General features: G+C 44.9%; 17 protein-coding genes and 1 non-coding gene across 35 annotated transcripts; 8 read left to right on the top strand and 10 right to left on the bottom strand.

Annotated features, from left to right (window-relative positions):
* Nucleotides 1–7,629: 7,629 nt before the first annotated feature.
* On the top strand, nt 7,630–7,736 carry LOC137763258 (U6 spliceosomal RNA). The gene has a single exon (XR_011073801.1). It is a non-coding gene; the product is annotated as a U6 spliceosomal RNA (small nuclear RNA).
* A 13,786-nt stretch (nt 7,737–21,522) lies between these two features.
* PSMD4 (proteasome 26S subunit ubiquitin receptor, non-ATPase 4) lies at nt 21,523–29,564 on the bottom strand. 2 transcript variants are annotated; one of them, XM_068540764.1, is made up of 10 exons: nt 29,479–29,564; nt 25,766–25,906; nt 24,640–24,754; nt 24,163–24,249; nt 23,851–23,919; nt 23,466–23,681; nt 22,962–23,079; nt 22,676–22,807; nt 22,524–22,591; nt 21,523–21,788 (listed from the first exon to the last, which is right to left on the bottom strand). In XM_068540764.1, the coding sequence occupies exons 1-10, from the start codon at nt 29,502–29,504 to the stop codon at nt 21,618–21,620; spliced, it is 1,143 nt and encodes a 380-aa protein (XP_068396865.1). In that variant the 5' UTR covers nt 29,505–29,564; the 3' UTR covers nt 21,523–21,617. The 2 variants fall into 2 exon arrangements, with proteins under 2 accessions (XP_068396865.1, XP_068396866.1); XM_068540765.1 differs by having other exon boundaries at nt 21,524–21,788; nt 22,971–23,079.
* A 6,607-nt stretch (nt 29,565–36,171) lies between these two features.
* On the bottom strand, nt 36,172–72,870 carry PIP5K1A (phosphatidylinositol-4-phosphate 5-kinase type 1 alpha). 2 transcript variants are annotated; one of them, XM_068540762.1, is made up of 15 exons: nt 72,402–72,870; nt 56,847–56,878; nt 54,865–54,945; nt 50,892–51,022; nt 50,339–50,456; nt 50,005–50,157; nt 47,841–48,140; nt 45,411–45,616; nt 43,618–43,701; nt 42,762–42,810; nt 42,472–42,556; nt 41,263–41,409; nt 40,938–41,067; nt 38,037–38,085; nt 36,172–37,784 (listed from the first exon to the last, which is right to left on the bottom strand). In XM_068540762.1, the coding sequence occupies exons 1-15, from the start codon at nt 72,481–72,483 to the stop codon at nt 37,782–37,784; spliced, it is 1,650 nt and encodes a 549-aa protein (XP_068396863.1). In that variant the 5' UTR covers nt 72,484–72,870; the 3' UTR covers nt 36,172–37,781. The 2 variants fall into 2 exon arrangements, with proteins under 2 accessions (XP_068396863.1, XP_068396864.1); XM_068540763.1 differs by lacking the exons at nt 40,938–41,067; nt 41,263–41,409.
* Nucleotides 72,871–77,336: 4,466 nt separating this feature from the next.
* VPS72 (vacuolar protein sorting 72 homolog) lies at nt 77,337–88,076 on the top strand. Of its 2 annotated transcripts, none has more exons than XM_068540757.1 (6): nt 77,337–77,566; nt 80,883–81,035; nt 81,214–81,328; nt 81,740–81,916; nt 86,849–86,993; nt 87,489–88,076. In XM_068540757.1, exons 1-6 carry the CDS (start codon nt 77,450–77,452, stop codon nt 87,874–87,876), a joined length of 1,095 nt encoding a protein of 364 aa, XP_068396858.1. In that variant the 5' UTR covers nt 77,337–77,449; the 3' UTR covers nt 87,877–88,076. The 2 variants fall into 2 exon arrangements, with proteins under 2 accessions (XP_068396858.1, XP_068396859.1); XM_068540758.1 differs by having other exon boundaries at nt 77,338–77,566; nt 87,509–87,792.
* Nucleotides 88,077–88,166: 90 nt separating this feature from the next.
* TMOD4 (tropomodulin 4) lies at nt 88,167–93,279 on the top strand. Its single transcript, XM_068540759.1, has 9 exons — nt 88,167–89,941; nt 90,149–90,305; nt 90,619–90,735; nt 91,218–91,307; nt 91,490–91,620; nt 91,716–91,823; nt 92,220–92,363; nt 92,623–92,767; nt 93,174–93,279. Exons 1-9 carry the CDS (start codon nt 89,819–89,821, stop codon nt 93,194–93,196), a joined length of 1,038 nt encoding a protein of 345 aa, XP_068396860.1. The 5' UTR covers nt 88,167–89,818; the 3' UTR covers nt 93,197–93,279.
* Nucleotides 93,280–93,775: 496 nt separating this feature from the next.
* On the bottom strand, nt 93,776–96,276 carry SCNM1 (sodium channel modifier 1). Of its 2 annotated transcripts, XM_068540760.1 has the most exons (7): nt 96,121–96,276; nt 95,801–95,871; nt 95,144–95,232; nt 94,946–95,043; nt 94,738–94,826; nt 94,111–94,305; nt 93,776–93,962 (listed from the first exon to the last, which is right to left on the bottom strand). In XM_068540760.1, the coding sequence occupies exons 1-7, from the start codon at nt 96,169–96,171 to the stop codon at nt 93,863–93,865; spliced, it is 693 nt and encodes a 230-aa protein (XP_068396861.1). In that variant the 5' UTR covers nt 96,172–96,276; the 3' UTR covers nt 93,776–93,862. The 2 variants fall into 2 exon arrangements, with proteins under 2 accessions (XP_068396861.1, XP_068396862.1); XM_068540761.1 differs by lacking the exon at nt 95,801–95,871 and having other exon boundaries at nt 96,121–96,254.
* Nucleotides 96,277–96,377: 101 nt separating this feature from the next.
* Nucleotides 96,378–103,990, top strand: LYSMD1 (LysM domain containing 1). The gene is made up of 3 exons (XM_068540756.1): nt 96,378–97,251; nt 101,663–102,021; nt 102,430–103,990. The coding sequence occupies exons 1-3, from the start codon at nt 97,072–97,074 to the stop codon at nt 102,566–102,568; spliced, it is 678 nt and encodes a 225-aa protein (XP_068396857.1). The 5' UTR covers nt 96,378–97,071; the 3' UTR covers nt 102,569–103,990.
* Nucleotides 103,991–104,115: 125 nt separating this feature from the next.
* On the bottom strand, nt 104,116–106,432 carry TNFAIP8L2 (TNF alpha induced protein 8 like 2). The gene is made up of 2 exons (XM_068538193.1): nt 106,388–106,432; nt 104,116–104,735 (listed from the first exon to the last, which is right to left on the bottom strand). Exon 2 carries the CDS (start codon nt 104,728–104,730, stop codon nt 104,176–104,178), a length of 555 nt encoding a protein of 184 aa, XP_068394294.1. The 5' UTR covers nt 104,731–104,735; nt 106,388–106,432; the 3' UTR covers nt 104,116–104,175.
* Nucleotides 106,433–115,511: 9,079 nt separating this feature from the next.
* Nucleotides 115,512–128,541, top strand: SEMA6C (semaphorin 6C). Of its 2 annotated transcripts, XM_068538191.1 has the most exons (19): nt 115,512–115,657; nt 117,643–117,692; nt 119,423–119,594; nt 121,172–121,286; nt 121,571–121,634; nt 121,791–121,847; nt 122,215–122,316; nt 122,542–122,632; nt 122,840–122,959; nt 123,139–123,227; nt 123,552–123,769; nt 124,054–124,185; nt 124,459–124,611; nt 124,854–125,027; nt 125,301–125,447; nt 125,742–125,819; nt 125,944–125,999; nt 126,179–126,223; nt 127,082–128,541. In XM_068538191.1, the coding sequence occupies exons 3-19, from the start codon at nt 119,477–119,479 to the stop codon at nt 128,125–128,127; spliced, it is 2,805 nt and encodes a 934-aa protein (XP_068394292.1). In that variant the 5' UTR covers nt 115,512–115,657; nt 117,643–117,692; nt 119,423–119,476; the 3' UTR covers nt 128,128–128,541. The 2 variants fall into 2 exon arrangements, with proteins under 2 accessions (XP_068394292.1, XP_068394293.1); XM_068538192.1 differs by lacking the exon at nt 124,854–125,027.
* A 6,254-nt stretch (nt 128,542–134,795) lies between these two features.
* Nucleotides 134,796–162,787, bottom strand: GABPB2 (GA binding protein transcription factor subunit beta 2). 6 transcript variants are annotated; one of them, XM_068540740.1, is made up of 10 exons: nt 161,429–162,783; nt 159,862–160,347; nt 157,251–157,358; nt 155,660–155,827; nt 154,909–155,103; nt 152,838–152,976; nt 147,045–147,161; nt 144,377–144,562; nt 140,389–140,519; nt 134,796–140,261 (listed from the first exon to the last, which is right to left on the bottom strand). In XM_068540740.1, the coding sequence occupies exons 2-10, from the start codon at nt 159,895–159,897 to the stop codon at nt 139,962–139,964; spliced, it is 1,380 nt and encodes a 459-aa protein (XP_068396841.1). In that variant the 5' UTR covers nt 159,898–160,347; nt 161,429–162,783; the 3' UTR covers nt 134,796–139,961. The 6 variants fall into 6 exon arrangements, with proteins under 6 accessions (XP_068396841.1, XP_068396845.1, XP_068396844.1 ...); XM_068540744.1 differs by lacking the exon at nt 155,660–155,827 and having other exon boundaries at nt 161,429–162,785; XM_068540743.1 differs by lacking the exon at nt 147,045–147,161 and having other exon boundaries at nt 161,429–162,784.
* A 438-nt stretch (nt 162,788–163,225) lies between these two features.
* Nucleotides 163,226–168,391, bottom strand: MLLT11 (MLLT11 transcription factor 7 cofactor). The gene is made up of 2 exons (XM_068540752.1): nt 168,204–168,391; nt 163,226–164,530 (listed from the first exon to the last, which is right to left on the bottom strand). The coding sequence occupies exon 2, from the start codon at nt 164,522–164,524 to the stop codon at nt 164,252–164,254; it is 273 nt and encodes a 90-aa protein (XP_068396853.1). The 5' UTR covers nt 164,525–164,530; nt 168,204–168,391; the 3' UTR covers nt 163,226–164,251.
* Nucleotides 168,392–169,061: 670 nt separating this feature from the next.
* CDC42SE1 (CDC42 small effector 1) lies at nt 169,062–175,121 on the top strand. Of its 2 annotated transcripts, none has more exons than XM_068540754.1 (5): nt 169,062–169,237; nt 172,420–172,737; nt 173,267–173,377; nt 174,094–174,182; nt 174,458–175,121. In XM_068540754.1, exons 2-4 carry the CDS (start codon nt 172,684–172,686, stop codon nt 174,166–174,168), a joined length of 240 nt encoding a protein of 79 aa, XP_068396855.1. In that variant the 5' UTR covers nt 169,062–169,237; nt 172,420–172,683; the 3' UTR covers nt 174,169–174,182; nt 174,458–175,121. The 2 variants fall into 2 exon arrangements, with proteins under 2 accessions (XP_068396855.1, XP_068396856.1); XM_068540755.1 differs by lacking the exon at nt 169,062–169,237 and adding an exon at nt 169,265–169,415.
* A 2,241-nt stretch (nt 175,122–177,362) lies between these two features.
* Nucleotides 177,363–179,613, bottom strand: C3H1orf56 (chromosome 3 C1orf56 homolog). The gene is made up of 2 exons (XM_068540749.1): nt 178,357–179,613; nt 177,363–177,447 (listed from the first exon to the last, which is right to left on the bottom strand). The coding sequence occupies exons 1-2, from the start codon at nt 179,362–179,364 to the stop codon at nt 177,427–177,429; spliced, it is 1,029 nt and encodes a 342-aa protein (XP_068396850.1). The 5' UTR covers nt 179,365–179,613; the 3' UTR covers nt 177,363–177,426.
* Nucleotides 179,614–179,676: 63 nt separating this feature from the next.
* Nucleotides 179,677–187,360, bottom strand: BNIPL (BCL2 interacting protein like). Of its 2 annotated transcripts, none has more exons than XM_068540750.1 (9): nt 186,984–187,360; nt 185,809–185,873; nt 185,373–185,597; nt 182,648–182,830; nt 182,365–182,467; nt 182,070–182,201; nt 181,030–181,116; nt 180,742–180,840; nt 179,677–180,280 (listed from the first exon to the last, which is right to left on the bottom strand). In XM_068540750.1, exons 1-9 carry the CDS (start codon nt 187,025–187,027, stop codon nt 180,244–180,246), a joined length of 975 nt encoding a protein of 324 aa, XP_068396851.1. In that variant the 5' UTR covers nt 187,028–187,360; the 3' UTR covers nt 179,677–180,243. The 2 variants fall into 2 exon arrangements, with proteins under 2 accessions (XP_068396851.1, XP_068396852.1); XM_068540751.1 differs by lacking the exon at nt 186,984–187,360 and adding an exon at nt 186,079–186,274.
* A 302-nt stretch (nt 187,361–187,662) lies between these two features.
* Nucleotides 187,663–210,347, bottom strand: PRUNE1 (prune exopolyphosphatase 1). Of its 2 annotated transcripts, XM_068540747.1 has the most exons (8): nt 210,148–210,347; nt 203,316–203,408; nt 202,563–202,765; nt 200,728–200,912; nt 199,828–199,986; nt 198,630–198,724; nt 196,519–196,677; nt 187,663–189,519 (listed from the first exon to the last, which is right to left on the bottom strand). In XM_068540747.1, exons 1-8 carry the CDS (start codon nt 210,184–210,186, stop codon nt 189,091–189,093), a joined length of 1,362 nt encoding a protein of 453 aa, XP_068396848.1. In that variant the 5' UTR covers nt 210,187–210,347; the 3' UTR covers nt 187,663–189,090. The 2 variants fall into 2 exon arrangements, with proteins under 2 accessions (XP_068396848.1, XP_068396849.1); XM_068540748.1 differs by lacking the exons at nt 199,828–199,986; nt 200,728–200,912; nt 203,316–203,408; nt 210,148–210,347 and having other exon boundaries at nt 202,563–202,754.
* A 1,234-nt stretch (nt 210,348–211,581) lies between these two features.
* Nucleotides 211,582–220,468, top strand: MINDY1 (MINDY lysine 48 deubiquitinase 1). The gene is made up of 11 exons (XM_068540739.1): nt 211,582–211,677; nt 211,781–212,161; nt 214,363–215,173; nt 215,532–215,589; nt 215,986–216,050; nt 216,667–216,825; nt 217,161–217,263; nt 217,630–217,772; nt 218,847–219,038; nt 219,522–219,671; nt 219,948–220,468. The coding sequence occupies exons 3-11, from the start codon at nt 214,721–214,723 to the stop codon at nt 220,026–220,028; spliced, it is 1,404 nt and encodes a 467-aa protein (XP_068396840.1). The 5' UTR covers nt 211,582–211,677; nt 211,781–212,161; nt 214,363–214,720; the 3' UTR covers nt 220,029–220,468.
* Nucleotides 220,469–232,572: 12,104 nt separating this feature from the next.
* Nucleotides 232,573–241,369, top strand: CERS2 (ceramide synthase 2). The gene is made up of 11 exons (XM_068540738.1): nt 232,573–232,711; nt 237,441–237,614; nt 238,043–238,160; nt 238,353–238,471; nt 238,701–238,758; nt 238,864–238,914; nt 239,151–239,243; nt 239,430–239,558; nt 239,785–239,891; nt 240,029–240,182; nt 240,362–241,369. Exons 2-11 carry the CDS (start codon nt 237,442–237,444, stop codon nt 240,500–240,502), a joined length of 1,143 nt encoding a protein of 380 aa, XP_068396839.1. The 5' UTR covers nt 232,573–232,711; nt 237,441; the 3' UTR covers nt 240,503–241,369.
* Nucleotides 241,370–241,386: 17 nt separating this feature from the next.
* On the bottom strand, nt 241,387–271,556 carry SETDB1 (SET domain bifurcated histone lysine methyltransferase 1). Of its 5 annotated transcripts, none has more exons than XM_068540734.1 (22): nt 271,495–271,556; nt 270,080–270,350; nt 269,233–269,384; nt 258,458–258,492; nt 257,415–257,514; nt 256,529–256,654; nt 256,160–256,361; nt 255,406–255,479; nt 254,276–254,466; nt 253,358–253,487; nt 252,522–252,678; nt 252,280–252,438; nt 251,024–251,647; nt 250,451–250,567; nt 245,932–246,101; nt 244,740–245,368; nt 243,901–243,929; nt 243,655–243,787; nt 243,215–243,380; nt 242,657–242,868; nt 242,321–242,409; nt 241,387–242,131 (listed from the first exon to the last, which is right to left on the bottom strand). In XM_068540734.1, the coding sequence occupies exons 2-22, from the start codon at nt 270,337–270,339 to the stop codon at nt 242,014–242,016; spliced, it is 3,873 nt and encodes a 1,290-aa protein (XP_068396835.1). In that variant the 5' UTR covers nt 270,340–270,350; nt 271,495–271,556; the 3' UTR covers nt 241,387–242,013. The 5 variants fall into 5 exon arrangements, with proteins under 5 accessions (XP_068396835.1, XP_068396834.1, XP_068396838.1 ...); XM_068540733.1 differs by lacking the exon at nt 271,495–271,556 and adding an exon at nt 270,997–271,083; XM_068540732.1 differs by lacking the exon at nt 271,495–271,556 and adding an exon at nt 271,271–271,421 and having other exon boundaries at nt 241,388–242,131.
* Between the last annotated feature and the right edge of the window lie 8,047 nt (nt 271,557–279,603).

The raw sequence follows: 279,603 nt of genomic DNA, 5'->3' as shown, positions 1-279,603 counted from the left end.
CTTCAAATTTATAAAGAAAAACTGTCAGAACTCCCAGGAGAAATTGACAAATCCACTACAATTGTGGGAAATTTTAACATGTTTCCCTCAGTTAATTGATGGATCAAGAAAAAAAAGTGTTTTTCAGTAAGGTTATAGGAGATTTGAACAACACAGGTAAAGGTTTGGCATACTGAACTTATCTAAAACCCTGCAGCCAATAATTGGGAGCACATTCTTTTCTTGTACACATACAACATTTTTAACAGATTTATTGAGGTACAACTGACATACAATACGCTGCACGTATTTAAAATGCACAATATGATAAGTTTTGATACATCCATGAAACCATCACCACCATCAAGATAATGAACATACTCATCAACCCCAAAAGTTTACTCAGGCCCCTGTTATCTCAGGTGGCAGCATAACCCGCTTAAATATTACATATACCACCTCTTGCAGCTAATTGTGACCATGTGACTACATTCTAACTATGTATGTAAACAGAAAAAAGATGTGAGTAGCGTTTGCTGGATGGATCTTTCAGAAAACTCCTTGAAGGAAGGTCAGACATCTGGCATGTACTCTCTTTAATTCTTTAGTCCTTTTTTCCCATCTCCCCTCTTTCTGTTTCCTGTCTAGAGCGATGATCGAAGGATCTTGTGATTTGGAGGCACACTGAGGATGGAAGCCACAGGCTAAGGACTGTAGAGAGACAGTTACAGGGAGTCTGAGAACCTGATGAATCCCTGGGGACACTACGTCAGCCCTGAGCTGTCTACACCCAGACTTTATCACCTGTCAGGAAAAACTAACTTCCATCTAGTTTAAGTCTCTGCTATTTCCAGTCTCTGTAACAGACATAAATGCAATCCAAGTTGATACATAGTTGGTACTAGAAGTGGGGTAGTGCCTTAACAGTATCTAGAATGTGGCATTAGCTTAGGGGAAGTTTGTTGGGCAAGTGTGTAGGGAGGATCCACTCCTTTGCAGCCTGGAAAGCTGGCAACCCTCAGTATTTGCAAACCACTTGGTCAAATGGTTGCTCATTGTATCTTAGAAAGCCATTAAGAAGGGCTTCCCTGGTGGCACAGTGGTTAAGAATCCGCCTGCCATTGCAGGGGACACAGGTTCAAATGGAAGCAGTTCAGAATGGTAGCTGCTAAATAGTCACCCCGCCAGGATCTAACACTGTGGACCCAACCCTTTCTCAAGCACCTTCTGTTAAGAGGTCTGTGCCTACACAGTGCAAGACTCCCAGCAAAGGCCAGATTAACAATGTTATCTTCCCCTTCAAATCCTGGGGAGTAGTTAGGGAAGATGGTCAGAGCACAGAAACCAACATGCAGAATATGAGTTTTTAGGGCTAATATGATGTGTAAGATCTTTGGCCATAGTAACTCATGCTTAAGAATTGACTGGAAGCTTACTAATTATTTTAGGAAGCTATGTTAACAAAAACACACACACAAAACCCATATCTGGCCTGCAACAGCTATGGCTGTAAGCTAAAACATCCTGAACCTCCTACACAGAAGTGGCTCCCTCTAGAGGTGCTGCCAAAGCTGTGTAGCCCTTAAAGTGGGTGTCACCCACAGGGGCCTGTTCAGATGGGCCATGAGGGATCATGGACAAGAAACAACCTCCCTGAGGACAGAGCAAGGGACCATGGGAAACTGAGGATTTTCCCAGGGGGCAGAACCAGGGCAAGCCAGATAGACCAACCAAGGAACTTACTCCTGTGTTGGGGCAGGTGGTCCTTGACCCCCAGATCTGATATACACTGTTGTTCTGGTTATCTATTGCCACCTCAAAATTTAGTGGATTAAAATAACAATTATTTGTTGGGACCTAATCAAACTTACAAGCTTTTGCACAGCAAAGGAAGCCATTAAAAAAAAAAAAAAAAGGACAACCTACAGAATGGGAGAGAGTATTTGCAAATGATGCAACAAACAAGGGCTTAATCTCCAAAATATACAAACAGCTTATATAACTCAACAACAAAAAACAAATAACTGAGGCTTCCCTGGTGGCACAGTGGTTGGGAGTCCGCCTGCCAAAGCAGGGGACACGGGTTCGATCCCTGGTCCAGGAGGATCCCACATGCCCCAGAGCAACTAGGCCCGTGCGCCACAGCTACTGGGGCCTGAGTGCCTGGAGCCCATGCTCTGCAACAAGAGAAGCCACCACAATGAGAAGCCCACGCACCACAACGAAGAGCAGCCCCTGCTCGAGGCAGCTAGAGAAAGCCAGCGCGCAGCAACGAAGACCAAATGCAGCCAAAAATAAAATAAATAAAACAAACAAACAACCCAATCGAAAAATGGGCAGAAGATCTTAATAGACATTTCTCCAAAGAAGACATACAGATGGCCAGTAGGCACATGAAACGATGCTCAATGTCACTAATTATTAGAGAAATGCAAATCAGAGCTACAATGAGGTACCACCTCACACCAGTAAGAATGGCCATCACTAAAAAGCCTACAAGGGACTTCCCTGGTGGCTCAGTGGTTAAGAATCTGCCTGCCAATGCAAGGGACACGGGTTCGAGCCCTGGTCCGGGAAGATCCCACATGCCGTGGAGCAACTAAGCCCGTGCACCACAACTACTGAGCCTGCGCTCTAGAGCCCGGGAGCCACAACTACTGAGCCCATGTGCCACAACTACTGAAGCCCGTGCACCTAGAGCCCATGCTCTGCAACAAGAGAAGTCACCACAATGAGAAGCCCTCGCACCGCAACGAAGAGTAGCCCCAGCTTGCCGCAACTAGAGAAAGCCTGCACGCAGCAACGAAGACCCAACGCAGCCAAAAATAAATAAATTAAATAAATAAAAATTCTATGGATAACAAATACTGGAGAGGGTGTGGAGAGAAGGGAACCCTCCTACACTGTTGGTGGAAATGTAACTTGGTGCAGCCATTATGGAAAACAGTATGGAGGTTCCTCAGAAAACTAAAAATAGAATTACCATATGATTCAGCAATCCCACTCCTGGGCATATACCTGAATGAGACTTTAATTCAAAAAGATACATGCACCCCTATGATGATAGCAGCATTATTCACAATAGCCAAGACATGGAAACAACCTAAATGTCCACCGACAGAGGCATGGATAAAGAAGATGTGGTACCCACATACAATGAAATACTCCTCAGCCATAAGAAAGAACAAAATAATGCCAATTGCAGCAACATGGATACAACAAAAGATTATCATACTAAGTGAAGTAAGTCAGAAAGTGAAAGACAAATACCATATCATATCACTTACATGTGGAATCTAAAATGCGGCACAAATGAACCTATCTATAAAACAGGAACAGACTCACAGACATAGGGATCAGACTTGTTGTTGCCAAGGCAGGGAGGGAGGGAGGGAGATGGATGGGCTGGGAGTTTGGGATTAGTAGATGCAAACTATTATATTTTTTTAAAATTTTATTTAATTAATTAATTTTTTAATTTTTGGCTGCGTTGGGTCTTCCTTGCTGCGCGCGGGCTTTCTCTAGTTGTGGCGAGCGGGGGCTACTCTTCATTGCGGAGCACAGGCTCTAGGTGCACGGGCTTCAGTAGTTGTGGTACACGGGCTCAGCAGTTGTGGCACATGGGCTCAGTAGTTGTGGCTCGCAGGCTTTAGAGAACAGGCTCAGTAGCTGTTGCACACGGGCTTAGTTGCTCCGCAGCATGTGGAATCTCCCCGGACCAGGGCTCGAACCCGTGTCCCCTGCATTGGCAGGGGGATTCTTAACCACTGCACCACCAGGGAAGCTCACAAACTATTACATTTAGAATGGATAAACAACAAGGTCCTACTGTACAGTACAGGGAACTATATCCAATCTCCTGGGATAAACCATAATGGAAAAGAATATTTAAAAAAAGAATGTCTATATGTATAAAACTGAGTCACTTTGCTGTTCAGCAGAGACTGGCACAACATTGTAAACCAACTACACTTCAATTTTTAAAAATAACAATTATTTGTTATCCCCACAGTTCCTTTGGCTCCAGAGGGCTTCGTTGGGCACTCTGGCTCAGGGTATCTCATGTGATTATAGTTACACAGCTGAAGCCGGAGCAGCTAGGGGCTGACTGGGCATCCCACTTTCTTCATATATTCTCGGAGCTTCTCAGTGGCTCTCTGTGTAGGCAAATTTGGGTTTCCTCACAAGATGGTGGCCTCAGGCCAGTTGGAATGCTAACTTAGGGGGTCCCAGCATAAGTGTTCCAGCAAACGAGGCAGAAGCTGCATTGCCTTTCAGGACCTAGCCTCAGAGGCTACAGAGCATTACTTCCTCTATGTTCTACTGGTCAAGCAGCCACTGGCACATCCAGGTTCAAGGGATGAGAACATACACAAACCACTCAATGGTCAATAGATTAGTGACTAGTGACTGCTGGGTGTTTCCTAGGCTTTCATTTTCTGAATGAGAGTTTTGCTTGTGGTTGACATTTCCTGTTCCACCATTGTATATCAGGTGTGTTGGGGGCTGAGAATTTGTCTTTGGTTTATAGTTTACCGGACCACAAAGAGCCACGTGAGGAACTGATAGATTTTGAGTAGCTGAAGGGATGTACTGCTGCACAGTTTGGTAGCTATCTATCTAAACTCCATTCTCCTCTTCTTCCTCAATAAAACAATTCTTATATTTCCCACATTCCCTTGCATCTAAGAGTGGTCATGTGAGAAAATTCTGGCCAATGAGATGTCAGCCAAAGTTGTTGGATGAGACATCCAAGAAGGCTTTTTAAAAGGGGGCAAAAAAGCTGATATTGATCCTCTTCTGCCCTTTCCCCTTTCCTCCTGATTTCTGTCTGGAATGCAGATATGAAAGCTGGAGCCCCATTCAGTCACCTTGGACCATGAGTTAACCTTAAGAATGAAAACCACAGTCTGAGAATGGTGATACAAATAGATAGAATGGTGATAGAGATAAAGAGGTAGAGAATGGTGATAGAGATAGATGGGCTCTGTTGATGATGGAGCTACTGTGAACTACTTACCCATGGCCATTCTTGACACAAAAGAAAAATAAAACTCCAGTCTTATTTCTGGTCTCCATTATTAGCAGCTAAATGCAGTTTCTACCTTAGACAGTATGTCTTCCTCACTTGATTATCCAAAGCAGGGGCTCCTTTGGTTTCACTCATTATTTTTATTCCCTGAAACTTACATAGAATCTGGCACAGAGTAGGCACTCAATAAATGCTGATTGAATGAATGCCTAGCACTTTAAGTTGTAGCTGATTTATTTAACTGTCTGGGTTTGATAAGGTGCAAAGAATCTCCCCCCACCCTATCTTGCCATCAACTGCTGCCTTCAACCGTGCTCTGTCAGCAGGCTTCCCCACCCTGGAACACATTTCTCAAGTACACCTCATGGTTTTCTTGTCATTTTCATGGAATACAAGTCTTGAACAGTCCAGTTTTAAAATTACAGTCTTATATTCAATTCCCAGGTCACACCCCCCCAGCTCAGGTTGGACCCACAGCCCAGAGACCTGAAATGGCAAAGGATGGGGGGTACCTTTATCTTCGCTCTTCTTCCACCCTCCCTCCACTTCCTGCCTCTGGCTTGTAGAGGGCTGGAATGGTGGGAGAAAGGAAAAAGGGTAATTTTATATGACCAAGGCTGTTAGAACCTTCTGTATGACAGGTACCTACGTTTTATATGACCAGGGCTGTTAGAACCTTCTGTGTGACAGGTGCCTAAGTTCTGGCTTTCTTTTGGGGGTGGTATTTTTTTTTTTAAGGCTTATTAGTAATTAATTAATTTATTTATTTTTGGCTGTGTTGGGTCTTCGTTTCTGTGCGAGGGCTTTCTCTAGTTGTGGCAAGCGGGGGCCACTCTTCATCGCGGTGTGCGGGCCTCTCACTATCGCGGCCTCTCTTGTTGCGGAGCACAAGCTCCAGACGTGCAGGCTCAGTAGTTGTGGCTCACGGACCCAGTTGCTCCGCAGCATGTGGGATCTTCCCAGACCAGGGCTCGAACCCGTGTGCCCTGCATTAGCAGGCAGATTCTCAACCACTGCGCCACCAGGGAAGCCCCATGGGGGGTGGTATTTGAGGAGACTCACGAGGCCTCCACACTGCATAGTCCTTGATGTCTGCAGTGCATCTCCAACTGACATCTTGCACAGTACCCTGAGCTTCTAGCCCACAGTACCTTGCCATTAGAGTCTTCTTGCCCTGCAGGGGTCTCTCTTGGACAGGGTCCCATCTAGATGGTTAAAGCCCAGGTACTTTCTATGATGTCCTCTTGGCCCATGAGAAACTCCCACATCCTTCCCATGCCAGGTGCTGGAAGTACAGGCTGCTCTTGAGCACTGCTGTTCCAGGGCCAGGCTCCTGTCAATCTCTAATATGCCCCATTCACCAAACTATCAGCATATACTCATCTCTATGTTCATATGCATCTCCCAAATGCCAGTAAACTCATGTCAGTTTTTCCAAAACTCTCTCACAGTGCTTTGCTTGAGCTCTGTAGCAGCACTAGGACAATAATTCCATTACACAAGAATCATCCAGCCAAGGACTGAGTTACCTGCAAGCACCTGCAATCTCTTGGTACTCTCCTTACTTGGTCTGTAGCCTCTGCTCACCTACCTAAGAATGAGGAAGGGGAAATAACAATGCATTACAGAACAGACCAAAAACCTTATCTCCGTAACTCTCCATTCCCTTGTCAATATTCTCATTTATAGAGGCTGAAGATGATGATAAGGGACCATCATTGTTAGAGGAGTTGTTCTCTTTTGTCTGTCCAGTAAAGTCTTTCTCTACAATGTGGAGTACCTACATGCTCTTCTCTCCTTGAGGACTTAGCTCAAACTCTAAGACAACAAGAAAAATCTCTTTGAACATCATGTTACACATGCACTACCAACTTTAATTTTTACAACCATGTCATGAGTTAGAGAAAAAAGGTAATTAAGACTTAAGGAGGTGGGAACTTCTGGTTAAACATGGTGGATTGAGCACACACATTTATCTCTGCTTCATCCAGAAACCACATCAAAATGAGAGTAAGGAAATTTAAAAACATAAAGGAGAAGATGAGAGATGTAATTTTGAAAAATGGAAAGTCATATGCGTAAAGTTTTAAATCCTTAAGTTTGAATATTTTCCATTCTACTCATGAGGTAGGGAGTGGAAAACCAAACAGGAATAAAATAATTGGAGTCTTAGAACTTGTAAAGACTTTAAAGATTAAAAGTTCTTTGTCCTCTGGAAGCAGGGGCAAGGGGACTGAAAATTCCTTTTTGGGGATAATGATTGGCCCAGGAGACAAAGTTTACAGGAGCTAGAAGACTGATCTCTCCCTCACCCACCACACAGTGAGTCACCCCCAGCTGACCATCTCTGGCACCTCCACGGGGCTTCCAGTCAGCTCTTTTGGACCTCATGCTTAAGTTGGAACAGACAGCCAAGGCTCGCCGGAGAGTTGAAGGCAGCCTCAAACATAAAAGTCAGAAGCCAAAAGAAAAGGAACCTGGAGGGTAATGAAGGGACCAGAAGAAAATGTCCAAAAAACTGCAATTAATATCTTCAGAAATCAAGAGAAAATATTGCACCCATGATAAAAGAAAGGATGCTATTTTTAAAAGGAACATTCAGAAACTAATAAAGACTTGTGCTCACTTTGGCAGCACATATACTAAAGTTGGAACGGTACAGAGAAGATTAGCATGGCCCCTGCACAAGGATGACACGTAAATTCGTGAAGTGTTCCAAACTTTTTTTTTTTAAAGGAAGAGAAAGTGAGGCAAGCGGACCCAAGGCCTGGGGTTGGCTGATGGTATGGAGTAGTTGCCATTTCTCACTAGCTGATGGCATTTTATTTTATTTTATTTATTTATTTATTTATTTATTTATTTAATTTTATTTATTTATTTTTTTGGCTGCGTTTGGTCTTCGTTGCTGTGCGTGGGCTTTCTCTAGTTGCGGTGAGTGGGGGTTACTCTTCGTTGTGCTGCATGGGCTTCTCACTGCAGTGGCTTCTCTTGTTGCGGAGCACAGGCTCTAGGCACACGGGCTTCAGTAGTTGTGGCACGTGGGCTCTGTAGTTGTGGCGCACGGGCTTTGTTGCTCCGCGGCATATGGGATCTTCCGGAGCCAGGGATCAAACCTGTGTCCCCTTCATTGGCGGGCGGATTCTTAACCACTGCACCACCAGGGAAGTCCCTGTTCCATATTTTTTGTATAACTGATTCACTTTGCTGTACACCTGAAACTAATACAACACTTAAATCAACTATACTCCAATAAAAATTTTTTAAAAAAGAAAATAATAAAGACTTCTTGGAAATTAAAAATAAGAAGTGAGAAATTTCCCTGGCAGTCCAGTGGTTAACACTCCACCCTTCCACTGCAGGGGGCATGGGTTCGATACCTGGTCAGGGAACTAAGATCCCATATGTCTGTCCAGCCAAAAATAAATAAATTAATTAATTAAATAAATAAAAATAAAAATATGGAAGTGGAGGGAATTCCCTGGCGGTCCAGTGGTTAAGACGCGGCACTTTCACTGTGTGGGCTGAGTTCGATCCCTGATCAAGTAACTAAGATTCCCACAAGCTGCACGGCATGGGCGAAAAAAACGAAGGAAAAAAATGGAAGTAGAAGTTAGTAATTTAATAAAAAAGATTCTAAGATAAAGTTGAAGAAATATCCTGGAGAGTAGAATAAAAATACAAAGAAATAGAAAATATGAAATAAATGTAAGAAAATAAGAGGTTCAGTCTAGGAGACAGAATATCTGGGTAAAAGGAGTTTTAGAAAGAGAGAAGAAATAAAATAGCCAGTGGGAAAATTATTAAAGAAATAATTCAATAACAATTTCCTGCACTGAAGGACTTGAGTTTCCAGATTGAAAGGGCCTATTAAATGCCCAGCACATTAAATTTAAAAAAACAAAGAAACAAAAATTTTAAAAAATCAAACACCCAAGGGATTTTCATCATGGAATTTTAGAGTAAATATTAAGAGCAACTTCTAAAGTTTTCCAGAGAGAAAATCAGGTTGCATACAAAAGATACTCAGTTGCATATTCAGAATGGCATTGGATTTAATAACACTCCTAAAAACTAGATAACAAGGGACAATGCCCTCAAAATTCTAAACAAACATTATTTTTAATCTAAAATTGTATACTCCACCAAGATGTTTTCAGGCATGCAAAGACAGGAAATTTGCTTTCTGGGCTCCCTTCCTCAGGAAGCTAGTGGATGATGAATTCCACTAACACAGAGCATGAAACCAGGGAAAATCAGAACATGGTATCTAGGAGACAGAGGGTCCACACAGAAGAGAAACAAAGGGATTCCCTGGATGACGGTGTAAGGAAGAGCCAGGACAACTTTGCAGCAGGCCTCATGCAACCAGCCAGATTGGAACAGAAGGCCATCACATGAGGTCATCAGGCTACCTACTTTGTTTGACAAATTTGAGAGGTTTACACTTCTAACAGAGGAAATGAAAATGAAACAAAGAAACAAAAGAGCCCAAGGCAATTATAAATTCTGGGAAAAACAAAACTGTGCATAAGAGTCAAATTTAATAGTGGCTTAATAGTGAACAGAGTTTACGTAGTCATAATTATACAAACAGTAAATACCAATTTACCCAAAAATCATTGTCTACTATTGGAAGAGGGGATGAGTATTGCATGTGGAGTAAAGAGCTAAATCCCAATCTTCTATCTAAAAAGTGTACTAAGTGAACTAGGGGTTTTATTGATTTTATTACCAAAATTTACAAAGCAACATTTCCTAAAAGCAGTAGGTTGGAGAAGTTTATTTTGTTTCTGATGAGCTATAGGTTTAGGTTTTTTTCTCAAAAAGCTGCAGATGGGCTTCCCTAGCGGTCCAGTGGTTAAGACTCTGCCCTTCCAATGCAGGCGGCACGTGTTCAAATCCTGTTTGGGGAACTAAGGTCCCACATGCTGTAGCAGCATGGCCAAAAAAAAAATTAAATAAATAAATAAATAAAATGCGCAAAAAATGCTGAAATTTCCTACATCTATTATAGAATTTCATTGAGGTCTCTCTCTATATACATTAAAAGCAGCTATTAGAATTGTATAGGGAATTCCCTGGCGGTCCAGTGGTTAGGACTCCACACTTTCACTGCCAAGGGCACGGGTTCAATTCCTGGTCAGGAAAATAAGATCCAGGAAGCCTCGCAGCCAAAAAAAAAGGAAGTGCATAAATTGTCATTCATCTCTCACACAATATGAAAACAGTGTTATCTCTGAAACAGCCTAAGTCGGTTTTACTTGTGATGGAGATTAAAAATGCAGATTAATTACCCCACCCAAGATGTACTGAACCAGTATATCTCTGAGAACCAGAAGTGACATATGACTGCATCTCCCAATGATTGTTAGGTGTCCTAATGGAATCTATTAGAAAAACACATTTTGGATTACTCTAATGTGTTTTCACATTATAATAATTTATTTTGCATCAAATTTGTCCTCTCAGGATAGGAAGTTACTTTCCTCATAACTCTGAGGTGCATAAAGTGTTGATTCTATCAATATTTCAAACAATACCTCATTCTGTTGTTTCATCATTATAGTCTTAACTCATTTGTCATATAGCTCTGATTTCTCTATCCTGACTTATCAGATAATGGCCTTGTGTTTTATTCATATTTTAACTCCATTCCATTCTCAGGAATGTCAGTAAAAGAATATCTCACGGGACTTCCCTGGTGGTGCAGTGGTTAAGAATCTGCCTGCCAATGCAGGGGACATGGGTTCGAGCCCTGGTCCAGGAAGATCTCACATGCCGCGGAGCAACTAAGCCTGTGTGCCACAACTACTGAGCCTGCGCTCTAGAGCCCTCACACCACAACTACTGAGTCCACGCGCTGCAACTACTGAAGCCCGTGCGCCTAGAGCCTGTGCTCCGCAACAAAGAGAAGCCACCGCAATGAGAAGCCCATGCACCGCTACAAACAGTAGCCCCTGCTCGCCGCAACTAGAGAAAGCCTGCACGCAGCAACGAAGACCCAACGCAGCCATAAATAAATAAATTTATTTTAAAAAAAGAATATCTCACAAGTATTGTCAAAATATGACATTGTAGTATAAAATAAAATCTGAGGAAAAATGTATTTTATAAAACTATATGAAAATTGACCAAACAAGGAAACAATAAAGACTAAAAAATAATGAGCTAATTGCCAATTTAAGAAGGTTAAAAAAAAAAACAGCAGAGTAAACCCAAAGAAAATGGGAGCGTATAATAGAATTCCAGGCTGATGTTTATTTTCCATCAAGACTTTACATACAATTCCAATGTGGTTTTGTATCTATTGTTGCCAATTAGAAGCCTGTTGTCCAACCTTCTTTTTTTCTTTTCTCTTTTTTCTTTTCTTTTCTTTTCCTTCCTTCCTTCCTTCCTTCCTTCCTTTCTTTCATAGATTATCTTTTCATGACTCTAATGTGTGTAGGGGAATGATAAGAGAGGATGAATTTGGGGTATTTTGAGGTAAAAAGGACAGGACTTCAACATTGCTTAGCAGTAAGGATGGAAGAAAAGAGAAAAACAAAAGATGATTCACCCCCTTAGAAAAAAACGAAAACAAGAACAGGCAAGGGCATGGGGAAGAAGATGGGTTGGGTGTTGTGGGACATTTAATTAAAAATTCCTGTATCTGGATGGCTCTATGGATTTGAAACTCTGGAATGCATTTCGACCTATAGGCTGAAGCTACAAATGCAGACGTCAGCAGCATAAAAAAATGACGGATGTTGGAGATCCAGAGAATGAGATGTTGGGGATGTTGAGAGAGAGAGGGCATAGAGAGAGAAGTAAGAAAGCCCAGGATGGAACTCCCAAGGAATACTAATGTTTAAGGAAAAAGCAGAGAAAGAGGAGCCTGAAAAGAAAGTTGAAATAGAGGGGCCAAAAATTGGGGGTGGAGAGTGGAGAGAGTGCCATCACGGAAACCAGGAGAAGAAACAAGTTTCAAGAAGAAAATGCTTAACAGGGCCAAATGCTATGGAGAGAGCAAGCAAGATAAGGGTTAGAGTCGATAAGGAGGATGTCACTGGTGACCTTGGCAAGAGAGGTTTCTTCAGGGATGCAGGAGGTGGAGGAAGAGCGATTGTAACGGGCTGAGGGGTGAACGGAAGGTTTGGAGGTGGAGAAGACTGCTCTTTGGAATAGCAGAGATGTGAAAAAGAAAGAGACCGGGGGAATTCGCTGGCAGTCCAGTGGTTAGGACTCCATGCTTTCACTGCCGAGGGCCCGGGTTCAATCCCTGGTCAGGGAACTAAGATCCCACAAGCCTCACAGCATGGCAAAAAAAAAAAAGAGAGAGAAAGAGACAGGGTGGTGGCTGAAAAAAGGAGTGGGGGATTTGATTGTCTCTTTTTAAAAATTTTTTATTGAAGTATAGTTGATTTACAACGTTGTGTTAGTTTCAGGTGTACAGCAAAGTGAATCAGTTATACATATACATATATCTACTCTTTTTTTTTTTTTTAAAGATTCTTTTCCCATATAGGCCATTACAGAGTATTGAGCAGAGCTCTCTGTGCTATACAGCAGGTTCTTGTTTGTTATCTATTCTATATATAGTAGTGTGTATACGTCAATCTCGGTCTCCCAATTTATCCCTCCCCCCCATCCCCTGGTAACCATAAGTCTGTTTTCTACATCCGTGACTCTACTTCGGTTTTGTAAATAAGTTCAGTTGTACCCTTTTTTTTAGATTCCACATATAAACGATATCTTATGATATTTGTCTTTCTGTGTCTGACTTACTTCACTCAGTATGACAATCTCTAGGTCCATCCATGTTGCTGCAAATGGCATTATTTTGTTCTTTTTTATGGTTTAGTAATATTTCACTGTATATGTACCACATCTTCTTTATCCATTCCTCTACTGATGGACATTTAGGTTGCTTCCATGTCCTGGTTATTATAAATAGTGCTGCAATGAGCATTGGGGTGCATGTATCTTTTTGAATTATGGTTTTCTCTAGTATATGCCCAGGAGTGGAATTGCTGGATCATATGGTAGTTCTATTCTTAGTTTTTTAAGGAAACTCCATACTGTTCTCCATAGTGGCTGTACCAATTACATTCCCACCAACAGTGTAAGAGGGTTCCCTTTTCTCCACACCCTCTCTGGCATTTATTGTTTGTAGATTTTTTGATGATGGCCATTCTGACCAGTGTGAGGTGATACCTCATTGTTGTTTTGATTTGCATTTCTCTAATAATTAGTGATGAAGAGCATCTTTTCATGTGCTTTTGACCATCTGTATGTCTTCTTTGGAGAAATGTCTATTTAGATCTTTTTTAATTGGGTAATTTGTTTTTTTGATACTGAGCTGCATGAGCTGTTTGTATATTTTGGAGATGAATCATTTGTCGGTTGCTTCATTTGCAAATATTTTCTCCCATTCTGAGGGTTGTCTTTTTGTTTTGTTTATGGTTTCCTTTGCTATGCAAAATCTTTTAAGTTTAGTTAGATCCCATTTGTTTATTTTTGTTTTTATTTTCATTACTCTAGGAGGTGGGTCAAAAAAGATCTTGTCAAAGAGTATTCTGCCTATGTTTTCCTCTAAGAGTTTGATAATGTCTGGCCTTACATTTAGGTCTTTAATCCGTTTTGAGGTTATTTTTGTGTACTGTGTTAGGGAGTGTTCTAATTTCATTCTTTTACATGTAGCTGTCCAGTTTTCCCAGAACCACTTATTGAAGAGACTGTCTTTTCTCCATTGTATATTCTTGCCTCCTTTATCATAGATTAGGTTACCATAGGTGTGTGGCTTTACCTTTGGGCTTTCTATCCTGTTCCATTGATCTATATTTCTGTTTTTGTGCCAGTACCATACTGTTTTGATTACTGTAGCTTTGTAGTATAGTCTGAGGTCAGGGAGCCGGATTCCTCCAGCTCCATCTTTTTTAAAGAATTTTTTAAATTAATTAATTTATTTATTTATTTTGGCTGCATTGGGTCTTCATTGCTGCGCGTGGGCTTTCTCTAGTTGCGGTGAGCGGAGGCTACTCTTCGTTGCTGTGTGTGGGCTTCTCATTGCGGTGGCTTCTCTTGTTGCGGAACACAGGCTCTAGGCGCGCAGGCTTCAGTAGTTGTGGCATGAGGGCTCAGTAATTGTGTCTCGCGAGCTCTAGAGCACAGGCTCAGCAGTTGTGGTGCACCAGCTTAGTTGCTCCATGGCATGTGGGATCCTCCCAGACCAGGGATTGAACCCGTGTCCCCTGCATGGGCAGGCAGATTCCTAACCATTGTGTCACCAGGGAAGTCCCGGTGATTTTATTTTTGAAAGACAACATGTGAGCTTTTCTGATTACAAAAGTAGTTACATATTCTTTTCATGCAACTCAGAAAGCACAGAAAGGACTTCCTTGGTGGTCCAGTGGTAAAGAATACACCTTACAATGCAGGGGACGTGGGTTCAATCCTTTGTCAGGGAACTAAGATCCCACATGCCGCGGGCAACTAAGCCCCTGCGTCACAACTACTGAGCTTGTGCACCTCAACTAGAGAGCCCACGTGCCGCAAACTGCAGAGCCCACGTGCTCTGGAGGCTGCGCACCACAACTAGAGAAGAGAAAACCCACACGCCACAACTAGAGAGAAGCCCGTGTGCCGCAACGAAAGATCCTGTGTGCCGCAACTAAGACCGGATGTAGCCAAAAATAAATAATAAATAAACCTTAAAAAAAAAAGCTCAGAAAAGTGAAAAGAATAGACAATTCTTCTATAAGCCCAGTTGACAGAGGTGACATCATCCTTATGTGATGGTCCTTTAATTCACCTACATGTATTTGAATAAAAATTGGCAACTTTGACGGATGCTTGTTTCATTTCATACATCATGAGCATTTTCCCTTTCCATAAATAACCTATAATATTTTTGTTATTATGAAGGAAATATTCATTGTAAAATAAAACATCAACCAGCAAAGTATAAAGTCTCAGTTAAGGTTATTGATAGCATGGACTTGATGTGTACATGCCAAGTGGAAAGCACTGGCAGAGCAGATGCTGAAGACAGAAGAGACAGGAGAGAGGACATAACTGCTGCCAGGAGCGGCTGGAGGAGGTGGGAGGGAAGGGGTTCAGACTTCCTGAGGGCCTTGCCTCCCTCTGTAATGGTGACATCTTCTGCTGAGAGTGACAGGGGAGTAAAGGAAGGTGTGAGGAAGTCGTTGCTGCAGGGAAGTGGTGAGAGGGCTGCTGATGATGGGAAATAGCTGTTTTGTGGTGGCTCACATTCCAGTGAGATAGACTGGGTTTTGATCTTGGTTCTGACCCCTAATTAGCTAAGCGTCCTTGCTCAAATGACTTAACCTCTCTGAACCTGACAAGTTTAGATGCAAAAGCTGAAAAGGTAGATGGTTGAGAACCAATCCATGCTTGGGGTTTAGCCGGACAAGTGCAGGGTAAAACGGAGCTGGGGAGATGAAGTTATTGGCAAGATAGTGCTTTAAATGATAGGTTATGAGGTCTTTGCTCCTTACAGATGGAAACTAAGCAAGGAAGAAGCTACCAGTAAAAGAAATTTAATTCAAAGAAGTAAAGTTATTTGTACATGTTTCCCTGTACTACAAAAGTAACATTCTAAAACATTTTCAAACATTCATAAAAGCAACACCTCCCCCCAAATCTGGGTTTCTATCCTCCAGAAATAAATACTAAGACATTTTCACCTCTGTCTTGGCAGGCCTCATGTTAATCTTGGAAACAATAGGTATAATTAAACATTTAAGTGTCACCCATGCTATGCAGCCCAGGCCTCAGGAGCAGAAACTGACAGGCTACTTTTCTTTTATCAACAGGTTACGAAGGCCAGAGAAAAAACCATACTGAACAGATTAGGTCCAAGATGGTGGACACAGTAGGCTAAAGGTCGCTGCTTTCCTTGCCTTGATTCATCTCTGTGTTTCCATACCAACCCCTGAGAACTGAAGGACACTTGCCCTGATTTATCTGTGTTTGCTTCAAATGTACCTGGCATTTGGCAGAGATGCTTTGCAGCTGTACTTTGAGAGATACAGTGGTCAACCGCCCCCCAAACCAAATCTGAATTGACCTCAGCAACCCGCCTGCGTAGATGAAAACTGAAGGAGTCCGAGTGTTACCTTTGCTTCACTACCTTGCTAAGATCTCCACCCAAAGGGGGCATTTGCACTTTACCAGAACAGTTTATGCCATGTGCAAAGGAATGTGGAAGACTGCACATGCCACGGCTGCCCCTGAAAATCCCTGCCCCTTTCCTAGAGCCCTGATGACTGTCTGCCTCCTAACCCTTAAACTTCCCTTACACCCCTCCCTTTAGGTAGAAGGTGCTTTTAGAACCCCCCTTCTCTGTTCTCTGGCCATTGCATAAAAGCCTGTCTTGCTTGCACCAAACTCAGTTTCATTATTGGCCACTGGAACTTGAGCAGGAAAGAAGACCTTGAATAGCCAGGGGGACTTGGGTTCAGCTAGGGCCCCAAGAGGAGAGGTTTGTGTCTAATTCAGTCGCAAGAGCATGGATTCTACAGCCAAACTTCCTGGGTACTGTCCTCTGCTCCATCACTCCCAGGCTGTAGAACGGTTCTCAGACTTTTTGGTCTTAGGATGTCTTTACCCTCTTAAAGACTGAAGATTCCCAAGAGCTTTTGTTTACATAAATCATATATATTGATATTTACTATATTAGAAACTAAAACAGAAAATTTTAAATATTAATCCATTAAGAAATAGCAACCATAAACCTATTACATGTTAACATAATTCAGTTTTCATGAAAAATAACTATATTTTCCAAAACAAAAATGTAATGAGAAGGATACACTGTTTTACAGTTTTGCAAGTCTCTTTAACAGAATATAGCTGGATTCTCATATCTGTGTCTGCATTCAGTCTGTTGCAAAATGTTGCTGTAAATCCAGCCTCACAAATATGTTGTTAAAAAAGGGAGGAATATTTCAAAACCCTTTTCCAACAGCTGTGGATATTTTTGATACTGCACCAAACCTTGATACACAGTAGTTTCTAAAAGATTAGTCACAATGTGGAATCCAAAACCGTATCAGTGAACTTTTTGCAATCTGTTACATTTGAATCCATTGCTTTTTTTTTTTTTTTTTGCATTTGAAATGGATTATTTGGAGAATATTGGTTCACCGCATAATGCAGATCTTCCTAATGTTGGCACATGACAATATACAATTTTGATACATAATAGAAATTAATGTCATCCATCGAAAAGATTTTGAGAATGTCAAGTTCACTGTGGCACACGCAAGTTTTCCAAAATTCAAAATTTCACTCAAGAACTCAAATTTCATCACAGACAACAAAAACTGTAGTTGTTTTTCCTGAAATGAGGCTCACTTCATTTATTTTTGAGACAGTGTTTGCCAAACATCTAAGTCTGAGTAACCATAGCTTGTCTGGCAGTTGTTCAAGTAAAGATGTTATTCTGTGAAAAAGTGGCTAGTTCATCTCACGACTCAAAAAGCCGCACAAGCGCCCTTCCCCAGGTCAATCACTGTACTCCAGGATGCGGCCAAGTGCTCTATGGGTATTTCCCACTTTACCTCAGACATATTAAGTATGTAAACTCAAGGGCTGAGATTTAATACAATTAATTTGTTTTAACGCTTCATCATGGACAGTTTTTGTGTTTTTTCAAGCCAGGAGTGTATGGGGGTGATGGACACAATGACTGCCAGCACAGCGTGGTGCCATCGCCTTGGATTCGTGCTAAGGCACCAACACTTTTTACCCCCACTGCTTTGGCATCAGTGCCAGTGTCAACGTAGTGGAAGAGGCGAATAACATCATGGCATAGTATTATTATGAAAATAGTTTTGACCTCACAAACCCCCTGAAAGGGTCTTGGGGACCCTTAGGGGTTCACAGACCACACTGTCAGAACCATCACTGTAGAGTAAGTTACCTACCTTCTCTGGCTTTCAGTTTCCTTATTTATAAAACAGAACTAATAATGCTACAGCTAGCTCTTAGGGTTGTTGTGAAAGATAAATGATTTAAAACATGTAAAGCATTTAGAATAGTCCCTGGCACATTGTGTTATACAAGTATTTGCTAATATTATAATCTTATATGCAATGCCATTAGATGTTCTTCCAAAATAAATTTATTGATAGTGTATTATTCCATAATAATGTAACGTAATTGTTGGATATTACGTTGTTTTCATTTTTTCATCACCCTTGTACATGTCTTTGGCACATCACTGATTATTTAGAGTAAGTTCCTGAAGTGGAATTGCCCAGAGTACACACATTTTTCACAGTACTGTTGAAAAGCATACATGGAGTATTAATGTGGGAGATCTGAAAAGAGAGAGGTCCATGGGCCAAGTGAGTATTTGACTCCAGCAGGGAGCATTTCTTAAGATGGACATGATCCAGGGTATTGCCGTTGAGTACAAAAGATTATGAACTGTGATGATGATCTCTGAATTGGGAGAGGCCAAGGTGTTGGCTGAGTCATCCTCATGAACACTGAAGTCACCCAGTTGGTATGCAGAGGACCAGAGACTGGGACACAGGTCCCATCATGACTTGATGGGCAGACTTTGCCAGAACATGATTTTGCTGGGGAACTACTCACAAGCCCAGGAAAGCCAAAGTGACCAATATCTTTATAACCAACACCTATAAAAGATTCCCAAGCCCTAGATGATGAGACATTTCTTTCAAGTAATATTTGATTCAAAACAAAACTAGTCTCCCCCTAAAATTTAGACACAAGCATTTACAAATTCATTATTCAGAAATGGCACTCATCCAATATGAATATAATGTAAGCACAAAGTAGGTTTTCTAGCTTCATTTGGTGGAAGCTTGTTTACATTCAGGCTTTAAGGTCTGACTTCAGGATACTGGAAAAGAAATTCATGGAATCTTGGCCCAGGCAGAAGCAGTAGTACAGTGAGGGCTTCCCTGGTGGTGCAGTGTTTGAGAATCCACCTGCCAATGCAGGGGACACAGGTTCGAGCCCTGGTCTGGGAAGATCCCACATGCTGCGGAGCAGCTAAACCCATGCACCACAACTACTGAGCCTGCGCTCTAGAGCCCGCGTGCCTAGAGCCCGGGCTCCGCAACGAGAAGCCACCGCAATGAGAAGCCCGTGCACCAAAACAAAGAGTAGTCCCCACTCACTGCAACTAGAGAAAGCCCGTGTGCAGCAACAAAGACCCAAAAAAAAAAAAAAAAAAAAGTAGTACAGTGAAAGGAGGGTTTTTTTTTCAATAAACAATGCCATAACAAATGGTTTTCCATATTAAAAAATTGAAATTGGATCCCTTTCTCAGTGTACACAGAAATCAATTCTAGATGGAATAAGAAATTTCTATGTGAAAGGCAAAACCATAGAACTTTCAAAAGAAAACAATTATTTTTCTGACCTAGGGAAGAGTGTGCTGGATGCAGAAACACTAACCTTGAAAGAAAAGATTGAGAAATTTGACATTAAATTTAAGAATTTTGGTCACTAAAGGATACCTTTAAAAAAGGTGAAAAGAGGGCTTCCCTGGTGGCACAGTGGTTAAGAATCCGCCTGCCAATGCAGGGGACACGGGTTCGAGCCCTGGTCCAGGAAGATCCCACATGCCGTGGAGCAACTAAGCCCATACGCCACAACTACTGAACCCGCACACCTAGAGCCCGCGAGCCACAACTACTGAGCCCGTGCACCTACAGCCCGTGCTCTGCAACAAGAGAAGCCACTGCAATGAGAAGCCTGCGCACCGCAATGAAGAGTAGCCCCCACTTGCCGCAACTAGAGAAAGCCCTCGCATAGAAACGAAGACCCAACACAGCCATAAATAAATAAATAAATAAATAAATTAAAAAAAAAAAAAAGAGACCATGAGTTATCATTTTATCCTCACCAGTTTGGAAGAAATTAAGAACTTTTAATGATCCTAAGGGCTGGAAAGGATGTGGTTGATAGGAATTCTTATACTGCAGGAAGGAGTGCAAATTCATACAACCACTTTGAAAAACAATTCAGCATTATCCTGTAAAGTATCCTAAAGAAACTCTTGTACAGGTGCATCCAGAGAGGTGTACGAAAAATTCCACTGTGATCCTGTTGGCAATTGAAAAGTAACTGGAAGCAATGCCAGATCCATGCACAGGAAAATGGAGAGATTGTAGAATATTCACATAATATACATACAACCATGAAATATGAACAAGCAGCAGCTTTGTGCAGCAACTCTGATGAACCTCAGAAACAAAACATTTGTTAAAAAAGCAAGTCCTGGAAGTCTCACAGTATAAAACTATTTTTAAATTTTTTTTGGCCATGCCACTCAGCTTGTGGGAGCTCAGTTCCCCGACGAGGGATTGAACCCGGGCCCCAGCTGTGAAAGCGCCGAGTCCTAACCACTGGACCACCAGAGAATTCCCTAAAACTATTTTTTATAAAGCTCAAACACATACAAAACTAAACATTCTCGTCAGAAATCTTTATGTATATGAGAAAACTGTGAAGGGGAAAAAATAATAAATGTGAAATTCAAGATAACAGTTACGTCTGAGGAGGCTGTAAAGAGGTGGGTTCAAGAAGGTGTAGGTGAGGGAGGAGATATGGGGACATATGTATATGTATAACTGATTCACTCTGTTATACAGCAGAAACTAACACACCATTGTAAAGCAATCATACTCCAATAAAGATGTTAAAAAAAAAAAAAGGCATAGGTATGTGACAAGGTGTTAGGAATATTCCAGCTCTTACATTGAGTGGTTTCAGATATGTCAGTTTTCTTACACTTCACAATTTATATATAGGTTAAGTATTTTATGTGTAAAATATTATTTACCTCTTCAAATATAATAAACAAAGGGGGAGATTATGTGAATTGTGCATTCTAGTCCATGCCCCACAAAAAACCTTCCTCTAAATTTGGTGCTCCAAGGAGACACACGTTTCTCCTTCACAGACCCCACCTTGTAAAAGTCAGGCCTCAAAGATCCCTGACCTCTGGTGTTGACTGTTGCCGACTCTTCCACCTCCATCTCCTGCCACTCGCCCAACCGGTCCCTGAGTGACACAGTGCCTCCGTGCCAGCAGCACACACTGGTCCTGCGGGCTGGGGGCATCCCCATCTCCTGCTCGCTGGCTGATGAGGGCTCAAACGCTGCCTCCAGGAGCCTTCCCGGAGCCTGCAAGGGTTTGGCGCTCTCTCCTCATCATTTCCACAGTGCCTGTTCAGGCCTCTCTTTGGGCACTTATTAGACGCAGGTAACTGCTCATTTACAGGCTGGCCCTTCCGGTTTATACACATGGGGAAGCAGCTGGAGAGATAACAGGTGATACAGCAAAAAAGGCCAGAGGCCAGTACTGTTTTCTATTCACCTCTGTGGCCCCAGTGCCTAGCACAAGTGGCTCTCAGCGAAGTTTCTCCTAAGGAAGGATTGTCAGGGGTGGCGATGGGTGGAAGGGGAATGGTCACACTCAAAGCTACCGCTGTTCGAAGCAAAAAAGAGAAAAAGTTGCCAAGCTTTATTTAGGTTGCAGTGGTCACAGACAGCACATCTAACTCTACCCCACCCCGCCCCACTCGGCCCCTCACAGGCTCGGCTCCCTTTTCCCTCCAGTCTCACTTCTTGTCCTCCTCCTTCTTGTCCTTCTTGCCATCCTTGGTGGCCTGGGAGGCCAGGGAGCCCATGGCATTTCGAATGGCCTCATTGTTGGGATCCACGCCTGGAAGGTTCTCCAGGACACTCTGAAGGAACTCGGGGTCCTGCATCACGTCATAATCATCCTCCTCCTGAAAAAGGGCGGTGTCAGCTCGGGGCAGTGGGAGTAGGCTGGCCGGGGAGCAAGCAAGTGTAAGAGACGGGAGCGCACCTGACCGGGGGTGGAGGGCACCTCTGGCCAAGGATAGGAAGGAGGATTTGGGAAGATACCCAGCGCCTATACACAGTATGAACTCAAACATTTATTTTAGCTTAATTTTTCGGCCCCACTGGCGCGGCTTGTGAGATCTTAGTTCCCCGACCAGGGATCAAACCCAGGCCCCCGGCAGTGAAAGTGTCAAGTCCTAACCACTGGACCACCAGAGAAGTCTCCCAAACATTTATTACTGATCAATTAGAGGAGAAGCCTGAGAACTTTGCTTTCTGAGCTCAAAGGATAAAAATAGATGCCATCACCTTTAGGTTTCCTGCTGTCAGACACCCGCTCCCCCCTTTTTTTTTTCTGGACCCTTTCTTCACCCTCCTGGGAAGATGATAACACTGAGTATTGTCCAGACTGCTCCCACCAGCAAGGAAGGAAAATTACAAAATACTAGGACACCTCTCCAACTCTGGCCACTAGCATTCTTGCCTTAGCAAGGTTGACACACAAGAAATGTACATCCATGTGTTTCTTTCCTTCTGCTCCTGCAAGAGCTCATCTATGAAACCCCAAGAGAGGAATGGTCCCAGGCCTAGTGGGCTGAGGATCTGAACACAAGGGGATTTTAAGCCTGATGGGGCAGGGAGTTATTGCTGGCCCTCACCTTGGTGGGCTCAGATGTGTCCATGGCTGAACTGGCGTCAATGTCAGCTGATTCTGCCTGGCCAAATTCTGAGGAAAAGAGGTCAGTCCATTCAGTTTCATGTCCTCATCCAATCTCTCTGCCTCAGCACGACCACCCAGGTTCTGGCTCACCTGCACCCTGTAGAGACATCTGCATCGCATATGCAATCTGTTCTTCCTCGGTCATACTGCTTAGGTCAGGGAGCCCAGTGCGGCCAAACTCCTGCTGGCTGATGGTCATCTTCAGCAGGGCATCGTCCGAGTCTGGGAAAAGGGAGAGAGCGGCGGGGTGGAACCATGCCATATTCCACAAAGACCCACCCCCAAGCCCACGTGTTCCCACACTGCCAGAGCCCCCACCCCCATCTACACCAGGCCTCCACTGAGCACCCCGCAGTCCCGGGACTTCAGATTCCACCTCTTTCACCTTCAGTCCCCGTCGTAGCGATTCCGGCCTCAGCGGCAGAGGCGGCAGCTGCCCGCCGCGCCTCCTCCTCCTGCCGCTGCCGCTGTTCTTCCATAGAAACACGAAGGGCCTGGCCAAGGGCAGGGAAAGTCAGACATTCTCCGGCCCTGGGTGCTGGGGAAGGCAGCTGGGGAAGGCAGCTGAGGGGTGGGAACAGACCGTAAAAGGGGAGCTTCTGGTTTATACACATGGGGAAGGGGCTGGAGAGATAACAGGTGATACAGCAAAAAAGGACAGACTTGGGAGAAGCCTGGGGTTGAACGGGGAGAAGCGAACAAGAGAGAGTCTGACATTGGTGCCCCTAGAGATCAGACAGAACCGTGGGGAAGACGGACCAAGAGGGGGTCTGGGAAAACGAGCAAGGGTATTAGGACTGTCTAGCCCTAGAGAAGCTATGTGCCGTGTGGGCCAGTAGAGGAGGACAAAGAAGGTCCCCTGATGTCAACGTCTGCTCACCAAGGCCAGCTCAGGATCAGCACTGGGATCCACTCCAAATTCAAAGTCACTGGCACCCAGACCCAGCATGGCACCGCCTTCCCCAGCCAGAATCGGAGAACTGATGAGGGCATCAGCCAAGCTGGGCCCAGGAGGCACTGTCACCAGATGAGAACCTGTTCCATCTTTGCCATTCAATGTGTTTACAAAGGCGGTCAGCTTTTCTGTGTTCACCTCCTGGGGACGGAAGAATATAGGAGGCTCTCCTTCTCGCCCTGCTCCCCATTCTCTGCCATGTCAGCTCCTGTCTGTAGCTACTCTCCCACATGCAGACACTCCTCTGGGTAAGGACTGTTCTCTGTTTACAACCACAGCAGTCAGTGCCCCCCGATCGGTCCTTACTCACCTCTTCCCCAAAATTGATAATGTCAACATTTACTTTCTCCTTCTTGAGGCGTTTAGCCAGTTTCACCAGCTGGGAGGAAGGGGAGAGAAATAAGGAAATCTATTCCGTACCATGATGGGCGATGACACACCTCACAAAAGCATACAGGAACTGGTAGACCTCTCCTAGATCCCCCGACAGAAACACTGAGTTCTGCACATCCTCCTTTCCCCAAAGTGATGAACCCAACGCCTCTCTGGCTCTCCTAAGGGCCAACAGACCCCATTCCCAAACATGTGGTGCCCAAATTCCCCAGCTACCACCTGGACTCACATCCTTCTCATTGTCCTCCACGGGGCTTCCCACAAAGGCAATGATTCGCATCTTGTGATTCTTGCCCTGTCGGTGCTTCAGGGCCAGCTTGAAAAGGAAGAGGAAGTTGCTGGAGTCAGCCAGAGGAATCACCCAGCTCTTTCCTGTTACTCTGTTCTTTTTCTTATGGCTTCTGTGTACCTCGAGCCTACCATCATGCTCACACCAGGTCTAAACCCCCTCCTACACCCCTCCCTTCTTGCTGTGCCTCTCTGTGGCTAAGGAAGAGGGGTTAATTCTCAATTCTAGGGATGTTTCCCTTCATGATCTTCACCGATCCTGGGATTCATCCCATCATATCCTTTCTACTCCTTTCTCTAGGTCACCTCTCCTCCCTTGCGCTGGTTCTAGCTCAAGAGTCCAGGGGAAAAATGAACAAGGGTGGAGGCAGAAGCCCAGAGCAAGGAGGAACCACCAAAGGGATCCAGCAGGACTCACATGGGCCACGCGGATGCCAGTGCAGAAGGTGATCTTGCCCTTGGGTTGGACAGTGTGGAGCTTAGACAGGATGCGGCCGGTGTCAGGGGTGAGTGTGGTCAGCACTTCACAGTCACTGGGATGTGGGGAAAGCACCTTCTGTGATTTCAGGTCAGGACAAGTGCCTCCAAACTGTGCTTGACTAATCTTTTCTTTAGGGACCTTGATAATAACTGTAATCTTTATTTTTCTTAATCAAATATCTAGTGTTTAGAGAGTGGATCTTATAAGTTCTCATCACAAGGAAAAAAATTTGTAACTATGTGAGACATGGGTATTAATTAAACTTACTGTGGTGATCATTTTGCAAAATACACATTTCTCAAATCATTATCTTGTACACCTTGAACTTCATGTCAATTATATCTCAATAAAACTAGAGAAAAACATCTAGTGTTTAGACATGAAACACAGAAAATAAGAAGTGGTTGATTTTGTGAGAAATTTGCCCTCTTCCTCCCAATATTACCCCCAACCTCTCTCATGTTACTTTGCTCTCAGAGCCCTGGGAATCCTCTACAATAGCTGGATGCTCCTTCTTATCTCTCCTACCCTCTCTATTTCTAGACCCATTTTCTAGCTAATAACACGTATACTGGGACGGGTGGTCACTCATTTGAGGATTATCAGTTCCTAAAACAAATCACTTTTGGGGTAATAGGCTGTGTGATATACGCCCTGGGGCTCTGACCCAAAACCGCTTTTTACTGCCTTTAAAATACACTGTGGGAACTTCCCTGGCGGTCCAGTGGTTAAGACTCCACGCTTCCACTAGAAGGGGCACGGGCTTGATCCCCGGTCAGGGAACTAAGATCCCACATGCCGCGCAGTGCATCCAGAAAAAAGAAAAAATACACTGTGAAATTTTACCCCAGGAGATTTAGCTTCATAACTATATTAAATTCAGGTTAATATTAAAAACTAGTTGCTGTTTATATTTATACTGAACAGTGAAGAAGGTAGTCTAGGAAGTTCTCACAGAAGCCTCATGGAATCTACAAAAGGGTAGCAACCTGGGCACCACAGTGGGTCACATACAGGAAACACCCCCGCCTCCCCCAAACCCCTCCTGCTCTGCCCCACGTACTTGGCCAGTGTGATGAGGCCCACGTTGTTCTCAGGGTTGCTACGGGTCTTGGAGTGACAGACTATGTTGACGGCATCCTGCTGGGCCTGTAGCCGGGTGGGTAGGAAGTCCCCGTTCCGCATATACTCGCTGTTGTCCACGCTGTCAGATTAGGGTGAAGGAGGAGAGAGAAGACACACTGCAGGATCTCTCTGAGACATGCTCTCCAGTTCCAGGGACCCCCACCTCCTTCAACAACTCTCCCGTGAGGGGCACTGTGGTGTACGGCAGCGGCTCTCAGTCTTTGCGGAACAGAGAATCACCTGCAACCTTTTTTCTTTTTCTTTTCTTTTTATGCAGATGACCAAGCCTTCTTCTAGACTTACTGCCTCAAAATAACCAAAGGAGGAAAAACTTTTTAAGTCTCCACAAGTGATAATGTAAGTACCCAAGGCTGCGAGCTACTAATGTACCACAACCACCTTCTTATAAGGTGCCTTAAGTGTTATTAATCATGGTCATGGAGGAACATGCTGTCTGCTATTAAAATAGGAGTATTCCAAAGGTAGGCAATGAAGAGGGCAACTTAAAAATATTTGTAAAATATTTGTAAAATAACACACACTTGGCAGCACTGAGTGCAGGAAGGCACAATGTAATTATCTGGTTAAATGTTTAACAGCTTTGGCAGCTGGACTGAACTGCAAAAATGAGGTTTCATAGATTTGGGGGTCTCGCCTATACTCTCCCTGCAATTTTTCACAATCGCGAAGAATCCAAATAACATGAAATACAAGGGCCAGCTTCCTGGAGACCAAAAGAAGGCAGGTAAGTGAAGCAGTTATATACACCTCAGCAGAGAATCAATTCTTGATGAACTGAGGTCCCTTAGAACTCTAAAAGGAAGCACTGTCCTTGATGTGACACCTCATTTCTATTGGCAAGCAAAATATGGGCTTGGGGGCAATTTTTTTCTTTAGTATCCTTTGCCTGGGAATAAATACAAATCAAAAATGACGAAGAGAGGTAATTAAGAAGCTACTGGAAGACAAGTAGAAAGGGAGGGAAGGGCACTGTTCAGGCACAGGCTCAAATCTCCACTCTGCTACTTACTTGTTCTGAGATCCTGAGGAAGCTACTTAATTTCTCTAAGGTCCAGTTACCTCATCTGTAAAATGGGTTTTATTATACCTACACTCATAGGGTTGCTATGAGGATTAAATGCATGGAAAGCACTTAGCACAGTGCCTAACAGTAAGCATGAAACACAGACTAGTTCTTATAGTGGAAATTCAATCTATATGAAGGAGGTCAAGGGCAGACTCTACTGACCATGCATTACATTCTTTTTTCCCTGATACACCGTTTCCAATTACTTTCCCAGCAGGGAAGTAACTGCCTTTCCAGCTTCAAATACAGCAGGTGAGTCCAAATATAAAAACAATGGAAGCTTTGAGGATCATCCAGATGGAACAGCTACTAAGTATAAAGACTGTGGGCAAGACCAGCGGATGGATGAGGGCTGGAAGGAAGGTGTCAGAGGAAGAAGGGGGGCCTGAGAGGGAGGGAGAGCCCACAGTGCAGAACATGGCGGTAGTTCTCACACTGTCATGTGTGCATCAGAACCACTTGGAGGGTGAAGGTGGCGCTGGTAGTGTTAAAAACACAGATGCCTTCACAACTAGGTATGCATCCCTAAAAAGTGCGCTGTTTAGTTTTCCCAATGTTGAACTTTATATGAATGGAATAACATATGTATTTCCTGTGACTACTTTTTGCGCAATGGTATGTTATTTTTCCCAACAAAAATTCATATCAAAAAGGGCTTACGATATTATCCAGCTATTCCATAAAGCCTTCATTTAAAAAAAGAATACAGATGCCTAAACTTCCCTGGCTGGGTGTCTGATTCAGCAGATCAAGAGTAGAGTCAAATATGCACAATTTTTTAATAAACTCCTCCAGAGAATTCTGATGCACAGCAAAGCATGAGAAAAGGAGTGGCTCTCATCGTTATTCTAAGGCTGGGCTAGTACAATAGGCCACCAATACGTCTCTCTGGACCTAATCTTTCCTCCTATACATCAAGCCAGATCAATATTCTTAAATTCCATTCTGTATACAGCTCTGCCTCGACCAACCTCAGAACTTTTTCAGTAGTCCTGTACTGAAGGGTACAGGACGGAACTCAACCTCCTCAGCCTGACATTTGTGGTCTTCTACCTGGTTGTATCTACCTTTCTCTAAAAAAAAGGAACTACCTTAAACCAACAACCTAATAATAAAGCCATTAGTCTATTTCCTACTTCCTAAACATGCCCTGATAATTTACACTTCAGCAGCATTCTTTATGCCCTTCTCCCTACCCGTAATGGCCTCTCCTTAACATTTGTCTAAGTCCCTTCAAGGTCCCTCTTAATTCTTTCTTGAGGACTCCTCAAGTCCATGGCAACTAACAGATGTACAGTGCTGTACAGTTTACAGTCCACCATGACCTACATTTTGCCTACCTGTGCTACAAGTAGATGTTACTATTATAGTCTCATTTTATAGATAAAGTGAGAGATTTACTACATTCTCAAGAACATGCAGCTGGTAAGTACTAAAAACACAGGCTTTTGGATTCCAAATCCTGTCCTCTTTCTACTCTTAACATGCTCTCTCCCACAGGCTGCCATATTTAGCAAATGAAAATATAGGACTCCCAGTTAAATTTGAATTTCAGATAAACAATAACTTTTTAGTATAAGTGTATCCCACGCAATATTTGTGACATACTTATAGCCACTTTTTGATATTAAAAACTACTGTTTATGTGAAATTCAAATTTAACTGGGCATCCAACATGTTATCTGGCAACGCTATCCTTCTGGCAAAAAGAAAACTCCTAGGTGTCTGTTCCATGCAATTGGAGATTTGTGTGTGTTTGTGTACTATTCTGTTTTCATTCTATGCTCACACTTAGAAGAAACTCTTGAAACCTTGCAAAAGTTTGGTCCTCAGCTTCTAATCTGACTCCCAATAGCTACTCAGCCAAGTCTGAGACTGATGAAGAGAGCTAGCTCACTGGATAAAAGCCTCTGTTGTCAGATAATCCTGGGTTTAAACCTTGGCTTCACCACTTAATTAGATGTATGACTTTGTATAAGTCATTTAAAATTGCCAAGACTTGGTATCCTCATCTGCAAAAGGGAGGGATGTTTACCTTGAAGTACTGCGAGATTTAAGTCAGATAAAGTAAATTAAATGTCTGACACTTCGAAAGCAATCTATAAAGAGTACCTCTGAAGATGATACAGGGAAAGGCAATGGAGTTAGAGACGAGTGAATGGGGCGGGGAAGGGATTTATCATCTCTCTTTCTAACATCCATCATTCTGAAAAGAAGAGAGGAGGGCAGAAGACTATCACGATGAGTCCGAGAAGCGGGACTCTGGCTAAGACAGGCCTGGGCTGGGCTAGAGAAGACGAAGCTGGAATAGAGAAAGGCAGCAGGGCCGATCAATGACTGTCCGCGAACTGAGGGTTAAGGGGAGTACCCCGGGCCTGTCCTCCGGGAACTACCTCCGGGGCCCCAGGATGACTCAGGGAGTCGATGGGGCTCCTTCCCTCCCGGCCCAAGGCCTCATCTCGCCCATCAGGCGCGCTCACCCACCCGAGGCCCGCCCGGCCTCCGAGCTACACGCGCCCCCGACCTAGTCCCGCTGCCCACGGGGGCCCGAGGTAGCTACTCACCAAACCATAGTGCTTTCCAACACCATCTTGCCGCCTTCCTCCCTCCCAGACCGGTTCTCCTGGACCACCTAACAACAACTCCTCCAATTGGCCCAGCGCTCATCACCAATCACTGATCTCAGTTCCGCCAGCTGGTTCCGCCTCCATCCTCCGCGTTGCGTTCTGGGAGTTGTAGGCGCCGCCAAAATAAAAGGGACGTTTGGGGCGGGGTGGGGGGTGGTGTTGGGGAAGAGGCGAGATAACCTGAGAAAGAGGGTCCCACCTCCACCTGCCCTGCCGTTCAGGTTTTCTGGTGGGGTTCCCTGCCGACAGGATCTAAGAGAAGCTGTGGAGGAACCTTTGAAAGTTCTGTGGATATGTCTGTTCCAGCATCAGCATTTTAAAAAAGTGGTGGGATGACTGGTGACTTTCCAGCTCACTCTGTTCCCCATGGCACTTTGTTCATCAAACTACTAAGCCCTTATGCCCCTGAATTGCATTTGCTTGTGTATCTATCTTTCCCACTGCATTAAGGCAGGAAAGGTGGCAATCTCTGCTATCCCTGAGTCCACTACATAGCCTGACACATGGTAGGAATGCAGAAAAAGTTTGACGAATCAATAATTTTAACTAATCTCCCAAAGAATGGGAGACAACCTAGTCAACGGTTTTGGTTTCTTAATTAAGAATTACATTAAAAAATGCCTTGGCTGGGAATTTCCTGTCGGCCCAGTGGTTAGGACTCTGCGCTTCCACTGCAGAGGGCACGGGTTCCATCCCTGGTCAGGGAAGTAAGATCCCACATGCCACCGCGCGGCCAAAAATAAAATAAATAAATAAATGCCTTGGCTTACCTTCCCCTACACACACACACACACACACACACACACATCAAAAGTAAAACCGGAAATTCCAGGTCTCTATCTTGAAGGAAGCGGGGGGGAAAGGAGCGGGGGACCAAGGCATGACTACAGAGATGGTAGATAGTAGATGGAGATGGCAAGTGTGTTGTAGATATTACCTAAATGCTTGTAAAGTTTTAACGGATATGTTCAAAAGTTATTGGTAACCATCACAGCTGGTATGAGTTAAATCTCTGTATCACTAGAGAAAAACAAAAAACAAAAAAACCTGTCACTGTAACCATAGACAGGATAGTAGACAGGAAAGGGAAGAAAAATAAGAAAGCACAGAAAAATAATTAGTGACAAGTTCAAACATAAACAAAATATTTTAAAAACAAGACAAGAATTACATTTTTTTGAAAAGGAGCTACACGATGTAGAGAACTTGGAAGGGAACAAAATAAAGTCTGCTCTTGTGGAGCTTGTATTCTATGGGGAAGGCAGATAATAAACCAATAAGTAAATATATTGTCCAATGATAAAACTAGGATGGATGTGTTTTCTTTTTTATATAAACAGAATATTAGGGAAGACTTACAGTTGAAAAGAGACCTGAAGGATACCTGGGGGAAAGAGAAAGTGCAAATGCCCTGAGGCAAGAGTGTACTTAAGACCATGACGGCTGGAGTAGAGGGAGAGAGAGAGAAGAAATGAGGCCAGAGAGGCAAAGGGAGTGGAAAGGTTGAATCATGTACAGTCGCAAAGATTATTTTAAGGACTCTGAGATAGGAGCTGTTGGAAATTTTCAGAAGAGGCTCACTCTGGCTGCTGCATTGAGAACAGACTGTGGGGGAAAAGAACAGGATATAGACCAGTTAGGAGACTACTTCAGTGATCAGGTATGCTGGTGGCTTATTGTAGGGCGGTAACAAGACGTGAAAATAGTGACATATGGATGGATTTTGAGTATGTCATACGATACAAAACTTAGAAAATTTGCCAGTGGATTTGTTGGAGGATGTAAGAAACGGGAGTGTTAAGGAAAACACTAGAGTTGATTCTAAGCAACTAGAAGAATGGAGGCACTATTTCTGAAGATGGGCTAGGAGGGGCAGGAACCAGAAATTTAGCTTTGGACACATTAGATTTAAGATGCCTATTAGACACCTAAATGGAGATGTCAAGTAAGTGGGTAGATATATGAGTTTGCAGTTCAGAAAAAAGATCTGGGCTGGAGATAGAAATTTGGGAGTTTTTAGCTGATCATGAGGTGACCAGGGGTGTTTGACAAATTATACAGGGCCTTTAAAACTTTAAAGCATTACCTAGGGAGTGAATGTAGACTAAAAGAAGGGGGCCTATGGTTGAGCCCTGGACATTTCAACATTTAGAGGTTAGAGAGGAAAGGAGGAACCAGAAAAGCGGATGGAGATGGAGCAGTGCAGCACTTTGGTAAGGACAACCGGGAGAAAACACGTAGTATCCCAGAAGCTAAATGAAGAAAATATTTCAAAGAGTAATAAACTGTCAGATGCTGCTGACATGTCAAGTAAGATGAGGACTGATATATTTAGCAACACTGAGGTCATCAGTGACCTTAATAAAAGACGTTTCGGTTGGGTGGTCGGGGTAAAAACTTGGAGTGAGTACAAGAGAGATTGGGGTCAAAAAAAACTATCTGTAAGAATTCACTTCGGGACTTCCCTGGTGGTCCAGTGGTTAGGACTCCACACTTTCACTGCCGAGGGCACGGGTTCGATCCCTGGTCAGGGAACTAAGATCCCACAAGCCGCACAGCGCAGCCAAAAAAAATTCATTTGTAAGACAATTGGCTAACACTGACCACTGACTGGGTATTATTATGGAATTATCAATTTTTAAAGGCATGATAATGTTGTTATGTTTAAAAAGAGCCCTTATCTCTTGAGTTATATATTGAGGTATTTATGCATGAACGGATATGATGTCTGGGATTTATTTTAACTTAATCCTTTGGAGGTGCAGAGAGAAAGGAGGGGTGGGGTAGAAAGTATACATAAAACAGATTGGCCTTATTTATGTTGACAATTATTGAAGCCGGGTGATGCATACATGTCAGTTTCCTATACTGTACTTTTGGTTTGGAAATTTCCATAATAAAAAACAACTTTTTTTTAAAGTAAAAAAAAGAGGAGAAATTAGAAATAGCTCATGCTTTTTAATGAACTTTAAAGAAATAATTTTACAGGAGGTGATATTGAACTGTTTTTGTGTCTTTGAAAAACTAAAGAATGAACAGCTTGTTTTTTGTTTTTTTTTTAAAAACAAGACGTCCCTTTATTTATTTATTTTTTTGGCTGTGCCATGCAGCTTGTGATATCTTAGCTCCCCAACCAGGGATCAAACCCGGGCCCCCTGCAGTGGAAGCGCAGAGTCCTAAACCTGGACCACCAGGGAATTCCCAAGAATGAACAGGATAATCTGAAATCTATTTTAACTGGCTAATCTTTGTTTAAAGAGTGAATGAGACTCCAACTGCGGTGAATAACTTTCAGAATAGCTGAGATTGACATGCTTAAGAGTAAAACATTAGACCAGGATTTCCAGCTTTATAATCCTATGGTTTTGATTTCCCTCATTTTTGGAACAGGCCCTACTTGCATCTGAATACAGATGGCAGGGTACAGCTGTAGAATAAGTAGTAGCTGCTACGCACCACTAGAGGGACCCTCTGACCACCTAGCGCACCCACTCAGCAGCTGCCTGAGTATGTTGAAGAGTGACGAGGTATGCAAAAGTTTTTAAGTTTCATTAGGTCCCATTTGTTTATTTTTGTTTTTATTTCCATTTCTCTAGGAGGTGGGTCAAAAAGGATCTTGCTGTGATTTATGTCATAGAGTGTTCTGCCTAGGTTTTCCTCTAAGAGTTTGATAGTGTCTGGCCTTACATTTAGGTCTTTAATCCATTTTGAGCTTATTTTTGTGTATGGTGTTAGGGAGTGTTCTAATTTCATTCTTTTACATGTAGCTGTCCAGTTTTCCCAGCACCACCTATTAAAGAGGCTGTCTTTTCTCCATTGTATATTCTTGCCTCCTTTATCAAAAATAAGGTGACCATATGTGTGTGGGTTTATCTCTGGGCTTTCTATCCTGTTCCATTGATCTATATTTCTGTTTTTGTGCCAGTACCATACTGTCTTGATTACTGTAGCTTTGTAGTATAGTCTGAAGTCAGGGAGCCTGATTCCTCCAGCTCCATTTTTCTTTCTCAAGATTGCTTTGGCTATCCAGGGTCAGTTTTTGCACAGCAAAGGAAAACATAAACAAGACGAAAAGACAACCCTCAGAATGGGAGAAAATATTTGCGAAATATTTGCAAATTTTGGATTAATCTCCAAAATTTACAAACAGCTCATGCAGCTCAATATAAAAAAAAACAAACAACCCAATCCAAATATGGGCAGAAGACCTAAATAGACATTTCTCCAAAGAAGATATCTATATTGCCAACAAACACATGAAAGGATGCTCAACATCACTAATCATTAGAGAAATGCAAATCAAAACTACAATGAGGTATCAACTCACGCCAGTCAGAATGGCCATCATCACAAAATCTACAAACAATAAATGCTGGAGAGGGTGTAGAGAAAAGGGAACCCTCTTGCACAGTGGGTGGGAATGTAAATTGATACAGTCACTATGGAGAACAGTATGGAGGTTCCTTAAAAAACTAAAAATAGGACTACCATACGACCCAGCAATCCCACTACTGAGAAAGCCATAATTCAAAAAGAGTCATGTACCACAATGTTCATTGTGGCTCTATTTACAATAGCCAGGACATGGAAGCAACCTAGGTGTCCATCGACAGATGAATGGATAAAGATGTGGCACATATATACAATGGAATATTACTCAGCCATAAAAAGAAATGAAACTGAGTTATTTGTAGTGAGGTGGATGGACCTAGAGTCTGTCACACAGTGAAGTCAGAAAGAGAAAAACAAATACCGTATGCTAACACATATATATGGAATCTTTAAAAAAAAAAATGGTTATAAAGAACCTAGGGGCAGGACAGGAATAAAGACGCAGACCTACTAGAGAATGGACCTGAGGACAGTGGGAGGGGGCAGGGTAAGTTGGGACAAAGTGAGAGAGTGGCATTGACATATACACACTACCAAATGTAAAATCGATAGCTAGTGGGAAGCAGCCGCATTGCACAGGGAGATCAGCTCGGTGCTTTGTGACCACCTAGAGGGGTGGGATAGGGAGGGTGGGAGGGAGGGAGATGCAAGAGGGAAGAGATATGGGGATATATGTATATGTATAGCTGATTCACTTTGTTATAAAGCAGAAACTAACACACCATTGTAAAGCAATTATACTCCAATAGAGATGTTTTTTTTTTAAAAAAAAAGAGTGACGAGGTAAGGGTAGCAGAAAGATCATTTTTTTCCCTACCACATGTTCAGATTCAATTCCTTTTTGGGAAAAAGTCTTCTCCTTACCCAGCCTAAAGGAGGGCTGAGCCTGTGGCTTAGACTCACAAATTCAAAACTTTTGAGAATACCCAATTCCTCCTTTATTCCAATTACTTGTTCTATCATAAAGTTGTTTTCCTTTTTATTACCAACACAATTCTCTCCCTTCCTCTCCAGTTGATACCACCACCATCCTAGACGCACATCACCTCACACCTAAATTATTACAATCTAAACTGTCTGCTTTTTCTATCCACTGTGATAGAACTTTGTCAACAGATTAGTTTCGGAATTTTGTTTTGATCATGTCCCACTTAGGGACAAAAACGTTCTATGCTTCCCCATTGCCTACAGTTTAAAATAAAAATCCCTCAGCTTGTATCAGTCAGGGTTTCCAGTGTTGCCTCCACCTATACTTATTCCAATATTCTGACTCAGGTCTCCCTCCACCATTGCTTTCACCATGATCTCTTCCTTGTTCTCTAAAACAGATCATTCTCATACCTCTAGGCCCTTGTGCTCAAGTGAAACTTTCCCCAACACTTCAGGCCCACAATAACCTCTAATCTTCTTCGACCTTTATACTCTGTATCACTCTTTCAGAGAACTGAAATCCTTAACTGTATCACGTCTAACATGTTGTTTTTGTGTGCACGTATGTGTGTGCTCCTCCTGGACACTATAAACCCTTGAAGGTCAATTACTTCTTTTGACCTTCCACTGCCCCATGCAGTCATGGCTCTTGCTCATTAGCTGCTGCACAAATATTTGTAGAATGACCTTAACAAGGTAGGGAATAGTGGTGTGGAAAGGAACATTATTTAGTTTGTTTCTCTCCAAATCTCCCCCACCGCCTTAGAACATCCCTTTTTGTCTAGTTTCCCATTCCAGTAAAATAGCCTAAGCTCAACCTCACAGAAGAGAAAAACACATAGCTGAGGAAAACAGTCTCTATGCTTTTCTAGGAGTGACAGACACCTGGGGCCAGGTCAAGGGAAGGAAAGGCAGAGAATCCTAGGGCCAACCAATCTCAAGCTTGCTTTTCCCACTGTCCGTCTCCTTTCCTCCTAAACCTGAGTAGAATTTTGAGCTTTGGATCCCCAAATCCCTAGGCAACAGACCCACATTAATTCCCTTCCTATTCATTCACAGCTTTTCCTTGTCAAGTTTAAGTTGTTAAGATGGAGGAGGTGACCAGAAGGTAATGAATGAAGCCATTTCTCTCAGCCTGAGTTAGACTGAAGCTGGAGTGAGGAAAACTGGAAAGGATGCATTTGTTTCAGGGTAACATGAACAAAACTGAGCCTGAGGTAGGTGGGTGGAGCAGATGGTATATGAGAAAGAACCAGGAAGTAGCAAGAAGTCTAAATAACTGATGAAAGTTTAATACATTAAAACCAGGTATTTATCACTTTTGTATTGTATTTGCCATTTCTGAACAATACAAAGTAGAGGCAAATAGTGACACTTCATAAAAATGTTGATTCCCCATTCCCTTCCCTAAGACCCAGCCTCCCTCAAATATTCCCTCCCACCCCCTACAGAACTCTGTCCTGAATAAAACACTTAAATACATCATAAATAGTAAATTATGAAAAAAAAAAAATAGCAAGAATTGTTTCTTTTCTTCTTGTAAAAAAGAACATGGCAGCAAAGACAGGCAGCCAGAAACTGGCTGGGGGTGTCTAATATAGACAGTTACTCGGGGTATGAGCTAACCTACTATCAAGGCAGGGTGGGACGGAGAGGGGACAGGATGGGGATTCAACAATCTGCCTGAGATGCCAGGCCCCCATCTTCCCCTGACAGGGGTAGGAGGATCAGATGGAGAACATGGGGAAGAAAGGGATTACACAGCCCCCGTTTCCACGTTCTCTGCATGAAGAGAGGCGGCAGGGCATGTGGCACAGCAATGACCTCACTAAGGCAAGAATCTGCTGGCTCTCCATGAGTTTAAGAGAATATTCTCTAGCCTCACAGTTATGGACTACCTGTTAAACAGACACAGGTGTCCCCTTCTCCATCTCAGCTCCACAAACAGCAGAACGCTGTTGGAAAAGGTGGTAAGAGCAAGGAAGAAATCTCCTTTGGAGAAGAATCTAAAATTCATTTGATAAGTCTTCATATTTAGAAAAACAAGCAGAATACATTTCAAATTGCAAAACAGTAATAATCATTATGGCCTGGCCGTGAGTAGGGTCCTGCCTAGGAAGGGTTCTGACCTTTTAGCCCTATGACTGCCCCACTGTTTAACAAAAGGGGTAAAGATTACCCCACGTCCCACTCTCTCCATTCCCTCAGCTTTCAGAAATTCATTAAGAGAGGAGGAGTTAAAGAGGAGCCGCTCCTGGCAGAGCAGCTTCTGTTTCTCAAACACCAGGGCTCTTCTGAGGGAACCCTATGAATATGCATCTCTCCAATACTTATGGAGTTTTGATCTGAAACTGTCTGGCTTGAAATTGTGTGCTATTTTTCTTTTCCTTTTTTAAGGAACCAAAAGAAGGCGGCTGGGAGGTGGTTAAACACCCTTACCCTCCAAAAAAACTTTACAAAGATTACAGGGGTCTTCTTCCACAGAAAAAGAGCTAAGGTCGGGATAATGTACCAGCCAGTCTGTCCTGAGGAAATTAAGAGTCCAGCTCCTGGTGAAAGGTAGATGAGGGGGAAGAAAACCACCAAGTCCAGCAACCCCACTTCCAATAGGAAGAATGGGGGTTTGAAAACAATTCAGTTGTGGAAGCAAGGCTGGCTAGTCGAAAACTTGTGCCACCAGCTCAGGAGTACAGAGGATGCTGCTGTCCTCAACTGTCCGAGGCACTAACGCCCATTCATGAGGAAGGCGAAGTACAAGAGGTTCTTCTTCAGGGAGGAGACGGAGAGCTCCCTTAGCCTCCATTACATTTTTTTTGATGACCAAGAAAAAGAAAACTCAGCATTGCTGGGTCAAGGGCTGACATCTTGGGATCACAGAGATGGTAGAATCTTGCTCCAGGTCTTCCGAGGATTTTTGTTCACTGAAAAGGGAAAGGGTTTAAAGTTAAGGATGTGCAGTATGAGACAAGGAGGCAGGAAAGGAATTCAAGTTTCCTTCTAGTTCAGTCTCAGCTTCCAAGTACAAGGTATCAGAAACAAAAATTTTGAAAAGTAAGATTTAGGGGGGCACCCAGTCCCCCTAACCCTGCCAATTACTTTGTTGCTCCACTCCATCAGTGATGCTCTTTATACCCTTCCAAAGCATCCACCTCCCCCACATCCCAGACACTTACATGGATGAACTCTGACTCTGGAACTTCATGCTTTTCCAAGAGGGTTGAGCTAACAGGAGGGGGAAAAAAATGGAGGCAGAAAGAAGAATTAGTAAATAAATGAGAAAAGGGACTCTCAGGTCAAATCTCATACTGCTTCTCCATTTCACTGGGAATCAATTTAGGATTCAAAAAGAAGGGGCTAAGAAGCTACTAGATTTGGAAGCACATTGTTTTAATTAACTATTTACTTTCTTGTCTTGACTTCTATAAAATATTTCCTAACACCCTCCTCTACCTTCTTCAATCCCCAGGTATGGTAGGCACCCAATGAACACTGCAGCCTGATAGTCATGCCATTGTGTAATTTTCTCCTCTTTAGTGTGGGCTGAATTTAGTGACTTTCTTCTAGTGAACAGAATGCACCACAGGAGATGTAAAGTCAATTCTGAGATTACGCTACAAAAAGATTATAGCTTCCTCTTGGGCACCTGCTCTCTCACTTGTTTGCTCTGAGGAAGCTAGCTGCCATGCAGTGAGCTGCCTTATGGAAAGGACCATGTGACAAGGAACTGAGGGAACTGGCCAACAGCCAACAAAGAACTGAGCCCTTAGCCCAACAGCCTACAAGAAACTGAATCCTGCCAACAACCATATAGATAAGCTTGGAAGCTGATCCTCCCCTGGGCGAGCCTTCAGATGAGACCACACTGCTGGCTAATAGCTTCACTGTAACCTCCTGAGAGACTTTAAGCCAAAGGCACCCAGCTAAGCCACACCCAGATTCTTAAGCTACATTAAATCTGAGATAATAATGTTTGTTTTTAGCTGCTAAAATTTGGGGTAATTTGTCACACAATAGATAATATATATTTTTGTACCTGGAAGTGAAGTGCTGCTGTAATAAAAATCTAAAATGTGGAAGTGGCTTTGGAAGAGGGAACTGGGTTTGCGGACAGTTTTAGTGAAAGTTTAAAAGTGCCCTGAATATACTGTAGAATTCTGGACTTTAAGGGGATTGCCAGTAAGGGCTTAAAGTGAAAAAAATCTTATTAAAAATTGAAGGAAAGGGGATCTTTGCAATGTAGTGGAACAAAGTTTAGCAACAATGTCATCTACAGTTACGCGAAAAGTAGAATACGTGCCTAATGAACTGGGTGATCTGGCTAGGGAGATTTCTAAACCAAGTGTTGAAGGTGCCACCTGGTTTCTTCTTAATGCTTATAGTTAAAATATGAGAGAAGAAAAATAAATTCAGGGAAGGACTATTAAACAAAAAGAAGCCAAGACTTGATGGTTTTGAAAATTCTAAGCCTCTCCAGATAGCAAATAATGCTAAAATTAAGAAATGGATAAAATCTAAGGCACTGCCAGGAAAATGTGGTCTACAGATGAAGCCAAGGGTATGACTGTAAAACATCTGTTAAGAACTCAAAGTACTATTCAGTCATACAAAAGGCGATTCAAAAGATTAAGGGTATGTCTCTCAGATCCTCTCAACTTAACAGGATCTCTAAGAAGCATAGAGCTTATCAAGAAGGTATTTGTGGAGTGGCTTCTGTCTAATAGCGTGAATCCCAATGAGATTCATAGGAGGCCCACAAAATCTTTGAGGGTATTAGAGCAGCAGAAACACTGTCCTGCTTGGACTAAAAGGGACAGAAATAGTACACAATGAAAAGAGACCACTGGATCCCCAAAATTCTGGCAAGAAGCAGGCCGAGAAAATTACTCAGCTGCAAACACATTCTAGTTTTCATGAAAAAGGAAGACTCAGAAGGCAAAACCAAGAGTCCAAAAGGTAGAGCCAAGAGCCACGAATTATTCTCATGCTTTGAGACCTGATAAAAGAAACTCCAACATTTGCTGGATTTTACACTAGCCATGGATCAGACTCCTCTGTGCCTCCCGTTCTCCTTTTTATACAGGAATGTGTAAAGAGGTTGTCTATTGTTTGTCTCATCATTGTATGCTGGGTGTGTGGGGAGAAGATAGCCTGTCTCTTTAGTGTCACAGGTCCACAGTGATCGCTGCTTCCTGATACACTCTTAGGTAATTCATTCCTCAAGTGTGGGCTAGATTAAGTGACTAGAACGCAGAATAGGAGATTTGGTTATGAAAGACTGTGGCTTCTGCTTAGGTGCATGCCCTGTCACTTGCTCATGCTAAGGGGAGCGAGCTGCCATGTTCTTAATTGTCCTATGGAGGGACTCATGTGGCAAAGAACTGAGGGAGGCCCCCAGAAAACAGCCAGCAAGAAACTAAGACCCTCAGTCCAGCAACTCACCAGAAACTGAATCCTGTCAAAAACCACGTAAATGAGCTTAGAAGTGAAGCCTCTCAGTTGAGCCTTCAGATGAGCCTAGCCCTGGACAAAGAGCTTCACTACCATGAAAGACCTTGCGCCAGAGGACCCAGTTAAGCTGCACCCAGATTTCTAACTCACAGAAACTATGACATATGTCTGTTATTTTAAGTCACTAAGTTCTGGGGTAATATATTATGATGTAATAGATGATTAACACACCAAAAACAAAATTAAATCACAATCTTTACACTGGATCCTTTTGAAAGGTTAACTGTTCACTGTCTTCAGTGCCTGGGAATCTTTCCAGCCTTAAATCCTAAGCTAAGAATTCTCACTTAACTCACCAGGAGATGAAGCATTAGTTGGGGTATTTTGATTGAATACCAGAAAAGTCTGTACATAAAGACTTCCCACCACCCCCTAAAAATGCAGAGATGTTGATACACTTTTCCAAATCACTAAAGATGAGCTCTTAGGAAGATGAACATGCAAAAATCTAGCGAAGAGCAAAAGACAAACAATAGTCTCTGGAAAAAAACAGAATTATGGAGGTTCTCAAGGACCTGAAGAGGGAGATGAGAAGATTACATGGAGAAAGGGGCCAAGGAACCAACCTTGTAGTTAGCATTTGCAAAGTCTCTCCAACTACAGGTGAGAAATAGGGGTCAGGAATAGTCGAGACCTCACTGATTTTCTCTAAAGGTGGAGTCTGAGGTAAAACATCAGGACGACCGAAGTGGACGCCTGGAAAAAAGAAAGGGGAAGAAAATCAATAAATAAAAAAGAAGAGAAAAGGGGGTGGGGAAAATATAGGAAAAAATATATAGCAACTTGGATTTTCGTGGACAGGAACGGGGAGTAGAGGTCCTAAGCAGACAAGGACTCAGAAGGAAGGGAGGGAGTGCCCCATCACACGGGGACCCCAACCCTGGCGCTGACCTGGCTCCACTTCCGCCTTTGTTGTCACTTGTGCCTTGTGTTCCCCAGAGACCGATGGCTGGTAAGTTACGCAGGAGTTGCCGCTGGGGCCTGCTCGCCGAGAGAAAGATGAGCCAGACCGAAACTTTTTGGAAGGAGAGGACTTCACTTCAAAAGGGAAAGAGAGAGCCTACTTAGCACCCACCTCAGAAACCGTCACCAAGACATAGATACAACTTGCTAGCGTCCCCAACACAAACCCAAAGTTGTTCCTCTGCAAAGCAGGAAAAGGGGTTAATGTCAACAAAGATGGGCTCTATGAACTACTCTTCAGAGGAGGGGGCATCTCAGTCCACTTCACTTTGGAAAAGAAGCAGAGAACCTAGAGGAAAGGAGACACACATCTCTCCCCTCCTACATGCAACCTCAATGGTTTTGCTTCCGCCTGATGACATGTCTCCTATTCTGTAATTCCTTTGTTCTTTAATAGTATCCTTCAGTTAAACCAGACAAAGATGACCCTTTCACTCTATATCCCTGTAGCACTTACACACACAGCACGATGGTGATACTTTACACTTGTTTATATATCACTTTGAAAAGACTTCGAAAGGATTTTTCCATGTTTCTTAAGACTGTTTGGCATGCCTAAGTCCGCTCTGCCTCACCGAGGGACAACTGATGCCTATGATGAGGAGACAGAGATGGGAAGGAGGAGCGGAATTTGCCAGTGGCAGCAGCGTGAAAGGTTTGGAAAGAAGAACATTGGCACTTCCCAACCAAGAAAGTTGAGGGACGAGACTAAGAACACCTGCTATGCAGAAATGAGTAAGTGCTTCTCCAACCTTTTGATCCTAATCTAAGAACTTCCTGGCCTTGGGGATATGGTAATATTCTTGCCTATCTCGGTCCATAAAAGTCCAGCTTTGCCTATCTCAGCCTGTGGCATGGGTCCTACACCCACAACTAAACATTTTTACAACCCCACCATTTTCTCAGAAATGCCCCTCCCCTCAATGACACATGTAGGGATTGCCAGGGGGAAAGCAGCAACTTGGAAACAACTGAGACAGACAAAGTGACCGACATAAGAATGGGCAGCAGCTCTCACGGGATGTGGGTAGAGTAGGAGAAGCCTCTGGCTTTGGCAATTCCCTGACAGAGGTGTCCTGCCCCCTATCTCTTGAAGTAAGGGAGCCATTGGAGGGTCATCTGGCAGAAGCCACTTACAAGGGATCTTCTTGAACACTGTAGTGCACATGAAGCGCTGGAACCGTTCGGCGTAGAAGCTTGGGCGATGCACTGATACGGTGTCCTGCAGAGCAAAAGAGATAGCTGCAGGGTTAGAGAGGAGGAGGCCCAGCAAGAGGATCTCTAGTCCAAGGGCCGTTTTTCCCTAGGCTGAGACCCTAGCAGAAGGGTAGAACCCACAAATGAAATAAGGTAAGAGGAAACTGAGGGGGCAAATCAGAAGTGACAGGAGGCAGAAAGAGGAGAGCCTCTAGCTGACTGCTACTCACCCCATCATGTACCAGAGCTTTCCAAGAGTGCTCCAACTTCTTAACAAACCTGCCAAGAAAAATGTATATCATGCATTCACATTAAATGAATGACCTTATAGTTTTCTACTTTACAGAGTTAAAAGAACAATCGCGGGAGCAAAGAGAGAGACCGGGAAAGCACCCCCACTATTATGCTGGCTCTCCAAAGAACAGACAGGGTAGTGCTTATTCCACATGGAGATCGAAGCTGTTTCTAGATAAGTCGATTATTGCCCCCCTCAGAAAGGGGTAGTCAATATGTCCCGGCAAGTCAGAGACAAGAATATTTATTGTAAAAGGGGAGCTGGAGAGACAGATGGGCAAACCTGGAAGGGGGCCAAGTACTGTCCAGTCCTCATTAGTACCTGAAACCTTACAGGAGCAAAACTGGGGTCTAACATTTCCAGTTCTTCCTTCACTACCACTCCACTGCCTGAATTCCACAGGCTAATACTTTTCACAGAACACAGTGATCCTCTTGTTTTTCCTCCATGGAAAGGAGGGATGTGTTTCCAGCTGTATCCTAATGTAGAGTATGACTCATCTCACAGGTTTTCCACAAAAAGCCAGAGAGATGGCGTTTCTACCCTGGTGCTTCTAAGGACTGACTCAGCTTTCCACAGAGGTGTATGCTATGTTTGGGGAGATGGTGGGATAAGGAAGCCAACAGACAGGCATAATCAGGAAATAAAAAACCATCTGAAACCCAATGAGGCAAGCAGCCAGACTGCAACTTACTCTTCTTGCTTCAGGAAGAATTTGGTGACACCCATCTAAAAGAGCAATGTGAGTAAATCTACATCCACTCTGCCCCTAGGATCTATATGCTCCTCACCTGTAAGACTGCAGAATGTCAATGATCCCAATATAAAGCAGCAGCCTTTCCCCTTTACTATTCCGGGCCGGGATGCCACCCATACTGGGGAAGACAAGAAGGAAAGAGTAAGAAAATCTTTTGTCTAGCAGGCAGAGGCTTCTGCTGCTAACCTCAAATCAGATCAGGACATGTAACTGAGACCTAAGCATAGTTAGAAGTCTCATCTTCCATAAACTGGGGAAGAGTGAGAGACTTCGCCCAGCCCCACCCACTTTGGCTTATGTATTATAACCTCTTTCTCTCCAAATCTCACCTGCCTGCTTCTCCCACCCCAAATTCACAGGAGAATCTAAAAATCACCCCTACTCAGCAATTTTAGGAATACTCTCCCAATTAACTCTAAACTTCCTTAGTACTCTACTCTTTTTTTTTTTTTTGGCTGCGCTGCAAGGCTTGTGGGATCTTAGTTCCCTGATCAGGGATCGAACTGGGGCTCTCGGCAGTGAAAGCATGGAGTCCTAACCACTGGACCGCCCGGGAATTCCTCCCCAGTACTTTCATATTTTAATTTATGCCCACTGAGACACTCTTCTGGAGAGTCATGGTAAAGAATACTTTAAAATGAAACCACTTAAAAGACATTTGATACTTTAGTAACTACACTTCCTTGATCCATGATGGTAACAAAGACACCTTCCATAAAGAAGTCTATAATAAATTGTTTTTGATGAAGTTCTAATATAATTTGCAGGCGTGCATCTAAGACTCTGAGTGAACATTTTTTAAAAAGTCTTGGACTTCCCTGGTGGCGCAGTAGTTAAGAAACTGCCTGCCAATGCAGGGAACACGGGTTCGATCCCTAGTCTGGGAAGATCCCACATGCTGCGAAGCAACTAAGCCCATGTGCCACAACTACTGAGTCTACACTCTAGAGGCCATGAGCCACAACTACGGAGCCCACGTGCCACAACTACTGAAGCCCATGCGCTCTAGGGGCCCGCATGCTGCAACTACTGAGCCTATGTGCTGCAACTGCCGAAGCTCACACACCTAGAGCCGGTGCTCCGCAACAAGAGAAGCCACCGCAATGAGAAGCCCGTGCACCACAACGAAGAGTAGCTCCCATTCGCCGCAACTAGAGAAAGCCCGCGCACAGCAACAAAGACCAAATGCAGCCAAAAGTAAATTAAAAAAAAAAAAAAAAAAAGGTCTCAGGACTTCCCTGGTGGTGCAGTGGTTAAGAATCTGCCTTCCAATGCAGAGGACATGGGTTCGACCCCTGGTCAGGGAACTAGATCCCACATGCATGCCTCAACTAAGAGTTTGCATGCCACAACTAAGGAGCCCACCAGCCGCAACTAAGGAGCACACATGCCGCAACTAAAGGAGCCAGTGAACCGCAACTAAGGAGCCAGCAAGCAGCAACTAAGGAGCCTGCCTGCCACAACTGAGACTCAGTGCAACCAAAAATAAAAAATAAATAAAATAAAAATAAAATAAAATAACAACAACAAAAAAAAGAAATTATATGTTTGTTTAAAACTAAATAAGTAAATAAATAAATAAAATTCAAAAAAAAAGCAGTCTCTTAATTTTGAATAGTTCTCCTTCCCAGATGTACAAATCCCAAATTTAAGACATCTTCCTTTCCTTTTACATTCTTAGGAAAGCTCATCCTATAGTTCTGTAAGCATTAATGCTATTGACTTAACTGCTGAATAAAGGCTACTCCTTCTCAGAAGCTGCGTCCCTCCCTCAAGAAAAAGTGCTCTGAGCCTATACACTCCTTCCCAGCGCCCGAGTCCACTCACTGGTCATCAGTCTCCACGGTGCCACCTCGTCGCGCCTCGCCCTGGATAGATTCCATGGCTGTGGAATAGAGAGCCTTTTGGGGGGCTGGTCTACGAGTGTCAGTTGAATATTGTGCTTCATTGCCTAAAGGCTCTCGTTGTGCATGATCTATGTTATGGATTGACACCAGGAGGCTATAGTCCATTATCTTGAAGCTCTGCAGCACCTAATGGAAGGAAAAAACATGATCTGAGCCTTGGGAGGTACGAGAATCTTTTTTCAGGATCTCACAGCTTTCCTGATCTAATTGTTCTTGATAGTGAACCTCCAGAGCTAACCACAGGATTATCCTTTGCTCCTCCTACTCCTTGGAGAACAGTACATTGACCTCCTCTGGTCACCCTTCACTGATATCCCTTCAGCTTTCCTTCACCAGAGTACATACAAATTAGGCCACGGCCTAGCCCACAAGATCCTCTTTGTTTGTTCTTTCCTTGTATCGCTTCATGAAAAGAGCATTATATTCTCAATGAAAGAAGAAACACATATTTGAGCTCTAAAAAATCCACAAGGAGGGTCTGGTAAAAGTAAACTTTGTGACAGAGCAGATCTGTGGCAGGTCCTTATATGGCTAGCTTCACTTCAGTTCATTATTTGCTGAATCCTTACCATCTGTAGGCACTGTGCCTGCTTATGTGGATACAAAGATACGTAAGAGAGCTTCTGTCCTCATGGATATTATAATTTAGAAAGGGAAACTAATGTAAAAATAAATACAATACAGTCTACTATGTGTAACAATGGAAGTGCATACATGATTGAGGAATACTACAGAAACGTACATAAATAGGTTTATGAGGGATCGATTAGAGAGAAAATACGTGCAAGTAAATAAAGGAAGGAAAGAAGAATGCCAAGGCCTGGAAGCATGAAACAGCAGGCTACGTGCAGGAAGGTATAATCTGGTGTTGCTAGAACATAAAATGCAAAGGCTAGGTGTTTGGCACATGAGAGAGGATGGTAGGGGCAAGACAATGACAGGCCTGATGTGTCATATTAAGGAGCCTGGATTGTCTCCTACAGTTCTCAACCTTGTATATTTCCACCAGTTCCAGTAGCTCACTTTGGGGGTTTTGGTAGGTGGACAGAGTAAGGGATAAAGAGAATTCAGGACTGATTCTTATGTGTGGTTTGAAAAACCTCTCTGCTCCACCAAGTCTCCAGTCCTCACAACCAAAAGAGCCAAACTAAAATAGGCATTATCCTGGAAGTAGATGCAGAGTAAGCAAAGAAAGGCAAGGATGGATAACATCATGGACTGAATAGAAGATGACAATCCTACAAAAGCAGTTTGCAAAAAAAAAAAAAAACAAAAAAAAAGGTGAAAAAAATCAGTAGGGAAAGATGTCACAAAAACCAACAGATGTTGAGAAAGTGGAATCAATCAACTGTCAAACACTGCAGAAAATTCAAGGAAGGACTGAGAAGTACTCTCTATTCGGCATCTAGGTGGTCATTGGAGAGAGCAGTTCAGTTGAAGTGGTGAGGGCAAAAGCCAGGACACAGTGGGTTGAGGCAGGAACAGGAGAAGAGAAAGGGAAAAGAGAAATGGAGGCATCATTAAATGAAGACATTGAAAAACATTCTCCTAATCTTAAAATAAAAAAGAGATAAACTTGTTTGTATATAGATAGAAAACAGTCAGTTGAGGCTGAAGCCAGAGGTGGGAAAGGAAGTAAGTGATGAAGCAGGATCCTAGAGAAACAGGAGGAAATGGATCTAGGTCACAAAGGGACTGACCTGGAATAATCGACCAAGTTGGGAAGAAAATACAGATTAAGGATGGTTAAGTGTAGATCCATTTATAAAGTGATGATGGGGGCAGGACAAAGGGATGGTACAGAATAGAAAGTTGAGGTAGTTTGTTGAGAAACAAGGCTGGGGGGATGAGAGTCAGAAAACTGTTTGAAGAGAGTGCCAGTCATGTGCAATCTCTGGGAGGAACAGGAAATGGATTGATGAGGAATACTGAGGGCCCAGGTAGGGCTGGATATCATAAATCTGTAGAGATGCCAGTAAACACAGTTGTGTGATTTTTTTCAGCAGCACTCAGCTTCTAAGTTATAAATTTGGATTTGGCAGACAGGACCAAAAACTGAGCAATGGTGGTGCTGGTATGAAAATAAGGAGAATGTATGCTTATGAGGCCCAGGACAGGTAGCAGGTAGAGAAAAAAAAGACAGGGGAGGGGAGTTAGACAAACGGGGAGAAAGTAAAAATGTAAAGGCATAAATGATCTAATATAAAAGTTATTTTAAATGACGTCTGGCACAGATGGAGCTAAGGAACAGAGTCCCGTCTCCCACAGATTAGATGCCTAAGAATGACCAAGCTGTTTTAGAGTCTGAGATTTCTGGTGCCTGAGAGAGAAGGAAATATGACAAACTCACCAAACAGTCGCGCTGCAGGGTCTTGCACAGAGCATTGTACATATCGGCATCCAAAAAGAGACCATCAGGGATGTCTTGTAAGAAGTCCAGGTCTTTAAGGGTGGGGAGAGGCTTGTCTCGCTCTTTTTGGGAAGCCCGCCTTTTGTAGGTTGAGCCCTTGAGGTCATATTTGATATGCATCTTGACTGACCGTGGTAAGAGATTGTTCATCACCACAATTCGAATGTTCTTGCCACCTGCCTGCACACAGTACAGTCCATAGAACTTAGGCAGCAAAGTCCGAGGGTTCTGGTTGAGGTTCTGAGGGCAAGAAAGTAAAAAGAAGTAGAAGAGCAAGTTAGCTGATTTTCAATAAAACTCAAGGGCAAAAGCTGTCACCCCGCTTCCTTTGTCTGTTACATGGGATTCAGATACAATCTGCCCATAAGCCCACATTACATTTGTTTAAAATTTCCCAATGTATCTATCTCAATAATGAGATCACCACCAAGCCAAGTGGCAGGCCTACAATATAGTAAGCAGTCAGGATACTAAACATATGATGAACATGTTCCTTCAGAGAGGTTTAAGAGAAGACAGCACTGAAAAAGACTTAATGCTTAGCCTTCTGTATAGTATATTCTTGTGAGTATGAAAGGAGGCAAAGGAGAGTTCCCTAACTTCTCCAGAACCTCCAAGAGGTATCAGTCAGAGTAAGAAAAAATACAGTATTATCAAGGGAAGTAACCAACCTCATACTCTACTCTAGGAGCTGGACTAAGAATGGAAAGCAGAATCATCATTGAATAAAAACAAAATAAGCAAATGGGACCTAATTAAACTTAGAAGCTTTCGCACAGCAAAGGAAACCATCAACAAAATGAAGAGAAAGCCCAAAAAATGGGAGAAAATATTTGCAAATGAAGTGACAGACAAGTGATTTTTCTCCAAAATATACAAACAGCTCATGCAGCTCAATATAAAAAAAAAAAAAAAAAAACCCAATCAAAAAATGGGTAGAAGATATAGACATTTCTCCAAAGAAGACATACAGATGGCCAAAAAGCACATGAAAAGATGCTCAACATCACTAATTATTAGAGAAATGCAAATCAAAACTACAATGGGGTATCACCGCACACTGGTCAGAATGGCCATCACCAAAAAATCTACAAACAATAAATGCTGGAGAGGGTGTGGAGAAAAGGGAACCCTCCTACACTGTTGGTGGGAATGTAAATTGGTACAGCCACTATGGAGAACAGTATGGAGATTCATTAAAAAACTAAAAATAGAGCTACCATATGATCCAGCAATTCCACTCCTGGGCATATATCCAGAAAAAAAACCATAATTTGAAAGGATACATGCACTCCAATGTTCTTTGCAGCCCTATTTACAACAGCCAGGACATGGAAGCAACCTAAATGTCCATCAACAGAGGAATGGATAAAGAAGATGTGGTACATATATACAATGGAATATTACTCAGCCATAAAAAAGAATGAAATAATGCCATTTGCAGCGACATGGATGGACCTAGAGATTGTCATACTGAGTGAAAGTTAAGTCAGAAAGAGAAAAATAAATATCATATGTTATCACTTATATGTGGAATTTAAAAAAATGGTACAAATGAACCTATTTACAAAACAGAAGTTGAGTCACTGATGTAGAAAACAAACTTGTGGTTACCGGGGGGAAAAGGCAGGGGGATAAACTGGGAGACTGGGATTGACATACACACACTATTATACACAGAACGGATAATTAATAAGAACCAACTGAATAGCACAGGGAACTCTATTCAATACTCTGTAATATGGGAATAGAACTAAAAAAAGTGGATATATGTGTATGTACAACTGACTCACTTTGCTTGCTGTACAGCAGAAACAAAACACTGTAAATCAACTATACTCCAATAAAAAAAAATTTTTTTTTAAATCATCATTGAATCTTGTCGTTGGGTAGCAGGATCTAAGCTAAAAACACTTAAAATGGGACAGATAAACAAAACCCCCTTTAGCCATAGAGAGACAAAAGAGATGGGAAAAGCACAAAGATGAACTACGTTTCTATGACAGAAGTGCTGACATTGTTTTGTCCCCCTGATGGCAGCCTCCCCAGCTTGTCCTGGAGTGGAGTGGGCAGCTCAGGCAGCCAGTGCTCCTGGTCCTCTCACCATGTAGTATCCTGGAAGCAGCTTCTGCAGAAACTCCGCCTCTTTGTGCTGGACTGTTTTAATGATGAATTCATCATCACTGGACACATAGAAGAGGGAACCACTAGCCCCAGAGTTGCAGAGTTCAATCAGCGGCTCATTGCAGAGGGAGTACTGGGCCCAGAGAAAAGAGAGCAAGAGGTTCAGAGATACAAGGGCATGCCCAACCAGAAATCAACTACAGATGCAATTCTATTCTAAAGGAAAACTAAAGCAAGAGTGTGGAGAGAGGGTCTTCCTTTGGAAGTATCCCTCTGATACTGGAGTCCCACAGTTCTGAAATCTGGAAGCTTACCAAGTAATCATCAGGGCGGATACCAAATAACTCCCGAAAGTAGCGGAAGGCAACAGGTGCATAGGTCTTGAACCGAAAGTCATTGTAGTGATGAGCAGGAGTCAGGTTGCTCCCTTCACTGTGGGGTTAAACAGAAGAAGCCATAACTTACCAGTCCCTGTAATTTAGGGAGTCCACACCCTGGAAAGACACTCAGTCACCCAGAGGCAGGTCAATACACCCCTCCTGAGAGAACCAAAGGGACTGGATGAGTCAGTTACATAATGGGACAAGGCACAACATGGGGATTAAGACATGGGCACAGGGAATCGTATTACCTCCTCCCGATGCACTAAATTGTTTTTGAGGGCTCAGTCCACAGGCCAGAGGCTCATGGAAACATCCAAAGGAGAGCATGTGCTCTTCAAATTCTCCAGTCCCCATATCACCCTGATTAAAATCAGGTTAAGGATTGGATGCATGCCTAAATTAGACATGAACCCTAAAATGCCCTGATGATGATATAAAAAAGCCACATTTTCTAGGACATTCCCCTGAACATTAACCTCTGTACCTCGGGAAGAAGATACTCTCCACCACATAGAAGTCTTGCATGAGGACATCCCGCTCTGGTTTGGTACTTAGGCTCCCCACAGTGTGAGTAATGCCTAACTGGATGGCACCTTTTAAAGCTGATGAGGTTGTCTGAGAAACAAGAGGAAAGTTTCTAGTATTAAATCTGATCATAGCAATAAAAACTCAGGAGAGAAGAACCAGAAGGAACACCGGAGAGCAAATGCCTTTCTAGTAGTTCAGACTGAACTGGGGCAATCCAGTTTCCCCATCCCCACGCTCTACATGGCAGTTAAGCCTGCAAAGATTGGAAGAGCATGAAGATACAGAGTAGCAAAGTGGGGACTCTCTAAACAAGGTGTTCCCTCCTATCCACATCTATATCTGGAAGATACATTGTACTGAGAGAACAATCCTAGGTCTCACTCCAAAGGTTCCTGCCCCCAGAGTATATGGAGTCCTCCAAACATTTTATTCATCTGATACAGAATGTAACTAAAATTAACTGATACTCTGATTCACTGCCTAGCTACTGAAGCTCAGTTCTCTCAGGCAAGGCCTGACTGGCGTTCCAAGGACAACTGAGTGGCAAAAAAAGCTCCGAACTGAAGAAGAAAGCCTGAAAGATTCAAATTATTTCTGAGAGAAGTATTTAGATTTAAAATTACCATACTATGGTCAAAACACAAATATAAGAGCCCCACTCTTACAACCCAGGATTTCAATGTCATGGTAAAATGTCGTATTATCTAGTTCTGTGCTGTCCAATATAGTAGCTACTAGCCACACTCGGCTATTTAATTTTAAGTTAAAGTTAATTTAATTTAAAAATCATTTCTTCAGTCTTACTAGCCACATTCAGGTATGATTAGTGGCTATCACACTGGATAACACAGATATAGCACATTTCAATCACTGTAGAAAGTTCTATTGGACAATTTTGTTCTAAGTGATTTCCCTTATCCCCAAACCTCACCAAATATTACTTGTATCAATATTCTACCTAGTCCTCATTGGGCATTAAAGTTATAACCAGGGACTTCCCTGGTGGTCCAGTGGTTAAGAATCCGCCTTCCAATGCAGGGGATGCAGGTTCGATCCCTGGTCGGGGAACTGAGATCCCACATGCCATGGGGCAACTAAGCCCGTGCGCTCTGAAGCCCATGTGCCACAACTAGAGAGAAGCCCGTGAGCCGCAATGAAGTGCCCGCACACCACAACGAAAGATACCGTGTGCCACAGCGAAACCCGATGCAGCCAAATAAATAAATATTTTTAAAAATAAGAATAGGGATTTCCCTGGTGGCACACTGGCTGAGAATCCACCTGCCAATGCAGGGGACACGGGTTTGAGCCCTGGTCCGGGAAGATTCCACGTGCCGTGAAGCAACTAAGCCCATGCACCACAACTACTGAGCCCGCGCACCACAACTACTGAAGCCCACACGCCTCGAGCCTGTGCTCTGCAACAAGAGAAGCCACTGCAGTGAGAAGCCCGCACACTGCAACGAAGAGTAGCCCCTGCTTACCACAGCTAGAGAAAGCCCATGCACAGCAACGAAGACCCAACGCGGCCAAAAAAAAAAAAAAGTTTAACACTTTAAAATAAACTTTAAAAAAAATTAAAAAATAAGAATATTTTTAAAAAATAAATAAAATTATAACAAATTTTTTAAATGCTCGCCTCTCCAATTAGACTAGAAACTCATCTTTCTGTCTCAGTGTTCAGCACATAAAAAGAGCTCAATAAATGTCTGTTTAATTGACATGGGCCTCAGAGCCCATTCCCAGGGAGAGTCAGGTCCCTGACTGAGAATGAGTCAGTCCACCTCTATCACTTCGGACAATGCAATAAAGACAGAGAACAAACACAAGAAAAATTTACATGGGCCAGACAAGGTATAGATGCCAAATAGGAGGTTGAACACTGTACCCCAGGAAACCTAAGCATCTCCAATTAGTCCAGAACTGGGGAATTGGGTCACTCCAGGATGCTTCTCTCCTGTTTTCTCTTCACCAGTTCAATTTTCTCTTCTTGGCTATTACTACTATCTTTCCAATCCATTTGATATCTCTAGCTCAAAATCCAGTGTTCTAGGCCCTATTCACCAACTGAAACTACAATCTTAAAAAAAACAACCCCACGGACTTCCCTGGTGGTCCAGTGGGTAAGACTCCATGCTCCCAATGCAGGGGGCCTGGGTTCGATCCCTGGGCGGGGAACTAGATCCCTCATGCATGCCACAACTGAGAGTCCACATGCCGCAACTAAGAGCCTGCATGCCACAACTAAGAGCCAGCATGTCACAATTAAGAGTCCACATGCCACAACTAAGAGTCCACATGCCGCAACTAAGAAACCCACAAGCTGCAACTAAAGATCCCGCATGCTGCAATGAAGACTCTGCATGCCACAACTAAGACCCAGCACAGACAAAAAAAATAAAACCAAAACAAAATATACACACACACAAAGAAAAATTCTTGACCTGCTGTCTATCTCTGTATCACCAAGCTGAATGGGATCCAGCCTTCACTTTATGTACATCCAGCACAAGAGACATGGTTCCCTAAAGCTAGGTAAGAACGGCCTTGGGGGCTTATTACATGTTTATATCTAACAGGAAAACACAATTTCTTCAGCTCAGGGAAAAAGCATCCAACACCAGATTTGTTCATTAAGAACATTCTCATTTAAACACATATACAGGGACTTCCTTGGTGGCACAGTGGATAAGAATCCGCCTGCCAATGCAGGGTACACGGGTTCCATCCCTGGTCCGGGAAGATCCCACATGCCACAGAGCAACTAAGCCTGTATGCCACAACGACTGAGCCCACGTGCCACAACTACTGAAGCCTGCGTGCCTAGAGCCCATGCTCCGCAACAAGAGAAGCCACCACAATGAGAAGTCCGTGCACCGCAATGAAGAGTAGCCCCCTGCTTGCTGCAACTAGAGAAAGCTGGCGAGCAGCAACAAAGACCCAACTCAGCCAAAAACAAAAACAAAAACAAACAAAACGAAAAACACATATACAGGGCTTCCCTGGTGGCACAGTGGTTAAGAATCTGCCTGCCAATGCAGGGGACACGGGTTAGAGCCCTGGTCCGGGAATATCCCACATACTGCAGAGCAACTAAGCCCGTGCGCCACAACTACTGAGCCTGTGCTCTAGAGCCCATGAGCCACAACTACTGAGCCCGTGCGCCACAACTACTGAAGCCTGCGCGTCTAAAGCCCGTGTTCCGCAACAAGAGAAACCACCGCAATAAGAAGCCCGCGCACCGCAACGAAGAGTAGCTCCCACTCGTCACAACTAGAGAAAGCCCGCGCGCAGCAACGAAGAGCCAACGCAGCCAAAGATTAAATAAATAAATAAATAAATTTATAAAACAAAACAAAACCCATATATACAGATGGGAAATTACTGACCCTTTGTGAAGTAAATTCTAAAGTTCAAGTTGCAGGGCTTCCCTAGTGGCACAGTGGTTGGGAATCCGCCTGCCAATGCAGGGGACACGGGTTCGAGCCCTGGTCTGGAAGGATCCCACATGCCGCGGAGCAACTGTGCCCATGTGCCATGGCTACCGAGCCTGCGCTCTGGAGTCGCGAGCTACAGCTACTGAGCCGTGTACCACAACTGCTGGGGCCATGTGCCTGGAGCCCATGCTCCACAGCAGGAGAGGCCACCGCAGTGAGAGGCCCACGCGCCGCAGCGAAGAGTGGTCCCCGCTCGCCGCAACTAGGGAAAGCCCGCGCGCAGCAACAAAGACCCAACACAGCCAAAAATAAATAAAAATAAAATAAATAAATTAAATTTATAAAAAATAAATAAATAAAGTTCAAGTTGTATGATGGCTATTGTGCAAAGGTTTAGCGTATGAAGAAATGGGATGGACTGTGGAGAATAATATCAAGGAGACAGAACTATCCCTTCCTGGAGTAAGATGAATGGGTTTCACCCAGACACACCTTTTTATATGTTGTCTCTCCTGAGGAATCAACACCTCGGTGTCCTATTTTCTTCATGGACATGCTAGAGGCATAAGGCACCTAGAATAAGAAGAGTCAAGATTAGTACATGATTCCCATGTAACACACCAAACAGCTATCACGATGGTAAATCAAAAAAAACAAAACATGCAACACACCCTTTTTAGGTTAAGAACATTTTATAAAATCTTCAGAAGATCCCTCCCATGCAAACACACAGCTATAGTGTTGCTCCCCAAAGAACTAAACTGACTAAAAGAACATGAAGAAAACTCCAAAGGACACATATTTCACCTTTGGTCCTCAGAAAGATGACACAGAAAATTAAAATGATTATCATTAAAGAAAAGCAGAAACAGGAGAAGTAAGCAATAGCAGCCCCAGAAAAAATGAAAGACCCTCAGTTTACAAAAGCAAGACAGAAGCAGAGCTCCACAGATCCAGCTTCCTTTCAGAAACTACTACCCCTCTAATATTCAACCCGACCTGAACACTATTTGTTCAAACTGAATTCACCAGCAGAAATGATCTAGCCACTGGCAAATGCAAGTACTGCAAGCCCAAGTATTAAAAGGCTGTGGCAATAAGATGAATCCTCTAAGATAAGGGCCTCAGTGCCTCAAAGAGATTCCTGAGAATGTGGTATGGCTTTGTTTTCTACTCGCATACATCACAGCATCTGAAAAAAGGAAGAAGTAAAACCAGTGGAGCAGAGGCTAGAAGGCTATTCTCCACAACCAAGATGCCAGCACAACAGACATGAAAGTATTCTTCATGATGTCGATACTCAAGTTAACAAGCCAGAAGGCAAAAAGACTACTGAAAATAGCATGCTACCATCTTAAAGCCTGATGATATTTAAGTTCTACTCTTCTTGCTAAGACCCTCAGTGCCAGAAAACCCTCAGTATATAACCTGACAGATCTTGGAAGATGTTCTGAGAAAAAAGCCTAAAATCCTACGCCAAAATGGTCCACACTCTGAGGCCCCGTCACAAAACCCAGGAGAGATGCAAGAAGTAAAAAGAGGAATGGGAAATACTCTGTGGGAAGAAAATTAAGGAAATACAAGATACTCTGCACAAAAGAGAAAAACTTAGAATATCAACAGCTTCAGTACGGTTAAAAGAAGTTCGCCACATTCACTGAAGCTACGCAATCAGGAGGTATTAACAGCAAAACAAGAGAATGAGCTTTAGTGCCAGACTGGCTTTGAATCCTAACCTTATTAATTACAGGACCTTGGGCAAGCTATAGAACCTCTGATCTTCACTTTTTCATCTATAAAACATGGATAACAACAGTACCTACACTCATAGAGGCTCTCTGCGGATTAAATAAGAATACCTATAAAGAGCATTTAGGTACTTCACTCTTTGGTACATTAAAAAAAAGCTCAGGGGCTTCCCTGGTGGCGCAGTGGTTGGGAGTCCGCCTGCCAATGCAGGGGTCAAGCCCTGGTCCAGGAAGATCCTGCGTGCCGTGGAGCAACTGGGCCCGTGCGCCACAACTTCTGAGTCTGCCCTCTGGAGCCCGTGAGCCACAACTGCTGAGCCTGCGTGCTGCAACTGCTGAGGCCCGCGCGCCTGGAGCCCGTGCTCCACGACGGGAGAGGCCACCACATTGAGAAGCCCGCGCACTGCAGCGAGAAGTAGCCCCCACTCACCGCAACCAGAGAGAGCCTGCGTGCAGCAACGAAGACCCAACAGATCCAAAAATAAATAAATAAAATAAATAAATTTAAAACATTAAAAAAAGAGCTCAGTAAATCTGAGCTATTATTAATATTCATAATAAGCTGTGACAAAAGTAGAGTTGTATAATTACTAGCCTACCAAAGAGATGTGAGAACCCTACCTAGATTCCAAGACCCAAGTAGGGGGAAAATAAGGATGTTATAAACAGGTATCCTTCTATTCCAGAATTAAGATTTTAGAACCATTGTATCAATAGAAAACTCACCTCAGATGCCATGGGTCTCTTGATTCCAGATGCTGTGAAAAAAAAATAAACAAACACAACCATAAGTGTATACACACACTCACATGATCTCTATCAAGCACACTGAAACAATCAGGATTTGAGTCACACTAAACCTGACAATGAGCTCCTGCCTGTTGCTCATTGATACCATATCCTTTTGGATAGGGATTTTAAACGTCCCTTCTTTTTCCTCCTCCATACTCACAGAGCCCTTATGCATATTCCGTTCTCATTCTAGTCCTTTTTCTTACACAAGTGTTCATATTTTCTCTAGGAAATATATCTGTTCTTGATACATTTAACCATCAGAGCCAGAGGGTCTCATGTGATACCATGGCTGAAAGAGAAAGGGTGTAAGAGATACCTAAGACGTATTGGACAGCCTGGGCTTGATTAATAATTTTTCCTGTAGAGCTAAAAGGGTAGGTACTCTTAGAGCATATCTATGGTGCTTTATACTTCTACTAATTATTTCAGAAAAAAGGTAAAGAGTTGGTCTATGGAAGCTTTATTTACAGTAGCCAAGATATGGAAGCAACCTTAAGTGTCCATCAACAGATGAATGGATAAAGCAGCTGTGGTGTGTTTGTGTGTGTGTGTGTGTGTATACACATACATATTTATGCAAATGGAATATTACTCAGTCATAGAAAAGAATGAAATTCTGCCATTTGCAACAACGTGGATGTCCCTAGAGGGTATTATGCTTAGTGAAATAAGTCAGAGAAAAACAAATACTCTATGTTATCACTTATATGTGGAATCTAAAAAATAAAAGAGATGAATGTATATAACAAAACAGAAACAGACTCACAGATATAGAAAACTAGTGGTTACCAGTGGGAGGGAAAAGGGGGGAGGGACAAGCTAGGGGTAGGGGATTAAGAGACACAAACTACTGTGTATAAAATAAATAAGCAACAAGGATATATTGTACAGCACAGTGAAATATAGCCATTATTGTGTAATAACTTTAAATGGAGTATCATCTATAAAAATATTGAATAACTACATTGTACATCTAAAACTAATATATTATTATAAATCAACTATTCTTCAATTTTTAAAAAAAGTTGATCTATGGAGATGAGGAGGCTAAGGATGGGAAAATGCAATGTCAAAAAATGGAAAAGCATAGAGTACAGGCAGAACCTGATTCTACATCCTTCCATCCTCATCTTGATTGCTGCTGTAAAAGCAACAGGAATTTGTTGGTGTGTACTTACTAAATATATAATCAGTGGAGATGTGTAAGATAAGTGTGTAGTTAAATCTCATAAATATTATGACTTTTATCCATTTAAATGCAGAAGAAGATTTCAAGAATAAGTATGTTTAGAAAGTGACTAAAAGACCATTATCTATAGAAAAATACTCTAAAAGGTTAAATCAATTCTTAAGGGTCTGCGATCCCTATAACTTTCATCCATGATCACATTGGAAACACGGAGACAGAACTTTCTCTCCTTCATATTGAAGAATGTTGGCCTTTTTTCTTCAAAGACTACTGATATATTACTTTGATCTAGTTCTAAAGAATTCAAAATGAATAAAGATTAGCCATATTAAAGAAAATTAAAAAGAAGAATCCAATTCGGACGAATCCTCAATAATACCGGAGCAGGAAGACCCCAGTTCTGGTCCATATGTAAGGTTTAATGGTAAAACAGCAGCAGAGACAAGATGGGCTTAAAGGGCAATCAGGTAAAGCTCTAATTACTATTGTTTAAGACCAACGATCAAGGGCCCTAAGAATTTCAGAATATAGCTGGGCTCAGAGGAGAGATTGTGGTAGACCCTAGTAGTACAAAGGCCACAGACTAAGCATTTCTGGTACCAAAAAGCAGAGCAGCAAATTTCCTTCCCCATAGTGAGTGAGAGTAGCAAAATTATGGGGAACAGATGGTTTTCATTCCTCTTCTCAAAAAAGGAGGTAAGGGAAATGTCATCTAGCTGTTAGGAAGATGTGTTGCATAAAATGGCCCAGAAAATTAGAAAGACAGCAGAGCCCAATAATCTATGCTTTTTGCAGGATGCTTCATCTTCAGTCAGGTCAAGTTCAGGTAGGTGAAAGACCATTTTAGAACTGGAACCCTAAGCTAAAGCTTCCAAGGAACAATAAGCCAGGACGAGTCAGATTTATGATTAAAACTGTTACTGACTTAAAACCTTTTGGACAAGAGCCAACATGCTGAGCTATTTAAAAATCAGAAGACCTGGGTTCAAATCCCTGTTACATCAGGTAAACTGTTCTCTATATTTAACTAAAAAAAGAGGAACCATATTAGAAGGCTTATGTAAAGATTAGATAAGACAAACTAAATCAGGGACTTCCCTGGTGGTCCAGTGGTTTAAAATCCGTCTTGCAATGCAGGGATGCTGGTTCAATCCCTGGTCAAAGAACTAAGATCCCACATGCCATGGGGCAACTAAGCCCGTGTGCTGCGACTACTGAGCCCCCACGCTCTGGAGCCAGGGTGCCACAACTAGAGAGAAGCCCACGTGCTGCAATGAAAGATCCTGCGTGCTGCAACTAAGACCCACCCAACACAGCCCAAAAAAAGATAAACTAAATCAAAGCACTTCACGGACTACAACGTGCTATACAAATATGTTGTCATATGTGAATTTTTTTTTTTTAAAGAAACCACAGACAGTGCAAGACGGTTTCTTTTTTTTTTAATTTTTTTAAAATTTATTTTATTTATTTAGGCTGTGTTGGGTCTTCGTTACTGCATGCAGGCTTTCTCTCGTTGCAGCGAGCAGGGGCTACTCTTTGTCATGATGTACATGCTTCTCTTTGTGGTGGCTTCCCGTGTTATGGAGCACAGGCTCTAAGCACGCAGGCTTCAGTAGTTGTGGCACACGGGCTCAGTAGTTGTAGCTTGCGGGCTCTAGAGCGCAGGCTCAGTAGTTGTGGCGCACGGGCTTAGTTGCTCCGCAGCATGTGGGATCTTCCTGGACCAGGGATCGAACACGTGTCCCCTGCACTGGCGGGCAGATTCTTAACCACTGCGCCACCAGGGAAGCCCCATATGTGATTTCTAATGCAAGAGTAAAGCTGGGCCCCCAGGAAGGTTTAATGTTCAATTACCTAGACCTTCATGAAATTCTAATTAGCACCTCAAAGTTCTTGGCTCCTCCCCAAACCCTCAGCCTCCGCCTCCCCCCAACATAACCTGTGCAAGTGTACAGGCAACTGTAGAATTAGTAAGTCTCAATAAGGAAATCAGTATGCTTTCATTTGAGAAGACAACACTGATTCTGGACTCCTTGGTCAGTACCTGGCTTATCCCTTCCTCTTTTACCCCAGAGGAAGGGGTTTGGAGAGAGCTGGCAGAACCAAGAGCCAACATCCAGTCCTAGGCTGACAGTCTCTCCTAGAACATAACCTCTTCTGCATGCAAGGAGTCACTGGACCAAGTTAAACAATGGAGAAAAAAAAGCAGGTAAGTGATTTCAAGGCAGAGAGTAGGTCTGGGGCTTTCTTACTCCCTAAAAAGTTCTACTTTGCTACCTTTCCTAGTTTTATCACACAAACACATAGCTCTAGGGCTGCTACCCTCTTACAAAGTACCCAGAATGAGGGTGGGAGGACTTCACTCAATGGAATATGGTGCCAATTACTTAGCTATCTGCAACTGCAAAGCTTGGATTAATCCCAAGAACACTATAGCTGAAGCAGTTGGATGGATATTGGGGTCTAAATAATAATAATCAGAACAAGTAACACGGGGAGGAGAATCAGGACCCAAGACTTACTCTCTTCCTTGTCTGAAGTTTTGCCCCTAGGGCACAGGTCAGAGCTCCAACCTCCCAAAGAAGAATGGACAGGAATAGAAAAGTATCTAGAGAATTTTATCAGTGTTGCTGTAACACCCAGCTTGTTCCAGAAGAAACCCAATGAAGAGCAGAGTGATATTTCAGGGAAGCAGGTACCATCTGCTAAGGCTTGACCATTTGGCCCAAGGCTCTGCCAATGAGAAACTGCCTACTGAGACTGAAGGGTCACCAGCACTGTACCTGTTCATCTCAGAAACAAGCTTTCTCTTCAGAAGGAAGAGGAGGAGCAGAAACAGAGGAAGAGGTGGGAGGAGGACAGAGGGGGGAGGAGAAGTGAGGAAAAAAAAGAGAGAAAAGAAAAGCATACCAACTCAGCATGGCAACACCCGGCTTAGCAATGCCATCCAGCCAATGTTTAAGGTGAACGAGAGTCACCCTTATGGATAAGACTAGAATGTTATTCAACAGAAAGCTTGTTTTTCAGCATCTGTGTGAAAAATGATCTCTGATAAGTATATACTATCATCTTATAATCCCCAGATCCACGATCCATATGTATCATCCCCTTTTTGGGTGGGGAAACTGAGGATAGGGCAGAGTTCCAATGTTAAATTTCCTCTTCCTCAGGGAAAAACGTTTCCATAGTTTGTTTCCTTCATGACTATGTAACTCCTACTTATTAACAGGCCCTAGACCAAGAAGCATTCTAAACAACCAGCTAATGTTGCTCTACTGGAAGCAAAAAATAAAGCCATGACAAACAGGCTGCATCAGAAAAATAATGGCTCAAATAACTTAATTCTGAGTGGCTCAATAGATGATATAGAGCTAACCATGGTGATGTCAAGCCCTAGTTCCTCTGCAGAAAGATGGAAATGTAAAAGACCTAGAGGACATTATCAAGGATCAAGGTACAAAACTGTACTCAATTACATATTTACTAAAAAAAGACTGACTTGTTGTTCACCAAAAATATTAATAAATAAACGACCTAGAGGAGCAAGGGTGTACTAACTTTGGGAATTTTTTAAAAATTCTGACCGGAGCAGGTTCAATCTGGCTGAAATTATAGATATTAAATGAAAGTTGATTTTTAAATAGAACAAGTTGAGAACTTAGTTCCTTCAGCCACATATGAACCTACTTGCCCATTTTCAAGCAAATAAATCAATAACAATTTATATTAAGAAAAAAATCATTCAGCAAGGGCCTTTGAAATTTTAATCTCATCTTATTTATAAGTAAAAGTACAGAGCATAAGGGATGTGCTCAAAATCACAGAGCAAAGGCAGTGACAGAGCCAGAACTGGAATCCATATTCCTAAGCCCCAGTTCAACTCTCTTTCTTCTAAACTATCTTTTGTTTTCAATTTCCTGGCCACTTGGAGTCTAGGTAGGACAAGAAACCAAGGGAACTAGAATACTTTTACAAACTAAATAAATCTCAGAATTGCTAATGGACAATATGAACATATATTTTCTTCCCTTGAGGTATTTCCTTCCCTTCCATTTTCACTGATAAGAGGATTAAGAGCAGAGACCTCCTCCTTCAGTTCCTCTCAATGAAATGAATAACAACACTCTGTTCCTCCAGCAACAGTCATCAATGTCACTGGCAAAAACAGTAGGAAAGTATCTTTCATTTCTTTTACTGAGATTATCCTTGTTCTGAATCAGACAATGCCAGTATTCTAGAGGAGCAGAAGCTATCTTTCAAGTCTGATACTTGAAAGAGCAGTTTCACAGATGTTAAGGTCCTCACTAGCAGTAGAAAGTACCTTTTTGTCTTTGTAATAAGACATGAACAACTTTAACAGAGAGAGAGAGAGAAAAAAAAAGTTTTTAATTCATCTCAGATTGGAGTTTTCTTTTTGGTGTAAGTGGAACCATGTCTTGCTCTGATTAAAAGCATAAGGGTTACAATCATTGAATTTGCAACGACAAAAAGAGGGCATCTGATGGGCACTCTTGTGTCAGTGATCTTGGAATTGACTGCAGAATCAGTTACCAATCCTTGGCAAAAATCCACATTAACTTCTAAAATATTTTCTTAAAGAATGATCAATAACTCCACATATTATGCACGGAGGAGCTCAGAATTTGGTTGCTTTTTTAAGACAGCTGAAGTCAGAAGGGGAAGTTCCCTTCTGCACTATTCTTTTGTTGAACAACAAATATTTAATCTGGTTTAAAGTCAAGTTAGCTCACAAACAGACTTTCAGATTAGTGAGAGAGCAATAAGGTATAGTGGGTAGGAATGTGGGCTCTGAAACCAGAACACCTAGGTTGGCTAGATTTGGATACTAGATCTACCATTTACAACTAGGTAACTTTGGACAAGTTGGTTAAAATGCTCTAGGCCTTGGTTACCTCATCCATAAAATGGACATATAATAACATGTATTTCATAGGGTTGTTATGAGAATTAAATAAGTCCTGTATAGCACCTAACATGTAATAAATGCTCTATAAATACTAGCAATTATTACTACTATCATTGTGAATTATGAAACCCCATCTACAGGATGGGAAGGGTCAGGGGAAATGAGAGGTACAACAGAAAGGGAAAAGAAAAAGAGACTCATTTACTGAAACAAAAGGAAATGGAGTTATGGGAAGACTTCGAGGGAGACAAAAGATAGTGAACTGATTCATTTCATACTGTGGAACTGTGAGAAAAGAAGTTTCTGTGTTAAGACAGCATCTTTGTTGGAGAGGACAGAGGGGAATGGGAGCTAAAGTGAAATAATGCTTGCAAGACATCCACAGCCTTCTCAGAAGGCCATGCACTACTACTAAAAAAAAGTCTGCAATTGTTATGGGGAAGAGGAGTTGGCTGCTAGTAACTGCAAGGAGCTCATGCTTCTTCAGCACAAATACACATCAGTTCTACCTCTCTTACGGTTGACCCCACAGCACAGAAAGTTGAAACCTAAATGAGGAAAAACAGAAAATTATCACTTACTTCTGGGGTTCTACCTGCTTAACAGCAGAATAAGCACGTTAAAAAAAAAACAAAAACAAAAACAAAACACACAACAACTCTAAAGTTTAAAATTATGAACAGGACCTGACCTGATGACCCCCAGTACCATACTGTGAAATGTTAGATGATTTTCTGCAGTTCTAGGTAAATGTCAAAAAAAAAGAGACAGAAGGAGAAGCTCAGGCAGAAAAATTCCAGGAAGAAAAAGAAAAATTCCAGGAGTGATCACAAAACTTGTAACCCAAACAATTTCACACTGGAGTGATTTCAGATTGGCAAAAAAATTCCAGGTATAAAGCTCCTTGCATGCAGGCTTCTATCCTTTTAAAAAAGACTGTGTATACATTTTACTTGACTGTCTTCCACTTGTGACAGCAATTTGGTAATATCTAGCAAAACGCCTTAAAAACAAATATGTACCATTTGTCCCACAAGTGGGAATTTATCCTAAGGAAATAATTAGTCAAGTGGACAAAGACATATATACAAAGATATTTATTGTAGCACTGTACATAATAACTATAATTGGGTAGATATAATGGGAAAGGATCTAAATGAACAATATAGGTGACATAAGTTGTAGTGCAGTCATAAAATGGACTAGTATACAACCATTATTTTTATGTGTAGGATAAAATCCATTATTTTTATGGATAGGATGTCACAATAAATTGTTGAATGGAAAAAGGTAAAAAATTACATAATGCAATATTTTTCTAAAACACTTACCTATAAAGTCACATGTATTTATACACATAGAAAAGGTCCAAAAGATTATATACCAGAATGTTAAAATATGACTATACTGGATAGTGGGATTAAGTTGATATTGTAAGTTTAAGTTTCTATTTTTCCTTATCTATATAAATTTTCTGTAACAAATAATTAGATAATTAACAATTAAAGTAAAGAGATACACACGGATGGCTTTATTATCTTCCTCTGTTTTATAACCATTTTTCCCAGTAAACTAGTGCTCAACAGTCCCACACATACAGACCACCATCAATCCCCTCCCCACACATTAACTCAAGCTCATTACAACATATTATGCTGCTGCAGAGATAGAGGAAAAATGTGAAAAGATGTCTAGAAACCTGCTGACAACTCCAAGCTACAAATAAGCATGACTCCTATACACTCCCTCCCATTCTTTATTATTACTTTGAGATGCCTATACAACCTGAAACAAACCTGTATCAGCACATATAAGAGGTTCCCTCTGAAGAATTTACCTTTCATATCCTTCAGAATATCAATTTTCTCCTATAAAACAGGTATACCTAATTTCAGCAGATCTCCTGGATACTTGAAAAATAAAGATCTAGCCTCAAAATTATCAAAATTAGCTGAGAAATCTTTAATGTTACTAAAATAATTTCACAACAGCTGAACTAGCCAAGTCAAGTGCCTAAGTGGAAACAACCCAATCAATTCCTGCTAAAATACAAATTTGAATCATCATACCATGTCACAGAAAATTTTTCTGAGTAACTCTGTACTGGTCTCAAGGAAGCACTCCATTTTGGTCCTTGGCCCCACCCTAAATTGTGTTTGTGATGAAAAAGGTAACCGAAGGCCTTAAAAGAGGAGATAATTGAAACAAAGATATTTTCAGACAGTAAATAGCTCCAAAATATGAGTTGTTGTTCCCCTCCCCCGCCCTGCTCTCAGTGTGTGGAACAAAACAGAGTTGGCCTTAATACCAGAGCCTCTCCCAGTGCTTTCAGAGCAGAAGCATTTCCGTCGGAGATGAGATGACATCATCTACCAGATGAGAAACTAAGAGGCAGTCTGTGACTGACTTCAATGTTTGAAGTACTCATATAATTTTGGGAGGCTAGAAGTTGGCCGGATGTGCATTCCTCAGACGAGTTTTGCCTGAACAGGTCATAGAGAAGCAATTCCAGAGACCTACCAATACTACTACAAAAATGTGTCAATAATTCTTATATAAAGCAGAAAGAGACGAGCAGACTTTTTGGAAGCAAAATGCTAATTCTTAGAGGGTCTCCTGGTTGATAATATTGAGAGCCAGAGATTTCAAAAGGAAAAAAAAAAAAGCAAAAGCAAAAACCTGCACAAAATACAAGTCATCAGCCCAGCTGTTTGCTGGACTATCTCAAACAAGTTCTCTGGTCCTCTTTAACTTGAAATACTGAATTTTAATTATACCACTGCATGTAGGAGGCATAATATGATATCCAAATGAAAATACTCACAAATATGTCTGAAGTGTCAGCCTACCTAATGAGAAGTACCGCTGAGCACACAGCTCTAAGAGATAGTGTTAAAAGGAAAAAAAGAAAAGGCACTATTACTATGCCCTCAGTAAGAACTAAACCAAGCCAATTAAGAAAACCAAGCCACATCTTAGAGAAGAGCTAAATTTTATTTCCTAGCAGGTGTCAATTTTTCCTAAGGATCTTCTAGAAAAAATGAGAAAGGCAAGGATGCCTTAGAAACAAAAGCTCAAAAGCAGTTTGATCTACCAGTCCTGGGGTCAGCTGAGAGCCAACCTGGCTCAGCTAAGAGCCAACTAAGTAAGTAGCAAGGAATGAGCCGCAAATTTACTAAGACCCATCTTGACAACATATAGATTTTATGCAAAGTCTTTGCCACTATTAACAATGTCTTTGAATCTCACTTTCCTAATTTGGAAAATGAGAGGGTTAAATTAAAATATCTCTACATTTCCCTCTAGTGATAATTTTTTTTTTTTTAATTTATTTATCTTTGGCTGCATTGGGTCTTCGTTGCTGCGTGCGGGCTTTCTCTAGTTGTGGTGAGCGGGGGCTGCTCTTCATTGTGGTGCGTGGGCTTCGCATTGCAGTGCTTGTTGCAGAGCACGGGCTCTAGGTGCACAGGCTTCAGTAGTTGTGGCACACAGGCTCCGTAGTTGGGGCTCGCGGGCTCTAGAGCGCAGGCTCAGTAGTTGTGGCACACGGGCTTAGTTGCTCCATGGCACGTGGGATCTTCCCGGACCAGGGCTAGAACCCGTGTCCCCTGCATTGGCAGGCGGATTCTTAACCGCTGCGCCACCAGGGAAGCCCTAGTGATAAATTTTTGCTTCTAGTTCTATAAGCCAAATTTCACGGTTCTCAGGCCTCAAATATGTATCTCTTAGCAGCAAAATTTTGGTTGAAATTTGTGAAAAAAATCTGAGTCCTTCTTTAAAAGACCTGAGTCTCCTGGATAAGCCAACCCACAGCCAAGAAGCAGTTGAGATTTCTGGCAGATCACCACCTCCCAATTCTATTTCCAAACCTGGTTCTAACTATCTTGAAAAAAAGCAGTGGATATTGCTGGCTTAGAATGTACATATTTGAGCCGAGAAAGTAACTTAAATGATATCATAATGAGCATAAATTACCTCAACAATGCACTTCAATCACCTCCCAGACACTAATGCAAGAAACTAAGAGATATGGCCAAGTTACTTCTCTGCCATCCCTTTTATACAGGTTCTTGTCAATGACAACTTGGAGTTTACCAGGGATGTTTACCTACACTGTGCACAGAAAAGCTAATATACTCTAAGCTATTTATATATATCCCTAAAATAAAAAAAAAAACCTCTTCCCATTCTCTTCCTGTAACTTCCCTTTGCCCACTCCCCATCAACATTACTGATCCTTTGGGATAGTGCTTACTCTTGGTTAACTCCATATTGCTCAGTTTAGTACACAAGGCAAATAATAAGATATATGGAACTCCCTACAAGGAATCTGCCCTTCTCTCTTTTTACCAGTCTTCTTCAGACTCCAACAATAAGGTGACTTTTTGGGAATCAGATATTTAAAAATTAATACATATTGTATACAGCCATTATAAACAAACAGACTAATTTCACAGGAGGCGAAAGAAAAATGATCAATAACAAAGTTTAAAAAGATGGAGGAGTTGAGGGAAAAAAGTTCACTTCAAACAAAAAAACAGTAAAAGAAACAACAGAAGCTCATAGAAGATATGAATGAAACAGAACCAACACATATGTAGAAACTAAACAATGTTCTCTTTTGATAGGAAAGGGTGGAGAAGTGAAGCGCAACAGGGGAAATGAACTAGGAAGGGGTTTCCTCTAGGAAACACCATCAGTCCAAACACTCTCTCTCTGAGACTGAATGATGGGCTGGGGTTTGGAACACAGAGAAACAGAGATTCTCTCTGCCGAGCTATCAGAAACAGCATACTTCCTGAAGCATACTTGTATCCTTGATCAAGAGGATACACCCAGTAAAAAGAAGAGAGAAGAAACTGACAACTGTGGTCTTTTTGCTTTCTTCATGTCAAGTAAGAATATCCCAAAATTCTAGGAAAGAAAATATCCAGCTTAAAGGACAAAATACTCCCCCACACTTTCCTTCTCCCCAGTTCTGAATGTGGCCTGGTGTTATCGCTGTTGTTCACTTCACAGGCTATAGTTTCCATTATTTATTATCAAAGAAAAATAGACTGATAAAATATTTAACAGCTAGTAGCTAGCACATATTTAAGCAAAGTTATTAATCAGAACAGTTTTATATCAAACCAGAACAGCACACAGAAATTATCAAACAAAACATAATATGTATTTTGATATTCAAAGCTAACTTATAAGTACACATAACCAATTAATATCAGATATTGGATACCTAATAAGTCTATATAATTATACTTGACAGTGGGCTTGAGCAGCCATGGCAGAAATAAATGGATAATTAAAAACAATGACATTCTAATGTCAGTTTTCCAGCAGAATCTACCAAGGGGACAAAAGAAAAAAGGAGGGGGTAGGTGGGTGTAAACCCTCTGTGGAGAAAGCAAAAAGAAAAATCTCTCCCTACTTAGAAAATACCAATCAAAACGAAACCTGGTGATATTCCGCCTACATGGCATTCTGTTCTATCTTTACATTTCCAAATTTCAGTTTCTCACTCCAATAAAGTGGCTTAAGTTGCTTTATTTTTCACTAGTATGGAAGAATTGAAGGGAAAGAGATCAGTCTACAAATGGCCTACACTGTACCAAAGAACACAGACAAAAAACCCCTACCATTTGGAGTTATCGGATTACAGCATACATTTACTGGTGGAGCTCTGCTGGGAAGAACAAAGCCACCAGAATCAAGGACTGATAAGACTGGCTCTACTACAAAAGTTCCAAGCAAAAATCTTCTCTCCTGTGTCTTCCAGGATCTCCCTCAGTAGTTAAGGGAAAGTCAGAAAAGGAGCTGTAAAAGTTACCTCCAAATCATTTGTGCTCATGATAAAACCATTTGGTGATGTGTGACAATTTCAGAAATGTTCTGGTCTGAAGCAAAAGGAGCTATAGGTTCATGATCTTCTAAGGTTTCAAGTGCTTTTTCTTAGGGGAGTCACACATGATTTTATCACACAGCTCTTATTTCAGGGGAGCAAAGGACACCTCAACGCTCTAACTTTACTTTTCAACTCCTCCACTAACTTCAAATCAAGTCTCCAAAACAAAAACTCTTGACTCCCTTCCTGGTGGTAAAAAGGGGACTCAGTGGCTGAATTTCAAACTCTTGATGGACTAGTCAAACTGCAGACAGGGGGCTCTCTTACACTGGTGTGACAGATGGTCACACTGTCAACAGCACCTTATCAGGGCTGATTTTATTTTTTAAGTGGTGCCACTGTCCAAATAATGAGGATAGGAGGTAAAGGAAGAGAAGGAATACATTTCCTTTAACACATGAAACAGCTGACAGCAAACTGCATCACCTTTTCTTAACCAAAGTTTAAGAACAAGCACATGATAATGGCTGCTGTAAACTGATATTCATTTATAATTGCCTCCCTCCCACAAATCCAAACATGGTAATTACTCCACTGGGAAAAGATCTCTCAGACATCTCTCAAATATCTCTCAGAGTGAATGCTTTGCTCTACCTTCTGTATTTCACTCGTCAGCAGCTTAAAAGACCAGCTCTCGCTTAATGGTGAAATAATAGAGACAGAGGTTTAATACTGGCAGGGAACAACTGTCCTAAATTACCTGCCCTTCCTAATTTGAATGCCAAAAGATTTTGAGCCTCCAAAGGTTATGAGTGACTTATCTAAAACATCAATTTGTCCCTGAATCCTGACATTCTTATTTTGTATCCACTTTCAACACTGCCAGAGAATCTTGCCTTTAGGATTTCAGTTTCACCAATATTTGAGTTCAGCTAAACACCTAAGTACAGTAACTTGGTTTTAGGATGATTAAAACACAAACACACACAGTCCTACCTTGAATTTCTACAACGCTAGCCTTTAACAATTTAGGAAATCATAAACCATTGTTTATTCCTGCCAATGTCTTAATTCCCCTGGTACCATCCCGACAGACCACCACTCCCCTCCAATCACAAATAAAACACATTCTCAGTAGCCTTTTTTGCATCAGAATCAAACATCTTATCCTCTTCAAAAACATATCCTTGAAATGAAATATTCTATTAAATTAAATTCAGTAAGCCAAAACCTAAGTGAGCATGCAGATACACCAAAAAGTCAACACTGCATATCCGCACACGATAATCCCATGTTTTCAGAAATATTTATGAGAATTTTTCTTAATTTCTTAATCCATTTCAGCATTTGCCAAAGAAGCAGAAAAGGAGGGTGTTAAGAAACAAAAGTAAAAAAAGGAATCTAAGCTATTTATTTTTAGTCATTTTTATATCTTGACTTCACATATGAACACAGTAGAGCCAAGGAGCTGTAAAGTCCACTAAAATCTAGTATTTGATTTTCTGGTGAAAACACAATAGCAAAAAACACTTATTCAATCTGAATTACATCCTGCTAGTCCTCGGATCTGGCAGGAAATATAAAAACATACAAAAATATCAAATAGTGACATCTAAAATAGATAGTAGGACTTCCCTGGTGGCGCAGTGATTAAGAATCCGCCTGACAATGCAGGGCACACGGGTTCGAGCCCTGGTCCGGGAAGATCCCACATGCCGCGGAGCAGCTAAGCCCGTGCGCCGCAACTACTGAGCCTGCGCTCTAGAGCCCGCGAGCCACAACTACAGAAGCCCGCGCACCTAGAGCCCGTGCTCCGCAACAAGAGAAGCCACCGCGATGAGAAGCCCGCGCATTGCCAACGAAGAGTGGCCCCCGCTCGCCGCAACTAGAGAAAGCCCGCGCGCAGCAACAAAGACCCAAGGCAGCCGAAAATAAAAAATAAATAAATTTAAAAAAAAAAAAGATCAACCTGGTTTCTAATCCCTGACTTGATAGTTAAGTCTGTTTAATGACTGTACACAACAATTCTTCTTTCAGCAGTGGGGGAGGGGCAGAAGAGGCTTTAAATTGAGGAGCTACTGTATTAAAAACACTGTCATTTTAACTTTACTCTTCTTCACATTTAGAATGCAACATGAGTTGTTCTGGCCTGCTAATCCTTTATAGGAAAGGTAAAAATCACCTCTCAAGAAATTAAAAATAGATGTACATAAATAAAACTGCAGTTTGGAAAAAGATATTTGTGACCAAATATTTGCTCATCTGAACTGGAATATGAAAGGTGGAACCCTCTATTTAGTCAACTCAAAATGGGAAGGATGCAATCCCAGGCCTAAGGAAATGTCAATGTCTCAGGTAAAGCATCCATCATCTGGCAGCCTCTCCTGTTCACAGTGTAGAGGCAACAGTCACTGTGGAACCCCAGACATTTCTGATGGAAGCTCTAGAACAGTTTCTGACTCAAACTAACCCCCCCACACACACACAAACCCCAACACCACACATTTTCCCTCCTACACAAAATCTGTTGCTTTTCTTGTGGGCTCCTCAGCCCTCCCTCAATCTTCAATAGTTTCTAACCACTTTGAGCTATATTCCCTGGCTCCCTTCTCCAAGTGCCAATGTCGTGCCTAATCATTCCTCCAGTCCATCTCCTATTATGCAATATTCGCCACAGCACTGAGAGCCACCCCCACCCCATCCTTCTCAGGCCTAATTCCCAGCATCACCTCCCTCAACCTTTACTGCAATTCGAGACGCCATCGTTCCGCCTTCTCCATCTGTTTTCAGGGTCTTTTAGCCCTGATTTTCCACATTCCTCAGGTTTTCTTCAAAACCTCCCATTCCTTCCCAAAGTTGGGCAGTCTAGAGATGGCAGTCTCCAAAGGAGAATGTTTGATAAAATGTGTACGTGTATCTGTGCGAGCGCACGCGTGTTTGCGGGCGGGGGGCACGAAATGAGAAGGAATGACGCATTAGGGGAAGGCTCTGACGAAAAAGACGGCTCCAATAACTCCCACCCCCAACAAAATCCACAATTCCCTAACTCCCCAGCAATGGAAAGCGTCCCATAACGCTTCCATACCTTTTAAGTCCCATGGCTTCTCTTCCACAGTTTCATCCAATTAATCCCGCAATCAACTTGGTTTCTACCTGCCTCTCACACTGCGTAATTCCTCCCTACTTATGAAGCCTCCATTTACTCTACTCCCTTCGGTTCCCTTTCTGTTGCCTTCCTACCCCCACCGTCAATCTCCATCCCTTCCTAACCCTACTCCTTCAAAGCCCTCAACCCGGTCTCCTCGAAGCCAGCCAATCTTCCTGACAGCTTCCCTTTTCTCAGTCAAATCCATCCGTTCCTCACACTCCCCCTGCCAGCTCAGAAAGCTAGGAAAGCCTAGTCCTCTGTCCTCCTTACCGGCAACGACTCGGACATCCCCAACTACAGGTGCCCTTCCTGGGTCTCGCTCTCCCTCCCATCGCACAGCTGTCAACAGCCCCCAGCCCACGCTCCGCCCTGATTACCTGAAGACGAGGTGCAGGGAGGGACCCCGGAATCCGCGGATGAAAACCCGACCGCCGACGACCCAGAAGAGGCCGACGCCATCTTGGCAGCCCCCTCCCCCTCAGCGGCTTCGCTCCCTCCCTTTCAATCCTCTTCCTCTTCTCCGAGTCGAATCTTCCCCACGTCTCTTCACAGAACCCGCGTTCTGCGGGCCACCTCCCCGCCCCCTCTCTCAGATACGTCGCACCGGCTCCGGGACCAACTCAGGGCCGCACCATTCGGCGGGCATGGGGGAGAACTCTCGTCTCGCACCCTCTCCGCAACTTTAACCGCTTTCCGCGGGAGCTACTTTCCCCTTTCACAACAGAGGAAGCTCAAGCCAGCTGGCGGGACCCCGCGTCCGGACCAAACCACACCTAAAAGAACAGGGTAGGGAGTGAGAAGTCCCAGCGGAGCGAATACCCCCTCCCCCTCCTCCCTAGCCACAGCCTGTTTATCGCCCAACCCCACCGCTCCACTCCCGGTGGCCAAGGCAATCCAGGCATCGCGCATGCGCCCAACCTTCTCCACGGCCTATCCCATCCAATGGGGGAGGAGGGAGGTCCCCAGAGAAATCAAGCCAATCAGGAGGCTGCTCCTGGTCACATGACGCGGGTCCCTCGCGCCCTAACAAATCCAGGGGTCGAAGACGGCGCGCCCATGTCTACGGTGCCTCGGTGAGTAAATCTACGTTCGACTCTTTGAAGGGACTAGGTTGCGAAGTCTGAGCAGGGGATCAGAGTACGCGGGGCTGACCCTTTCAGTTCACAGCCCAGGAAGAACTCCCGATAGAAGCGCCGGTGTCAAGTCAAAGACGTTAAACAGTCGAATATCACAAAACATCACATTCCACCAAGTATTCTTCCGGCTTTACTGCCTTGTTTACCATTTAGTTTAACATGCGTGCATGTCTTGCCTTCCTCTGAATGACATTCGAAACAGATCTACACTTTGCCTCAAACGCAATACTGGGCACAGTGATTGAGTTGAGTAAATATTTGATAAATGAACGAATAACGCCCATTTATTTGATAAATGGACAGGAATAAAGACCTGTCCAAAAGGGCCACGGAAGGCGATCAGAAACCTAACACAATCTTCCTGTGATCCAAGCCCTTAGCCTCTCTCAGTTACCTATGCTCCAAAGGGCATGGAGACTCAGAGAAATTCCCCATTCTAGTCTAGTCTTCGTACTAACCCCGCTCAATTTTAACAAAATACCCTGGAGATTATGAACCCTGATGGGGATATGAAGACCTGACTATCTCTCTCTGAACAGACTGTAAGCTGCTAGAGAGCAAGGACTGTGTTTCACCCTTGTATCTCCAGCTCCTCCCATGACGTAAGTCTGTACATAGTAGGGGCTCAATAATTATTCGTGGAATGAATAAATGAAGAGGAATGGAGGGAAAATCCTAGGTATTGCAGCCCCCAACATGGGCCTGGTTATCCTCTATCCGGATGTCTTCTGGGTCTTCGAAAGGGAACATAGGACCTGAACGTCCAGAAAATATCTCCAAGCATTTACCTCTGCCTTCTACCCCCTGCCTCATCAAGATCTAAAATAATTGTTTCCCTGCTGCCACCTGCTGGGTTATTCATCTTCCTTTAGGTACTGAAGGTAGACAAACTTCAAATGCTTGGATTACCACTTATAGCATAGCAGTGGGATTGTGTAACATTGAAGTATTTTATGATTCTGATTTTAAAATTGGAAATAGACCAATAAAACCCTGACTTACCAAGGCGGTAAGTCAACAGGGGGATCTTCTCCCTCGGATTTGATCTATGAATTAGATTTCAGCCCTCCTGAAAGAAGAGACCCCTGTTTTGTAGCTTCTTAGGCGTTTTTGTTTCTCCTTTACGTACCAGAAAATAGCTACTGTTACTCCTACCACCTTGTATTATGTCAGTCTGTTTGCTTGTTCGTCTCCCTCATAAGACTGTGAACATTTCAGGGCAAAGATTACATCTTATCCATTTTTATATCTCAGACATCTAGAATAGTGCCTGGCACAGAGCAGGTGCCTAGTACATGCTCCTGAATATATGAATAGATGAAGGCAAAATTCAAAAAGTGGGGCTAGGGGTGTTTTCCATATTTTCCCCAAAACCTTGCCTTTGCCTCCACTCCCAGTCAATCCCTGGGGTGGCCTCTGAGTCATAGAGCCACTCTTCCCCAGTAACATTCCTGGCATAGCAGTACTGGGGTGACGTGGCAGGGTGTGGAAGCAGGGGCAGAACAGCACACATTGGCTTGGTGTCCCCAAGGAAATGCAAAAGGGAGTTCACCAATATATCCTTTAGAAAGGGGGGTGGCAATCTGGTGATCTCAAAATAGAGCCACACATACAGACTTGAAGAAAATAGTGTATACACAGACACACACAAACACACACAGCCTTACTAAAGTGACCTTCGTGTCTTAGGACAGTTCCTAACGTCAAAATGGAGTGGCTAGGTCACCATAGAGGCAAAATAAGAGGATGGGTATCTTATTCACTCAATTAGTCATTATTTCATTCATTCACTGAATTAGCATTATTTAGCCTCAACTACATCCTAGGCACTATGGGAATTCCTGGTATACACAGATGAAGATAAAGTCCCTGGCCTCAAAAAGATCACAGACTAATGAGAAAGACAGACACAGAAATGATTAGAATAAAACATAATAGGTGCCATCACAGAGTATGCACAAATGCTGTGTTTTGAAAACCATATTTTCAGAATAAAAAATGGGAAGAGGGCTTCCCTGGTGGCGCAGTGGTTAAGAATCCGCCTGCCAATGCAGGGGACACGGGTTCGATCCCTGGTCCGGAAGATCCCACATGCCGCGGAGCAACTAAGCTCGTGCGCCACAACTACTGAGCCTGTGCTCTAGAGCCCGTGAGCCACAACTACTGAGCCCGCGTGCCTAGAGCCCGTGCTCCACAACGAGAGAAGCCACCGCAATGAGAAGCCTGCGCACTGCAACAATGAGTAGCCCCTGCTCGCTGCAACTAGAGAAAGCCCGCGTGCAGCAACAAAAACCCAACAGAGCCAAAAATAAATAAATAAAATAAATTTATAAAAAAAAAAAATGGGAAGAGAAGTTGATACACTTTTTTTAAATTAATTTTTATTGGAGTATATTTGCTTTACAATGTTGTGTTAGTTTCTGCTGTACAGCAAAGTGAATCGGTTATACACATACACACATCCACTCTTTTTTAGATTTCCTTCCCATTTAGGTCACCACAGAGCATTGAGTAGAGTTCCCTGTGCTATACATAGGTTCTCATTAGTTATCTATTTTATGTATAGTAGTGTATATATGTCAATCCCAGTCTCCCAATTCATCCCACCTCTCTCCTTCCCTCCTTGGTAACCATAAGTTTGTTTGCTACATCTGTGACTCTATTTCTGCTTTGCAAATAAGTTCAGCTGTACCATTTTTCTAGATTCCACATATAAGTGATATACCATATTTGTCTTTCTTTTTCTGACTTACTTCACTTTTTCTGTTTACTTCTGTATGACAATCTCTAGGTCCATGCATGTCGCTGTGAATGGCATTATTTTGATACATTCTTTTTTTTAATATTTATTTATTTATATTTTATTTGGCTGCCCCAGGTCTTAGTTGCGGTACACAGGATCTTCGTTGCCGCGTGTGGGCTCTTAGTTGCGGCATGTGGGATCTAGGTCCCTGACCAGGGATCGAACCCCGGGCCCACTGCATTGGGAGTGTGGAGACTTAGCCACTGGACCACCAGGGAAGTCCTGATACATTCTTGATAATACCACAAACTATTTGAGATTGGAACTATTCCCGAGGATTTAGGAGGCATGATCACAAGGGTTATAGGAGCTGTGACTGGGAAGAGAGAAATGGGTGTTGAGAAGACTCCACTGTCCTATAGAATTGGAATTTTGCCAGATAGACAAGAAAGGAAAGAGATTTTAAGGAGAAGGAAAAGCATGGAGGCACGACAGTGAATTGGTGTCAGGGAAATGATGCTAGAATAGGATGATGTGGCAGGAGTCGAGGCTATGAAAGGCAGGGAGAGGCTAAATTATGAAGGACCTTGAGTGCCATGTGAATAATTATCACCTAGGGACTTCGCTAGTGGCGCAGTGGTTAAGACTCCACGCTCCAATGCAGGGGGCCCGGGTTTGATCCCTGGTCAGGGAACTAGATCCCACATGCATGCCGCAACTAAGAGTTCACATGCCGCAACTAGGAGCCGGCAAGCTGCAACTAAGGAGGCTGCCTGACACAACTAAGACCCAGAGCAACCAGATAAATACAAAAAAATTAATAATTATCACCTACTAAACATCTATGTGCTTACTAAATACTGTGCTAAGCAGTTTACAAGGATTACATTTCTTAATCTTCTCAACCACCTTAAAGGGTAGGTATTATTATTAGTCCCACTTTACAGATGAGAAAACTGAAATTCAGCGGGGTAAAGCAACTTGTCCAAAGTCACACAGCTAGAAGACCTTAAGCTCAAACGCAAACTCAGGTCTGGCTGGCTCTAAAGCTGTGCTCTTAACCACACTACTATTCTGCCACAAGGATTTTGGACTTTATCCTGTAGTTGACAGGGAGCCATTAAAGATTTTTGAGCAGAAGAGTGACAAAATCTGCGTTTTTAGAAAGGTTTCTACTGACAGCAGAGTGGAAAACGTACTGGAGCAGAGGGAGACTGACCTCTTCTAAATGAAAATTTCTACACTCCCAAATTCTGTACTTGGGGTAGTGGGGCTCCTGGTGTCACCGAGTGGAGTCATTCCACAGCCCAGATGGGCGCGCGAACTGGGGCGAGGAGCTTGGGGTGGTCTCTACGCAGGAGTGGGCGGGGCTGAAGCTTTGAGAAGGCCTAGGGGATGGGACTAGGAGCCTGTCGACGCTCTGCTACTTCTGCCTGTAGGCGACCGGCTTCCGCCGCCCGCCCGCAGGTAGTGGTGTCGAGCACCGAGCCCAGAGAACGGTGCTGGGTGAGGGGCTGCTGGTGGCGACGCAGTTCGTGTAGGCCATATGAGCTTGGCTGGGGGTCGGGCCCCCCGGAAGACCGCGGGGAACCGGCTTTCTGGGCTCCTGGAGGCAGAGGAGGAAGATGAGTTCTACCAGACGACTTATGGGGGTTTCACAGAGGTAAGAGCCGGGCCCAGGAAGAGAGAGGGAAGAAAGGTAAAAGGAGTCCTGACGAAGGGAGAAACCTCGGACAAAGAAGGGAGCGGGGAAGAGAGAGGAGCCCTGGTAGCTGATCCTCGAGATGGGGCGGGCGAGATGGGGGGATAAACTGGAGTCCTAGAAGGGGAGCCCTGGATGGGTTTGGAGGGGTCAGGAATGGTGAAGCTGTGCGGAGGACCCGAGAGTGTGGCTGAAACCTACTGTGTATTTCCCCAGTTGTGTCACTCAGTGCACTTTTGACGTCTAGCATACGCCAGGCACACCGTAGTCACGCGGTATATACTCGTTGGCCCACTGCCTGGTTATTAACGTGAAGTAAAGAAAGGAACCTCTCAAAAAAAAATTAGAGGGAGTTAGCCTACTCCTTTTTCAGCTTTCAAATCTCGTTGTATAGATGTCTTAGATAACCGTTCCTTGGTTGTCCAAAAAAGTGTCCCCGTATATTTCCTTCATAAAACATATTTCAATTTGTAATTAGATTTGGTTTGCTTATTTGCTTATACTTTACCATTAGATTGTAAGCTCTGTAAGGTCAGAGGTGGTCTGTTTTGTTCAACAGTATATGTCCAGTGTCCGGATTGAGTTGGCACTTGTTAAATTTTTATTGATTGAATCTATCCATTCTTCAATGTTTTAAGCGCCTAGAGCAAGCCAATCACCGTGACAGGCTCTATGGAAACAGAGAGAATTAAAAACACCTCTTTATCTTTACATATTCCAGACTCCAGTGGGGAAATTAGCTGAGTTAACAGTCAGTTAAAATATTGTGTGATAAGGAGTAAAATAAGTGTTAAGCATAGGGTGCTGTGGTAACACATGGGAGCCAGAGTTGTTGTTTGGGATGGACATCCCTGGGGGACATGATGTTTAAGCTGAGGACAGTATGAAAAGTAGGTCTTGGGTGGATGAAGAGCCGTAGGACTGGAAGCAGGGAGAGGAGGAAGGTTAGTCCCGCGAGGGGGTGGGGCACAATATGTAAAGGCACTGAGATCCTTGTCTGGAACTCTCACATCTACTCTCATTCTCCAGGCCATGAAGGAGAATACAAGTTAGAGGGAGTAGGCATGGGCCAGATCCTGTACAGCCTTGTGAGCCATGTTAAGGAGTTTTGCTCTTCGTTCAAAGGACTGAGAAGATTATTTCATGATCAGATTTGTACTTTAGAAAGATCACTCTGTAATGAGGAAAATGATTTGAAGGAGGCAGTGGGAGTGGAGAAACATGGATAGGAGGGGTCAAGAGAAATTAAGGAAATAGAATCCACAGGACTTGGTGACTGATTAGGAATCATTACTTACACAGCCCTGACCAATTAGTTTAAAATAGAACCTTCTCATCCCTCCTTCAAAAGCCATTTTCCTATTCCTGTCATTTTACGAGTCGTTATTTAATATGTACCCTTTGTGCTTCCAAAAAGGATTTAAGGAGGCTTACCATAGAAACAAAAAGTAGGAACAGTAAAAATAGAGACAGATCAGAAGTAATTGTACCAGGAGCCTCTGCTAAAATGGTAATAGCAGTTGATATTAAATTTAGCTGTGACTCTCCTGGCAGCCAAATCCTGAATTTCTTTTTTTAGTAAGAAAGAAGCATATAAGTTCTTTAAGAGAGATAAACTTATTCAGCATTAAACCTAGGAAGAATTGTATCCTTATATATAAAGTAACAGGGGTTTGGTAGATGATGTAAAAATATACTCTTATCTAGTCATGTCTCTTAATGACCCTCGATAAAAGCCAAAGGAATGGTAGTAAATACGTAACTTAGTGAAAGCATTTCAATTGGGCACTAAGCTAATGTGTAGTTGAACTACTACCCTCTGGTGATTTGACTTAATACCAGGTCAGGGCTGAGGGGATTAATGTGTTCCCAGGTTGTCTTTCACAAACATCAGTTGGGAGGAAATGATGGTCATCAGTGCAAGACTGAACGCTGGCTGGCTTGGAGTGTCAACTGTCTGTGTTATTTGCTTACTTTGGCACCATGTGTACCAAGATTAGCCCATTAATCTCATCATTGATTGAAGAGAAAGCCACATGTTTGAGGTGCAGCCCCACCCAATTAACTCTCCTGTCCCCAACTGGTTTTTTTTCCTCTTTCCTTTCCAGTGTGGCTTCCGTTTTAGCCCTAGCTTGTATCACCTCAGGCCTTGGCTCTACTCCATGTTCTCTACTCCAGCGCATCCTACCACCTCCAGAGCTTTCTGAAACACCCCTTGTATACAGTTTTCCCCTCCCCCCAGATCTTCGGTGGCTTCCCATTATAGATAGTAGTAGTACCCAACTATTTTTCTGTCCCAACTCACCTGAGAAATGAGACATATTTCTCAGTAACTTTAGTTTACTTCAACAGTGATTATCAATGCTGGGACAAGTAAGGAGAGGGAGAGGATTGAGAATCACTGGCCTGCAAGTTAAAGTCAGAAGTTTATTAGCCTGACACTTAAGTTTTTCTACAGATTGAATACAACCTTCTTTTCAAATCTTATAGCTCTATAGGGCAATCAGTTAATGTTGGAAGGAGGCTGTACTGGAGCCAAAAGCAGTCAGCTAGGAAGACTTCTTGCCAGAGACAAACCTTCTGCTTTACTTAGGTCTAAATGCTTATTCTATCAACATGTTATACACATTCTTGCTTCTGAATCTTTGTTCCTGCCACTTGATCTGCCCATGATGCCTTCTTCCCTCTTGGTTATCTAAATACTACCAGTATTTTAAACCATGGCTCAAGTCCTCTTCATTCTTTAGAGTCTAAAGCAGGGTTTAGTAAACTACAACCTGCTGGCTGAATCTGGCCCACTACCTGTTTTAATCTGGCCCTTTACAGAAAAAGCTTGTCAGCCCTTGTTCTAAAGGAATAAACTCTAAAGTTTAGGCCTTCCCAGGCCACCTATTCATGGCAGGTGTACCTTCCTCTGAACACCTGTAACATTTTATTGCCTTTGGTAGTTTATATGTTGCCTTGTATTAAAACTTCCTTTTATAATTATGCTGTGACATCTACTAGACTGTGAGACCCCTGAAGGTAGAGATCAAACCATATGCTTTTGTACCCCAGCACTTAACACAATGTGCTACAGGAGAAGGGCAATCAATTAATGTTAGAAGGGGTGGTGCTGGAGCCATCAGCTAGGAAAGCTTCTTGCCTGAGGCAAATGAAATGTTGGGATGGGAAGGAGAGTGGGGCAGCCATTATCAATAAGCAGAGGGATTCTGTTCCTCCTGGAGGGGCATTAATAACTGATGCCAGTGAGAACCTCATCTCCCTATGTCCTCAGGAATCAGGAGATGATGAGTATCAAGGGGACCAGTCAGACACAGAGGATGAGGTGGACTCTGACTTTGACATCGACGAAGGGGATGAACCATCCAGTGATGGAGAAGCAGAAGAGCCGAGAAGGAAGCGCCGAGTAGTCACCAAAGCATATAAGGTGCAGGGGAGGCCTGGTTTTCTTGGACTTCCTTAATTTGTAGTCTCCCTTTCATCAGGTCCCAGTTGTCCCCACACCAATCTCATTTTCTACTGTGCTGGTTTTCTCTTCCTAAGATCTTCATCTTCTTTCTTCTATTTCTTCTCTTCCCTGGTGTCTGATTCCAATCTGTCCCCAGGAGCCTCTGAAGAGCTTGAGGCCTCGAAAGGTCAGCACCCCAGCTGGTAGCTCTCAGAAGACCCGGGAAGAGAAGGCATTGCTTCCACTAGAACTACAGGATGATGGCTCTGACAGTGAGTGGGGATGTTTGGGTCAACTGACAAAATTGAAATATGGTGATAAAGTATTGTATTAGTGTTAAGTTTACTGAAGTTGGTAACTGTACTATGGGTACGTAAGGACAATTCTTATTCTTAGGAAATATACACCGAGTATTTAGGGGAAGAGAGCCATGATGTGTGCAACTTAACTCACAGATTATTCAGAAAACACACACACACACACACACACACAGGATGCAAATAGGGCAAAATATTAACAGGTGATCTGGTAAAGGATACATGGGTGTTCTTTGTACTATTCTTACAAATTTTTTGTAAGTTTGACATGATTTCCAAATAAAAAGTTTTAAAATTAAAAAAAAAAAAATACAGAGGAGGTAGACATGAATTCAAAGATTTCTCCCTCTCTTATTTTCTTCCCAGGTCGGAAGTCCATGCGGCAATCTACAGCTGAGCACACACGACAAACATTCCTTCGGGTACAAGAGAGGCAAGGCCAGTCACGGCGGCGAAAGGGGCCCCACTGTGAGCGGCCACTGACCCAGGAGGAGCTGCTCAGGGAGGCCAAGATCACAGAGGAGCTCAACTTACGTTCACTGGGTCAGTCTGGTTTTCAGAACAGTGGGTAGAGGGGCTAAGGAGCATGAGAAAAACTGAGACCTGGAGGACTCAAAGAACTGGAAAGAAGGAGATTTGGGACAAGGGAATCAGAAGAAAGAAATGGGGAGAGTAAGTGATTAGGAGCAAGGAAGTAAGCAGTTATGAGGGCTCTGAAGAACAAGTTATATTGAAGTACTTTGGTCTAAAATAAGAATCATACAGAACTCAGTTCAGATCCTAGTTCTGCTGTTCATTTGCTGTAAGACTGCAGGCAAATTACTTGCAACCTACTTGCATCTTTCTCTCCTTGTTCACAAAATGGGGTGATGCTCCCTACTTTAATGAGCATGAGAATTAGAAATTGAGTAGAATCAGTCAGTTCATGGGATACATTGCTATAAAGTGAGAATTCTTTAAAATCTCTTCAGTTTATGTGCTATTGGGCACACAGTCATGTTTGGTAACATATTGTACAAAAACATACATTTCTTTGAAGGATGGTGAGGATTCTCAGATCACGAGAGGTACGTGAGAAATTGAGGGAACAGCAGATTTCGTACCTCCCATCACATGCTCACTCTGGGGCATACTTTCATTGAGTGAAACAACAGGTGAAATCTCCTACAATATTTAATTTGTTATTTCTCTCTCTCTGAATCTGTCTCTTTTTTTGACTAAGCACATATAATTGAACGTGTATAACCCAAATACAATTTCACTGTGGAGTAGAAGATTGTTTACCCAGAATATCTGGACCCAACTCATTTCAGTTTAATGATAGTTTTGAAATTTAGATAACTTAACTCCAGAAGACCACAATGACTGAGAAAAGATTTAATTCATTTCCAACATTTTCAGGATGTATTCTCGTGACATTTTTTTTTTTAATATATTAGCTTTAAAATGGGAAATATAATCTCTGTCTGTATAATGGCAATGCCGTGCTTTAAAACAGTAGCTATCTCTTAAAACCTATAAATGAGAACCATCACAAATAACGTGGTCACTTGATGTCACTGTAATTACAATCTGTATCCTTTGACTACATTGATTGTTTCAGGCCACTGTAAAGAGAGTGATTCCCAGGCTTCTGATATCGGTAACTGACATAGGAGATCCTGGAGGGGCTTGTTTGGCAGGAGAAGAAATAATAAGTTCATTTTTGAATATGTTGGATTTGAAGTGTCTATGAGCAATTCATGCAGTGCTGAGGAGTCAGTTAAACACACAAATCTGATGCTTGGACAAGATATCTGGGCTAGAAATATAAATTCGGAAGTTTTAGAATATGGATGGTAATTGACATGGGAGTGGATGAGATTACCCAGGGAGAAAGCATAGAGGGAGAAGAGTAGACAGAGGCTCAAGAAGGTCCTGCAGGCACTAAAAGGTAATGGTCTCCTATAAGAGGAGGAGCTTAGAAAAGAATATGAGGAGTGGCCAGAGAGTGGGAAACTCCAGGAGAGTTTGTCATAAGAGCACTAAGGAAAGAGACTGTTACAAGAGAGTAGTTGCTGAGAGCTGCTGAGACACCAGTGAAGAGAACTGAGACGTGTCCATTGGTTTTGGTGACATGGAGGTCAGAGATGACCTTAACACTTTTTGGGGACCAAGCCATTTGGAAGTTGGTTGGGAAGCCAGACTTCTAAAATTTGGCCATGAAGGGTAGGAGAGGGAACATCAAAGATTGGAGAGTGTGTATTTTTGGTGAGATGCAACTGAAAGAATTTAAAGACAGAAAAGAAAGAAAGGATTGTTAGTAGTGTAGGGTTTTGGAGAAATGGGAGGCGGGGTGGGAGCTAGGGCATGGGTGGAAGAATTGGCCTCCATTAAGAGGAAGGAAGGAAGGTGGCTCATAGCTGTAGGGTTGTAAATCCAGAGCAGGACAGTGCAGTAGTTTTCATCTGATGTCTTTTAGGCACTGTCATCTCTCAGGTGTTGGGAATAGAGTTGGAAGCTTGAGAGTGAAGACTGTTTGAAATAGTTGTGGAGATAGGATCATCTGCTGGTGTTGGCGGGTCTGTTGAAGTTTGGGACCATGAATTTCTGGGGTTCCACTCTACCTATTGTGTAACTTTTCTCCAGTAGCACTCAGCAATCCAGGTCTGGGCGAGGGAGTTTAGACTGACAAGAGAATGACTGATAGATTGAGGAACCTAAGCTCGATTTTAAAAGGAAAACAAGGGACTTCCCTGGCGGTCCAGCGGTTAAGACTCCGCGCTTCCATTGCAGGGGGCATGGGTTCGATCCCTGGTTGGGGAACTAAGATCCCCCATGCTGTGCTGTGCGGCCAAAAAATAAATAAAACAGAGGGTTTAAATTAATAAATAACAAGGAAAATGAAGGCTGGAAGGGGTGATAGATAGAATGAAGAGATATTCAGGTATTAGAAGTACTGAAGAACTAGAAGAACAGAGGTATCTAGAGTGTGGAGCAAAGAGACCTGAAGTGTGGGGCCCAGTAGGACACAGGCACATCCTGCCCAGGATGTGGGAGAATAATCAGCCTCTACCAGAGGAGAGTGGTGGCCTCCGTGGATGACAGGTTTCCCGTAAGGCAAGTTTTGGAAGGCATGCTGAGTGAGGAAATTGAGGAAATAGATGAGTTGGCTGATTATAGAGCAGGAGTTACAGAGGGTACAGGGAAGTGTTCGAGAGAAGGGTTGGAAGGTTGGCTCAAGAGAAAGAAAGCAATATTACCAACCAGAATTCAAGTACAAAAGAGGTTAAATCACTGGGGGTGTGGGGGGGTGGGGGTGGGGTGTAGTCCAGAGGACTCTTCTGCTCTTACTCTATCTAGAGGGTTGTGTTCGCAGTACCACGTTTAAGGAGGACAAAGGGACCAGGAGTATTTAGATCTGTTTATACATTAACAAATCTTTATTGAATTCCTGTAACGTGTGGAATGCCGCGTGACCGTGATAATGTATAGGTAATATGAGTCACAGTCACTGCCCTTAAGGAAGAGACATATCTACCAACAATGAACTGCCATAGAGCAGTGTCACCGGGTCCAGCCAGGGCAACTATGGTGAACTAGAGAGGAGTGCCTGAAAGGAGGAGCAGTTACTCAGCTCAGCTAATCGTTGCCCTGTGAGAATACAGACACAGGGTTGCCAGGTTTTCTTGTTATTTTTAAAAGGGACCAGAAATCTCTGTATTTAAATGTAATTTCCTGACTTTTAAATGTCAGCAACTAATTCAAAATTTTCTTTAAAACGCTATACAAATCAAGCAGAACACGAAAGGGGGCTGCCATCTTGCAGCCTCTGCCATAGACTGTGATAAGTACAGGAATAGAAGAGTATTTTAGGCACAGGGGTGGCAAAGGAGGGAGTGACTCAGAACCATGTTGTATGAGGAATGGTTCAGTGGAAGGGGTGTTGTGATCAGCCTGGAGAGAGACGGACACTAATTTCTTTTTTTTTTTTTTTAATTGGGGTATAGTTGCTTTACAATGTTAGTTTCTGCTGTACAGAGAAGTGAATCAGCTATATGTATACATATATCCCCTCTTTTTTGGATTTCTTTCCCATTTAGGTCACCACAGAGCATTATGTAGAGTTCCCTATGCTATACAGCAGGGTCTCATTAGTTATCTATTTTATACATATTAGTGTATATATGTCAATCCCAATCTCCCAATTCATCCCACCTCCCCCTTTCCCCCCTTGATGTCCGTACATTTGTTCTCTACGTCTGTGTCTCTATTTCTGCTTTGCAAACAGGTTCATCTGTACCATTTTTCTAGATTCCACATATATGTGTTAACATACGGTATTTGTTTTTCTCTTTCTGACTTACTTCACTCTGTATGACAGTCTCTAGGTCCATCCACGTCTCTACAAAAGACCCAATTTCGTTCCTTTTTATGGCTGAGTAATATTCCAGTGCATTTATATACCACCTCTTTATCCATTCATCTGTTGATGGACGCTTAGGTTGCTTCCATGACCTGGTTATTGTAAATAGTGCTGCAGTGAACGTTGGAATGCGTGTGTCTTTTTGAATTATGGTTTTCTCAGGGTATATGCCCAGTAGTGGGATTGCTGGGTCATATGATAATTCTATTTTTAATTTTTTAAGGAACTTCCATACTGTTCTCCATAGTGGCTGTATCAATTTACATTCCCACCAACAGTGCAAGAGGGTTCCCTTTTCTCCACACCCTCTCCAGCATTTATTGTTTGTAGATTTTTTGATAATGGCCATTCTGACCGGTGGGAGGTGATACCTCATTGTAGTTTTGATTTGCATTTCTCTAATAATTAGTGATGTTGAGCATCTTTTCATGTGCCTCTCGGCCATCTGTATGTTTTCTTTGGAGAAATGTCTATATAGGTCTTCCACCCATTTTTTGATTGGGGTGTTTGTTTTTTTGATATTGAGCTGCATGAGCTGTTTGTATATTTTGGAGATTAATCCCTTGTCTGTTGCTTCGTGGACACTAATTTCAACTATTTAAAGGACTGTCAAGTGGAAGACAGGTTAGACTTGTGTCCCTTATGGCCTTAAAAGGTAAAACGGTGTCAACAGGAAGTATGTTTCAGCTCAAAATGGGAAAGAACTCTAATGATTAGAGATGCCTGAAGATGCAGTGTGCTGCCTTGGATGGGAGCAAGTTGACAGGGCAGTAACGGAGGGGTATCTGGGGAAATGAGTAGGCTCTTCATCAAAGGGTCCCTTTCAACTCTGAAGTCCTACAGTTCTGAGTGGGTGAGGAACCAAGTGGACCTAAGAAATGATGAGCAGAGAGGATGTCAAGAGGGGCAAGCAGAAAGCTTATGAAATGGCAGATGCTTGAGGGCCTTAGAGGACTTTCCTGATTGGCTTGGGTAGGCAGTGACTAGACAGCCAGGAAGATAAGAGACTGTAGGACAGAACTGGGGTTTGGGAAGACAGGAATTGACCATCCCCTCATTCCTTCCTGAAGAGACATATGAGCGGCTCGAGGCTGACAAAAAGAAGCAGGTCCACAAGAAGCGGAAGTGCCCTGGGCCCATAATCACCTACCATTCAGTGACAGTGCCACTAGTTGGGGAGCCAGGCCCTAAAGAAGAGAATGTCGACGTAGAAGGGTGAGTGAGTGAACCTCAAGGGGAGAAGAGGAGTGCGGTTTCTCCCTTCTGTATTCAGCTTGTATTCCCTCAGCCCCATCTCACTTGCTTTCCTCACACAGCTCTCTAACACCTGAGTATCTTTCAGATTCCTCTTCCTGTCATCTCCTATTTTCTCTTTTAGCCTCTCTCTTCTCCTTTTCTGTTTTTCCATCCGGCTCTGCTTTGTTTTGTTCTGTCACTTAATAGATTCTCTCAGAATGTTGCCACCCACTGCCTCCTCTTTCCTCACCTGTCTGATCTCTTTATCAGTTTTCTCTCCTCAGCTTTTTTTAATTTTAAAATTATTTATTTATTTGGCTGCGCTCAGTCTTAGTTGCGGTGTGCATGCGGGATCTAGTTCCCTGACCAGGGATCGAACCCAGGCCCCCCTGCGTTGGGAGAGAGGAGTCTTAACCACTGGACCACCAGGGAGGTCCCTCGGCTCTTTGTGTTTTTCTCTGTTTTTTCCCTCAGACTTGATCCTGCTCCCACAGCTTCTGCATTGACACCCCGTGCTGGGACTGGACCCGTCATCCCTCCTGCTCGCTGCTCACGTACCTTCATCACTTTTAGTGATGATGCGACGTTTGAGGAATGGTTTCCCCAAGGGCGGCCTCCAAAGGTCCCTGTTCGGGAGGTCTGCCCAGTGACCCATCGCCCAGCCCTGTACCGGGACCCTGTTACAGACATACCCTACGCCACTGCTCGAGCCTTCAAGATCATCCGTGAGGCCTACAAGAAGTACATCACTGCCCACGGACTGCCGCCCACTGCTTCAGCCCTGGGCCCTGGCCCACCACCTCCTGAGCCCCTTCCTGGCTCTGGGCCCCGAGCCTTGCGCCAGAAAATTGTCATCAAATGAAGGGATGTCTAGTCCTTAGAAACCTCTTTCCTGTCCTAACTTGGGGCTCTTAAGTTAGGGCTCTTAAGAAGCCTGCTTCTCCCCTTTGTCATGCTGGTCTTTGTCCAGCCCTTCTCTGTATTTCTTTCCCTATCTTTTCCCCTAGTTCCTGCTGCTTTTGTTTGTGTTTTTTAATCTAATAAAATAGAAAGATCCCTTTTGTCTGGTGTCTAATCTAGGTTGGGAGCAAAAAGTATTTGTGAATGAGTATATATGGGCCTTTATATTTGTTTAATAGCATTTATTATGAGTTGCCCTTTTTACTTATTTACTTTTTAAAGGGTTATTTTTATTTTTTGGCCGTGCTGCGTGGCTTGTGGGATCTTAGTTCCCTGACCAGGGATTGACCCTAAGCCTTCAGCAGTGAAAGCGCCGAGTCCTAACCGTTGGACTGCCAGGGAATTCCTAGAGTTGCCCTTTTTGAATTGTAAAATATTCATTCCTCTAACAGTTTATAAACACCTTAAAATTAGACACCAAAGCAAAATCCTTATCCTCACCTCTATATCTCTGTATAGTCACAGCTTTGTATATAGCAGGCACCAAATAAGTAGGAACTGTGTGATTCTCATAGAACTCCAGTTTCTAGGACTCGGGCTTGTATGAAGGGGAGGAGGTGCCATGGCTCTTAGTGGCCACTAGAGGCTCTCAGGGCTGGGCAGGGTATGGGGGCTGTGTATATGTGATCTCCCACTACCCCCACCTGGCCAGAGCTAAAATAATAAAATGCTGAGCTCACTGTTTCCCCACCCTCTCCCCCGTCACTGGGCTCCTCCTGCTGCCAGGACAGTGCTCCGGTAGAACAGACAGACCAACCGACAGAAGGGGAGGTGAGAACGGAGGTGGCCACCAGGACTGGTAGGTGGGGAAGGCAGGGGCCTCACGGGTCAGAGCCTGGTGGGAGATGGGAGGAGAAGAGTGGCTCCTACTGGGAATGAAATGGAGTGTGTGCCTCTGTCACTCAGCATGTTTCTGCCGCTGTCTTGTGTTCTCCCGTAACTGTAGGTTACATTGTCAATGTAAGTATCTCACACATTCTCTGAATCTTTCATATTCAGCATGGTGTGTATGTGTGGCTTGTGTTTATTTTTCACATTGTAAAAGATCATGCAAGTTTAATCCTCTCACTGTTTTTAGAGAAACTTTATCCCATTTAGAAGGCATTTCCCCACCCATTAGACTGGTGTCACCTTCCTGTCCAAAGCCAGGGACAAATTATGGGAACTCAGTACCTGCTTCTAAGGCTGTACCACCCTTCCCCCAACCTGGAAGTCCCCCAGCTCCTCTGAGCCCTTGCTTTGCCTTAGGATTTAGAATTTTAGCAAACAGTGAAATCTTGATCCAACGCAATAAAAGAGGAAATGAGGGTAGAGTCAGAGCACTGTCTTTTCCCCCCTGCAAGCCTCCTTGCTTTCTTAAACCAGTTTAGGAAAAACTGGATTATGGGGAAGAGAGGAGGAATTTCCCTGAAGCTCTCTGCCTGCCCCACTTCCTTTCAATAGGAGCTGGGCTTGGGGCCAGCTGTGCTTGCAGGGCTCCCGGCAGCTGTGCTAGGGCAACAGGCACGGACAGTCGAGGTAATAGGGGAGAGGTACTGCCAGGATTTCTTACACACTGGGGAAGGCAAATTCAGCCTGGATGCCTGGTATCCCCATCCGGAGTGGGTGGAAGCTGTGGGAGCCAGAAGGAGGCTCTGGTCCTAGCTGAGCAACCTAACCTTCCCCCGTCTTCCCATGCCCAACTAGGTCTGTCCTCCAAGGCAACCAGTTTATTGTTCTGCCCCACTGACCTGTCTCTCTGTGTCCCTACTGCGTCCGTGTACATCTTTCCATTGTCCAACCACTTTCCCCATGTACCCCAGGCTCCGTGAGTGCCACACTGTGGGGAGGGGGTGGGGGCCGTCATGTCATCGTATCAGAAGGAACTGGAGAAATACAGAGACATAGATGAAGATGAGATCCTAAGGACCTTGAGCCCCGAGGAGCTAGAGCAGCTGGACTGCGAGCTACAGGAGATGGACCCCGAGGTAGGGGCTCTAGCACAGGGTACCAGGGGCAGTCCCCACGCATTTGGGAAGGGTGTGGGGCCCTGCGTGACTGAGACCAGGGCTATCTACAGGGCCTGGAGTCCCAAGAGGGTCAGGGGAATGGTGTCTGGAGATGTTTTAGGGAGCCTTGGAGGTGCCCCAGGTCAGAGGGGAGGTCTGACTTGCTCCCCAAAACTCATCCCTAAGAACATGCTCCTGCCAGCTGGACTAAGACAACGTGACCAGACAAAGAAGAGCCCAACGGGGCCGCTGGACCGAGAGGCCCTTTTGCAGTACCTGGAACAGCAGGCACTAGAGGTCAAAGAGCGTGATGACTTGGTTCCCTACACAGGCGAGAAGAAGGGTATGGAGACACTAACATCCATGCCTCCCAGAACCCAAATGGTTGTCTCTCAAATGTCCCCTCCAGCTTCCCTCTCACCTTCCAGCTCCTAGCTGCCCAGGGACTCAGCTGCCTACACCTGCATGCCAGCTTGCACTCTTCAGCTCTTAGACGAGATCAAGGGGACCCAGGAGTCCTGAGCTTGTAGAGGACTCAGGCTTTACAGTGGCTCCTAGTGACCCAGCATTCCACCTCCTGGAGAAGGAAAGGAATCTGGAGGCCAGGATCTTAGGAGAAATGACCTGTATCTGAACCATCCTCATCTCCCCATCAGGGAAACCCTACATTCAGCCCAAGAGAGAAATTCCAGCCCAGGAGCAGATCACTCTGGAGCCTGAGCTGGAGGAGGCACTGGCCCATGCCACAGATGCTGAGATGTGTGATCTAGCAGGTGGGCAGCTGCGGGAAGTTGAGGAGTTGGGAAGATCTGGGGCAGGGGCTCCTAACCATGGCATGGGGCTAGCAGGGAAGGCCCTGAACCAGGATGTGGACGTTTTGAGAAAGCCTCAGGCAGTGGTTTTAAATTTTTCTTACTTGTTTATGTATGTATTCACTCATCTTTAAATTTAATAAGTTAACAACTCTAGGGCAATTTTACAGGGATTATAAAGCAAAACTATTCTGGCTGAAAGCAGGAGGGTCTGACAGACTCCCTCACCCTGTAGTGTCTCCTTAGGGGTCTTCCCTTAGCCCTGTCTCAATGTTTTAAAAACCACTGCCTTACGCAGTTTAATGGAAGGGACCCCTAGGACCAAGGGAGAGTGGAAGAGTTCAGGCTTCAAAAATGCAACAGATTCAGAATGAGGTCGGTGGGGGCCCTGGAACAAGTCCATTTTTCTCATTCCCTGTCTCCCCTCTGCCTACTCTCTCCAGCCATTCTGGGCATGTACACACTGATGAGCAACAAGCAATACTATGATGCTATCTGCAGCGGAGAAATCTGCAACACCGAAGGCATTAGCAGTGAGTGTGTTTGGGAGCATGGCACCCAGGGCTCTTGGCAGGCAGTCCCAGAGTCTGAGCAAAGGTAGCAAAGGGTGAAACAGGTGAATCAGGGAGAGGACATGATGCATAAGTCATGAGAACCAATGGGGAGGAGATTGTGGGGGACATGTTGGGGTTTCCTTCCTGCCCTCACCCACCAGGTGTGGTGCAGCCTGACAAGTATAAGCCAGTGCCAGATGAGCCCCCAAATCCCACAAACATCGAGGAGATACTGAAGAGTGTTCGAAGCAATGACAAGGAGCTGGAGGAGGTGAACCTCAATAATATCCAGGTATCTGACCCCCATCCTCTAAGCAATAACACTGGGATAACTCTGCTGACATGTGTGAGTCCCCTAGCCCACCATCCCCTATTCCCCTTTGATAGGACATCCCGATACCCATGCTAACTGAGCTGTGTGAAGCAATGAAGACAAATACCCATGTCCGGAGCTTCAGTCTGGTGGCCACAAGGAGCGGCGACCCCGTTGCCAATGTAAGGCTAGTTGACATCCCTAGCCCTCTCCCTGCACCCTGACATGCCCCGCTGGCAGGGCTGACATAAAGGGTTGTGCTGGGGGTGCTATTCCCATCATGCTCTCTTAGGGGAGCCCTGCTGGAGACTCCTACCCTCAGTCCTATGACTCACCGCTCTGAAATCCTCAGCTCATCTTCCTGAAGAGCCACAACCCTCCTACCCATGCCAACTGCACCGCACACTTAATCTCCCTGCTTTCCTTGCTACCTACTCCCACACCTGCCTCCCTCAAGCCCCACCCACAGCTCAAGGACTCTTCTCCAAGAGCTGTGTTTCCCTCTTGCTCCTGTTCTTTCTCTCCTCAGTCATCTGTGAAACTGTCCCCTAATGCTAACCCAAGTTCCTACTACCCAGGCGGTGGCTGACATGTTGCGTGAGAATCGTAGCCTCCAGAGCCTGAACATTGAATCCAACTTCATTAGCAGCACAGGGCTCATGGCTGTGCTGAAGGCAGTTCGGGAGAATGCCACACTCACCGAGCTCCGCGTAGACAACCAGGTCAGCATTCCCTTCTCCTGGTCTTTGCAGTCAGCTAACACTCACTGAGCCTCCTCCCTGAGGCAGCCACTGGGGCAGGATCTCATCTGATCTTGTTTGAACTCTCCTCTTCTTTGTCCCTACGAGGGGAGCCAAGGCAGCACCTCTCATCACCCACTCTGGAGAAACAAGCCTCTTTGACCTCCCAAAGGGTCGGTGGTCTAGGACTGTGAACAACCCAGACAGGGTGGGTGACAGTTTCCATCTCTCCTTCCCCCAGCGCCAGTGGCCTGGCGACGCAGTGGAGATGGAGATGGCCACCGTGCTTGAACAGTGCCCCTCCATTGTCCGCTTTGGCTACCACTTTACACAGCAGGGGCCACGAACTCGGGCAGCCCAGGCCATGACCCGGAACAATGAACTGCGTGAGTAGCTGCAGACGTGGTGTGTGGGGGAGAGGGCACGTAGCTGCAGAAGCTGGTGGATGCTCCTGAAAGCTGACTTAGTGACTAACAGCCTGGGGTGCTGCCAAAGTGACTCACATGAGCAGCTCAAACCCCGTAGGTGATCCGAAAGTAGACAGAAAAGCTCCTCTGCCCAAATATACCAGGAGAGAGGCGGAGGGAAGCTACACATACCTGTTTGGGGGAATGATATTTTTATTTGCTGCGTTGTTTCTTATTTTGTTAATGTGAGGGGGGAAGGGCATGTTTGGTGGCCTAAGACATTACCTCTTTGTGAGTCTGGCCAAGGAACTAGAAAGAAGAAGAGCACCTTTGCAGGAAGCAAGAGATGGGATAATGACTTGTGTTTACTCTTCTGCCTTTACAGGTCGCCAGCAAAAGAAGAGATAACACTACCCTTCCCTTTACCAACTAGAGCTCGGAGCCCTGAAAGCTTAAATCCTCATCTTGTAAATAAAGGCCCTTCTGTCCGCTCTGCCTGCCTCCTTCCTTGGGCTTTGGGGTGGAAATCTTGGCGCTAACCCCCAAGGGTTACTGCCAGTTCATCAGGGGATTATTTATACTCTGGGCATCAGCAGGCAGGGAGGTTCAGGTTACCAGCAGGAGGTGGGGGAGCTCCCTCCCTTGGTGTTCCCCATAACCCTGCCAATGCCTTTAGTCTCTTCTACTTTCACAGGGTGGCCAGCCCTGGCCCTGTTTCTTGACATGTCCGGCCCCTCCCCCCGAACGCCTACCCACAACCCCCATGTTATTTGAAGGAGGAAAGGACTTTGCGTGGAGGTGGAGGAGAAGGCAGAAAACATGAAGGGCAAAAACCTCCTTCTGACAGACTTATTAATAGGGCACCGGGCTGCATGCAGCTGACGCTTGGCATGACTTTGGTAGAAGGTGGGGGAGGGGTTAGAAGTATGGGGAGCTGTGTACATTGCAGAGAAGAACTGGCTGGGCTGAGAAGGTACAGATCTGAAATCCTGAAACAAGGAGCCAGACTCAAGGAAAGTTAGGCTCCCAGCACCCGCTCTGGTTTATTTGTGAACTGAACGGGGAAAGAGGGTGTCAGTCCAAGGGGAGATCAGGGGGTTCCTCTTCATCAGAGTCAAACTCAACATTTTCATCTTTTACCCATCGACCTCGTCCATCTGGGATCCATCCAGAGCTGGAAACATCAGAAAAAATAGAATTGGTCAGGAAAGGAAGTTTATTAAGAAATTAGTGGGGATAAGTAAAAACACTCGAGAAGCTTTGAAAAAAGGAGGGTCAGAGAGAAAAGGGGAAATCTGAGGAAAGTGGTTCTGCATACTCACCTTCGAAGGGTGAGGTAATGATCCAGGGCCCGTCTTCTTGTGGGGCTCATAGGTGCAGGAGATGAGACAGTTGCTGATTCCTTGGTCTGTGAGCCAGCCTCAGGCTCAGGTTCTCTACTGATCTTCCCACTTTGGGGTTCAACCTCTGGGGGTGGCAAAGGGGAACGAGAGACAGAGGGACGAAGGGCTTCTGGTCTGGGTAGAGAAGAATCAAAGTCTGTAAAAGCAGTAAAGGAAAGGGCCAAATCTCCTGTGGCTCCCAACCCCTTAAAGCAGTGCTTCCTAAACTGTGTTCCTCAAAATATTAATAAGCGTTCTGCATAAAAAGGATTTTGGGATCCAGTGAATTTAGGAAAGGCTAAGTTAACTTTTTTACGGTTTTTTTTTTTTTAATCTTAAGACTTTGTAGAGCCCTTAAAATACACTAATATTACTATTCTTCAAATAGGATTACAAAGCACCACTTCCCAAACTTTTCTTTTAATTACAAGATTCTTTTTCCTGCCTGAAATACAAGTTAACACCTCCAGAACACTAGTATTCCTCAGATTACAATTAGGAAAACGATCACTTTAGAGCCATCTATCTCCTGTCCCTCCCTGTCTCTGGCTTTCCCACCCCACAGACCTGTACTTCCGGCGGCAGCAACTGTTATAGTGAGGAGCTCTGTGCAGAGCACTCTGGGTGATAAGTCGAGTCTGGGTTAACAGAGGAGCCTGGCATGGAGATGGGAGACAGAGTCAGAGCCTTCAGAGCTAGAAAGAAGCCAAAGCCCTTCAAGCCTAAGGTGTGCAGCACAGACCTGCCTGGAACACAACCTCCCCACTCTGATTACCTCCGCTTTGGTCTCTTCCCTCCTCAGTTCATTCTGCTCTCTTGGATTCTGGTCCATGCCCTTTCCCGGCTGCTTCTTGCCATAGAAAAGCTGCAGGCCTGAGGAGAAAGGGGAAGAGAATTAAAAGCAGAGCACCAAGGGTGGTCTGAAGAGATTTTAAGGGTTCATTCTCCATCCTCCGTCTTCTCCCAAACTTACTGGACAGATGTTTCTTGCCTGCACGGTGGGCAGTCAGCATGGCCAGAGTGTCCAGTACAGGTCGATGGGGACATATGGCACAAGCAAAGCTGGGGAGGAGGAAAGAAGAAGATAACTGGCCCCAGAGTAGTGGAGTCTTGGCCATAGGTCCCACCCCGTCCTAGCACTCCTTTCCAAAGCCCAACTCCCAAGTCTCCCAATGTCCACCAACCACATCCCTGTCGCTCACTCCTAGCTAAAGAATCCTAGATACTCCCGCTCTCCTCCTTAATAACAAAAGTTTGTTGGGCATCCCTGGTGGCACAGTGGTTGAGAGTCCACCTGCCAATGCAGGGGACACGGGTTCGAGCCCTGGTCCAGGAAGATCCCACATGCCACAGAGCAACTAAGCCTGTGCGCCACAACTACTGAGCCTGCGCTCTAGAGCCCGCGAGCCACAACTACTGAAGCCCGCGCACTTAGAGCCTGTGCTCCGCAACAAGAGAAGCCACCACAGTGAGAAGCCCGCGCACCACAACAAAGAGTAGCCCCCGCTCGCCGCAACTAGAGAAAGCCCGTGGGCAGCAACAAAGACCCAACGCAGCCAAAAAAAAAAAAAAAAGTTTATTGAGCCTCTAACCGCACAACCCTTAGGCTTGATCCACTCCTCGCCCTCACCGTCCATCCCGTAGCATCAGCGCCTCATCCTCTGGGATATAACTGGCCAGCAGATCCCCAACCCTTCGTTTCTGCAGGATATAGGGGAAGAAGTCCAGACGGGATACAAAAAAGTGAAACGATAGGGACGAGGACTCAAAGGGAATAAAGACCATGGGGAGAGCAGAGATCTGGGGCGAAGAAGGGGTCAACAGCAGCTCTAGTGGTCTGGCTCCCTCCGCACCACCCCCCACCAGTTGTTGTCACAGCAACAAAACAGCTCCTTCACAGCCTTCAGTGGGCAGGTGAAGCTGCTCCAGACGCTCTTCTCTCGCGCTTACTTTGAGCACATTGAGTTGACTCCAATCATCCCCTTCCCTCTTGAAGGACATCACGACTGTGAGCCCCAGAAATGTTCAATTCTACGGCTCCGCCTTCGCCACTCCTTTCAGGCCACCGTAGCGAGAGTGGGACTGCTTCCTTCCTTCCTGTCTCTTTCCGGTTGGCCCCCTTACTTCCGGGGACGCTCTTCCATGCATGCACTGCGCGATCCCGGAAGCCCGCCCCTTGCCTGCGGATGGGGACTGCATTTCCTATGGTGCCCTGCGACCCCGCCGGCGCGGAGCCTTTAGGGAAATGAAGTCTTTTTTTTTCAAAGAACTTGCCGCCGGGCTGGATACAGGCCCCTGCATCTCGACAGATTCGAGGGTTTGGAGGGACAAGAACCTGGATGTGGAGCCCGAATTTGAGGGTGTGACTAATTTGATGCGGAGGATACCTTTGAGGATCGCTGAGGGGAAAGTGTGCTGTAGACTCTCGCTTTCATCACGCGCTTCTCCTGCGGCCACAGCCCACCTGGGGTGGGCCTGATTTGTTCCTGACCCTAGCAAGCCCACCCCGGGACGGGGCGGAGACGGGGTGTTGTGGGACCGGGAGGTCGGGCTGTCGGACCTAGGGGCAAACTGAGCTGAGTGTTGAGGAGGCTGTCTAGAATTCAAAGGTCAGAGTTCAATGTCGCGAGTTGTTGTGGGGAATCGAAAGTCGGAGGGGTGCTAAGGAGAGACTCAGGTAGGGACTGAATAGTCGGAGTACAGATTGGTGGGAAAGGGGCTTGGAGGGAGGAGAAGCGAGGGCTGAGAGGTCGCGTAGTGCCTGGGGAGGCGGGGAGACTTAGGACAGAAGACTGAAGGGGAAAGGAATCCTCTAAGTCTTAGAGACCCCGGGCCCGTCACTATTGGTCACTTAGACGGGCCTCCCGCAGTTGCAACCCCAGTTGTCCGCAGGGTGAGGAGATGGCTTCTCCCTCTAGACAGGCCCCCCTTGGTGGGTCAGGACTGCTTCAAGGGAGCCGGGCTCGTTCTTATGGAAGCCTGGTGCAGTCTGCCTGCTCCCCGGTGAGGGAAAGACGCCTGGAGCATCAGTTGGCGCCCGGAGACACCCTGGCTGGACTAGCGCTCAAATACGGGGTGACGGTGAGTCTAACAGGATTGGGACGCAGACACCCACTTAGAAGAGACTTACTCCTCATGAGAAGGTAGTGGCCCTCTAGGCAACTTCCCCTGAAATTTTCTTAATTGTGTTTAAATTAACTAATTGTGATAAATTAATTGTGATGTAAGTCTGGTCCACCTTTGTCTTTTGGTTTGTGTTCCCATCTCAGTGTTACACTGTCTGGTTGGGACAAATCCTGTCCCACTATCCCAGTGGAGGGGAGCAACTCCTATTTCTTACGCCAGTCACTATACTAAAGACTTTACATCTATTAGCCCATTTGATCCTCATATCGCTATCAGGCACACAATTATTGTCCCCTTTTTACAGATGAAGAAACCGAGACTTAGATTGGTTAACCAGTTTGACCAAGGTCAAATAACTAAAGTGTTGAAGTGAAAATTCAAACAGGTCTGTCTGACTCCAAAGCTTGTACTGTTAACCACATAGAAACATTCATTGAGAGTGATTAAACATTTACAGCAAACAATGGAGAGCTAATTTTTAGTCCTAAGTTCCCTACGTGCCTGTCTCTTCTTGTTCTTTTTTCCTCAATGCTCTGCCCTCTTCTCTTCTGGAAGGTGGCCTCCTTGGTACGAAACAGGTACTCTCTATGCCAAGCATTTCAGCTCCTGCATAGGGTGTATTTGGTAGGTGTAAAAATACATTGTTTTAAAGTTGATAAAGGTTGGGTTTGTTTTTTTTTTTCCATATCCTGTTGAATTTAGCCAACATTTTAATGCTTGGTATGTTTAAAGCACTATGGTAACCACCGTGGGAGACAGAAACATAAATAAAGTGTATAGTTGCTGCCCTCATGTAATTTACAGTCTAGTGAGATATGGACAGGGACACAAATAATGATTGTAGGTGACAGAATGTGGTGAGTTCGTAGAGGTGTTAACAAAGAGGGGGAAGTCAGGAAAGAAGACTGATTTTTATTTGGAAGGGGACATCAGTGCAGATTTTAAGGGAGCCATCGCAATGGGCCTTGAAAGACTTGGACATTCTTTCCTCTATGCTTCTCTCTATAAACCTATGTAATCCAGTGGTTTACACCTTTTACATCTTTGTCTTTCCGGTAGCCTGTACTCTCTTTAAGGGACAGAACTATTTCCTTTCAATTTTATATCTCTAGAGCCTGGCATAGTCCCCAGCACATAAAAGCTTAATAGATGTTTTTTGAATGAATGAAATTATGGCTAATATTTCCACACATGGAGATTTGGGGGTATAGTAAAGTGAACGTTTCAAGTAGAGGGATGGCCTAAACAAAGGAAGTAGATGTGAAAGTACTGAGCAATGCTTTCATCCCAGCAGAGGCTCAGAGGCCATGCAATGAAGGAAACTGTGCTGCTAGTGAATCAACAATTTTTTTGGAGGTTTTCTTACAGCCCTGTACCTTTCTGAGTACAGAAAACCTCTGTAGTCTAGTGAAGAAGAGTTTTAGGTTCTGGCCTCATTCTGCTGCTTACTAGCTGAGTGACTGAATAGTCAATCACTTCCCCTGTTTGGGGCCTCAGTTTCTTATCAGTTGTAAAATGAGGAAGACGTATTAAATTAAAGACTTAGATAAATCAATTACCTAAGTTATTACCTACCTGTCATTTAAGGAACACTTAGTATGCGCCAAGCCCTATATATTATCTCATATTTCTCTGTAAATCTTTATGAGGTAGATGTAACTATTTCCATTTAAAGGTAAGGAATATCACTGTGTTGTACATCTGAAACTAATAAAATATTGTAAGTCAATTATACTTCAATAAAAATAAAATTTTAAAGATAAGGAGACTGAAGCTTAGAGAGATAATTTGCCATAGACTATATACAACTAGCCTAATTAGTAGAGCTAGGATTCAGACCAGGTTGTCTCATTCTAAAATCCTCACTTTGAATTGCTCTATTAAACTAACTAGATTCTAATGACCTTTCTAGCTCTTGGCTCGATGGAAGTGGAACAATGTCCCCTTATATGGTACTTCTAGGAAATAATAAAAGCAACAGAAAAGGACCTAGGATATTATCAAGACAAAAGAGACCTAGGATATTATCTAGGCAAAATAAAATGAATAGCATCAAAGCACTTGGCGAAGAAAAAGTACAAAACTGCAAGCCATTTTTAACTTTTTTTTATTGTTCAGATCAATCCAATTTTATTTTTAAACTCATTATAGCATAAGATTTTATAAGTCAACTTTATTATAGTAGCCTTGCCCTGGAGTGGAAACAGCTTTGATATTTGACAGATATAAGAATTATGATTTCCCAAACTGGTGCCATTATGGGATGAATTTTTAGTAAAACTGGCTGCCTGGCCTCGGATAATAAAATACTGACATACTGTGTCTGTGGTTCCTATATTTTATTATCTAGTTTATTTACTTGTAAAGCATTAATGAGCCTCTGGTGTGTGCCAAGTTTGTGCGATGCTGAGGGGTGCGTTAGGCATACAGAGACAGCAAGTCACCAACCCTGCCCTTAAAGGACTCACAGTTTGGGCAAGACAAATATGCAAAGAGATGAATAACAATATAATAGGGTAGGTATTATTACAGCAATATTTACAGTGTGCATTGGGAGCCCTGAAGAAGATAACACAAAGGGAATGAGAGTTGATGAGAAGTTTTCCAGGCAGAGAAGGGAGTAGTGGAGAAACATTCCAGGCAGATAAAGACACAAAAGGGTGAAAGATCATGAAATGTTGGAAGAAAAAAAGTTCAGGATGGCAAAATGTATAAGTGGCAGAAGAAGGGAAGTGTGGGTGGACTTCCTATGAGAGCTAGATTGAGAATGCCCTCGAATGCTAATTTGGAATTTTTTTTTTTGGCCGCACCACGTGGCTTGTGAGATCTTAGTTCCCCGACCAGGGATCGAACCCGGGCCCTGTGAGTGAAAGTGCTGAGTCCTAACCACTGGACTGCCAGAGAAGTCCTGCTAATTTGGATTTTATCTCTGAGCCAGTGAGGAGCCATAGAAGGTTTATAAGCAAGGTAGTGGGTTGGGGCTTTACTGGTGGCACAGTGGTTAAGAATCCGCCTGCCAATGCAGGGGACACAGGTTCGAGCCCTGGTCCGGGAAGATCCCACGTGCCACGGAGCAACTAAGCCCGTGCGCCACAACTACTGAGCCTGCGCTGCTCTAGAGCCCACGAGTTACAACTACTGAGCCTGCGTGCCGCAACTACTGAAGCCCGCGCGCCTAGAGCCCATGCTCCACAACAAGAGAAGCCACCGCAGTGAGAAGAGTTCACGCACTGCAGTGAAGAGTAGCCCCCGCTCACCACAACTAGAGAAAGCCTGCGGACAGCAACGAAGACCGAACACAGCCAAAAATAAATAGATAAATAAATTTATAAGAAACAAAACAAAAAACTGTTACAATACCCAGATGAGAAATATTGAGAGTCTGTTCTAAGTCAATGGCAGTGAATGTGAAGATGAGACCAGATGTGAGAGATTTTTGCAGCATTTTTGTTGACCTGTTAGGTATGGATCATGAAAGAAAAGTATGAGTTAAGGATGACATTGATATTTCTACCTTGGGAGGCAGGTAGATATAGATGGTGATGTCAGTCACTATGTTCAGTGATGAATAAATAGATACTAAATAAATATTTGATCAGTGAAATTATTAACATAATAAGAAAAGCATTCCTGGAAGGAGTAAAAAGGCCCAGAATTCTAGTTCTAGCTCTGTCAATAACTTGCTAGGCAAGTAACTTAACCTCTCTGAACCTCAGTTCCTTCATCTTTAACAGTAGTTAAAGTGAGGTCCAGGGACCCCTAAGGGGGTCCCTAAGGCTCTGTAGGGATCCACAAGGTCAAAACAATTTTCATGGTAATAATAACAAGACTTTATTTGTCTTTTTTATTCTCATGAGTGTACTGTGTTTTCCAGAGGCTATGTGACATGTGATATTGCAGCAGATGCATGTAGAGGTAGATATGAAAATCCTGTTGTCTTCCATTAAGTCGGACATTAAAGTGATTTACAAAAATGTAAAACAGTGCCTCTGTTCTTGCTACATGTTTGTTGTTTTTGTTTTGGAAAATATAGTTATTTTTCATCAAAATATTTATGTTAATATGTCATGGAAGTGTTTTTAAATTTTTTCAGTTTTAATTTTATAATACCTTAAATATTGATAGATGTGATCAACATAAGTAAAAGCTTTTTTCCTCAATAATTTTTTAAAATGTAAAAGGGCCCTAAGACCAAAAAGTATGAAAGCTACTGATTAATAAAATAGGGATAATATCAGCCCACTGTAGTTTTGGTTGTTATAGGGTCAGATAAGACTTTGTACAATCACTTTAAAAAGCATGAGGTGCTATACAAATATAAGATGGATTGTATTACTGTCATTAACTGTGGTGATTTTTTTTAAAGATGGAACAGATTAAGCGTGCAAACCGCCTTTATACTAATGACTCGATCTTCCTGAAGAAAACCCTCTACATCCCCATCCTGACAGAGCCCAGAGACCTGTTCAATGGTTTGGATTCTGAGGAAGAGAAGGATGGAGAGGAAGAGGTACAGCCAAGTAAGGATGAAGTTGGGCCACATTCAGCTGAGAGGAAGAAACAAGAGACAGGTTCGGGACGTGCCAATGGTGAAGTCCTTCCCACACCTGGCCAGGAGCCCCCCATTCATGACCTCTCTGCCTCTGATTTCCTTAAGAAGCTTGATTCACAGATCAGCTTGTCAAAGAAGGCTGCTGCCCAGAAGCTGAAAAAGGGGGAAAGTGGGTGAGTCTTGAATGAGCCCTTTTAAGTCCCTCCATAGACTCTGTTCCCCCAACCGTACCTGACCAGACACAAAGTAAGTAATTCCAGTGTCAGCAGAAGCAAGGTGAAGCCTTTCCCTCAGGTGGCCACAAGACAATGAGCAGAGCCTGTGGCTGCTGAAATGGGTAGAGGCACTGGGTAATGGTTCTGTGTTCTCAGTGGAGTGAAATAGTTGACTGTTGTTACTGCTCTGATGTTCCATGAAGGAGCATTAGGATTAGGATTTATCCAGAGGGTACTGAGACCCCATCTTAAGGCAACCAGCTCATGTATATTAGAGAAGGACAGCTTCCCACGTACTTCTTCACTCAGCCTAGCCTCGGCCTCTTCCCTTGATCTGTTGCTCTTTCGCCCTTTCCTCACCTGCAGGATACCTGGGGAGGATTCAGGTCTTCACCTGAGCTCTCCTCGGATGCAGCAACGAGCAGTCCTAGGTCCCGTGCCGCTGACCCGGACCTCTCGGACCCGGACACTTCGGGACCAGGAGGATGAAATCTTCAAACTCTGATGTCTCCACAACTGATTGAGAGAAGCCAGATGTTGAAGGAGCAGCTTGAGGGAGAGAGGAGCCTGAGGTGAGGCTCGGGAACATGGCCTCCCAGCCCACCTCCCTTACTCCTGCCATCTTCCGAGCCTTCTTGTCTGTCAGGAGTTCCTTGGTCTGGAGCAGTTCTATTGGCAAGGATAGGGGATGGGAAATAGACCCCTTCTCAGTTCTGGGGCTGAATCTAGAGTTGTCCTTTAGATTCAAAAGGCTCTTTTAACATCCCTGCTGCCTTTCCCATCCCTTTCACCATTCCTTGGCCTTAGAGCAGGGAGGCAAGGACTCTCACAGCCCCGAACTTCCTCCCCATCTCCAACTATGTTACCTAATTTATTTGGTGCTATATTGAAATATTATTTATTTGCTATATCTTATTCTTTCCCACTATTAGCTGAAAAATGAGATTTCTATAGCCCTGGGATGAGGGGAACCCAGGAACAGTAAGTGAGCCAGTGACTTCTGGCCCACCTTCCCCACCTTCGTAGCCAGCCATGTTACTGAGAATGGGCAATCAGTGATCTAGCCCCGCTGCAGGGAACGGCAGACTGTGCCTCGCCCCCAATCTCGAATGAAAGAATTTGGGCTCAGTCTTGACTAACCAGGTCACTATAACTTTTTCACAACTCTTGCTCTGAGGAAAAAACAGTGATGTAGGGTCCTGAACTCTCCATGCCACCAGTTCACCCTTCTAATCTGCTCCTCTGTTCAGCCTGTGTGAGGCTAAGGGATGGAAGAAGAATTGCTGTGGAGTTTGAAGAGGAGGACAGTTGTGGAAGTCTTTTTCTTATATCCTTTCCCGACCAGAGCCTATTGATCTATGTCTTGCTCCTCAATGCATATTTATTTGCAATTTGTAGCACTGATCTGCGGTACAGTTTTTTTGAGTTTCTTAAACAGAAGAAGTAGGCAAGGGAACCCCGGTGATGCTGGAAATATGCCTCAGTCTCCTGCATGGAAATGGTGAGAGGTGAGATGAGTGGTGTTTATATACCTCTTTCCTCTGTGATGATCATGAGATACAAGAAGCTGGAGAGATTAAACATTGAGCCCTGTGCATGTTTTAATAGTTTTATTTCCTCTGTGAGGCTCTCCCCTGCCCTAGCCCCTTCTTCCTGCCCTCTGGAGCAGAGTCTCTGGTATCTGTCCAGACTCTGCCTAGAGCTGAAGGTCTAGGATGTCTCTAAAGGCTCCCTGCGCCCCCTGTCCTTAGTGTCCCCAGAGGAGTTAGATGGGCTATGCCCTCTTCCCCTGGTTCTGAGGGGAGGGGGCTTCCCTGTTTGAAAGGTCCCTTGTGGGGAAAATAGAGATCCAAGTTTCGCTTCATCTTTTTCAGGCAGCTTTGTTTCCTGCCTTGGGGCTGGAGTAGGAGAGAGGCCTCAACCCTCAGCATTGCTTCTTCTCCACCAGCAGTTGGGGGTGGGGTGGTCTCAGAGTCACAGGCACTCTTGGGAAAGACTGAAACCTGAGGGTTGAAAAGCATTAGTGCAGATGAGCAGGGTTAGAGAGCCCATTATCTGTTGTTTTCTCAGTCAGCCATTTTGCCAAGAAGGAACATGCTGGGGTCAGGGCTCTCAGAGCTTCCCCTCATCCAGCAGCTTCCTGAGCCCATCACAGATCTTGCCAAGGTGCTGAGTGTAGTCAGGCCCGTAGAGGGCTGTGAGCAGGCCTGGGTCAGAGAAGTGATCGAACACGTGGCGGATGCGGCCATGTGACTTGGGTGTGAGGTGGTGCTCCACCAGCTCCAGCAGCATATCCCGGCACTCGCTCAGCAGGCCGGCCAGCACAGCAGCCTCAAAGGTGAAGTCCACCTCGCCGAAGCTGAGCGCGGTCATGGCGCCCTGCCGCAGCTTCTGGCGAAAGCGGGTAGCCAAGGCCAGCTCGCTGGGGCTGAAGCAGCCACTGCGGTGCAGCACGGCCACCTTGACAGCCACCTTGATCAGGTCCTTGATGACCCGCTGGGCCTGGGGCCTGCTGTGTGTGTATTCTTTGGACACACGGTAGAGCTCATCTAGCACCTCGCTACTCGTCTCATCGATGAAGAGATGAGCCACAGACCGACCTGCCATCTTACTCAGTAACTTCTTCTCTGCTTGCAGCGCCAGACTCTTTGAACTGAAGGACTCCATGATTCCTAGGGAAGGGTTAGATGGGGGGGGTATGTGGTCATAGTCACTAGAAGAAAGGCCACAGGCTTCCTTAGAGAGAAATGGCTTTTCCCCTTTCTGTCTCTTTGGTTTCTATCTCATCTTCATCTTTGTTTGTCATCTTTCTCCCCCTGGGCCCCCTCAGTCCTCTGTGCTTTGTTCCCATTTTTTCTCCTTTTGTACTGTAGGAAATCATGATCTCTAAAACCAGAGGAGCAGTAATAGCTTTGGCTAGAGGAATGAGGGCACACCGGGTGCTAGCGCACCACAAGTTAAGACCTTAGGGGAAGTAGGCTGTTGCTACTACGGTGGAGAAGATAAAGCTTACCTGGCAGATAGTTCTCACAGCTGCCATTTTTGGACACTGACTGGGTACCGTACATCTATGAGGTGTAGGTATTACTATCCTTGTTTTACAGCTGAGCAAACTGAGGCTTACGTTAAATAATTTACCCAAGGTCAAACACAACTGTTTTTCTGACTCCAAAAGCCCATGTCAGCTAGTGTGCTGTACTGCCTTTAAAGATGTGAGAAATATAGGGGTCCTGGGAGTCCTGATAAAAATAATAATGAACATTTATTGAGAACCTACTATGTGCCAAGTGCTTTATCTCAGTCTTCCCAACCCTTTGTAAGGTAGGTATCCCCAATTTGCAACGAGAAAAATGAAACTAAGAAAAATTAAGCAACTTGGCTAAAGTCACTAGCAAATGATAAAAGTGGGCTTTGAACCATATAATCCAGAGAAGCCTCCCTCCCTTGGAATGCTCTCAAGGAGGTTGAAGCACACTGAGGAATCGTGAGAAACAAGCACCTCAAGACAGTCCTAGAGGTCTCAGGTCCTCTGCTGGGACTGTGCTGAGGACCTCCTGGTGGCACGTCAGCTGCAAGTATCCAGGGCGCTCTCCCCGTGGTCTTCGCCTGTGGTGGTTCTGCTTGTTTTGCTTCTTACTTCCCCCTCCCCTGCTCTGCAGGATGTGGCCCTGACCGCAGTGAGGAGCAGCCTTGCCCTCTCCCCCAAACAAAATAGGAGTATGAAGAAGCAGGGGAGGTGGGTAACTGGGAGGAGGGGTGCTTCTCCCCCAGCTGAATTGGCCCAGTGGGAATCTGGAACCTTGCTCTGCTCCCGGCTTTGCCTGGGGCTTTCGGGACCACGCTCTACATCCGGAAGAGGAGATTGCTCCACGTGAGCCTTCCTTCCTCCTTGGCCTTCCTGCTACCCAGCTCTCCACTGCCCCCGTTACCATCTCACGTTTTGTCCACTGTCCTCTCCCCCTCTCCGTGTTTCAGTCTCCTGTTTTCTCTTGTCTGAGTCCTGCCCTGTGGTCCTCTGGCCATGCTCTCCTGCTGGCCCTTACGTCTACCTCCATGTCTCCTAAGATCTCCTTGCATCTCTCAGTGGTCTGTCACATACCCTTATCCACCGCCGTCCCTCAGCCCTGCCCCCACCCAAACCAAACCATGTCTTTCTGAGGCTGCCTGGACCCAGGAAGAACTGAGCTGGACCTCCCCACTGGGGGCTCAAGAATTCTATCAAATGAGAGTCTCACGATATGGAAAGCTCAGGCTGACAGAGCTAGGACTCTTCTGCCACCATCACCCCTAGAGCCTACCCTTCTGTCATTGCCCGGTCCCTCACCTGCTGCGCCCTGGGTGCCAGTCTTGCCTTGGATGTTCCGGGAGAGCTGACAGAATGGAGAAGCTCCTAAGCGAGAGGCCCTTTGGCCTGGCCCCACCCCCAAGCCCCGCCTACCTACTCTGTGCTCAACCTCCCGTTCATCACACTGTCACCAAGAAGGTCTATGACCCCGACAGCCTCCTAGAAATGAAAGGTCAAAAGGAATAGCACTCTGTAGGAAATAGTCTTGATTCTTTGAGGTGAGGAAGAGGAATTGCACATCTCCTGCTCCCAAGTTGTCTGCCTCTTTCTATCCTTGCTGCCCAGTTCCTTGAGATCTTGTTCTCCTTATATGTCTGTGGTAATGGGGGAAAATGTTAAATACAGATTGCTGGGGTGGGGGGTCCGTGGGGAAAGTTCTGAAGATTGAACTGAACTTAGACTGGAGACACCAGAAGCAAGTTAGAGATCAGGAGGTCGGAGTGTGTCCCTGGAGTCTCCAGGGATGGGTGGTGCTGTGGGGCGACATTACCACGAGCATACGCTTTCAGTGTCTGGCTGGGTAAGGGGGTCCCCACCCTTAATACTTAAGAGAGACGAAGGTGCTGGGATCAGGGCTGCCGAACTAGATATGACCAGCAGGTGTCAGCACATCATTGAACCACTAGAGGCAGCGCTCTCACTGTGCTTTATAGCTGCTAACAGGTTACAAGAATGAAGGTAGTGCTCGCTTCTGCAGCACATATACTAATCTCACCCCAGTCAGAATGGCCATCCTCAAAAAATCTACAAACAATAAATGCTGGAGAGGGTGTGGAGAAAAGGGAACCCTCTTGCACTGTTGGTGGGAATGTAAATTGATACAGCCACTATGGAGAACGGTATGGAGGTTCCTTAAAAAACTAAAAATAGAACTACCATACGACCCAGCAATCCCACTACTGGGCATATACCCAGAGAAAACCATAATTCAAAAAGAGTCATCTACCACAATGTTCATTGCAGCTCTATTTACAATAGCCAGGACATGGAATCTACCTAAATGTCCATCGACAGATGAATGGATAAAGAAGATGTGGCACATATATACAATGGAATATTACTCAGCCATAAAAAGAAACAAAATGGAGTTATTTGTAGTGAGGTGGATGGACCTAGAGTCTGTCATACAGAGTGAAGTAAGTCAGAAAGAGAAAAATACCTTATGCTAACACATATATATGGAATCTAAAAAAAAAGAAAAAAGAAAAAAATGGTCATGAAGAACCTAGGGACAAGACAGGAATAAAGACACAGACCTACTAGAGAATGGACTTGAGGACACGGGGAGGGGGAAGGGTAAGCTGGGACAAAGTGAGAGAGTGGCATGGACATACATACACTACCAAATGTAAAATAGATAGCTAGAGGGAAGCAGCGCATAGCACAGGGAGATTAGCTCAGTGCTTTGTGACCACCTAGAGGGATGGGATAGGGAGGGTGGGAGGGAGAGGCAAGAGGGAGGAGATATGGGAATATATGTATATGTATAGCTGATTCACTTTGTTATAAAGCAGAAACTAACACCATTGTAAAGCAATTATAGTCCAATAAAGATGTTAAAAAAAAAAAAAAAAAAGAATGAAGGTAAGGGACTTCCCTGGTGGCGCAGTGGTTAAGAATCCACCTGCCAATGCAGGGAACATGGGTTTGAGCCCTGGTCCGGGAAGATCCCACATGTCGCGGAGCAACTAAGCCCACGAGCCACAACTACTGAGCCCGCGTTCCACAGCTACTGAAGCCCGAGCGCCTAGAGCCCATGCTCGCTCGGCAACAAGAGAAGCCACCGCAATGAACAGTAGCCCCGGCTCGCCGCAACTAGAGAAAGCCCATGTGCAGCAATGAAGACCCAATGCAGCCAAAAATAAATAAATGTGTAAAAAGAAGTTTGTTTGTTTTTTTTACAAAGAATCTTACGGGGACTTCCCTGGCAGTCCAGTGGTTAAGACTCCGCACTTCCAAAAAAAAAGACCCCGTGCTTCCAACGCAGAGGGTGCAGGTTCAGTTCTGGTCAGGGAACTAAGATCTCACATGCCTCGCTAGCTAAGACCCCACATGCCCACACGGCCAAAAAAAAAAAAAAGAAATGTGCTTACATTTATCTCCCAGCCTGGTCAGGGAGATAAATGTAAGCACACATAACTGTAATACAAGTCAAATGATGTCATTAGCTGTAACAGAAGTTTAAGGAATTATGAGAGTAAAGAGAAATTTAGATTATTTCTGATAGGAGGGCTGAAGAGGTGGACTTAGAAGGATGGATTTAACTACTTACTAGGCAGAGTGTGGAAGAAATGCTTCTGCTTCCCAGATAATGGAGATAAGCATAAGCCATAGAGCAAACAAAGATAATACAGGGCATGTTCAGGAAGTGGTGATTTATTCTGTATGACTGGAGCATAGGTTGTTTGAAAGAGAAGTGAAGAAGGAAAAAGACCAGATCATGAAAGCCTTTAAGGGAGTTGCTCAACACTTCAGACTTTTGCTGTAGACAGTAGGGAGACATTAAAGGTTTTTGATCGGGGGAGTGAAATCATTAGCCCAGTGGGACTAGGTTAGAGGCTTCAGCGAAATTTTAGCTGAGGAAAGGGCATGCTTAAAAGGAAGTGATCACTGGTATAGCTTGCTTAAGCACAGTATGAGAACCAGTGAGAGACCTTGAGCGCTGGTGGTTTTATAAGAAGTTCTAACAGAAAGGGAAGAATTGGAACAGTGTCCGGCTGTGAAAAGTTGAAGAGTAAAGACTGAAGTTCAGAAGTGGAGGCAGTCAGCATACCAGTGACTCCAAAACCATTGGTTCTCCTCCTTGGAGACAGTGATTGGGTCTTGGCTCCTTTCTTATTCCCACCTCTCTCAGCCCAGGTTCCAGAGCTGAGGGTCCTTGATACAACTTGGATTGGGACATGTTAACAACTCCTTTAAGGAGTATGGTGGTAAAGGGATGAAGAGAAATGGAAATGTAGCTTAAGGGGATGGGGAACTGGATTGACAGAGGGACTATTTTTAGTTTGGAGTTCGAGGACATTTGTAGGCTGAAAGGAAGGAGCCAGTGGAAAGGGAGGCTTAGAAAATGCAAAGGAGAGGTAATGTTTACGGAGCAAGGTGTGGGGGCAGATGGAGAAGAATGGACTGCGAGTTCAGGGGAGGGAAGCGAGAGGAAAGAACTGGAGCTGGCATTTGTTGGGTGCACTCTGCTAGATGTTATATAAATCTCTCACTTCATCCTCTGATACCTTTATGAACTAAATGTCACTATCTCCTTTTCGCTGATGAAAAAGACTGAGGCTTAAAGAGGTTAGATAACCTGTTCCCAAATTAGAGAGCTAATAAATGGCAGACTGAGGACTTGTGTGATTTCCAAGCCTATGCTTTTTCTGACAACTACCTCACAAGGTTAGGAGGTAATAACTTCAACCTTATAATGAATGTGGCAGCATTCTATTCCTATACGCTCTATTAATTCACTGATCACACACTCAAGGAACAATAGTAGGTGGCACTACCAAAATCACAGGAAAAGTAAAAGTCCTTTTTAAAAGAAATATATAATCTAATTGGATAATAAGAAGAGGAATTAACATACAAGAAGATGCAAATACAGTAATACCTTCTGAATCCAGAATTCTGCTACCAGCTCCTTACCTGTTTACCTCTCCAGCTTTGCCTTATACTCTGTTCTAGCTGTGTTGTAATCCTCTCAGTTCCTCCAATATACATCGTGGTTGGCTTCTCTCTCTCCCTCTCCTTCTCCCTCTTCCTGTACTCTAGACTTTCCCACTTCTTGTGTCTCTGCCTGGAACTTTCTTCCCATGCATACCTCTGCCCTGCCTGGTTAATTCCTACCCATCCTTCAGGTCTCACCTGGAAAGTCATCTGAAGCCATCATGACTGTGAAGCCATCGTGACTCCCTAAACTACAGAGCCACCCCTATATTCCATAGTCCTGTAGAACCGCATACCTCCCTTATCATGATAATTACTCTTTATTGTAATTTGTGATTTTATTAACTGCCTCCCTACTAGGCTGTAAACTCCATGAGGGCAGGGGTTATGCTTTAGTGCCTGGCACTACTGTGCTCAATAAATATTTGCTGAAAGAAGAAATTCAAAACACATCCAATAACCAGGAGATAAGGGGGAAATGGTAGGAACATAACAGTCACATGCAATAATGTTCGTTTGTTTCACTCATGTGGAAGTCTTTCTTTTATTTTCTCTTAATCTATACCCATTTCTAGTAATCTTCTCTGAACCCACAGCATATAATTAGCAGCAAGTTAAAAGAGGAAAGAGGAGCTTTTAGAAGCAAGAACACTGATAACAATGAGAATTAACACAAATAACAAGGGAAGAGAAGGAAAACAAAAAAGCTGACAATTGAAAATTGCAGCATTTTTGGCCATGTGGAGAAGCAGCAAACAGTATTAACTACATATATTCTAGACTTTGGGGTCCTCACTATTTACCTGGACAATTAAGTTTACAGTGCTTCCTCTGAGTAAGCAAAAATCTGGTTAAATGATGTCTTGAATTTGTGAAACACTTTGAGATTTACAAAACATTTCACCTACGTTATCTTACTTCATCTTGTGAGTAAGCAGGCAGGTAAAGTGTCCACTCACAGGTGACAGACTCTGCCTTAGAGATAAAGTGGTTTATCTTACAAGGTCAGTCAGGGTCTTAATGACTCCTGGTTGTGGTCTTTCCACTATATAATCCACAGGAAATTAACAATATCTTTTTGAATAATCCCTATTTGAAACAGTTAACATGAAAATGTTTTGCACTTAATTTGGTAAAATCAAACTATCTGGAAAAATACTCAGAATGGAACATTCCTATGTTTCTGCTCAGCTGAGGTTTTACCATTGTTAGGATCAGTACTCTCATATCAGTTCAGAAAGAGAAAGTTCAGTGTGATCTGAAGCAGTTAAGCAAGACTTCAGCCTGACATAGCTGGAGGTAGCTTTCATCTTTGGTGCATTTATTTCTTCCTCTATTTACTATATGCCAGGCATTATGACTTAAGTGCTGGGAATACAAAGATAAAAGACAAGCTTCCTGTCCTTAGACTAAGTGGTAAGTACCTATGAACAATCCAAATGGAAGTATCCAATAAGCAATTATAAAAGTGAGTTTAGAGCTCAGGAGAAAGACTGAGATTGAATATCTATAAAGTTTATGGGGAGCCACATATAAATAGTTACTGTAACTGTTGGTGCAGATTATCTTGACTGGTGAGGGTATGTAGAGCAAGAAGAGGTAGCTAAGGACATGACCTAGGAAACACCAACATTTAAGGAGAGGTCAGAAAGGCTGAGAAAGAGAGGCCACATCAATAGAAGTGAAGCCATTCATTCATTTATAAAATGTATCTATTAAGTCCCTAGTCTTTGTTGAAAGAAAGAAGGACTCAGGAGCCAAAAGAGGAGAGTATTTCAAGGAAGGAAGGGTCAACAGGGCCAAATGCCATAAAGAGGGCCAAAGGATAAAGACTGAAGAGAGCTGTTCATTGAATGTGACAAGGAGGTCATTAGTGGCCTGGATGAGAACAATCTCAGTGGAGTGATGGGGGGGGGCCAAAATGAAAATGATTGAGAAGTGATTGAGAAGGGGGAAAAATGGGTACAGCAAGAATAGATGACTCTACAAATTTAGCTGTGAAGGAAAGAAAAAAATTGAGTGTTGATTCAATACAGGCAAGGATTAAGAGAAAGTTTAGAATTTTTTTTTCTTTTCATCATGGGAGATATTTGAGCATGTGTATATGCAGAAGGGAAGATGTCAGTAGAAAAGGAGAGATTAGAAATAAAGGAAGGAGAAAGTATTTGAAGACATGTGGCATAAAGCACCTAAGTAGGAGATACAGAGTCAGATTTGTTCAACCATGTGTTACTAGTTAACAGCTGCAATGTGCCAGGCACTGTGCTAACTGCAAAGGATAACTGCGGTGAGAGAGACAAGACAGCTGGGCCCTGTGTGAATGGAGCTTACAGTAAAGCAGAAAGGTGAACCTTAGACAAGCAGTACAGACGCCCCACCTGCTGGGATGAGAGAGATGTGAGAATGCAGCTAAGTGCATCTCTAGAGGGCAAAATGTTGGTGGGATGCTCACTTTATTATCTCTATTTTTCTCTGAAGATGGATGTGGGTTCTGCTAAGATGAGCAAGGAAGCTGTGAGGAAAGGAACTTGAGAAAGGATTTGACACAGCTACTTGTAGGGGTTGGGAGAGGGTAATTTTCCAAGCTTGGAGATCCTGAATTTATTAAAGGCTCCAATCTGTGGGACTGTGATTTTCTCCAGAAGACCCTGGGGAGTAGGATTTGTCCTTTGAAACAGCTCTAGAACTCTTCCATTTCTTTCCATACCCAATGCCACCATCCTTGTCTCACTGCCTCTCTCCCCTCATCCTTGAACCTTCCTGTTTTCTTACCAGAAGGTCTCCTTATCTTGCTAAGATAAAGCATTTTGACAGTAACACCTTTATTCAAGAACTCGAAATGACGTCCTTTTCCTATCAAATTTTTTAACCTACTCACCTTGGTATTCCAGGCCTTCCATAGTTTGTCTCCCTCTTCCCCTGTCCTCTGCTTCTAACTAGTATCTCTCTTACGTATCAGTCACACAGGCCCTTTTGCTATCCATGCTTCAGGCTCCATGTTCACCAAGTAAAAACTTTTGCTGAAACTACATTCTTTGGAAGATTTTCTCCTTTCTTTTGCACCAAGCCAACTCCCACCAAAGTTCTCCCGGCCTCCATGATAAAATGTATCCAACATCTTTCCCTGCAGTTATTATGAAGAGCACTTATTGTCTTTTCTTTCATTTATGAATTATATTCAATGTAGTTTTGGGGGGGGCTTTTTTTTTTTTTTTGAGACTTGGTATTGTTTTTTTTAAATTAATTAATTTTATTTATTTACTTTTGGCTGCATTTGGTCTTCATTGGTGCACAAGGGCTTTCTCTAGATGTGGCGAGTGGGGGCTACTCCTCGTTGCGGTGCATTGGCTTCTCATTGCATTGGCTTCTCGTTGTGGAGCACAGGCGTGGGCTTCAGTAGTTGTGGCACGAGGTCTCAGTAGTTGTGGCGCACAGGCTTAGTTGCTCCGCGGCATGTGTGGTCTTCCCAGACCAGGGCTCGAACCGGTGTCCCCTGCATTGGCAGGCGGATTCTTAACCACTGCGCCACCAGGGAAGTCCCTTGGTATTGCTTTTTAATCATTTAGTACATGTAAGTCTTGTTTTAGTTCAAATAGATGGTCATTTTCTTAAAGACTGGGACTACATCTCACAGTGGTTTGTATTTGAAGTAAGTGCTTAATATGTATTGGATTGAATTGAGATTTTAGTTGGGCCCTAAAACTTTAAATGAGTTATACCTTAATCCCCATTCACTGATCTATTCAATAAGCACATATTTTAATACCTAAGCCCTGTGCTAGGAGCTGGGGACATTTCTTTCAATCTCTGAGTGCCTCTATATTTTGAGGTGTCTTTCTCCCAAAAACCTCTTTCCAGCCTTTAAAACAGCCCCGACTGACCACTGAATCACCTTGGACCCAAGACCCCTCTGCAGTTATCTTTGTGTAAGTATTGGTCCATTGTTTCTGATTCTGTTTATCTCATTGCTTCACCTTCCATTTCTGTCTCTGTGATTGTGTGTGTATATATGTCTATATCTCTTGCTTACTTTGGGGCTTAGCCCAGTCAGTGATGCTACCCACCCTGATCTCAGTCCATTAAAGACTGTCCAGAAGTAGCAAACCCCTGCCCCTCTTTTCCTTCAGTCCAGAGACCGGGCCATGTTTGTGTGTGTGTGGGGGGGGGGGGGTGGTGCCTGCTTAGATAAAACTATCCAATAATGTCCATGTCTCCCATGCCACCCACTATCCTAGGAATTTTGAGAACGTCTTTTGTCCCAGTCCCCACACAGGGAAGAATCTTAGCAGGTGGGAGCCAAGCAGTGATGTTTGAAGTAGCCTCATTCTTCCTCCCCACTGACATTCCTGGAATCAAAGGGTCTTTATGGAGGGTGGGGATGGAGAAGGAGCAGTTAGTTCTGCTGTTTGGAGGGATGTCCAGGGCCCTCTGAGGAAAGATGGGACATCACTAATCCTTGTCTGCGGGGCAGTAAGTCTGTGTGGTGTTGGGGCAGCTGGTTACTTTCCCTCTTTCAGGTCTCCGTGTTGCTCTTCTTTCTGTGTGACTCTGAGTCAGTTGGTCCCGATCTCCACATCTCTCTTTTGGTTTCAGCCCCACTCACCTGTCCTCTTCCATCAACCAACATCCTCACTGCTGGCCACCCTGGCTTCCTGGCTCCTTAGTTCCTAGCCAACTGGCCCAACCCCATCTTGCTTTGACAGTAGGGGTGGGAGGGGAGATGATGGGGATAAGGAAAACTTCCTAGCGACATCTTCCTTTCCCTTCCCAGGCCTCAAGTCTTCAAGTGCATGCTAGGCCTCCCTTATCTGGGGCAGGATGAACCAGAGGAGGCACATGGGAAGAAATAAAGGGGTTGATTTAAAAAGAGTAGAGAGGAGGAACAGAGGTTTGGGGGCAGAGTAGGGGAGAGGTGTACCCAGAAGCAGGGTAGCCAAAGCCATTGGAGAGGAGAAAGGAGGGAGGGAGGGTCACGCCGGCTCTGACAACCCAGTCCAGCCGAGGTCCTCGGGTTTCCTGTCTCTCCTCCCAGCTGCTGTTCCTTCCTCTCTTGTTGTGAGATTTCTCCCCAGGGCCTCTCCATGTTAAAGCGTGTGACCCCCTCCTCTGTCCGGGTCTCAGCGACTGTCCGTGGATCTCGCGCCTGGCTTTGGTCTCCAGCTCAACCTCCCGGCCAGGCCTTCTCGGTGGGCGGTGCTCCCGGCGCCCCTCCTCCTCCGAGGGCTATTGGTGGAGAGGTGTCGAGAAGGCGGTGTCTAGCCGGCCTCCGAGAGCCGGATTAGTTGTGCAGACCCCGAGGCGGGCCGGAGGCGGGTCCGGCCAGGAGGCGGGCGGGGCGGCTGGGGCCCGGCCCAGAGCTCCGGGCGGTCGCATTGTTTTCCTCCGCGGAGCCGCGGCGGGAGTGGGGTTTGCGACTGGGATCCAGGGCTCACCCGACCTGACAGCGCCCGGGAGCCCAGATCCAAGCTCCATCCAATTCAGACGTTCATCACGTCTCGCTAGAGCCCCAACCACCGATTGCGAACTCGGCGCGGTGCGCGGCCGCTGCCCGCCCGCTGAGATCTCTATTCCACTGACCCGGATCTCGGAGCAAGTACCCCGGAGCAGGGCTGGGGCTGCAGGGCGTCGGGGAGGATCGGGGCGCCTAAGGCTGGGGGCAAGCTTCCGAAGTGCCAGAGGGACCCGCCTGGGAGGGTGCCAGAGCGATGTGTGCTTGGTTGACGGAGAGGGTCAGCGGAGTTGGGGTGGGGACCGTGGCCAAGCCCCGTCACGGGACTGGGGCGCAGGGTCTGGGCACCTCTTGCGACCCGGCTTCTCTGAGTCGCATCCCTTGGATTGGGGAGCGCGAAAGGAATTATTTGAGGCGCGCACCGTACAGAGGGTGGAAAACCTGGTCTCTTTCCTCTCCAGCAGAGAAATTAAGGCTTCGAGACCCGTGGAGAACTGGACCCTCTCGTTGCCCCTGCAGGGATGGGAAGGGGAACACGTCGTTCCAGACTTTGGTGTTACAGCTGCACCTCTGTCCTTGTGCAAGCGGGAGTCTGAGCACCTCCCAGGGGGTTGGCTTGGGCATAGAGTCGGGAATGGGGCCCTTGAGAAACACCAGTCCTAGTGCCCATATCCTTCCTTCACCCCACTCGCCCTGGGGCTTTGTTAGACCGAGGTCTCCCAAGGAGGAGAGCCCAGCTGGTGACTGCATCTCGAGCCCGCGGTCCCCGCTCAGCCCTGGCCCCAGGCCCGCCCTCATCGGTTCCAAGCCTCTGGCCCTGTTTCCCTGGCCTCGGAGACCCGCCTCCACTCCCCACCCCCCGCTCCCATCCCCATTCGGTCTGCGCCTGCAGGCCCCTCCAGCCCCTCCTCCCGCTAACGTGGCTCTGGGACCCGGTCCCGGCCCAGACTCTCCTACCCGCCCCTCTCGGAGCCCCAGATCCAGTGAGGGGGAGACACGTAGAGCCCCTGGCCTCAGGCCCACCTCATGCGAGGCTCTAGACACCTGGATTATCCTCGTTGGGGACTGGGTGGGAGGGAGGGTAGGTCGCAAGCCTGGGGCTGAGAGCTAAGGGTGGGGGGGAACTGTCTTGGAGAAGGGAACGTGCCCGTTCCGTGAGGCTCCTTGGCGCGCCCCCCGCTCCTTAGAGGAAGGTGGACTGGGGCGGGCGACCAGCCCGAGGGCTTCCTGCTATCGTCCCCCGCCCAGTCTCCCCTTCTCCATCCCTTCCCCAGCCCCCGCTAGAATCTGGCTTTGACCCGGGCCACTCCCCAGAGGTGGCTGCGGGGCCAGGAGGAGACAGAAGGGCTGTTTCCTCTTCCCAGCAAGGGGAGAACCTAGGAAGGGGAGAAAGAGCCGGCCAGGCCTCCCCCATTCGCTCCGGATGGGGGGTATGAAGCAGCTGGGATTGGTCCCGGCAGGGTAAGCCTTTCCCCAAGCCAGGGGTCGGATGGGGGCCGCTCAGATGCTGCTCCCTAAAATCAGCTCTGGGAAGCCCCCTTAAAGATATGTCATAGTTAAGTCTCGGGGGCCAATGCAATGGCCAGCCAAGTGTTTTTAGAGGCTGGACTAATCCAGTCTAAGGTGGGGGGTAGGGTGGAGAGAGACTGGGTGGGAGGGAGGCAGGGACTGCTCTCTGGGAAGAAGGAAGGGGCTGGGGGTGCTTGCTATCAGAGCATTTTGCCTAGAAATGAAGAGCATGCAAATGAGATGCAAATTAGCCTCTATTGTCCCCAGCTAGGGAGCTTTTGCTAAGAAGGCTGCTGGATTCTGAAGGTTTTAATGTGGGAGTGGTCGTCATGCCCTCCAAACTCTCCCAGTCACCCCTTTTCCCAAGACTGGTCCTGCAGTTCCAGGAGTTTCTGGGTAGGGGCCAGCACCAGCCCCTGCCCTCACGTCTCTGGGCATGAAGCAGCCAGCACCTTTGTGATTAAGCTCAATGTCAATGTGCCCCCGACTTCCAGGGCAGCATCTCCCCTACCCTAGCCTCATCAGACTTCTCCTGAATGTTCACGTTCACTTTTATTGGATGTGGTAAGGAGGTATAGCTCAGCCTCTTCCCTCCTTCTGTCCCTTCTTCCATCAGGTCAGAGGTCTCCTATCCCCCTCAAACCCACACAGGAGTCACCACCCCAGGTAAGGAAAGGGCAACAGCTCCTGAGGGCAGCGGATGGAAACAGGCATGGCCTGGGAGCAGAAAGAGGGTCTGACTGTCCTCCCCACTTGCCTGAAACTGAAGTTGTTTCCTGGGTGAAGATACCAGTTGCCCAGGGCAACCTGTGGGGGAGGGGGCAGGAGGGGGTGGATAGGAGACAAGCTGTGTCCCTTTCTCTTCCCCTGGGAGCACCAACATCCAGAAACATGGGGCGGGGGTGGCAGAGGGAGGCTTGGCCTTTCAGCACCAGAGGGTCTTTAGCTAGCTGACTGCTCTGCCCCTGGGGAGGGGGTCATCGTTAGGTGCTCCTACCCCTTCCCTTCCTCCAGCTCTCTTGGGACCCCATCTGGCGTCAGCCTCCCCACCAGTGACGCTGGATTGTGGGTGGGGTACACGTGGGTCCTGGCTCCGAGAGTGGAGTTGTTGGATGGAATGGGCTAAGCCTGGAAGCCCAGGGTCTCTTCTTTAGGGGACATGGCGGGACAGGCAACTAAGGATTAGTGAAGGATGACTGTCTGTTCACAGAAAGGAAGGAGTCTCACCCGTCCTGACCTGATTTCCCGAGCCTACTCAGCCCTTCACTTCAACTTCAGGGGAAGGCAGGAAGCTGGTGTACACCTCCCACTGTGGGTTCCAGCCAGGGTCAGCTTGGCTGGGGGAGGCTGATGGAGGCTGATGGGTGGGAAGGAGGGCTGTCTCACCGTCCCTTCCACCATATCTATCTTTTCCTGGACTTTGGGCTACAATCGCCTGGCTGTCATTGAATTATTTATATTTTCATTCCAAGGCAGTCCGAAGAGGGAAGGGAAGGGAAGGAGAGACATGTTCAGCCATATCTCCTCACCAGTATAGCCCCTTCTATGCCTGGCTCCTAATAGCGGGTGGGTCTGCTCTTCCCCACATTAAGCACATGCAGTGGTTCTTAGGAGTCAGGGAGGGAACAGGGGGCTAGGGAGGCTGGGAGGGGGCACAGTGGTCGGGCAGACAGCTGCGGCCAGAGCTAAATTTAGCCTCTGATCTGGCTTTGATGCAGATTCATTTTGGGCTAAGACAGCCCCCCTCCCCCACTCCCCTCCCTACTCACTCAGCTTCTCCCTAGCAATGGGAAGGGCCCCAGAAGCGTGAGCTTAGACCAGGACAAAGACCCCTAGGCTGCCTCCCCCACTCTGTTCTTCCTCAACCCTATGCAATGATGGCTGCTTCGCAGCTGCCTCTACCAGGGCACAGCGCCTAAATTGCTCCCGGGTGCCATGGGGGCCCGGGAGGGAGGGGGGGAGGCAGACATGGTGCCCTCTTCCTCCTCCCCAGTGCCAAGGAGTCACTATTTATAATTTTAAGGCTTCAGTGTCTAATTATAGCTGAGAAGAGGTTAGCAAGAGGGGGGCCAGGAGGTGTCACCTACTGAATGTCCCAGGCCCAGTCAGGAGAGAGGAGAAAAGGTTGAGTGCGAAGGCTGGGAGGGGGAGCAGGCGGGTCCTGTCCTTACCTGGGGTCATGCTGGCAGGCTTCGTACCAGCCAGTTTGGGCCAGTTGGACAGGGAAGGGCCTTGAGTGACAGTGACAGCTGGCTGGGACTGAGGCAGTGCCAGAGAGAGGGTTCTTCTCCCTACTGCACTGGGTCTTCTGGGGATAGACCTGGGAAGGAGTCCTCCTGCTTCAAAAGGTGGAGGAAATTTGACCCCTTCCCCCACTTTTCTGTCTTCTCTTTCAGGGCCAGCATATGGGTGAGGGGGCACCCCCTGGGGCCTGAGCTGCCCCACACAGGATGCCCCGTGCCCCCCGCTTCATGCCCTTGCTGCTACTGCTGTTGCTGCTGTCACTTCCCCACACCCAGGCTGCCTTTCCCCAGGACCCCCTCCCTCTGCTGACCTCTGACCTGCAAGGTGAGTGCTTGGTACCTCGCCCCCTCTATATGAGCTCAGCACTCAGTCTTGGCAGGTAGACAGACACTGAGACCCCGTGTGTGGGTGGCAAGGTGCAGGAAGGCTCTCAGTCTCAAGGAAGCTAAGAGCCTGACCAGAAAAGGGGAGAAGACAGGTAGAGTGAGCTGGCACCTCAGGTCAGTCACTTCTCTGTGGGCCTACTTCCTTCACTTCCAGGCAGCATTGTTCAGTGATAAAGAATGTGGACTCTCGACCAGACCAAACCTTAGCAGGTTTGAATCCCTGCTAAGCTGCTCACTAGCTGTGTGAGCTCTTCAAGTTATTTAACCTTTCTTTGCCTCAGTCTCCTCATCTGCAAAATGAAGATAGTCATAGTATTTTACCGGGAATTCCCTGGTGGTCCAATGGTTAGGACTCGGTGCTTTCACTGTGGTGGCCCGGGTTCAATCCCTGGTTGGGGAACTAAGATCCTGCAACCCATGCAGTGCAGCCGGAAAAAAAAAAAAAAAAAATACTACTAATAATAGTATTCTACCTCATAGAGTTATTTAGGGATTAAATGAGGTAATACAGGTAAAGTTCTGAGAACACTGTCTGGCACAAAGTAAATGATTTATATATGTTTGCTATTATTATCAGCTACAAAATGAAGGCTTGGGACTAATTCAGTGGTTTCCAACACCTCTTACCTCCCTCTCCACCACGTTATCACTACCAAGTCTAGGTCCCACCATGAGGGAAACCACCAGCCAACTTTTTCTGAGAAGGACCTTTATCTGTTTGCAGGTTCCTGTTATACATGCAGGATTTAGAGTATATTTAAGGACGAAGGAATGGCAGTTAGGTTATTGGGAGTAACTGCTGGGGGATAGATAAGAGCAGCAAACACATGTGCCAGACGTGGTGCGAAGCACCATACGAATGTTAAATCATCTCTCTCTGAACTCTGGGGTCCCTTTGAACGCTGATGACTGTGGTTTCCATGATCAGGCCAGGTGGATGCTGGAGTTGGTCAGAGGAGGCAGAAACCTTGGAGGGCTGAGGTGGCCTGTGAAGAGCCTTGAGGGGAGGGTGCAAAGAGAGGGCTGGGAGAAATGGGGTGAGTAAATGGTCCACATGGGACAGTGTACGATGTGGGAGTGAAAGGGAATTGCTAGCCCTAAGGCAGTTCCAAGAAGGGGTTGGGCTCAATTCTGGAGTCAGACAGACCTGGACCTCAATTGGGGTGCCTGCCACTTCCAAGCTAAATGAGCTGTGCAAATTTCTTAATGGCTTTAAGCCTCAGGTTCCTCATCTGTAAGATGGGGCCAATGTTAGTACCTGCCTCATAGGGTTGTTGTGTAAAGTGAGACAATGCATCTAACCTGCTAACATAGTGCTTGGCAGAGGTTAAGTGCTCAGAGTTAGCTGGTATTACATTTATTAATAGCCTTATTAATAGCTTTATTAATACCTCACAACTCATCTCACATATCCATTTTACGTCCGTGGCTGGGTTTCATCTGGTTGGAGAGGGTGTTGAGGGAGTACGTGGTATTCTGGCTGGTCCTCAGCACCCACCTCTCTGTGCCTTCTAGGTATTTCCCCATTATCCTGGTTCCGGGGCCTGGAGGATGATGCTGTGGTGGCAGAACTTGGGCTGGACTTTCAGAGATTCCTGACCTTGAACCGGACCTTGCTAGTGGCTGCCCGGTAAACTGGCTGTGGCACCACTGTGGGGCTGACAGGCCTGCTCCTGGGCAGGCATGGGACCTGTGTGGCCACTGCAACACCTTGCAGGGGACACGTGCAGGTGTATAAGCCATGGGACATGGGCATGCTAGGACCCAGAGCACAACTGCCAAGTTGTGGAGTAAGGGGGAGGAGAGAGGGCACTGTTTGTCCCTGAGCAGCTGAACACGGGCAAGGTGGGAGGCTCAGAAGTTCGGGTGGGGATCCATGGCTTGGCTCTGATCCCTCCTTGCATGTCTCTTCAGGGATCACGTTTTCTCCTTCGATCTTCAAGCCCAAGAAGAAGGGGAGGGGCTAGTGCCCAACAAGGTGAGGGGCTGTGTGGGAGGAGGCTGAGGCATGGAGATGAGGCTGGGAAAGGTCTAACCGGGATCAAGTGGGTAGGTAGAAGACTCCAAGAGGAGCCATAATGTGAGGTGGTTCCAGGTTGCCCCATGATTTTTCCCCTTCTACTTCTCCCTCCAGTATCTAACATGGAGGAGTCAAGACATGGAGAACTGTGCCGTGCGGGGAAAGCTGACGGTGAGGAGTGGGATGAGAATCTTGAGGGTAGGAGATGACCCTGCCTCCAGGCTCTGTCTAAGTGGCCCTCCACTGTGCCCACTTCCCCCCCACTTCTCTCATCTTGGTCCACAGAGGAAAATGTACAGGAAAGGGAGTTCATGATTTTTAGCTTCTTTCACACACCTCACACAAAAGGAAAGTGAGGCTCTGAGAGGCCAAAGAACTTGCCCAAGGCCACAGGACTAGGAGTAGATAGCTTAGTTGGGACTTTACCCCACACTGCTCTACCTGGCTCAAGTGGAGTAGCCCTACTTCCTGTGACCCCCCCCACCCCATCCCAGTCCCAGGCAGCCCTGTCACTGACCGAGAATTTTGGATTTTCTAGGACGAGTGCTACAACTACATTCGTGTTCTCGTTCCCTGGGACTCCCAGACACTCCTTGCCTGTGGAACGAACTCATTCAGCCCCGTGTGCCGCAGCTATGGGGTACAAAGGCGAGGGCGGGGCATCAGGACTGGAGTGGGAGAAGAACCCCAGCTGGGCAATCAGTTCAGTGGGGATGGACCAGCAGGGGTAGGGGAACAGGAGTGCCCAGAGTGGAGGGGTCCGGAAGGGGTGGAGCAAGGAGGCAAGGGGACACGAGGAAGTGGGCTATGGAGCCAGACTCGCAACACCCCAAGGGTTCCAAGAACCTGTTTCCTCTGCCTCCAGATAACTTCGCTGCAGCAGGAGGGTGAGGAGCTGAGTGGGCAGGCTCGATGCCCCTTTGATGCCACCCAGTCCAACGTGGCCGTCTTTGCAGGTGTGCACCTGGGCATGTGAGCAGCAGGCATGTGGCTGGAGGGAACTCCCACGTTAGCCCCTTTCCTAATGTGGTCTTTCCCCCATGCTCCTGAGTGGAGGGTGAAGGTAGGGGCCAGGGTCAGGCCAAGGGAGGGGTGTGGGAGGCCCAAGAAGAGCCAAGATACGGATCCCTGAGCCCTCCCCTGACCCCACCCCACCCCTCCAGAGGGCAGCCTGTATTCAGCCACAGCTGCGGATTTCCAGGCCAGTGACGCTGTGGTTTACAGAAGCCTTGGGCCTCAGCCCCCACTCCGCTCCGCCAAGTACGACTCCAAGTGGCTCCGAGGTCAGGGCGGGCCTAGGGCAGGGAGGCTGCTCTTGGGGAGGAGGTGCAGGGGGCGATCGATGGCAGGCAGATGGTGGTAGTGGTGAGCATGTATGCAGAGGGGAGAGGCTGTGGGGGGCCAGGAGCTTCTGAACAGGTGTAGTTTCTCTTCCGTACCTTTCCTCTCACTCCCCCTTCAGAGCCACACTTTGTCCACGCTTTGGAGCATGGAGACCATGTCTACTTCTTCTTCCGAGAAGTCTCTGTGGAGGACGCCCGGCTGGGGAGGGTAAGGAAGTGGGCACCAGGGGTGGGTAGCTAGAGGGCTCTGCTGGATGGTGAGGAGCCAGTCATTCAGGGGAGAGCTCCTGGCCCTAATCTCCACAACACAATCCCCTGGACTCTGAGGCCCCAACTTGGAGTAGCCCCCAGGCCTCTGCCCCCGCATCCTGCTAGGTCCCTCACCTTGACCCACATTGACCGACCACACCCTTCCTTTGCTGTGCCCCTAACATTTGTCTCTTGGTGCTCTAACTCACCACATTGCTCTCACCCTGCTGGCCCTGGGGTTCTCTCTCACCGTTCTCCTCATCTCCAACTCTCCCCCACACAGGTGCAGTTCTCCCGTGTGGCCCGTGTGTGTAAGCGTGACATGGGCGGCTCACCTCGGGCCTTGGACCGCCACTGGACATCCTTCCTGAAGCTGCGGCTCAACTGCTCTGTCCCTGGGGACTCTACCTTCTATTTTGACGTCTTACAGGCCTTGACAGGGCCTGTGAACTTGTATGGCCGCTCTGCTCTCTTTGGGGTCTTCACCACCCAGACCAATAGGTTGGTACCAGACTAACCAATGTGGCCCAATCTGTCCCCTGCCCCACCAGCATCCAAGTTCCTCTCTCAACGCCTATTGATGAGGGCAGTGAGCGGAAGCTCCATTCAAAGCCAGTTTGCTGTTCTGCCCACCGTTTTTCTCCTAGCGTGGCCCCCAGGGGCTGCCCCACCCTCTCAGTCTCCGCCCTAATACGGTATATGAAGGGGAGCCGCCATGTCTTACCTAGGAGGAACTGTGCTGTCCCTTCCCACACCTAGCCCACATCCTTTTCTGGCTCCCTCAGCATCCCCGGCTCTGCGGTCTGTGCCTTCTACCTGGATGATATTGAGCGTGGGTTTGAGGGAAAGTTCAAGGAGCAGAGGAGTCTGGATGGGGCCTGGACCCCTGTGTCTGAGGACAGGGTCCCCTCCCCCAGGTACGCAGGGTGGGGGTGGCCTTTGTGGAGGTAGAAACAAGCAGTGTGTGCTCCCCAAATGGGATTATGAGAAGTGGGCAAGGTGTCCAAGGCCTGGGGAGGGGGCTGTAGCGGGTTGGCAGCAGGGAAGGGAAGCAGTAGTGTGAATGTCTGTGCGTAGGCGGAACAAGGGTTACCAATCATGTTTGGGAGCAGTGGGTAGCTGGTGGTCACAGAGCCTAACTAAGCCCCAGCTCCCTGTTCTAAGGCTCCCTCTCCCTTTGTGTCCACCAGGCCAGGATCCTGTGCAGGAGTAGGTGTAGCTGCATTGTTCCCCTCTTCTCGAGACCTCCCTGATGATGTCCTGACCTTCATCAAGGCTCACCCACTCCTGGACCCTGCCGTGCCGCCTGCCACCCATCAGCCTCTGCTCACCCTCACCAGCAGGTATGGGGCTAGAAAATGCTCACCACTGCCTTCCCCCCACCAGCCACTCTCTTTCCCTGACCCCACCATGTAAATCATATTGGTAGGGGGAAGAACCCGTGAAAGTGGAAGGGAGAGAGCTAAGAAGGAAACACTGGGCTGGGGGAAGGGCAGAGAAGGGGGTACCCAGACACATGTGCTGTCCTTGAAACACTCAAGCTTCCACTGGTCAGGTTGTCCTGACCTGAGGCCTATCCCTCCAGGGCCCTACTGACCCAGGTAGCTGTGGATGGCATGGCTGGTCCCTACAGTAATACCACAGTCCTGTTCCTTGGCTCCAACGATGGGACAGTGCTGAAGGTGCTGCCCCCATGGGGGCAATCTGGGGGCCCTGAGCCCATTCTGTTGGAAGAGATCGATGCCTACAGCCCCTCCCGGTGAGCCCTTTGTCCAGCAGGCCCCCTGCAGAGCAGGGATGGGATGTGAAGTGGTAGATGGGGATATGGGGATGGGGTGGGGACTCCCAGTATTGTAAGTTGTGGGGAAGAGAGAGGGCCTTGGCGAGAAGCTGGACACTGTGTTGGGGCAGAGTAGCCCTGTGAGTTGTACTCAGTTGCTTGTATGCCTCCCCCCCCTTCTGTTCTTTAACTCACCCAGGGAAAAAGGAGCCTCACCTGCTCCATCTCTGACTCCTTCTGGCCTCACCCTAGGTGCAGTGGGAAGCGGGCAGCCCAAACAGCACGGCGGGTCATAGGGCTGGAGCTGGACACTGAAGGTCACAGGCTCTTTGTGGCTTTTTCTGGCTGTGTCATCTACCTCCCTCTCAGTCGATGTGCCCGGCATGGGGCCTGTCGGAGGTGAGAGGGACCTGAGGTCAGGCCCTGCCTGGGTGGGCTCTCTGGGCCTGCAGGCACACAGGAACACAGGCACTGTGGGTGGCAGGGAAACGCAGGGGATGGTTTGGGGCTGGGTATCTCAAGCATTCTGCAGGTGGGCAGTAACCAGGGACTGGACTAGGGATTGGGGTGGATAGGATGGGAGTATCAGGCTAAGAGCCTCCTGCGAGCCAGGGTGAGAGTGGAAGAGGCAGGGGAATGGAATGTGATTAGGGTGGAGAGGGTCCCAGCCTCACATGACTCAGTTTTCCCTAGGAGCTGTCTGGCTTCTCAGGACCCATACTGTGGATGGGATAGCTCCAGAGGCTGTGTGGATATCAGGGGACCTGGTGGGTAAGTGAGAGGCTCCTGGATCTCCTGAGGAGAAAGTTCCCCACTAAGAGAGGAAGCTGAGGGCTAGGGTGGGGGATGGGGGCAAGATGTATACCTGCACTGAGCCGCCTCCATTTCCTCCTAGGATTGATGTGCATCCAGCTGGGAACCAGGAATCCATGGAGCATGATGACTGCCAAGGTAAACAGAAGGGGCAGGGGTAGCTGTAGCCATTGTCGCACATGGCTCTGATGGCCATAGACACCAGCCCAGCTGTGGGCTTTTGTCTTTCTCTCCTTCTGTGGTACAGTCATGCCCATCAGTTCTTCATGAAGCTTCCCTCTGCCCCCATCTTCACCCTCTCTCTCCCTTTTTCATAGATGGAGCTACTGGGAGTCAGTCTGGCACAGGGGATTCTGCTTATGGTGAGTTCTATTGTCCCAACTTCACCTGGCTCAGCCCACACTCACCCAAGTCTGTGCCCCATGGCAGCAGCAGATCAGCACCCTGGACACCCTGAGAGAGTCTCAGAAAAGGGTTAGCATCCTCCAAATACCTAGCATATAGCTCAGTGCTTGGCACATAATAGGGTGCTTAATAGATAGCTTTTGAACAAATAAATGAAAGAATGCCTTGCATGGTGAGCCCTTCCCCATTTCCAGAGGAAAATGAAGGCTGCAGTTCTGTACCTTTGGGCTCCAAAGGGGGTGCGGGGACCCACTGAATGGGTATCAGAGGTGGAGAGCAGGAGCCTCACTGGCTCTGACCTGGTCTCTGTCACCAGTGCTTCTGAGTCCTGGCCCTTCCCCTGAGACCCCAAGCCCCCCCAGTGATGCCCACCCCCGGCCCCAGTCTTCCACTCTTGGAGCTCACACTCAGGGTAAGGGGGCTGGCTGGGAGGGACAGGAGTGAAGTGTGGGGCTGCTGATTCTTGAAGAATTCTAAGCCCCTCCCTGATCGCTGTTTGGTGCTCACTAATAATGCCTGTTTGGATCCTCCCCTCCCAGCCCCGCCTCCCTCAGCTCGGGCAGAGTTTTGCAGTTGCTCTTGGCATGGCTACAGGGGCCAGAGCTGGGATGGGGACTCCCCAGGCCCAAGCTCTAGCTTGAGTGTGAAAGGTAGTTCGGTGGGTTGTGTGTGTTGAGGGGTCAGGGGAGGTGACTCCTGAAGAGGGTCAAAGCTGCGTTGGAGCTAAGCAGCAGCAGGAGAGAGGCGACACTTCGGAACCTGCCATCCCGCTGGCCTACCTTCGCTGAGCCTCCCTCCTTCCTCTCGGTCGGCAGGCGTGCGACGGGACCTCCCGCCAGCCTCAGTCTCCCGCTCCGTCCCCATCCCACTCCTCCTGGCCTGTGTGGCCGCAGCCTTCGCCCTGGGCGCCTCGGTCTCTGGCCTCCTGGTCGCCTGCGCTTGTCGCCGCGCCCACAGACGTCGGAGCAAGGATATCGAGACTGCGGGGCTCCCGCGCCCTCTCTCCCTTCGCAGCTTGGCCCGTCTGCACGGGGCGGGCCCAGAGCCGCAGCCAACGTCCAAGGACGGAGAGGGGGCACAGACACCCCAGCTTTACACCACCTTCCTGCCTCCTCCCGAGGGCGTACCCCCGCCGGAGCTGGCCTGCCTGCCCACCCCGGAGTCCACGCCGGAGCTGCCGGTCAAGCACCTCCGCCACGCCGGGGGTCCCTGGGAGTGGAACCAGAACGGGAACAACGCCAAGGAGGGCCGGGGCCGCGCCCGGGGCGGCAACACGGCGGGCGGCCCCGCGCCGCGCGTGCTGGTGAAGCCGCCGCCGCCCGGCTGTCCCGGGCAAGCCGTGGAAGTCACCACCCTGGAGGAACTGCTGCGCTACCTGCACGGCCCGCAGCCGCCCAGGAAGGAGGCCGAGCCCCCGGCCGCCGCCCCTTTCACCTCGCGGGCGCTGCCGCCCGAGCCCGCCCCCGCCCCCACCCTCTTTGCCGGCCCCAGCCTGCTCCCCCGGGACTGTGCCACGCCTCGGAGGCTGGACGTGCCCCCGGAGGGCAAGCGCCCGGCCCCCGCCACCCGGCCTGCTCTCTCCGCCCCAGCTCCCCGGCTCGGGGTGGGCGGCAGCCGGAGGTTGCCCTTCTCCACGCACCGTGCACCCCCCGCGCTGCTCACCCGCGTCCCCTCGGGAGGCCCCTCCAGGTACTCCGGGGGTGCCGGGAGACACCTCCTGTACCTGGGCCGGCCTGAGGGGCACCGGGGCCGCGCCCTGAAGAGGGTGGACGTCGAGAAGCCCCAGGTGCCCCTGAAGCCTCCCCTCGTCGGGCCTTCCTCGCAGCCGGCCGTCCCTAGTGGCAACCATTTTAACTTTTAAAGGGAGCTGCTCCAAGGCCTCAAATGGGACCCTCGAGGCCCATGCCCTCAAAGGCCGTGAGCGTGGACGCATCTCCAAGGACAGGTCACCTCCCTCTCTCCTTGTTCCACACCTCCAGCCTTCCTGGACTCTGAGAGTCTCCCGGGGTCCCTGCCCGCCCCGGGTTTATTTATTGACTGCCGACTGTCTTTCCCCCTGTCCTCGAGAGAGGAGTGGGAGGTGAGAAGCTCGCCCCCTCAGTGAGCCAGCTTTTCGGGGGGAACTGGCACACTCCCACTCCCCCACCTCCCTCAGCCAAGCTGCCTTAACTCGCCCCTCCGGGCCTCCAGAGACTGGGCCCCGGGCGGGCCGCACGGCGGACGGACGGGGCTGCGCCACGCCCGTCGTGTACAGAGTCCTCGGGCCTCCTGGGACGTGCCTCCTCCTACTGTGTAGGAGCCTCCCCTTCCCAATACAGCTGTGTCCCCGAGCCGCTGCCTGACTTTACTCGCGGAGGGGGCGGGGCGGGAGTCGGTCGGCTGCTCTGAGCCCTTTTTCTCCAGAATCTCTGCCTTCAACTTGGCCTTGAGCTCTCTCCCGAGTAATTGGGATGGCTGCGCTCCCACCGGGGTTAATCAGGAAAGATTTCCTGAAGCAGGCAAGCTAAGAAATGGTGCATGGAGATGAACCAGGGCCCAGGAGACCCCGGCTAGAATTTAGGTGGGGTTAGGGAGGGTACTCCGAGCACGTTTCTGGACCAAGAGGGACTTTTTCGTAGAATGCTCTGGGGTGGGGGGAGGGTATTTTTGGAGAAATAAAATGAAGCTGCAGCGTAAGTGACTGAAGTTTCGCATCAGGAAATCTTGTCATAAAGGGAATTTGGCTGGAAAAACCTGGGTCGCAAGAGGGGTAGGCTGCAAAAAAAAAAACCCAGCAAAGTTCTGGTGAAGTTAGGGGTTTGCCCCAGCAGTTCCCTCAGGAGCAGTTCCCCTTCGCGGAGCCAGAGGGGTACCGAGAAGCGTATTTTATTGCACGCATGCGTAACCTCCTCTCCCGGACTCCCGGGCCGCACTCCAGCCTCACGCGCGGAAGATCAGCTAGCGTGTGTCGTGAGGTTCCTCTGGCCCGGGCTGGGTGCAGATACCTGTCCGTTACTCCCGAGGGCCAATGAGAGGGACGAACAGGACGGCCTGCCCCGCCCACTACCTGGCGCTAAAGACGCTTAAGGCCTCGCGCGGGCGGTGGCTGCTTTTGCGGCTTTACAGTCTGGTTTTTACCGGCGCGTGGCGGGGATATCCACCGGGTTGGAGCCCTAGGCCGCCCTGCCGCTGGCGCCGCCTGGAGGCCAGACCACGCCTTGCAGCTAAGGAAGCCTCGCCAGTTCCTCTCCCGGTTTTTTGCCTAAAAGCCCTCGGCAGGAATCCGCTGGGAACAGTTTGAAGAACCCTGAGATGGTTTCTAGCTCCGCCCTTTACTGCTTGTGATCCTGCCTAGTCAAAGCTCTACCCTAAGCCTCTGTGTCCTCACCTGAAAAATGGGGTTGAGAGGCTCAAGTACGATAATGTACGTGAAAACCCTTTCTAAAGGAGAAAACATGGTATCTTGTGAGATGGTGGTTCCTTCAAACTCACCTTGGGCTGTTATTCCTAACTTTGCGATCTGCTTCTACTCAGCAATCCGTTTCCCTTTGTATCCTTACAAACTTCGTTTATAGATTTTACCCTCAAGGTTTTAAAATGCCCTCTGAACACTTCTCATACATCGGATAGCTTGTTCCACCAAATTTGGCTGTCCTCCAGAGTCTACCCTCTTTCTGCTTGGAGCTTGTGTCAGCGGGCTGGAGAGGTCCTTTAGATCTCAATTTTTTCTCTCACTGGATGCCTTACTTAAACCGAGATACTTTGAAATCATTGCTAGTTGCTAGATAGTGGAGGAGAGAAAGGAAGAAGTAAAGAATCTTTCCAGTCGCCTGACTTCATTATCCTTTTCAAACCAAGCCAGGACAAAGAAAAATTCTAAGACTGCAACCTTTCATAGCCCGCTAAGGGCCAAGTCTCACAGATACTTCAGTTCTTGCCCTGATGGTGGTCACAAAGGGGTAAAAGATCCTCAGGTTTAACTGTAGACCCAAAAGAGAAGTACAATAGAAATTTAACCTTGTGACTCTGCAGGAAGCAACAATTTACAGGTTAAAGTCCTGGTTTCAGTTTAATTGTAAAGGATGTTCATTTATTAGTATTTCTAAACTATGGGGACTTTCCTGGTGGTCCAGTGGTTAAGAATCCGCTTTCCAGTGCAGGGGACGCTGGTACAATCCCTGGTAGGGGAACTAAGATCCCACATGCTGTGGGGCAGCTAAGCCCGTGTGGCAACGAAAGATCCCGCCTGCGGCAACTAAGACCTGACGCAGCCAAAAATAAATAAATATTAACAAACAAACAAAAACACTATGGCAACTTCTCTAGCCAAGAATGCCTAAGCTGGACTCTCAGAACCTTCTCAGGGCTAGTGAAAGCAACTATGTTGCAGTGAGAGCAACAGTCCTTGGACTCTGCCACTTAATAATTTTATGGGTGACCTTGGCAATTCCACTAACCTCTCCGCGCCTCAATTTCTTTTGTAAAGTATGGAAAGAACATATGCCAACATGGGGTTTATAAAGCACCATATAAATATATACGCTTAAATTAAGTGCTTTGTGGGAAATGGTTATTTGCCCAAAATAGACTATTAAGAATGCAATTCATTAGCACTCATCCTGAAACACCTCATCCTGACAGAGTAGTGAATAATAAATTAGGGATAAACTGAAAGAAATTATTATCACTGTCAACACAGGGATAAACATGATCCTAACCCAGGAATCTGCTGATAGTCTTTTTTTTTTAATAATTTATTTTATTTATTTTTGGCTGTGTTGGGTCTTCGTTGCTGCATTCAGGCTTTCTCTAGTTGCGGTGAGCGGGGGCTACTCTTCTTTGTGGTGCACGGGCTTCTCATTGCGGTGGCTTCTCTTACTGCTGAGCATGGGCTCTAGGCACGCAGGCTTCAGTAGTTGTGGCTTGCGGGCTCTAGAGCGCAGGCTCGGTAGTTGTGGCACACGGGCTTAGCTGCTCCGCAGCATGTGGGATCTTCGTGGACCAGGGCTTGAACCCGTGTCCCCTGCATAGGCAGGTGGATTCTTAACTACTGTGCCACCAGGGAAGCCCTGATAGTCTTTTTCTAAAATTAGGATATTAGCTCAGGCTTTGTCTTTAGAAAAAACAGAATGTACCAACAGGATAAAGTTATCATCCTGAGGGATTTCTAAGCTGATTTCTCAGAGGTATCCTGGGAGGTTATGGAGAAACCAGGGCCCCAGTAGGCAGAGTCCATCAGCTTGTATAAAGCTTTGGGGACCTGAAACAGAGAAGGTTCCACAGTCACAAAGCTTGAAAAGCTGTTCAGCATCTTGGGTTCTTTGGTAGCTAAGTCACAGGGGCCTGAGCTATTATTATCTCTCAGATTTATGTCTCCTTGACGCTACTACCCCACACTTGGGAACCACACAGGTATGAGTCACTCCCTGTTACTTAATCCAGCAGTTGACCCTTCAGAACTGTTGACTCATAAGAATTTAAGGTCACATGTATGAGAGTAAGATTGAAGTACATGGATAAAATATGAAGTCTATGAATCCAAAAGATCACCTATCTTCACCAGGTGTATTAGGGTCCCAACAGAAAATAGCTGACATGCTCAAAATAATGAAGGGCTACTTTTTAAAAGTGTTGGCAAGGGATAGGTCAGTAACTGGAGGCTAGTAACAGCCTTACACCTGAAAGGACAAAGGGAGGTAATGGCTACTGAGACTTGGAAGGAGAGATTGCATTGAGTGGAGCAGTGGCCTTTAATCAAAGGATACAGCTAGGTCCAGGTGACCCCAAGGGAGGGAACCTGGGAAATCAATACACTGATTTCAGTCTTTTCTCTCCATCCCGTCTCCTGCCCAGAGCTCCCTACTGACTGAATCCAACTGGAAGCCAAAGCACAGGGAACCCGCTGATGAAATTCATACAGGTTAGCCTCCCAGGATAGAGAACGAGATACAGGAAGGAGGAAAGTGATCTCAAAGAAAGACAGAAGAATCCAGCACACCATCCATTTCCTGCAAGAGAGGTTATCTTTGACTCTCCTTGCTCAAGTGTTGCTGACCAGCAGCTTTATGGAGATGCCTCCTGAATTAGTTCTGAAGCAACACTTAATTTGGGGATTTTGCTAGAAAGGCTGCTTGGAGAATTTACTTCTCTCCAGTTTCTTAACTGCAATTTGAGATGAATTAAGCTGCCCAAAGTCAAGTGAGACGGTATTGTGACTAAAGGACAAACTACAGAGGAAAAAACGCTACTAACTCTATGTAGAAACTGTAGTTTTAGAAAGAAAAAAAAATTTTTAAGCTGAGGGACTTGGGGCAAAGTCACAGCCGGTTTTTTAATATCTATATACTGAAGATAATACACACCTTGCAAGATAGGTATGTTTGTGTGCATGCAAAGTTCCTAGCTCATTGACTGACACGTAGCACAAACTAAAAGCATGTTATTATTTATGATATTGGCCTCTAAAATATCATTTTACTTTACAGTAAGAACTTTCTTAAACTTTAGGACTGTTTATGGTAGCAGAGTGCAGCCCCACACAGGGCTCAGGGGTCCCCTATAGTCTAAACTTACTGTTAGCTATCAGACATCTTGCATAAACTCCTACATAGGTGTAATTATCACTAGGCTGCTCCCACTTCAACCTTCTCTTGTATTTTCTACCTACTGATCTTGGAGTAGAGGGCTCACTTTCACAGAGAGAGAAAATCTTAGGCAAGTTGCCCTAGTTCATGGTTTTTTCCATCACTTAAGAATATTTACCCTTCAGAGAACTCTAGGTTCCTATCTCTCCAATTCCCTTCCAACTTTCCCATATGCCTGATGATTTTTCTCACTAGGATTTTTTTAAATTTTTGGCTGCACTGGGTCTTTGTTGCTACACGTGGGCTTTCTCTAGTTGAGGCGAGCGGGGGCTACTCTTCGTTGCGGTGCGTGGGCTTCTCATTGCGGTGGCTTCTCTTGTTGCAGAGCACGGGCTCTAGGCGTGCAGGTTTCAGTAGTTGCGGCACGTGGGCTCAGTAGTTGTGGCTCCTGGGCTCTAGAGCGCAGGCTCAGTAGTTGTGGCGCACGGGCTTAGTTGCTCCACGGCATGTGGGATCTTCCCGGACCAGGGCTTGAACCCGTGTCCCCTGCATTGGCAGGCAGATTCCCAACCACTGCACCACCAGGGAAGCCCTCTCGCTAGGATTTTAATTCAACACTTTCAGTTCTTTGCTTCTCAAGGCTTTCTGAGTTCCTGCTCTTTTTCTCTCAGCAGAGCAAAGACCATATATACATTTATGAGGTACCTGCCAGATGTACCTTATAGTTAATATGTACACAGTATCGTTTACCAAAAAGCAATTATCCACATGCAGCCTAGTACATGGTAAGTGTTCAATTTCCTAAATATTGACTTTGAGAGCTTACCTGGAGATTCTAATGTTGAACACTGATACTTATTATATGTCCTTGACTTTGGTATTACCCTCCTTTATTTATTTATTTTAAATTTGTTAATTTTATTTATTTATTTTTGGCTGTGTTGGGTCTTCGTTGCTGTGCGCGGGCTTTCTGTAGTTGCGGCGAGCGGGGGGCTACTCTTCGTTGCAGTGCGCAGGCTTCTCATTGTGGTGGCTTCTCTTGTCGTGGAGCAGGGACTCTAGGCACGCGGGCTTCAGTAGTCGTGGTGCGCAGGCTCTAGAGTGCAGGCTCAGTAGTTGTGGCGCACGGGCTTAGTTGCTCCGCGGCATGTGGGATCTTCCCGGACCAGGGCTCGAACCCGTGTCCCCTGCATTGGCAGGTGGATTCTTAACCACTGCGCCACCAGGGAAGCCCTACCCTCCTTTATCTGAGAAAGGCATCTTTATTGCCAATGGAGCAGCTTTTGAGAACACTATACACTAGACTAGAACACCCAAGTAGCCAGCCAGGTGGGTCTGTTCAACCCTGGCTATCAACAGGGATTGCGCCACAACCAGACTGCTACTCATATTTACTTAATAAATATGTGCTGAATTAGACTGAGATAACAACAAGCACCTTATTAACTAAGAGTAGCTTAGAAGCCAGCAGAGCAAATGCACTATGTCCAAGCCTCCCTGGGCCTGATGTTCTTCCCGCACCCCGCCCCTTATCTTGGCATTGACTTTACTCCCACACAAGGCACAGAATCATTTACTTCAGCTACTATTCTCCTCTCTTGGTGGTTTGCTTTTAGGGAAGGGAGTGGGGGATAAAAGAAGGAAAGAAGATGCAAATTAATAAGCCAGTCAAAAGTTCTCTCCATTCTCACTTCTTACCTCAACTTGCTCTGCCTGTTAAGAATACCAGCTGACGAGTAGCTAGATAAGGAAAAGGTAGAGAGTGTGAATGGGTCAGAAGAAGGCACCAAGAGGGGAAAGAAGATGCCCCCCCACAAAACCACCCTCCCACTGCTCCACCCTCATTAGCTCAGTAGGATGGGGAAAACTTGCTCTTAAGGATTATCTGTGACCAGGGAGTAGATACAATTTTTGCCCAGGAGACGGAAAAAATTTCAATGACACCTGAAATGGTAAGACTTTGACATTTTAGTAAGAAACATTTTTTTATTTTAAATGATAGTACAAAAATTGTATATATAATATAGATCTGTATAGGTGTACATACACACAAATGCTCACACACACACACACACAAACTTGCTCATCAGAATCAAACCCTATTTAATTAAAATCCTAAATAAAAAAGAGAAGTATACTTAAGTTTTCTTAAAACATACTGTACATAAAGCTGTCAGACAACCTGAAAAACTGAAGATGTTTTGAGAAGAAGCTAGGCACCCCACCTACCCTTTCTCTGCTCCCCCCAACACAAATGGCCTTGGCAGAAGGACAGTACACAGGGCAAAGCCAGAGAAGGGAGCTGCTGCTATCATTACTGTTGATAGAGCAAGATGCCTGAAACCAACTAGGAAGCACAGGATATAGAGTATGACCTAGATTAATTCTCAGAAACAAACCACTTAAGAATAAACATAAAATATGTGGTAGGGAAGGAGGGGAACAGAAAGAGGAAAGACAAGGCCCATAGATTAGAAATGACCTATTAATTAAATTCTAGTGCCTGGGAAAGATTCAATGAGATAAGAACAATGGGGTCACAGATGCAGAAGTAGTTAGAGGGGAAAGGGGAGGAGAGAGACAGGGAATCACAATTTCCTGCCATTAACAAGCCAAATTGCTATGTAGTAGTCTGGAGTCTAGGGATATCACCCCACCTCCTAATCTTAAGAGAGGCTTAAAAAAAAAAAAAAAGGCAGCACCAGAGGTTTAAAGCTACTTAATTCGAATTCACATCCTTCTTGCTCCTGGTCTCTTGTTAAATATATTGGCATAGGAAACAGAGTACTAACTCAGGAGGGGAAAAGATCACATAAAGTGGAAATAGATAAGAGCCTAGAGCAGCACATAGGCGGTCTTAATATGTATTCCATTCTAAAGCTCCTTTTCTGGCCATACAGAGATGTCTATATAACAAGTAGAGAACAGGAGGCCATTCTCCAACAAATCTGGACAAAAACCGATTCCCACTCAATATTAAACTTCTGGGAATAGTTCACTATATGCCTCATGTCTTCTAGCTCTGGGGGTCCATAATGTTGTTTGTTAGGAAAGAGCCACAGAAGCTTTCTCAAAATGATCATTCCTTCAAAGGCTGAGATGTCTAAACTGGGAAGCAGATGTATAGAATGTCTGCTCCTTCTGCCATGGAACTTTATCTAGGGTTTCTTTCCTTTTCAGAGGTGTAAGAAATTATACAAATGCCAGCCAAAACAGCTACCATAGGAGCTGAAAGGAGGTTTGCTCTGTGGAAAGGCAGCTCCATCTCTACCCCTGACCCTGCTCTGAATCTTTCAGTTTATGTGATGTCATCACACTGTATGCTAAAGAAATCTCTGCAAAGCTAGGTACTAGCTCTCCCTAGGGCCTCACTCCTCAGGTTTCTCATTACTGCCTGTTGAGCATGCCTCTCAGAAAAAGGGCCAAAGTAATGCTTTTTCTTCCTCAGTGCCTTTACTCAATTGAAAGAAACCCTCTCTAATGTTTTTAATGAAATAAAAATATTTCCAGCTTTTACCAGGTACTTTAGAGTTGAACCTCAAATAAACAAAGAGAAAAGTGGGAAAATTCATATGTATTTATAAACGTACACAATATATACATGCAGCAAAGGGGTGTTAAAAATGCCCTGGTCACAAAACACTTAACTTCAACGGGAGAGCCCTCTGTTAAATTCATTTCTTTTACAGCAATATAAAGAAAGAAAGTCATTTTGCATGCCACAGATTTCTAATATTACTAAGCAGACACAAACATTTTAATAATGCAGTGCTAAGGCTGAAAAAGGGGGAGAAGCAAAGGCAAAAATTACGAAACACAGATCTGACAGAGAAAAAGAACATCTTTTAAGGTGCTGAGTTCAATATACAGAAAACCTAAAGCCAAGTTCTCCCATATTTCAATTAAGAGACCTCAACTCTGGCATTACAATTAAGGGATCCCACAGAGGTAATGATAGGAAGGGAATGTACATTTATACATTTGTAAGTAATTTCCCTGAAGCCAGGAACAAGAACAGAAATATTAAGATTTATTTCTTTCTCCTTTTTAGGGGAAAGCTTAAAACTAAAATGTAAATGTAGGGTCTAATATTCCTATATTAATACTGATATTATTAAAGCAGCTTTATTTTAAAGTAGGCAATCATCCTAGGCTTCAGGTTTCTCCTGCTCAAGTACCATCTCTGAACCATTTGTCTGTTTGATTCTCTGTAATCCAACCTTACCAATAAGCCAGTTGGAATCCCCAAACCCAGAAGATATAGCAACATTTTTCCAACTTCCATGGCTGATCCAGAAAAATACGCAAAATCATACAACGGTACTGCCATTCATGTCTTTAATATTTAATCTAACTACTTCAAGGGATCCTGACCTACCATTCTCTCTATGGCAATACAATTAGAGATCAAGTCCTATTTCCCTTCTCTGGGATGCTAAAAGGTCTATTCCAAGTAAATAAAAACAAATGCCCTTTTGCTACCCACCCCTTTCTAGACATTTCCCTTCTCTCTCTCCCTATCCCAACCCCCCCTTTAACTCCCTATCTCAGAGACCCCATCATCAAAAATGACTTGGGCTGTATTAGATATTTTACTGGGTGGGAATGATAGGCTCTTACAAAAAAAGAATAATAAGAAACTCTAAACAGTTCCCCCAAACAGTAGGGACTCTGTATGCTCAGAAGGGAGTGTTGGATGGAAACTCCCTGCCCTCAATCAGAAGCTACCTCAGAGAGTGAGGTGGTTGGGCCTGCATATTTTCTACACAGTTAACCTCCACTCCCTTAACAGGAAAGAATAAAAGAAGGAATTAAAGTCAATGTATGCACCAAGAACACACACAAAACACATCTAAAATAACACTTGGTCCCTCTATAGTTAAGCTAAAGCTTTGAAATGGCACACAATAGCAGCTTATTGTTAGCACCTGATTCACAAAGGGACTCAGAAAAAGGAAAAATATTGCAAACAGAAATAGGACGATTTGACAGCAGATACCACAATTTTACCCTCTCCCTTACCTAGGCTGCTCCACTGCATTTCTCCATCATCCCCAACAGTGCAGACTAATCTCTGATCATCTGGGAAGTGCTTAGTACTTGGTCCATGGAGAAAACCTAGCTACGGTGGCCCACAGCCAAGATTAATTTCAAAACTGGTATTTTTGGGCCTTCCTGGTGGCACAGTGGTTAAGAATCAGCCTGCCAACACAGGGGACATGGGTTCAAGCTCTGGTGCAGGAAGATCCCACATGCCGCGGAGCAACTAAGCCCGTGTGCCACAACTACTGAACCTGCGCTCTAGAGCCCGCGAGCCACAACTACTGAGCCCACGTGCTGCAACCACTGAAGCCTGCGCACCTAGAGCCCGTGCTCCACAACAAGGGAAGCCACCGCAATGAGAAGCCCGTGAGCCGCAACGAAGAGTAGCCCCCGCTCGCCTCAACTAGAGAAAGCCCGCGCACAGCAACAAAGACCCAACGCAGCCAAAATAAATAAATAAATAAATTCAAAAAAACAAACAAAAAAAAATGATATTTTTGTCTATAAACCTCTAATAGCCAATTCTGTTTGTTAAATTTGGTTTGGGGAGTTATGTTTTCAGTCTATTTTGAGCCCCAAATGATTCTGCACCTCTGGAAAACTGCAGCAAATTACTTCACTAATCAAGGTAAACAGAACCATGTTAACTGTCACATTTTATTCCAAATTAAAAATGTATGTTTTCCCCATGATTGATAATTAAGAAAACCATATTCTAAACAGTCATTCAAATGTTTACTTGGCACAGCTCCCTCTGGTTGCTTCTAATTTACAACAAAGCAAGCAAGCAAGCAAGTCCAGGATGATGACCTCTCCATAACCCCTCTCTCTCCATCCGTATTCCCTTTTTTTAAAAAAAAACTCCAAGAAATCCCAGCAATGAAACCCTTTCAAAAGTATATAGGCAAAGGGAGCAGGCACAGTGGGAGAGAAGACAGTAAGGTGACGAAGCATCTGGTCAGAATCTTTGGTTCCTTACATTACGGCACTGGTAGTTCTCACTCCCTCTGCCAGCACACACTGAGCACCTATAAGGCACAAAAGCTCTGCACAAGGCCCGACCTTAAGGAAATAGAGCGATTTACTCAACCCAAATAAGATGGAGAAAGCTATACAACGTCCTCAGCATTCATCTCTCCCCCTGTCTTTTCTTGCATATGAGAGGATACCACGTAAGTTCCACAGAAAGGCACACTTAGAAAACTCAACAAAGTTTTATAAAATTAAAAAGTTGATATTAAAGCTTGACATTACATAAATAAATGGTTGGAAGCAAGTTGTTCTGACAACAGGCTACCCTCCTGATTGCAATTTCATAAAATCCAGCCAGAGCAAAGTTGGTATCTCAGGATCAGATTGTTTCCTAACCCCACGAGCCTCTTTCTGGCCACTTTCCAGCATTGCAGAGGCACAGCCTGGAGGATTTTGGATTTATATACACTTCTCTCCTTTCCAGTTTTTAAAAATTCTATTTCAGTTTCTTAAACTGGCATCTGAGCTATGGACACACAATGGATGCAAATTTAGTCAGGCAATCACACATTTCTTTTCAGTGAAATTAACTCAGGATAGTGGGGAGTGCCTGCCCGCTCCTTCGGAAGTGGAATATATTTCTTTCTCTTCCCCAAAACTTGCGTCTAATCCCTCCTCCCAATTAGGTTTCTCCTCTAACAGGTACACATCATAAACCTAAGGCAAAGTTTCAGGTCACTTGATGGTACAACTATAATATTAAAGGCTCTGGGCGTGTCCATATTAGGGATATTATTTTAAAATCTTTTGATAGAAAGTCAGTTATTTAAAAAACAATCAATCTGCAACATCCAGCATTCTTTTACCTCTATGCTTCAAGCAATGATGTGAGCTGAGAAATTTGGTCCTTATTCTTTTGGTCCCTCAGAAGACTTGTTCCCTAAATTTGGCTTTGAATTTTCCAGTTGCATAGAGAGCCTTCCTGAGCCCAAACTCTGTACCCTGCTATAGTTTTCTTCTTTAGGACATTCTTAATTTTTATACAATGTTTGTCCTTTGTATTTTCTTTTAAAAAGAGGAAAAATATGGACACAGCACAAGCTGTGGCCCTTGCACATTAAGTTGAAACAGTTTCCATGGAAACTCCAGTATGAGGCTCTGTGGTCCCTACTGCTCCAGTCATTTCTGTCTCTCTCTCCTCCATCTCCCCCTCTGTAACTACTACAGCATCTACCTCAGCCACCTCTTCAACCATGGTGAAATCAACTCCATTGGGCTGTTGTCGGGCCATGGCCTCTAGCTTGAGGCGGTACTGTTCTGCCTCCTGCTCTTTCTTTAGGAGCTGGTGTCGGTATTCCTGGGCTCTTCGATTAGCCTCCTGGAGTTGCTGCTGAAGTAGCTCTCTTTCAGTGCCTTCCTGTAAAAGTAAACCACCACAGGTAAGAATTCCTGAGAGTAGACAAAAAAAGAAGGGTTTGGGCCTTGAAAGTTCTGGCTTTTGAATCTTTGCCTTCTCTCCTCTCCACCACTGCTAAAAACATTACCTTGCTTTCCTCCACACTGTTTGTCATCTCTTCTATCCTTGGTTTCTTAGTCAGTGGCAATTTCTCTGCTTCTTCTGCCTCTTCTTCAATGACAGTCTCCTCTGCAACCTGACCAGCAGGTACAGTTAGAACTATAAGCCAAAGGACACCAATTGGAGGTGATGAATACATAGTAAAACAAAGAGACTTTGCTTACTTTGAATCAGACAATAAACTAAAATATAGGGCTTCCCTGGTGGCGCAGTGGTTAAGAATCCACCTGCCGATGCAGGGGACACGGGCTCAAGCCCTGGTCTGGGAAGATCCCACATGCCACGGAGCAACTAAGCCTGTGCTCCACAACTACTGAGCCTGCGCTCTAGAGCCTGTGAGCCACAACTACTGAAGCCCATCCACCTAGAGCCCGTGCTCTGCAACAAGAGAAGCTACCGCAATGAGAAACCCATGCACCGCAATGAAGAGTAACCCCTGCTCACCGCAACTAGAGAAAGCCTGCACACAGCAACAAAGACCCAACGCAGCCAAAAAAAAAAAAAAAAAAAATCATCTAAACTAAAATATATTCTCTGATATCTCACTGTTCATATCTCTTTGGATTTTAGAATCAACAGGCAAGGCATGGTTTTACAGAGAGAAACCAAAAAGATTAGAGGCACTAAGAAGACCTCAGAAAGGAAGGGTGAAGATTTGCAGGTTTGGAAGCCATGCAGTTAAGACCCAACTCTGAGGCTTTTATATAGAAATGTCTGACTGTAGATCAGAAGCTGTGACCACTTAGCTTACAATTCTGCAGGAATAACTTATCTAAAGTAGGTCTGATATCTTAAATAAGAATTTTGAGAAACCTTTCATGAAAGCAGTTTGCCATTAGCTGTGTCTAATTTAACGATTTCTCTTATAGATAAGTGAGAAAAGGGTCAACACACATATGCACACAACACACATGATGCACTACACACCTATCCGAATGGCTAAAATTAAAAAAAAAAAGTGATACCACCAAACGCTGGCAAGAATGTGGGAAACTGGATTATTAATAAATTGCTGGTGGAAATGTAAAATGGTACAGTCACTATAGAAAATAGTTTGGCAGTGTTTTATAAAAGTAAACATGCATTTACCATATGACCCGGAAATTTTACTTTTGGAAATTTACCCCAAAATTGAAAACTTATGTTCCCATACAACCTGTACATGACTGATCATAACAGCTTTACTCAGATATAGCCAAAACCTGGAGACAGATTAAGTAGGTAAATGGTTAAACAAACTATGGTACATCCATACCATGGAATACTACTCAGCAATAAAAAGAAATGAACTATTGATACAAACATCAACTTGGATAGACCTTAAGGGAATTATGCTGAGAGAAAAAAGCCAATCTCAAAAGGCTATATATACTGTATGATTCCATTTATATAACATTCTTGAAATGACAAAAGTATAAAGATAGAGAACAGATGAGTTAGTTAGTGGTTGCCAGTGGTTAGGAATGAGGTGGGAAGGGAAGTGGCTATAACACAAGGGATACAGAGTAGCACAAGGAATCTCGGTGATGGAACTGTTTTGTACCTCAGCTTTGGTGGTGCTCATGCATTAAATTGCATAGAACACAAACTCACAAATGAATGCATATAAAACTGGAAAAAATCTCAATAAGGTTGGTGGATTGTACCAATGTCAATTTCCTGTCTGTAATATTGTACTAGAGTTATACAAAATGTTACCATTGGGAGAAACTGGGTGATAGGTATACGGGATCTTTCTGTATTACTTCTTACAACTATACATGAATGAATATATGATTATCTCAAAATAAAAAGTTAAAATTATACTTAGGTTTTAGGATGCATTACAATTTTTGTTTAAAGCAGATTTACCTAGTTATTTGGTTTGGTTGATTTTAAGATTAGCTTGTATTCCTTGAACACTCATCAACTGATAGCAGTAGAAAGCAGCTTGGATATCTGCTAAGTGGAAATGGAAATTCTGTCTGGGATTAAAAATTTCTTACAATTAATTCACAAAATTTCAGCTCTCCTTCTTTGGGCCTGGTTAAATGCATCTGTAAAAAGTAGTGTAGTGGACTTCCCTGGTGGCGCAGTGGTTAAGAATCCGCCTGCTAATGCAGTGGAGACGGGTTCAAGCCCTGGTCCAGGAAGATCCCACATGCCTCAGAGCAACTAAGCCTGTGCACCACAACTACTGAGCCTGCACTCTAGAGCCCATGAGCCACAACTACTGAGCCCGTGTGCCACAACTACTGAAGCCCATGCGCCTAGAGCCCTTGCTCTGGGCTCAATGAGAAACCCTGCACACTGCAACGAAAAGTAGCCCCCGCTCGCTGCAACTAGAGAAAGCCCGCATGCAGCAACAAAGACCCAACACAGCCAAAAATAAATAAGTAATTTTTAAAAAAAAAATTAAAAAAAAAGTAGTGTAGTTTATCTAGGCAAAACCTCTAATTTTATTTTTTCCTTAAAACAACTTCGTTCTCATTTATTTAACTCCATTACAAGCAGAGTCTCTCACTTACTCAATGAGCCCCCCCAAAACTTTAAATGATAATCATGTCCACAAAAATATCAGTGGTATATTTCCAAATAAAGCTCCAAGAACTTACGATACCAAAGCCTGAATTATAAAGGTTTAATTTCTACTCTTTCTTCCCATACTGCAAAGATCCATCAATTCAAATATTTTGAAAATTATAAAATCCCCATAATTATTTAGGCCAAGTCAAGATTTTGATGACACAAAAGGTAATTATACCAACCCCCCTTCTCCAGCATTTCTGAGGAATGAAGTTGTAATGATTAGTTTCTTTCTTTTTTCAAAAAAAATTTACTTATGTATTTTTTGAATAAGTAATACATTCACATGGTTCAAAGATTAAAAGCTATAAAAGCATATACATTGAAAAGCTTCCTATCCATCCCTAGCTACCCAGGTGCCCTGCCACAAGGGAGCCAATGTTATCAATGTTGTTTCTGAATGTTCTTCCAGAGATAGTCTAAGTCTATGAACATATTAGCAAATATACATATATTTCCCTTTTTAAAAAATACAAATGTAGCATACTCTACACACCCCTGCATCTTGCTCGTCACTTAATATATTTTGGAGATCAGACCATACTTGTATACAAGAATCTTCCTCATTGTTTTTTATAGCTGCATAGTATTCCATTGCATGGGTGGGGTGTTATCATAATTTATTTATCCAGTTCCTTAATGACTTCTACTTAGGTTCTTTTTAATCTCTGATGATTAAAAATAATGCTGTAATGAATAATTTAGTATATATGTCATTTCTGTGTGTGTGAATATAAATTCATAGAAAAATAACTTTTTAGCCAAAAGGTATATGCATCTTCAATACTGATATATATTGACAGTTTGCTCTTCAGAGGATGCAGTAATTTACACTCTCACCAGTGGTTTATAAGACTGCCTGTTTCCCCATACCCTTGACAATACAGTGTTTTAATGGTATCTTGCTGCAGTATTTATTTATATTTCTCTTGCATGAAAGAAGTAGGTTGAATGTATTTTCCTATTTTTAAGAACCATCAGTATTTTCTTTTCTGTGAACTACTAGTTGACATTATTTGCTCTTTTTTCCACCAGATTATTGGTTTTACTCACAGATTTTATATATATTAGGAGAATTAGCCTTTGCCAGCCTGGCTTCTGTTTCTTTTCCTTTTTCAGAGCTTCTTTGTCCCATCTGGCATCTGGCTTTCTCCCATTCCCACTACTTGCCTTAATGCCTCATTTTTTTTTTTTTTTTTGGCCATACCACGTGGCATGTGGGATCTTACTTAGTTCCCCAACCAGCGATTGAACCCGCGCCCCCTGCACTGTAAGTGCGGAGTCTTAACCACTGGACCGCCAGGGAAGTCCCCCCAATGCCTCATTTTTAGAGGTGTGTTGAGTGTCTAAAGTATCTTTTAATAAACAATTGTCTAAATGGTATAACTCACCTTGCTGTCCATCTTGCATAGTTACAATAAATGGCTGGCCAATGCCTCCAGTAGGGATTGCAGTTTGGATATTACCCAGAGGGACTCCATCGGTCACTATGGTGATGACCCTCTGGCCTCCACTCCCCACCACTTGCTGAATTGATGAGTCAACAGAATTTCCTTCTATGATTTCCTCTGAATTAGCTACAGATGACAAAAGGAAACATAACATTTCAGCTTTAAAAAAAAATAGGAGTATAGTAATTTCAGCCCCCTTAAAACTGATAATATCAGGGATAGAAAAACTTGAAAAAAAAAGTTAGATTCAACAGTTCACAAAAGCAAGCTCCTGTAAACAATGCTAAGTCAGAGGCGAAAAGAAAACAGGGAGGGCTTCCCCAGTGGCGCAGTGGTTAAGAATCCGCCTGCTAATGCAGGGGAGATGGGTTCAAGCCCGGGAAGATCCCACATGCTGCGGAGCAACTAAGCCTGTGCACCACAACTACTGAGCCTGCGTGCCACAACTACTGAAGCCTGCGAGCCTAGAGCCCGTACTCTGCAACAAGAAGCCACCGCGATGAGAAGCCTGTGCACTGCAATGAAAAGTAGCCCCCGCTCGCCACAACTAGAGAAAGCCCACACACAGCAATGATAGACCCAACACAGCCAAAAATAAAATAAATAAAAATAAATTAAAAAATTTTTTTAAAAAAGAAAGAAAACAGGGAATGCATTAGAACAGTATTTTCTAAAATGTCTTCAGGGACTTCCCTGGTGGTGCAGTGGTTAAGAATCCGCCTGCCAATGCAGGGAACACGGGTTCGAGCCCTGGTCCAGGAGGATCCCACATGCCACGGAGCAACTAAACCCATGTGTCACAACTACTGAAGCCCGCACGCCTAGAGCCCGTGCTCCGCAGCAAGAGAGGCCACCGCAGTGAGAAGCCCGTGCACCCCAACGAAGAGCAGCCCCCGCTCGCCACAACTAGAGAAAGCCCAGGCACAGCAACGAAGACTCAATGAAGCCAAAAATAAAAATAAATAAATAAATAAAATGTCTTCATTGACATGTTAGCTTTCACTAAAGATAGGTTCTACGTACAAATACATTTTCAAAATGCTCGTTTAAATATGCTTAAATTTTTGTGTTTGTTTATTTTGTAGGAAGTATCAGAGACCCTAATAGACTAATGAGCATTGTGACTCTCTAATATAAAATAAGATATGCTGAGTTTCCCAAACCTATTTTATCTTGGAACTCCTTTTTCAGAAAGCATCTTGAAAGTCTAAGTAACTTTAGAGAGCTTAGAAAAGTAACTATAAATTAGAGTAGATCTATTTCTATAAGAAATAAAGGCATTTAATAGTGAATTAACAAAATAATATGTCAAGAAGTCAAAACACTGAAGAAGTCTGATAGACAAAAATAGTAGATGGCTTCTCTCATCTGACACATCAACAATAACATTAACAGCAATGACACTACGTGCCAGGTACCTTTCTAAGAGCTTTACACGTATCATGTTGAATAAAGAATTCCAGTTTGGTTAGTCAGTATCCCCAATAACTATTAGGGGAAACAGCTCCTACCACTATGAAATTTCTATATCTAAAGAGTCACAAGTACAACTTTGTAATAAGTGGGGTAGGGACTATCCATATGAGACACATTCAGGCAGTTCAGTGGAAACAGAGCATTCACACCTCTTAGAAACAAAGAACAGTTAAATGTTATAGCTGAAAGGACCCTGACAGGTAATCTAATCCAACCATCATGTCAGAGATGAGGAGACTGAGACCTGGAGAACTTAAATGATTTAACCAACATCAAAGAACAAATCAAAAGAATAACAAGCACAAGTTTAATACATTGCTTTTTCCTCTGCCATGCTGTTCACTCATACATATCTGAGTAGAGATCTTTATGATTGTTGCCAGTTGGAAAAATAGGATTGGAGGAATGTTCTCAGCATCCGAATGTCAACAGCAGAAAGAAATCAACAATCTGCTTTCATTTATGATGGAGCAGACTGCCAGAGGTTTCCAGAAAGATTCCTAAATGACTATTTAGCCTTACCTATGACTATTTGTCCCCTACCTATATGAAGCCTTAAGTCTTTTCCCTGTGGGTCACTAGCTCTGGCTAAGTGACCTGAAACCTTTCTGTTTTAAAATAAGAAGGGCACTATACAGAATGTATCTTCACAAATCCACTGGAAATGCCAAAATAACATCTCCAGTGAAAATAAAAGCAAGCCAACCTGAGGTACAAAGAATATAAAAATGAGCGAGGTAGCAGTCCCATGTATTTTGATGCTTTAATACAAGATATTTAGGCTGCTATTTTGAATCATTCTATGATAGCATCAGACAAAACATAACATAGAGTATTTCCAAAACTCTGCTAATATAAGACTAAACATTTCAATCTGATGCAACTGGAGTCAGGGTAAACAAACTTGAAGCTGCAAAACTACAAAGGAATAACTTAGTCATTCTCTGATATTATTCAGCTGACTGATTATATCACTTAGCGATTTTTCTTTCTGATGCTCAATGACTCTACATCCCTTTATCCTAGCTGTCTCTAACCATAATTCTTTAACATTTCATGCAAATTAAATCTGCTGGAGATTCAAAAGCAAAAGAAGAAATGGTGATTCACCCAGCAGATATCCCTTACCTACCTGTGGCTCTGTGTGAGTTGCAGAGGGGGGCTGATGCCTCAGCAAGAGCTGCAAGGGTGGCCAGCACTGAGGTGGTAGAATTTGAGAAGTGTACAGTTGAGGAGGCATGGGGGTCACCTATTTCGGTAAAAAAGGCAAATGAGGTCCAGCAGAGAGAATAAATGGAGATGAACTAAAAATGGCTTATTAAATCAAAACCTCAGCTTTTCACTCTAATGTGCTTAATCTTGCTCTCTAATACAAACTTACAAAAACCAATTATCATGGTGTTAAAACTCTTTTAAGGTTTAAAGTCTTCCCTTTAAAGTGGATTAAGGTAATATGCTTGGTATAGGGCCACACTACATTCCCTTCATTTGATCATTCTCTTGGCATTGCCAATGCTGAGCATCAGTAGCTAACAGACCAGGAGTGCCACCCACTCCCTAGGCTGGCTATGCAGAGCTCTCCTTGGCAGCAGGCAGTAAGCGTACAAAGCATGCCTCACCCCAAACTAAGCAGTGGTGAGGGAATAGGCCCCTCCTGGGCTTTACTCAACCATGCTACTTCTATTCATCAGCTAGAGAGGTGAGAAGACTAGGACTGACCTCAAGTGCAAAAACATTAAAAACCTGAAGTTTCACATATTGAATGTCAAAGGCTAAACAATTACCTACTTTACTTACTTTAGTTATGTCATGATGTGCTTTTAAAAAGCAATTTGTTCATAACCTTTTTCTCTTGTATCTGTGTGATATCCTTACAGCTAAGTTCCAAGAGAGAAGTGTATTAGATCTGGCAGTAGGCACTCCTAACTTTATGAACTGAAAGTATTACTCAACAGTTTTGCATAAATCAAATTTTTATAACATAAATTTCATTTCCCTAAGTCTTTCACTATAATTTCAGAGATACTTATTGTACCAGTTGTGAATTAATTGCTTCTTGGCTGCAAATCCACTCTTCTTTGCCATATCTTGTGATACTGAAGCTGGACCCCATAAATATTTCTTGTCATCTGGCATGAGATTAAGTTTTGTCATACAGAAGTAGCGGCTGCTCCCCATACTGGCTATTCCTGTTTTCTTTAGAGTTCTCCTCTGCTCATGGTAGTTACTCCATTGTTACTAACAAGTGTTTATAAATTAAGTTTATAAGCTTATAAATTATATACTTATATATATATATATTTTATTATATATGTATAATAAAATAGATATATTTATTTTATATGTATAATAAAATTACGTATAATAAAACTACACCATATGTAGCTTTGTCTCCTGACTGAAATGTGACTGATACACTTATTTTCTTCTTAAATGTGCTCTTTTTTTTTTCTTAATTTCATTTATTTTATTTTTGGCTGCATTGGGTCTTCACTGCTGCATGCAGGCTTTCTCTAGTTGTGGCAAGTGGGGGTTACGCTTTGTTGCGGTGCGCAGGCTTCTCAATGTGGTGGCTTATCTTGATGCGGAGCGTGGGCTCTAGGTGTGCAGGCTCAGTAGTTGTGGCTCATGGGCTTAGGTGCTCGGCGGCATGTGGGATCTTCCTGGATCAGGGCTTGAACCCATGTCCCCTGCATTGGCAGGCGGATACCTAACCACTGCGCCACCAGGGAAGCCCTAAATGTACTCTTAAGTTCTTCTACTACTATGCTTAAAAAAAGTCAATTATCTGTAAAGTACTTAAAAAAAACTTAAAGTCCTTTTCTGATATGATTAATCTAGTTAGTTTAACTGGTTTATAAATTTAAATTTCAGAAGATTTTTCCATAAAAAGGTGGATTACTTGTATAATACACATAGCTGCAAACTATCTTAATCAAAGCTTTTGGATGATGACTGTGGGAGTGAAGATAAGGGTAGAGATAGTAATGATATCCTTATTTTAATTTCTCATAAAATACTCAGGGAACCAAATGGTCTGAATAGAACACAGTGCTTGACCTCTAGAAAGGAGCCTGTGTCTATCTAATGACTTCAGTAAGAGCAAGATTCAGCTATAGCCTATACTCTAATTTTCCTGCTTAGTTCATGTTTTTCTTATCACTCAGACTATCGTACCAAGTGCTGACATAAAACTCAGAGATGAAACAAACAAGGAACAAGCAATTTTCAGATATATGCCTCATGGAGGTTGGAATATATGTGACAATAAGTCACTAACAATAAAAAAAAAAGGCTGTTATTATTTTACCACAGTTAAAACACACACATACACACACAGACACACACACAAGCAAGGCTGTTATAATTAAAGTTCTAGGACAGGGCTTCCTTGGTGGCACAGTGGTTAAGAATCCGCCTGCCAATGCAGGGGACACGGGTTCAAGCCGTAGTCTGGGAAGATCCCACATGCCGCGGAGCAACTAAGCCCGTGCGCCACAACTACTGAGCCTGCGCTCTAGAGGCCTCGAGCCACAACTACTGAAGCCCGCGCCTAGAGCCCGTGCTCCGCAACAAGAGAAGCCACTGCAATGAGAAGCCCGCGCACCGCAACCAAGAGTAGCCCCCGCTCGCCACAACTAGAGAAAGCCTGCGCACAGCAACAAAGACACAATGCAGCCAAAAATAAAAATAAATAAATTTATTAAAAAAAAAAAAAAGTTCTAGGACAAACATCAGGTAGGCCACCAAGCTAAAGGAGAATACCTGGGTAGAACTGCTTCATGAGAAAGGCATTATATACTTCTTAGCATATAATGATTCCAACCTAAGGGTGCTCTCCCTTTGATTCAAACATAATGACTCACCCAACTTCCCCTCAATAGCAAAATGAAGAACTTATGTGAAAAATTACGTTTAGTATTCTGACATATACAGTTGAAACTGAAGAGATGATGCAAATTACCTCTTTAGACTTACCCCAGGGAGTTCTAGGAAAATAAAGTACTTTATTGTTAAATAATGTTAATTCCTTCATTCTCTTTCATATAAGACCCCCACATCAAATAAAGTGAAATGTGCACGATTGCTGTTGTTTTTGGAAGGGAAATGGCATTGTTAGTGACAACTTTTTACCTATTCAGAATGAGGCTTATATAAATAAATAAGCTCTTCAGACCAGGATTTAGGGTAGTGTGCTATGGTCGGCTAGGCAACCTCAGCAAACTAGATCCAGAAAAATTAAGTAACTTGCCCAGGGTTATGCAGCTAGTAAATGTCAGAGCCCAGATTAGAACCTAATTATTAGATTCCAAAGCCTGTACTCTTTATGAACCAACATAAGGCAATTTATATTTGACTTTGGAGTGCATCTTATGATTCTACAGAAACAGGAAATTCATCTTCATAACTTTGTTTTGCTCTGATTAATGTTTAAATTAGTCTGCCTTCCCAAATCACTGCAGTTTGATGGTGGCACTGATGACTGATATCTTTAATCACAAATGGAAAATTGAAAGCAAACTTTATAATCTGGATTTTGGTATCAAAAATATCCACCAAGGACTTCCCTGGCGGTCCAGTGGTTAAGACTCCAGGCTTCCAGTGCAGGGGGCATGGGTTCAATCCCTGGTCGGGGAACTAAGATCCCACATGGTGTGGGGCGCAGTAAAAAAAAAATCCACCAAAATGATAATCCTAGGATACTTTCAGTTAATTCTTTTTTTCTTTTTTTTAAGGTCTTTTCAGTTAATTCTTTTTTTTTTTTTTTTTTTTTTTAAGTATACAATTCCCTATCCTCTCTCAGGTGGTTTGTTTCAAGGAAATTTCTATATCCTACTCCAGACCTGATACGTTGGACCTTCAGGGAATAGACTCTAGGAATCTGTATTTTTATTTATTTATTTATTTACTTATGGCTGTGTTGGGTCTTCGTTTCTGTGCGAGGGCTTTCTCTAGTTGCGGCAAGTGGGGGGCCACTCTTCATCGCGGTGCGCGGGCCTCTCATTATCGCGGCCTCTCTTGTTGCGGAGCACAGGCTCCAGACGCGCAGGCTCAGTAGTTATGGCTCACGGGCCTAGTTGCTCCGTGGCATGTGGGATCTTCCCAGACCAGGGCTCAAACCCGTGTCCCCTGCATTGGCAGGCAGACTCTCAACCACTGCACCACCAGGGAAGCCCCAGTTAATTCTTAAAAATATTACTGGATGATGGGAAACAAGAGGCCTTCCCCGCCATTCAGGAAAAGAAAATCCTTTAACCCAGGTCAATAACACAACCTGAATTTGGCTTATAACTTTTCTCCTTTCTTTTATCTGCACTGATTAAACATCAGATAGGCCAATCCCCTAAAGGGGAATAGCTAGGTAGAAATGCTTCATGAGTAAGATGACACTGGAGAGATCAGCTCTAATTATGTGACGGTTTAGCAATTTCAATTTGCCGTTGTCAACATACAGAAGAGAGACGGAAGAGTAGGTTTGCCAAAAGCAACACGACAAGCATGATATAGGTCCATGGGAATCAAGGCTAAGAATCTCTATCCTGAATGTCTTCAACTTTGCTTATCATTCCAGATAAGAATCTGGAGAATTTCAGTAGTTAGACTAAAGACTTAACTCTAGTTCTTTTTATTCAATACGTGTTTGTGAACATATAACTTTATTGGCTTCTAAAAACTTTTGGATTAAAAAAGCACTTGTTCTAATCAGTGTGGCCTGAACCACAACAAATCCAAATGGCTGTGAATATTCTGATTACAGGGATTTTAAACAACAGTTGATAGTTTATAAAATGAAGGTCACTACTGCCCCCTTGTGGGCATGATGGACTCAACCTTCACTGAGAAGTTATACTTCCACTTAACATTAGCTATTATCGAAGCCCTACTATAAAATGGGTACTGAAATACAAAATCTCAGTCTCACAACAACCTCATAAAGTAGATTATTATATACCAATTTTATATATGAGTACAGAAGGCTTAGAGAAGTAATTTTTCCAAGGTCAAGCATCTTAGTCAAGTAATAAATCAGTATTTGAAAGCAGTTCTGAATGCAAAATTCTAGGTATAATGTGTATATGTTCTTTCTATTTTACAATGCCTCTCAATAATAATACCTCATTCAAGATCTTCCTTTGATATTTTACAAACTTAACTATGAATACAGTTGCATATTTTCAAATGAAAGTCAGAAACAGAAACCAAGAGTCAGCAGGAAAATTTATTTAAATGAGGACACAAGTTCCTTCATTGTAAAACAAGTATTTGTAAGGAGATGTTGAAAATAAACTCAATTTGCTCCTTTTTATTTTTATTTTTTAAAAATTTTTATTAGAGTATAGTTGATTTATAATGTTGTATTAGTTTCTGCTGTACAGCAAAGTGGATTTGCTCCTTTTTAGATAGATATTTTTGTTAAAAACATACAAGTCTCAAAAGATCAACACCAAGTGCTTTTCTTTGCTATTTTGTTGTTATATATGTTCTCAAGAACAAATCAAGACTCTTACACTTTAGTCAAATAATCACATGTACCTCTTTTATATCAGCATTCCAACAACCATTTATGTTTATTCTGCTTTGTTACTGCCTTAGACTATAAATATTTAACTATTTTCCTTAGCAGTACCATATTAAAGCACCCATATATTTTCATTTTGGGGTCAGACATAACGCTTCAACAGATTAATCTGTAGAATATTTTACTTTTAACACAGCAAACACTTATGTACAATCCCAATGTATGATTTTCCCTTCCCCTAGAAAGAATAAGTGCATTAGCTTTTAAATCTATTATAAATCTTCCATTTGGGGAATACTTTAATAAAGGAGTGGGTATCAGACAGGGTACCTATTCATCTCATAAGAAAACCTGTAGTTCTGTTCATTTAAGTCTAAAATAAATGTCACATTATCAGAACATTACCTGAGGTTGTTTTGGTGCTGGCTGAAGAAACAAGGCTTGCGAGGTTGACAACTTCTCCTGACGTGAAGATGAATGGGGTACCCATAGTCACAGGGTTGGCTCTCTCAGGATTAGCATTCACCTGATTCTGCATTGCTTCCTATAAAACAATGCAAGATATTTCAAAGTCAGAACACTTACTAACCAGCCTTAGTTATACAGTTACTGAACAGCCCCCCCACAATGCTCTGTCAAGCAGAACTAGTTCCGGCGCACAATGTCCCAGGGACCTCACAGTTCTCATTAAGACGACTGTTTTTTCTCAGACCAGGGCAACAGAGATGTTAGATTGCTTTCCCAAGCTTATCTCTACTTTAGAAAAAAAAAAAGGCGTTATTATTTGCAAAAACTTCTAGACAATTCACTTAATCTCTCTGGATATTGGTTTTTAATTTGAAAAATAAAGGGGGTGACCTAAAAAGTAATTTCCAGCACTAATATTCTATGATCAATTATGTACAACACAATGTGCTAGCTGGAGATCCCTGCAGAGAATCTACAGAGAACAATATTCTCCAGAGTTTTGTCCAACTACTTATTCCATTCTGCCATTGAAGAAATCCCTAAGAGAACATATAACAAGCAAATAAATGAGTGCCGGATTTTAAAGTCTAGTTCCATATGCTGCACTTCTGCTTCTAGAGATATCTGCACAATTTCGGTATAAAGATGCTTATCTTTATTTTATTTTTTTACTTTCATAAGCAGTTTTCTACAAACATGATCACTACTAAAAAAAAGTCGAATTATAAAAGGGCTCTAAACAAGGAATTGAAAGTTGAAGAGAATAACCAGTCTATAGGGAACCATATGTCAGAAAAAACCAACCAACCAACCACTGATAATACAGTAGAAATGGCTATTTTTTTACATATAATTATCCCCTTGCTAAGAGCTTCAATTGAAACAGATTATCCATTCTCTGATTACTGTAAAATTCCTTCTTGAATCTGCCCCTCTACCCTCCATTATCACTTCCTTAATTCAAGCCTTCATTGGCTCTTGCCTGGCCTAATGAAGGTCTTCAGCATTAAGTGTCTTCTCTCTCAAGTCTGTACCACACTCCAAACAATCATCATTTTAAAAAATCTTATCATATCAATTCTCTACTTAAAAGCTTCTATTGGCTCCCCCTTGCCCACAAAATAGTCCATACTCTTTTGCATACCATCTAACAACCCTATGTTCAGAACTCAGCCTCTCAAGCCTTAGCTCCTGCCACTCCCAAACTCTGCTTCTCTTGCCCAATCTCTGGTCACAGAACTACTTACTCTTTCCTGAATATTCCATGTCCTTTCCCACCTCTGTGTCTTTGATTTGCTTCTTCTAGCCTAGAATATCATTTTCTCACATCTCTGCCTACTACTCCTTCAAAACTCAGTTCAGAGTCTACATATACTTTAATCCTTGCCTTAAGCATTATCAATACTCCCTCCTGTAACACTTACTAGGTATCTGTTTACCACCATAGTATTGTAATGCTTTATATCTTGTCTTTACCTTCATCATACTGTAAACACTCCAAGGACAGGGCTATGTCCTATTAATCTTTGTATCTCTCATCCTGTTATTTCCTGATATACCAGTGCTGGCTTAGGAAATCAATGGATGATATCATCACAGCTGATTTTTAATTCTGAGATGGCTTCCTTATGACTCAATATGCTTTAGAGCTATGTACTACCTCACAAGAGCTGATGTATATTCACAAAATATAAAGAGGATTTTAATATTATCCCAAGTCAAGTTTAATTAGAAAGGGAAATTTTCATGGAGAAAAAACATTCTAAAGCCAAATAAAACTCATTTTTGTACTGGCCACAACATTGTTCTTCAATCACCATGAATAATTCAGGGCTTTATAGAATATTATTATTATTTTTAAAGATACTAATGACACTGAGTCACAAGATTGAGACATAGTGGAAGTACTACTTTGATAAGATAGAGAAAATTCAGTTTTGATTCAGTTCCTACAAAAAAATCCTTAACTTCAACTGAAGTATACTGTGGTGTATAAAAAGAACAGGACCTGAAGGATGACCAGAATCTCAGCATTGTTTTTCTCCAGGGCTATGTCAAAGGCAGATTTATCAAACTTGCTGAAAGCATGGACATCAGCTCCATATTTGATAAGTAGCTCTACAACATCTCGATGGTGGTGCTCTGTGGCCCAGTGCAAAGCTGTCATCTTCAGCATGTCCTTGGCATTCACATCTGCACCATTCTGTCACAGAAAAGTAATTTTTTTCAAAGAGACACTGGCTACAGTAGCACAGGTGCAATATCCCATCACCATATACAGAGGATTTCCATAGAGATTACACATATTCAAATTTAGAAATGCTTAATAAATATCAAAGGGAAAAACATGTCTCCTGAATTCAAATTCTCCTGAATGCTGATAGACACAATGCCTTAAATGAAAGGACCTTTTAAGGACATAATTGGAAATTATAACAGATTGGAGAGGAAGGGGAAAAGAACAGATTTTTGTTGCATTTATTAACAGAGAGCTGAGTGCCTGAAAAAATAGGCATAAGACCAGAGAACACCTGCAGAAGAAAAATGAAGAAAGATCAATAAAGTCTGTTTAGCCTTTAAAAAATTAGAAAATAAAATCCTCATAGCCATGATGACTCTTGAAAGAGATGCAATTCAATGCTATAAACTGTCCTAAACTTAATCTTTCCCAACCTAGTTTCCTACCACCTGTTTAAGTAAAAAAACAGGGAGGTATTTGTCTTTTTTACAATATAGACCCCTCACTCTTCTTGCTTTACCCTAACAAGTAGTTCCACGATGTGTGCATGTCCATCAGCTGCAGCCATGTGCAAGGGAGTCCTGTCCACTTTGGTCCGGGCATCCCTGCTAACGCCTGCTCGAAGGAGCACTTCTGCTGTGGAATAATGACCATACTGGGCTGCAAGGTGGAGGGGTGATGTTCCAAGCTGTGGGAAAATAATACTCATTTAATATCAACTGTGAGCAGAGTCCTAAATCATTACTGGAGGGATACAAATGAACAACAGGTGACGCTTAGGTTCCTGTCCTTGGAGAGAGGATCTGGCTGGACAGATAAGCTGAAGAAATTATTTCATTAAAATTAATACACTAATGGACAACTAAATATACAACCAATTAAAGAAGCGCTAAGTATAATGGATTTAAGTCAGGTGGACTTACCAGGTAAAATTCCATAAAGGGTATGATTTTTAAATAGGGCTTAGAAGAAGGTTAAAAAAAATGGATAGAAAAGAGCATTCTGAGTCAGGGATAAAGGAAAGGGATAGGCAAGTTCAAAACAATTCTAGGAAAAGGGCAGAGACTAGAAAGTTACATGTGAAATTTAGGGTACAAATTTAATTGGTTGAAATAGAAGTTTGTTACCACAGTAAAGCAAAGCAAAAAGACTGATAAGATGAAGTGCCTCCTACCCACACCCGCAGAAAAAAATAGCAATTGTGTGTCAATAGTAATAAGCAAGTCTGTATCATCTCAAAGTAAGTCTTGTTACTAATCACAGTTATCTATCAGCATCCATTTTGGCCAGAGATGTATTCCTTTCTCGTGTTATGCTCTCTATTTTAAAACCTATTTCGTTTATTCTTTGCTTTTCATATATTCACTCTCTTTACCTGATTGGATTTAATTCACATTGCTCTTTTCAGGTCTATTTATAGAAATGCTAATCTCATGGGTTTCCTTTCTTCCTTTTTGTGAAGTTCTAAGAAACTGCTGGCCTCTAAAGTTATGAATTAATCACCCCAGAATAGAGGACAGTGCTTATCCAATTGTTAAAATTAGGCAATGCTTACAAAATCTATGAATGCTAAGCAAGCCCATGTTATAACCTGGACCTGGATCTTCTGACACTCTGCTCTCCAAGTTGACTGTCTGAACTCATGAAATTACACCTTCCTCTTTAATGTTTTTTAACAGTGGTAAAGGAAACAAAATGGCTAGACTATTCCTTATTAATGAGGACATTCTAGAGAAAAGGAAACAAGGAGTTTCATTAGTTTAGAAATGCACTCAGTATACTGATTTTGTTCAATTTCTAGCTAATTACAGCCTATAACCCAAGTACACTCCAGGCAGAAGTAAACCTTTAGAAAATACTCTAAAAAAACATTATAGAAAATCACAAGTATATAGTATCTTACAATTACCACCCATATATCCACAGGAGATTCTTTCAATTTGGAAAACTAAAAGAAAAGGAAAACCACATATTCAGATGAGGCAAAGAAAATGAAATGCTTGTAAGGAGACTGAGGCAGAAAGAGAATGAAGAAAAATCAATACAGACTTTTTAGCCTTTAAGAAAAAGGTTGGTTACAGCGCACGCTGGGAATAATTAAGAGAGCTTACCCAGTCTGTGGTGAATGGGGCACCATTTGCCATCAATGTTCTCACTTCATCATCTTGGCCTTTTCTTGCTGCTTCTAGCAACCTCTTCCCCAAGTCCACCAAAGACATCTTTATGCATAGGAACACAAATTTTTGGGAAGCTGTCACTCAAACACAAGGAAAGCTGCCTGTAAAATGTTTTTAGAAGACCTCTTGTATGTATGTTTTTAGCAGACCTCTTGTATATATGTAAGATATTCTCAAGCAGACTATCTGATAAGGCACTTCTTTTCTACTTCATCTAACACAAACAGTCAGATATTTGGGAAGTTTCAGGCCCTAAACCATAGTTCCCTCACTTTCAATCTCCAGAAAAATACTTTGGAAATATGTGAAACACATTACTGCCTTTCTAGCTTAAGGAATCAATAAAACAGCATTTCACCCCTTTGAAACAACCCTGGGTAGAAATAGTATGTTACAACAAAAAATGAATAGATAAACCAAGGATATTGAAACTCAGGTACATGGCAGACACTTTTTCAAAAATGAACAGAGACGTCACTGCACCTGTTGGAGGTGTCTCAGCAACACCTAGAGTTTTTTTTAAACAAAGTCATCAGCTTGGCCAGATTACATACTTTGTTTAAAAGTATAGTTATATATAAAAAAAAAAGTATAGTTATGTCTAAAATCATTACAGTTTTTCACTTAATAATGTGGGCATTATTAAATCTTTGTGAAAGCTCCTGGTAAAAAAAGCATCTCAGTAGGAGAGATTTTTTACTCCCTGTAAAAGGCATATAGCCAACTCTCAGTTATTTAGGGTAAAAGAAAAAACAAAACTGTTGCTAAACACATGAAATCAAAGGTAATGGTGGAGATTAAGTCTGAAGAGCATGCAAAATGGTCATTTAAATGGATGGTTACTGGGACTTCCCTGATGGCGCAGTGGTTAAGAATCCCCCTGCCAATGCAGGGGACATGGGTTTGATCCCTGGTCCAGGAAGGTCCCACATGCCGCGGAGCAACTAAGCCCGTGTGCCACAACTACTGAGCCTGCGCTCTAGAGCCCATGAGCCACAACTACCGAAGCCCGTGCGCCTAGAGCCCGTGCTCCGTAACAAGAGAAGCCACGGCAATGAGAAGCCCGCCCACTGCAACAAAGACTAGCCCCTGCTCGCCGCAAATAGAGAAAGCCCTCGGGCAGCAACGAAGACCCGCTGCAGCGCCCCCCCCCCCCCGCCCCAAAATGATAGTTACTGTAAATTAGAAACTGGCCTGGGTATAAAGGATACCCAGGATAGTGAGAAGTTCCTATATGCAATGTAGAATTGTCTGAATGGTATATAATCACCACTCACTACAAATCTTCCAACCAACGAGGAAACGGCTATTCTTGATAAATTTAATTTTTATTATCTGTTTCCTTTCATCTTGTACTGCTTTGTCCATATTGTAAAAAGTAATTTCTCATTAAAAAAATGAACAAAGAGAGTCTGCCATTTCAAGGAAGACAATCGGCAGTATTTACTGCCAATTATCAATTATAATTTCAGCTTCCATGCAAAAAACAGAATTTTGGAAATATCCACCACCATGAGTTGATAGCTTACTACAAACTTTTCTCATAAAAGTAGTGGTGATACTAATGAATGTGATTTTTTATATTGTATAAAATGCATCCACATTTGGAGGATGGGAATTATTTGGTGAACCAATATTTTTCAAATGACCAATGCATGTTACAAAATCATGCTCAGGTAAAAAGATTCATTCAAAGTGAAAGCAGATCAATGGGTTTTAAGGTAATCAAGTATAAAACATTCATTGACATGGTTTCAGATTCCTCACTGCAACTAACTTTTAAGAAATTGCCACTTGTTGAGTTTTTGTGTAACATCAAAGAATATCCACAATTACCTGAACAAGCTATTAAAATACTCCTCCTTTCTCCAAGTACATATTGCAAAAGACTGAATGTAGAATAGATATGAAAATAAGAAATACATATGAAAATTATTAAGCCAGAAGTTAAAGAGATTTGCAAAAATATAAAACAATGCCATTCTTTTTTTTTTGGCCGTGCTTGTGGGATCTTAGTTCCCCCCGGCCAGGGATTGGACCCAGACAGTGAAAGCGCCAAGTCCTAACCACTGGACTGCCAGGTAATTCCCAAACAATGTCATTCTTCTCACTATTTCTTTAGCTTGGAAGTTATTTACTTTCATAAAATTTTGTTATTTATGTTAACATGTAATGGATTTATTATTGTATCTTAATTAACATTTAACAATTAATTTCTAAACAGTAAACAGTAATAGATACAGCAGATTGGAGTCCTTAATAATTTTTAAGAATATTAAAACATGAAAACCAAAAATTTTGAGAATCATCTAGCCACTATGTGATTTAGATTTATTTTATTTAATATGCCAATCTATATCATAGAACATTGTGCTCAAACATGGGTATCCAGGAGACCACCAGGGGAGTTTATTCAAAATGAATATATAGTCCAGGCCCTGTGACTGGACTGGAGCAGAGGATGAATTTTAACAGTGTGAAAGTCTATAACCTGGTCTAAGTTTTTACGACTTAAGAAAATGTTACAGAAAAAATGATAGCATACCCTTCTTACAGAAAACTTATATTTGCATTCCTCCATGGTTATCTTTCTTTTAAAATATCAAACCTGCCTTTCAATTTAGTTATTACTATTTATTTATTTATGGCTGTGTTGGGTCTTCGTTGCTGTACGCAGGCTTTCTCTAGTTGCGGCGAGCGGGGGCTACTCTTCCTTGCGGTGCTCCGGCTTCTCACTGCAGTGGCTTCTCTTGTTGTGGAGCACGGGCTCTAGGCACGCGGGCTCAGTAGTTGTGGCTCCTGGGCTCTAGAGTACAGGTTCAGTGGTTGTGGCGCACGGGCTTAGTTGCTCCGCGGCATGTGGGATCTTCCCGGACCAGGGCTCGAACTCGTATCCCGTGCACCGGCAGGTGGATTCTTAACCACTGCTCCACCAGGGAAGTCCCTACTAACAGTTTTCGTGTTTGGCTGCACCCATGCCCGCCGTTGTGGAAGCGCAGTCTTAACCACTGGACTGCCAGGGAAGTCCCAACTAATAGTTTAAAACAAGAACAAACATTGTTAATCAACTATACTCCAATATAAAATAAAAAGTTAAAAAAAAACAAAAAACAAAAAATAAACTGACAGAAACAGTGAAAAAAAAAAAGAACAAAATTTTAGGTGGTTCATTAGCAGAAATGACTCTCACATTTTCTCAAATTATACTATATATAAAAAGTATATCACCAAGACCTAAACACCTCTACTGGGAATTCCCTGTCGGTCCAGTGGTTAGGACTTGGCGCTTTCACTGCCGGGGCCAGGGTTCAATCCCTGGTTGGGGAACTAAGATCCCACCAGCGCACAAGGCGTGGCCAAAAAAAAAAAAGGAAAGTCATAGAATGTCCTTTTCCCGAGATGTTTTCAAAAGAGAGATGAGAGAGGAAAGTCCTCCTGGGAAGGGGGAGTAGAATAAGATGATGTCAGCTGGCTCAAGGAAATCTGTGAGAATAGGAGAAAGCTAACGGGAAGGAGAAATGGAAGCGAAGAATCCATGATCTGACGACTTTTTTTTTTCCTTTTTCTATTGCACACGTCCCCACTGGGCCGCCAGCTGTATAAACAACTGTGCAAGAACTGGAGGCGGGGCCCTTACTGCTCTTGCTCAGTTTACTGAGCTCACTAATAATCTTTAGGCTATCACTGGGGTCAGAGAATTAGGGTCTCCGTTTTCTCCTCTATCACAACTCATCCCGTGCCTCACAGCGATGTTCTGTCTTTCTGGAAGAAGGGGCAGGGAGCCACGGTCTCAGCCTAGGGGGCAGCCCCCGGTACGGGCTCCGCGCTGCCCCCTAGTGGTCACCTCTGTGGCCTTGGTTTCCCTCGGTCCAGCTCCCCAGCCCCAGGTCTTACACCACCCCGTTCTTCACCTCCTCCCAGTCCCCTCCCCTTCCTCCCGGCAGCATCCCCTTCCTCTCCTTCCCCCAGACGCCCCCGCTCTGGTGAAGGGGCACCGCTCAGTCTGCACCCAGAAGTCAGGGGCTGGGCTGGGAAGCGGTGCAAATTTTCAAGGCAGTCTCCCTCCCAGCCGTGACACCCCCCGATTCCACGCATCTCTTCTTCCCCCTCACCTCCTCGTCCGGGACGCTGCCGGCTGTGTTTTCACCGAGCCCGCCAGTTTGGTCCTGTTTCCTTCTCTAGTTAAGACTCCCTGTCACTGACGGTTACTTTTTGACCTTTTCACATATGCATATTTTGGGGGCCTTTAACCCCCCCCCTCGCGGAGAAATGGAGGCAGCAAAATGGCGGACCCGGAAGTGCAGACTCGGAGAATATAATTTCTGGCGGAGGAATCTATGAAGAGAAAACGATTAGAAAACCCACATTTGCATTCAGAAAGAAGGGTGGTGTACCCCAGAGGCTCATTTTCTATGCTCGGAAGGGCTTTGAGATAAAATAGTGTGTATCCGAGACATTTTAGACAGGACTATTTAGCGAGGCGGAGGATTATCGATTACGTGTCTTATAGTTCCGGCAGGGGACGGACCCGATGGTTTGTTTTGGCGCCAAGAACCCCGCAAACCGCTGAGAAATCGGATTCTGCGTCGGTCCTGCTCTCTTGGCTGTTTTTAGGGGGCCACCCTTAGGGTTGATGAGAAAACCCTATTTCTCTGTCTCAACCTCGGGTGAAGATGTTTGGGACATTGCTGGCTTTGCGCCATGAATTGAGCTCTGGTGCCGGACGGCCACATTTCCAGATACAGCCTTAATATAAGGAGCCCAGAGCCAAGCTGTCAGCGCGAATATTGAAACAACGGCGTCATTTCTTTGTGGGGGGCCTGGAAGAGGATGGAGCATGAGTTTGCAAATCCATTTGGGTACTTTATTTACCAAACAGTTGATTCCCATCTCCACCCACCGTTCTCCTTGAACTAAAGGACAGCGAGAAGTCGGGAAGGAAGACCTTCAAAAATAAGTAAAAATAGAGGACATATCACTGCTCCACTCTTTATTCGATTTTGGCTTTTGTCGTTGATGGTGGGCCTTTCAAAGTCTACGGGGAAGATTTACATGATTCCTCCTCTGGATTTCTTTTTTTGTAATTTATTTTATTGAAGTATAGTTGATTTACGATGTTGTGTTAATTTCTGCTGTACAGCAAAGTGATTCAATTGTACATATATATTTTTTATATTCTTTTCTATTCTGGTTTATCACAGGATATTGAATATAGTTCCCTGTGCTATACAGTGGGACCTTGTTGTTTATCCATTCTATATATAGTAGTTTGCATCTGCTAATCCCAAACTACTAATCCACCCCTTTTCTGAATTTCTCTAGATCCTGTTCATGTACTTTAAAGGACTTACGGCATACTGCCCAAATTGGTATTTGCAGCTTCCCTTTTTGAGGGTCAAAATCATTGTCTCATTCTTGTTTACAACCTCTCTGTTGTCCGACTCTGTCTCATATAGTAGGCACCCATAAACTACTTGTAAATTAGTACAAATAGTTTTTTTTTTTTTTTTTTTTAATGAGGTGAGTTATAAGTAAGCAGATAATGTATTTGGGTTAATTCGTTTATTTATTTAGGCACCCAGGCTGAGATAATTCAGTGCAGATTTAATGCCATAGGTGCCTTCTGAGGCATCTGGAATTGTTACCTCAAATACGTTGGTAGTCAGTGGGCAAGCACAAGAGTGGTTGGTTACAGCTTTCTCCCAAAATACTTTAAATAATTTTAAGCTGATTTCACCTTTGTTATCTATCTGTTCAACCTGAAATTCATCATTTTAATGTATAAAGGCTACTCAAACCCTCCTCAAAGTTGAATATTAGATAAAATACATAAGCTGAACTTGGAAGCAAGGCTAATTTTTGAGATCTATACTGCTTCCTTGTGAAGAGAGAAAACTAGAATCCAGTCCTGGGATTGAATGTCTTTATTAAAGAAGTGATTAAGTGGCAGCACAAATCAGCAGCAATAATTTCGGAAGGAGTGGAGACAAGGTGTAGGGTCAGAGTTGATTGTTCATTTCATGGTATCAAGGTAGCTAGCTGAAGAACTGTGCCTGAGGCCCATTTGATCATTATTCTACATTGCAAATGCAGGAGGGCAAAACTCAAATACTAAGGACCAAACCCTACTACGCCTTTTAGAAACTGAATAAAACCCTACAAGTTATCATAATGGTCAGCAGGATTGCCTCTTAAGATTTGAAATCCCAGTGCTTTTCCCTCAGCTAGAGTTTTCAGCCCACAGGAGCAAAATTGTAAAGTAAGCTTGAAGAAGGAAAAGCCTTTTGAGAGAGCATAGCTATTTCTGAAATGATTCAGTGCTTTCCCCTATTGTCATCTCCCATGATGTATTATTTCCCCTTGTTTTAAACCTTTATCCCCAACTTCTCTGAGAAAAAGAGTGTATTACAAGAAGGAGCAGGATTGCCTTAGCCTTTTAGAGATCCTACAGTCTTACAGCAGATAATCTCAAACTAAAACTTACAGGGTTTTCATCAACCCTTGAAGAAATATTTGTGTTTACTGGCCTGGAGCAAGAAATTAGGAAGGTTTGAGCAATCTCTGAAGCTGATTAAAATGAAGTAAAAAAAAATCAGTCCTCCATTTTGCACTCCATACTACTCTCTGGTGCCCTCATCAGGCCTGTTTTCTGGAATTAATATCTGGGGGGAGGAAAGGAACCCCTGTGACCCAATACTCCATTGCTTGAACCCTTTACTTTGTGGCTTGATGGTTTTTGAGAGAAACTGATAAGAAAGAAAAATAGATAGATAAATTAAATCAATCAATCAATCAAGCACAACTCTGGCAGATTCATCAGCACCACCTCAACACAATAGAGGGGAGAGAGCAAGACTGATAGGGTAAAAGGGTGGAAAGGAGGGGCTTGAAAGGGCAGGAAAGGAGGGCAAGGTGGTGGGAGAGAGGTCTTGGGCTTAGAGCAAGTCCAATTCAAAGGAGTGGATGCTGGCAATGGGAGCTCTCCAAAAGTTGAAGGTGCTGTACTCAAGGAGGGCATCGCCTTCAGGGTTCTTCTCCTGCTCTGCTCCGGTTGCTTGCCCCGTCGTTTTGCCAACGCTGCTGTCCTTGATCTTGTAGGTGGACGTATCTGACAGACCCAGGCCTTCCAGCTCCGACAGATCCAGTTCTGGAATGGGCATCCTCCAGAAAAGAAAGGAGCTGTACTGGCTACTCACAGGGTCCCTCATAACTTCCTAGAAAGAAACCACTTATCAGTCTTCATGGTATTGCCACCTCTTTGCGGCCCATGGCCTTTCCTTACTGAGAAACTTTACATCCCCATTTGCCTCTGTACATAATCCAAGTTCCCTAGGACAAGCTTCAGGAATCTTCCTCTATTACCATTTTCTACCATTTCCTAACTCCTCCCCATCTTGGAATGACTTATTTACTGCCTACTGCTTGGGTCTGGTTTTCAAGGCCTTCCAGAATCTGGCCCCATTCTTCCTAGCAGTAGTACGTTCTCTGCTACAGCTATGCTTATTTCTGTCTTTCTTAACTCTCTCCACTCTCCACCTTAAAATACTATCCAAGTTTCAGGACTCCATTCAAGTCCCTAGAGGAATCTTTCCCCTGAACTCTTATTATATTTCATATTCTTGATTTCTTCCTGCCTTTGGTTTAATAGGTCATGGTACCTCTGAAAAGAGTTTCCATGATTTTTCTACTTTCTGTTTTCCTCCCTGCTTTCTAAACCCTACTCTAAACTCACCTCTTCCTGGACATCCTTAAACTTACTCAGCTCCATCTACCCTATTTCTTCCAGTATCTCCCACAATGCCTGTAGAGTTTTACCTGACTATATCAGTTTGGGGTTACAGATCACTGTTACATGTCTTGTATAGGGATAAGCTTATCTCCTTCAAGGAACTGAGAGTTTCCCCAAGGGTAAAAACCAGTCTACTTTGTATCTTCTTCACAAGTGCTGGGCTTTAAACACAAAAAACACTCAAGGCTGCTGACTAATTTTCCCTTAGTATTTAACACAATGAATACCTTGCCACTCCCATTTATAACCCCACAGATAAACCTTAACAGCCTATCTATTTCTCTCTAGCCTACCTCCCCTTCAGAACAAAATGCAGGTGCTAAAAGAATTTTCCTATGCCATAACAGGATCGCTTCTCTGACCCAGTGCTAGAATACACCTGATGATAGAGCAAATGGATTGGAAATTTCAGGTAAGGAAAGTAAAGTTTAGATTCGAAGGAGAAAATCTTTTAACAGAATTAGATACTTTTCCATGTTTTAATGAGTACTTCTCTCACCTTTCCTGCCCGTTCCACCCACACCCTGAACTTAGACTATTATACCTCCCTGCAGCCTCCACCCTGCTGCTTACTAACCAAGGGAAGGGGCAAGAAGCATTAGTTGAAATGTTCCCAAAGGAGCAGAAAGAACATTCCACTGCCTCCAAAAATAGAACCCCCATTTCACAAGGCCTTCCTCCAACAGAGTCCATTGGCTCTCGCCAGGCCTTGAGACTCCTAAATAGTGGCCTTAAATAGGTTCCACAATGCCCCCATATAATGTGGCAGAAAAAGTAGGCCTTAATCTAGAATTCAGTTATGTGTGAATGTGTGAGTGTAGGGGCTTTAGGAATGGTGAGTGGGTAGACTAGGATGTTTTTAATGTTAGAGTTACTCTTTTTCTTCTTAGGTTCAAGCTCCAAAATAAACCCTGGGAACTGAGCATTACTCAGCAGACAAGCTGCTTAAAAGGAGGGTAATTCGGGGGCTGGAAAAGGGTGGGGGAGCATGTTGAAAAGGTGAGGTCATCATCCTATGATATTCAGCCCTGATCATCTCCACAGTAATTTGCAGAGGCAAGTGCACAGAAAGCTACAAAAAATGTTGTTCCTATCAACCAGCCAACCCTGGCTTAGTCTGGGACTGTAGAGATTGTAAGAAGCAAACCTTAGGCGTCAGCAGCATTACTGACTTCTTCCCATGGGGATTTTTTTAAACTAACAGTACTAGTTGTTTCCCAATCTAGCTGGCTTCTTTTATATCCCCTCCCTTACCAGTCCCCTCCAGAGTGAGCTTAGTATAATGCTGGGCACATAATAGGCTCTTTAAAAAATAGAATCATAGGGGGGGAAAAAAAGCATAGAATTTTAAAACTAGAAAACACCTTAGAAATTATCCAGTCAGTTTGGATAGGGTCTCATAATTTCCAGTCTGATTCTTTTTTGATGTGTTGTACATAGATAGTTGCCTGCAGCTTTTTATAATCCTATACCAATATTCTCAAAACTTGCAAGAATTTTTAGTTCCTGAAGAACAGATATTCAGTGGGTTAAGTGTGATTCTGATATGAATGGTGAAAATGCAAAAGGCAGAAGAGAGGAAGATAGGATCTGAGAAAGGGAAAAAGCTCTTTGACAAACTGACTCCTTTTCTTCAAGCAGTATATGTATAAAAACAGTCCAAACAATTCTGAGTGTCTGGCAGAGCTTCTCTTGCAATTAAAAAAGGTAAAGGAAATTGTACAAAATATTAACTTAAAAGGCCCAAAATCTCTAGCCATGCCATTGATTCAGAGACATGTACAGAGTACCAAATGCATTTCGGAAAGGCACTCAGTCAAGTATATACAGCATTTAAGATCAAGTCAAGAACATTGACTGCACCGAAAATTGACGCTAAAATACCCGAACATTTTAAATTTAACATAGTATGGATTTAATTCCCAAATACCCAAATTTTGCACAGGGTCCCTTTTCAGCTAGCTTTCTCTTCCCCAAATATTTTCTACCCATAGCTCATCTATCTTTATATCTCTCATTTACTTATCTTAAAGGGCTTGGACAGTGCCTTGTACCACAATATATGTTCAATAAATGCTTCCCACTATCCTTCATTTTAAATTATTCAGGTATTTTAGGCAAAGGTAATTTCTAAATATCACTGTCTAGTCTTAGAGATACACAATTAGCAAATACATAGCATAAAGTGGCTCTCTCTGAGCCACACAGACACGCCCAGATACCCTTTGTCCAGATCCTCAGTGGGACTCTAGGGCCTACCCAACAGGGCCTTGCTGTGTCATGCTGCCACTGTAGAGGGGAGGACAAGGGATGGTGGTGGAGGGGAATGGAACCTCTCTGGCATCTCATTATATGTGTCTCATTCTGCTGCAAATAAGCATTCCTTTTCCAGAATCTGCCCCCATACCTAGCTCTTGTGGACTGTACTGATTTCAATATGGGATCAGGCAGTTCTCCAGCACAGAAGCCCTTACCTTCCTACCTCAAATTGCCTCTTTCTTTGGAGTAAAGGTTTGGGAATGGGAGAAGGAGACTGTTAAAAGAAAGATCAGGATTAATCTCAATATTATCTCAATATTATCGCGTATCTCTCCCTCCAAACTCCTTCCTATGGAGACAAATAAGTTTGGGGTGAGGGTAGACACATCAGTGGAACACAACAGAAAACATTTGAAAATACAGGGAAGTAGAGGCTAGAGTGGTACAGTAGGACTAGAGATTCATCAAAAACCTGGAAGAACAAATTGACAGCTTGAAAAGGAAGATGTAGATTACTAAACTGAAGATAATAAAATTAATAATTTTATTATCTTCAGGACAATAAGTTATAGGCAAACTGACAATTGAAATGAGATAAATGCTGAGAAATAACTACATGTAAATTGTTAGAAATTAATATCTGTGTAAAGGATTATAAGGCATGGATGGAGATCTTAGCAAAGATGTAAAACGGTGAACAAATAACTACCTATTGTTCACAGCGCCGCCTTCGCTTCTCTTGAACTGTCCCCCAACCCCATCCTCATTTGGGGTCTTCAACCTAACTAGAAGCACCTGCTATCTTTTCAGCCCCTTGCCGCCGCCCCGGTTTCGTTTACCTGTTATCAGTGAATTATTAGCGTGTTCCAAAGATGGAGGGAGTACTGCGGGGGCTCCGACGTCTGCTCTGGGCTGGAGAACAAGAAAGCTGTTGGGGCTTTGACGGCTTTGTCTTCTCACTCCCTCTCTGTTCGGTGACTGAGTCAGTCTGCTCAGTCTCCCCCTGCAATGCAGCCCCTCCTAGAATGGCGGAAGGACTCCCCGCCCCCTCCCGGCCTGACTCGGCTAATTCAAATGATAGGTTCCAGAACACTTGAGGGAGGGAGACAGGACTAAAGCATCTCCGTAGGCTTATTGGTCTGATTCCCGAGCTCTTCCAGCTCCCCCGTGCAGACTGAGGGTGTAATGAATGAGTAGTTAATTGTCCTCTAATTTTAGGTGTATGGATTAAAAGTCTTGACTCTAGACAACGTGGAGAAGAGGAGTGTCCCTTTATTCCCCAATTTAAGGATTTCAGGTTACCCGAAGTGTTTTTGAGATCACAAAAATTTTCCCTCCGTCCCTCCCGATTTGCCTTCCCACCCTCACAATGGGTAAATAAACCTAGCCCTATTGCATTTGCGGTAGGGCACAGGAACATCGGGGATGCGTGTGCTTCTGCCAATCCCTGAACTCGGTGGGGGCCGGAGGATTTGGGGGCTCCGCTTCCTTTCGCCCCGCAATGCCTGACGCGCAAACGGAACGCACGATTCTGGAGGGTCCAGCTTGGGTGCCAGGCCTTCCTCGAGGGTCCGCTTTCCCGGGTTTTCCCGGCAGGGGCGGCGGCCCTCGGGGGCTTCCGAGGCCCCTCCCACGTCCCTCCGTCGTGCAGCGCCACCTCAGGCCAGAGCGGGGCTGTGCGCCCGGCTCCCAGTCGGACGGGTTTCGTAATCGCGTCGCGGCCGTTTCCGCCCTCAGCCAGCCGCACCTCTGCCGCTCCGCCCTCGGCTCCCCCACCGCGCCGAGGAGCGAGGCCAGGAACCCCACGCTGGCGGGCACCGAGCGGGAGCCCCCACCAGCTGGCGCCGGACGCCTGGATGCCGGAGCAGAGCAGGTGAGGCCTCGGGCTCGGTCCCTCGGCCCGTGCGCCCCGCCTGCCCAGTCAGGCGGAGACGCACCGGATGCTGGGGGTGGGGGAGGAGGGCGTCCACGGCTGTCGAGATGCTGGGTCGGTGGCGAAAGGGGTGCGCCGGCTGAGGAGCCGTCCCTGTCCGTGCTCCGGCGGTGCGCAGGTGAGGCCGGTGAAGAGCAGAAGGGAAGACGGGTCTGGAGTGTTGGGGGGGAGACGGGAGGTGGGAAGAAGGTCTCTTTTGAGACTCACCAACCTCGGTGCTGGCGTGTGCCAGCAAACTGAAGCAGAGCTGGTCCGGGAAGGTCTAAATCTGAGACAAGCAGCCACGCCAGACAGTGACAAAGTCGGAAAGATTCACAGAGAGGCCCAATGTTAGTTCAGCCTTGGGAGGAGCAGAGAATTTCTGGGTAGAGTCCGGGGGTGGGCAGAAATGGAGCCTATGTGACTGAACCTATTGGGCAGGGGGAGCTGAGGGCCTAGCCCTGTTTCCTCTTACGCCTCCACAGGACCTTGCCTGGGGAAGGGCACGGTCGGTGCTGGGGCAAATGCCTGTCACTTGACTGAAAGTTGGGGGCCACCCCCCACTTCTCCAGAGCCCCGCAGCAGCCCTCATGTCTGGAGGTCTCCATAGGGGACCAGCTGCAGCCCTGGGCTCATAGCCAGAATTGCCCGCTCCATTTTCTCAATTCTCTTTCTCTTTCTCTCCAGCTGCTTCTTGTGAAGGCTTGTCAGGCAGCGGGTAGGAGGCCTTGGGGCTGGAGTCAGCGGGACCGGGAAAACCGGTTTGGGGCTAGAACAGGACCAGGGAACTACCTCTGTACATCCTTCCTCCCTGGAACCTTTCTCCCATCCATTCTCCTGCTCACTCCCCAATAGTTTTAAAGCTCTTAAGCTCTACTGTGATCTTGGTGTCTTTTCCAGCTCTGTATTTCACCCTTCCTACTTGGGACTCAGGCCCAGGTCACAGCACTACTTGGCTGTCAGGGTATGGCCTTATACGATCTAATCCTGACCCCTCCTACTGTTTACCCAGCCCTTCTCCTTCATTGTGGAGTTGAAATAGTGTGTAGTGGGTTCAGGTGCCTCGTCTTCCTGGGCTGACCACTTGAGGACTTCATTTTTCCTCAACCCACTCTTCTCTAGATATTTTAAAGGAGAGTGGCAGCCAATCACTCTTACTTCCTTTTCTGGCCTGTTCCCCTCCCCCCTCACCACCACCACCACCACCACCACATTCACCCTGCCCAGTCTTCTCCTCACGCTGACCCCACCCCCAGGTTTCAGAGACCCTTATGTCCTGTGTCCTAGGGAATGGAATTTCCTGGTCACTTCTCATCATCATTGGTCATTTCATGCCAAGTCCCACACACACACTTTCCCTCCACCCAGCCCTGGCCAGGTCCCTGGAAAAGGAACAGAAACGTCCTTGTTCCCTCCACTGCCCCTTTCCCTCTCTCCTCCTCCCCCTCTTCTCTCCTTTTCCCTCCTCCCCCTCTTCTCTCCTTTTCCCTCCCACCATCCACTTCTGTTCACTCAGCTTTGAGCAAGGAGGGTGTTGGGGGAGAGTCCAGTCTCAGTACAGCGTGTCTGGTAGTGTTGGGGGTTTCCTCTGATTCTTCATTGTTTTCTTCATCCCCTCCCCACCCCCCCAACCCTTACCACCCAACACCACCACCATCACGACAAACCCTGTGACTGACTGACTTCCCCACTGACCACAGCTCCCCTCTCTGGACAGCCGTGTTCTGACTTCCGCCCTGTCTCATTACTCCTCCCCTCCAGTGGTGGGAAGGGAAGTAAGAGAAAGCCTGGACTCTCGGGTCCTTCCATCCCTCAGAAGCTGTGTCACAGTGTTGGTGTGATCTCATCTCAAGGCTGAGAAAAAACCCTCTCAGTTCTTAGATCAGTGTAGGGTGCCAGAGCATCAGGGTTCCAATCTTGGAGGGAGGGGAGATTCCTATTCAGGCTAAAGTGTAATGTGCATGAAACTGCCCTGTTTGGAATCTTTGAGGTTGGTTGTATTATAAGACTAGGGGAATGCAGTGAAAATAGAGGAAACCTATGTGTGCCCTACCCTGGCTGGCAGTAATGAAGAGGGGAGGAAGTTCTTCCTTGGACACTAATGCTGTTGGGAAGTTCCTCATGTCTGGTTGGCTGATGAAGATTGGGGGTGGAAGTGGTAAGGAGGGAAGAGAGAACAGGTCACAGCATGAGGGGAGGAGGGAGGGAGGGAGGCCCAGGCCCTATGGGGTGTGAGACAGAGCAGAGTGGCACGACAGGACATGTGAAGAGGGTGGGGAGGCTGGAAAAAGATTCCTCATGGGACAGAAGATACCTGGCACGTGTACCCACAACCTGTGCACAGATGATCTCCACAAGACACACACATGGTGATAGGGTCATGCCACATATGTGCAAACAGAGGTGCACACAGAGGAGTGCGTTGATACAGAACACAGATAAAACAGTGTAGGCAGCCCTCAGGAAGGATCTCAAGGTCAAGTAATAAAGAAACTGTTAAATGGCTTCTGGGAGGGGTTGGATCTCAGTTGAGGGAAATGAGGAGGAACAAGGGCAGGGAATGGAGAGGGAAGAAATTCCTCACTGTAGAAAGTCTTAGGTTCCAACCTGCTGCAGTTGGTCACCTAGGACCTAGGTAGTCAAGGCCTCTCTTGGTCTTAAAGAAAATCTAGGTGTTCAGAGTAAGGTAAGGAAAAAGGGAGGGTCAGGGGTGGAGGCCTTGTTTGTGAGAACAAAAAACCACCATTTCCTCTTCAAAGTCACTTAAATGCCCCTCCCCTTCTGCCTTAAACCAAGGGAGAAGGGAGGTGGAGCTTGTAGCACCCCCAAACTTTGCTCATTTCTGCCAGTATCATTTAGTCCCCTCCCATCCTCTCTTCCTAGCTTCCAGCCCCCTTCCTCTCCCCTCCGTGGGTACCAGCAGCTACTGTTCCTTAACCCTTTGGTGCCCTTTTGGTTCTTTGCCTTTCTCTGAGAGTCAGACTTCGAGGTTCTTATGTTTGGAGAAGGTTAGTGTTGGTTGTAGGACTAGGGCCTTTACAGGGGAGCAAGAAGATATGGGCTCCTCAGGAGCCTTCTCAAAGAGTGGGGGAGTGGAGATTTCTCATTAACTTTTCTTCTCTCTTTACTTTCTGCTCATCCAGGGTTCCAGGTCTGTGGAAGACATAACCTTGTACCTGCTTGCCCACGCCACTCTCCGACCTTGCTAGTCTCTCAGGGTCTGAGACACTGACCTTCACCGCTCAGCTTAAGGGCTCCGAGGACTCCACTTTCTCTAGACCTGTCCAGCTGAGTAAACCCAGGGTGTTGTTACACCTGAGGGGAGTGAGGAGTGGGCGGTCAAGGCACCAGAGCAAGAGCCCTCTGGGGCCTCAGGCAGAGGCGTGAAACTGGAACCATCGGGGAACATGAGTGAATTTTGGCACAAACTGGGCTGCTGTGTGGTAGAGAAACCCCAGCCGGTAAGTCTCCCCCACCCCACCCCAACACACAGAAACCAGTTACCGTATACTGGGACGTAGATACGTCAGTCTAGGATCCGCCGTCTAAAAAGCACACTTCTTGCCTCCTTCTCTGTCAGGATAGCTTCTGTGGCCGGGCAGGTGTGTACATGGAATGAAGGGGACTGGGTGAGGGAGGAAGTGAACAGTCCTAGCTATCACTTCTTTTTCCCGTCCATTTTGAGTTGGACAAGGGTTGTAGGTGGAGCTTAATACCTGTCAGTTTTCCCCACTGTTTCCTTATCAGCCAGAGGTGACTTTGACATGTCCTTTCTTTGTCCAGTGTTCACTCTGCAGGCCACTGCCCTTACCACCCTGCCTGTGTCCTCTCTCTGTTTATGTTGTTCTAACCTTGCCTTTCATACCCTAGTGATTTCCCTGTTATAATGCCGTATCCCCTTTCCCACCAGGCCCTTAGCTCGTCCCTTAGTGGTTTCCAACTCTTTTCCCTTTCTCCACTGTGACGTAACTCCCTGTCTTCTCCAATCAGAAGAAGAAGAGGAGACGGATTGACCGGACCATGATTGGGGAACCAATGAATTTTGTCCACCTGACTCACATTGGCTCTGGGGAGATGGGTGCCGGAGATGGACTTGGCATGGTAACAAGGGAATGGGCAGAGGTTGATATGAGGTTGTGGGCTAGAACTGTGCCCTTTTTTGAAAGTTTAAGCTGAGGGCATAACAGAATACTCGATGGGAAGCAAGAAGCTAGGATTCTAGTCCTGGTCACAGGCTGCATAAATCTGAGATCTGACATTTCAAGTCTCTGGCCTAGGCTCCCTCATCTTTACAATTAGCAGATTGTTCTTCATTGGATGGAGGATATATATGTCTTAATAGTTACTTGGAGGGCTTTTTTCCAAAAACCATAACCCTTCCTTCTATTAATTAAGAACTGCTGTCTCAGCGCCACAGTAAGTCATATTCTGGTTGGGAGTGTTGGGACAGGGAAAAGGCTGAGCACCTCTATCCTAAGTAATGTTTAATATGCATTTCTGCTCTCAAAATAAGGGAAATGGGCTTGGAGGTAGTGAAGGAATCTTTTCATCAGTTATGAAGCACAGATAAATATGGGAGAGTCCTTTGTGAGAGGATCTTACTAGTAAAAGACCCACTTTGTCTCATCCTCATGAAGGTCATTGTGAAGGGAGGCATTGAGACTTCCCTTGGAGGAATAGAGATTAGTTTTAACCTTTTCAGATTGATTTTATTGTCAAGGAGATGGGGTCAACCTCTTCCACGGAGGGCACAGGGGAGCTCTTTTACCATGCCATATGAAGGTTTAGGAGAGGGTCTCACATGTGCTTTTTCACAGACAGGTGCAGTTCAGGAGCAGATGAGATCCAAGGGAAACCGAGACAGACCGTGGAGCAATTCTAGGGGCTTGTAGCTCCAATACGACTGGTGAGTGATTAGAGAAACCCATCCAACACCTCCAGCCCCCTGGCTCAGAACCGTGATCCTCTGCAAGAATGGGAAGTGAAGGGAGGAAGAAAGAATTAGAATGGAAGAGTCAAAAATGTAGGATCCAGAAAAGCAGAGAGAAAGGGATGTGCAGACAGATAGAAATAGAAAAAAAGAGCGCACTGTGGAAATAGTTAAGTGTGAACCAGGTGGTACCCTCTCCCTAAGGTTTTCTTCGAGGCTAATCTTCCTTCTTCTTTTTTTCCTTTAATCAGGTTCTGCTGTGTGTCCAGCCTTCACCCTGTCCAGCCCAGAAGAGATGCTGGCCCTACCAGTTTCCTTCCTAGAATCAATAACCCCAGGGCCCCTCTTTTCCCTATCTGTCTAATAGTGCCTCAAATGGCTTGGGGGCTGGACTCCCTCTACTCCCTCTGGCTGTAGCCCCTCCTGGAGATGGGGTCAAGGCAGCAGGACTGACCAAGTGACTACTGGTTGGCCAGAAGGAGCTCAGCTGAAGCCCTGGACACTATCAGATCTGAGATAGGAGTTTTCTGGGAACTTGGAATGAGTTCCCTTCTCCTGAATGACGGTCTAGGTGCCATATGTTTTTAAACTCTTAACCTGGAACTCCTTAAATGTGGTGGGTAGGTGAGATTACCAAAGCTGAAGCCGGCTTTGCTAAGAAGCTCCCTACCTCCCTGCCCTTATCTTTCGTCCTGGAATGAACTGAAGCAGACGTCAAGCAGGGTCTGGGAGGGTGACCACTGGCTAGTCTACTTTTTCTCTTTAGATCTCAGACTTGAAACTCAGTCCCTCAGTATCTGTCTGCCGATACCAGGGTCTTTCTCTAGGTAGGCCTCTAACCCTATGTTTCTGTAGCATTGCTGGCTCCCTAAGATCTTTCCCTTTTTTTTTAAATTAATTAAAAATTCAATTTAAGATGAGTTCTCTTAATTACCCCCATCCTGCTACTACCTCTATCCTTAACCCCATCCCGGTCAGGAGCCTTACTGTTTCCCACTGGATAAGAGTTAAGAGGTGGGTCTTAACCTGAAGTCTTGGGGATCTGCCCTCTGCCCACCTCCCCGCTGGCCTAGAGAGCAGGAAGAGGGATCTTGGAGAGAAACCCAGAATTCAGCAAAACTAGGAGTTATGTCTCAGGGTAGACTTACTGATCACTGAGAATGGGAGTGGTGGTGAAATAAATAGGTTGAAAACAATCATCCTTGAGTGATCTTAAGATTCTCCGGCATGAGAGCCGGAAGACCTCTAGAGCAAGTTTTCTCAAACTAGGCACTTTTGACATTTTGGGCTGGATAATTCTTGGTAGTGAGGGACTGTCCCGTGCATTATAGGATGTTTAGCAGCATACCTGGCCCACCCTAGTTATAACAACAAAAAATATCCCCACATATGGCCAAATGTCTCCGAGGGGGCAAAATCACCCCCAGTTGAGAGCCACTGCGCTATAGAGTCGAGATATTTTTCTCTCAGATGATTTCCACTTGTTCATCCTAAGCCTGAGTCATGGAGGAACTAGGGCCCTGTGTAAAGTAGGTTCAATAAGGCTGCACATAATCTCCAAACACTTCTTTATTGTGTGTTGCTTGTGCTTGCATGGGTTCATGTCTCTGTGATGGACGTGTACTGTGCTTCTCCTTATGCTCTCTGGAGGGGGGGTTCCTGCAGTGTGGAGACATGAACAGGGTATGGGGGGATTGGGGAAGGGAGGGAGTGAAAAACAGTAGAGCCACAGATACCCCAGCTTATCCTCCCCAAATTTTAAGCTCTGTTTCTGTGCCCTAATCCTAGAACCAGACACAAATAAGACTCAGGGAGTTTTGTCTGAGGACCAGGTCCCACTGCCCATCTGGCTGAAGAGTCTGCTTTAGGTGGGAAAATAATGTAGGAGTAGGGTCTTTAGGCATTTTCAGTTTTCTCAGGTGTTTTGTTCTGGCCCCTTCCTTGCAGGGTGATGAGGAGGGCAGAACAGATGAGCTCCTGCCTGCTCTGAGATGAGAAGGCGGGGGTCTCATTAGCTCAGTAACAGGAAGAATCCTGTTTAATGGTAGTGGGGGTCAGGAATGTGAGAACTAAGATCCACTCTGATTCCACCATCCATCCAGTTTACCCCCACCTATAGTGACTGAGGTTCTAATTTCAGTGTATTTCCTGCAGATTTTTTTTTTAGTGTTTTAGCTTGGTTATAGAGATACATTCCCAATGTACTCAATTCCAGTCTAGCTAGTTGCTCTGAAAGTAGCTCATCTTGTTGGCCTAAAGTAGCTGAATAGCCTGAGGGTTATACTAGATCTAAAGGGTTAACAGGATAGGGCAGAAAGATGGGGGAACTCCTGGAATCTCCGGTCACCCTGATCTTGAGCCTTATTGTACTGCCTATTCTTTTCTTTTTGGCCACGCCACGCGGCACACGGGATCTTAGTTCCCAGGCCAGGGATGGAACCCACACCCCCTGCAGTGGAAGCAGGAGTCTCAACCACTGGACGGCCAGGGAAGTCCCTCTACTGCCTATTCTTTAGACACCATCTTTTCTTTGGTGCTCTCTCACCTTTAGCTACCTTCTCTAATGTGTATGCTACCATCACTTTAACAATATTTAGAGTGATGGGAATGGGTTTGAGAGTCATAATTTATATTAAAAATTGTTGGACTTTTAAATACATTTTCAAATAAAAAAAGTTTAAGCAAAATAGTCCCAGAGTAATCACTACAGGTGTGTGTTGGGTTAAAGGGTAGACGTGGTTAATGAAGGCAACTCCTAGAAAGTGGCTGTCATGGAATTTTGTGCCAACCTTGCCCTTTCTGAGGAGAGAAGGCCAAGTGTCGTGAAGGCAAGGAGAAGATAACCATCACCTCCCAAGGGCTCAACTCATTGTTCTTCCTGTTCCTTTTTCTTGGTATTCATCTGAGATTTTTCAAGTCTTTAAAGAAGTACTTGTTTAAAAACAACTTTGGAAATGAAGAAGATGAGCAATATCAACATTTTTATCCTGGGGGACAGTGGAAGGGACCAAGCCAGATGCTGCTAGTACACAGTTCAGTCTTAAGGGTCAAGAGATTTATGGTCTCCCCTCCCTCAGGTACCTCTGTAGAAAGACACAACACCAAAAAGTTTTTTTTTCTAGTTTTGTTTTTCTGTACTAAAAATATCCAGTGGGTGCTGGGATTGAAAGGGGAAGAGAGGTTGAGATGCTGACACCTCCTCTTGTGGTTGAAGTGGCCATTACCTCCGATTTCTGTTTATCTGGGTAAGGAAACAAAATAGAGAAAAGGGAAAATATAACCACATCCATATTCTTTTCCCCTCCTTGCCTCATCTCCCTCTCCCCACAAACCCTCATTCCGTTAACACTGCTGCCCACTATTTATGCTTTTTTATATTGAATAATGGTATTAGACACAGCAAGGAGAGAGACAAAAACAGAAACTTGACAGAATGACCAAGTATATATTTTATTGTCCTTCTCCTTTCCCCAAAGGTCCTGTCATCCTGAGACCTTGAGAATATTTTATCAGGTCGATCAGGAACTTTGGTAGCTCTTTTGGTGAAGTAGAGGACTATCCTTCCCTGAGAATTCTTAAGTTTCTGGGAATAATCCCAGGAGGACAGTTCTTTGGGTTAGTAGTGGTTAAGAGCATTGGCACTAGTGTCAAACAAACCTGGTTTAAATCCTGCCGTGACTCCACTACTTACTAACTGTAAACCCCCTGTTTCTTCATCTGTAAAGTGGTAATAATAATACCATAGAGTTGTTGTGAGGACTGATCCAGGTAGAGTGCACATAAGAAGACCTCAGATATTGGCAGCTGTTACTGTTAAGCTGCGTTAATAAGCTGAAAACTACGAAATCTTCCACATCCATCAACTATCTCCACATCAAGAGTTCTTTATATATCTACAATCTTAACAGTTTGGTCAATAATCATCTAATGACCTACATGTTGCCTAATAGCCAAACAGCAGTTGCTCAAGAAATGATAGGTGGAATCAATGGCTAACAATAATGTGAATAACCAATGCATTTTATGAATCAATAACCAAACATAAGCAACAGTTCACGCAGACACACTGGCTGGCTTAGCAACAGGGTTCTGGATATCAGGACTTTTCAGATGCCTTAACAAAGATGCTGGCTCATCACTAGACACTTACTGGTTGCATCTCTGTGAACACTGTAGACAGACTGTTCCAAATATCCTCCAGCCCAGTCCTGACCCTTTTCCAAAAAGCAAGGGCTGGGTTGGGCCTGAGACTGGGGATGAAGGGGGTGGGTCTGAGTCGGCTGACTAGTGGGGGAAGGGGAGTAGTGGTGGTGGCCCTGGTGGTGGTCTGAGTGGTGCAGCTGGTGTCAGGACAGAGACCTGCATCGAGGGGGCACTCCTCCCGCTCGCGGTTGCAGGGGCATTGGTGGTAGGTGCAAGGCCGGTGCTCAGTGCGGAGTTGGCTCAGCGCCCCAACTCGCAGGCGCCCCGAAAGGCCACGCAGTTTCCCGGCTCGGGTCCGGCTCATGGTGCCGGACTTGCAGTGGCAGTGCCACGGGCCCCAGGGCATCAGCACCAGCCGCAGATCCTCGGGAGCTGGCATGGCTGTGGGCGAGGGCGGTGGCCACTGGTTCCGGGTGGACCGTGCTGTCGACCACTGGTTCAGGGTAGTGTCGGAGAGCAGCTGGTCCACGTTAGCCTTCCAGGTGGAGGGCCGCTGGCTTGAACTCATCCTGATTTCGGAATCCCGGTCATTCGCTGTAAACCCTGGGCTAGGCCCCCCAGGTGTACTGGAAGTCGTATTGTGAGTCTCCAACTCGGTGTTATTCTTTCTGGCGTAAATCACAACCCCCTCTTCCAAAGACCCATCCTCCTCCGCCGACAAACGCGACCGGCTACCTGTGGACACCGTGGAGGCCAAGAGCTCGGCAGCGGCCGGGCCTGCCAGGCCGTCGGCCACGGCCACGACGTCGTCCTCATCCTCCATTGTTACCCTCATCTTCTGGGAAACAACGCTCCGGGTGCTCCGGGCGGTGGTCCGGTAGCTGCGGGTCATAGGGCCCCCGAAGCGGAGACTGTTCCGCGGCATCGCGGTCGAAGTCAGGCCTTCGGCCCCCGCCGCCCGGGGCCCCAGACTCAGCAGCAGGGCCCAAAGCAGCGCGCCGGCGGCGGGGACCATGGGGCTGGACGGTGTGGGGCTGGGAGGGAGGCCAGTGAGGAAGGCCGGGGCTCCCACCTTCTCTCCCTCCCTTCGGCTCTCGACCCACCGGGTCGTTAGAACCGAGGCCCGCGGGGGAGGGGAGGGGGGCTCTGACGCGCGCGCCACGCCCCTCCCCCAGGCCCTCTCCCCGCGGGTCAGCTCCGGCAGGCCCAGGGGCTCAGCTGAAAATCCCAGAGAACCTCTGCAGCAAGAACTCCTGTGCCAGAACCGACAGACGGATTGTGATGCAAGGGGCTGGGGAAAGAGTAGTACACTTCCTCGGCGCGGCGCTTGAATCTCTCATCTCAGTTTATTAATCGCTACAGATCTGAATTTACTAAAGAGGACAAAATACAGGTTTTGAAAATGCCCCTCCCCAGGCTCACAGGCAGCAGATGAGACTACTGAAGGAAAGAGGGAAACAGAATGGCTCTTCAACATTTAGGGCACTGACTCCTGGCTCCCAGCGGGAGACCTGCCCTCCCCATCCACCCCTCACCTTCACAGACTGCTAGAATACCCCAGGTGGAAAGGATCTCAGACTCAAAGAGAGGAGGTTATTTGCCCAAGGTTCTACAGCTAAAGCAGCACAGCTTTGCACTGTCCTAGATAAAATGCCACAACATGCACCCCTCCAGCTGAAATGAAAGTCACCCAGCACATCAGGTTCCCAACCTCAGAGCCCTGCTTTGAAGTCAGGGTCATGGAAGGAACGACATCCCATTGAGATGTGAAGATCCAGTGGTACTGGGATTGAGGATGAGTTGATTTACAAAACAGCTCAGATGTTTCAGGGTTTAGGGTGTAAGCAGATCAATATCTTTGCTTGGTTCTTAAGCTCATTATTCCAGTCCTATGCTAGGTCCCTCCTGAGCCATGGAGATCCTGGTCCAGCCTAGGAGAAAGAGAGGGGGAAAAAGTGGTATAGGAGCAGACTGGGTTTTACTCAGGGGTTTAGGGAGAGAAGCCAGGTGAACTGGAAGAGGTAGATTAGATGCTTGGGTCGGTCATCATGTAGGATCCTTTGCTCTCTAGCAACCCTCCCCCACTGGATATTCTCTCCTATTCACTGCCAACATATCCCTTCTTAATTTCTAGGGCTGGTCTGAATTTCCTCTAAATTCTGTGCTGTGATTACTCCTTTATTCCTTGATGCACTTATAGGATTAATTTTTTTCATTTGTTCTTGTTGGATACAGTAGTGTCCTGCATGTATGGAGTCTTCCCAGATACACTGACGCCTCTGAAAGCAGAGCCTCTGTCTTTTAGTTCCTTTGTTCCAACAAGGCATTAAGAAAGTGGGAGTTGGCTCTTACACATCCCATCCCAAACTTTTATCCTTAAGCCAGGACTCACCGTCTGACAGCTTCTGGGATGTGGACCTGATCCAAGGAGATGAGTTGGGCCAGCTCTCCAAGGCTATTCAGAAAACGGATCTTCCGTGTGAACTTGGAACTAAAAAGAGAGGATCAACCAAGTGTGTTTTATATGGGGAAGAGGGCTCCTGGAGATCCTTACAAAGGGAAACATAATAAGTAGAGAGTGGTTAAGGCTAGAAAGAGTCAGGGTGGGGCAAGAAGTTCTTAATCTTGATTGTGAAAATGGGGAGAGCGGAAACGGGGTCTTTGTCCCCCAAGCTAGTACCTGATGAAGGGCCGAAGCAGTGTCAGGAATGCCTTCACATACCATGTAGCATGGACAACCACCAGGGCATGCAGGTTTTTCCGGAGCCTGAAGAAGAACATGAGACCATTCCACTCTCCTTCCACCTTCATGCCTGAAGATCAGGTGGAGCTACCTTCTGTACTTTAACTTCCTTCCCTTCTTCTCTAATTTCTAGATTTCTCTGATAGTTGGGTCGAATCCCCATTCCTTTAACTGCAATCTCAGCTCCATCCATCTTGCTTAGCCTCCTCATTTTTAGGAAACTCTCCTCTTGGAATACCTTAGCCTGGCCTTCTCTACCCCACTTCTTTCCTGTGCCCTACGCTCCCATAGTTCCTTTTGTATACTCCTCCATCCCTCCATGATCCGGTGAAGACCAATGAGGAGAAAAAAAAAGGAACAAGAAGAGAAAAGTGAGCAAATGGAAGACGGAGGGAAGAAAGGAAACAAGAAAAGGGATATCAAGGAAAAAAGGCATAAGGGTCAGGGATGAAGGCAGACAAGAAAAGAAGACAATGGAGATGTGAAAAGTGAAATAAATGGCAAGACTATGAGAAAAGGAAGGGCTGCCTTCCATGTGCCAGGCAATGCGCCATGTTGATTTGATTCAAATACTCAGTGGCAAAGGTATTATCATTGACATTTTACAGAGAAGGAAACTGAGTCCCAGAAAGTTAAGTGACTTGTCCACAGTCATAAAGGTAGTAAGTGATAAAGGCAAGATTTGAAACTAGATTTCCATGACTCCAAGAGAGGACAGAGGATAGGAGAGGCTTGGAAAGGGGTATAGAGGGACAAAGAAAAGTGGAAGAGGGAGTTCCCTGGTGGCCAAGTGGTTAGGATTCCGGACTTTCACTGACAGGGCCCCGGTTCAATCCCTGGTCAGGGAACTGAGATCCTGCAAACCACATGGCGCGGTCAAAAAAAAAGTGGAAGAGATTGAATGGAAGAAACTATGGAAAGATGGAAAAGAAAAAGATAAGATAGAGCATGGTAGCCCTCTTGTCCTAGAGGCTCACCGGCGATCCAGGGTGTGGTAACACTGGCGTATCCAGCTCAGAGGTGGAACTTGGGCCCTACTTGTGCCTCCACTCAGGTGAACAAGCAGATAATTTTCAGCTATCAGCAGCTCCAGAGTACCCACCATATACCTGGGGAGATGAAATTGTCAGGGAAGGTATGCGTTTGGGGTTGTGGGGAGTGAGAGGCACATTACTGTAGACTCTACAGTCAGTTACTGATCAGAGAAGGGGTTCTTTTGAATGTTTCCCTCTCTAACATCCACTCTGGAGCACTTTAAGCCTTCCACCTCACCTAAACAAGTGTTCCATGACATAGGTGTAGTCGGGGATGCTGCTTCTGGGTAGATAACAGGAAGCAAAGAGGATGACAACATTGAGGCCATCACCATGGTAGCCTGGGGAGGAGAAGGGGAAAACTCATTCAGTCAACAAATAAGTATTGATGGACAGTACATCTGTTTAGGTTGAGAGACTCTGAGGGTATCTAGAAGTTGCAGGAAGGATTCTGAACCCATAACTGAATTTCCAGCTTCGGCATTTTACTTAAGAAGTCACAGTTCTTACCCCTCCATTACCTCCATGAGATAGGACTTTCTTATAGGGCTCAATGACGGTCATGTCCACTCGCTGCTCCCGCTGTCCTGTTCGGAACACCCTCCAGCAATGACCGTCTTCTCCAGCCACATCCCACATACAACCCTGGCCCAGCCTTTCAGCTGCCTCACTGGCCCCCAGGCCCTCTGCCTGGGGCAGCTCATCTAAAAAAGAGGGATGGGGAAGGATCAACAAGGCAGAATACATACCTTCAGTATCTTGTAAGTTCCTCAGATTCTTAGAGTTTATTACCTCAACATCTAATTCCTCATTTTTTACCCATGACTCTAGCCCTAGTTTGTCCGATCAACCCAACCCCTTGCTGGTTTCTCTTTCCTGACTCATTATCTTCACTTTTTCACTAGACAATGGCCTGGAGGTAACCTTACACTATGGTAGGTTGATGGCCCTTGCCATTTTTCCAGATTCTTTCTGCCCATGCTTTTCCTTCCTTGGGTGAGCTCGTTTATTCCCATGTCTTCAATTACTGCCAGTAAGGCGATGATTCCTTTCTAACCCAGACTTCTCTCCTACCACCAGACCCATATCCCTAAATGCCTAGAGTGGACATCACTATTTTGTGTTTCTCTGTCATCTCCAAGTCACCAGACTCCAAGTGCAACTCAAACTCATTCTCTTCCTCCTCTCTCTCATATTCTTTCTTGATGAATGACACCATCCATCTAGTTTCCTGAGAGAGAAAACTCTTTGTCAACAGAGACTCTTTCTTCTCTACCAGCCGTCAAGCCAACAGGACCCCAGATCCTCCTCCATCTATCTCCATTATATCCTTTTATCATTCTTTCCACTATTAGTGTCCCGGTACAGGTTCTGAGCCTTTCTCATCTGGCCTTAGTACTAGCCTCCTAACTCGTCTCCCTGCCTCTTGTCTGTTTTCCTCCAGTCTACCCTTTACACCACTGCTGGAGCAAGGTTTCTTTTCTTCTCTCCCTTTTTCACTCAAATGGCAATATACATAAAATACAATATACTATACTCACTAATTTTGCATGATCTTTCCATAGAAATAAAAAGAACTGCTTCATCTTAAAAAATAGTGCCTAGTATTTAGTATTCCATGGTATGGATGTACTGCAATATTGTAGAACTAACATCCTATTTATGGACCTTTAGGTTGTTTTCAATCTTTTGAAAGCCATCAAATCTGATCATGTTAGTCCCTTGATTAAAACCATTCAAGGGACTCCCCATTGCCTACAGGATAAAATCTAAACTCAATGTGGCAGCAAGGACCTCCATGATTTAACCCTTGCCTACTTAACAGTCTTTTGTCATTCTCTCTCTTCACCTCCCAGCCACAGAATATATATTATATTCTGTGATATAATAATATATATTTTGGTTTTGTTCCTGGCTTCTAAAACAGCTCCTGATGATAAAGGTTAAAGAGGTATCTTTTCCTATTCATAACAAGCCCCTTTCAACCACAGAAGTTTATGTTAATGAGGTGACTTTGGAAAACTTCTGTGGATGAGTGGCTGGTTGCCAGGCCAACCAACCACATGATTAGAGGTTTGGAACTTTTACCCTCTGACCTCTGAGGAGGGGAGAGAGACTGGAGGTTGTGCTAAATCACTAATGGTCAGTGATTCAATCAATCATACCTACATATGAAGCCTCCATAAAAAAAACCCTAACTGAAGGGGTTCTGAGAGGTTCTGCGTTGGTGAACACATGGAGGTGCTGGGAGGGTGGTGCACCCACGGAGCTCCACACCCCCTTTCACATAACTTGTCCTATGTATTGCTTCCTTCTGGTTGTTCCTGATCTGTATCCTCCTATAATAAACCTGTAATCTAGTAAGTAAACTGTTTCCCCAAGTTCTGTGAGCTGTTTTAGCACATTATCAAACCTGAGGAGGGGGTGGCAGGCACCTCTGATTTATCACCTGTCGGTCAGAAGCACAGGAGACAACCTGGACGTGTGATTGGTGTCTGAAGTCTGGGGCAGTCTTGTGGGTGAGCCCTTAACCTGTGGTGTCTGTGCTAACTCCAGTTAAGTGTCGTGACTGAATTGTAGGACACCCAATTTGTGTCTGGAGAGTTGGAGAATTGGTCGGTGTGGGGAAAACCCATACATTTGGTGTCAAAAGTGCTGTGAGTAGAGAAGAAACAAAGTTTTCCTTAATACCTAAATAGTCATACTTAATACTCTGAATTCCCCACCATGCCATGCTATTGCCCAATTTGCTTCTTCCACCTAGAATGCCTCTCCAATTACCTGATAAGCTCAGAATGGCATCCTCTGTGAAGTCTTTCTTAACACCTCTCAGGTGGAACTGACCTTTGCCTTCTCCCTGCTTACACTGTACCCTATACACATGTAGATCATAACCTTTAACTGCATTTATTTGTATATGTGTTTATTTCATACTAAACAGAGAATTCCCTGAGGGTAGGGATTATCTTATTCATCTTTATAACTCAGTTCTAGCTCAATGATAGCAATATAACAGTTATTCAATAAAATTTCCCTCAATAAATGAAGTACCCCCTTCTCCCCCTATACTGACTACTCTCACATTGGACCAATAAGCTCTACCTTTCCATTCTGAGGAAATTTTGCTGGTCTTACCTCTTGGTCCCCACCTTATTAGTTCTAACTTCAGTCCCATTAAATCCATCCTGAGCTTTTTTAACACTGGCCTCTACTTCTACCAGCTCAGTCTTCAGCTTTCTTTCCCACCTTCCCGTTCAAATTCATGTCCACTGTCCAGCTGCTCCGAGTCTGAAGGTGTCTCCAACTCGTCTACCTCCAGGTCAGAACTGCCATCAGGAGAGGAAGGTACAGAGTGGGTGGGAGAAGCTCCGTTATCTCCAGGCCCCTTAGTCAGATTCAGTCGCAACTCTGGGGCACAAAGACGCTTACGCATGGGGCGCTGGCCACACGGGGCTAAAGTGCTGGGGGTTCCTGGGTTTGGAGCAGGGAAAAAAAAAGAAGAGAAAGATGGGTTTGTGTTGGTGGGGGATGTTAGAATTCCTGTCTATGTAAGTGATAATATGGGGTGAATCCTAAAGAAGGACTAACACGGGACATTTGGGAAGTAGAACCGCAAAGGGATAGGGTGGCATAACCCTTCCCTGGACCAGAATCAGGGAGGCCTGGGTTCTAATTTACGTACCTGCCTGTGAGTCTCTTTCAGGATTATGAGGATCTCCAGAAGGGTCAGCCTCTTCAGGAAGCAATCTAGAGGGGAAAAGATGAAAAGGGGGAAGAAATACAGGCTAAAGGCATTAAGCTGGTATCAACTTATCAATCCCATCTCCCCGCCATGAAGTTATCACCTCTTCTTTCTTTTCCCCACCTCTTTCCTTCAAGTCCCAATTTACCATAGCTGCCCTCCATTTGTGACCAGCCTTCCCTTTTCCCAGCCTCGCTCATACTTCCTCACCTAGGGAATTCTTCATCCTGCCAGTCTTCCTTCAGCTCCAGTTCCCCAAGTCTCAAGGATGCTCCTAGTACAGCTGTTTCTGCATTCTCCCTGACCCTATAGATAGTCTCCCAGAAAAAAAGATTATTATGAGACAAACCAGGCAGTGTCTTAAGGGAACTGGAATGAAGAGCAGTAATGAAGGTACAGAGCAGAGGGCAGGCCTTAAAAAGAAGTCAGATCTCTTGTCTCCTAGATGTTTCTACCACCTTCACCACTTGTTAGAAAGCCATCACCCCTAGTTGGGTTTAGGAGCAGAGCAGGCATGGAAGGTAAAGCTAATTATTTTTACCTGATGGCAGTTGCTCCACCTGCACAGTAGGGGTGAGAGGTATTTCACATTACAATTGGCTGGAACCCGACAGACCTGCCAAGCTGTCACTGGGCAAAGTTGGGGAAGATGTCACCTAGTCAGGCCTGCCTTTCCTCCACCACACTAGGGAGTGGTGAGGGGAAACCATGGCAGAGGGGTAGGGGAAGAAGGTAAGGAGGAAGAGAGATTTGCTGGGAAGGAGTACCTGGACCTTAACTTAGTTCTGGGTCAGCTTTCCTGATGGCCATTCTGGAGGGTGGGTATTAGAAAGCGGAAAACGGGGCAGATTTATCAAAAACAAAACATAGAAACTTCCTTAAAAAAAAAAAAAGCAATAGGGAATTATCCTGGAATCCCTTGTTCCCTAATTCCCATACCTCACTGATATTTCCTACCTAAAGCCACCTCCATCCCTTCTCTGCAAATTAATTCTCTTACAGTCTTATCTCCTCTAGGAACCTGAGATTTGACTTGGAAAGAGCTGGATGGTGGGAAAGTCCCTTAAGACTATTCACTCCTTGTTTCCAATCAAGTTAGCCAGCGTCTTCCTTACCTGAGATCTAATGTCTTTTCTCCTTCCTCTTGTACAGTTCCCATCTTCAGAAGTCTTCCTGTCGCCTTTAAACACTTGGAGTTGTCGGGGAGCCGGATGTCTCAGCTCCCCAACACGTCTGTATCCCCTTTTTCTGTCTCAGCTGTTGTTGCTCTTGCCTCCAAGGAGGAGGGAAGGGTGGAAGGGAGGTAAGTAACCTCACCTTCAAACAGGTTTTGCCACCTCCCTTCCCAAGAAGCAGGTTTGCACAAAAGAGAAACCATGCCTATTGGGGCGGGTTCTGGGGAGGAGACTACATATTCTAAAGCGGCTAGTCTTGGGTGAGTCGAGGAAGGCAATTTTCTAGACTCCTTAAAACCTTCTGGAAGCTGCTTTAAAAAAAAAAAAGTAATGGTAGCAACCATTTTAGTTTTAAGACTATCGTGGGCCTACTTCTCAAGCATAAGCAAAATCAAGGACACAGAAGTATGTTATAAAGAGGGTTCTGGAAGAAACAAACTAAAGGAAAGGCTGAGGATGAGGGGAGACATAAGACTGTTGCTCCTTATTCCCAAAAAGAGTCAACAGAAGGAAGACAGTAAGTACAGCAGAAAGAAGGGAAATGAATCTTGAGGAGGTTAAAACAATTATCAGAGGGAAAGGCCTGATTATAGTTGTAAAAAGAGACAATAAGGCCCCAAACAGGAAAAAAGTATTTAATACTTTAACAAAATGCAAAATAAAAGTCCCAAGTTACACAACATAAATTCCTTTGGTTCAGTAATCACGCCACTATTTTACCTTCCAATGGCTACAAACATCCCCTCAAAGTGAAGTCAGTTTCCCTCATATGAAGACATCATGCCAAAACCATCACATACCCCACTGTTCAGCGAAACTGTTGAAAACTTACAGGGAACAGAGCTGTGGGGTAGGAAAAGGGGGAACAGGTTGGTCTGAAGAGAAAAGGGAGACTCTACACATGCAGAACAAGTCAGTGGAAGGGAGCTCTTTGCTGGGTCACTATGGTATGAATCATACCCCTGTACATGCTACATGAGGCTGAGTACCTTGGTACAATCACAAATAAACAGACAATTCAGTGACCCTGAGCATTCCCAGGGAAACAGAAACAAACAAACAAAAAACCAGAGAAGCGGAGGCAAGAAAGGACGGTGTGGCAACAGGCAGATCACAGAAACCAGGGAACATCAGTTTTGCAGATGGGGAAATGAGATCTAGAGGAGTGAGTGTCTGGACAAAAGACACACAGTTTATGGCACTCGGTATGAACTCCATGTTTCCTTCTACTATGCTCAAGGAGAAAATTAGATGGATAAGAAATCGACAGAGCCGGGGGTCTCATTGTAGTTCTACTGTCTTTTGCGAAGAGTGCCCATGAGGTCTTAAGGCTTTCCCAGGTGTCTCCTGAACTCTCAAGAACAAGAGGTCTTCTGGGTCTCTTCAGGGTCCCTGTGGCTGTGAGACAGAGGGATCCAAAGAAACTGAGAGCCAGGCCAGCTGATCAGGACAGAAGATAATAGCCTCCAATCTGCTCCCAAACAATCCTGAAACAGTCACAATAAGCTCAGAATAGAAATTTAGCAAACTGGGAATCAGACGCCTTCACCTAATTGGGGGCAGAAAGAGGAGTCATGGAGGTGAAAATCAACTAAAGGCTAAAAACTGGAAGAAGCTAAAAGTAGGTATTGTGTTCAATAAATACTTGAATTCATAAGAAAATAAATGAATGAATGTTTGGTTCCATAAGAAATACTGGTTCTGTTAAAAAGCCTAACTTAGGGCACTTTTGGGGTATACATTCTTTCTGTGCCACTCTGCTGGAACTGTGTATGTTATTACATCATGACCCTGGCAAATGGAACAGAGGAGAGTCAGTGCAGATTTAAGGAGTTAAATTAAATAATAAAATTTGTTTGATTGGTAGAGACTGTGGGGAAAAGGTAGAAAGCCAGCTCAGCTTTCTTTTACTTCTTTCTCCTCTTAGGTTTATGATAACAGTATACCAGATCCTGGAACAATGAAGACAAAATTGCTGAAACATCTCAAAACATGCATTCAGGGTGGTTCAAGCAATCTCTCTCACTTGCCCCTCCCCTCCCAACAGTCACTTCTTGGACCGGGAGGCAGTGGTAGATTCTGACAGCGAGATCTGACTACATTTCTCAAAGATGACCTCGGCTGAGAATTTCGGCAGCCCCTGATCCAGAGGGCACTCATCCACCAGGCTGTTCATGGGTGTGGGGGGCAGTGGAGGCTCCTCCTCATCTTGACTCAGTCCAGGAATCAGGGAGTTACCTGCCCTGTCCAATTCCTTGTCTACCTGCTCCCTCGACACACCCTCTGTCTCAGGCTGTCCTGAAGGGATGTTCGTGGAGTCAAAATATGCTGACAGGGCTTCCTGGAGCAGAGGCAGAAGTTTCTTTCGAGAGACCTGGGTGTTGCCTTGAAGATAGGCTTGGAGGTTAGGGTGGATGCTTGGGGCAGGGGTCAGCTTCAGGGACGGAGAGTGGGAGCGTTCCAGGACTCCACAGACCTAAAAAGGAGACAAGATGGGGAGGTGGTACATAAGGTGGTGAAGCAAAAAGCTGAGACTTCTAAGAGACTTCTCTTATAGAGGAGAAAAAATATATTTTTTTAATTAAGTCATCCAGGGTTGTTTTATTGCTTACAACAAAGGCACATCAGCTAATACACATAGTATTTTAGAAACAGAAGAAACATTTGAGATGATATATTTCATTTTATTAATAAGTAGACCAAAGCCCAGAGAGATTAAGTGCCTTGAATGTAGATGATGGTAGAGTCTGAACCAGAACCTGGGACTCCCAGCTCCTAGGATACTGTTATTTCCAAGGGTATTCCTGTGCTCAAAAACTTGAACTCTATCCTTAGCTGAAATGGGACAAGCATCTACTATACTGAGGTCAGGAGAACAATACAGGCAGAAAGAATAAATAGATCAAGTGGGGGTGGGAAGTATGCCAGGCATCACGCCACGTCTGGCCATTTTCAAATATTAATTTCCTCATTTAATCCTCACAACTACCTTACAGGTTGGTATTACTATTACCTTCATTTACAGGTAGGGAAACTGAGGATTAGATTAGGTAACTTGCCGAAGGTCAAGTTTTTTTTTTTTTTTTTGAATTTTATTTATTTTTTATACAGCAGGTTCTTGTTAATTATCTATTTTATACATATTAGTGTATATATGTCAATCCCAATCTCCCAATTCATCCCACCACCACCTCGCCCCCGCTGTCCCCCCTTGGTGTCCATACGTTTGTTCTCTACATCTGTGTCTCTATTTCTGCCTTGCAAACCAGTTCATCTGTACCATTTTTCTAGATTCCACATATATGTGTTAACATACAGTATTTGTTTTTCTCTTTCTGACTTACTTCACTCTGTATGACAGTCTCTAGGTCCATCCGTGTCTCTACAAATGACCCAGTTTTGTTCCTTTTTATGGCTGAGTAATATTCCATTGTATATATGTATCACATCTTCTGTATCCATTCATCTGTCGATGGACACTTAGGTTGCTTCCATGACCTGGCTATTGTAAGTAGTGCTGCAATGAACACTGGGGTGCATGTGTCTTTTTGAATTATGGTTTTCTCTGGGTATATGCTCAGTAGTGGAATTGCTGGGTCATATGGTAATTCTATGTTTAGTTTTTTAAGGAACCTCCATACTGTTCTCCATAGCGGCTGTATCAATTTACATTCCTACCAACAGTGTAGGAGGATTACCTTTTCTCCACACCCTCTCCAGCATTTGTTGTTTGTAGATTTTCTGATGATGCCCATTCTAACTGGTGTGAGGTAATACCTCATTGTAGTTTTGATCTGCATTTCTCTAACGATTAGTGATGTTGAGCAGCTTTTCATGTGCTTCTTGGCCATCTGTATGTCTTCTTTGGAGAAATGTCTATTTAGGTCTTCTGCCCATTTTTGGATTGGGTTATTTTTTTAATATTGAGCTGCATGAGCTGTTTATATATTTTGGAGATTAATCCTTTGTCCGTTGATTGGTTTACAAATATTTTCTCCCATTCTGAGGGTTGTCTTTTCATCTTGTTTATAGTTTCCTTTGCTGTGCAAAAGCTTTTAAGTTTCATTAGGTCCTATTTGTTTATTTTTGTTTTTATTTCCATTACTCTAGGAGGTGGGTCAAAAAAAGATCTTGCTGTGATTTATGTCAAAGAGTTTTTTTCCTATGTTTTCCTCTAAGAGTTTTATAGTGTCCGGTCTTACATTCAGGTCTTTAATACATCTGGAGTTTATTTTTGTGTATGGTGCTAGGAAGTGTTCTAATTTCATTGTTTTACATGTAGCTGTCCAGTTTTCCCAGCACCACTTATTAAAGAGACTGTCTTTTCTCCATTGTATATCCGTGCCCCCTTTGTCATAGATTAGTTGACCGTAGGTGCTCAGGTTTATCTCTGGGATTTCTATCCTGTTCCATTGATCTATATTTGTTTTTGTGCCAGTACCATATTGTCCTGATTACTATAGCTTTGTAGTATAGTCTGAAGTCAGGGAGTCTGATTCCTCCAGCTCCACTTTTTTCCCTCAAGATTGCTTTGGCTATTTGGGGTCTTTTGGGTCTCCATAGAAATGTTAAGATTTTTTGTTCTAGTTCTGTAAAAAATGCCACTGGTAATTTGATAGGGATGGCATTGAATCTGTATATTGCTTTGGGTAGAATAGTCAATTTCACAATATTGATTCTTCCAATCCAAGAACATCGTATATCTCTCCATCTGTTTGTGTCATTGTTGATTTCTTTCATCTGTGTCTTATAGTTTTCTGAGTACAGGTCTTTTCCCTCCTCAGGTAGGTTTATTCCTAGGTATTTTATTCTTTTTGTTGCAATGGTGAATGGGATTGTTTCCTTAATTTCTCTTTCTGATCTTTCATTGTTAATGTATAGGAATGCAAGAGATTTCTGTGCATTAATTTTGTATCCTGCAACTTTATCAAATTCATTGATTAGCTCTAGTAGTTTTCTGGTGGCATCTTTAGGATTTTCTATGTATACTATCATGTCATCTGCAAACAGTGACAGGTTTACCTCTTCTTTTCCAATTTGTATTCCTTTTATTTCTTTTTCTTCTCTGATTGCCGTGGCTAGGACTTCCAAAACTATGTTGAATAATAGTGGCGAGAGTGGACGTCCTTGTCTTGTTCCTGATCTTAGAGGAAATGCTTCCAGTTTTTCACCATTGAGAATGATGTTTGCTGTGGGTTTGTCATATATGGCCTTTATCATGTTGAGGTAGGTTCCCTCTATGCCCACTTTCTGGAGAGTTTTTTATCATAAATCGGTGTTGAATTTTGTCAAAAGCTTTTTCTGCATCTATTGAGATGATCGTATGGTTTTTATTCTTCAATTTGTTAATATGGTGTATCACATTGATTGATTTGCGTATACTGAAGAATCCTTGCATCCCTGGGATAAATCCCACTTGATCATGGTGTATGAGCTTTTTAATGTGTTGTTGGACTCTGTTTGCTAGTATTTTGTTGAGGAGTTTTGCATCTATATTCATCAGTGATATTGGTCTGTAATTTTCTTTTTTTGTAGCATCTTTGTCTGCTTTTGGAATCAGGGTGATGGTGGCCTCATAGAATGAGTTTGGGAGTGTTCCTTCCTCTGCAATTTTTGGGAAGAGTTTGAGAAGGATGGGTGTTAGCTCTTCTCTAAATGTTTGATAGAATTCACCTGTGAAGCCATCTGGTTCTGGACTTTTGTTTGTTGTAAGATTTTTAATCACAGTTTCAATTTCATTACTTCTGATTGGTCTGTTCATATTTTCTATTTCTTCCTGGTTCAGTCTCGGAAGGCTACATCTTTCTAAGAATTTGTCCATTTCTTCCAGGTTGTCCATTTTATTGGCGCAGAGTTGCCTGTAGTAGTCTCTTATGATGCTTTGTATTTCTGCGATGTCCGCTGTAACCTCTTTTTCATTTCTAATTTTATTTTTTTAATATTTATTTAATTTACTTATTTTTGGCTGCGTTGGATCTTCGTTGCTGCATGTGGGCTTTCTCTAGTTGCAGCAGGTGGGGGCTACTCTTCGTTGTGGTGTGTGGGCTTCTCATTGTGGTGGCTTCTCTTGTTGCAAAGCACAGGCTCTAGGCGCGTGGGCTTCAGTAGTTGTGGCACATGGGTTCAGTAATTGTGGCTTGTGGCCTCTAGAGCACAGGCTCAGCAGTTGTGGTGCATGGGCTTAGTTGCTCTGTGGTATGTGGGATCTTCCTGGAGCAGGGATCAAACCCTGCACTGGCAGATGGATCCTTTTTTTATTTTTTATTTATTTTTTCTTATTAGTCATCCATTTTATACACATCAATGTATACATGTCAATCCCAATCTCCCAATTCATCACACCACAACCCCCACCCCCCCGCCGCTTTCCCCCCATGGTGTCCACACGTTTTTTCTCTACCTCTGTGTCTCAATTTCTGCTCTGCAAACCAGTTCATCTGTACCATTTCCTACAGTCCACATATATGCGTTAATACATGATATTTGTTTTTCTCCTTCTGACTTACTTCACTCTGTATGACAGTCTCCAGATGCATCTACGTCTCTACAAATGACCCAATTTCGTTCCTTTTTATGGCTGAGTAATATTCCATTGTATATATGTGCCACATCTTCTTTATCCATTCATCTGTCGGTGGGCATTTATGGCAGGTGGATTCTTAACCACTGCTCCACCAGGGAAGTCCCTCATTTCTAATTTTATTGATTTGAGTCCTCTTCCTCTTTTTCTTGATGAGTCTGGCTAAAGGTTTATCAATTTTATTTTTTCAAAGAACCAGCTTTTAGTTTTACTGATCTTTGCTATTGTTTTCTTTGTTTTTATTTCATTTATTTCTGCTCTGATCTTTTTCTTTCCTTCTACAAACTTTGGGTTTTGCTTGTTCTTCTTTCTCTAGCTCCTTTAGGTGTAAGGTTAGATTGTTTACTTGAGATTTTTCTTGTTTCTTGAGGTAGTATTGTATTGCTATAAACTTCCCTCTTAGAACTGCTTTTGCTGCATCCCACAGGTTTTGGATTGTCATGTTTTCATTGTCATTTGTATCTAGGTATTTTTTGATTTCCTCCTTGATTTCTTCAGTGATCTCTTGGTTATTTAGTAACGTATTGTTAAGCCTCCATGTGTTTGTGTTTTTTACATTTTTTTCCCTGTAACTTATTTCTAATGTCATACTGTTGTGGTCGGAAAAGATGCTTGATATGATTTCAATTTTCTTAAATTTACCGAGGCTTGATTTGTAACTCAAGGTGTGATCTATCCTGGAGAATGTTCTGTGTGCACTTGAGAAGGAAGTATAATCTGCTGTTTTCGAATGGAATGTCCTATAAATATCAATTAAATCTATCTGGTCTATTGTGTCATTTAAAGCTGTGTTTCCTTATTAATTTTCTGTCTGGATGATCTGTCCATTGGTGTAAGGGAGGTGTTAAAGTCGCCCACTATTATTGTGTTACTGTTGATTTTCTCTTTTATAGCTGTTAGCATTTGCCTTATGTATTTAGGTGCTCCTATGTTGGGTGCATATATATTTATAATTGTTTTATCTTCTTCTTAGATTGATCCCTTGATCATTATGTAGTGTTCTTCCTTGTCTCTTGTAATATTCTTTATTTTAAAGTCTATTTTATCTGATATGAGTATTGCTACTCCAGCTTTCTTTTGATTTCCATTTGCATGGAATATCTTTTTCCATCCCCTCACTTTCAGTCTGTATGTGTCCCTAGGTCTGAAATGGGTCTCTCGTAGACAGCATATATATGGGTCTTGTTTTTGTATCCATTCAGCGAGCCTGTGTCTTTTGGTTGAAGCATTTAATCCATTCACATTTAAGGTAATTATCGATATGTATGTTCCTATGACCATTTTCTTAATTGTTTTAGGTTTGTTTCTGTAGGTCCTTTTCCTCTCTTGTGTTTCCCACTTAGAGAAATTCCTTTAGCGTTTGTTGTAGAGCTGGTTTGGTGGTGCTGAATTCTCTTAGCTTTTGCTTGTCTGTAAAGCTTTTGATTTCTCCATCGAATCTGAATGAGATCCTTGCCGGACAGAGTAATCTTGGTTGTACGTTCTTCCCTTTCATCATTTTAAATACATCGTGCCACTCCCTTGTTGCTTGTGGAGTTTCTGCTGAGAAATCAGCTGTTAACCTTATGGGAGTTCCCTTGTATGTTATTTGTCGTTCTTCCCTTGTTGTGTTTAATAGTTTTTCTTTGTCTTTAATTCTTGTCAGTTTGATTACTATGTGTCGCCAAAGGTCAAGTTTGAATGAAACAAAGCTGATACTTGAACTCAGGTCTGTCATCAGAGCTGGTGTTCTAAATTACTATATTATACTATTCCTAACAAAGGAGGATGAGAGGAAATGGTAGGGCAGACCGTGAAAAGAGGACTACCATTTCCCAGCACAGAGGCAGCCCGGGCAATGGTAGAGTTATCAGATACCTACAGAGTTCCAGAGGGACCATGGTGGGGAGAAGGAGGGGAGATTTCGGAAGGTGGGGAGAGGTACTTCTTACGGTCAAAGCACCCTTTCCTTCGTGACATGATTAGTAAGAGAACACTGTGCCCAGCAATGAACCTTACATATGATATTATGTTTAATGATTACATCACACTAATTAGTAGGTGGTAATATGACATTTACAGAATCAGAAGTCAACTGACTTGCCTTTGGTCAAAGAGCAAGTAAGTGGCAAATCTGGGACAGAAAAGCCTATCTATCTGCCTTTAAAAGCTGTAGTTCTTTCCACAATGCCAAACTACTTTCCACTGAATGAAATTACATTTGCTTCCTGGAGGAGAAGATAAAGGCAAAGAGAGGTGGGAAGGGGCAGACATACCTTTTATGCACAAAAAAGATTATCCAGCTGTATTCAGACCAGTCTTCAGCAGTCCTCACTGCTAAGAAATCCGAAGAATCCCTGGACTGCCTTAAGTCCACTTTTAAATTCTTCCCTGGGCTTATCAGTAACCAACAGAGGAAAAGAAAGGGGAGGAGGTGGGAAAGGTGGCCAAATGGAAGATCAGGGAAAAAAAAACAAACCTGCTCTTAGACCACTTCTCTACAGAGTTAGCACAAACTGGTTAAGTAGTAGAAAAGGTTTCTCATCTGTTTCCAATTTTCAAGGCAATAAGGTAAAAAGAAAGGAACTGATTTTCAGGGGTGAGGAATTAATGATTAAACCAAGAACCAAGTTTTAACTCCAGATTTATAACACGTCCTTTTAACCTGAGTTCAATTCCTTCTAAGTAGGAATTGTGTCTCCAGTTCTCTTTGGAATCTCCCTTTCTCAACAAGAGTATGATTAAGGATATTCACACATAGAGAGAATGGAAAAAAGCGGGTAGTGGAGATTCTGGAAACAGATCAAGGACCTCTGGATAAATACAAGAACGAAGGAGAGGTCTTTACAGCACAGGACAGTGCGTATAGGCAGAACTCTGTAGGGTCCTGAGGCTGGAGAAGGGACAGGGACTCACCGTCACTCGGAGTGCTGCGTGGGGACAGAAAACTGCCAACTGCCGCACTGGCTCATTGTAAGTGTTGAAAAAGATAGTCATGGCGACCAGGGCATCGTAGCTGTGAGCCTGGCAGAAGGCATGGAGATCTGCAATGAGGCCAGACCTCTGCAGAAAGGCCTAAAACAGAAGAAATGGATAGGGATGAGGGCTGCCGCTGGATCCTCATTATCACCCTCAACAGAAGATGCTTATGAAGGGTTTCTTTGCATGTTAACCTGGGACTTGTACTCCATAAAAAAGGTATCTAATGTTTACTCTGTGCTATTTATGTGCTAGAAGGCAATATATAGAATGAGGAGAATGAGCCTTTCTATGATGCCATTCTATGAGCCTCACAGAGTGAGGCTTCGGGTTCAGACAGAATTGGTTTGAAAATCAGCTCTGTTACCTATCAGCTATATGATCAAGGATCCCTGGACTTAAGTTTCCTCATCTGTAAAATGAGGATAAATCATTTACCAAACTTGATTGTTTTAAGAATTAAAAAATGATAATGTACGCAATGTGCCTGGTATGTCCAAGGCTATCCTGCTCTTGCAATCAATCAAGCAAGGTCTTTACCTTGAGGGTATTTTTATTCTAAAACAGAACAAGGGCGCATACAAATAAGTACAGACACATGACAACTGCATCCTTGGCTCTTCATTCTTTGTCTATCTATCTATATTCTTCTCCAAAATCTCACGCAGTATTTCCTCCAGTGAATAATACTACCAGCTGCTTTAGATCAGGGCTTTTCTTATTCCTTAGCATTTCTAATGAGTCAATTTGTACTATGATTATGGTACTCGGCAAGCCTTTTGTGTTCTTATGTTTGGTTACCAAACTAGGTTATAAGTAGCAAGGGAAGAGGCCATGCTATTCTGTTTCAGTTAATTATTTAGTAAAAATTTTTACATGTTATTTAGGAGAAAGCTGTGCAGTCTATGAGAGTACGTGTTCAGATAAGTTGAATGATTTAAACCAATAAGATATGGAACCAGGTATTAAAATACCACTATCAGGGTTATATTCACTCACCCATTTGACAAAATTCACTGAGCATCCACTATGTGCCAGGCATTGTCAAAGGTGCTGGAGATACAGCAGAAACAAAAGAAATAGGGTCTCTGCTCTGGTGGAGCTGATAAACTAGCAGAGGAATATAGACAATAAACAAGGAAACCATGAAACATGATTATTTCAGTGTGCTAAGTGCTATGAAGAAAACAAAATGGGAATTCCCTGGCAGTCCAGTGGTTAGGACTCCGTACTTCCACTGCAGGGGGCCCAGGTTCAATCCCTGGTTAGGGAACTAAGATCCCACAAGATGCATGTACCAAAAAAGAAGTAATATTTAGAGATTTTTGAGCACGGAGGATATTACTTTAGTTAGGGTGGTCAGGAAAAACCTCTTAAAAGAGAAGACACCTGAGCTAAGTCCTGAATGAAAAGAGGGAGCCAGCTCTGCAAAAGGAGTGCAAAGGCTCTGAGTTGAGAGCTTAGAGTGAACTTAATGGTTCTGAAAAACAGAAAGAAAACTGGGGTGGCTACAGTACTGTGAGTGTAGGAATGGGGCTGGAATGAAGAAGAAGTCAGAGAAAAGGACAAAGGCCTGATAAAGGAGGGCCCTATAAACCACTGTAAGGCCTTTAGATTTTATTAGAAGTGCAATGAAAAGGCAGTAAAGGGAGGGGGCCAATAGGATCTGACATATCTTTTTTTTTTTATCTCAGTTCCCTGACCAGGGACTGAACCCAGGCCACAGCAGTGAAAGCGTTGAGTCCTAACCACTAGACCACCAGGTTACTCCCCTGGATCTGACATGTCTTTTTTTTTTTTTTTGACATGTCTTAAAGAGATCACTCTGGCTGCTGTGGGGAGAACAGTTTGCAGGGGTCAAAAGTGGAGGCAGGGAAACCAGCATGGGCGCCATTACAGTAGTGCAGTGAGAGACGATGGACTGTGGAGTAGAGATGGAGAAAAGGAGGGGTAAGATACATTTTGGAGGTGAGCCAGGAGTGAGGGGCAAGGTTACATACAAAACTAAAGGTTTTCTCTCTCCACCCACACCTACATCTTGCTCTTACCTCCAAATCCATATATATTGCACTAATGGCCACCTTAGTGCCTTGTCTGGAGATGGTCTTCTGGTCCTTTCTCAGCATCTGCTCTGTGGTCAGTCCTACAAAGTGGATGTGAGACTAAGGGTGAAACAAAAGAACCAAGAGAACCCAGGGTCCCAAGACCAGGAAGGTGAGGACACCAAGACAGGTCAAGGAAGAGGAAAAACACAGCCTCTCTTTGGGGCAATGAACAGGGCTAGTAACTCAGGATGTAATTATATAATAGAAATTTATTTAGTCATTTAAAATAATATTTATTTATTTATTTTGGCTGCACCCGGTCTTAGTTGTGGCATGCAGGATCTTCATTGTGGCATGCATGTGGGATCTAGTTCCCCGACCAGGGATCGAACCCGGGCCTTCTGCATTGGGAGCGTGGAGTCTTACCCACTGAACCACCAGGGAAGTCCCAATAGAAATTTACTCTAAATAAAAAATTACTTTCGATTACTGGGTCACAATAGGTACCTTTAGAGCAAGGGACTCTGGGGAGAAGGGTAAATGGAAGAAGAGAGGCTTTTATTCCTGATTTTCCCCATTCTGTGTTGCTTTACTTTTCTAAAAGTACAAGTGGGACCTCTCTTTTTTTTTTTTTTTTACGTCAACAGGCGGTAGCTGGGTAACAAATCATGGAAGTTTTTTTGTTCTCTTCCTTCGTCCTTTGTATATTCACCCTAAATGTTTCTTCTGCTTCCCTAACTATTTATCTAGATCTCACTCTGATAATTCAGTAGAGTTGGCCCTCTGTATCCACAGGCTTCACATTCACGGATAAGGAGGGCCGACTGTATTCATTATACTATGCCATTTTATGTAAGGGGCTTGAGTATCCGAGGATTTTGGTATCTGTGGGGGATCCTGGAACCAATTCTCTGCAGATACCAAGGGACGACTGTATTCCCTCAGCATACTTTATTTATATGTCTATATTCTCTAATTAGACTGGAAACCTCTGAGACTCTTAATATATTCCTTCTCATCCACCCAATAGCCAGGATAGAACAATCCAGTAAATGACTGATTAATTCATGATCAGACTCACACACTACCTAGCTTCTTTCTGGTATAAAGCTTAAATCATTATGAACGCTCTGAAATTGTTTTGATGGTATTCAAGAACATAACGAACAAGGCTTTTGTCCACCAGTTTAACACTTCATACCTGATACATCAAACTTTGCTTTTTGCAGAGAATCAAAGATATCGTTTCTGTTGGGCAGATCTGGGAAGAGGGCCTCTAGTTTCTCCACATACCGGTTGTCCTTTAGGGTTGCCTTTCCAATTTTAAGGTCCATGTTCACACAGTCCAGGATGATTGCTCCTGTGGAGAAGGAGGATGGCAGAACTCAAATCCTGTGGCCTCCATGCCTGACAACTAGAACACACATAACCCTCAAATCAAATGGACACAACACCAAAGGAGACTGTATGGCAACTCATTGAAGACAAAACAAACTGGGACAATGTCCTGAGTAAGACAGCCCAAATCCAAACTAAAATGTAGGCAGGGAAATGGGGAAAAGGTAGAAAGGAAGTGTAAATATCTCAATTCTTGGAGATTTTGAAACCTAGTCAGAGAGAGATGACCTCTCTTCCATAGGCCAAATTCCAGCTGGAAGAGATAGTCTAATCCAATTCTCTCTCTCTTTCTCTTTCTTTTTTTTTTTACAAATGGAGAAAATAAGAACAAAAAAGGTTAAGAGATTTGCTCAAGGTCATATAACTACTTCCTGGGCAGAAATGGTATTAGAATTCATTTCCTGCTTCTTTGGCTAGTCCTCTTTCCATTATACAATGCTACTAATAGGCAGCTTCTAGGTCTGTTGTTCTGTGCTTCCTTTCTGCTTTCTCCAACAAAGTATTCCACAGGCCTTCAAAGGACAAAGTATCCCACAGCCTTTTTAATGCCTAACTGCCCCCTGAAAGACTCCCCTCCCTCATATCTACTAAATGGCTTTGAGAGGGTGTGGTCAGGCTGGAAGAGTCTAGACTTCTCCACTTTCCCTTCTCTGGCATGGGAATAAAGGAACTAATCAGGTCCCAACCCCCAAGCCACCCTCACCATGAAGAAGGGCTGCAGTTTGCCTGTCCAAGATCTCTGGTGCCCTCTGCAGGATTCTCTCGGCCACCAGGGTAGCGCAGGACCCCACCAGCTCAACTGAAACATGGCAGGGAGGGCAGTGTTTCTGATCGATGGGCCGATGGTCTAGCACCTCTGCTACTGCCTCCTCTAAGGCTGCGTCACTTCTGTGTGGGAAAGGGGGGAGGTGTGGGGGAAAAGAGAAAGAAAGATAGGTAGGGGCACTCCAGCTGCACCTTACTCATGAAGAAAACGGACATCTTAGGCAGACACTTAGACCTCTGATCACTTCTACCTCTGCCTCACTTCTCTCAGTTCTTCTCTTAAATATTATAACTGAAGCCATCTTTAAACATCGTATAGGTGAATTTGACGAAGTATCTGCTACCAGTATCTCACCCACATATTTGATATCCTTTAGGGTTGTCTTTCCAGTTGACACCTGGACACCCAACATCTAAATCTCTCCTGTTCCCTCAATTCACTTAATATCCAAATTTCATGCAGGTCACCTGTGGCTTCTGGCTCAATTCCCATCCATTCCCTCCTTTCCAACCCTCTGCTACTGCCTTATTCTTGGCCCTCAACCTCTCTCATCTGAACTACTCCAATAGTTCCTTAACCAAACACCTCTTCCAGTGCCCTCCTAAACTGTCCTCCATAAGACTACCTGAAAGATCATTTGAAAAATGCAAATTTGGTTCTGCTAGGATCTGGAATAAATAGAATTAACAATAGTTCCCCACTGCTCAAAATAAAGTCTAATCTCCTTGGCAAGGCCTACAAGATCTCCATGATCTGGCCCCTGCCTACCTCTCTAGTCTTATCTTTTTTACGTCCTACTCCTCCCTCATATTTTATGTTCCAGTTATGCAAAACAAATCTCAGTTCTCCCAACTCACCATGCTATTTCATACCTGACTGCGTTTTGCTTTTCCTAACTACCTCAACTCCTCATTCACCAAGCAAATACCTAGTCTTTCAAGACTGAGATCAAGGATCAACTCCATTAGGAAACCTTTCCTGACACTCCCCTTTACTCGCCTCTTGCATATTTAACCACTCCATCCTGCATGTAACTACTGTCCCCTAGAGTGACGGTCACCACTTACCTCTAACACCCATTACAATGACCTGTTTACCTAGTTCCCTCCTCTGACTGACAGCTTCTTGAGAACAGAGATTCTACCTCATCTTCGTCCTCTAAATAGACATTTATTAATGAGCGAGTGGATAGATGGGTTAGTACCCTTAGGCTGTCCTCTGTCAACGTCCTGCTATAACCAGTGTGCTTAAGGAAAAAGTATTCATATTACTATTAGCAGGAGCCAGACACACTTGGGAAGGTCTTGTACTTGTATTGCTTTGTTGGCAGTTTTTTTCCAGTCCTAAATTAGGGATGGGATTATCATAGATGTGTACGTTTGTTAAATAGCATTAAAGAGATATTGCTTTATGGAGGAAATGATATTGCTAACTTTTTAAAAGTTAAAAATGCAGTTGTAACCATTATTCAAAGGTTTCTATTGTAATAAATCTGCCATGAAATCTTAAAACAATGATACCAAAGGTAGATTTACAATATTTCTGAGTTATCCTTTAGTTTGAACTCTCCATGTTTCTATTTCTTTTTATTACTTGTATAACTAGAGAACTGACAATATTTTGTATTGTCTTTCTATATCTGATATCACCCATCAACAATGCTTAGCCTGTGAGATCCTGTGAGAAAACATTCTTTCTTCTACCCTTTAAAAACCTTACTCATCACAGCCCAGGGCACGTGGTAAGTATCAGCTTAACTTTCTTCCACTTACTTGGGTAAGACATGATGGTCAACAAGGATGAGGGTGAGCTGGCCAGCCTGCTGCAATGCATGGAGGTCAATCTCATCCCGGAAAATCAAGAGGGACTCTGGAATGTGAGTCTTCTGAAGGAAGAAGACATTGTCACCTCGTAGAGGTAGCTCAGAACGTTTTATATTTAAAACTGGCACAAAGACTTCTTCAGCCTCAGTTGTCTAGAGAGGAAAGTGAAAAGAAGGTATGGCTATGTTATGTAATAGGACAGGAAAAGTCACAAGACTATTGGGACCAAGGAAGACATGATCTTGGGTAAGTTACTGCCTTCCTCAAAGCCGCAGTTACCCAGTCTTATCAAAATAAAAGGATGACTCTTGCCCTCTCTCCTTCTTAGCAATAGCATGAAGGTCAACAAGACAACTCATGGAAAAGACCTACTTCTAGATGCTGGAGAGAAGGCAATATCAGTCCTCCAGAGCTGACATGGGCATGAGGAACACACACAGACCACTGATACCCATAAGGAATTCAATAATTAACTGTTTGAATATTGTTTTATAGTTTACAAATTGTTCAAAATACATTTGTTCATTCGATCCTCACAGCAACACTGCAAAATATTACCATTTCAGATTTTATAGGTGGTGACAGGAGACTCAGCAAAGTTAAGGGATCTGACTTACCCAAGGCTAAATGCTGTTAAGTAGCAGAGCTGGGTCTTGAATCCAAATCTTTTCATTTTAAGGCACTCTGTTCCTAGGTACTCACCTTTGCCAGATAAAAAGCCAGGGCGAGAGCTGACACCATGGAGTCCAAGTCACAGGCTTCATTTCCCAGCACAACATGTATGGGTCGGGACTCCTAGAGAGGCAGGACAGTGGGAAATTAACAGAAGCATCTCTATCCATTTCCTGTTACCTTATACTCATGTAGGGCTGCACACACATCCTCTCACTGATCTTCACAGAGGAGGTAGGTCATATAGTCTTATGGGTCCTCATTTCATGGATAAGGATATTCGCTAAGAGGGCATTAAGTGTTTTAGCTAAGCTTTAAGCATTCCACGCATATCTAGTTAGTGGAAAAGTGCTCCTTCCTCTCTACCACACTGTCTCCTTGAATGTTAACTTTCAGAAGAACAGCAGTAAATCATTCTCTGATTCTTATGCTTCTTTGGGCACTTGGGGAGAAGTCAAAAGTAAAGCATCTGGGGTAGCTGATGTATTCAAACCATATCAACCCTGGTTTGTACTTCTCCCCCATTTTTAAAATAGGGAAAAGAATCCTTGCACTTCTAAATCATGAGAATAGGTGAACAGACTTTGAAAACAAAGGTAAAAATAAGATCTAGTCCATTATTTAGATATCTAGTCCATGAAAACTCCCCCTACCCAGAGGAGCTTCAACCATAACCAGATATAAACAACACTCTCACACCCAAGGAACAGACACTTTCTGCAGCAGGTTCAGATTAAAGCAAGAACAGTTGGTGCTGCTGCTGGAACTTTTATTTTTAAAGCTTTGGAAAGTTTCTGCTGATAAGAACTCTGAGGAGGGAGGCATATCTGCCGTTATTATTAATCTTGTTCCCTTGCATCTCCCTACCAGAATTTTAAATAAAATTCATCAAAACCTAAAGGTGCCCACCATAGCAAAGAGAGGGGTTTTGTTTTGAAATATCTATGGAGTGTGCCAGGTATTTAAAAATTTCTTTTTCGGCTGCGTTGGGTCTCTCTGCTGCTGTGTGAGGGCTTCCTCTAGTTGCGGCGAGCAGGGGCTACTCTTCATTGCGGTGCTTGGGCTTCTCACTGTGGTGGCTTCTCTAGTCGTGGAGCACGGGCTCTAGGCGCACGGGCTCAGTAGTTGTGGCGCGCGGGCTCCAGAGCGCAGGCTCAGTAGTTGTGGCGCACGGGCTTTGTTGCTCCGCGGCACGGGGGATCTTCCCGGACCAGGGATTGAACCCGTGTCCCCTGCACTGGCAGGTGGATTCTTAACCACGGCACCGCCAGGGAAGTCTCCCATGTACTGTTCTAATATTTTTACATGCGTCAGCTACTCATTTAATCCTCAAAACCACCCAAGGGGGAGGCACTGTAAGAATTATTATTTCATTCCAGGTAGAAGCATTTGGCCAGGTGGAATGAGACTATACGGTCCCTGGCTCAGCTTAGGCACAAGGATTCTATCTTACCAGTCTACTGCTGAATTTCTGTCTCAGCCTACTCCTGAAAGAGAGGAAGGAATAAGAGGGACAAAAGTGACACACTAGTTTCTTGATTTCAGCACGGGGCTGCTGTCCTGTGCGTTGCAGGGTGTGTGTAGCAGCACCTCCAGTCATGACAATCAAAGACGTCTCCAGACTTTGCCAAATATTCCCTGCGGGGCAAGGTCACCCCCAGTTGAGAACGACTGGGTTACAGAAAGGTGAAAATCCACTCTGGCTTCTTCAGTCAGGGACGATTTGCTAGACAGAAGAGTTTAGAAAAGTGGGAAAGGTGTTCAGAGGAGTAAAACGTAACAAGGAACAGCTTATCAAGTAATGTAACTTCAGGAAGAAAGAGAACCTAGGAGAACCTAGAAGCATCTTCCTCGTATTGGCTGTTACCGACTCCCCTCACTTGCCCAGGAAGCCAAAGCCAGAAAGGGACAATTTTAGAAGACTTCTGGTGGTATAAATTGTCCTATCTCGTAACTAGAAAGGTTTTTATTTTTAAACCACCCTCTTCTCCGTCTCCTACTCCCATCCCTAGAGAGAAGGACAAAAGGCAGAGGTTATCTGTCAAGGTTTTGGGCAAATGGGCCTCTGGGGAAAGTCTGCCCTTAGGTTCTCCCCTGTGCCCATTTTTCTAAGCCTATTTCAAGAGGGTGGCAGCCAAGACCCATTCATACTGAACAGCATGGGAGTGAGTGGGAAGATTCTTTTCAATATTAAACTCTTTGCCAACACAATATGAGAATTCTGTACCCAAGACCCAAGGCCTATATTAACTCCTCTGACTTGCAATTCGTCCTCCTGATACCAGAGAAGGCCCCTCTGTTTCCTGGATACCAAGAACTGCCCAGATGGCTGTGGACCAAAGTGGCAACAAAGCACTTGAGATAAGTGGCTGCTGAGATAACTTGATCACTGAAGCAGTAAGGGAGGGCACCATGTTCTCTAGAGAGGGAACTATACAAACATGAGAGGCCATATGGCCCTGACTCTGGAGAATAAAGGGAAGAGGAACAGAGAAAAGGCAGAGCAGGGGGAGAGGCCTATTGCTGGGCTTGAAGAGGCCCTCGGAGAATCTTTCCAAAACTCATGTTAGTGCTGTTTCATTCCAAGTGGCAGCTGAATCAGGATCAGTCAGATCCCCAGCACCAAGAGAAGATAAAGCAGAAAAGCAGAAAGTAGGGACCAAATGCAACTTCATGGCTCTGAGGGGAGGAGAAATGACCCCCAGAGGAAGGTGAATAACTAATCCCTTGTGCTCAGTCAAGCTCAGAGAACGACCAAAAGGAACTAACACGAAAGGAATACTCTGGGACTTTCAGCAAATCTTGGAACAGGAACAACCAAGGGAGGTGGTGGCATTCCTTTCCCCTGTCAGCACCCACCACTACCCCACCCTGACTGGTCCATTTGCCACCCACAATACATGACGTGCACATTCCCAGCTCTGTCCTTTGCACTATTTGTTCTTCTCTGTCTGAAAGCAGCAGAACTGCCATTTGAAAAGACCACAGACTGGAGCTGAATCTCAGCTCTGCTTCATGTTGTGGGACTTTGGCCTCTCTAAGCCTCTTTTTTCCTCATAGAAAAATAAGGATACTACTGTGACCAATTTCATGAAGTTGTTATGAGGATTAAATGAGATCGCACACAAGAGCCTACTCTGTAGTAGTACAGATGAGCTCCCTTCCGTCTTCTCCTTTCTCTAGCCCTTGCTGTCCAGTCAAGCCCGACCGAAAGCCCCTTCTCTCTGTGAAGCCTTCCCTGCACCCGGGCCACAGCAGTCTCTTCCCCTGCACTTCCAGCTTCTGGCACTTGGGATTCTCATACAGAACTTAACTATTACCTTAAGGAGCTCGCTATCTTTTCATGGGCATGTATCACAAATCCTTAACGTAGCATACAAGTTAGGTGACTATATACTTTGTTGTTCAAACCAGTACACTTTTGAGAATGAAAAGGGGTGCAATTAATGATTATGTCTCAATAAACTGACTGTCCTGGGCAAGTCGGGTATATGGATGCCTAACTTACAAGGTACCATTCTCCTCTTCGTTTAGGAAAAACATGTGTTAACTCTTAACCCCCACCCCATCCCCCACTAGCTGAAAGCACAAGCTTCAGTTTTCTGACCATCAGAGGAAGAGTTCAGGGCAAATATAGCTATACTTAGAGCATAAGGAAACCTGAGCTGCCAATGGAAGAAATACAATCTGACAGCCACCAGTAGATATAAACTTTTTTTCTTCTTTTAAAAAACCTGGGGCTTCCCTGGTGGAGCAGTGGTTAAGAAGCCGCCTGCCGGGCTTCCCTGGTGGCACAGTGGTTGAGAATCTGCCTGCCAATGCAGGGGACACGGGTTCGAGCCCTGGTCTGGGAAGATCCCACATGCCACGGAGCAACTGGGCCCGTGAGCCACAACTACTGAGCCTGCGCGTCTGGAGCCTGTGCTCTGCAACAAGAGAGGCCGTGATAGTGAGAGGCCCGCGCACCGCGATGAAGAGTGGCCCCTGCTCGCCGCAACTAGAGAAAGCCCTCGCACAGAAACAAAGACCCAACTCAGCCAAAAATAAATAAATAAATAAATAAATTAAAAAAAAAAAAAAAAAAAAAAGAAGCCGCCTGCCAATGCAGGGGACACGGGTTCGAGCCCTGGTCCGGGAAGCTCCCACATGCCACGGAGCAACTAAGCCCATGCGCCACAACTACTGAGCCTGCGCTCTAGAGCCCGCGAGCCACAACTACTGAGCTTGCGTGCCACAACTACTGAAGCCTGCAAGCCTAGAGCCCGTGCTCCGCAACAAGAGAAGCCACTGCAATGAGAAGCCCGCACAGCACAACGAAGAGTAGCTCCCACTCACAACTAGAGAAAGCCCGCGCGCAGCAACAAAGACCCAACGCAGCCAAAACAAAACAAAACAACTCAAGAAACAAAGAAAAACCCACTAGCTGAAATGACTGTATCCTGATGTTCTTTGTGGCCTCAACACGGGGGGAGAGGGGATGGGTTTCAGGGCTGGCAAAGCCAACCACTTCCCTTCCAAGGCTGCATATGGTCTGATGCCTACTCTACAAATTAGTTAATGAGGGAGAAATAAAAAAAGGAGACAAGGAGCCAGAGATAGAGAAGCCTTCCCAGCAGGGAAAATGGGACTGACTGATACTGATGCAAGGACTGCAAATTTCTAAGGATAGTCAGCCACTCCTGATTCCTGCCTCATTCCTGAGAAGTGCAGACAACACAGATTATGCAAAGCTTCTGGACGAACACCTAAACTTGAATGCAGCCCCACCCTGAGCAAAGATTTTTTTTCCCTACTAAAAGTGAAAGATGACTCACCATGAATAGGACATTAAGTTAAACAGGATTTCTTGTAAATGGAACAACCTACTATCATTGTGGCAGAGACTGTAGAAAATTTCTCTGGTATCAAAAGCTGAAAATATGGTATCAGCAGGAGAGGTGGCTGGTTTATCAGCTGTTTCTGTCTTGTGTAAAAGGCAAGCATTCACAATTTCCTAAAACTTATATGTGGTTTAATAGCAACACTCAAACTTAATAGTGTCTCTGTCTAAATCATGTCTTTCTTTACACAAGAAACAACAGTGTGGCCTCTGGGGAATTGGATAGGGAGAAGAAAAAGGATCTTTTTCTTTTTCTAATTTCATATCCTTTTTGTATTAACATTTTTCCCTATGTACATTTACTACTTCTATAATTAAAAGCAATCTAAATTGTTGGTGTCCACCTGTATGTCCTGCCACCAGTTCACCCACTAACATTGCTAGAGTCTAATTTTCTCACTTCTCCTGGCCCCGGCCAGGTTGTGTGGTAAGAGCGCTAAGATATGACCTCACCTTCACAAGTTCACAAGTTTGGAAAAAGGAAGATCTAGATCTTGCTCCTTGGGGGAATGAATGCAGACAGAGAAAGGTCAGGATATCAGTAATACTGAAAAAATCCAGTACTTTTCAGCTTCATATTCCTGAGGAAGATATACTCTTAACCTGGGGCACTTCTGGAGGGTAGATGCTGTAGTCTAGATGCATGCAATGAAATGCTATCTGGTGAGGTTTCAGGTTCAAGGACTCTTTACCAAATGGTGGAAAACAGACTGGTCATTTGGGTTATTGGGGGAAACAAAATCCAACTTCTTGGCCCTTGGAATGGTGCCACAAAGACTCTATATTAGTCCTCCAATGAGTTCCCTGTGGTGGAAATCAGAGGTAACCAAAATGAATTGGTCCCAAATTGCCTTATGCATTAAAACAACTTTCCCCAAATTTGTATTTCACAAGGAAAAATTTGGTGTAATGGGTGTTAAAATTGAACGTCACTCCTATTCTTCAGGTGAGGACATTCATTTATGACAGCAGCTGAGTCTGCAGGAGGAATTCGGTGACTTTTAGGATTTGTTAAAGACCAGAATCTTATCGCCCAGGGGAGTTTGTAGAGTTTAAGATATTTAAAAAGGAAACAAAGTCAACCATCTGTCTAGGTTTCTCCAGCGGCAGTGTAACTTGAAGTAGTGGGGGCCAGGTGACCTCCTGGAGCCTCTCTCTGGCCAGCTTTTTGCTGCTAACTGCGGATAGGGGCTTAAGGCTGCATGACCAGTCAGCAAGGCTGGGAGATTCCAACTGGCTCAGAGAGTACCAAAAATAAGCCACAAAGCATTCAGGAGTCATGCTTATAGTTTTGATTCCAAACACACTTTGTGCTTATCCGGTCCAGGCCATGGATTTTTATGTAATTTGTGTGTGTTAAGGCCAATGAAGAAAACTGGAGGCAAAGGAATGCAAGTTGTCGTCAACAGACATGCCTGCTGTATTGTGTGTGTTTACCTTAAAAACAGATTTAAAGCAAAACACCACGACCACTTTTAATTCAGAATGAGTTAGGCCCACCAGACAGAAACCGCCGTTCAGAGGCAACAAAGCCGTGGGCACAGCTTCCCTCGTACCCCCGGGGTTCACCAGTGGGCCAGGGAGGCCTCGTGAGCGGAGAACTGAAAGAGGGGCGGGGAGAAAGGAACAAATACACCTCGCGCAGGCACAGCTCCGATCCTTTTGACGGAACTGACCCAGCGGCAGCGAGCAGCGGCTCAGAGGCAGGACCCAGACCCACAATTCCGCCTCCCCGCTCTCGGGCAGACCCCAAAGGCAGGAGCCCCCAGCTCAGGAGTGGGGTGACTGAGCAGCATTCCCACTCTCAAGGGCTAGGTTCTCGTTCCTCACTCCTCAGGCCCCAAGCCTGATCAGATCCCAAGCCCCCACCCCACAATTCCGCGTTCCCTCCACATAGACCCTCGGGGCTCCCCAGGTCCCACATCTTCGTCCTTCGGGGACCCCAGGATCCGTTCCTTACGATCACAGACAGGGGTCCGTTACCTGCAGAGCAGCTCGACAACCCTGCAGATAGTCCTCCATGGTGAAGCCCAAGGTGGGCCACCGCCCCTCGCCGCGGAGAGGTTAACTGGCGAATGAGCCCCGCCCCGGGTTCAGGGGCTTGAGGCGAGTCGGGAGGTGGGACTCGAACCCGCCACACCGCGACTCGGCCCGGACCCCGGGAGGAAGTGCGTAAGCAAGGGCCCCGGGAGTCCGACGTCGCCCCGCCCCCAGCGGCGGAGGCCGAGTTCTGCGCCCAGGGACTCACGGGAGGAGCGAAGTGGGGGCCGGAGGCGCGAAATGGGGCGTGGTGAAGGGCGTCCTGGGAAATGTAGTCTCGAAGCGCCGAAATGGCCCCAAGAATTGAGGGAAGGAGAACTTTCTGAGATCACAAGTGTGTATGTGTCACATAACCTATCTCTGTGGCATCTGAACTTTCCCTCTTGAGGCAGGCTAAGTATAGCATCTTTCCGTATATTACACCAACCATCTGGTTGACATCTTAAATTACACCGGGCAAAAACAGCACTTCATCTCTCTCTCGAATTCTCTTCCTTACCAAACTGACCCATTGCCACCAACTGCGTGATTATCCATGTTATAAAAACATTAGAATAGTCTTTGACCTCTCTTCTTTACTTAATACCTACAGTCTCTCGCCAACTCCTGCTGCTTCTTTTCTGTAGCCTGTTTTTTTCTACAGCGTCGGCAAATGTCTCATTCTTTTCCTGGACTGTTGTAACCCGGGTTCTTTGCTCCCTGCCTCCCTCATTGTTTCAACTGCTCTTTCAGCCTTCGGAGTTGCTTGAAGTTTCATCCTGCGGCAGCCCTGTACGTAGAGCTTGGAGGGCCCTTCGGAACGTAGAGTAGGGTTCCAGCCTCCTTTAACTGCCACCTTCCAGCCCCAGGGTAGTGCAGAGTACTGCAAATAAAGGTATTCTCATCATCAAATATTCCCCCATTTATTAATCCATCCCTTTATTTCCTACCACCAGCCTCACACCAGCTTTTCCTGCTCCCCAAGCTAGGAATTGAGAGGAGGTAACAGATGAGAAGCTGAGGCCCGTGGTGGGAACAAGGACTAGAGCACAGGGGTATTGGATCTCCTGCTTGCTCAGCTAGTTTTCTCCCTGCTGCACTCTTCCCAGAGCCTGGGGCTTCTTCCACACCTTCTGCATTACCCAGGCACAGCCCAACCGGTTTCATTTCTAGACTAAAAAAATGATACAGTAAGGACTTGGAAGGGATCGGGATTTTTTCACTTTATTGAATAAATATGGAAATATCACGCTCTTTGGCCCTGCTTCTGTGGATCCAGGGCAAAGGACTGCCATGCCCGGGGAGATCCAACAAGCTGCTGCTGTCCAGCCCTGCTCCTCCCCACTCTGCAAGGGCCCTTGCTCTTCCCTATTCTCACCAGAGAGGCACAAGTGCTCAGTCCCTTCCAGCGGCAGGCGGAGGGAAGAGAAAGGGTCTGTTGTTTTTCTCTCCTTGTTTCTCTCCCTCACTGCTGATCACCAAGCTGCTGACCAGGTCAGAAAGCCCTAATGGAAATCCTCCAGTGCTGGGCAGGCTCCTCCTCCTTTGGGGAGCTTGGCCTTGACTGATTTTTCTTTGTCCTGATGGGAAAAAACAGAGAGAGAGAAAGAAGAAAAAAGAAAACCCACAAACTTCCTTTGAAAACCAGCTTGTAGACAGGGCCTGGAGCGCACGCCCTAGACTCGGCGACTCAGAAACCCCGAAGACGCTCTGAGCGAGCTGGGAGCACCTGGCCTGCACCCCTGCCTGCCTGCACCCTCCTCCAGTGCCCCCCGGTCGTGGGCGTGAGTCCGGAAGTAGCCACAATCCAGCCAGGACCGCCGCTCGTAAACCTGGGTAAACCTGTATAAGCTCTGGCGTTGACAGCTGGAAGGCAGCTGGGACTGTGGCGGCGCCCCTCCCTGTACCCACCTCCGCCATCGCATTGCCAGAGTTGAACACCCCTTCTAAGTCCTGGAACAGCACCCACTTCTGTAAGGTAAAAACTGTTTTAACCATTTCCTTCGCCTTTTCTCCTAACCCCCACTGCTCTTTTTCCTCTCCAGCTCTGGGGAGGTGACACTGGCTGTCCTTCCACCTTGGATCTCTATAAGTCTGGATTTCGAGAGGAGCTCAGGCAGGAGTATGTAAAAGAGATGCTGCTTGGTCCCTACACTTCCTCCTTTTAATGACACCTTCCCCCTCTCCCTTGCTAGCAAGTAGACAGGGCACTGTGGTTGCCTTATTCTGAGGGGAAAATCTACATCATTAGTTGCGTGAAGATTTGGGTCAGAGTGAGAGGGAGATTAGAGTGGGGCAGTCAGGCACTTGAGGGGAGAGTAAAGTTCCTGGGGAGCCAGGGCAGGGGGCGAGGGTGTCTTCTTGAAGCTACATACCCGGTTTATATGCTTCTTCCAACTTTTGGCTATTTACTGCCTCTGGCTATAGGGAGGGGCCAGGGCTGTTTTGACTCCCTTACCGCCACCAGAGGATAATTCCAGCTGGAGAGAAAGTGTAGGACTTGAGTTAAGAAAAGAGGAAAAGCATGAAATCCTGATTTGTTTGAGTACCTATGAGTCTCAGAGTCTCTCCTGCTCTGAAATACTCCATGCCCAACCCACCAGGCGTGCTCCCTGTAGAGTGGAACTCCTCCATCACACTTCTGGCCCCTCTTCTGAAGCCTTAGCCCACTTAGCTTTTTGCCCAGATTCTCTGAGACCCAGCTCCCTCTGGTATCCAGCTCCTGGGTTCTTTTGGCCCACTGGCCTGGCCAACTAGTGGCCCAACCCCCGCTTAATTATTGATCATTTCTGGCATTGGACAGAAAAGCTAAGAAATAAGCGCTGTTTTTCTCCAAGCTTTTAAAAAAGTGTCCCAGGCTCTGGTTTCTGCTTCTAAGACTCATCCTAAGTGTCATTTGGGAAGGGAGGAAAAAAGGAGAGAGAGGAAAAAAAAAGCATAAGGCCTGCAGGCAATTTTTGCTACTATGATTCTAAATCAACAACATGTAAATGAGATGCAGCTAGCATAAATTATATTCGAATCAGGAGGATGATCAATTTGGGTGACTAGGCTTATTTCGGTGACTTTTCTGTTCCTCAACTTCACCCCCCAGGCTTTACCCTAGCCCTAAATTCCTGCCGGATTGCAAAAGGAAGCATAGTCTCAGGTTAGGAGGAAGCAAGAGAAAAGATTTCTAACAAGTTTAATTTCTCCCCCTTTCTCACCCTGATCAAGGGGGCGAGGGGAGTAAGGAGGTTGAAGGGAGATGTTTTCCAGGGGGCAGGGTTTGTGGCTTTTTATTATCTACGATCCATGGTGTTAATTAAATGTCTATGCTTAGCGCTGGTAGAGAGCGGGTTAAACAGGTCCAGAGTTGACATCTAAAATGACCTAGATGGGAATAGATGGAAAGAACATATGCACAGGTAGAGCAGTGGAGACGGAGCATTTTTTGTTTTACAGAAATCAATAATCAGTATTTTCATATTCCATGTAGTGGGCAAGAGAGTATCTCTGGGTTTGGGCAGTTTTTGGAGCATAGAGGACCTGAGGAGACGTCACTATCCCAACTCTAGCTGTCAAGAGAAGCTTACTGGAAGAATGGGGTCGGGTGGGGTGTGTGTGTGTGTGTGTGTGTGTGTGTGTGTGTTTTGTACGTCTAATCTGAAATTACTTATCAGAACCGATCTCTGATTCAAGTCCCCATGGCCTGCATTTCCCCTCTCCAGCCTACAGGAAGCTCCTCCCAGGATCTTTTTGTTGTGGTTTGCGATTGTGTAAAGCTGGAGTTGTGAAGGTGGAGTCCTTTGAGGAGAGAGACTTCTTTCTCACCAGTGTTTCTCCTTTAGGGGCATGGTACTGACTCTCTTTATTCTTCACCCCAAGCACTATATGACTGTTCATCTTTTTGCCCTTGGGATGAGGCAGAGAGAAGATGGCCCTAAAGATATAAGCCATTTGTGCTCAGGATGTTTCCTGAACAGCCAAGGGACAGGGTTCGGGTAGGGCAGAGGAATTACTCTCATTCTGGCTATGGTGGGGTTTACTGACATGATGCCTATTACAGGGTGAGCTAAAGATCACTGTATTAATAATCATTAGTATAGTTTTAACATTTCTTTCTCCTCCTCTTTTTCTTCTTTCTCCTTTTACCCGCCCTTTCTGTCTTGTCTCCATTCCTTGTCCTTCCTGTTTTAGGGAAGCTGACGCCACCCAATGTCTTCAGTCCCACCGGAATCATCCCCCCCAAGCCTGAAAGTCCTGTACCCTCGTTGGTCCTATCTGGTCACAGCAAGTTAGAGGTGAAAGAGCCTGGCCTGGGGCCCTTCTGTTTACCCCAAAGCTGTACTACCTGTAGCCAGGAGTGGCTAACAGACGCTAACCGAGCCTTCTGCACTACATTCCTTTTCCAAGACTTTTCTGGCTCTGTTTGCGTTCCAGCCCAATGATTTCCTTCTTATTGGATCGTTCTCTCTTTTGCATATCAAGCCTAGATTAAGCCAGTCCCTGAGGACAGTAAAGTCCTTTGGTGGCCCTCAGTTGACCCCTCCTGACCATGGAACACAATCAGCCTGAGCATCCAGTCCGTGGTGAGGCCAGGACTGCAGAGGTGGTCAGCCCTGAAAACCACGAGGTCCTGTCAGAACCCAATGAGCCCCCTCAGGACAAGGATGCCGAAGAGGCTGCTGGGGCAGCTGGAGAACAGGAGCCAGTAGATGAAGCTTTGCTGCCGGCCCAGGGCCAGGATAACCTCGAGTCTCCTCCACCTGATGCTAGCTCAAGCCAACAAGGGCCAGCCCAGGGGACACAGCCTGAGGTAGAGACAGTGGGGGCCTGCTCCTGGCCCCAAGAGCTTCCCCAGTCCCCCAGGTCCCGACAACCTGAGCTAGACTTCTACTGTGTAAAGTGGATCCCCTGGAAGGGAGAACGGACACCCATCATCACCCAGAGCACTAACGGCCCTTGCCCTCTCATCGCCATCATGAACATCCTTTTTCTTCAGTGGAAGGTAAGAGAGAGCTTGGATGGGGGCTCAGAAAACCTTGATCATTCTGATTTTCTCAAACCAAACTTTCCAGATTATTCTTCCTATTTCTCCAGCTTGAACAAATGAGATAAGATATTCGTAAAAACAAAACAAAACAATTATCTGTCCTACTCCTCTGTCTTCTACTGTCTAGCAAATGGGAATGCCTTGCAGTTTTCCACATTCATTCCCTTGCTCCAGTTGCAAGCCTTTCTTTTCCACCACACCTGACTGCTGGACAACCCCTGCCCTCCCCCTGCCTTTCTATGGGTTCCTCCTTCAGTGCTCCATGAAGGAAAGCACACACCTGGCTAACACTTTGATCACTCTTTGCCTCCAGGTGAAGCTGCCACCTCAGAAGGAAGTGATCACATCAGATGAGCTCATGGCCCATCTTGGTGAGTGACGGGGCCTTGAAGAGCAATTACCCAAAAGCTTCCAGTGCTATCTACTCAGCCAGAAATCCAGAGTGTTGAGGGGCTCCCCATTCGGGGATCTTATGTGGCAGGGAAGGTAAAGATCTGTGGGGCTTCTCTGCAAGGCTGGGGAATGAAAAGGAAAAGTCAAGGTGTCAGGAGTCCTGGGTCGTCACCCCAATTCTTCCCTTAGCTTTCACACGTGACCTTGCGTGTACCCTTCACCTTTGTGGGCCCATTTCTTCCTCTGAGAAACTAAGGCCCTTTGCATCTCTGAAAATCTGTGGTTCTGTGACATTACCTCCATTCTCCTGGAGAAGAGGAAGCAGCTTTTTGGACTGTTGGCAGGGTAAGCTGATAAGGAATCCTGTCTTGTAGGAGACTGCCTTCTGTCCATCAAGCCCCAGGAGAAGTCAGAAGGACTTCAGCTTAATTTTCAGCAGGTGAGGCGAAAGGTCTGTGGACATGGGGGTTTGCAGGCTTATAAGGGGACACCCAGGCTATTAAGAGAGGCCTTTCTGATGCTTCTCAGGAGGGTTCCTTGAACCATAATTTCTTTCTGCAGGAGGGGGAGGGTGTATCTCTGTCCTAGAAAATATGTTCATTTACATAAGATAAAGAAGGGTTGAGACAAGGGAGGAATTTCCATTGTAAGAGAACACCAGGGAAGAAAAGCAACAAGATTAAAAAAATTTTTTTTTTTCTGGAGGTGGGAGTAGAGTGGGGGGAGGGGAGGCTAGAATATCCATCATTTTCTTTTTTTTTCCAGTTTTACTGGGATTGAATTGACATATAACACTGTGTAAGGTTCTTTTTTTCCATTTTATTTTGTTTTTTAAATTGAAGTATAGTTGATTTATAATATTGTGTTAGTTTCAGGTGTACAGAGTAGTGATTCAGTATTTTGCACATTATATTCCATAATAGGTTATTATAAGATACTAGGTGTAATTCCATGTGCTATACAGTATATCCTTGTTGTTTACCTATAGCACTGTGTAAGTTTAAAGCATACAATGTGTTGATTTGATCTATCCATTATTTTCTTTTCTACCCCAGAATGTGGACGATGCAATGACAGTGCTGCCTAAACTGGCCACAGGTCTGGATGTCAATGTGCGATTCACAGGTGTCTCTGATTTTGAGTATACACCTGAGTGCAGCGTCTTTGACCTACTAGGCGTACCTCTGTACCATGGCTGGCTTGTTGATCCACAGGTGAGGGTAGGGGGCGCAAGTGAGACTCAGTCAGCTCAAGCTGAGAGAGAAGCAAAATTTTGTGTGGAGGGGTTTAGGGAGGTAGGGAGTAGATTGGCTCGGGAGGGGATTAGGGCTTAGAGGCTGGATCCAGTGCAGAATTCCTTTAATTTTCACCTTTTTGGGGGGTAACATTCAAATACAAGCAAACAATATGGAAATAGGTCAATTCTTCAGACCTCAAAAGTTTCAGGAAGCTTTGGTCGTAGGGTTGCCGTCCTTGTGGGCTTGCTTCATTTCCTTCCTGAAAAAGATCTCCATTTTTTTGGTACCCCCCCACCCCGTTGCTCATGCAGAGTCCTGAGGCTGTGAGTGCAGTTGGGAAACTGAGTTACAACCAACTGGTAGAGAAGATCATCACCTGCAAGCACTCCAGTGACACCAACCTCGTGACAGAAGGTGACCTCCCTCCCTTCTCTTCTGTGGCCCTTATGTGGAGGGAATGATGGCTACTTAGGTTTAGTGTTTATTGTCTGTCTCCCCACCATCATGTCCCACTAGAATGTGAGCTCCATGAGAGGGAGTTTGGGGAATTGTCTATTTAGTTCACTGACGTATCCCCCGGTACCTAGTGCGATGCCTGGCAAAAAGTAGCTGCTCAGTTAGAATCTGTCGAATGATTGAATACAGCCAGGCTTCAAGGAAGCGATTTCACAAGGTGGGACTGACCCCTAGGGCTTTGACAGGGGCTCTCTGGATGATCCTACCGTGGACTTTGCATTTAAGCCACCCGCCCCCACCCCCCTTCTTGTGCCCTGCTGCCAGGCCTGATTGCAGAGCAGTTCCTGGAGACCACCGCCGCACAGCTGACCTACCATGGTCTGTGTGAGCTAACAACAGCTGCCAAGGAGGGCGAACTTAGCGTCTTTTTCCGGAACAACCACTTTAGCACTATGACTAAGCACAAGGTGATGAGGGTTTAGGAGGTGGGGGGTTGGAGTGCTGTCATTCCCTCATGCCTTTTTCTTCTGGGTCAGTGTTTCAGTCAGGATAAGGTAGCTTAAGCTGTGATAACAAATGACCCCTGAATCCCTGTGGTTTACCGCGACAAAGGTTTATTTCTTTTTTCAAAAAAATATTTATCTATCTATTTATTTATTTATTTTGGCTGTGCCGGTCTTAGTTGCGGCACACGGGATCTTCGTTGCAGCATGCAGACTTCTTAGTTGCGGTATGCGGACTCTTAGTTGCGGCATGTGTTCGGGATCTAGTTCCCCGACCAGGGATCAAACGCGAACCCCCTGCATTGGGAGCACGGAGTCTTACCCACTGGACCACCAGGGGAGTCCCCAAAGGTTTATTTCTCACTCATATTGCACGTCCGCTGCAGATTGGCTGCAGCTCTGTCCCACATCATCTTCACTCTGGGGCCCAGGCTGACAAAACAGACTTTATCTGGAACATAGGAGGGGGAAGTGCGGGGGTGGGGAACACACCGCACGCGTGCTTTTAGTGCTTCTGCCTGGAAATGACAATGTCAGTTCTGCTAACATCTCACTGGCCAGAGCGAGCCATAAGGAGTAAGCCTGCCATCAGTGGGACAAGAAAGTGTAAATCCTCTCCCAGGAAGGGGCAGTGGAATTTTTGAACAATACTGTAGTTTTCCAAAGCTAAAAATTGTCTAAGCTCTCTAGGAATTGAGTAGAAGAGGGAAAGGTCTTTGGTTCTCAAAGGATTTATCCTTATAACCATCAGGCGAGCCCAGAGAACCATGGGAAGTAGGGTAGGAAGCAGGGTCGTATGCGGGACTTTAGCCCGAGGACTCCATGCTTGACCACAGTGACCACCATACTCACATCCAGCTGACCACGACTCAGACAGCCCTTCCTTCTCCCCACAGCCGCGCATATTTCTAAAAGATCCCCATCCCCACACTGACACGTTCCAGCTAGCACACCGATTGATTCCAATGGTCTCTGTGCATCTCAGATAGGTGCCTCTGTCACCTGTCTCACCAATGCACTTTGTCCTCCTCTTTGCAGGGTCACTTGTACCTACTGGTCACCGACCAGGGCTTTCTACAGGAGGAGCAAGTGGTGTGGGAGAGCCTGCACAACGTGGACGGAGACAGCTGTTTCTGTGACTCTGACTTTCACCTAAGTCACTCCCTAGGCAAGGGACCTGGAGCAGAAGGTGGGAGTGGCTCCCCAGAAAAGCAGCGGCAGGTGGACCAGGTGTGTGGGGCCTCTGGGGAGGGTGCAGAGAGCATGTCCGCCTCAGAGAGCTTCTTGCCACAGGTGCGAGCTGCCTGCATCTTATTATCTAGAGACTGTGACGTATGACAGCCATGCCCCTCTCCTCTCTGTTACCTTTCGGACCATCTCAGCACTTGGTGTGTATTCTCTGGCACCAGAGGTAAAATACTTGGCTGTCTGTGTTGCTCTGGAGGAGAAGGAGCTGGAGAATTGGAAGGATGAGGAAAGGCTGCTTTTGTTGTTGTCGTTATTTATTTATTTATTTTTTTTGCCACACAGCTTGTGGGATCTTAGTTCCCTGACCAGGGATTGAACCCGTGCCCCCTGCCAGTGGAAGCTCAGAGTCCTAACCACTGGACTGCCAGGGAACTCCCAGGAAAGGCTGGTTTGGAAACCTAAACGCAGCCTGGACATCCCCCCGCCCCAGCCTCCCTCACCACCCCCGTCCTTTCCCCTCTCCAGGACTACCTGATCGCCTTGTCCCTGCAGCAGCAGCCGTCGCAAGGCACATTGGGTCTTAGCGACCTGGAGCTGGCCCAGCAACTTCAGCAAGAGGAGTACCAACAGCACCAAGCCGCCCAGCCCGCAGCAGCACGGGCCCTGTCACCGCAGGTGGGTCTGCTCCCCCTGCCCTTAGCGCTGCCCCTCCAGTGTTCCCACATCCCCGGCGTGCCACTCCTGCTTCCCCTGGTCCGGACACTTGTTATTCCTGCCATGTCTCTTCACGGTTTCCCTCAGGGCCTTTCTCCTGTCTGTCCCTCTCCCCTGGGTCCCTTCCTGTCTTTCTCTCCCCACTGCCCCTCCCAATACTGACCCTGCTTCCATCTAGAGTCTCTGTCCTGGGCTCTTCCACAGTTGATGGGTGACCAATTGTTAAATCTGATACAGGGGAGAGGAGCTGCATTTGGACGCCCAGCTGCCGAGCGTCGGCAAAGGCCGAAGCAAGAGTCCGACTGTGTCCTCCTGTAGCCCCGCTCAGTGCCAGGCTGCCTTGCCTCCGCTTTCAGAGGCTGGGGCTATTTTGCTTGCTCCCCAGCTCAACTTGAGATATGCAGGGTAACTTATTTATGGAACGTTGGGGATCAGAGCAGGCAGTAAATGCCAAGGTCAGACTTGGTGACGTCTTTGCCCTCACGTGCTGCCTCCTCTTCCTCCCAACCATCCCGGGCAACATTGGGTTTGGTGGGGTGAGGATTTCTGATTCCCAACTCCCTTTCCCCAGAATAGTCACATTAATATACAGACTCAGGCTCCAGGGTGAGGTCCCTGTCTAGAACCCATCTCCCCTACTTTCTGCTCCTGCAGGCCCACCCGTATCCATCCGTTTGTTTCAGGGTTTAATTTTGGGTTTCTATCTCCATTATTTGTAATGCCTTCCTAGGGGTTTGGAAATAAAACTTCTTTCCTGAGGTCTGTTGTTTGCCTTACCCTGCAGCTATGGGGTTAAGTATTTGACTCCATTGAGGAATGCAAAGAGGGGGAGGGGGAGGTAAAAAGATGTGAGGGGGTGGCCTGTCATTTCTAATACAAGCAGCAGGGGGAGCCAAAGCCCGCTTTTTCCTTTTTTGTTTTTTATCTGTTTTCGATAGGTCTTCTTTTGGAAGTAGTACTATAATTTGGGAGGTGGGTTTCCAAGTTCCTGCTTTGGACAGATGAATTTGGGGATTGTGCACCCTGCTAACCCAATCTTCCCATGCAGGGGAGGGGTAGCTTGATCCTCTGCTTGCCTCTCAGGTCATACAGATGGTCCTTTGCTACCTCTAACCATTTCTGACCTCATTGTGGTTCCTGGTTCTCAATTATTTTACCTGAAATTTCCTGGGGAAGAGAGATTAATGGGGGTGAGGGGAGACACCGAGGGGAGGGGGGTTGTTGACAACTGCAGTCTAGAGCCTCAAACAGGACTCCTGTTGAATATCCAAGTGCACATGACAGGCACCTCCAGCTTCAAGGCCTCTTCCCAGCCCATGTCCTGCTCCACCCAAACTTCAATCAGGGAACACAAATGACAGTGAAGCTTGCCAAAAGAATCCAAATATCAGTGAGATGTGCTGGCCAGAATACGGAAAGAATGAGTAGAGCAGAAACTATCAAAGAGATCCCATCATCGCATACCCAAGACAGAGCTAGGGGACCCAGGTGCAGACATCACTTTGAGATGAGGGAAATTAAGGGATTTAAGAGGAACTTCGAGTTCCAGACTCCACAAGAAGCTGGAACATGTGGTGCTCAAGTGAGGGGTTATCTTATTTGGAGGCCCAGCTGGTCTCCTGCAGGCTCAGCCATCCATGGGAATCTCAGATCCTTGAAGGTCATGTGGGGATGAGGTCTCAAAGGTCTTCAGCCCTGCACAGGGCTAGTAGGGCTGACCGGCAAGTTGCCTTTCACTGCATTCTGCAGACAAGAAAGTCAAGTATTAGAAAGACCCACCACCACTATGGCTCAGGTACTCTGTCCTCTCCCTCGTGCTGGCCCAGAGCTTGTGTGGTGCCTGGAGTCCTGCACTAAATTCACCAAAGACCCATGAGTTCTCCAGGACGTGACTATGCTCCACTGTGCGCAGTGTGGAGGTTAGGGGTGAAGCTCTGGGGCTCCAGGTTAAGAACCAGCGAAGTCTCACCTGGAGGGAAGAGTAGAGGGACTTCCCAAATTTCTTTTTGAACTCAGCTTGGATACTTAAAAGATCAGTCTCACTTCGAGAAATAAGGATGCGCATCAGGACTTGGTAATTGTCTCAGTTTCCTGGTGGAGGAAGAAACAGAATGTGGATGTGGTGGTAGTGACATTCTCACAGAGTAGGGATTGGACCGCATGGCGAATTATTCTAGGGAGTGTTGGTGAGGAGAGAGTCAAGGAAAAGAGAAATATGTATTATGTGAGGGTAAAAGTTATCTTTGTCCATCCTCATAGGAATGATGTGGCAGGAAAGATCGGTTGCTGTGGGGAATATTACTGGAATATTACTTGTTCCATCCATGTCTTTCCTGGCCCTGCCACTAGCTTAGAGCCTCGCTCCAAGGGCAGGTACTCAAGAAAAGATAGAGGAGACTGGCTACCTATAAAGACTTACAGCATGAGGAACTTCCCTAGTGGCACAGTGGTTAAGAATCCGCCTGCCAGTGCAGGGGACACGGGTTCGAGCCCTGGTCCAGGAAGATCCCACATGCGGAGCAACTAAGCCCATGTGCCACAACTACTGAGCCCACATGCCACAACTACTGAAGCCCGTAAGCCTAGAGCCCGTGCTCCGCAACAAGAGAAGCCACCGCAATGAGAAGCCCGTGCACCACAACGAAGAGTAGCTCCCGCTCCCCACAACCAGAGGAAGACTGCATGCAGCAACAAAGACTCAGTGCAGCAAAAAAAAAAAAAAAAATCTTAAAAAAAAAAAAAAGATTTACAGCATGAAATCCAGAAAGACTGTTTTTAACTTACAAGTTCAAGAAAGTCCAAGGAGGATACACCCACCCTGTCCTTAAACTGAGTTGATGGGGCTCTGATAGGGAGCAGGGTCATGTGACTTCCCGTTCTGATCCTGACCTACCAGGGTCGTCTTGTTATCCTCATCTTTATACATCAGTTTCTCCTGGTTGGACCCCTGGGGTTCAGCATCATTGTCCGTCTCTCATACCTGCACCAGGCCTCTTGCCTTTTGGTTAAAGATGGTAATGGAGGGTTCAGTTTAGAAATAATAGAGATATAGTACCTATTCAAATCATGAGCTATAACTGATTATAATAAAATATTTTGGGGACTTCCCTGGTGGTCCAGTGGCTAAGACTCTACAATCCCAATGCAGGGGGCCCAGGTTCGATCCCTGGTCAGGGAACTAGATCCTGCATACTGCAACTAAGACCCAGTGCAGCCAAATAAATAAATAAATATTTTTTTTTAAAAAAAAGAAAGAAATGTTAAAAAAAATTTTTTTTGGTTGCAAAAAACCTGTTTGTGTCATGAGCTGTGCACTGGTGCTGTCATCATTTCCTATTATCCTCTTTTTCAGAGTTTTCTCAGTCACTTGACTCCTGAGACCCTTCTCAGAACTGCCTGAAACCTACACTTAGGGCAACCCCACAGATCATAAACTCCCACAAAGAAACCAAAAAAAAAATGATGAAGTGAATACAGGATGCTATATTTTATTTGGACTCATTCATTACCTAATTGTCAGTGGGCCTGATGGCTACTCTTTGTTTTTTTTGCACTTTAAATTAAATTTAATTAATTAATTAATTTTTTGGCTGTGGCTTGTGGGATTTTAGTTCCCCGACCAGGGATGGAACCCAGGCCCTCAGCAGTGAGAACACGGAGCCCTAACTACTGGACCGCCAGGGAATTCCCTGATGGCTACTCTTTTGAATTCCATGTATCATTGGTTTTATGTTGTGATGAAGACTGCCAAATGCTTCCCAGTATCCATTCTTCCCTTCTTCCAACTCTTGTTACTCCTTAGTTATAGAATTGGGGTAGGAGTCACTCATTAACTGAATATTCCCAATGGTGTACAAGTACCCTCTACAGCAAACCTATATCAAACATAATTCTTGTCTTGTTACTTGAGAATATATTTGGCATCTAATACTACCCTAGGATCTTTATAATGAACCTTCATTTTATGGTTCAGATTGGTCTGAATTTGTCCTGAATCAACTGTCATTTAAAGGTCATTTTTCTGAATAAATATTCATCACAATTATGTTTTCACATTTCTCTCATAAAAGAATAGTTTGGAAGTGTCTTGATTTTTTCCTTTTTAAAAATTTGTTCAGAAAAATAGGCCTGTATTATTTTTTGACTCCTACTTCTAAGATAAATCCGGCATTTACATCCAAGAGTCTAGGTCCTGTAATCCAAATACTTTACAATCATTTACTGCTGTGGTATAAGTTTGTTTTTATGACAGGAATTTAGATAACCACAACTCTTCAAGTGAATCTTAGTGTTCACTCATTATAATAGTACAGGCTTTATTGGATGAGTACAGTAATCTACTGTCAAAATGGAAATCTCTGGATGATAAAATAAATGCTTCTATGTACTGTCTTGAATAGCTGTTAACAGGCATGATGGTTTCTCAACCAGTATACAAAAAGTTATTCCATCTTCAAATTTTTGGTGAGCTTTTTTATTTATAGGTTTTTGGGGACAGTTGTACTAGGAGACCTAGCTCAACGAGCACAATGACCGGATTCTGTTTACGAAATTACTCAAACCAAGATCAACAATTTAAGTTTGGATAACACGAAACAAAGTCTGACCAGTGTGGAGAAAGGTGGTCTTGGGTGCCAAGAGTATGCTATAGCTTATAGGATAGACCAACACCTATGATATAGACCAGGAGTTGATACATGGCAGTTACATGTCCTATAGGATCATTATGTGTATTGTAGGAGACTAGGTGACTTAATAGCTGTGTGACCTTGGGCAAGGTATTTAACCTCTCTGTACTTCAGTTTTTTCATCTATAAAACAAGGATGTGAGTGTGGATGTGAGGATTCACTGAAACGTGTAATGTGCTCGGCATAGGCCCTGGCACAAAAGGAGCCCCTAAGAAATGGTGGCTCTTTTGTTATTTTTTCTAGTGTTATTACCATCCTCATTCTGGCAACTGAATCCATATCTGTATTTGGCCACCTAGACATTAATTGGGCCAAAAATTTTACCTTTGGTGCCCTGGTAGGTCAACTAACCTATCTCTAACCACAGCTCACTCCTCTACTCTTGACAAGACAGTTTGTAAACCTAGGAAAAGAGAGCTGCTCTATGTTTACAAAATAATATGAGATTGTTACATCAGCAGCAGTGTGAAACTTCCTCTCTCATGCCCAGGAGATACTCTATTGAGTATCGTCAGTTCCTCCTTCTGGGCTCCTTCTTGGTCTACAGACTGGTTTCTAAAAGGTAATATGCCCAAATGCAGAGGGAAGGGGCTCACCTTGGCCTGCAATGGCCCTCGGCAGCCTCTGCACATCCTTGTCTATACTGAAGCTCAGGAAGGTTCTGAGGGTGCCCCAAGCTGCAGTCTGTAAGAGCACGGGGGTACCAGAGTCTGCCCGTTCCCCAGTGCCCCGGCCAGGCCTTGGGCATGGCCTCAGGGCCAGCTCTCCCTTTCCTATTCCCCGTCCCACCCCCCAGCCCCTGTGTTGCCGTAATAAAAAAAAAGATTCCTACAATCCCATCAGCGCCTACGGTGTTGGCAAGGCCCAGGTGGCTGAGGATCTCCTGAGCCAGGGATAGTCCCATTTTCCCGCTGGTCACAGACATGGTGCGACTGGATGCCGTGGGGGGAGGGACACAGGAGCCAATTCAGGGGAACGTCCCAGCCTTTCTGGGCTGCTTTATGACCCCAGGTCCGGGAGCCTGGACTCCCTTTACCCATTCTTTTCCCTTGTTGCAGAAAAAAAGAACAACCTGCTTGGCAGGTTTGGGAGCCCAAGTGGGCTCGCCTCCACCTTCCCCACCACTCACCATCCTTCCGGAAGCAAGTTTGATCAGGGGTGCTGCTAGAACTAGCACCAAACAAACCCTCCCAGACTCTAGGGTTGGTCCCAAGGCTCCCCAGCCCTTGGTCTGAGGTGGATGATCCCCTTCTGAGGTCACCTCCCTTCCTTCCATGGCCTGGCTGGGTATTCCTGGGGTAGTGTAAGGGAGGCGAGGCGAGGCAGCAGGATTAAGTGTGTGCGGCGGGAGGTAACAGCATCTTCCCCCACCTTCAGCCCCAGCCTCCAAGTAAGACCCCACCCTGCCCAAAGAGCTTCCACCACTGTGCGCCTTTCACCCTCGGAGTCTCCAGCTGGGATCTTTAGGTCAGCAGGTGCAGTCTCTGAGCTGATATGAGTATGTGTTCTTGTGGGTACATGGGGGCCTGGAGAAGGAAGCAGGCACTCATGTTAGAAAAGGAAAACTCCTTTCTCCCTCGCTCAAGTGATCAACAAGTTCCTCCCTCCCCCCCGAGCCCCAGCATGAGAGCCCGGGTCCAGTGCTTACCGGAGGTGCTGGGGGTGAAGTGGGTGTCCTCAGAGCCCGGCAGCGCACCGTGTATGGGCACCAGCTCCTGTGTGGCCTGTACAGGGGAGGGTGTGTGTGCAGCCCAAGCTGAACAGCCGGTCAGAGGACCTCTCCAGCAGACCAGCCCAGCTATCCTCTCAGCCCCTCCCAAATGCGGGAGAGGACCAGGCTGCACAAGGTCCCACATGCCAACACCTCCCTACCCAGCATCTCTCCTCCCAGGAACTGGCCTTAACCCATGCGGAGAACTCCGCTGGCCTCTCAGCAGCTCAGCCCCGACACAGGAGGCTTTGTGCACTGCCGTCCCGGCGGGGCCAGGTGGGACCACAGAAGCCCAGTCTCTAAGTCCAGCTTCTGACCTAGCTCTGCCTCTGACTCCAGCTCCCTGGAAAGAGGGGTGGTGGGGGTGGTGGTGCAGGTCAGACAGGCTCCAGGCTGATTTGGAGGCTGGTACGGAAAAACCTGTTGGGGCACATAACAGCAGGGCACCCCAGCCTGCATCCCAGAGGGGTATTAGAGCAGTAGCGAGCGGGAGTGATTGGAAGAGAGTAGTAGAGTGAGGAGGCGGGGGGAGGGGACTGTGTAAATCTTCAGGGAAGGAAGGGCACAGGTATTCCGGGGATAGGAGCAGCTCAGAGTCAAGAGAGAAAAATGCACAGGGTGTTCCCTGTGGGCAGAAGCACCATGCTTCCAAAAGGCAACAGGGAGATGAAAGAGGCTCCCTGGGTCCCTGTGTCTTAGATTCCTTGTGTTGCCTTTTGGCCTCCAGGGCTGTTTTAGCTGCAGGTGATGCAACCCCAGCAGCTGGGCTGGAGACTGTCTGTGCACAGAGCAGCAGGTAAACAGTCTTGGGGAGCCTCAGGGGCCCCTGAGTAGACAAGTACTCGAATCTCACAGCCAACTCCCTAGGGTCTGGGAGCAGGTTCCTTCCTGCTGCCCTAGACAGGTCTGCTGGGGGCTGGGCACAGAAGCCAGAGACCTGTCTCCACTCCTCTGTCACTCTCCCACCCTGGGAAGGTCCTCACTGGTTTTCTGAGGAGGGACCGGCAGCTCTTCCTCAGAGCAGACCAGGCCTAAGGAGATGCTATAAAGGGAGACTTCCACGGTGGCAATCACTGCTTCTCACTTTTCTTTCCTGTTAAAGTGGAAAACACGCACCAATTTTTGCTGGAGAATGTGGGTTCAGTCCCAGCTCTGCCACTTGTTATGTTCTGCAACCTCAGCTAGTCACTTCAGGTCTCTATCATGTCTCTGTTTCTTTTTCTTTTTTTTGGCCATGCCACGTGGCATGTGGGATCTTCCCTTACCAGGGATCGAACCTGTGCCCCCTGCGTTGGGTTCGCAGAGTCTTAACCATTGGATCGCCAGGAAAGTCCCTCTGTTTTCTTTACCTGAAAAAAAAAAAGGGAATATTGGGAGAAGATGAAGTGTGGGGGGGTGGGGGTGGGGAGGGGGAATCCTGGGGCACCTGAGAATAGGCTTCCTGGGAGGATTAAATGAGGTAATATGTGTGATGGCATTTGGCAGAGAAAGGTGCCTTGTAAATTAGGGTTGCCTGATTTAGTAAATACAACACATAATTTGTTAGTATTAAGTATGACCCATATATTTCGTAGGATATACTATGCTAATAAGTTATTTGCTGTTTGTCTGAAATTGTAATTTAACTGAGCATCCTATATTTTACCTGGCAACCTGAAAAATGGGATGCAGTTTCAGCATGGTGATTAAAAGCAAAGGTTCTGAAGCCAGGTTCCTTAGACTTAGAATTCTGGTCTGCTGTGTGACCTTGGCAACCACCTTAACCTTTCTGTGCTCAGTTTCCTCCTTGTCAAAATGGAGATAATAACAGTGTTTATATTATAGGCTATTGTGAGAATTAAATAAATTAATACATGTAAAGCCCTTTAGAAGAGTGCTGGGCACAGAATGGTAGGTACACATGTCAAAATGTTAACTAATATGTAATAATTAATATTGTTATGTTATTTTATAGCGATAACTGTTATTAGCATCTCCCTAAGAATTCCAACCTTGGCTCTCTTCTGCAACTTCTTTCTTGCCAATCCCCAATCTGGCCACAAGAGGCCATCGAAACCCACTGAGAGAGAGCCTCGAGACCCCTGGCGGCTACTTGAGGTCTCTGAGGCTCTGGCTCCACCCACAGATATCCAGGGGCTCTCTTGGTCCACTTGTTGGGAAGCGCAGTCTCCCGAGGACATCAGGTTACTAGGTGAACTTGGTGGGCAGGCAGGGTCGGGGAAGAGCCTCAGGTAGACATCTACGCAAGCAACCCTGCTGAGACAGACCTCAGGACACATGCAGGAGACTTCTAGGCTGGGTTACCGTAGTACAGCGGCTCCACAGCCAGGGTCCCTGTGCCTTTGGTTTTCTGTACCCTTCAGAATCTCTTTTGGGCACACGTTCCAAGTAGGCTTAGGGGGAAATGAAGGGCGAGAGAGGGCTCCTGTTTCCGCAGTCCAAACCTCTGCAAGGTACTGCTGGCTGACCTGCAAGGCTGAATCCTGAATTTGGAGGCAGAAGAGTGGTCCCAGTTGCCTAGGAGTGTGTGTGTGATGTGTTTACAAATGCTCCCCTGAAGCTGGTGGAATCTCACTCCTTTTGTCCCTGGGTTTTGTTTTGTTCAACTCCAGGGCCAGATTGAGGTTGTTTTCAGATTTACTAAATCACCCTCCACCCACATGCTCTAAATTTTAGAATTTCAGAGTTGGAGGAGATCTTAGGGATGACCTGGTCTACCACCCTCTTGTTACTGACTCAAGGAGGCTGAGTGACTTCCAGAGCCCGTAGTGTTAGAACCAGAATCCAGGTCTCCTAACTTTTCAGTGTTTTCCTCATCACTCAGAGGGTGTCGACTGAAAAAAAACGCACAATGTAAAAGTTGAGAATTATGTTTTATTTGGCAGACAATACTGAGGGTTTAAGCCTGGGACGCAGCCTCTCAGACAGCTCTGAGGGACTGCTCTGAAGAGGTGAGGGAGGAGCAGGATATACAGGAGTTTTGTAACAAGAACCAGGCAGTCAGAGTATCAAAAGAGGGACTTTCCTGGTGGCGCAGTGGTTAAGAATCCGCCTGCCAATGCAGGGGACATGGGTTCGAGCCGTGGTCTGGGAAGATCCCACATGCTGCGGAGCAACTAAGCCCATGCGCCACAACTACTGAGGCTGTGTGCCGCAACTACTGAAGCCCGCGTGCCTAGAGCCCGTGCTCCGCAACAAGAGAAGCCACCACAATGAGAAGCCTGCGCACCGCAACAAAGACCCAACGCAGACAAATAAATAAATAATTAATTAAATTTATTAAAAAAAAAAAAGAATATCAAAAGATTACTGTTCATTAAAGAAAATAAGACATGTCAAGTTAATGAATTTAGCACTTTTCTATGTATGGAAAGATGCAAAAGTCTGGGCTCACTGAAATCATTCCTCTGATATGTATCTCAGCTATCTGGGGCCAGTATCCTGTGTTTTCCCATCCTGAGTCTCCTCAGGGTGCATTGTTGGGGGTGTGTGTGTGGCTGCAGTGGCTGATAGCTTGATGGTGGGCATCCCGTTTCCGTCCTGAGTTCTCTCAGGATTCACTGTCAGGGCAGCTGTAATGTGATGCCTTTTCTCTTTTTAAAAATTATTTATTTATTTATTTGGCTGCGTCGGGTCTTAGTTGAGGCATGCGGGATCTTCGTTGCGGTACGTGGGATCCAGTTCCCTGGCCAGGGATCGAACCCAGGCCGCCTGCATTGGGAGCTCAGAGTCTTAGCCACTGGACCACCAGGGAAGTCCCTGTAATGTGACGTCTTGCTGGCTGCAACATCCTTTGTTTACTGATATGGCAGGCAACATTTTTTCATTCACAAGGGCATGGCTGACTTGGGGTCCCTCTTAGTGGAATGCAGGAGGATAGGCAGTAAGTAACATACAGAGTCTTAGCTGTTGACTCATGAAAACTTGTTCAACTCTAAGTCCATATTGCTTTTCTGCAAATACTTTGCATTGCATGGTTTCAGAATACATAGAAACTCCTCCTGGCCATTTTTCCTCTTGTTATAAAACTTTTTCTCCCCAGAATTCCTGGCACCTCAATCCCTCTGCTCATGTACTAGCCATGCTCTACTCTTTTATCCAAATAGGTTTCTGTGTTGCACGAGCCAGCCTGACCTGGGAAGACCAAGATCCACTTTCCACAACTGGGGTCCATGTCTTTGCCTGTCCCAGATACCTAAGTCCCAGGCCAAAGGCCTAGTTGTGTCCTCAGCCTCGCCTCCGGACACCTCAGCAGCCCATACAGAGGAAGTGAGTCACAACAAGGCGGGCAGCTTGGGGCACTGTGGGCGTGGCCATGCCAGCCCAGGGTGGTGGTGGATGGGTCAGAGTGATCTAAATCTCTTGGTCCAAAACAGGCAGAGAGAGAGAGAGAAAGAGAGGCAGGGAGAGAGGGAGAGTGTGTGTGTGTGTGTGTGTGTGTGTGTTTCTAAACTGGTAGCATCATTCTAATGCTGCCTGAGGCCGTTTCCCTTTCTCCATCCACCTTCTCCTTTGTCTCCTGGGGGAGGGGTACACCCTCTTATCTTTATTTTTCAGGACTTGTCTATTCAGCTTCTGCCCCAAACTTCCCCTCCCACTGCTATCTTAAAAGAAAGTTAACTGGTCTTCAGTTCTCTGAGGAATCATTTAAAAAGTCTGGTGAGGACTTGGGAAAGTCTAGGAAAAACGCCCGAGAAAAGGGTTCAGAAACTAAAGGAGGGGAGCCAAGTAGGACAGACATGGGGAGGGGGAAGAGGGGTACCCAAAGTTTAGCTGGGGCCCTAAGAGGAGACACTGGAACCCTGCTGGAAAAGGGAATCTGGGGAGGGCACTCCAGACAGATAGAGGGGACTTAGGAATTGGAAGGCAAAGGAAGGGGGGGTAGAAAGATATGATATGCTAATAAAGTTCAGCCTGGGGCAAAGAAATTAAGGGCTGGAGGGGTTGCTGGGAACTGGAAAAGCAGGCAAGTCTGGGGCTGAAAAAAGGCTGGAGAGTCCCTTGGGTACCGGTTCAGGGGGCGAGGGGCCAGGGGCCAGGGGGTGGACCAAGTCTCATTTCCCCAATGTAGGTCTGGGCCGGGGGGTCCCACTGCAAAGAGCAAAGGAAAAGTTTGTAAGTCAGTCAGCCTCTGCCTCTCTACCTCTCCAGATAGCGTCTTAAGCGAGGGCCAAGCTCTCAAACTGGATTAGTGGGAGGTCACATTCTTTCCTAAGAGAACTGTCAAAGCACCTGAACTTGTCTAGATAAACCATGAAACAAGCTACTGTCACAGGTTCTAACGGTGACAGTATAAAAACGCCATTTCATTAAGGTAAAAAAATGTTACCTCTACTAGGCGGGCTCTCTCTCTAAACAAACCCTCAAACACATCTTAGTCACACTCTGTCCTCATTAGGAATCAAGGCCAGTTTTCTAGGATAAACATGTTGCCTCTTCCTGAAACATCAGTTTTACCAGTCCAAGGGAAAAACATTTTAAAACATGAATTTGAATACGGATAAACGTGGTCTAGATTTAAAACTCAAATACATTTTACACAACAAAAGTTGGGGTTTGGCTCCTTCAGAGTCTGCTACTGTAGGTTATGTGTGCCACTGGGGGTAGGTTTTACAGCACTTGGGTGGAAACACTGTGAGTTTTAAGGCAGGTCTTGGGTGGGGGACGCCCTAGGGGTCGCAGGCTCTGCGCTGGGAAGGGCAGCTGATTCTCGAGGGTCCGCAGCCTGGGTCGGCCCTGGAGAGGTGCTCGGCCTCGGCGCGCGGCACTTGGGATGGATTCGCAGAGGCTGTGCCGGCCGGGAGCCGGGGAGCCCCCCTCCCTCCGCTGCCCAGTGGGGCTGGAGGGGGGAAGTGTGGCAATCGGTCGGGCAGAGAGAATTGGGGGCCGCAGCCGGGCGGAGGTCGAGGACCTCAGTTGGCGGCAGGCGGAGTGGTGCAGCGGCCCGACCGCTCCGCGCCCCGATCCCCGGGCACCTCGCGGGTCTGTCCCAGGGTGCCCGGGACTACAGCGCACCTCTAACGGAGAGACTGGGAGAGTCCCCACACTGCCCGCCCTCATCGGGGACTTCTCCCCCAGTGCGGTGATTCTACTGGGCTAGGCCGCCGGCCAGGCGCCGCGAGGGCTCGGGTCCTCGCCTCGGGCTCCGCCGCCCGCCCGGGCCGCGGGCCGGGAAGGGGGCGGTGGCAGGCGGCGGGGGCTGGGCGCGGCTGTCCCGCGCCGAGGCCCCGCCCGCCGCCCGCCCTCCTTTCCCCTTTCGTCGCCGGGCCGCAGGCCCACGCCCAGTCTCCCGGCTCCTGTGTTGCTCGCGGCCTTTCTTTCCCGGGCTGCCTGGGCTCGCTCTCAGCTCGGCTAGGCTCGGCGGGCGGGGGGAGGAGGAGGGAGGAGGGAGGAGGGAGGGAGCGGGCAGGCGGGCGGGCGGAAGGGGGAGGAGGGAGGGAGCTGGCAGGCGGGCGGGCGGGCGGAAGGGGGAGGAGAGGAGTGAGCGGAGCCAGTCCGGAGGGGGCCCGGAGCTCGGACGAGAGGAGAGACGGAGCAGCGGCTCCCGGCCCGGCCAGCTCCGCGACGCCGCTGTCACCGCCGCCGCCGCCCCCGCCGCCGAGTGAGTCGGGACGGCCTCCCGGGACCCCGAGGCGCCGCGCGCAGGGGTGGGGCGGGACGCGGCGCGGAAAAAGTTGGGAGAACTGGGGGCCCACGAGGACGCGGCTCCACGGACAGGGCCGGCGGGGAAGGCAGCGGGCCGAGGAGGGGAGAGGGGCCCGGGCGCGGGGCGCCGCAGCTGGCTCGGGGCCTCTGCCGGGCGCGCTCATGGCGGCGGGCCTGGGGGAGGGCGGGCCGGAGCGCCTCGCGGGAGCGGCCGGGCCCCCAGCGCCGTCCGAGGGCAGGCTGGCCGTGCGCCTGGGCGTCCCCGGGCGCGCCGCCCCGAGCCCGGAGGAGCCCTCCTGGGCAACAGGTAGGGGCCGGGAGGTGGGGACGCGGGGCTGCTCGCGGACAGCCGAGCCCCAGGCGCCCCTTTGTCGTGGAGTAGGCAGCTCCGGTGACCACTTGCATGAGAGCCCCCTGCCTGGCTGCGGGCCCGCGGCGTGGCCCCTGGCCCGGAGGGTCCCGTGGCTATAGAGTGGGAGGAGAGTGGAGGGTCTTGCTTTTTCTTACCGGTTCACTGTGCCCACTCCGGGAGGGAGGTCAGAGCGTCCATGTGCTTAACGGGAAACAGGAAGGTGCGGCTCTGAGTGTCTATCCCGGCCCCCCAAGGCTAAGGCTCTTATACCGTTATGGGGTGTGTGGGGCTGCGGTCGGGGGGAGCTGCTGGTGAAACTGGTTTTCTGGGCCTCACCTCCTGGCTAATTTTTGGCCCGGAAGCTCTCTGGTGAGTAGGTTAATTGCATGTGTGTGATTATAGTCTTTGGCCTCAGCTTAGGGGTTCACTTCCCAAGCCAGGTTCTTGGCATCAAAATCTGGTCTGTCACCTGAGTAGCCAGGTCCAGGAAGCAGGGGGTTCTGAGGATCCTGAGCAATGGATTGAGCCCCTCTTTGCAGAGAATTGAATCAGGGAAGGCTTCCAGCAGGCGATCACTCCCTCCCACATCTGTGTTGGAAGGGTTGCTGTCCCGTACCAGAGTCGAGGTGACTGGGCCCGATGTGGGTGGCTGACAGTGCTTGTGATGGGACTCCTAAGGGTAAGGGCTTGTCTGCAGCCTCCTCCCGCTGGGCCTGGCCCTAACCATACAGTGACCTGCACACCCTCTGTTTTGAAGAGAGAGAGTTCCTTGTCTGCCGTGATACCCCACAATCCACTCCCTTCACTGGGGCCTCTGGCCAGCTTTCCCCCTGGGAAGGAGGGCCACTTTCCCCTGTCACTAACCACAGGCTGGCTGATCCTTTACTGTGCCTTCTGCACACACCCCCTCCCACCTCCCATCTTCCTCTTCCACCTGCCCCTGGGGGCTGTAGTCCCATGCAGTATTTGGGTGTGTTGGGGCCTCTAGTGGGGCAGCCCAGAAAAACGAAAATTTTGGGACCTATACTGCAGCCTGGAGCAATGACACACCTCTTCTTGGCTTCATCCATTGCTCACTGCCTTCTAGTTCATGACCTGCTGTCGCTCCCTGAAAAAGTTTTCAACAAGGAGGACTATTCAGGTCCTCTTTCACTTCTTTTTTGTAGTCCCTCAGGCTTCAGTGGAAGCTGGGAGTCTGTGGGACCCTCTCTTTGTCACTCTCTCTTCCCTTACTTACTGATCCTGTTATATTTTCCTCAATTATTCCTCCAACCTGAGAGCTGCTGGGACCGTTATCCCATTGAGTCTGTGAAATCCCTTCGTCCCAGACTCAAACTTCTGCCCTCCTAGCCAGCTGGGTCTACAAGCCCCCATGGGGACTTTCTGCCCCTTTTCATCCATTGGTGAGGGTCTGGGATGGGTCAGTCAGAGTTGGGGCAAAAGTTGGGGGCTGGGCGGAGCCCTGTTCAAGTTGCTGGTAATCCAGTGCCCACGAAATCCCCGCTCTGGTGGCCCCTCTCCAGCCTGTGCCTCAGAAAGTGGTGTCTGGGTCTCTGGGGCAGAATGTGTGTCTGTGAGAGAGAGAGAGACAGAGACACATACACACACACCCTATTGTCTTGTCGTGTGTGTGGGAGTAAATTCTATAAGTGGAAAAATATCTATAGGTGTGATTTTCTCCACCAGGAGATTAAGTAACGTGACCCAGAAAAGCAGGGTTGTCTCCCTATCCTGAGGGAACATCCCCTTTTCTTGACCCAGCTTTTTGTTTGTGGGATCCCTTTACTTGGCTGGGTGTGCCAGGGATGCCACTGGGAGCAGACTGATTGGTTCTGTGGGGAAGTGTAAATGAGGCCGGCTGGGAGCCCCTGTTGTCTTCCCTTCCCCCTCACATGGAGTCAGAAGTCCTGACCCTGCTGAATCTGGTGCCTCTCCCTGCTGGGCTAGGCCCTGGGGGGTGACGGGCAGGGCTGGGGCAGTCGCTCCTCTGCTAATGGAAGTACTGGGTGGCAAGGGAGGGCTATGGTCACAGACAGCCTGAAACCCAGGTGTGAGAGAGCCCTCGTTCAGAATCTGCCTCTCTGAACTCCTGACACATCATGCCCTCCTGCTCACACCATCTTACACTCTCCTTGCTTGGAGCAGGAAGGGGACAGGTGCTGTCTTGTGCTGGGGTTGAGATCTTGTCCAGGCGCTTGCCCTTGACCTCTCTCTGACCCTCTGCCTACTTCCCCAGCTCCTCACCTTCTTTGTAGGGATCAGACTGGCATAAGACATTCCTGGACCCCAGGAATCAGGGAGAGGGGCTCCACTCATACCCTCCAGGACCCCAGCCAGCCCTCTGAATCTTTAATCCTCAAAATATCTGTGATGAGAGAAACTTCCCTGCCGGTTTCCACTGACCGAAAACCGGGTCAGGGATGGGACCCAATTTCTAGGCCTGACAGTGCCCTTGGCTTTAAACCTCAATGCAGGAGAAGTTGGGCTCCAAGAGATATAGCAGTGAGGTGACTGGGGCAGGTCTATTTCCTCACCTCCAATCAAGCTAAGCAAAAAAGTTGGAAAAGAAGAGCCAGAGGTGTGCCACCACATCTAGGCATTCTGCCTTGTCCCTTCTCGACTAAATTTTTTACAACTTCTCTCCAGGAGAAGGGTGTGTGTGCGCACGCCTGGTTGCGTGGGGAGAGTTCTACTGTGGATAATTGTGTTTTAATTTTGTTCAGTTCAAAAGGCTTCCATCTCTTTAACTAATTAAGTATTTCTTCTGGCTGAGGTGGAGGGGGAAGGGGCAGTACCCTCAGGAGCTGAGGCCTGGAATGTGTGTGTGTGTGTGTGTGTGTGTGTGTGTGTGTGTGTGTGTGTTGCTGGGGGCGGGTGGAGCTGAAGCTCCTTTACTGTCAGTGCTGACCTCCGAGAGAGCAGTGACCAGTAGTGGGGACAAGAGGGTAAAGTCCTTGAGCTGGAATACAGACCCGTGACAGGCTGAGAGGGATTTCGCAAGTGCTTCTGTGGTGGGTGGGGGCGGAGCCGTCGGAGGAGCAGCCCAGCTCAGCTGTGATATGATCAGCCTTCAGCTGGAGAGCGGCACCAATTGGTCTCCAGTTCACAGCAGAGAACAATCTCCCAACTCTCCTTCCTCCCTGACACCTTCCTTCTGTGTCAGCTTTTAGTCTCAAGGCCAGCCTGGATACCGCCCACCGAGCCTCCCTCCTGGGAGGACGAGGGGTCGGGAGCCTGGCAGATTTGCCCTTGTCATCCTACTGGGTTCACTGCTGAGTCCCAGGACTGCCAGGTGTTGTGTGGTCCCAGCATCACTGTCTCTTCAGGATCATCTAGCTGCTTCTCTCAGCTCCAAGCAGCTGCTGTCCCCGCTTGGGCCCCAGATCATTCCCTTCTTCATTCAGGTATTCAAGTAGTCACTAACACCCTGTAGATCCTTTCTCTTTCAGTGGAGGAAAGGGGGGAGGCGGGGGAAAGCAGCAGCTCTTTCCTAGCTGAGGGTATCTGTGATGGGTGTTCCCCACGCAGACTAGTATTTTATTTCTAGATGAGCCTTAATAAGAAATAGCTCCTAATTCTACCAGCTGTCTTAGTCTGCTGTCTCGACTCTCTGTCCCCCAATTCCTGACTCCCTGAAGCCTTGTCTTCATTTTGTTTCTGAGGATAGGCTTCAGATAGGGCTCTTCTGCCTTATGTTTAGGAACTGGATGGCTTGGCATGGGGTATTAATCTTGTGTGCAATATTTTGATGTCCATTGATTGTCCTGGAGCTCAGCATTCTTTGGGAGCATAATTTTGCTTTACTCAGGCCTCTTAATTTTCCCTAGGACCTGCTGCCTCAGTGGGTTATAGGGAAGGAGGAGGAAGGGTTTGCCCCAACCCTGCAATCCTTTCTTGGGCTTCCCTGGCAAGGAAGCTTCCAGTTATGGGTTGCTTGGGGGCACTAGGGGGAGGCTGGAGAGTGCGGGGAAGGGAGGATGCCTCTGACTTTAGTTAAGATTGTTGGCTACAGCTTCTAGGGCCAGATCCCGCCTGTCCTCCACGTGAGGATAGCAAAATGATGGAGAGACCCCAAGATTCTTAAGTCTAGGGAATCAGGACTTCTACGGGGTAACACCTTAGCATCACCTTTGGTTGATGTGCATAGTAAATGTTAGAACTGGAAAGCCACCATATTTCGGATGGGGAAACTGATTTGTCCACATGGCCAGGACCAAAACCCAGGGCTTGAGTCTTTGCCCCTGCTCTTTCTGTTAACACTGAAAATTTTCATCTGTCTCTTCTTGCACTGCTGCCTGCTTTGATGGCCTCTACCTTCCCCTTCCTCACTCAGGATGCTCCAGACCTTATATGACTACTTCTGGTGGGAACGGCTGTGGCTCCCTGTGAACTTGACCTGGGCTGATCTAGAAGACCGAGATGGACGTGTCTACGCCAAAGCCTCAGACCTCTATATCACTCTACCCCTGGCCTTGCTCTTCCTCATCATTCGATACTTCTTTGAGCTGTGAGCATACCAACATACCCCTATGCCTTCCCTGGCTGCCAGCCACACAGTTTCTTGTACTTCAAGTTTGTCTCTTGCTGTTTAATTGGTCCTGGACCCTGGTGTTCTCACCACCCAGGTCCCTGCCTACTGTGTGCCCCCCACTGAAGGCAGCATTGTCTTTCTGAGGGCTCAGCACCCGCAGGCCCTTTCCTTCAATGGTTATTTGTTCTCACCCTCCACCCGCCTGGTCGCTAGTGAACACAGGCAGCTTTGTCAGCTATGGGCAGCCCAAGGCAGCCAGAGAGGGGGTTGCCGGGAAACTGAGGCCCAGGATAAAGTTGTCTGAGCTTGCAGTCCCACCCCGCCAGCCCCCTAGCTTAGGGGCTACCAGGAGACTGAGGTGCTTCAAGAGAGCCCGACGGTCCTCAGTCATATCCCTTCCCCAGTTACGTGGCTACACCACTGGCTGCCCTCCTGAATGTAAAAGAGAAAACTCGGCTGCGGGCACCTCTCAACCCCACTTTGGAGCATTTCTACCTGACCAGTGGCAAGCAGCCCAAACAGGTATGAGCTGCAGACCCTGTTCTGGGAGTTAAGAGTTCTGGTGGGGAGTGAGGAGGAGATAGGGTTGGGATGCCAGCTCTGGTGGCGGAAGAGATGGGAAGGCAGTGGGGGCAACTTGGGTCATTACTGGCAGAGGGTGGGGTGCTGCTGAGTTCTGAAGCGGAGTGTAATGGGCTTCTTCACTACACTCAGGCAGAGGTAGAGCTTCTGTCACGGCAGAGCGGGCTCTCTGGCCGCCAGGTAGAGCGCTGGTTCCGCCGCCGCCGCAACCAGGACCGGCCCAGTCTCCTCAAGAAGTTCCGAGAAGCAAGGTAGGGGAGGTTGGAGCAAGAGAAACTGGGCGGCAGAGGAAGGTCTGATGTATTTTGCTGGGAGGGGTGGGTCATAGCTGTATGCAGGGAGATTATACCCGGCTGAGGAGGGAAATTTGGTTATTAATATCCGTGAGAGGGTATCTGGAGGGAGATACTTGGGGGTTGGTTGGAGGGCTGTGCCATTCTCCCACCCCTCTCTCCTAGCTATTTCTGCTTCCTCTTCCAGCTGGAGATTCACGTTTTACCTGATTGCTTTCATTGCCGGCATGGCTGTCATCGTAGACGTGAGTGGGGATTCCTGGGAGGTGGGAGTAGATTCTCTGGCAAGGTGGGATGAGGCCACAGAATTTGGGTCCTTCCTCCTTTAACCTCTCACCATCTCTCTGCAGAAACCCTGGTTCTATGACATGAGGAAAGTTTGGGAGGGATATCCCATACAGGTACGAGATGGGTCCTGATTCCTTACACGGGGTGATTAAGAGAACCAGTGTAGGATAGGATTAGGACATACACATTCATGTGAAGAGACGATCTCGGAACATGTGACAGAAAGGACTGGAGTCATGGTGCTAAACATAACCTCGGGTTCTGGGAGGGCTGGGTTTGGAGAGGTGAGACCCTTGAGTCCAGTTGCTCTGGGGTCCCTTACCTTCCTCTTTTCTCTCCCCTCTCCCAGAGCCTCATCCCTTCCCAGTATTGGTACTACATGATTGAACTGTCTTTCTACTGGTCCCTGCTCTTCAGCATTGCTTCTGATGTCAAGCGAAAGGTGGGTCAAGGGGCTGTGCCATTAAGCCTAGGAGCCAAAATGAAGCCCTGGGATGAATAGCCTCCCCTTTGACTTCTGGGTGCTTTGGATGGAGTTGTGGGATAAGTAGAATTAAAGGTGAGGGGGAGGAAGAATGGAGGCTAGGGACCAGGAAGAGGTCCTCTGGAGGCTGCATCTTTTCTACAGGATTTCAAGGAACAGATCATCCACCACGTGGCCACCATCATCCTCATTAGCTTCTCCTGGTTTGCCAGTTACGTCCGAGCAGGGACTCTTATCATGGCTCTGCATGACTCTTCTGACTACCTGTTAGAGGTCAGGATTTCTGGGCATTTCTTCAAGCCTAGAGACCCTGGTGCAGGTTCTTCTGTCCCTCTATCCATTTTCGGTGGGGTGGGGGTGGGGGGGTAGTGGTTGGGGGGGGTGGATGTTCCTGGGATCAAGAAGCTGGGGGCACAGAGCCAGTGTGGTAACTGGGGCGTACATATGAACGTATACGGGAGAGTCGGGAGCTCATGATGGATGGGGGCTATCTACACAGTCAGCCAAGATGTTTAACTATGCGGGATGGAAAAACACCTGCAACAACATCTTCATCGTCTTCGCCATTGTCTTCATCATCACCCGACTGGTCATCCTGCCGTTCTGGTGAGTAGGAGGCCACACTATAGTCCTGTTTTCAAGAAATCAGGAGTCTCCCCGCTCCGCACCCACATTTTCAATCCTCCATCTTAACCCCTTCTTTTCTGTGTTCACAGTTCTTGTCTCTCCCTTTTCATCCCAAGGATCCTGCACTGCACCCTGGTGTACCCACTGGAGCTCTATCCTGCCTTCTTTGGCTATTACTTCTTCAATTTCATGATGGGAGTGCTACAGCTGCTGCATATCTTCTGGGCCTACCTCATTTTGCGCATGGCCCACAAGTTCATAACTGGAAAGGTGAAGCTTCTGTCCCCATTGTGTAGGCCCTACTCCCCTCAACTCTAGTACTGCCCAAATTCCCTTCCCGTATCAGCAACCCTCTAAAAACTACTGTGGGGCCCTGGGTGTAGCTGGAAAAAGCCTACGGAGAGAGGCAGTCCTTAGGGGTTTGTAACCCTTCCCATCCCTTTCCACAGCTGGTAGAAGATGAACGCAGTGACCGGGAAGAAACGGAGAGCTCAGAGGGGGAGGAGGCTGCAGCTGGGGGAGGAGCAAAGAGCCGGCCCCTAGCCAACGGCCACCCCATCCTCAATAACAACCATTGTAAGAATGACTGAACCGTTGTCCCTGCTGCCCCTCAGATTAAAGCATAAAGCCAAGGAACTACCCCACTCTCCCCACAGGGTCGCCTGAAGTTCTGGGGAGAAAGGAGAAAGCAAGAGGAGGGTGTTCTCTGTGCCCCCACCCCTGCTGCTTTTTCACCCAGTTGCCTTTAAACCAAATGCTAACCAGCCTATCCCCAGGGAAGGGGAGGCTGGTTATATCCTTATTAGAGGGGGGGATGGTCTTATTTTCCTCTCTACTTTCCAAGTTGTCCTTTCTATTGCTTTCGAGACCTTTCCTCAGCTCCGGGGGTGGGTGTCACAACTCACATTCCTTATTCTTCAGAATCTGGCCCTAGCTGTCTGCCTTTGACTCCCGGACCTCCAGAGCCAGGGTCGTGCCTTACTGTCCCACCCGTGGGCCTCATTCTGCCAAAGTTGGACCAAGGCTCACCTTTCTAATCTCCCTAACTTGGACCAGAAACCAAAGCTGAGCTTTTAACTTTTTCCCTCCTAAGATACAAATGAACTGAGCGTAGGAGGGTGCACATGACCCTTATCCTACCTCTGCCAAAAAGTGGGGGCCACAATGGGGACTGTTCAGACAGTCTTTTGTTACTTCTCTGCCAGCTGTCCCTGTAGTCACAGGTCCAAGACCTTACTGCCTCCTTTCTCTGGCCTCTTTCCCTAGGCTAGCTGGTTTGGAATAGAATGGCAACTAGTTCTAATTTTTATTTATTAAACATTTGGGGTTTTGGTTTTAAAGCCAGAATTACAGCTAGCACCTGGCATTTCAGCAGAGGGACCACTTCAGACCAAAATGTACTGTTAATGGTTTTTTTAATTAAAATATATTAAAGATTAAGTAAAACATGGCAACAAGTGTTTGAGACTCTTAAGAACTGAGAAGAGGGATCAACTAAATAAACTAAGGTAGTCTTCCTCATGCCTTCCTCACAGTTATGTAACATTTAAAAATTTCAGATGGCAAGTAAGAAAAAGCAAAAGTAGAGAAAGGTCAAGATTAATGACAGCTGCCCACTGGGAAGGATGGGGGCAAAACAGATCTTTCATCAAAAGACCCAGAATTGGGAGCTGAGGGAGAGAAATCAAATCACAATCTTAGTTTTAACATCTTGTTAAAAGACTTTCAAGAAACAATACAAACCAGGGATAATAAAATACACAGCCCTCATTCTAGGAATAAAGTCTGTTAGAAGCATGAACACGTGAACAAATGTAGGATGGGAGGGGTGAGCAACAGGAGGACTGAAGGGATGTCAGGCCCAGGTTAGAGTGGTGACGTCTCCCACCTCTATGCCTCAGGAGGTGGGGGAGGGGCCCTGCCTGCTAGCACCACAGTGGAAGGGATCTCCTGATCCAGAACCCCCATTTCTATCTACTAGGAGCTGGGGGAGTAGCCAGACTAGAGACTTGGGGGTCAGAATTCATCAGTCAGGAAGACCCAGTTCCTGAGGAAAGGGCAGTTCAGGAAGGGTTGGGAAGGTTAGGAAGAAGGCTGTCCTCTAAAGAAGACGCCCTCTGCATTCGATGGCCCCACAGCAGCAAAGCAGCTCCTTGCCCTCCACGCTGCCCACCTCGTAGTTGTAGTCCCAGGTGAGTTCTGTCCCAGCCCGGATTCTCCTGAAGAGGAAGAAAAGGAAGGAGTGTGGTGAAACAGCAGATAACCCAGGCACCTGGGGTGACTGAGCATGCAGGTGGCGCTGGATCACAGATGGAGGAGCGGCCCTTCAAATTTCTGTAGTCCTTGCCCCTCCCCAACCTTGGGCTTCTTTTCCTACCCAACCATCCCCTTCCCTGACTCCCTCTTACTTGCTGGCAAAGAAGGCCACCCACGGGAAGCGAAGATCGTGAGTATCCACGAAGACATTCTGGACAAACAGGTTGGGGCTGCAGCTGTGCTATAGGGTTAAGGACAGATTCAAATAAGAACTAAGGAAACAGAATCTGGCTTTGTGGGGTGAGTGAGAGTTGGATGAAAACAATGCCATTTGATCCTCCCCATCACAACAGAGAAGTTTTGAAAGATCCTTTGAGATCAAGAATTTATAACAAGAAAAGGTGGGTTTATATAGTTGTGTTAGAAGAACTAGAAATGTGAGGACCGTGGGATTATCAGCACATACAGGTGAGGGAAAGGGGTCTCACGTTGAGGTAGCGGCCCAGGTTGCCTTCAAGCTTGGCATCGATGATGTAGCAAGACTCCTCCCCATCGTAGAACTGGCGTGTGTTCTTACGAACAGGTGCACTCTCCCCCTTTTCCACGGATGCCATGTTGGTTGATTTAATGGCAATCCCATGGGTTGATTTAAGAGCAAAACCCCGGGTTGATTTTACTGCCACTTGGCGCTTCATTGGACCTGGACAGGAAGGAGAATGGGGTTAGGCCTGTCCTGCCTCATGACTGGACATTCTACTTCCATTTTTATCCCACCCAGGGCAGCTCAGGAATACCAATAAGCTGGGACTCTGAGGCAAAGAGCCTAGGTGGCATTTTTTTCAAGCAGGATTAGATCTGCTGGATAAAGGAGCTGAGGGAAAAGAGTAGGGAACTGGGAAGAAGAGAGGGAAGGGATGTGTCAAACATTGATATTAACAGTTTAGGTGGGAGTCAGGGAGTCCTCCCAGAGATGCTTCAACTCTCAGGATCTGAATTTTCCCTCCAACTGGTTCTTTCCTACTACCCCCCAAATTCTTCCAGACTACCAGACATGTTCTTCTTGTCCTCAAAGTCATCGCCTTCAGAGCCAGAGGAGATGGTCTGGATATCATCACTGTCAACGGCTGTGGCTGAAGTCTGACCAGCAGTGGGCTTTCGGCTGGTCCCACTTTCCCCCTCACTTTCTGTGCTGCTGGACAGTGTCAGGATGTCCTGGGGAAGCGGAAGGGTGAAAAGAAGGAATAAGGGTAAATGGAGAGGGCCCTTTTGAATCCCTGCTCTTACCTATGGTTACGCAGAAAGGGGCTCAGACTATAGCAAGATTAGATGCTGGGTGAAGGAAAATGAGGCAGGAAGTCAAGGCAGAGAAATAAGATATGTAACAGTAATTATGGTGACAGACTTGATGAGGTGAGAATGTTCCTTTACTCAGACTCTGAATAAAACAGAAGGCTGGGTAAGGTACAGCTTGAGAAAGGTCACTTACGTCAGGGTTTGACTGAGCAGAGGCCATGAGTCGTCGGCTCTGATGCATGCTAGTCTTACTTGGTGGGCGGCGAAGTCCTTCAGCCTTCACGGGACAAGGATTGTAACCATAATTTCGAGAGCTTTCAGTAACTCTGATGGGAGAGGAAGACATGAGAGGGGTCAGGTTGCTGGCTGTTTCTTAGGCTACTTCTGTAGGCTTTAGAGAAGGTAGACTTGGAAAAAGGTCAAAGAGAGAGGCACTTACATTGACATCTTGTTTCGGTCATCAGGGTCCTGGAAAAGAGAGCAAGTGAAGGGTTAAATGTTTTCATGGTCCTGGATAACACCCAACGATGACAGACTTCACCTCAAATGACCTCCAAAGACATTAGCCAGTAAGAGGTACACTATCTAAAGTGGGGTGTGTGTGAAGAAATTACTCTGCAAGTTAAGAGTAACAATCATTCTCATCAGAAAGCCCCCCTGGGAGGGGTCTTTAACCCTTCCCAACAATAGGGCATTAATGTACACAGAAAACACCATGGGCAGAATCTTACGAGGACAAGGGACAGTTCACCACCTGTAATGTGCTAAATTTCAACATCATTAAAAATACATGTAAGATCAATTCTTGTAAGATCATTCTACTATACAATTCACGTAAGATCATTCTACTGTAATAAAAGAAAGCAATGATGTAGATAACTTGAAATAGCAATTAAAAAAATTACTTATAAACGCTTCACTTTGGAATAAATCAGATACTTTCCCCCCAGCAGGCTGATTTTAAAATAATTTGGTTCTTTAAACCAACACTAGGAATGTATTAGGGGTAGGTTAATCAGATTTGCCACAGAAATATCCATCAAGTAAATGATCTGCATGTGAAGACTCATGAGGGAATTCCCTGGCAGTCCAGTGGTTAGAACTCCACGCTTCCACTGCAGGGGGCACAGGTTTGATATCTGGTCAGAGAACTAAGATCCCGCAAGCCGCGTGGCACGGCCAAAAAAAAAAAAAAAAGACTCATGGTGAGACTACATTGTTACCACAAAGAAGTTACACAAAAGCCACAATTCTCAAGAGTTTCCTGCCACTGCTTACCTCTTTCTTGGGCTGCTTGATGTCTCCCTCATCCTTGAAGCCCAGCCCTGAGGTGGAAGCCTTCTCAGCCTCCCCTCTGCCTCCCCCAGCGTGACCTTCCCCACCTTCACTAGTTTTGAAGGATGAACGGCTATCAGAGTCAGCAAAGCCACCTTCACTGACACTATTGCAGCTCAACCACGAGGCCACTTTGTTCTTGGGTGTCTCTTCAGAGGAAGGTGGATTGCAGCCACCTACAGGGATCGACGGAGGGACAGGAACACGTGGGGGCCCAAGGTCTGGGGGGCGAGAGTCCTTGGAAGGCATCTCAGACAATCCATTCTCCTTCTGGCCCCGGGTCTGCCGCCGGGTAGCATAGCTGCGCCACACCGAGCTGGTGCTGAAGTCCTCATCCTTACAGAAGTTATCATCTGAGCTATCGTCATTGGACTCTTCGGGGTCCTCTGTACCGCTGTTGCCATCTTCCTGGTCCTTCAAGTCTACACCACTGCTGTCAGAGGAACAGGGGGCATCACTCTCATATCCTTCCTTGAAGTTCTCCACACTCTCGATATGGTCCAGATTGGCAAAATACTCATCACCCATTTCCAGGCCCTCCTTGTCGGCAAAGTCATCTGTCAGGATTTTGCCTGGGAATGAAGAGAAAGACCCTCTAGGGTTATGAGGTGCTTTTAGAAAGAATAAAGTTCATTCCATCAATATCCAGCCCACCAGCAAAGAGAGTCAAATCGCCTCCATTATGGTGTCTCGTTTCTCTTTGATGATACCTCCTTCTTAGTGTCTTAACTATGAGAGTAAAGGGAACTTACTATAGTTTTAAATCTTGCCCTTTCTGCCATCCCATTCTTCCTCTTTACTTTGTTTACCAAAAGAGAGTTCTTCAGTTATGCTAAATCTCTGGGTGGAGTGGAGTGATGTGGGAAAAAATGACACACTGGACTCTACTATCATGTCTCTCTGCTGAAACATCATGTCCACAATTTCATCCCTTTTTGTTCTCATCCTCCTGAAGCACTTTTGTCCCTTCTTGATCCACCCAGACAGGCACATCGCTCATGTTCTTTATAGAAGAAAATCCTGGCTTCCCCTCCCCCAGTTCACATGTTAAGCATTCTTAAGTTCAACTTGTCTATGATTCAATGTCCCACCATGTCCTAACCCCAGAAAGCAACCCTTTCATTTCATCACCAACCTGCATAAATACAGACAAAGGAGCCTTTGGCAATGTCATCCAAGCAGCGGATACCCCAGCCCTTGTTCTGGGTCTTGAAGAGCTGCAGTCGAACCTGCAGTCCATGCTGCACCAACCGGTTTGTGCACATGTTTGGGTCACATTTGCAGCGTTTGTTACACTCATAAACTCTGGGAGGAGGTCACAATAAAATCAATCATAACATGATCACTAGAGCATCCATTACATCCACAGAACTTTTACAATTTTTAAGGTGTCATCGTTTATCAGGTAATGATCTAAGTGAGCAGACTTACTGAACTGTCTATGCTCTTTGATTCATTTGGGAATATAGCCCAAAGAAATAACTCAGAAGGGGGAAAAGTGACTGATACAGATATTTATAGCACTACAGATAGTAACAGTGAATGACAGAATGCCTAACAACTGGAGAAAAGCTAAGCAAACTATGAGGTGAATATGGATTCAGAGCCATTAAAATAAGTCAATTTGTAGAAATAGATACATAAAATAAACACATTTAAGGGACTTCCCTGGTGGTCCAGTGGTTAAGAATCCACCTTACAATGCAGGGAACGCAGGTTCGATCCCTGGTTAGGGAACTAAGATCCCACATGCTGCGGGGCAACTAAGCCTGCGCACCACAACTACTGAGCTCGCGCACCTCAACTAGAGCTCATGTGCCACCAACTACAGAGCCCATGCGCCCTGGAGCCTGTGTGCCACAACTAGAGAAAGAAAAAAGCCCTGCACACCACAACTAGAGAGAAGTCTATGTGCTGCTACAAAGAGCCCATGCGCTGCAACTAAGACCCGATGCAGCCAAAAATAAATGAAAATAAATAAATCTTAAAAAAAAAAAGAAACAAAACATCTTTGTTAGGTCCCTTAAAACCCCACCGGGGTTGGGAAGGTATTAGCGCTCATATCCTCTGTTTAGAGCTGATAAAACAGGATCAGCTTGGAAGCAACAAGGCCAGAATTTGAACTCAGGTCTAACCACCACATGAGATTTTCAGAGTAGCTATACTGAGTATCATTCATTCATTCATTCAACAAAATTTGAATGGTTACTATATGCCATACACTGGGTAAATTAACTGCTGGTGATACAATGGTGAGCAAGAGAGACAAGGTTCCTGCCCTCATGGAGATTACCTTCTAGCAGAAAAGAGAACAAAAACAAGTCAACAAAATAAAGTTGTCACAGATACTAAAGGACACACTCTCAATGAGAGAATTAAGGGAGTGAAAATGACCTAGTTTTAGAGTGACCAGGAAAGGCTTCTCTGAGGAGGTGAGATTAAAGCTGAGAACTCAAGGTTAAAGAAGATAATCATGCAAACAACAGTGGAAGGATGCCCAGAAGAGGGCACAGTACGTACAAAGCCTCTTGAGGTAGGCTGGCAAACACTGGGTGAACTGGATCCAGGCACTGAAGAATATCAGTGTGGTTGGAACAGTTTTCGAAGTAGAGAGATAGGAAGGGGCCAGATAGTACATTGTCTTGTGATCCAAGATTAAGAGTTAGAATAATATCCAAAGTGCAGTGGAAAGCTTTTAAAGAGTTTTAAGCAGGGGAGTGACATATTTGTGGTTATTTGAAAATATTCTTATGAAACATTTCAAACATGTAAAAAAGATATAATGAACAGGCACCTACTACTCAGCATTATCAAATCTAAATGTTGTTAAAAGATTCAATTTTCTTTGTTTATAATTAAAACATAAATGATACAATGCAGCTAAAGCTAACAGGTGTCTTTTCCTTTGTTTAGTTTTCAATATGCACTCAGCTCAAATTTATGTCCTGATTTTCCCAGTAGTCTCAATCTCCTCTGAAGATACTCAAACCCATCAGGTTTTCTATCAAACCCCCTTTCCCAGAAGTCTCTCCTGCAGCCAAATCTGACCTGCTCTGACACTGGCTGTTCTCTACATCTGGTGCACAGCTGTCAGCCTGGAAGCCCCCCTGACTTCCCTATCATGTGGAATTCCCCTCACTCCTCTTTTGAGCTGGAGCCTCTGTTTCCTGGATCAGTATATGCCTTCTTCTCTCTTGTCTTTTTCCCCCATTTTAGTAAACATTTCCAGTAATTTTCTGAGAGGGAAAATAATGGAAAATTTTGAGGTATTTCATGTCTAAAAAATGTCTTTAGGGACTCCCCTGGTGGCGCAGTGGTTAACAATCTGCCTGCCAATGCAGGAGACAAAGGTTTGATCCCTGGTCCGGGAAGATCCCACATGCCACGGAGCAACTAAGCCCATGTACCACAACTACTGAGCCTGTGCTCTAGAGCCCACAAGCCACAACTATTGAGCCTGCGCGCCACAACTACTGAAGCCCACGAGCCCTAGAGCCCGCGCACCCCAACTACTGAAGCCTACGCGCTCTAAGGCCCACGTGCCACAACTACTGAGCCTGCGTGCTGCAACAACTGAAGCCCGCGTGTGTAGAGTCCGCGCTCCGCAACAAAAGAAGCCTGCGCAACACAATGAAGAGTAGCCCCCGCTCGCCACAACTAGAGAAAGCCTGTGTGCAGCAACGAAGACCCAACACAGCCAAAACCAAATAAATTAAAAAAAAAAAAAAAAAAAAAAAGGCTTTAGCCTACTTTAACCAACAACTGATAGCTTTCCTGGGTTTAGAACTCTAGGTTAGAAATAATTTTCCTTAGAATTCTGAACAGATTCCTTAATTGCCATCTAGCTTCCAATGTTATTTTGAGAAGGCCGAAGTCACTTTGAATTCTTTTCTTTTTTTTTTTGAATTCTTGTTTCTTTTGTGGTCTCTTTCTCTTCTCTAGAAGGTTTTAGTATTTTCTTTTTGTCCTCAGTGTTCTGTGGACACAACGATCACATTTTATCATCATGTGTTTTAGTGGGGATCTATTTTCATCCATTATGCTAGGACCTGATTGGCCTTTTCACTTTGGAAACACAGTCCCTTCCATTATGGGAAAACATCTGAATTATTTCACTGATGATTCTTTCCTTTTCTGTCCTCTCTGTTAATTATGTATCTTGAGCACTAGGCTAATTAGTTCACATATTCATATAGACCCAGCTTACCACATTATATCCCACTTTTTTCACTGTCCTCCTCTTTCCCTGACCTGTCCTTCTCAATCTCACATGCTGGCTCCACCTCCTCTGCTCAATTTCTTATTGGAGAGCCCAGGGCTTACTCTGTGCCCCTTCTCTTTTCTATTATCAATATTCTCTCTAGATGAACTCGTCCAGGCTTTAACTACCACTCCTGAGCTGATGACTCCTAATTCTTTATGCCCAATCCTTACACTTCTCTTCAGAAGCCTCAATGCCTTTTTTTCTTAAAAAAAAAAAATTAAATAAATAAATTTATTTGGCTGCGTTGGGTCTTTGTTGCTGCGCGCAGGCTTTCTCTAGTTGCAGCGAGTGGGGGCTACTCTTTGTTGCGGTGTGCGGGCTTCTCATTGTGGTGGCTTCTCTTGTTGCTGAGCACGGGCTCTAGGCTCGCGGGTTTCAGTAGTTGTGGCACATGGTCTCAGTAGTTGTGGCTCACAGGCTCTAGAGTGCCAGCTCAGTAGTTGTGGCGCATGGGCTTAGTTGCTCTGCGGCATGTGGGATCTTCCCGGGGCAGGGCTCGAACCTGTGTCCCCTGCACTGGCAGCCGGATTCTTAACCACTGCGCCACCAGGGAAGTCCTCAATGCCTTCTTGACATTTCCACTTGGGTTGCCTGACGGGCATCTCAGACTTAACATGGCCAGAACAGAAGCTGAATTTTACTCAGACCTGACACTCTAGCTCTAGTCTTCCATCTCGGTAAAAAGCACCAGCATCCACTTAGTTGCTCAAGTATAAAATTTAGGACTTGTCCTTGATTCTGTTCTTTCCCTCCCATTCCGCAATCTATGAAGTTCTGCAGCTCTACCTCCAAGTGCATCCCCAAGTGTATCCGCTTTCATCTCTACTGCCACCTTCATTCTAGTACAAGCCCCAGCAACCACCACTTCTTACCTATGTTCCTGAAAGTATCTAATTGGTCTACCAAATTCTACTTTTGCTGCCCTAAAGACTTATTTTTCATAGAGAAGTCAGAGTAATCTTTGAAAGGCAGATCACATCATTTGCCTGCTTAAAATTCTCTAACAGCTTCCCATCACATCATGAATTTGACTCTAATTTTTATTCTGATTTACAAAGTCCTATATAATCAGCTCTCCTCTCTGAACACATCTTGCTTGCCAGAGTAAACCACAATCTGTTAGAATAATCGTACAGCTCTGAAATCAAGGTGATCTTTTACTGCAACAAAAAATTGCTAGATACTATTCAATCATTATATGTATTCATTTCGAGGAAAGCTCAAGGAAGAAACATGTGCTGGGAATTCAGTAACTAAGGCTTAATTGATAAAATGTCTGTATCAGTTATCCTATTTTTGGCTCCAATTTTTAGAATTCTGATGGTTGTTACAAGCACAGAAAAACAAGAATTCAGTCTCTGAGGTGCTTCACTTTCCCCTGACTACTTACCCTGTGGGCAGACACTCTTCTAGTCTCTTGTACTGGTAGCCAGAGTTAGGGTTGATTTGGCCGCCTGGGGTGCAGGCTGTAGCCTGGATAGTTAGCTGATGGCAGGCACACTTAGACCTGTATAAAACAGAAGGGTACAACAGCTACAGCTGTGAGACTTTCTTTAGAGGCAGGAAGTTACTACTGATAAAAGGATGGTGATAAAGTAGTGAAATTTCTTATTCTTCTTGCATACATGTAAATGAGAAAGGAAAAGACAGTAAGAATATGACAGAGTGAGAATAAGATAAAGAGACAGAGAACAAAACAAGTGGCAACCAAAAGCATAATGGAGGGAAGCAAAAGAAAAGGAGAATCAGAGAAACGAACATAAGACACATGCACCCAAGGTTAAGCTGTGGGGCCCCAGCCTCTCAGTCTCATAGTTTTCATGCAGGCCTTATGGCAGGAGCTCCAGCTAAGGAGGTAAAGGGAGGTGAGGAAAGGAGGAGTGCAGTATAAGGCAAAGAAGTGGAAAGAAAGACAATCACAACAAAGTTGGAGGCATGGCCAGCAATTCCTTAACCAACTCACTTGTCCCGGCACCCATCTTTGCAGTCACAGCCAACCAGAAATTCAGGGCCTGTGTTAATGAAAACACCCTTGCCCGGGATTCGTTCCTTGCTGTAGGCCACCTGAGGTGGGGGAGTTGTGTCAATCTCATTGACACAGGACAGAGGAACATCTTCCTTCCCACAGGTGATGTCCAAAATATAGTAAAAAGGCTTATAGGGCTGAAACTTTCGGTCCACAAGAACATATGGATCCAAACAGAACATCTCCAGGAAGAGGAAGTCACAGCCAGTCTCAAAAAGGTAGCGCTCAATCTCTTGCATTGTCCGAAGGCAGAGGCCACAGGGTGTCTTATAGATAACATGAAAGCCCATCTTGCGGTTAACTCGGCGCCGGGCTGTCATCCGCCGGAAGTCATATAGTAGTGGGACTAGGAGAGGGTTCTTGCCCCGATACTGCTCATTTCTCATAGGTCTGACTCGAGACAGACAAGTATAGCTGCAGACATGAGGTAAGTAGAAAAGCTTCTCCATGGGGGCGCGGTAGGAGGGCTCTGCCGGGGCCCGCTCCAGCATGCCATGGAAGGCTGGGGGTGCTGGGGGAGCTGGGGGTGCTGGGGCAGAGGTTGTGGATCCTAAAGGTGATCTGCAAATGAGATGCAAGAATTCAGATAAGAAAGCAATAGCACCTCTCTGGTGTACACTTAGCCCATCAGCTGGCTCAACCACTTCTCTAACCTTTCAAATAGCTGTCCTCTTAAAGCTAAAGATGATACAAGAAAGTCAAATTTCCCCTTGCCTTACTAAACCTGGACAATGACACGCTTCGGTTACTCTTCAGTGACTGATAATATCTCTATTTCAACAGCATACATTTTCCTAAAATTTTTTTTGCCTGTGACTTATGGAAGTAGAGTCCAGTCTTCTACTAATGCTAGTTTTTCCTGCTATGTGTCCTATAAATGCCCTGACTCCCACGATTCAAGGAAAGAGGCTACAGAGTTCCCTTTCTATTGTATCAATGATGACACCATATTCAATAAGCAATCTTAACAAATGACTTTCTGGTGATTGTATTTTTAGGCACCTAGTTTCTAATTCAATTATTTTTACATTCTGTTTCCTGGAAACGTCCAAGGTTAAAGCTTCCTTTTCAAGTTCAAACTTCTCACCATCATAATCTTAACTAGACCCCTTGTGGCCAAGGAACCTCCCTATACAGTGACCACTCAGTCCACACTGCCAACACCCCCAACAGAGAGCCTGAGATTTTCTCACCTATGTGTCTGACTGATCCCAGGTTTCCCACCAGGGGCATTTTCACTGAGTGCAGGGGATGTAGGGGAGGAATGACCAGAGCCCACAGATCCTGGCCGGAAGGATGTGCTTTTTTTGGCTACCTGCTTCCGAGATTGGGCAAGCTGGCTTTCCAAGCTTCTAGGAGATTAGAGATCATATAGTAAGGGATACAGAAAATACAATATGAAAGAAACCGGCGAAAAAGAAGGAATAGCACTCACTCACTGTCACCTGCCTGGGGAGACAGAGGTGGACCAGGTGGGGCAGGTGGGGCAGGTGGAGCTGTAGGCTGAGGGGGCTCCACTGGCTTGAACTGGGTGCCAGTACTGGTCAGATCCTGAGTGTACTGGACCACGGGACCTTTGCTCCTCACAGCACCTATAGGAAAAAGGAAATTGACCATTGAGAAGATGAAAACTGTGTCATTTATATTCATGCACACATCTAATCCTCAATTTATATAATCTAAAAAAGCAACAATGGAAACATTTTGACTAAGTGCTAAGACTGTCGGATCTCACTATTTACACCAATGAGTGGTAATATTGGCACAGGCTGACTTTTACTTAAATAACAAGATTTTATCTTCCTGCCTCAGACGATTTACATTAGTAATTATGTTATACTTTGGTAAAATTTTTCAAAAACGCATTCTTCGATCAACAAATGTTGTCAGGAAAAATTAACCAGAAAGTATGCCAGGAATATATAAAAACAAAAATAAAACCGGTTTGGGCTTTAAAAAAATTGACCACAGATAACACACAAAGCATATAATCTTCACGTGGATAACAGAGGTAATTACTACCAACAATACCCCTAACCTAAGCCAGTTGTTTCAGATTTTTATGTGTTTTTTAGAACAAATCAGAGCCATAGCATGTGGAGGCAGCATCACAAATCCATCACCACTACTGGAAACAATTCAGGGCACATGTCCTGTTTTCAGTGAGTCAGTAGTGTCATCCTGGCAAACAAAGGATATAGCCATTGTACATACACCCCTTTGCTGGTCTGTCCATTTCTTCCTTCTCCCAGGGTATCTTTCAGGACATACCCATATTTGGACGTGTCCTGAGCTGTCCGCCTTGCTTCTTCTCTAGTGCAGAGGCTGAGGATGTCTTCATGCTGAACATGGGCTCCAGCCGTGTGGAGCCTCGATAGATCCATTCACATCTTTTGTCATCCTGGGGGATTGGGAGGAAGGAAAGGTGGCGGGGGGAATGGGTTAAAGGCTAGAATCTACACCGCAGCTTGTGAAGAATATATACTATGTGCCTCCCTTGGGCGAAATCTCCCTGATGAGCCCTGAATTCCCTATCTATTCAATAAACTTATGTGCCAGGCTCCATGACAGGCATCAGGAATTCAACAACAACAAAAAACAAAAAAAAAAACCCAAAACAAAAACACATACATTCCTTGTGTAAAAAATTATAAGAGGGATAGATGTTTATATGAGTATAAGAAGTGTAACAAGGATCATAAGGCCTTAGGATCAAAGGGCTGAAATAGTTCAGACAAGAAATATAATTCTAAGAAAGGCATGAGACAGAAGAAAAGGATAGGTATAGAAGATCTAAGAGTTAAACTGGGCCTTGAAAGATCATTAAGATCTTGAATTCACTGATCCTTCTTTTTTGTCCCACTATGCTATCAAAGCCCTAACCCTGGCAAACAGAACTAGCCGCCTTCTCTGTACCTACATGCATTGTGGATACTCCTGGAGAAAAACAAAAACACTGTCATGCAGATTAGTGTCATAATTAAATTCAGGGAAATTATTTTTAATAACCACTCATACAGGAACCAAAAAAGAGATAAAGTAAAATTTGACCCAAAACAGCAAGAACAGGTAAGTGGGTAAGAAAGAGGAAAACTATGGCATTTCTACAAAATCATCATCATTATTGCCTCTTATGCTCCCCCATCTCACCCATATCCCTGCCTCTAAAACTCTAGGGAAGAAGAGTACCAGGAAGAGGATCCTGACTAGGCTGCCGTCCACCTCCTCAACTCGGGACTTCCACCACGTGCCTTCCCACTCAGTCTTGATAAGCTGTCCACTCTTGAGCAAAACCATGGGGCGGTTGGGGTAAGCAGTGATATACTCCTCTATGAAGTCTCGGCAGGAGATGTCTTCTATGTCCTCCCAAGTCTTTTTCACTGTCCCAAGGAAGAAGTAGGGCTGAGAGAGGGCAGGTAGGGCATGTCTTGATAGGGGAAAATGGTTGGCAAGGAGACGTTTGGTATTTTTCAGGTTGGGAGGGAGAGAAAAAATAAACGAAGAAATCATAACCTCAAGGGAAGCAAAACCAAGATCACCTAAAAGTATTGAACCTAATGTGTAGATATACACTCAAATCAAGTAAATACTAGATAAGCAATATGAAAACATAGGTGAGGCACTAATTTCATAAAAATGGATGTTTCTTCTTCGGAAAAGTCAAGTGGAAATTCTTGCTAACTTGGTAAGTCTAAAGGTAAATCAAAAAGAATCAGGTAGCACCATGAAATTGATTTAAAAAAACCTGTCCTTCCTTCTCATGCTCTATCAGGCTTTTAAGGGACCCTGAATGTATTTACTGCCATGTTATGTGGAAACACAGCCATGTTAGTTGACTCTTCTGCAATTAAAAACAGTCGCTTCTGTTAAGAGTCTCTCCCAAGCCAGAGTCACAAGTATAGAGGACACTATGAAGCCCCCATCTAATACAGCTTCTATAGAAAGCACCATGAGAAAGTGCTATGAGAGCACTATGCAGACTACAGATTTATACAAATGTTAGATTAAGCATGAGACTAGGAAAGAAGTAATATCTTCTCAAACCTAAATCACTCAGAAATGAAATCAAAAGACATCTACAATATGAGCATCCACTCAAGGTCAGTCATGATCTTCTAGTGTCTGACTCTTTGGCTGCAAAGACCCAGCACTAGAGATAAGCAAATAAAACTGCAACTCTCAAAGGACATTAATCAAACTTATCCTCTTTGAGACTAAAGCACCAAAAACATTAGGGCCTTTTAATTGGGTGTCTTAAGAAGAAATACAAGGTAAAGGAGGAAATGGATAGAACTAAGGAAGAAAGGAGGGACACTCACGTGGCCGGCAAATGGGATACAGTTCAGACTGTGTAACATAGGAAGCGTAGCCATCATCAAAGAAAATGAGAAACCTATAAGGAAAGAGTGATGGTAGAAAGATTGGGGGTTATGATATTTAACATGACCGACAGAAATTATCTTATCATAGCTTCCACGCCTCTGGATCACAAACAGGACACACTCCAGGGAAGATGTTTGGGGCACTACTTTCTTCCTACTATTCTCTCTTCCCACCCCAAGAGTTAAGAATTCTCCCTTAGGTTAGCAGATGCAAACTATTACATATAGAATGGATAAACAATAAGGTCCTACTGTATGGCACAGGGAACTATATTTAATATCTTGTGATAAACCATAATGGAAAAGAATATTAGAATTCTCCCTTAATCTAACCAACATATCCCCACTTTCCCAAAAGCTATTTATTCTCACTACACTGTCGGATTCCTACACTGCTGAAAAACATTTAGTCTCCATTTCTTCCTTCTATATGTATTCTCTATTCCCCCTAACCATTAATCAATCTGAATTATTCTCCCCTACCTAGTTTTCTCCTTGAGAAAAGGAGAAAAAAGGGGTGGGGGGGGGAAGCGAGAAAGAATCATCCACATGACTCCATGGCAAAGAAAGCGTTTCTGGCCACTGGGGACTAAGAACACAAAAGCTAATTGTGAGATCTGGACTGTGGCTTGAACAGGGCAGGTGCTGTGCTCCCGGCTCCCACTCTCTTCACAATCCTCTGTCCAGGTACCTGAGCTTGTTTTTGACGTTTGGTGTCTCAGCTACAATGCCAGCGTAGAGCCAGACCTGATTCCCATCTTTGTATTTGGCCACTACTCGACTGCCCACATACAGCTTGTCAGCAGGAGGGTGGTAATCATAGGCAATATGGTTCCCTGACAGAAGACTCTTTCCTTTGTTGTCAAATTTCACCTTGTACTTCTTTCCTGGCCCTGAGTAAAAGGGAAAGATAAACAAAAAATTTTAAAAACCATCAGTTTCTGTGTGAATCCTGGTTGCTACGTGAGAGACAAAAGGCAAGGCTATGGGGAAAAGAAACAATCAGCATTGGAGACCTGCAGGTTGTCTTTCATTAGTTCTTCCTCTAGCTTGAACATACCAACCGTCTGGATGGCAATAAGGGTGCCTTTGTGCCACGTCTTAGTTCTCTTCTTGCCCAGAATGCGCATGCTAACTACCAGGTCACCATCTTTACTCAATTCTCCAGACATTTGACTCAAGGTTCCTAGGAAGAAAGCATAAAGAGATATGGCATAGACTGGGGAAAGAATGGAAAAATAAAGAGAGTACTGGGTTATTGGGGCAAGTGGGGTAATCTTTTGATCCTTAGCCACTTTTACTGCTCTCTTGGCCAAGGGCAGAAATGTAAGACACAGCCGAATCAACTGTTTATGCTAACACGAAAAACTTGAATTGAAATTCACATGTAACTCAAGACCATCTCACTTTAACCAAATATTTCCAACTCCTTATTAATAACATTAATTACCACTCATTAAATGCCACGTAGCATTTTATAAAACATTTTCCTGGGAGGGATCTCTTAACAGCCACACTCTACAAACAAAGCTTCCCTCAGACCTCTTTTTAAGGGTTTGAGTTACTCTCTTCTCTTTAACCTTCATCTGGAAGAAGAAATCACGAGCATGGAGCTAAAAAGGTATTTGGACAAAGCCATCACACAGTAGAAAACCAGCAGACAAAAGACTTAAGCCAAGGGACTTCCCCGGTGGTCCAGTGGTTAGGACTCCGCACTTTCACTGCCGTGGGCCTAGGTTCAATACCTGGTTGGGGAACTAAGATCCCGTAAGCTATTCAGCGGGGGGAGAAAAGACAAGCAGACAGCAAGGAAAATCTGTGGTGTTAAAAGAACCAAACAGAGGTGGAGAAGGATTCTGAAATGCTAAAACAAAGCCAGTTATCCATGAAATCTCTGTGTAGGATTTCACGCCCACACCTATACCAAGGTGCCTCCTGACTCTAACCTTTGTGTAGATCCTGGGAACTGCTCTTCTTGTTGACAGCATCCATGAACTTCTGGACATCTTGAGCTGACTTTCTTAAGGCAGCCATAGCTTCACGGAGCTGTAAGGAAGGGGGTGAGGGAAACAAGTTTTAAAATAGTAGCACCGGTTCTTTTTTAACATCTTTATTGGAATATAATTGCTTTACAATGTTGTGTTAGTTTCTGCTGTACAACAAAGTGAATCAGCTGTATGTATACATATATCGCCATATCCCCTCCCTCTTGCGTCTCCCTCCCACCCTCCCTATCCCCCTCCATCAGGTGGTCACAAAGCACCAAGCTGATCTCCCTGTGCAATGCAGCTGCTTCCCACTAGCCATCTATTTTACATTTGGTAGGGTATGTATGTCAATGCCACTCTCTCACTTCATCCCAGTTTACCCTTCCCCCTCCCTGTGTCCTCACGTCCATTCTCTACGTCTGCGTCTTTACTCCTGTCCTGACCCTAGGCTCATCAGAACCATTTTTTTTTTTTTTAGATTCCATATATATGTGTTGGCATACAGTATTTGTTTTTCTCTTTCTGATTTACTTCACTCTGTATGACAGACTCTAGGTCCACCCACCTCACTACAAATAACTCAATTTCGTTTCTTTTTATGGCTGAGTAATATTCCATTGTATATATGTAGCACCAGTTCTCGAGAATAAGAACTTGTCTTTTAAAAAGCAAAATAGAATGAGTTATGTTTAGAAGCTTATAGTTACTTTATCAGGCAAAACCTGCCCTTTCTTACAAATCTGGTTCAGAAATCAGCTTTAGGAAGCTATCCTTGATTAATTTAACTGCCAAATTCTACATTCATATAGCACTCAGTGCATGCATCTATAAGAAACTTTTGCATTCTTTTAACACCTATTAGAGAACTGCAACCCATAGGGCTGATTATGAAGGGTGAATGATAATATGCTGATGGCTGAACTGACTGAATGGTCAGGCCAAAAGTTTCTCCCATTTTCATAGTCTTATCTCTCACCCTTCTCTTACCCATCCCAACTTACCTTCTGGTCTTTTGGAGTTCTGCTCCCAGCATCACCTACAGATGAGAAAAACTCTGAGTGTAAGGGTAAGGGACTTACACATAAGAATTTCCAAGAAATCAAGAACTAAGCTACTTAACAGGATTACCATGGAAACATTATTGATAACAACTGAAAACTAGATATAGATATACATATCTATGTGAAAGTACCAAAAGCATTCAGAAAGATACACAGCAAATAGGTAACAGTGCTTACCTGGGGATAAAGTACTGGGACAGGTGACATTCTGTGGGATTTGGGGTTTTCAAATATTTGAATTCTTTTTTTTTAAATTTATTTGTTTATTTTTATTTTTTGGCTGTGTTGGGTCTTCGTTGCTATGAGCGGCCTTTCTCTAGTTGCGGCGAGCGGGGGCTACTCTTCGTTGCGGTGCGTGGGCTTCTCATTGTGGTGGCTTCTCTTGTTGAGGAGCACAGGCTCTAGGCGCTTGGGCTTCAGTAGTTGTGGCACACGGGCTCAGGAGTTGTGGCTCGCGGGCTCTAGAGCACAGGCTCAGCAGTTGTGGCACATGGGCTTAGCTGCTCCACGGCATGTGGGATCTTCCCAGACCAGGGCTCGAACCCGTGTCCCCTGCTTTGGCAGGTGGATTCTTAACCACTGTCTGTACCACCAGGGAAGCCCAAATATTTGAATTCTTATAACAATAATTTATTTATGGGTTATTTGAATGATTTGAAAAATGAAATATAGTCAGTGAATTAAGCAAAAATGTTTCTTCTTGAGTAGTGCTGTCCAACAGAACTTCCTGCCATGATAAACATGTTCTGTATCTACACTGTCCAATATGTTAAAATTTGGCTACTAAGCACGTGAAATGAATTTTAAATTTTACTAAAAAATTTTTAAAAATCAGGTATAATTCACATACCAAGAAATTTACCCATTTAAAATGTTTAATTCAGTGGTTTTTAGTGTATTCACAAGGTTGTACAACCACCATCACTATCTAATTCTAGAACATTTTCATCACCCTGAAAAGAAACCCCACTAATGAGTATGGGGTTTCTTTTCGGAGTGATGAAAATACCCATTAGCACTCACTCCCCATTCCACCCTTCCCACAACCCCCAGCAACCATTAATCTACTTTGTGTCTCTATGGATTTGCCTATTCTGGATATTTCATATAAACGGAGTCATATTATATGTGGTGCATCATATCAGATTCATCTATGTTGCAACATTTATCAGCACTTCGTTCCTTTATATGATTGAATAATATTCTATTGTATGGCTATGCCATATTTTATTTATCCATTCATCAGTTGATGGACATTTGGGTTGTTTCCGCTTTTTGGCTATTATGAATAATGTTGATAGGCACATTTGAATATCAGTTTTTATGTGGGCATATGTTCTCATTTCTCTTGGGTATATGGCTAGGAGTGGAATTGCTAGGCCATAAGGTTTAACCTTTTGGGGAACTGAAAGATTTGTCCAAACTGGCTGTACCATTTTACATTCCCACAAGCAATTCAGAGGGTTCCAATTTCTCCACATCCTTGTCAACACTTATTACTGTCTATCTTTTTAACTACAGCTATCCTAATAAGTATGAAGTAGTTTTGACTTGCCTTTCCTTAACAACTAATGATGTTGAACATCTTTTCATATACTTATTGGTCATTTTCACATCTTCTTTGAAGAAATATCTATTCAAATCTTTTGCCCATTTTTAATTGGGTCATTTGTCTTTTTACTCTTGAGTTGTAAGAGTTCTTTATACATTCTGGAAAATACTAGGCTTCACATTTCACATAATTTATTTTTTTATTTTTGGCCACACCACGTGGCTTGCGGGATCTTAGTTCCCTGACCAGGGACTGAACCTGGGCCCTTGGCAGTGAAAGTGTGGAGTTCTAACCACTGGACTGCCAGGGAATTCCCACATTTCACATAATTTAAATAGCCACATGTGGATAGTGGCTACTGTATCGTACAGTGAAATTTTAGATATTTATAGCATATATTTAAAAATGAGGGGACTTCCTTGGTGGTCCAATGGTTAAGAATCCGCCTTCCAACGCAGGGGACGCAGGTTTGATCCTGGTCGGGGAACTTAGATCCCACATGCTGTGGAGCAACTAAACCTGCACACTGCAACTACTGAGCCTGTGCGCTCTGTAGCCCACACACCACAACTAGAGAGAAGCCTGCACACTGTGACGAAAGATCCTGCATGCTGCAATGAAGATCCCATGAGCCACAACTAAGACCTGACGCAGCCAAATAATAAATTAAAAAAAAAAAAGGAAGGCAATGGTGGTAATCATTTTGCAATAAACATACATATCAAATCATTATGTCTTATACCTTAAACTAATACTGTATTATTTGTCAATTATATCTCAATAAAACTGGGGGGGGGGGGAGTAGCAAAAATAAATAAATAAATAAAAACAAAAATGGAAAGCAATGTAAATTTCTGAAAATAACAAAAATAGTTAAATAAACTACAACATATCTAAATGAGGTTCATAAAGAATCTTCAATAACGTGAGGCAATGCTAATGATATATATTAAGTTTTAAAAGTTAGGATACGAAATTATTTATTTGATATGAACTCAACCTTGGAGAGAATACACAGACACACCTGTGCATGTGCACACATTCCTCAAAGAACTGTGACTATGGCATATGATTAATACCTGTTATCTTAGAACTCCACAACTGTAAAAGGCTTCAAAACACATGTTCTATATTTGAGGACAAATTAAGGAAGAACGGTTATTAATCTTGCAGGGATTTTTACCTTTAAAATATATTTAGATACGTTCATGTGGTAAAAAATTCAAACATTATAAAAGGACACACAATCAAAAATAAGTCTCCCTCCCACCCCTGCTTCTCGTTACTTGCCTCAGAAATAACCAATATTAACAGTATCTTTTGCAGCCAAAGATATTCTGCAAAGTTACATATGTATTCTAGCCTGCCTTCATCCTTTTACTCACACTCAACATGCAGTTTTTTTTTAAAATAAATTTATTTATTTATGTATGTATGTATGTATGTCTGTCTGTCTGCACTGGGTCTTTGTTGCTGCGCACAGGCTTTCTCTATTTGTGGCAAGCGGGGGTTACTCTTTGTTGCAGTGCGCGGGTTTCTCATTGCAATGACTTCTCTTGTTGTGGAGCATGGGCTCTAGGTGCGTGGGCTTCAGTAGTTGTGGCACACAGGCTCAGGAGTTGTGGCGCATGGGCTTATTTGCTCCATGGCATGTGGGATCTTCCCAGACAAGGGCTCGAACCCGTGTCCTCTGCATTGGCAGGCGGATTCTTAAACACTGCGCCACCAGGGAAGTCCCAACATGCAGTTTTTTTGTTTTTATTTTTGGCTGCATCGGGTCTTAGCTGCAGCATGCAGGATCTTTGTTGTGGCATGCAGGATCTTTCGTTACGGTGCGTGGGCTCTTCGTTGTGGCACACGGGATTCTCTAGTTGTGGTGCACAGGCTCCAGAGCGTGCATGCTCTAGAGCTCGTGGGCTCTGTAGTTTGCGGCACGCGGGCTCTCTGGTTGAGGCGCACAGGCTTAGCTGCCCCACGGCATGTGGGATCTTAGTTCCCCAACCAGGGATTGAACCTGCATCCCCTGCATTGGAAGGCGTATTCTTAACCACTGGACCACCAGGGAAGTCCCCTTCATGCAGTTTTTATGTTGCTTTTTATCTCCACCCTTAAAATAACTAGGAAAGTATTCCCTATCAGGACCTACAAATCTGATTCTTTTTTCCCCCAATTTTTTTTATTGTGGCAAAATACACATAACACAGAATTTACCACCTTAACCATTTTTAAGTGCACAGTTCAGTGGTATTAAGTACATTCATGTCACTGTGCAACTATTACCATCAGTCATCTCCAGAACTCTAAGTCACCAAGTTAAGACGTGAGGAACAGGACAGAGGGAGCATGAGGGAGTATAGTCATCTGCATGAAAGGTCTGAATTAAATGGCCAGCTTTGCTAAATATAAGCAGAAACTTTACACCAATAAATTAAATACTTAAGAAAAAATATAAATTACTAGAAAATTACAAGTTACCAAATCTGACTCAAAGAAATAGAAAAGCTTTGCGCAAAGTAAATAGATTCCTAGATGGCTTCACAGGCAAATTCTATCAAACACTCAAGGGATACATAATTCCAATTTTGCAAACACTTCCCAAAAATTAAAAGGAGAAATACTGCCTATTCCATTCTACAAGGCCACGAAAATCTCAATATTGAAATCACAGAAGGGCAGTACCAAAAAAAAAAAAAAAAAAAATTATAGGCCTATCTCTGTTATAAAAGTGAAGATGCAAAAATCCTAAATATCAGCACAACAAATCCAGAAATGTTGAAAAAAGATATATTTAGTTGGAGTCATCCAAGGACTATAAGGTTGGAAAACTTAGTGATTTAAAGAAAAATATCCACATAATAATTTTACTAGATATATAAGGTATGTTCAATAAAATCAACATCTACTCATGATAAAAACTCCCAGCAAACTGAGAATACGGGACAAGTTCTGTTACCTGACAAATGACATCTTCGAAAACCTGTAACAAGCTATCAGCCTTAATAGTATAAGATGAAAACATGCCCTTTAAAACAAGCCACAAGGGCCGCTCTCGCCTTCTGAGATGGCCCACACTCTGTCTGTGGACTGTGTTTCTCTCTAAATAAATCCACTTCTTACCTATCAAAAACAAAACAACCAAAAAAAACCACCAAACAAGCCACAAGACAAGGAAGTCCTTGTCATCATCATCACTCCCATTTAACATTATAATAAAGGTCTTAGCTGGTGAAATATGACAAGAAAAACAAGACTTATCTGCCATAAGTATAGGAAAGGAGGAAAAACTGCAATTATTTTCAGATGACAGTTTACATAGAAAACTTAAATGAAATCATAGAAATAAAAATTTAGTAAGATTGCTAGATACAAAAATCTATATGCAAAAGTCAACTGCATGTCTATATACCAGCAGCAACTAGTTGGAAATGTATTTTCTTAAAAAAGATATTTTTTGTGGCTACTGAAAATGGTAGTTGGGAATAAATCTGACAAAAGACGTGCAAGCTTTCCGTGGAGAAAATTAATCAACTCTCCTGAAAAATGTTAAGGACTACATAAATGATCTTTGTATAGGAGAGTCAAATACTATGAATTTATCAACTATTCCTAAGTTGATCTTGTGATAATGTCAATGGTTTGGGAGTTTTTCTTGGTGGGGGGGGGGGAAATGGGGAACATGACAAGCTAACTCTCAAATATAAATATAAGCACAACAGGTGAAAAAGAACCAAGACATCTGTGAAGAAGAACAAGAAACTGAGGTTACTAGAGTTAAAAGATATTATAAAGCCACAGTGATAGGCTCTATAGAAACAGGAGGAAATGACAGACCAGTGAAACAGAACAGAAAGTCCAGAAACAAACCCACACAAATATATGGAAATAATTTATGATAGAGTAGGCAATGTAAATCAATAGGAGGGGAGGCATTTCAATAATGGTGCTGGAAAACTGTTTAAGAACAACATAAAAAAAGAAAATACCTTGAATATTACACAAAAAATAAATTCCATTTGGAATTAAGACTTAAATGTGAAAGACAAAACTATGAAACTTTCAAAGGCAATGTAAAAGAAGACCTTTATAGACTCAGGGCAGTAAGGATATAAAAAGCAATGACCATAAAAGAAAATGTTAACGTTAGAACTTCTGTTTATTAACAAATAACATAAAAAGTAAAGACAAAACATAAGCTTGGAGTGATGTGTGCATTTTATAACTGCAAAGGATTAGTAATTATAATTATAGGAATAATAGGTAGACTTCCTATGAATTAAAAAAAAGTTGAGCAAATGAGCAAGATACATGGACATAAAAAAGAAAACCTACAGATGACTCACAAACACATGAAAAGATTCCCAAGTTCATCTGTAGACAGGGAAATCAAATTTTAAAATGACAGTGCTAAGTGTTGTCAAGGATGTGGAACACAGGCCACTCTCAGCCACTGGTGGTATAAATATAAATTGGCACAACCACTTTGGAAAGCTGTTTGGTCACTAATTATCCAGTAAGGTTGAAAATTCCATATCCTATCTTACAGTACCCTAGGATAACCTAAAAAGATTCTTGCACATGTGCATCAAGAATCATTTACAAGAATATTTAGGGCATTATTTACAATTGCAAAAAAACTGAAAACAAATGAAATGTCAACTCTTCAGAGACTAGATAAACTGTGGCATATTCACATAATGGAACACCATACTGCAGTAGCAGCTGAACCAAGCATCACACATCAGCATGATGTTGAAGAAGTCATTGAAGAATGCATACAGTGTCTAAGATTCCATTTATACAGTTCAAAAACAGGCAAAACTACAGCACTTCTGGTAATAGTGATGTGACTAGATTGGACAATCCCCCTATGCAGAAAACAAGTATAAAACCAGACAAAATTGTCAAAAGCAATCATTTCAGGACATCCCTGGTGGTGCAGTGGTTAAGAATCCCCTTGCCAATGCATGGGATTGATCCCTGGTCCGGGAAGATCCCACACGCCGCAGAGCAACTAAGCCCGTGCACCACAACTACTGAGCCTGAGCTCTAGAGCCCGCGAGCCACAACTACTGAGCCCACGCACCGCAACTACTGAAGCCTGTGCGCCTAGCGCCCGTGCTCTGCAACAAGAGAAGCCACCACAGTGAGAAGCCCATGCACTGCAATGAAGAGTAGCCCCTGCTCGCTGCAACTAGAGGAAGTCTGTGTGCAGCAACGAAGATCCAATGTAGCCAAAAAATTTAAAAAAAAATCATTTTAGGACACTGGAAATTTGACCAAAGGCAAACAATAGATTGATAAGTATTCCTGAAAAACTGCTAAAGCTTCTGGTAACAAAGGTGGGAGTCTATGGATCTCTTGCCTGGGGCAGCTCCCATCCCTGCTCCACCTCTAGCTTGGTGGGCAAAAACTGTAGCTTTATCACTGAGGTGCTAGCCGTAACAAGCAGCTTTGCTAATTTGAGGTTGTAGCTCTTGTTTAGGGTAAGCAGCAAACCAGTAAATTTAACGAGGAGATTCTGAAAATGTGAGAGCCACAGACAGGCTTAGATAAATTCTCTATACATTTTTGGGTAACTGCTAAAATATGCATATGCAAAGAGGACCCAAGAGTGCCTGGTTAAAAATGAAACCCAAAGTCAAAGAAAAAAATCACAAAGGAAATTAAAATTTATGAGTTACATGAAAATGAAAATTCAACATATAAAAATTTATGAGATGCAGCAAAGCAATGCTCAGAGGGAAATTTATAGCTTTAAATGTTTATATTAGAAAGGAAGAAAGGTCTAAAGTCAATAGTCTCAGCTTTGACTTTAAGAAACTAGAAAAAGAAGAGCAAATGAAACCCAAAAAAAGTGGAAGGAAGAAAATAGAGATCAGAGTAGAAATCGATGAAATAGAAAAGAGAAACAGTAGCAAAAATAAATCAATGAATCCCCAATACTGGTTCCTTGTAAAAGAACAAAAATTGATAAACCTGTATCTAGACTAATCAAGAAAAAAAAGAGGAGATCTAAATAACCAATATCAGGAATGAACGGGACATCACTACAGAACCTATAGAAATTAAAAAGGATCATAAGGGAATACTATGAACAACTTTATGGCAATAATTTAGACAACTTTGATAAAGTGAACAAATTCCTAGAAAGACACAAATGAACAAAATCAACTTGAGAAGAAATAGAAAATCTAAATAGATATATCAGGTAAAGAAAATGGATTAGTGATTTATCTCCCCACGATAAATTCAATGTGATATCCTGGATTGGATCCTGGAACAGAAAAAGTCCACAAATTGAATAAAGTCTGGAGTTTAGATAAAAGTAATGTACCAATGTTTGTTTCTTAGTTTTGACCAATATATACCATGGTAACATTAACATTAGAAGAAACTGGTGAAAGGTATGCAGGAACTCTCTATTACCTTTGCAATTTTTCCATAAATCTAAAATGATTCCAAACTAAAAAGCTTATGTAAAAAAAATCCTTCCACAAAGAAAAGTCCAGGCCAAGATGGTCTCATTGCTTAATTTATCAAACATTTAAGGAAGAAATAATACCATTCCACACAACTCAGTGGAAGGAACACCTCCCAACTCATCTTATAAGGCCCATATTACCTGCTACCAAAGCCAAAGATATCACAATAAAACTACAAACCAATAGCCCTCAAATATACGTGCAAAAATTGTTAAAACATCTGCAAATCCAATACAGCAACATATAAAAAGGATTATGCACTAAGACAAAGTGGGGGGTGGGGATGCGAGAGTTATTCCAGGAACAAAAGATTGGTTTAACATATAAAAAATAATTATTGTAATACATCCTATTAATAGGATAAAGGACAAAAGCCATATGATCACCTGAGGACAACAGAGAAAAAGTAGCTGACAAAATCTGAAATCGAATCCAGCTATTATAAAAACTCTCAGCAAACTAGGAATAGAAGCAACTTCTCTCAACCCGATAAAGGATACCTACAGCTCACATCATAATTAATGTCTAAACATAAAATGCTTCCCTGATAAAATCAGGAACAAGGAAAGGATGTCTGCTCTTCTTTCAACATCATACTGGAGGTTCTAGCAAGCATAATAAGGCAAGGGAAAAACACAAGACATCTAGATTAGAAAGGAAGAAGTAAAATGACTATTTGCAGACAGCATGGTCTAATACATAGAAAATCCTAAGGGAGCCACAAAAAACGTCTAGGAAACTGATAAGCTGATGCTAAAATTTATTTGGATTATATATGAAATACAAATGAATTTGGAGGACTTTCACTAAGTGATTTTAATACTTACTGTAAAGCTACAGTAATTAAGACAGTGTGGTGCTGGTATAAAAATAAACATTTAGTTCAACGTGACCCTCAAATACAACTTATGGCCAGCTGATTTTTGACAAGGATACCAAAAGAATAGTCTTTTCAACAAATGGTGGTGGAACAACTGGATAGCCATAAGCAAAACAAACCAACCAACTACCCTCAACTCTTACGTTAAGAATTTTTATTCTTCAAAAGACACCATTAAGAAAATGAAAAGACCACATCTGGGAAAATGTTTGTAAAATAGATCTGATAAATGAATTGTATCTAAAGTATAGTAAGTCAGAAGACTTATATATTGATTTAGAAAAGTCAATAATAAAAAGACAACCCAATTTTTTAAAAAAGGCAAAACGATTTGAATAGATATTTCCTCAAAGAACATACATAAATGGCAAATAAGTATGTGAAAAGATGCTCAATGTCTTTAGGAACATGCAACTACAATCACAATGTGAGGGAGTCCCCTAGTGGCCTAATGGTTAGGATTCCGGCTTTCACTGCTGTGGCTGGGGTTCAGTCCCTGGTTGGAGAACAGAGATCCCACAAGCCACGCAGCATGGCCAAAAAAAAAGCTACAATCCCACTTTGCTAGTGGGAATGTAAAATGATATGGCCACTTTGGAAAACACAATAGCGGTTTCTTAAAAACTCAAACATACACTTACCTAAGACTTAGCAATTCCACTCCTAGGTGGAGTATCCAACAGACATGAAATATAACGTGGACATTAAGACTTACACACTAGCGGGACTTCCCTGGTGGCGCAGTGGCTAAGAATCCGCCTGCCAGTGCAGGGGACACGGGTTCGAGCCCTGGTCCGGGAAGATCCCACATGCCGCGGAGCAACTGAGCCCGTGCGCCACAACTACTGAGCCTGTGCTCTAGAGCTCGTGAGCCACAACTATTGAGCCCACGTGCCACAACTACTGAAGCCCACGCGCCTAGAGCCCGTGCTCCGCAACAAGAGAAGCCACTGCAATGAGAAGCCCACACACTGCAACGAAGAGTAGCCCCCACTCGCCGCAACTAGAGAAAGCCCACATGCAGCAACAAACACCCAATGCAGCCAAAAATAACAATAAATAAATAAATTAAAAAAAAAAAAAAAAAAAAAAAGACTTACACACTAGGGACTTCCCTGGTGGCGCAGTGGTTAAGAATCCACCTGCCAATGCAGGAGGCACGGGTTTGATCCCTGGTCCGGGAAGATCCCAAGTCACACGGGGCAACCAAGCCCATGCGCCACAACTACTGAGCCTGCGCTCTACAGCCTGCGAGCCACAACTACTGAGCCTGTGTGTCACAACTACTGAAGCCCGTGTGCCTAGAGAGCCTGTGCTCCACAACACAGAAAAGCCACCACAATGAGAAGCCCGCATACTGCAACAAAGAGTAGCTCCCGCTCGCCACAACTAGAGAAAGCCCGTGCGCAGCAACGAAGACCCAACACAGCCAAAAATAAATTAATAAACTAAAAACAAACAAACAAAAAACTGTTAAAGAATAGACAAAACCAAATAATCTGTTTTGAGATATATACATAGGTGCTAATGCCACCTATAAAGAAAAGCAAGGGAATTCAGAATACAGGTTACATAGAATGGGGAAAGGAGAATAATTCAATCAGGAAGTAGCAAGAAGTGAAAATCTATGATATCAATACTAACAATCTTCTATTTTTTTTTTCTGTAACAGACAAGTCCAACAGTTAGGAATATGGAGTTAGTGAGAATGGTTTCTCCTCTCTTTTATCTTCTATTTGCTCATCTTCCCACGTTTCAATTTTAATCCTGAGACTTTCCTGTCCATAGCCTCATCTCTTACCTGAATCAATACTGAGGACATCATCATCTTCATCAGGAATCTCAATTATTTCTGTAGGCCGGGAAGCTTCATCTTCAGAGCTACTGTCCCGGTACTGTAGTCCCAGTTTGGAGTAAAAGTCCTTCACCAAAGACTCACAATTAGTCACTGCCCTAATATTGGAACACACGTAGAAAAGGTCAAAGCCAGCAGAAGCAGGTGTAAAAGCTATTAGAATTTATATATATTTCAGTATACACTGACCTCTATTTAAACAGGCCATATTCCAAAGAGTTTCTGTTTTGAATTTTAAATGCTTATCCCATAGAAAAATGTTTAAATAGTGGTTTCCAGACTAGTTCTTCAAAAATCCAAAATAAGCCCAAAGCACGGTCCTTTCAACCTTACCTCATTATTTACCTTGTTGTTATTTGGAAATATGTTCTAAGTGACAACTAGGGCAGGAGAAACAAATCTTCTGGGGGTTTAGGAGTAGAAACAGGGCTCTAGGAACTTATTAAAGCTTCTCAGTTACATAAAACAGCAAGTCTTTATAATATGCACTCCCTAGATGATTCTACTAAGAAAACAAAACAATTGCTCTGAAGTAGAGTGAAGTATAAAGAAGGGGAAGGGAGTCAAGACTTGGACTCGCCTACTGTTGAGCATATTAGCCTCTGATAGATGAATATTATATTATATGGGTGGTTGTGAGGTCAGATTATGGTCCTTAACCCTTGAGGAAGAGTAAGGTTCTACATATCTGTACCTTCTAAAGTACAAAGTGCACAATGTCATGAACAATTATACTACTTTAAAAATGTCTGCCAATAGGTAGATTTCCTCCTATTTCCTACGTGGTTCTTACCTGGATGCATCATCAAAGAGCTGGTCAACATGGGCCACCTCGGATTCCTTCTGTATTACCCACGTCTCCAACTCTGCTAGTTGCTTCTTGCGCTGCTGTATACAGTCCATCTTTTCCAGTTCGTCATCAATGAACTGCCGAAGTTCCTCCATAGAGATACCCAGCTCCTCAACCACTGCTTGTTGCAGCTCTGCAATCTCTTCAGACTCCACTGCAGCTGTTGCTGCATCCAAACCAATGCACCCAGGGAGGGAGGACATACTGTCGTCCTCTACATGGAGCAGGAAACTAGAATTACTTTTGGAGTTATTATGACTGCAATAGAGAATTTCAGTCCCCTAATAAAACTCATTCCTACTCCGCTACTTGTTACTCAAATATACGTAGTTAGGTTTAATTCTATGTTCTCTTTCCCCATTCTCCAGTATCTGAAGCTGAGATTTTGTAGAGTTCTCATCTCCTGTAGGCTATAGACTATCGGCCTGAATAAAATGTAAAAGTTTGAGAGGGCACGGAAGACATATATTACGCAACAGGGAGCTACCGAAAATAATGTTTTAGGAAACTGAAGAGAACCAATTTATTGAGGAAGATATTTCTGTGGTCTGTGTTCTTTAACTGACTAATGAGATAAATCTTTGTTTGCACGCTCTGCCTAATTTGAACAAATACTCCCCACCTGGAGGGGAGGGTTTGGTCTACAACTCCCTAATTCGTTGTTTTCTCTTTAATTACTTTTCCCCTTACATTACTTTGCTTTTGTGTGGAAATTTCCTGTTTGAAAAGTCTATAATACTTAAGGACACAAAAGCTTGCAGCAAAGAGGTTTCCCCAAAGCAAAAGGAAATAAAGCAATTTGGGAATAAAAACGTGGCTACCTAAAATCGACAATTCAAATACTCCCACATACAACTCACATTGGTGTTAACTGCTTTTTCGATCAAACGGTTAAAGCAAAACTGATGCCATAACGCCGTGCGACCCCAGCGCCAGTTCTCACTGCCTCCATTTTTCTTTGGCCCACACACCGCCCCACCCCCGCGCTATCCATTTTAGGGGTGCGTCCCACCCACCCGCAAAGCCAGCTCAACCCCGCCCCCGCTAGTCTCCCGGGGAAGACCTCCTTCCCACCCTCGCCCGACCTCCTACCACAAACAAAACATTCCATACAAGCCCTTGGTCTCCAAATACCTCAATTAACAGTATTTCCCACACCTCCCAGCTTCCAGCTATGATGGCTCTTTCTCACCAACCAGAGCCCAGACTCACGACTCAGGGGTCGGCCTCGGTAGGAAAGAACGAAACCAAAGGGAAAAGGGAGCAGGGGGAGGGGAAGAAGCGTGAGGGAGGGAAGGGGAAGCAAAAAAAAAAAAAAAAAAAAAAAAAAAAAAAAAAAAAAGACGCCGGAAGCAAACCTGAGGTGCCGTTCCGGTCGTCGCGACGGTAGCCTGACGGGGTCAAACCCAAAGGTGCAGGGCGCCCCTCAAAGGCTGGGCAAACTCAGGCGAGTACGCATGCGTCGAGGCAGAGCCTTCCAGGGCACACGTGAGAAACGACTGGCCGGGTAAAGTGGGCGTGGCCTAGAGTATACTACAGAAGCTCCGCCTCTTCCACCACCCCCAACTGGTGGCAGCAATACTAAGTTTATTGTGTAAAGGCTCAGTTGGCAAGCACTCTTAGGTTTAGAATTGTTTCTCACTTTTACTTGAGTTTGTTTTATTACGTAAGTTGTACAAATTGTAACAAGTCGAATATTAAGATGTAATAAGAAAAATATGAAAATTTCCTCTCCACCCCATCACTTAACCATCCCTTGCTCCTTTGAGATAAAACAGCTTACTTTTCTAGGCTTGGGTGTACAAGGTCAAACATGTGGATTTTTTGTTATGTTTTGTTTTCATTTAACATGTGGACATCACATGAAGTCAATAAAAAGGATAAAAGTTGTCTTTTTAACAGTTGCATAATATTTCATAATATGGCTAAACCATATTTAGGAATTTAGATTGTTTTCAATTTTTAGGCACTACAAATAACTCAACAATAAACATTAACATCCGTTTGCAGTAGTACTTTAATTTCTGTGAAAGAGATTCCCCAAAATGGAATCTGAGTAAAAAAATAATGTACTTTCTCCCATTTTTATTAGGATCTGCTGTCAAATTACTTTTCAAAAGGTTGAAACAATTTTTACTTCCACTAGCAAATCTGTGAAAGTATCTCTTTCCCCCACACCCTCATTAGGACTATTTGTTAACTATTTATTAAAAATATTTATTTGGTTGCACCAGGTCTTAGTTGCGGCAGGTGGGCTCCTTAGTTGTGGCATGCGAACTCTTAGTTGCTGCATGCATGTGGGATCTAGCTCCCTGACCAGAGATTGAACCCAGGCTCCCTGCATTGGGAGCACGGAGTCCTATCCACTGCGTCACCAGGGAAGTCCCTGGTAACTGTTTAGTTTTTAAGAATTTGATATGTGTTTAAATAGTATCTGTATCAGGATAGACTATGCTATGTGCAGAAACAACTCCAAAAGCTTAAAACAAAAACACATATTACTTGCTCACACCGCATAATCATCTCTAGAAAGTTGACAGTGGAGCTCTGCTCATGATAGCTACTCAGAAACCCAGGCTGATGAGCTGTCCTGCCAAAAGGAGAGAACACTAGAGGGTCTCACGTTGGCAATTACAGTGACTCAGGACACTTTAATTTTCAACTCATTGGCTTGAATGAGTCATAAGGCCCTACCCAAACACAAGGGGGCCAGGAAGAACAGTCACGTCTCATCTCTGGAAGGAGGGAGAAGCAGATGTATTTGATGAATCAGCACTATTGACTACCACAGACTCTCATTATTGCTTTAATTTGTTCAGCTATATTTACACTAACTGCATCTAACTTCATTTAAAAAGTATAAAACAGAACCTCCTTCCTTTTTTTTTTTGGCCGTGCCGCATGCATGTGGGATCTTAGTTTCCCAACTAGGGATAGAACCCGTGCCCCCAGCATTGGAAGCCTGGAGTGCTAACAACTGGACCACCAGGGAAGTCCCCAGAACCTGCTCTGTAAGACTGGAAATAGGCCCTGAGCAGCCAGGATCATCAGAGTTTTTAAAATCCTCTCCTGGTAACCACACTTTCACCTATGCTCATATCACCTGCCCACCAGTTTCTTGGGACCACGCTAAGTGCCTATTTCTAATTGTTAAGACACCAGGAATTGAGGTACAGAGAAATAAATGTCTCCTCTAGATATTTGAAATTCAGAATATTCCAGACTCACCTCATGATCGTATTATTTTCTAACCTAAGCTAGAAATTTTAGACATATTACTCCTTATAAAACACACACACACACACACACACACACACGATATCTATTGAGTGTTTACTTCATACCAGGCACTGTTCTAAGCACTTTACAGTCATTAGTTTAATGCTCATAATAATCCTATGAGGTAGGAACTATTATTATTGTCTCCTTTTTTTAAATTAAAATTTTAAAACTGAGGTATAATTGACTTACAACGTTATGTTAGTTCCAGGTGTATCAAATAATTTTTTTGATATTTGTGTATATTGCAAAATGATCACCACAATAATTCTAGTTAACATGCTACCATACATAATTTTTTCTTGTGATGAGAAATTTTACGATTTTTTTCTTAGCAACTTTCAAATATGCAATACAGTATTATTAACTATAGTAGCCATGCTGTATATTACATCACCATGACTTCTTTATTTTATAACTAGAAGTTTGTACCTTTCAACTCCCTTCACCCATTTCACCTAACCACCCCCCCCCCCGACCCCCACCATGTCTGGAAACCATCAATTTGTTCTCTGTACAAATTGGTTTTTGGTGGTCTTTTTTTTTTTTTATGATTCCACATATAAATGAGATTATACAGTATTTGTCTTTCTCTGTCTGAATTACTTCACTTAGCATTATGCCCTCAGGTCCATTCATATTGTCTCAAATGGCAAGATTTCATCCATTTTTATGGGTGAATAACATTCCATTGTATATATTATTGTCTCTTTTTTTAATGGATGAGAAAACTGAGGCACAGAATTAAATAAATTTCCCAAAGCCACAAAGTTAAAAAGTGTCAGAGCACGGCAGTTTGGCCTTACAGCTTGTAGTTTTAAACCTTTATACAATACAGCTTGTTTATCCTAGCTTATGAATGCTTTTTATATCTTTTCCTCCTTTCTTTTCCTATTCTACTGCCTTTATTTTGTTCTTCTTTCTTTCTATTTTTTTTTGGACACACCACGCAGCATGTGGGATCTTAGTTCCCCAACCAGGGATTGAACCCGCGCCCCTTGCATTGAAAGCCTAGAGTCTTAACCACTGGACCACCAGGGAAGTCCCCTAGATCTTATTTCTTGCCAGGACAAAATAGTCTCCTAATTGATAGGCCTTATTGTAGATCAGTTCTATCAGTAGCTCTGATCATGTCACTCCCCTGCTTTAAAACTGTTTTCTTTATGTTTAAACTTTACAGTATAAAATTTGAGGCTCTTCATAATTTGGCCCCAATTTACCTCTCAGGCCGTGTTTCCCATTTCTCCTTTCACACTCCTGATTATGTGCTATTTACCCAACAAGTTTATGCATTTCACTTACATATCTTCATACTTTTGTTTACTGTGATCTATCTCCTGGAATGACCCTTCCCTTTCTGTTGGTGAAATATTAATTCTCTAAGGTCCAACTCAAATGTCTTCTCTGTGAAGTTTTCATAGACCAGCAGTTGTCAAACTTTAGTATGTATCAGAATCACCCGGAGGGCTTGTTAAACCACAGATTGCTGTCCCCACACCACACTTGGAGTAGGTCTGGGTGGAGTCTGAGAATTTGCATGTCTAAGATTTTCCCAGTTGATGCCCATGCCATTGGTACTGGGACCAGAGTTTAAGAGTCATTGTTCTAGGGACTTCCCTGGTGGCACAGTGGTTAAGAATCTGCCTGCCAGTGCAGGAGACACGGGTTCAATCCCTAGTCCGGGAAGATCCCACATGCCGCAGAGCAGCTAAGCCCCTGCCCCGCAACTACTGAGCCTGCGCTCTAGAGCCCGCATGCCACAACTACTGAGCCTGCGAGCCACAACTACTGAAGCCCGCGCGCCTGGAGCCCATACTCCGCAACAAGAGAAGCCACCGCAATGAAAAGTGCACGCACCACAAGGAAGAGTACGCCCTGATCACTGCAATTAGAGAAAGCCCATGCACAGCAACAAAGCCCCAACACAGCCAAAAAAAAAAAAAAAAACAAATCATTGTTCTAGACCATCATTTACCCCCTGCAGAATTAACTCTTGCCTCTGTTCTTCTGTTACCTTAGTTCCTTTCCACTTGTCTGTTATCTGTTTATGTGTGTTTCCTCTGCTGGTTTGAGATCATCTCAAGGCTGAGTTCCTATCTTAATCATCTTTGTTTCCCCTAGCAACTGACCTATTGCCCCGTACATGCGGTGCTCTGTAATGTGTGATGATTAAAGGGAAATCTTTGCTCTGCCCTGATTATGTTTCTATTAGTTAGATTCCTTCAGCTTTCTGCTGTGTGTGTGGGTGGGCTGGGGGTGGAAATGAGGAATGGGGATGTTGAAGAGAAACAGGGGCTATTTGGAGCATCACATTCCAGTCTGATTTCTTCATTGCCCTGAGGAGATGAAGTGATCAGTTCAGTAGATCAGCAGTGGGACTCAGGGAAGTGTCTTCTAAGGACTTGTTGCTAAACATGCAATCATGGAGCCTGCTAGAGAACCTAAATCTCTGGCCCCACTCCGGATGTACTGAATCAGAATCTGAATTTTAATAAGACCTCCAAGTAATTTGTTTGCTCACTAAAACTTGAGAAGCACTATAGGAAAGGCAGGTTTGAGCTGTATAATCCTTTCCAGGGCAATATTTAGGGAGCCAAGCTCTGGCTTCGTTTTTGTTAAGTATTGAAGACTAACTCTTGTCAGAGATGATGAGGCCCTGATATAAATGACTCACATTATTAAAATTTACAAATTATTGAAGTAGACAGCTTATTGTTAGCTTAATAATATGAAGTAATAAATAACTGATACACCAATTGGAATGCTCATGTTGGTGTGCTCAGCATATTCACTCCTGTAATCTATTGTGATATGTTGAAAAATCACAACCATATGCTACTTAGTACTTGATCATAAGAAATCATAGTATGGGGGCCAGAACCTTGGAATGTCAAATGATCCTTTCCTTGGAGACAGACTTGGGGGAAATTAGATCATAATCTGAAGGTTACTGTGTGATCTCAGAATCAAAACAAAGGAACATAGGGATTAAAAACTCAGAGAGTTTCAGGCATCAGGAAAGTATTGTAAAGGAGCAAAATGGGGTGAGTGAGGACTGTGGTCACCTGGGAAATACGTGTCTCACCTACAGGGAGCAGTTGATGATATTTAGCTCTAGCTAATTTTTGTCCTGTGTGACACATACAATGCTGCCAGATCTCCAAATTTTCAAGTGAACTTAAAAACCCATATTTTTTTTTAATGAAAGCTTCTGAGTTTTGAATATTGACAACTAATTCAAAAATTTTGTAAATTCTGCAATACTCTGAATCAGCATTCAAATTCTAGGAATTAAAATACATACCTTTGAAATGACATACAGTGCTAAATTATCTTCTGCAACATTGTTTGAAATAACAAAATATTTAGAAACAAAATAAATTTTCATCAGCAAGGGTTGGTTAAACAAACTATGGCACACCGAAACAGGGGCATACTTTTCAGCTGTGTTTTTTAAAAAAGGCTAAGGAATCTCTTTGTGTATTAATATGAAGTGATCTTTAAGATACTTTATTAAATGAGAAAAACAAGTGCAGAACATGGTATACACCATGCTATTAGTTGTTAACTAATAGTAAAAATATACATTTTTATACATATACATAAAATATCACTGGATGGATACCTAAGAAATTAACACTGGTTGTCTCTGAAGAGGGCAAATGGAAGGGTGGGGGACAAGAGTGAGAGTAAGAGTTTTTACAGTACACCATTTTATACCTTTTGAATTTTGAAACATGAAAATAGATAGTTTATTCAAAAATATTACTTTAAAAATAAAAGGAAAAGAAGAATGTCTGGAAAGATACACATATATGCAAAAACAAACTACTTTAATTGCAGTTAGCTCTAGAAAGAAGGATTGGGAAACAAGGCAATGTCTAGGAAATTTCTGCATTTTTATCCTTAGGTAATGATTGAAAAAAATTTTTTTTTATTATGTGCATTTGTTACTTTTACAATAATAATTTTAAAATGTCAACTCAAAAAGCAAATATAAAACCCAACACACAACCACACACGCTTTGTAGATTACACTGGAGGGGGTCTGGCCCAATAAAACTTCTTTGCAGACCCATTGGATTTCTAAGCCACCAGTTTAAGGTAAGTGAAAGGAATGTTTAAGGACACCAGATTAACAGAGATAATGTGGGCAATAAAACCAGACAGACCCAAGGTCTGTGGGCTGCAGCTCCCTGAATGTCCACACCAAGGACTATCTGGCTACTGAGCCTAGAAATACTCAGTTGTCCAATGGCTAATTGCCTTCTTTCCTGAACAGCATTCACACTGGCCCTGTGTGAGTTTGCCTTGGGTTGCTCCTCTTTTTCTGCTTCCACATATGATCCATTTCTTCTGACTGATGCATTTTTTTTTCCCCTTGGATAGGTTACTGGAGAAAGTAGGATAACAGTCAAACCTGTCACTCTCTAGTGACTATATATGGATGCTCTCATTAACCATGTGTTTGTCTTGCATTTTATTTTAGAAGGTGGAGAAAAGGTTAATTTCTGAGCTTCTGGAGGGGAACACATGTAACCCTCAAGTACTGCTTCAATCTTAATCTGCTTTCATTTTACCCTGACCTGCACCTTGCCCTGAATTTCTTTTCATCCAATAAGGGTACAATCATCTCTTTCTCTCTTTCTCCAATTTAACCAATACAGCACCATCTGTTCTGGTGAAGGCAAAGTCTAGTATCTCCAGTGGAAGGCTCCAGTTTCCCTGCCTCCATTTTCAAATAATCCTGAGCATTTACTCAGGCCAAGCAGGGGGGCAGCCCTGCTTCCAGGAATCAGGAACACAGACAATTATCAAGTCTCTGCTAACAGTGCATGGCTAGAGTTATGTCTCCATACCATTTCGTATTGCTGCTAAAGCCTGGTTCAGCATGGTCCCAGGATACAAGTCTCCTCTGAAGTGACTGCATGCTGGTACAAGTCCCTGCACAAGCCCAAGTGATGCCCCACACTTAGATTCCAAGGTTATGACTCTCTTAGTTCACATTCCTGTGCGAGGTCACTGTTGCCTAGAACATTTGGCCAGCCTGGCTGGACTTGAGAGCTTTAGTCTCTATTACTTACTGTGCTAGAACCAATTCTCTTCAGCCAAACCTGTGTTGAGCCTTGGTCAGTGGCCTAGATGCCTCCTTTCCTTCTAGTGAATTGTCTTATAGACTTTCCTGCCGGTTAGCCCTAGTTCACTCTACCAAATTTCCGTAACTTCAGACTTTGGAGAGTAGGCATTATGATTTCCTTCTCTTTTCTCTTAAAAGGTCCCTGGGATGCTGATTGTGACACTCATCATCATCATCATCATGTATTATATATTAACTTCCTGTGACTGCCATAACAAATTATCACAAACTAGGTGGCTTAAAACAATAGAATTTTGTCTCAGAGTTCTGGAGCCTGGAAGTCCAAAATCAAGGTGTTGGCAGGGCTGCACTCCCTCCAAAGGCTCTGGGGAGAATACTTCCTTGCCTCTTCCAGCTTCTGATGGCTCCCACCAAGGATTCTTTAGCTGTGGTTGCAGAACTCCAATCTCTGCTCTCATCTTCACATGACCTTTTCATCTCTCTCTCTCTCTCTCTGTGTCTTCTCTTCTGTCTTTTATAAAGACACTTGTCATTGGATTTAGGGCTCACCCCACTAATCCAGGTTGAGTTCATCTTGAGATCCTTAACTTTCCATCTGCAAAGACCCTTTATCCAAATAGGGTCACATTCATAGATTTCAGGGGTAAGGACATGGACATATCATTTTGAGGGCCTCTTTTCAACCCACTAGATGTTATTTTATAAATGAGCAAATGAGGAAATGTAGGCTGAGGGAGATTAAGGGGCTCATCCAAGGCAAATTTGTTCCCCTCTACCACAGAGCTCTGCCTGCTTGAGAACGGCATCAGCTTTTTTTTTTTTTTTTTTTTTTTGGCTGCGTTGGGTCTTCGTTGCTGCGCACGGGCTTTCTCTAGTTGCAGCGAGTGGGGGCTACTCTCCGTTGCGGTGCATGGTCTTTTCATTGCGGTGGCTTCTCTTGTTGAGGAGCTCGGGGTCTAGGCGCATGGGCTTCAGTAGCTGTGGCTCGCGGGCTCTAGGTGCGCGGGCTCAGTAGTTGTGGTGCATGGCTTAGTTGTTCCGTGGCACGTGGGATCTTCCCGGACCAGGGCTTGAACCCGCGACCCCTGCA

This window comes from Eschrichtius robustus, chromosome 3 (genome assembly GCF_028021215.1).
Source record: "Eschrichtius robustus isolate mEscRob2 chromosome 3, mEscRob2.pri, whole genome shotgun sequence".
In the NCBI taxonomy this organism is placed as follows: domain Eukaryota; kingdom Metazoa; phylum Chordata; class Mammalia; order Artiodactyla; family Eschrichtiidae; genus Eschrichtius; species Eschrichtius robustus.
This window is presented reverse-complemented; position numbering and strand designations above follow the sequence as displayed.

Excerpts from the sequence above, each read along its gene's own strand:
- PSMD4 (XM_068540764.1), bottom strand. The coding sequence starts at position 29,504 with ATGGTGTTGGAAAGCACTATGGTTTG. Across the intron at positions 24,755-25,765 it reads GGCCTCATCACACTGGCCAA|TGACTGTGAAGTGCTGACCA; the intron begins GTACGTGGGGCA and ends CCCACATCCCAG. Across the intron at positions 22,592-22,675 it reads GATGTCTCTACAGGGTGCAG|AATTTGGCCAGGCAGAATCA; the intron begins GTGAGCCAGAAC and ends TCTTTTCCTCAG.
- PIP5K1A (XM_068540762.1), bottom strand. The coding sequence starts at position 72,483 with ATGGCGTCGGCCTCTTCTGGGTCGTCGGCGGTCGGGTTTTCATCCGCG. Across the intron at positions 54,946-56,846 it reads AGAGACCCATGGCATCTGAG|GTGCCTTATGCCTCTAGCAT; the intron begins GTGAGTTTTCTA and ends TTCTTATTCTAG. Across the intron at positions 50,457-50,891 it reads GAGAGTATCTTCTTCCCGAG|TGAAGGGAGCAACCTGACTC; the intron begins GTACAGAGGTTA and ends TTAACCCCACAG.
- VPS72 (XM_068540757.1), top strand. The coding sequence starts at position 77,450 with ATGAGCTTGGCTGGGGGTCGGGCCCCCCGGAAGACCGCGGGGAACCGG. Across the intron at positions 81,036-81,213 it reads TAGTCACCAAAGCATATAAG|GAGCCTCTGAAGAGCTTGAG; the intron begins GTGCAGGGGAGG and ends ATCTGTCCCCAG. Across the intron at positions 81,917-86,848 it reads GCTCAACTTACGTTCACTGG|AGACATATGAGCGGCTCGAG; the intron begins GTCAGTCTGGTT and ends TCCTTCCTGAAG.
- TMOD4 (XM_068540759.1), top strand. The coding sequence starts at position 89,819 with ATGTCATCGTATCAGAAGGAACTGGAGAAATACAGAGACATAGATGAA. Across the intron at positions 91,308-91,489 it reads CAACACCGAAGGCATTAGCA|GTGTGGTGCAGCCTGACAAG; the intron begins GTGAGTGTGTTT and ends CTCACCCACCAG. Across the intron at positions 92,364-92,622 it reads AGCTCCGCGTAGACAACCAG|CGCCAGTGGCCTGGCGACGC; the intron begins GTCAGCATTCCC and ends TCCTTCCCCCAG.
- SCNM1 (XM_068540760.1), bottom strand. The coding sequence starts at position 96,171 with ATGTCCTTCAAGAGGGAAGGGGATGATTGGAGTCAACTCAATGTGCTC. Across the intron at positions 95,233-95,800 it reads CTGATGCTACGGGATGGACG|CTTTGCTTGTGCCATATGTC; the intron begins GTGAGGGCGAGG and ends CCTCCTCCCCAG. Across the intron at positions 94,827-94,945 it reads GGGAAGAGACCAAAGCGGAG|GCTCCTCTGTTAACCCAGAC; the intron begins GTAATCAGAGTG and ends TCTCCATGCCAG.
- LYSMD1 (XM_068540756.1), top strand. The coding sequence starts at position 97,072 with ATGGCTTCTCCCTCTAGACAGGCCCCCCTTGGTGGGTCAGGACTGCTT. Across the intron at positions 97,252-101,662 it reads CGCTCAAATACGGGGTGACG|ATGGAACAGATTAAGCGTGC; the intron begins GTGAGTCTAACA and ends TTTTTTTTAAAG. Across the intron at positions 102,022-102,429 it reads CTGAAAAAGGGGGAAAGTGG|GATACCTGGGGAGGATTCAG; the intron begins GTGAGTCTTGAA and ends CCTCACCTGCAG.
- TNFAIP8L2 (XM_068538193.1), bottom strand. The coding sequence starts at position 104,730 with ATGGAGTCCTTCAGTTCAAAGAGTCTGGCGCTGCAAGCAGAGAAGAAG.
- SEMA6C (XM_068538191.1), top strand. The coding sequence starts at position 119,477 with ATGCCCCGTGCCCCCCGCTTCATGCCCTTGCTGCTACTGCTGTTGCTG. Across the intron at positions 124,186-124,458 it reads GACAGGGTCCCCTCCCCCAG|GCCAGGATCCTGTGCAGGAG; the intron begins GTACGCAGGGTG and ends TGTGTCCACCAG. Across the intron at positions 126,000-126,178 it reads GGAGCATGATGACTGCCAAG|ATGGAGCTACTGGGAGTCAG; the intron begins GTAAACAGAAGG and ends CCTTTTTCATAG.
- GABPB2 (XM_068540740.1), bottom strand. The coding sequence starts at position 159,897 with ATGGAGGAATGCAAATATAAGTTTTCTGTAAGAAGG. Across the intron at positions 155,104-155,659 it reads TCGTGGAACTACTTGTTAGG|AATGGTGCAGATGTGAATGC; the intron begins GTAAAGCAAGAA and ends TTTCTGTGACAG. Across the intron at positions 140,262-140,388 it reads ACAGTGTGGAGGAAAGCAAG|GAAGGCACTGAAAGAGAGCT; the intron begins GTAATGTTTTTA and ends TTACTTTTACAG.
- MLLT11 (XM_068540752.1), bottom strand. The coding sequence starts at position 164,524 with ATGAGGGACCCTGTGAGTAGCCAGTACAGCTCCTTTCTTTTCTGGAGG.
- CDC42SE1 (XM_068540754.1), top strand. The coding sequence starts at position 172,684 with ATGAGTGAATTTTGGCACAAACTGGGCTGCTGTGTGGTAGAGAAACCC. Across the intron at positions 172,738-173,266 it reads TGGTAGAGAAACCCCAGCCG|AAGAAGAAGAGGAGACGGAT; the intron begins GTAAGTCTCCCC and ends TTCTCCAATCAG. Across the intron at positions 173,378-174,093 it reads CCGGAGATGGACTTGGCATG|ACAGGTGCAGTTCAGGAGCA; the intron begins GTAACAAGGGAA and ends GCTTTTTCACAG.
- C3H1orf56 (XM_068540749.1), bottom strand. The coding sequence starts at position 179,364 with ATGGTCCCCGCCGCCGGCGCGCTGCTTTGGGCCCTGCTGCTGAGTCTG. Across the intron at positions 177,448-178,356 it reads TGTTCACAGAGATGCAACCA|ATAAACAGAAATCGGAGGTA; the intron begins GTAAGTGTCTAG and ends TTCCTTACCCAG.
- BNIPL (XM_068540750.1), bottom strand. The coding sequence starts at position 187,027 with ATGGGAACTGTACAAGAGGAAGGAGAAAAGACATTAGATCTCAG. Across the intron at positions 182,202-182,364 it reads GTCATGGAACACTTGTTTAG|GTATATGGTGGGTACTCTGG; the intron begins GTGAGGTGGAAG and ends TCATCTCCCCAG. Across the intron at positions 180,841-181,029 it reads CTGCTTCGGCCCTTCATCAG|TTCCAAGTTCACACGGAAGA; the intron begins GTACTAGCTTGG and ends CTCTCTTTTTAG.
- PRUNE1 (XM_068540747.1), bottom strand. The coding sequence starts at position 210,186 with ATGGAGGACTATCTGCAGGGTTGTCGAGCTGCTCTGCAG. Across the intron at positions 202,766-203,315 it reads TGGCTTTTTATCTGGCAAAG|ACAACTGAGGCTGAAGAAGT; the intron begins GTGAGTACCTAG and ends TTTCCTCTCTAG. Across the intron at positions 200,913-202,562 it reads GACCATCATGTCTTACCCAA|AAGTGACGCAGCCTTAGAGG; the intron begins GTAAGTGGAAGA and ends TTTCCCACACAG.
- MINDY1 (XM_068540739.1), top strand. The coding sequence starts at position 214,721 with ATGGAACACAATCAGCCTGAGCATCCAGTCCGTGGTGAGGCCAGGACT. Across the intron at positions 216,051-216,666 it reads TTCAGCTTAATTTTCAGCAG|AATGTGGACGATGCAATGAC; the intron begins GTGAGGCGAAAG and ends TTTCTACCCCAG. Across the intron at positions 217,264-217,629 it reads CACCAACCTCGTGACAGAAG|GCCTGATTGCAGAGCAGTTC; the intron begins GTGACCTCCCTC and ends CCCTGCTGCCAG.
- CERS2 (XM_068540738.1), top strand. The coding sequence starts at position 237,442 with ATGCTCCAGACCTTATATGACTACTTCTGGTGGGAACGGCTGTGGCTC. Across the intron at positions 238,161-238,352 it reads GTGGCAAGCAGCCCAAACAG|GCAGAGGTAGAGCTTCTGTC; the intron begins GTATGAGCTGCA and ends CACTACACTCAG. Across the intron at positions 238,472-238,700 it reads AAGAAGTTCCGAGAAGCAAG|CTGGAGATTCACGTTTTACC; the intron begins GTAGGGGAGGTT and ends TTCCTCTTCCAG.
- SETDB1 (XM_068540734.1), bottom strand. The coding sequence starts at position 270,339 with ATGTCCTCCCTCCCTGGGTGCATTGGTTTGGATGCAGCAACAGCTGCA. Across the intron at positions 243,930-244,739 it reads TCAAGCAGCCCAAGAAAGAG|GACCCTGATGACCGAAACAA; the intron begins GTAAGCAGTGGC and ends TCTCTTTTCCAG. Across the intron at positions 242,132-242,320 it reads GTGGCCTTCTTTGCCAGCAA|GAGAATCCGGGCTGGGACAG; the intron begins GTAAGAGGGAGT and ends CTTCCTCTTCAG.